This window comes from Crinia signifera, chromosome 3, assembly GCF_055691185.1.
Source record: "Crinia signifera chromosome 3, ASM5569118v1, whole genome shotgun sequence".
Taxonomy (NCBI): Eukaryota; Metazoa; Chordata; class Amphibia; order Anura; family Myobatrachidae; genus Crinia; species Crinia signifera.
The window spans coordinates 215,104,106-215,356,988 of record NC_139219.1 but is presented as its reverse complement, the minus strand read 5'-3'; the positions used below and the strand labels follow the sequence as shown (position 1 = coordinate 215,356,988).

The 252,883-nt window shown below is 44.5% G+C and overlaps 3 protein-coding genes across 8 annotated transcripts; 2 read left to right on the top strand and 1 right to left on the bottom strand.

Moving 5' to 3' along the window:
• Positions 1-12,427: 12,427 nt before the first annotated feature.
• Positions 12,428-216,916, bottom strand: CHRD (chordin). Of its 5 annotated transcripts, none has more exons than XM_083177388.1 (27): positions 216,856-216,916; positions 202,959-203,111; positions 185,819-185,955; positions 184,377-184,512; positions 171,043-171,119; positions 26,148-26,251; positions 25,401-25,527; positions 25,069-25,209; positions 24,429-24,546; positions 23,578-23,674; positions 23,355-23,496; positions 22,903-23,040; positions 20,603-20,679; positions 19,974-20,121; positions 19,372-19,478; positions 19,114-19,230; positions 18,346-18,502; positions 17,614-17,855; positions 15,997-16,110; positions 15,568-15,774; positions 15,293-15,386; positions 14,725-14,775; positions 14,510-14,607; positions 14,328-14,430; positions 13,970-14,124; positions 13,621-13,720; positions 12,428-13,487 (listed from the first exon to the last, which is right to left on the bottom strand). In XM_083177388.1, coding segments are annotated over exons 4-27 (2,781 nt in total). In that variant the 5' UTR covers positions 184,379-184,512; positions 185,819-185,955; positions 202,959-203,111; positions 216,856-216,916; the 3' UTR covers positions 12,428-13,422. The 5 variants fall into 5 exon arrangements, with proteins under 5 accessions (XP_083033514.1, XP_083033516.1, XP_083033517.1 ...); XM_083177390.1 differs by lacking the exon at positions 216,856-216,916 and adding an exon at positions 216,457-216,827; XM_083177391.1 differs by lacking the exon at positions 185,819-185,955.
• On the top strand, positions 154,794-203,344 carry THPO (thrombopoietin). Its single transcript, XM_083177392.1, has 4 exons — positions 154,794-155,248; positions 177,458-177,582; positions 184,442-184,528; positions 202,780-203,344. The coding sequence occupies exons 1-4, from the start codon at positions 155,236-155,238 to the stop codon at positions 203,098-203,100; spliced, it is 546 nt and encodes a 181-aa protein (XP_083033518.1). The 5' UTR covers positions 154,794-155,235; the 3' UTR covers positions 203,101-203,344.
• POLR2H (RNA polymerase II, I and III subunit H) lies at positions 216,813-222,878 on the top strand. Of its 2 annotated transcripts, none has more exons than XM_083177393.1 (6): positions 216,813-217,033; positions 219,206-219,291; positions 221,714-221,797; positions 221,888-221,981; positions 222,424-222,507; positions 222,629-222,878. In XM_083177393.1, the coding sequence occupies exons 2-6, from the start codon at positions 219,219-219,221 to the stop codon at positions 222,744-222,746; spliced, it is 453 nt and encodes a 150-aa protein (XP_083033519.1). In that variant the 5' UTR covers positions 216,813-217,033; positions 219,206-219,218; the 3' UTR covers positions 222,747-222,878. The 2 variants fall into 2 exon arrangements, with proteins under 2 accessions (XP_083033519.1, XP_083033520.1); XM_083177394.1 differs by lacking the exon at positions 216,813-217,033 and adding an exon at positions 217,050-217,170.
• The last annotated feature ends 30,005 nt before the right edge of the window (positions 222,879-252,883 follow it).

Below are 252,883 nucleotides of genomic sequence, written 5' to 3'. Positions count from 1 at the left end.
ATCTGGCGAGAGTGCCACAAAATCGTCAGCCCTTACCAAGACGTCAAAAGAAAAAGGAGGAGAATTATAGACAGTACATAATAGTATATGTCGGGCATTGATGACACAGTCTAAAAAAATGTATCGGCCTCCAGAATCAATTTTAACTCTGTTACATACAAATGCTACTGTTTTTTGTTAATAAGTATAGAGATACCCCATGCTGCAGATGTAAAAGGCTATATATAGGTATACATGGCCCACCCAGGCCCTTTTAAGTGTCAATAATTTTCCTCCTGTCAGGTGGGTTTCAGTAAGGCATGCGATATCGGCACCGCAATGTGTAAGCTGACGTATAACTAAAAAACACTTTATTAAGATATTGTGAGGCCTCATAATATAAATTGAATGAGACAAAAACAGATGCTCTTCCTATTAACATCCCTGCCCCGCTATTATCTACTCTTCAATCACAATACCCATATAATTGGCACTCTACATCACTGCGATACCTAGGAATACATATCCCCCCATCTACATCTTCTGTCTTTGAAATTAATCTACCACCTCTAATCAATAGTTTTCTAGACCTGACTAAATAATGGTTACCCTATGATATTTACTGGTTAGGCCGCCTTGCAGCATTTAAAATGACGCTCCTGCTCAAACTTATGTATTTATATCGTACCATTCCCTTCTTACTTCCCAAAAAAATATTTGAATTCTTGCCACTCGATCCTTACTCGTTATGTTTGGAAGATGCGCCCACCCACATTGGCTCAAACTAGGATGATTCTGCCGCATAGGAAGGGTGGACTGGCTATGCCCGACCTTGCCCTCTATCATGAGGATTGCATATTAGCCCAGCTCAAACAATGGTTTGGAACACCCTCCAAGGCGAGTTGGGTATCCATTAAAAGAACAAAGAATCCTACCTTCCCTTTAGAAAACCTTCTTAAACTACAACCACACTTTCGGCCTCCTACCCTAGCTCTTCTTCCATCTATGAGAATATCGATACGGACCTGGGATGGGTTGGTGAGTCATATCCCTGCTCAGGTATTTCCCTACGCTCCACTTTCATTACATACGGTAACTAACCTAATCCACAATCTTAATCTTTAAGTCTAGTATGCTAGTAATATAAGGGTACTAGGTGCTTTATTAGAAGGAGACAACATCCTCCCCTTCTCCTCCCTGCAGCCCCTTTTCGCCCTCCCGAGCACAGAATTGCTTCATTATTTTCAGGTCCAGCACTGGTACAAAAGGTTGTTCAGAATTGTGGGTACTTCTAGCCCAATTCCTCAGGCCATATTAATGCGCCTTTCTCAATGCAACTCAAAAAAAGATATATATTTTTGGTATAGGACCCTTTTAGACTTGATCCCTATCTCCGAATCTAACACACAATTAAAATGGGAGGAGCACGTGGGACTACCCATGTCTGTTGCTCAATGGGAACAAATATTCACATCATCTTACCGAATGTCCAGGTGTTTGAATCATACGGAGATGCATATCAAACTGTTAAACAGATTATACCTAACCCCTGACAGATTCCATGGCTGGTGACACCCCTATATTTTACTAGATTTGCTATCTACCAATGTGTTCTACTGCTAGACCTACGCTTGTTTGTTTGGCTGTATTTGAAGTACTACATTTTCTTCTACCTATTGGATTATATGTATGTATAATTGATATATGCAGTCCATATGTGTTTGTATCCCATGATTCTGGTTCTGTATCCCTCCCACACCCTTTTTCTTTTCTGTATCCCCCCTACAAAACACTGGAAAATACATTTTCAATAAAAATGATTGATGGAAAAAAAAAGAAGGCTTTATTTTATCATTCATACCCCTAGTATTCCATGTTAACAACTGAACCATTTGTTATATAAGTTAACAATTTCTTGTGTACACCATGTACCCCACGTCAACAACATGTAATTGATCACTTTCTGGGGCCTCACTGTCCTTGTCCAACAAACTACACAAACTACACTACATTTACTCCCCTCCCCCAAACCCTGTATACCACCCCACCCTAGCCATACTTAATAACCCCCCCCCCCCCCCCTACAAAAAAAGAAGAGGGAAAAAGGAGAAACAGCAAGAGAAAAAAACACACACTAGCTACTTTTACTTTCCTTACTTTTCCCTTTTCTTCCCCCCCCTCTTCTTCTCTTTACCCTGGAGGCTATCAACCCCAGAACCCATAATGAGGCAGTTATGCCCCCCCCCCCCACCCCCACGCATGATCTATAATCTTATACACACACATTACAGTTTACAAAGCTAATTAAGAAAAAGGAAAATGAAAAGAATCTTTAGCAAAGACTAAAAAGAGAACAACATAATGTCCTTCAACACAGGATCCCTTAGTCACTGTCCTTTTGTAACAGCATGTAGCTCCAAGTCCATTTATGTACAAAGACCCACACAAGGACTCATGCAAGCCCCCCAACCTAATCAAGGTGAATGATTGCAGACATCCTCTAAGTAGCCAGTTGACGTTTTACTGGGAACCTACTATCTAACCACTCTCCTGCTTCTTTGGGAGTTTGAAAAATGTTTGCTTCGCCATCAACAATGACTTTCAGCTTTGCAGGGAACATCATGTTGTATTTTAGGTCAAGGTTTTTCTGGACCTCTAGTGAAAAGTCTGGAAAAGCTGACAATTTCGACCCTTTGTAGTCAAGTGGGCCTTTTACACGTGAGAGGCGCAGGATTGCATTTCGGTCTTTATAGTTAAGCATTTTGGAAATAAGGGTACGTGGAGGAGCCCCAGGTGGCGGGGGCTTAGCTGGAACCCTGTGCACCCTTTCAACTGCAAATTGACCTGAAAAAGATGTAACTTTATAATTGTCACGCAGTAGTTGTTCCACAAATTTAGGTACTTCGCACCCTTCCTCTCTCTCTGGGAGACCCACAAGTCTTATGTTATTATGTCGTAATCTGCATTCAACGTCAGATAGCTTGTAATTGATATCCCGAATCTGGCCCGCCATCTCCTCCACTGAGCGCAAAAGTTTACTGTTAGTACAGTATCTTCTAGTCTAGAGACACGACTTTCTGCCTCCTTCATCCTATCTTTCACAGCTTTCACATCTTGCTTGATCTGAGCTATGTCGGACTGCACATCGTTTATTTTTTCCAGCAGACGTGTCTCACTGTTGCTAATAGCGTCCAATATCTGCTGAAGGGTGATATCTGGGGTGGCAGCGGGGTTGGTCCCTTTTGGCGGGGGTAGTTTGCAGGGTGGTGATGGTAGATCCAGAATGTATGACTGAGGGTTTTTTCCAAGCTATTGCTGGTGCACTTATTTGTGCAGTTTTTCCACCCTGGACGGGTAAATGGGTCTTTTAGATTTGACCTGGTTTTACTCAGGGTTTTTTTTTGTCAAGCAGGCAGACTGCAAAAAGATAACCTGGATATGATTATAACGCCCGGCACCAGCCAGTCCTTTACCACTGACTCCAGTTGACCAAAAATACACACTCAGACCTTAACTCAGTTCTTGCACCCACGGATCGCCACAATTACACAGCTCCAATATGACACAACAGGCTTTTTATATTGCTCTGCCTCCTTGGTCGGGGCAGACTTACTCACCCCCGCTGCACACCTGCAGACCCCACTTCTTCATTGCTGCCCAGATGACCTTAAGGCTTGCAACCCATGGGAACATGCAGAGATTACACCGCTGCACAGCTGATTGAGTGCTCCACAAGTATTTGTTGACTGCACTCCTGTCAGCATCCACTCACCGGCGTCAGAAGGCTCCCACAGTGTGATGCCGAAGGAGCCACCAACTTACTTGCTGGTGATGCACGGGTAACTTAAGCACACCAGCCCTCCACCGGGTAACTGAGAACACCAGCCGTCTGTGCTCTGAGGACTTGTATACGCCGCCGTCTGCGGTCCAGTCAGTGCCCGCACGCTGGCATCTGACTGTTTGCATGCTGCACTGATGTGGTGCCTGCGGCGCTGTCCCCTCACTTTACGCTGCCGGAAATCTGGACCTGCAGGCAGATGCAAACGCCAGTCGGCTCCTGCTCCTGCACGGATGTTTTCTGTGGGAGCTGCTGCCTCACTCCTGCTCCGCCGTGGCCCCGCCTCAAAAACACCTTTAAAAAATAAATAAATAAAACAAGCATGAAAACTTGTTGACCTTTTTCCATGTCCATCTATTGCTTTTGTTAACCTTTTGACCATGTCGACCAAAGGTATGTCAACATTTTTTATGTGTTGTTCTATTGATGGTCGACATTATTACTGTGGAACTGCCGACTGCAGCCGAGGTGAGATTGCTAGACTGTTCAGGGAGTCAGCGAGACTGCTGCTATTTCAGCAATCTCCAGGGACAGTTGGCAAGTATGGTGTCTACATTGCATTTGGGGGTGGTAACGTCCTCTTTCTGGGAGTGTCAGGGAATACACAGGCATGCCTAGGCGTTTGAAGGGAAGTTGTGTGACGTCAGCTCTAGACCCAAACAGCCTGTTTCTATTGTAGCTGCAGAGTAAGTCCTGGGCTATGCACACAATGCACAAAGTGGAAAAATCATTTCATGGTGAGAGTCCTGCGTATGGATTTTTCTGCTAATTGCTGATGCCATGCACATCGATTGACAGGCTTGCACAGGGCAGGATTTCACTTTGGCTGCAAATTAGCACAGAACGGATCAGGTCGGAATAACCCCCAAAGACTATATAATTTTGTGCAAAACTATACTTTTTCGCCACAAGAGGGAGCTCATGTGTTATACTATGTCTGACACACTGTATAGGGCCTGATTCTGAGATGCCTGCAGCAGCATCTATTGATGGTTGGCTATCTGTGATATTATGCAACCTTTTCTCACACTATCTACGCTGCTCTCTCATTTGCTGGGGGCACTCCTGGTCTCTCTGCAAGGCCATTGGTAACAGAAGCCCAGGTGGTCCTTTCACAGCAAAAAGCAGAAGCACAGATAAGCCTTCTCACGACCAAGGCACGCTCTCATCCCATGGTACCATTACTACCATACATCACTGGCACGCCTGATTCCTGATTCCCATCCCGAACTCAGAAGCTAAGCAGTGATTGGCTGGGCTAGTACCCGTAGGGGAGACCGACGGGGAATACCCGGAGCTGTAATATACCGATTGCAGAAACTACTTGGTTACGGAAGCAACCCATATCTACACACTTTACCTGCTTTTCTCCTGTACTCAAGATTAACAACAAAAAAACAGACCGCATTATCCATACATATAGGGGGTATAGTGTCAAGCGTCAAGTACACCTCTGTGTTCAATTAGGATTAATCCGGTAAATTTGTCCGAACAATCCACCTAAGGATTTCGTTAAATTACATCACAGAGTTCATTTATTCCAATCATTTTCGCCAACCAGTGTTCATTTGTGACCACTATTTTCTTATGTATTATACAGGTTGAGTATCCCGTATCCGAGTATCCGTTATCCGAATTATTCCGAAAACCATACATTTCAGAAAGTGAATAAAAAATATTTTTTTTGCTAAAAACTCACTGGGGACATTTGTAACAGCACTACTGGTGACATGATATGTAACTGGCACTATATATGTGCAAGAAAATGATTGCTTGGCATTCAAATTCAATATCTGAGATAGTACACAAATTTTGTTTCATGTTTTGAAACCTTGTTTTTTTAACAAATAAAATATATTTGTGTGTATTTTATGTGGTAATAAAATATATTTGTGTGTATTTTATGTGTTTATACAGCATACATGCAAGATACTTCAAAATACATAATTTAAATATTAAAATATTCCGAAATACGGAATAATCCATTATCCAAAATTCTCCCGGTCCCGAGCATTTTGGATACGGGATACTTAACCTGTACTCACTTTGTATATTGAGATTAACATGTATATTTTTTCACACGTACTGATATTTTAGTATAAGTTTTCCAATAAAAGTTACATTTTAATAAATTTCATCCTTCATAATTTACAAGTGTGCCCCAAAAACCCTTTTGTTCTTCTTTTGTCACCATTGTGACCAAATAACTTTTTAGTTACCTTGCTGAACTTTCTTTGGGAGCACCGCCAACCAGACACCGCTGATCAGTCTACCTGTGCGCGGTAACAACATTGGTACAATATATGTACATCCATAATAATTGTTGATCAGTAATTTTCACACCCGCCAGTGCCAACCCACACCCATATTGTAAATATTATGCAATTAGCCCTTTTAGGCTTGTGTATACATGTGCAGCCGAATGTGCAAGGACTGAGACGACCACTTTTATTGCCTGTGCACGCTGATATACCAATTGTTGTGTAGTTACAGTATATGCTGCCATTGGTTGCATCATAGAAACACACAACAGCCCTATGGCAGGTGCAGTTTCTCTGTCTGTCCATGGCCTCTTGTATGAGCAGTTCAGCGTTTCTGTGAATGGAGTCGCTTGCATTGACATTTCTGCAACACTCCCATAATATGACAATGAATGCCCTCTTTTTGGGTGCACTCCTAGCCACCTCCCAGTCCTCGCATGAGAACGCCCATCACTTTTCTGCTACCTTTTTAATACTGGCTGAATGGAACCCAGCAGCACCTTTGTGTGTATACTCTGTGTAAGATATGTGCCATAGGGGTTTTGTGACATTTATCTGCATGCACGAAACTACGCCGAGCTGGCTTGAGGCTTTGGTGGCCCTGCATCACTATAGATTCAGGGAAGCAGGGAATCTGCTTCTTTGGCATGTACATGAAAAGTATATATATATACAGATGTAGATGCTCTCATCACACCGTCCGCCATACTCCAGAATGGGGCACATGGGCACAAGACGCTCACGCGTCCCATTCTTGGGAATGGACGTGCGAGTGTGTGAGACGCTCCTGCGTCCATGTCCCCGGCCACCGGATCACCATTCGCCAGACACCTACGAATGGCACGCCACAGGCATGCAACAGCGGCACTTGGTGCAGAACAAAGACAAGAGAACGTATCCTTGACGTCAACATGTCCTGACGAAAAATGCATAATCGAGCATTGAAACGTTGACTTCAAGGATATGCTCGCTTGCCTGTATTCTGCGCCAAGTGCACTGCATACATGTATACTGGTGGGGCCCAGTGGCTTAGTGAGGAATTCCACATACAGGGGGCACCGGGTTACAGTAATTCTATTTGTTGTGGGGAGTGCCAGTCATAACAGCACTGTATGTATATATATATATATATATATATATATATACACCAAAGAGACGTCACCCCGTCCACCGTATAGGCCACGCGTGGCCTATACGGTGGACGGGGTGACGTCTCTTTGGTTGAGTGAGCTGTGGATCATCTGCGCGGGAGAACTGTGACCGGTGAAAGCACAGCGTGAGAGGCTGTCGGAAACGGATATATCATCGCAGTGTCCTGTTATCCACTTGTTCCTGTGTCCACCTTGGCTTGGCAAGCTGTTTACTCTTAACCCCTATGTATGTGAGCATATAAGATCAGTAAAGAACTGTACTTTTATTCTGCTCATTGTGCTCTTCTTTCTTTGTATGTGTATATATATATATATATATATATATATATATATATGTGTGTGTATTGGCACCCTTGGGCTTGAATGACAACATCACACTTTCATGTTTTACATAGAAATATCTCAGTATCGTTACAGTGAGTGACGTTGCATCTTTCTTACGGCTCTTGTACTTATACGCTCAATTGCTGATTAAGGCTTTCAGTTACAGGTCACGGAGCATGAGAGAATGTGATATTTGCTATTAGAGATGTGAAATGTTTATATTATTGTAACTATAGATGGACTGTAAAATTAATTCGTCATAGATATACAATTGACGGTATTTATATGCAATTTGATACCCGGCCTCAGCCGATCACTGTGCTACATGTATATATTTAATTTGGTGTTTAGTTATTTTTTCAATTTATGGCTATTTGTTGTTATTTATGCTGGTGTTGTTTGTATATGTTAGCTGTAATGATCGACGCTACAGGGAAATCATGCCGATTTAACAGTGGTGTTCAGTTGGACGCGTCATCCCCATTGTCCCTCTCATGAGCCCGTAGGAGTCTGGTTTCCATGGCACCATGTCTGCGTATGGGCGGCAGGTTGTTATGGTGACGCGTCTCCGCGTGGCCGTGTGTGTGGACGCAGTGTTGATGACGTCATAGAAACCGGCGGAGCGACGTGGTTCCCGGAGGCGTGGGTTCCACTCAGCATTGATTGCGGGGGGGATATAAGGTATGTACTACACTGTTTATTGCATCCTGACGAAATTTCTGATAAATAGAAATGAAACGTTGACATTCCATTGTGTCCGTCTGATTTCTACTACTATCCGGAGTGCCACGCTGATGCCTGTTATATTTATATATATATATATATATATATATATATATATACATACACACACACATATACAATCCACAGTAATGCCGGCACTCCACCAATACTCTCAATAGGTGCACTCTTCCTTATAGGTGCAAATACTTGAGGTGCCTTTCCGTTTTCCGAAGAAAAGATGTAACAGGCATGTAGATGGCACTCTCAAGATTGTACAAATTCTGCGCGGCGGCAGCAAGGATGAAATAAATAAATCAACACAAGCCTGTGTTGATTCATTTATTTCATCCTTGCTGCCGCCGCGCAGAATTTGTACAATCTTGAGAGTGCCATCTACATGCCTGTTGTTTATATATATATATATATATATATATATATATATATATATATATATATATATATATATATATATATATTCATGCATTAGGAAGCCAGCAACATCTTAGTGAAAAAATATCAAAAAGATTTTATTTGTATAGAAAAAAGGCATAAGTGCAATCAAACAAATATTAAAAACATGAAGGGGCATATACTTAGCATGTCGATATCAATAACAGGCAGCATGGTGCAAGTACAGCCAGTACCCCTCCGGGCAAACATTCATGGCGCCGACAGCTGTTTCGGTGCGTGTCCCGCACCTTCGTCATGTGGCCACACGCTGTCTTGAAGAAAATGCTTAGGCATTTAAACGTCGACACATAGCGTTGTGTCCACATGTTGTGATGTTACAATAAATTTTGATTTCCAAGTCCTTTCGGAGTGACGCCGCTCTTTCCCCTGTATATATATATATATATATATATATATATATGAGCATAGAGAGAAACCCAATTGCCTTTCACTGAAGGTATATCTTTGTCCGTCTTCATGAATCACTTGGGAAAGAAGGGACATCTATCCCTAAAAGTACTTTCAGGAGATCCCATTTCTTCTTTATTTAAAGAAGCTTCAGGAGATCTTATCTCTTTATTGAAGATACATTTCTGTTCCCCTGATGAAGTCTATATAGACGAAACGCATTGGGGCTATTGTACATGATTTATCTCTGACAAACAAGATCTACAAAATAAACAAGTTACTGGACGAACTGTATCCATTTGCTTCACTTGACAACAGTTCATCTTATTTATGGACATTATCTACAAAATATAGGCGCCACGCCACAATTGTGTTATATATATATATATATATATTCCAAAATAAACAGCATTAAGGAGCCTTTGATACACCAAAAAACATCACTGTATTAAAGCATGGGTAATTAGCACTAACAGTCAAACATTTTCAGGGACACAACAATAATCACATACAAGCCAAACACAACTTATAGGAGTGCGGTATTAAGGGGTTGTGTTTGGCTCGTACTATACCTATGACAGCATCCCAACTACTGCCGGGAGACCAAATTATATATGTTTAGGAATAATTTATCAGACATAGGTGCCTTCCCCATCCCAAACGCCCTTGCAGGACACATGACTTGTTCTGCATATGCCCACAACAGGTCCTCCACATGTGCAGGCAAAGTCTGGATAAGGCCCATAATGCATTGCATGACCCAATAGTCAGGAAAACTTTAGATCCTGCCCCCGGCTGTGGATTTTTTTCCCATGTGTTTGCTGTTTAAGTCATTCACTGATGATTATTATTAGTGTGGATAGAAAGGTCTACTGTGTAGGTAGACAGTCAACAGGGCGGCAACAAAAAGTCGACATGCAGTAGGTTGGCACAGGAAAGAAAGTCGATATAAAATAGATTGACATGGTCAAAAGGTTGACACATGCAAAAAGTTTACATGAAAAAGATTGACACTTGAAAAGGTCAACATGTGTTTTAAGTGTCAATGTTTCCATGGACCCCCAATCATAGGTGCCGATTCTGTGGGTGCTTGAGGGCCCAAGCACCTACGGAAATTGATGAGCACCCACCCGCTCAGCAGCGGCCCAACCGCCGTGTCCCACTGCACTCCCCCTCCCTCGTCGCTGGCACAGGCACTGTGTGGGCATTTATGTATTTGGCACTGTGGGGTCATTTATGTATTTGGCACTGTGGGGGGATTTTTGTACCTGCACTGTGTGGGCATTTATGTACCTGCACTGTGGGGGCATTTATGTATTTGGCACTGTGGGGGGGATATTTGTACCTGCACTGTGGGGGCATTTATGTATTTTGCACTGTTGCCATAATTTGAATATTGGAGACAACTGTACTGCATAATATAAATCAGTATTATTTTGTGGCCACGCCCATTTCCCATGAAGTCACTCCCCTATATTTTTGGCTTGAGCACCCACCAGCAAAAACATAAATCGGCACCTATGCCCCCAATTAGTGTAGCTCGTACCCTCACTTCATTTGACGTGTGTCAAGCCTGGGAACTGTACCATTCCCAATTGTAGTCCCTGTGGATGGATAAAGTGGAGATAAAGGGCCAGATGTATCAAGCTTCAAAAAGTGATAAAATGGAGAGTGATAAACAACCATCCAATAAGTTCCTACCTGTCATTTATCAAACCCAGCCTGTAACATGACAGTTAGGAGCTGATTGGCTGGCTGTTTATCACTCTCCATTATATCATTTTTTGAAGCTTGATAAATCTGGCCTAAAGTGGAGATAAATTAGAAGGAGATAATGCAACAGCCATTCAGCTGTTTGAAAAATGACAGTTGGGAGTTGATTGATGGTGCATCATCACCTTCCACTGTGGGCGGTAATCAATGCCGCCGGCGAGGGGGTTTGTGCGGTGAGGGTGGCTTGTTTTCTGCGAGGATTGCTGAAAATAAGCCATTCTTGCCCTGTAACGCTGACTGCTCACTGTATTCAATGTTCCAGGAAAATCCTCACCATCAGAGGACGGCGAGGAATCCATGGAACGTATAGCTCGATGGCACCATTGAATATACCCCTTTAATGTTTTCCCTAGTGCTGAGTAACATTGTCCAGTGAGCATCAGACAGTAAGCACTAATGGCCTCATAATTTCAAAGAGGAGCCCCCTAAATAATGTGCCCTTTAATTGGAATCTGATATAAACCAGTGTCCTTAGTTGTCCCCTCTGCAACCAGGGCTGACCATGAATTGTATTGGCTCCCCACTGAAAAAAGCGGTCTGGAGCCACATGTGCCAGATGGAAGTGGAAGCCTAGTGGCTCCATGCATCTCCCCAGTCCAAACCCAGCATTTCCAGTGACTTCCAGTTTTTACATCACTAATACAATATGTATTGTTTGGAGCATAGAAGGGAAAGGGGGGCACATAATAGAGATACTTTCAAATATATAAGGTCAGGGCGATAAACATTATTCAAATGAAGGGAATTATTAGAACACAAGGACATGCACTGAACCTGGCTGGTTCTAGGGAAATTAGAGGAAAAATAACTTCACAGAAAGGGTAGTGGACAAGTGGAATAGTCTCCCATTAAAGGTGGTACAGGAGAACAATTTAAACATGCATGGGATATACATAAGGATATCCTTACAAAGAAATAAGGATCAAATAGGGTTTGAGGTAACAATATGGTTAAAAAAGGGGCATACTAGATGGGCTGAATGGTTCTTATCTGCTGTCAAATTCTACGTTTCTATCTCATGAGGGATGGAAAGAATGCAAAGCTAGGGCAGTATCCGCAGCCTCAGCCACCACGGTTCATATCAGGCACTTATAAAAGAAAGTATGAAGCAGCCAATTAGGGTACAGATGGGATGGGAAAATACATCAAAGAGTTACCTCCACCGATAGCACTGCCCCACAATATGAGAGGTAAAGAGGTACAAAGTTTGTGTCAGTATCCGCCACACCTAGTGCTACCGCACAGGAATCAACGAATGTGTGTTTAGCAATGGAGAGGTCCGTACCTTGTAGATTATGGTGACCTCTAAATCCAGTTCTGACATCATGACATAAAGGATGGCACCTCTTTTGTCATTAGATGTTGGTCATGTTTCCGATCTCAGCATATTCCCTTTACCTTTCACCAGATATGTTATTTGTTACCCTAAAACTACTGCGAGTATAGTCATTACTATATCCGGCCTCTCTTCCTTAGCACATGCAATAGGCTACTGTATAACAAATAGAGCCATATTTGTAGGTGGAACAGTTTCTGCAGTTTATTTCACTTCAATAAATACATTCAAAATTAATAATTAATTTGCACAGTGGCTGCATCCACTGAAAACACTATAAATAATACAAGTTCTTCAAAAGTGTTGAAAAAATAAAACAAGACAAATACATGTGTATGTTCCTACATTCACTATATATATATATATACCCACATTTAGTGTATGCGTACATATATATATATACAGTTCGTCCCACATCCACAATAAACCTTTGCCTGTCACATAACTTCTCATCTAACCCTTAAATATTTAATACCTCTGAAACCATGACTGCTGAGCACTGCACATGTGCACGCATTAAATCTGCAGAGAACCTTCCAGCAATATGTGTTGGTTCCTGGCTTATTGAGGAACTGACATTTCCCTGGGGTGACTGGACTTGGAGTAGCTCCTATCAGACAGATACGCTGATTTGTGAAAGGATCAGTCTCAGGGTGTCATAATTTAGGTTCTGGCTTGCACCTTCTACATCCCATGTTCTCACAGTGAGAAGCAAAACAAAGTACTGGGAGCTTTGGCACCAATCAGTTCTGCAGTTATTATGTTAAGGAGTTGCCAGTTGGAGTTATGACAGCAAAGAGTCTTTCTGCAGTTGTTATGATAGAATGAAGCCGGGAAAGCTAGTCCATTAAATCATTCTGTAGCTGCCATAACATAATGTAGCCAAGAACAGTTATTGTATCACAGAATCCAGCAAAGTTCCGCAGAGTCCTGCACTTGTCTTGTCAAAATAACCAAAGAAATGATGACATCACGGAGTCGTGTAGCTGTCACAGCATGGAGTAGTCAAGGGAAGTCATGACATCAGAGTTCGGTAACAGTCATGACACGGATCACTCAGGAGAGTAAAGACAATATATCGAGTCCTGCAATTGTCTTGACACTGAGATGCCATAAGAAGGTATGACATCAGAATCTTGCACTTGTCGTGAAGTTTTCAACAGTCTTTCTCTCACATATCTAGTAGCTCCATGTACTCACAGGCTCGTCTGTTTTGAATTTTTCATCTTCATCGTGGCTATCAGCTGTGTGAGATACAGGGTGGTTATTAGCTTAGACATAAGGAGACAAAGGTATTAAGGTGCAGAGAGTGAAAAACACAGCAGCCAAGCATAGAGGAATTGCAGTACTGTCATTTTCAGTGATGTACAAACTCACCTTGGCACTCGCTGCAGCAAATGCTGTCAGGCTTTCCGCTCACGCTACATTCAGGGTCAGTGCACTTCCATTTCTGTTTTTCACATTGGGGTACACCATCCTGGGAAAGATACATATAAGTCACTCCTTGTTGCTGTACAGCGATAGTTCTGTCCACCTCTCCTAATCATTTGCCTTCAGTTATTATCTGCCATCTTCTACACCTAATTAATGAATTAACTTAATGCTTTGCTTTCTTCTAATTATTGTCTGACAATTTCTCTATCACGATTCAATTCTAACTCCATAGCCCCTCGCATGTTTACTTTTTGAATCTATACCATCTGACCCGCTGATTTTCCTCACTTACCACACAAATGCAGGTGACACATTTCACCACACCATGTGTTGGCAGCGTTGGGTGCCACCTCTTGTTGTTTGAATACAGTTGCCCCATAACTTTGCATTGCCGTGGTTCATCCGATTGCATTCTGTCCGACAACTCCAGTGGGTTTTGCTCTTCAACTGCAAAGTATAACACATTCTAATACATATTCATACAGTTCATCCGAACAATTGTACCTACAGTTCATTCTACAGTTCCAGTTCATCCGAACAATTGTACCTGGAACTTTCCATGCATTTCCTTCACTTTATCCTGCCATTTATAATCTATATTTAACATCTGGTGCATTGTAGCGTATATGCCCCCTCTCTTTTTATCTCACCTGGACATTTCTTGCAGCAGTCCATTGGATTGGCACGGATAGGGTTGGCACAGGTAAGTCTTGGGCAGGTCTCTCTCACACAATGTAGGTCTTGTGAGGAACTCTGGCAAAGAAAGAAATGGATTAGCGGAGCTGAAGCAGAGTTCAGTAGATAGTAAACAAGGGATGATGATAATTCTCACCTTGCAGGAGCAAGTTGCACAAAGAACAAGACCGAACGGTTCAACCACTGGATGCCAACGTGTGCCAGCTGCCCTCCATAAGCCATTAAAGTAACAACCTTTAAGAGAGTACAAGACTTATTATGGAAAGTCAAAGACCTGAGATAATAGCATAGGAAGAAAGGTAGACATTGAGTGCACATAGTGGAAATGTAAGGAGGTAATGCATGTCTTACCTTCACTTTGAGGTCTTCCTTGTTTTTTCACTTCTCGATTCTCTTTTTTCTCTAGTAACAAAAAGGGAAAATATTGATTGATACAGATCAAAATTACAATGCGATAAAATGATGACAAATTGTGATATTTAAAATGGCATCTTGCTCTTACACTGATTTCAAGAGCTACAGGCCGCTCTATATAATTAAAATAAAAAATTTGAGAAATGCTTTTCCCTTCATTGTAATCATGTTCATGTGCTTTTGTTATATGGCTCTGATTTGTGTCACATGGAAGATTGTAACGCTCCCTATATATGTGTGTGTGTGCATGCGGGGTGGGGACAATTGTTTATCACATCAGCAGCCACTAGATGGTGCCTGATGGAACAATTCAATTATTGGCCCATTCAGGTGGCAAGCTGAAATTAGTAAAAACTGACCCCTTTGGTTCCTTTTGCTTTGGACCGGTGTTTGGGCGCGCAGCCAGAGCAATACTCAATTGAATTCCCCCCATGTCAAATATTTCTCTTTTCTAAGTTGCCAGAGGCATTTGAGGTTGACTCCTGATTCGTAGCAGACAACTCACCTTCACACACCGGACAGCACTGGTCAGGCAAGTGGACAAGTTGGGTACAGTTCAGAGGTTGACACACTATAGGATCACATATCACTGTGCGCTTCTAAGAGAGAAATAACACAGCTAATTAGAACAGCTCAATAGTGGTCTAAAACTGAAATACAAATAATTATTATTGATAATTACTGATAAACCTTATACAGGGGGCAGATTCTTTAATGTCATTACTGCTAGTCAAGTTTTAAAGCCAATCCATTTAAGTACTGCACTAAGTCACTCCTCACCTGACAGATGCATACAGAGCACTTCCTGTCATAGTCAGGGGCCCATCTTGCTCCATGAGCCCTCACTTTGCCTTCAAAATAGCAAGATCTGGGATCCTTGCGAAGTTCTTCTGTATTGCCCTCGTTATTCTTCTCCACTGACTCAGGCTCGGAATCCTCAGGAGACATGGTCGCACCTCCAGTCCCACAACTGTTGGGAATGTGTACCTGTAGGAAAGAAGCCATAGTATATTAAACAACATGTACTTTGTATTTACAGGTCAATATTTACAACATTTTCGCATCCCCTTCACTTCAGTAAATGTAGGTTTATATGGTTATTGAGAGCTGCTTAATAAGGTACAAAATAAAATATTGACATGTGTTCTCAGGTTCTGCAACTGTCATATGTAATAACACTTAGCACATATCCATAAGTAAATGACTCACCCGACCCCGTATCTCTCCACGTGGGTTTAACTTTGTGCTCACTTGAATGAATGCTGTCCCTCTGTTCAGGTGACTGAACAGTTCTAGGTCAAGGTCCTTAACACTACCCTGAGCCTGTTAAAATGAAAGGTGAGAATCATATTATTATTATCCTTTAGTTTGTATGGTGCCACAAGTGATCAACAGCGCCCAATTACAGAGTATATAAACAAACAGGCAAAACGAGTACACAGTGAGTTACAGTTCAAGGCAATGTAGGACAAGTACATGGTATATAAACGTAATTTCATCAGCAAAATACACTGAAATAAGTATCCCTTATATAGTGCACCAGCTGAAAGCTTTTGTTCCCTTCTCTGTAAAACTGAACTCCCAGTGGGGAGAAAAGTGCTTTGCAGCTCATGATAAATAGGAGTGATCCGGTCCACGTCTCATCCAAGCTTCCCATCCCATTTTAGTGACCTTGTATCAATAACAAAACTATTATTTTTCTCTCTATATATATGGCCAGATTTACTAAACTTCAAAAAGTGACAAAACGGAGAGTGATAAATGGCCAGCCAATCAGCCCCTAACTATCATTATCTAACACAGATTATAGCATGACAGTTAGGCGCTGAGTGGCTGTAGTTTATCACTTTTTGAAGTTTAGTACATCTGGCCCAGTAGTACTAGTAAACCGCAAATAAACATCTGATATATATATACCCTGAAGATCCTATGAGAAAGTGTAAAATTGTGTATCCCTGCATATAGCAATACCATGGGTCAGGGTGATTATGCACACAGCCGGAGTACATAGCATATGCACACAGCCGGAATACATAGCATTTGCACACAGCCGGAGTACGTAGCATATGCACACAGCCGGAGTACGTAGCATATGCACAAAGCCGGAGTACATAGCATATGCACAAAGCCGGAGTACATAGCATATGCACACAGCCGGAGTACATAGCATATGCACAAAGCCAGAGTACATAGCATATGAACAAAACCGGAGGATATAGCATATGCACAAAGCCGGAGTACATAGCATATGCACAAAGCAGGAGTACATAGCATATGCACACAGACAGAGTACATAGCATATGCAGACAGCCGGAGTACATAGCATATGCACAAAGCCGGAGGACATAGCATATGCACACAGCCGGAATACATAGCATATGCACAAACCCGGAGTACGTAGCATATGCACAAAGCCGGAGTACATAGCATATGCACAAAGCCGGAGTACATAACATATGCACACAGCAGGAGTAAATAGCAGAGGCAGAACTCTGGGAGGCAATGGAGTCATCTGCCGCTGGGCTCCTGCTCCCAAGGGGGCACCTCTCCTCCACTTCGAGTTTGAATCAGGTAATTGAAAGCAGTTGATATTGCTAATGTGACTGACTCCCCCTTCTACCATAATGTTTGCAAGTGTCACACCCTGTATTAGATCCCATGACCTTACTGGAGACAGACACCTTACTGAATGAGCTATTTGGGGGGGGGCACCAATACTAACCTTGCCTCCGGGCAACTGGGATGAATTTACGCCACTGGTACATAGCATATGCACTGCAGGGAACACACTATACTCCTCAACACTACCAGTTTCTCCAATCTCACCTCTGATCCATAGAAACCTTTCAGTAGCCTCTTGTGTCCATGGGAGCTCTCACTGACTTCCCCCAGCTCAGCAAAGCCATGCAAGTGTGCATTCAGTGCTGCATCCTCTGCACGTCCCAGTCCAGTCACCACAATCTGGTAATGTAGGTGGCAATGCTCATCTAGAGATACCCAGGCATGACCTGCAGACCCGGTCTTGAGAGGTGGTGACACAAACTGGCCAGCCAAAGGTATTGGAAGCTCTGCATAAAGAGAATAGCACAGATTAAATGTGGAGCACATACAATTCTCAGGATGAAGACAGAAGGTATGTTTCTAATTAAGCAAATGTTTATCCCAGACAGATCCCATGTCATGCCGTACCTCAATGAGTGAAGAACAGATTATGAGATTCGTGAAAAGAGAGGAGGAATAGGGAAAATGTGATAGGGAGAGTAATAACGAGAATAGGACATGGGGAGATACATATAGCCAGTGGAGTAATGGGGTATAGCTCAGCCCTGTTTTAATATTTTTGAGCCCTATGTCCACTTGTGAGGTCCCCCACTGCACCTAGCCGAGTCATACAGAAGTGATAGCAATGGGCAGCTGCCAGTATCACCACAATCACACAGCATATGAAGGGGTATAGGTTAAACACGAATATAGATATTATATAGTCAACTAACCTCTGCAAGAACTAAATGCAGACTGCAGTATATATTTGCATACTGTATATGCTTTCAAACTCACCCTCATGTCGTGTCCACAGCCCGCTGTATAGTAAAGGTGTAATCTGCCCCCTTAATTCTCCTTCTTGGAAATCCTTTGTGATTATGTTAAAGAATAGTTCACTCTGAAGTAGCATGTGCAAGTCTCGGGCATTGGCGCCTGCCCATAACCCCCAAGCCTGTTTTGGAGAAGAAAACAAATGATACTGAATGTTATACGTGTTGATACTGGACATTTATGAGTTGTCACTGTTGAAGTGCCTCTATTTACAGATTACAGGGTAACATACTCGTACTAGTGTTCTGACACCTTCTATATTGTGCAACATGTTTGTACATTTCATTAACTATATTATGGGGGGTATTCAATGTGGGATCACGGCTGTCGATCCCCGCCGACCGCAGAACGACAGGCGGGATTCAATGTCCCACCTGCCGCTCGGCGCAAAAGGGGCGTGGCCCGTGAAAACGGCCGTGGATTGTCGATCTGCGGCCCAGATAACGACAATTCATGGCCGGTATCGGCAGAACGGGCCCGACAGCTTCTGAAGTCGGGCCCGTTCTGCCGTGATCCCTCATCAATGCTGTCCTTAATGACAGCATTTAATAGGGAGCCGCCGCTATTTCCCACGTCGGAAATAGCGGCAGCAGATTGAATACCCCCCTATATTGTATGCACAAGATTACCACTATTTTACATGTTCTAGATATTTTCTTATTCTTTCCCCATGTGTACCTTCTGCTTCACAGTATTTCTGCCAGTCGCACACCATTATATCCTATTTCTCACCTTTCCATCATGGAAGTCCTTTGTGAGATCATGTAGAATATTGCGCCTAATCTTTCTTCGAGGTTTGGTCTCCAAGGTTACTGCCGTCACTGAACTCATAATACCAGCAGCTTGAAGCTGTAAACACAGGCCATGTATTATTTTGGATGTACTAAGAACAAAGTGACTTTCCCCCAATCCGGAGAAGACACCCCCACCCCCAAGCAGAAATGGACATGAAAATAAGTAGTTACTCAAGAAAATATCCACACACTGTACCTCATACTCCAGTGTTCCATTCTCATGGAGAGTGATGGTGGCTGAGCCAACTGCTCCAGTCTTTGTGGGGTTCAAAGCGTCACCTCCTGACATCACACTCTGCAGGACTAAGGTATAACAAATGAATATGTGCATGTCTAGCACTAAAGCTAACATTTAACTACTTACATGTATACATATGTTACTGTTCTACACAAGCTATGCTTTACTGTACAACTATATAGCATAGATAATGTGTATCTTAGTAGAGAAAGTAGACAATGCTTTGATGGAGAACTTGTATACCGCCAAGTAGTCCTTGTCATATTCAAAGGGACACGTTGCTTCTATTTGCTTAGAAAGGAGATAAACCTCAAACTGCATTATTTAAAGCAGTCATCTTGGAGGCTTGGAAATAACAGGGGGAACATAGTGATAAATGCTGTCTCTCTAGAGCAGATGTGAATGTTCATATCCAATCATGGGAGGATGTGTTTTTTGACCAGGTACACATCTTTACTGTTGAACCTCCAGGCCACAATACAATCCAGCTGGTGGCATAATACAACCGCACTGGATCACCCAACTAGAATCATTTGAATAGAAGGAAGTGTTTCACTTACTGTCACATGACTTCCTGACGGTGATAAAGCCTGATATGTGCTGCTCATGCCTTCCTTCTGTCATTACTGCAATCTTCAGTTGTCCCCGAGCAAGCCACTGCATCTCCCGGCTGGAGAGATCTGGCAAAACCTCTGCAAAATCTGGCTCCTGTAGTGGAAGTGAATAGAAAAAAGTGAATCATAATAATAATAATAATCATCATACAAAACATGTGGGGGAACTACAGCAAAATAACACCTGTATTAATGGGTCTATGCTATGCTACAGCTGCCAATCACAGAAGTGATTGGATGCAGCAGCGAATCACAGAAGTCCATAGGAGATATATGTTTACACGAGGTGCCTCCAATGGCATCTCCATATTGTCACATACAGAGATGCAGGAACAATGACAATAATATCTACCTATGAATCCGCCCTAAAGACAAAGGGGATTTAAGCAATAGCTCCAGAGATGCAGGGACAAGAAGGATTCTGGTCATTTTAAAAGGCAAAACCAACCTGGTTTTGTCTTTTTAATTATTGCAACTTTACAAACACGGCAAACACACCAGAATCTGCCTGTAATATATCACATAAGGCAGTAACAGTGCTACAATGTCAGTAATGAGGCCTGTATCTGACTCACCTGTATGCTGATATTGGCATATAGCTCCCGTATTACATGACTCTGGTGTAAGATTTGCACAGTTATTGGAATCCTTTCTGCAATGGGAAAGAAACATCAACACATATTAACTAATACTCAAACCACATTTTTTCCAAATTCCTTTCTTCACCTCACTTCCTTTTTGTTACTTCCTTATCTCAATATTCCCCATTCCCTGGAAATGACTATGCAAGTTCCGCAGTATAGCCTCACTCTACACAGGTTTACATATAACTGCCTTTTTTGGGTAATTCCATTAAATATCCCATACGTGACACTGTAAAAAACATCTGCAGATGTGTATCATTGGTGGACAAGTTATATTATAGACTCTAAAATACAAAGAGCTGAATATTCAATTAGAAGTTTCCTTTCTGTCCTGTACGGAATATGGAATAGCCCCTGTGCTATTTTAGATTTCATGTGATTCAATTGTTAATAGGACAATTGAACGATTGAAAGAACAACCACATCCAGTACTGAAACAGAGCCTGCTCTTGCACAAGTGAATGGTTTCCACCAATAGACTGAGGTAGATTATAGATCATAGCCATACTTGCCTACCTGACCCTCTCCATGTGGGAGAAAAAGCTCTGCTCCTGGACTTCCCCGGTAATGTATGATTGCATTAACCTGCGGGGAGCCAGGTAAAGGTGTTTCACCACAGGTGCTGGCAATCATACATTACCAGGGAAGTCCAGGAGCAGAGCCTTTTCTCCCGCATGGAGAGGGTCAGGTAGGCAAGTATGATCTCAACCCATGTAATGCACAGTGGTGTTTTCAAATGTCACATCTACCATTGCCATAGTGCAGACTGACATTATTATAAGATGAGAGATGAGGGATGAATCCCACTCCCCATCACTACTGTTAGTTGCATATGTCAGGTGCAGCAATGGTATAAGAAACCATTTCATTCCTACCTCCAAGATCTTTACAAACAGCAAAGGGACGGTGGTATGTAGACATAATGCCAGCAATTACAATGCACAATGTCGACAGTTATGACGTTGACAATTTTGGAAAGTCAACATTGGATCATTGATCATTAAAGGCATATACAAGATGTTAACATGTTTACAATGTTGACATTCTGCATGTACAGCCAGCGGGGAAGGGGGGTTAGGCTGCAGGAGTAGGTTATGCTTAGACAATAGGGGAAGGTTGTGTAGAGAGTAGCGCTATGTACTGCCCACAGGGCTTATTCACCATAAGTCATCCTGACATCACCACAGAAACAGGAAGACACCATTGTACCATTGGAACCGCCACACCAGGTAAGTCACCACTGGGGACATTTTGCCAACATTTTAGTTATGTCTACTAATAAGGTCGGTATGCGGCATGTCGACAATATATATCACACCCTAGACAGCTTATGTACAATACAGTAGCACTGGAGTACTTCTTCGTTCTAATAGAAAACCCCAGTGATATTACTATGTGACATTACCACCAGTGCAGCATACCTGTATACTTGATTGGAATAGTCAAATTAGCCATTCAATGTAAGGTACAGAGGGGTAGATGTATGAAGGAGAAGTGGTCCATGGCAACCAATCAGCTGTTCTGTATATTTTATATTATGCAAATGATAGATGTAACTTCAGTGCTGATTGGCTGCCATGGGCCACTTGTCCTCTGACTCACTTTCCCTTCCTTATCCCTGCTTCATACATCTACCCCAGTATTACTATGATACATTAGATTTATTTGTGAAAAAACAGACACCTATAAGAGTCTCTTGATTTTAATATGGTTCTAGTAATTAGAAGACTACAAAAAAGTGTGAAAAATAAAACTGAAAAAAAAAAAAATAACACCCTAGGACTTGTATTATAAATACTCATATTTTGAATTCATGTACAGTACTCATTAATTGCAATTTAGTGTACGTTTCTGAGATTGCTTTGGATAAATAAAGGAAACATTTGGAAAATGTTTGGAAAGATTATGGAATTATTATAGCATTTACTGTATATAAAAATATACAGATTTTATTATGTGAAAAAAAAACATGGAAACAAAAAAACACAACATTTCTCTGGGCAAAGTGATAAACTGAAAAAAAAAAAACAATTCCCTGTGCAATAAGTACAGTGCAAAATATAAAAAAAATGGTCCTGGTCATAGACTTTCAATCCTGAATGGGTTAATCATTATGAACTCTTCACTTCATTGTCTGGATCTCTGACTGCACTGACAAATAAATAGCCTGTAAATTACCCTCCTGTGGAAATTAGCACCTAAATTCTACCGGATTACCCTTTAATTCTCACCTCGTTCTCCACCTGTTATTCCCCTGAGCATAAGGATGAAATGTAGATTGTCGTCCACGTCGCTAAGTGTCAGCATTGCAAGACCTCGTTGAAATGATTCCTCTGGGTTTTCTGGTGTAAGGAGGGCACTAAATGACTCTGTAGTAAATAAGAAACAATAATTAGAACAGATATATTTATTTATATTTTGCTGTCACCCTGCTACCATGTGTATTATTTATTTGTTTATTTACAATTTCTTATATAGTGCAGAAAATTCCATTGGGCTTTACAATAGGAAACAGTGAGGTAGGGGGGTCCTGCTCGCAAGCTTACAATCATCTTATCAATATAGTATCTATCTGGTACTGTACTCTCTGGTACTATAAAACCTTTTCCTGTGTTACATTATTATATCTTGTCTGAAAAACATCATCACCTATTATAGATATGCTTGCCTACTGAGTCAGTACCTGAAAACAGAGCTTTGTGACGGACGATCTTGCCAGATATTTCAGGCTCTGAAAGAGTTGTGGTCACCAAGGTAACAAGAATGTGTCCCAAACGTAGAAGGTGCAGAGAAGATCGAGGCATTGACCTCCATATACCACAGATCTGGAGAAATATAGTCTCATTAGAGTAAGGAAGAACAACAAAAACAAACTACAGTACACAAAAGCTGGGATCTCTACTTACTGTGTCACTTGGTGGGTATCCTACTCTGTGTACAGGGTGTTCAAAAAGCACAGTGCCGTCAGAGTCTGAGAAGCGAACACGGGAGAGGCTGTCCATCCTTAATATGGAAAAATAAGATCAAGTAAGAGAAATGTGAATGGTGTAGATGAGAGAAGAGGAAAGAGTGTGAAGTCAAATGACAATAGGTATAATAATGGAGTATAACCAGGTGAATGGAAAATACAAATTGAAGGCACTATAAGAAAAAAGGCACAATAAGAAGGGGACAGATGTTCAGCATGAGATGTGAGGACTGTAGAGATTGTCTGGTAAGTACTAGTGCTCCCTAGTACCCTATAGAGGAGAACACGGAAACTTGCAGTGGTCCAGATTCAGGAAAGCAAAAAAAAAGGAACTTTGTGTCGGGAACACACCATGTTGCAAGGCATAAAATACATTTATAAGGTTTCTGTGCAGACCGAATACTGTCTGCTTTTGCATGTAGCCCATATATGTTAGACAAATTCATTATTGCTCTGCAATTTAGATTTGAGTTTAAACACACCGCATACAAATCTAACTCTCTGCACATGTTACATCTGCCCCACCTGCAGTGCAACACGTTATTTCCCAGATGATTGCTTTTTTGCTTTGCTTGCCACTCTGAATCAGGCCCAATGTACAGCTGGCAGATTTATGCGTGCCCACTACACATGGCATTGAACTAACCAATGTGCAATGGGCTGGCTATAAAGAAGTTGTAGTGAATGAATAACAAAAACAAAACAGCAGAATAAATCTGTGTGTACAACAGAGAAATGACAGAAACAGCGAAGAGAAGAATGAAGGGAATAATGCCGATATATTCTCACCCTTTGTAGGTAATTGAGAAGAGTAAATTGGAACGTTGCAAATTAAATTTAGCTTTGGCGAGACCACTGTTGATTGGGGGCCAAGCACGGCTGGAAGCAGTCATAAAGGCCACGTATTCTGTCAAAACATGAACACAAATACAACATGACACGACCTACTAAAGTAAGATGTTCATATAAAAAAATAACACATATTTTACTGCATTATAGCCGAGTTACAGGGGAGCCGGGAAGGTCACCCAGAGAACCTTCACACACTTGGGTATTCCATGTGTATGCCAATTTATTCATGAACTGAATAATAAGACAAAACAATAATCAAATGATAATCAAAATCATAATCAAGCTATTGCTACAATTAACAAGTATTACTATATCCATATTATCACAACTCATCATTAGAAACTAGTAAATAAGATGATTTGACTAAACTGGCCATGAAACAGTTAATGTTGGGGTTTTGATCCCTGTCCCCAACCATTGCAAGGATTTGGCTCATGGCCCTAGGTCACGCCCCCTTTGTTAATAAATAAAAGCTGTTTTAAAGATGGTTTCAACATTTATTTTATATAACAAGCTTTGTAAAAATGAAAATCAGGCCATCTATGAATAAATTTCAAGCCAAGCTGGAAACTATTACCTGTCCGGCTTTCTCCCACACTGACATCATCAGAACTCAGGTAGGAGCGGTCATTATATAGATCATCATCCTTTTCTTGGAAATACTCAAACTCATCAAAAATAAATTCGGATTTCTTCACAGGAAGAGGGGGAGGAGGAGCTGCAGAAAATCAGGGGGGGAAGTGAAAAAAAGAAAGAGTTCTACAAGTTGGCATGAAAAAACTAGTACATGGTACCCAACACAAATAAAACAGTATAAATGAAGCATGATGAGACATACAAGGTCTTGAGGACGACAGATTGGAGAACAAACTGCACATAAAGGAAGATGGAATACTATAAAGTTCTTACTCTTGGGGCAAACCCGACAGCACTGCCCAGGGATCTCAATAGGATTAGCACAGGTGGGTGCAGGGCAGTGATTCTTAACACTTTTACAGCTGATCTTCCCAGATTCTTTCCCCCAACGGTTACGCTGCTAAATGAAAAAAAAAAAGCAAACACAATATTAAACAAAAGTGCCAGTTAATTTTATTTCCTAAACATGAAGTGAACTAAATAGAGACACCAAGTAGTAAGGGGTGAAGGTTTGCCTTCTTGTGCTGTATTTAGGGTTCACAGTGTCTTTAAATAGGGGATAATATGTTTCTAATGACAGAGTGCCTCATCCTATTACCACTCACTAATTGCTCACAAACTGAAGCCTCCAGTATACAAAACAAAGACTTTCTCTTAACACATTACTGCCTGCTCCTACTGTCCTTCCAATTCATTATGCATCTAGTAATTAGCAATCAATCACTGCACAGTCTATTCTCTACTTCTGAATAACCATACAGTATACAGTAAATTCCTAATGGCTGAATACTGTTTCTTTTTTTTATCTAACTGTGTATATACATACTTCTGTCTGTAACCTGCTCAACCATGCTTCCAAATTCTACCTTTAAGGTACTTCATACCTTGATTAATTTTTAGCTTGTCCATATCCCAACACTTGAAACCTTGATATTCTCACTGTACTCCCTATATACTTATACAATACCCATCTATTACTCAATTACATTAAACTAAAGTATCCTCCAAATCAGTACTTACCACCTCGCACCGGCACACCACACAGTAGGCCACTCCAAACGGTTTTCCCAAGTCTGGGTGCCATGTATCCTCCAGGGAGTATGTTTTATCACCAAGATGACAACCTAAATGGAAACAAGAGAGTTGCAGAGTGCATGTCAGTGTCCCGTCTCCTCAGAGTAGAATGTACTAGTATATATGTTGCTGCTTGTCCCTTCTGGAATATATTACAGTGAGGTTGGTGCAGCTGTTGGCTGTTTTGTGCTACGCTGATTCCTGCCAGAGGTTGCGGGTGTGTGCGAAGAATGTGTCCAAGCCAGACGCTGCTGCTGAGGCACTGTGACCAGACAAAATTCTACTCCAACTGCATCCCCAAACCTCTACCTATAACCCCTGCATGTCCACAGATAGGAACTTATGAACAGCTGGGCAGAGCAGGGACAACTAAAATATAAACATGTGCATACAGTGCATGCATACAGAGCAACTTCTATGCCATACAAAACAAACAAACAAACAGGAGCAGGCAGCCAACTTGGCAAAACAGCTGAGAGACAGTATTGTGTATACATAGGTGGCTTTCCAGCTGCTATGGAACAACAGGTCCCAACAACCCTGCCAGTATGAGGTCTTAGGGGGACTTGTAGCTCTACCACATGTTGCTGAAAGCTGGTCTTTGACAGAGAAAACCAGTGTACAAACAATGCTAGAAACTAACAATACGTATAATAAATTCCTATGCTCACAAAAAATTTATATTAGCCAAAAGCAGTTCATCCAAATAAAGAGAACCAGAGTAGCTGGCACTGCTAGTAGCTGGCATTTACTTATTTTACACAGCAATTTCCTGAGACTTAAAGGTGGGAAATGTGACAGAAAGCTGAGTACCCTGAATATCTGACTGGAGCTGACTGACTGTGCTCTGGCATGTGGGGAGCAGAGTGTAATATAGTTACATAGATATTCTCTTATTGCAACTAATAAGCAATTCTCTTCCTACTGTATGTGTGCCATTACTGTGACATAATATCCCAGTATATTATCCCTGCAGTAATAGCCCAGCTTCTCCCCCCAATAACTCAGGGGGGCACAGAGCACTGGTATGTGCAATATATAGTATTCCTGCACTGAGACCCACATTTGGACCCAGACATTGCACCTCCTCACCTGCTGAGTATCCCCAGCACTTACCTATCTGTAACTTGGACGGCATAGGATCCTGCTCAGGTTTGATGGGTAGAAGGAGCTTGCGACGAGAAGCACCAGCAGCCAATATCCAGGCAGCCAGCAGGATCAGGTAGGCACACGCCCTCTCCATGATCGCCCCAAAAATAAATCCGGTACCTTCTGCTCTCACACACTACCTGTCAGCCTGCTCAGTGCCTACCATGCAAATTCTAGGAAAGTTTCCCCTGTGCCACACTCAGTGCCACTCTCCCTACAGATAACTGCTTCCTTGCACCGGGTCACCCTGCCAGAGGGCACAGTCATGTAGCAGATAGATCTTCTGATAGCTGAGTGGGTCAAGAGCTGGATTTATAGGCGGGGGCGCTGCTAGCAAACAAAGCCCCCCCGCCCCGGCCCCTGCTCCAATCTTGCCGAAGTATATTGCAGTCACTCAGGGAGTTGATGAGTCGCCCAGCGGGGTCTCAGCCCGAGGAAAGTGTCTGTTAACAACATTGAATAGCCCAGCGGGGCGCAGCGGGGACTCCGGGCTCCCCCCCACCCCGACACACTCACACACAGCATCCTGACTCAGCCTGGACCCACCCAGGAGAGAGGGGAGAGGATGAGCAGCAGAGAGGGGAGAGAGTGATACAGAGAGAGAGAGAGAAAGAGGAAGAGGTGGGGGAAAGGATGAGTACAGAGGGAATGGAAGGAGACATACACAGAAAGACATGCTACTACACTATAAGCAGAGTGGCATGGGAATGGGGAGATATACAGTATTAGCAGCACATGCATTGCACACAAATAAAAGAATAATGCATAAGTTACAACAATAATTGTGCTGAGGAAAGGAACGGATACATCATTTAATATTTCACCAAGATCAAGAGAACACTTGGGAGAATAATTCCACCTTATACTGTACAGTATACAATTATGGGGTTAGACACACAACTGATGATGGTAGATGGGTCTGTATTCCTCCTCTATCTCACACAATCACTTCCAATGTGGAACTGCCATAAATATGGATTATATCTGTACAGAAGATTTGTAGGCATGTTATATCTGTGCACTTATTGGGAATACTACTATGTGATGTGTGAATACTAGGCCTCTAAAATTAAATATAAATAAGTTGACTGCAAGACATGTTTTACTAATACATATAACCAACATTTTGCAATGATCGTGTGTAAAAAAGATAATAATAATAATATAACAGGATATGTATTGGAAAAAGTGATTGTAATATGGCAGAAATACACAATGTACTAACATGTCCTGTATATGACTTATTTATTTAGCACCAGCAATATTATTCCACTTTACAGTTGGGATTATAACCACTTTAGTTTTGTATACAGGTTGAGTATCCCTTATCCAGATATCTGTTATCCAAATTATTCCGAACATCATTGTTTCCGGAATCTACTTTATTTTGGTGCTAAAAACACTTCTGTGGACATCTGTAATTGGCACTACTGGGGACATGATATGTAACTGGCACTTCTGGGACATGATATGTAACTGGCACTTCTGGGACATGATATGTAACTGGCACTTCTGGGACATGATATGCAACTGGCACTGAATAGAAAATGATTGCTTAGAATTCAAATTCAATGCCTGAGATAGTACATAAAGTTTGTTTCATGTTTTGAAACCTTGTTTCATGCTCAAATAGAATATATTTGGGTGTATTTCATGTGTTTGATGTGTTTATACAAAATAAATGCATTTTGTGTTCACACATGGGCACCTCATTGAAATATATAAATATAATGAAATACTAAATAATCCCTTATCCAAAATGCTTCTAGTCCTGAGCATTTTGGATAAGGGATACTCAGCCTGAATAACATATAATTTTACACCTTTTCTTGCTTTCTGTTTCTACTACTAATTCATATAATTTATATATTATGACTCTAATATGAAAAGTAAAAAATTAAGATTCTGCAATAGGTCCAAATGGGGTGATAAATGAGTTGATATTGTGAGGAAATGACTTTCCATTGTAGCAAGCATATGGGAATGTTTGTATAAGGGATTAGCGCTGTGGTGGTGGCAGACTTGGCTGGAAATGGCTGGTCTTGGGACCTGTGGACCTTATATTGCAGCTTTTAGCTGGGAACTATTTCTTGTCATACATTCATTTCAGCCTATACTTCTGTTTGATGGAGCAAGTATCAAATTGCCATATCTACAATATGTAAGTTCACATCTATCTATAATCACACAGAGGCAGCATCTACAGTATAATACTGTATAACATCTCCAATCCTAATTCCATACCATCAGTTTAGGTATATAAAATAGATAGCCTACATGACTATCTTTGCAGTATACAAATGATATTATGTACAATTCCTTTATCTATCTGATTTTTTTGTAGGACTTTTTATATCAAATCTCCAGGATATTTTATCTAATTGAATAGCAACTCAGTGTTTGAAGCCTAACCTAATTTCTTCCACAATAATAGTGATCCCATTACTTAAGGGCCATATACACTGGGCAATTTTGGGCTGAAAGCAGCGCAGTTTTACCGCTTGACCTGCTTTCAGCTCACAAACCGCCCAGTGTGTGTGGCCCAGCGTTGAGAGGTGAGCGCTGATGCGTACTCCCGCATCATCAACGGCATCCACTGGTATTACCAGCAGATGAGCAACAGGGTGGACGGCTTTCCATAGCGTCCCTGGGAAAATCGCCCAGTAGGACGAAAATCACTCAGTGTGCATGCACTGAGCGATTTTCAGCCCAGCGATTTTCCCCATCATTGCTGTCCATACAGTCTGGGCAAAAGAGGTTAGGCTTCAAACACTGAGTGCTATTCAATATCCTTATCCTTATGGAGATTAGATATAAAAACCCTACGACTTTATGTATAAGGATTTCATTAATGTCTGGGGTCAAGACGAATTCAAGATCCTGAAAATGAATTGAATGTTTAACTGATAATAGCATGAAGTGACAGTGGCACACACTTTCACATAGGTTTCATCTGAAACACATTGAGTGATCAGCAATACACAGCCAATCCCATACTGTAAAACACACCACTAATCACACTGACAATGATGAACACCTTTACACAATAACTCCATTATCATTTATTTACATAGTAATAGGAACAGTTACTTTCACACTGATACCTTGCTGTGTCCTCTGATTGATGCACAGAGGTCTTCTTACATAGACAGCTCCTTACTACACATGCAGTATGTAATAAGCACTTTCTACATTTATTTCATATATCAATCTGTTTGTATGACATATATCACTATCTGCATGTATTTTATAATACACTCTCCATAATTATTCCATGTATCTCTCCCGGTATGTAATTCATATAGCACTCTGTGTATATCTTATACAGTATATCACTGTATGTATTTCATAAGACACTATCTGTATGTATTTAATCTATCACATTTTGGCCGATTTTCATATATCACTCTCCCTATGGTATTAATTCAGTATTATTGTCAATAGCGTCCCAAATATTATTGGCCAATATTGATGCAATTTATCACCGCTGTTCATCAAGAAACTTTGCAGTAACGCAATGGGACTGTTTCAGACTTGATCGCACAGCTGCTACTTTGAGGAACCCAGCGATCAGGTGCACGCTGCCCCGCCAGATTGAAAATCGCAATCACAAGTGTGCAAATTGTTTAGCGCAGCTTGTGAAAATACCACCGATCTGTGAATAGCTGCAAACCCATTTGCCAGTCGCTCGCCATTGAATGATTTTTCCACCGTGTGCAGTCTGTACGTAGCCCAGGACTTATTCGTCTGCTGCGAAAGAAACAGGCCGGAGCTGATGTAATACGCCTTCTTCTAAAATGCCTGGGCACACCTGCATTTTCCCTGAAACTCCCAGAAAATGGCCTGTTACCACCCCAAACAACAGCTTCCTGTCAATCACCCTGCAAACGGCCAGTGATCACAAAAAGGAGCTGGAGTTTATAGCAGGATAGCCTCGCACGTGCATCCATGAGCCTTACACATGTGCAAGACTATCGATAATCACGCAGCCTCATACAAAGTTATAAATGGCTTTGGTTTTAGAAATCCCAAAACAAACCCTTCTGCTTCTTCTTCTGCAAATGCTCAGTCACTTACTTTACAAGGCTGAAACTGGACATACGTGCATTTTTTTTTTTAAGATCCTGCAGGGACTGATGGGAAAATGTCCCGCTATCCCTGAAGTTTACATGAAATATAAGGCTTTTCTTCAAATTTCACTATTCTGAAATGCGCTATAGAAGTACACTTTTATAGGGGAGTCTTTAACATTATTATGTTATTGATTATATATTTAATGTGATCTGGGCGCATTATTATCACCCAGGACCGCACTGCAATAGGGGATCACTTCTGGCGAATATAATAAGTGCCCGCAGGGACACTGGCTCCTACAGAACTTCCTATGCAGTGAGAAGCACATTCTGTAGGCCACATCTTTAGATATTTGTGGCTATGGATTGCTCCCTACTGTGTGATACTCTGTGAAATGGGTGTTAATGGAGAAGATAATTGCATTATCTTCTTCTTTAACCCTTGGTTCAATAGCAAGGTTCCTTTAAAAATGTGAGAAAACACAAATGTCAGACATATCTCATACACTATGTAGGTGTATATTGTGGATAGTTTGCATTTTCATTTCTTAATTGTATAATACCTGCACCCACCAGGTAACAATACTGTATGCAAGGGATGGCAAGTGTTACATACAACTCCATGTACTGGCATATGTTGCATGTCTGCGCAGTGTGACAACTGTAAGGGCTGTTTCACACAGTACGGTTCCTGCCGCACGGTGAAATCCCGTACGGCCAGGGAGCCGTGCCGCACTCAGCAGTTGTGAATGGACACAATAGTGTCCATTCACACGGGACGGCCACGGCCCGGCCGCACGGCTGCAGCCGGATCCCCCCACTGGAAGGGACGGCTGCCGGGCTGTGGCCATCCCTGCCATTATAAAATTCTGAGTGCGGCGCGGCTCCCTGACCGTACGGGATTTCACCGTGCGGCAGGAACCGTACTGTGTGAAACAGCCCTAAGAAAGACACACATGTGCACTTACATTCAACTCCACGATCTTTGTACTTCTAATACACCTTCTGTGTGGATTGTTCCCACTCACTTGGTCAGATTGATGTGAATCACTATTAATTGTGCTTGTTTACTAGCTTCAGGTGTTGTTAATGGAGTAGCTTTGTCTATTGATCAGGAAGTGCTCCCACTACACACCTGAATTTCGATCCCATTAGAGCCTCAATCAGTATGTCCCCAACTGTGTTGTATAATGCCATATAATTACATATACACAACGGGACAAAGCAATTTCCTATATATGTTATATACATGTTTACACATTCAAGTTGTACAACAAGAATACAGTTAAAAGTGAATTTCAATGTAAATGTTGTGCTTAGCAGCCAATTTAATTACAATGATAATGGAAGGTCAACTCTATCTGGTAGATGAGGGCTCCTAGGTGCTAATGGCCATTATTTTACAATTACAAACTACAGTATGGCTCTATTAAAGTCTTAAAAATATAGCAGAAACTAAAAACAAAAGCTTATATAATATAACACTCTCATTAATAAATGGTCTAAAGCAGAGCTAAATCTAAGTCCATTTGCAGTATCTTACGTCTTTTCATTCCGTGCATGCTCTAAAACCAAATTATGGGCCCAATTCAACATGGATCGCTAATCAGAGAATCCGCAGTGGTCCTCCAGCAGAAAGCCGCCACCCAGACATACAGAAAAAAAAACCCTTGCACAATTGGAAATGCATCGCCAATAACTATCCATTCTCAACTGAACCACTGAACCGTTTTTTCCATCTACGCCAATCTAGGGCTATCATAAAAACCAAGCTGGAAGTGGCGATCACTGACGTCAGAGACAGGGCACGTCTACGTTTTTACAAACACACCCTGAAAACGCTGTGTTTCCACCCCTATTTGCTGGCTTTCTGTCAATCAAACTGCAAATACACCGCAATTTATATGCATATGGATAGTTATTCTGCGCATGTGCAATACAAAAGTTGTGCATGTGCAGTCGTTGGCTAATCAAATGGATTGCAAATCCTCTGATCATAATCCTTGCTGAATTAGGCCCTATGGGTTATACCAATCTTGGATGGCGAAATCATCATGTTTAGGTCAATAATAACTTAGTCGACCACTACTAGTTGACAGCATCTAGTTGTATGCCTAAATTTGGTGGATGACGTCTATATAGACAGTGATGGGAGATCAGCGCCAGTGAATGGTCGTCAGGAACGTGATCGACAGTTCCTAGGATTTTCATGTTTTTGGTGCATACTTTACTATCCAAGTCGACATAGAGTTAGACTATAATAGTGTGCCCGAAGCATGGTGATTGCAGCGAGCCATGCGAGGGGACACTGTACACATATAAAGTGTCCATGGGGGCCCCTATGACATTCGGCACCAAAAAACATGAAAAACTCATGACAACCTTGCTACTGTCAACAACGTTCGGTACTTGTGTAATATCTGGGCGCCCGATTTTTTTTATCGCATGCCACTAGTTAAGGCATGCGATGAGACGCGATGGGACCCGATTTTCGATTTTTGTACAATGTAAAAATCCGTCCCCTCGCGGCGCTCACCTTGCTTTGGGCTCGGTGGCTCGCTGCGCTCGCCACACTGTATAACATCAACTCCACGCCGACGTGGATAGTGGGGGTATGAAAAGGTTGGAGGACGCGTACCGCTGCCGCTTGCCACGCTTCGGGTTCGCTTTGATCGCGGGGTGGCGATAACAATGGGGGGGCATTTGACATAGTCATTACCCATCAGGGTGGGTGTACAATCAAAAATCGGGTCTGTGGGGGCATTTAACATAGGAATCAGGCATCTGGGTGCCTGTACAATTAAAAATCGGGTCCAATCGCGTCGCAATGCATGCGATCTGATCGCATGCGATGCGGCCGATTTTGGTTGTACAATGACATAAGATTAAAAAATCGGGCGTCCAGATAATACACAAGTACCCAACGTTCCCATTGACCATTCAAAGGCGTCGATCTCCCTTCACTGTCTGTCCAGACACAGTCGACCAAGTTTAGTCATATAACTAGACGCCGTCGACCACTAGCGGTCGATTCTATATCCCAGATCTCAGAAACAGAGCGTAACTCCACTTGTGACTCAAGGAGTCTGGGTCCCTCACATGGCTTAAGTTCAGTGAGGGCACATTGACAGCTACAGTATGCAGAATTCTGTGTACGCATAATAAGGCTCAGGGAGGTTGCATGGACAGCTTTGCAGAGTTCTGCTAACAAGTAATTAGGCTCAGTGAGGGGGCATTGACAGCTATACAGAGTTCTGCATTTAATGAATCAGAGGTTTCCCTAAGGAGAGAGAGAAAATCATTCTGATAGACCAATATTATAACCAATCCACATGCTATTATTATTAATAATAAATGTTTATGTAAAATATTTCACTGTATGTAGGTTTCCATGTTGACTATATATTGTCAGCATGGTAACTACCATTTTCATTCATTTATATTGCATCAAAATGGTTAAAAAAAACAGTATACATTACTGTTTTGTGTAGCAGGTAGCTTTCATAAAATAATGACTGGTTGCTATAAGCCATACTGAAATGATCATGCTTACAGCCAGTAACAGGCCGGTAGAGAATGTCTCCCCGCAGCTCTTATTTTGGAGGGTATTTTGGTTGCTTCACAACCAGAATATGTTTGCAGCCCATTTCTGCACATTTGCATGCACCCAGGAGAGCGGGCGTGGGGTGGAGAGGGGCGTGGGATGGTGGGCAGCCCCATTACCATATGGGAACGTCCAGTGTTTCATGGCGTTGAGGCTGCCACGAGAGCATGGCGGTGGTGGTGGTGGTGGGGGGGGGGGGGGGGGGGTGGCACCATCGAATGATGTAGGTCATACTTGCCTACCTGACCCTCTCCATGCCGGAGAAAATGCTCTGTTCCTGGACTTCCCTGGTAATGTATGATTGCCATCACCTGTGATGAAACACCTGTACCTAGCTCCCCACAGGTGATGGCAATCACATATTACCAGGGAAGTCCAGGAACAGAGCATTTTCTCCCGCATGGAGAGGGTCAGACAGGCAAGTGTGATGTAGGTGCCCCCCCCCCCCCCCCAGCATGCAAATGGATGTTTATGTTAATCAACTATTCGCAGTCTGTGCATTGGGAACACATGCTGTAAGGTGGGGGGGGGGGCGGCAGGAGTTTGACGGATCACAGGAGAGTGGAGGTCAGGAACAGGGGGGAGAGCGACAGGAGGGGGGAGTCGAGACTGGCTGCTTCCCTTAAGTTGTGAGTATTGCTGGGGTAGGACAAACCTACCTGGGTAGGTTTGTCTTGTCCCAGCAAATCCCACCACTCAAGGGGTTATTGATGCTCCGGAAGTACACATTTATAACAATGCTGAGTGTACACACTAGTAGTTTTTTTTAAAGATATAGCTCAGAAGGCTTTTCTAAATTATATCTTTTAAATTTGCATCTAGTGTGTATGGGGCTTTAGATATGTTTTAGTAATGTACACTAAGCAAATATCCACAGTCTACATTATAAAACAGTGTGAAAAAGAAATAAAACAAAAATAAATCAGATGTTATTCTTTATTAACATTACTTATACAGCATCAGCAAATTTTATTGTGCTTTATAATTGGGAAAGCAGTAATAACACACGACTGGGTAATAGCAGACATACAAAGGGCTTCATTAATACATATAATTAATTTATATGATGCAATGCAAATTCCACAAATATGACATGCCACCAAAAACATTTGTAGCTACTGCAAATGCCACTATGACGGATGACAACATTTTAATATTTTAATATTGTAAGCAATAGCTGAATTGTGTTTTTGGTTCACATACTGTAGTTGTTTTAGAAATAATTATCATTACATCTGTCATTTCATTTTTTTGGATGATTTAAGAACTTTAATTAGTTTCATGCTGATTTGGGAGAATCTTGACACATGACAGGTCTTTTAATTGTTTGCACTAAAAATGACTGGCATATTTATCTCAATCCACATCTCAGATGTGGATGTCATGTGATAAAATCACTCCAATCCACAATGCGATAGTTGAATACATCAAGTGGCACTGAAATGGGGGAAACAGGTACAAATTACCCATACCTGATGGAGTGATCAAATGTAAAAAAAAATTTTTTTTGCATAGTGATCAGCCTGTGGTCTTTTTAGACACAAATGGCCGATCACTGACACCATTATCATCCCCGGGTTGCGCCCAGTATTTTTTTTATTTCATTTTTATTCATCCAGATCACATTTCCCATTACAAGCATGAAAGTTTTTCACCATTAACAAATTATTAAAAAGCTACTCTCTGGAAATGCAATACCTAAAGCTGGTGGCCATTTTAAATCTGCCTTGTCAAATGATGAGGAAATTTCAATCAGATCAGACACCTATCAAAATTTGACTGGGCTGTGACCACAATGATACATCGCCCAGTGTGTGCGCACCATTACTTTGTTATATAACCACAGTGAATGAGATTTCTGCTAAATGGTGATTTCACCAAACAACCTACTTGTGTTTTGTAACTATGGGGTATATGTAAGAAACAGTGATAAGGGAGAAGTGATAAAGTGCTTGGTACTTTATCACCTGCCAATCAGCTCCTGGCATTTAAGTTACAGGCTGGGTTTAAAAAGGGACAGTTAGGAGCTGATTGGACATGATACAGTACCAAGCACTTTATCACTTCTTCTACCTTATTACTGCTTCATACATCTACCCCAGTGGGTATTATGTCCGTATTGTGAACTAGTTAATCACTTCTGGAATGGATACTGTAATAGTTATTCATACATTATTACTTTACTTATATGCTTTCAGGATTTATTATATGTTTGATTTTTTTATGTTTGATTTTTTTTCCCCATAGGCTGGTGATTTATCAAATCTTGGGGAGTGATAAACTACCAACCAATTAGTTTTGAGCTGTTGTTTTACAGGCTGTGCTAGAAAAATGAAAGAAGCTGCTTTTGGGCAACTTCTCCAATTTATCAATCTCCAAGTTTCAGATATGTCACCCTACTTCATCAACTTTATGGGGCCTACACACGTGGCTCAGAAAATGGCCCTACATTGCTGTGTGTGTAGTCAGGGCAGGCGACAGGGGGGGTCAAGGGGGACAAGTGTGATGGGCCCCAGAGATATAAAGGGCCCCAGAGCTTCCATTCCTGGGCACGGCCACTGCCTGTACTAGCTGGCCTGTCAGTGACCCTTGCGGGCCGGCCGTCTACTGTGCACCATCTGTTTTTGGCTGAGTCTGACTGACTCACTGCGTGCCACTGCCATCTACTGTGTGTGCGCCCTGCCACTTGGCGCTCAGAGCAATCTACTCTGTGTGTGAGCACGGCCTGGTGCCGCAGGCGCACAGCCTTACCCACTGCTGGTGCTGCGCCCTCAGTCTCTGGCTCCTGTACTTTTACTGTGCGTGTCGTCTGTTCCGCACTCTGCGAAAGACCTGCCCTGCCTGCTCGAAGTGCTCAGCATTCTTTTGTGAAAGTGACATGCCAGCAGCAGCTGGAGCCAGCAGGAAGCAGCAGCAGGAGCCAGGCCAGCAGGACTGAGAACGAGAGAAGTCCGCACCTGAAAGCAGGATCTGGAGCAGCGAAAGGTTAAGGCACATGCAGAAGAGGGTTGTGTGGATTTGGGATTAGGTGGGGGAGCCCCAGAAATATCATTGTACAGGGCCCCAAAATTTCTGTTGCCGGCCCTGTGTGTAGTGTCCATAATGATAGCTATGCCAGATAATGGACACCTAAAACAGTCCTGGGGACTGTCCCACTCTGGGTACAATAATCCAAAACCCTTTGCCAGGGACCTCTCCAAGACCACTGCCTGAGGTTTCCCCAAACAGCACAATCTTACTTTATCAGAATCAGAATCAACTTTATTGGCCATGTGTGCTTGCACACACTAGGAATTTTTTGTGGATTACAGTGCAGCATCGAGCAGGGATGGGGGATGGGGGGGCATTACATCCATTTGTTAAGAGATTACATGTGGGGGGGAACACATGCCCACCGAGCTGCACAGCACCTAGGCAGCCATCAGCAGTCCCACTGGTCGCTGCAGCAGCCAGGTATGTAACAATATAAGCAGGGACAGTACAGTTATCACACAGGGAACATATACCCCTGTGCTGTACAGTGCCTAGGCAGCCAATCAGCGACACCACTGGTCGTTGCAGCAGCCAGGTAGGTAACAGTATGAGGGGCACTCTAGATTGACATTTATACATTTATTTCAGCAATCTGTTACTTACATGAAGTGTCTCAAGAAAAAGTACAATAAAATTTAACTTTTAATGATTACATCTTAAAAAAGCCACGAAATATATTAAGAACAATGTGATACAATGTGAAACATTGTGAAACATGTTTGCATTAATTCCTGGGCAGCACCTCCCTCAAATATATTAATGCCTGAATGCGTGGCAATATACAGTAAATAGGGAATATTTGACTACCACAAAAATACAGTATGAGCAAGGACAGCACAGATTATAGTAGAGACAGTACAGTTATCACATGGGAGACACAGGGTTACGTAAGGCTGAGTGCAGTGTTCATAGGCAGCCATTTGCGGTGCCATCTTCCTGCAGGGAAGGCCAGCGTGGGGTGGGGGTGGGGTGGAGAGTCAATGATTCCAAGGGGGTGCCACTGCCGCTGTGCGGCCCGCTGGGGGGGCTGCAGGTCACAAATCCTGTGTGTGTGTGTGTGTGTGTGGGGGGGGGGGGTTGATCCTACCGGCCCCTGGGTTGTGCCGGGGCCCCATGGCCAATGTAGTCTCTTTTTTTTCTTTTTAATTTATTTTCATTGTTATTAACATATGGGGCGAAATGTAATAGGGTGCGATTTTTTTACTTGCAAAAAAATCGCACCAAATCGCACCTTGAAAAAAAATTAGCATTGTTTGCCGCAAATTTGCATATTTAACGAGATGCGAATTCACTGCAAAAAAGTGCGATTTCGGGCGATTTTTAAGTCATGAAAATGTGCACATTTTAAAACATGCGATTTTGTGTAGAAAAAAACCCGAAAAAAAAACAAAAAACGGTGTGGGGTCCTTCCTCCTGAGCATAACCAGCCCCGGGCTCAAAGATTCAGTCCTGGTTTCATAAAATCACAGGGACAAACAAGTTGCGGTTCCCTGGATTTTATAAAACTAGCACCAGGCTCAAGGGCCGATCCTGGTTCCCAAAATACGGGGGACAAAAAGACTAGGGGTCCCCCGTATTTCAAGAACCAGCACTGAGCCCAACCAGCCAGCAGGGTAATGCCACAGCCGGGGGGAAACTTTTTATACAAGTCCCCCTGCCCAAAGCATTCACCCCCTGACCAGTCAGCATGAGCAGGGGTCCTGGGGGAGTGGGGACCCCCCCCCCAAAGAAGGGGTCCCCCCCTCCAGAACTTACCTGCCCATGCTGAAGCCCGGGGCTTTCCTCAATGCCCCTGGGCGGTGGGCATCGAGCTGATAAATGGTGTAAAAAGATAGAAAAACTATTGTATACTGCTGTGGAACTACGAGTCCCAGCAAGCCTGCACCACATGCAGGGACTTGGAGAACCACAAGTCCCAGCATGTGGGGCCATAAAGGGCCCGCTGAGACTTGTAGTCCCACAGTAGCACAAATAGGTAAATAAATACACACATACACTTACAGTAAAACTTTATTTCACACGGAGCCCATTCATCCAATACTCACCTACTGTATGTTGATAGAAGATCAGTCCCCTTGTCCTGTAGAATCCACTGAGGTAGCTGTGGATAGAAAACATACTCACCAGCCATCTTCAGCGCTTCTCCGGGAGCCCTGCAGCATTCTTCCCAAGGTCCGGTCTTCTGTTTACATCTGGGGCTCCGCCCACAGACCGGGACTTAGGCCCGCCCACCAGCCAATGATGGTCTGGCATGGGGGTTTTCCCGGACCATCATTGGCTGGTGGCAGGCACAATGATCTGTGCATGGTTCTGTCAGAACCTGGTCTAATTTTTTTGTGATTTTTGGTAACCTTTAGTTTAGTGTGATTTTGCCGCGAATCGCACCCTATTACATGTGCGATTTTTGAAAAACGTGCAAATTCGGCCGTTTTTACCCAAAAATCGCACATGTCTAAAAAATCCCACCGTATTACATTTCGCCCATGGTCTTTTTTACATAGTTTATCAAACAGGTCACATACGTGATAAAAACAAGGGTACTTGTTTCCTAGTACGGCGCCAGCGATAAAAATTGTGTCCATCGGGACCCCCCGAAATCGCGTTGATCGCATCGCATGCAACCAAATCGATGTGATTTTTACTTTGGAAGCAATGTAAATGGTCCCTGAGACCCGATTTTACATTGGCCCCAATGTTAAATGGCCCCCAGACCCCAATTTTTATTGTTTCCCAACCCTGATGGGTCAAATGCCCCCCCATTGTTAACGCCACCCCATGATCAACGCCAACCCGAAGCATGGTGAGCGCAGCGAGCCCGCGAGGGGCGGTAGTACGTGTCCTCCGACCTTTTCATACCCCCACTATCCACGTTGGCGTGGAGTTGATTTTATATAGTGTGGTGAGCCACCGAGCCCGAAGCGTGGCGAGCACAGCGAGCCCCGCGAGGGGACGAGCATTACTTCACAGGTATTACGCGTCCCCTCGAGGGGCTCGCTGCGCTCGCCACACTATATAAAATCAACTCCATGCCGACGTGGATAGTGGGGGTATGAAAAGGTCGGAGGACGCGTACTGCCGCCCCTCGCGGGCTCGCTGCGCTCACCACGCTTCGGGTTGCCGTTCATCGTGGGGTGGCGTTAACAATGGGGGGGGGGATTTCTCATGTAAAATACCCATAAGGGTGGGTATACATTGAAAACTCGGGTCCATTGGCCCATTTATCATTGTTCCCTATGTAAAATCGCGTTCATTGCATCGGTCACATCGCATGCCTTAACTTAAGGCATGCGATGGACGCGATGGACGTGATTTTTTAATTGTCGGGGAAAAGGCTAAAAATAGCCCTGAAATCGCGTCGGTCGCGTCCATCGCATAACTTAAGGTATGCGATCACCTACGACGGGCGCAGTGCTAGGAAACAAGTACCAAAACAAGTTCCTACAGTACTTCTGTCATTGTTTTTATTTTATCTGGATGGGCTGGTCGAGGTTGCTCCCACCCTTTTGTTATGCAGAAAAAGGCATCCTTCTTTTGTATATGCCCATCCATGCTGGGCCTGCACTGCTCACTTCCTCGTCTTCCCCTCCCTCTCCTATTTACTTCCGGAGCCTAATCTCATGATGTTCCCCTTACGCTAAGGAAACCTTTCTACAGTATTCCTCCATGTCATTGAAACGTCCACCTAATAACAGTGGGACATGTAGCAGGCTAAATAACTGTTGCGGTCATGACCCACTAGTTGGTTAACTATCAAAGGCTTTAATACAATGGCTCTAAACATGTGTAGTGTCCAGTGATTATATACTATTGTTGTTGTACAAAATACTAGTTCTAGAGCTTGATTAATATTCAGTTAATTCATTTGTAGCACTGTACCAGTTTTGCATATGGGTAATATAGGAACCTTTTTTTAAACTAACAAATAATTACACAACTATTTAATGAAACTATAAGAAGAACAAGGTTCACATGTGCTGCTTTGAGAATCGTCTGTTGAGAACCCTGCTCAACTTTTTTTAACAAGTTCAATTTTATCAATCACTATAGATTTCTTTAACTTGGTCCTGGGTCACCACAGTAGGGATTAATGGATTCAACCTGTTTGTGATTAGTTTAGTATATATCTTTATGTCTGTCAGCAAAAGCGCTATGGGTCTAGAATTTTGATAGAGACGGATCCTTGCCAGGCATGGGAAACACTATTTCATTTTTTTCTAGCACCCCTATGCCAAAAGGTTCTTATTGAGAAATTCAGCAAAAAAAATGTAATTAAGTAAATTGTGCTTATATTTCATCCTTAGGTTCAATTATGTAGTGGTGTACAAGGTTGTGTTCTAATTTGCTCAAAAATGTTATGATTGGCAGCCACCAGATCCGGGATTGCCTATCATAATGAATTTGATTTGGTCCTGGAACAACCAACCTGTGGCACCAATGCAAGTACCCTGAGGCAATCAGTATGGGAACCACTGATTGAGATGCAATGATATGTATATATATATATATATATATATATATATATATATATATATATACATGTATATATATATATACTTTTTTTTAATAGCGATACATTTTAGAAATAATTTTTGCATAGTTCTGCAAATATATATTAGTACATTTAAATAAGTTTTTTTTAGCTCACAATCCTTTTTACTATGCAACCTATGCCCCAGATAGAGACATATACTTTTGGGCTTATAGCATTTCTTAGGCTGGGTACACATTAAACAATCCGTGGATCATGGACGATATTATGAATGAACAATATAGCGCAATGACTAAAGTAGCAGTTGGTGCGCAAGTTATTTTATTTAAACTGTACCATGTTGTTAGTATAATATTATCTATAGGAAAACATGACCCAGGAGTTTGCCGCAGGTGGGTGGCTATTGCCAACATGTGTGCCTACGATTGGATGCTCCTCATCATTGAGCATACCAAAAAAGAAGTGAATTTGTGCAAAGAAAAAATCGCCACATTTGAGACCACACACAAGGCAAACCTGACCAATGACACATCCACAGATTGGTATGAGAAGCTTAATGCAAGCATCCAAATTTATAAAAGAGACCTTATAAAGTTCAAAAAGGACAAACGTAGTAAGGTTGATATGGACTATGAACTTAATACGGTGTATCAGTGGACAGTACCACACCAAGAAGGAACACCCAGGAAGCCATTCTTTAGACGCAACCGTGGCAGATTTCAGCGTGATTATCATTCATCCACCGACTTTCACTCATCTAGTAGTGATGCTGCTGAGTCTGCTTATAACACTAAAAGGGCCCCTTTAGGGGTGAAAACACGGCGTCAACTGGCCGAACCCGTAAGTTCACCAGGAGGGGCGGCCAACACTACCGCAAGAGGACGTGGCAAAAAAACCCCAAAAGCTCAGAAGAATTAGTCATCAACCTTTCTTCCTACGAACTCTCTGATCAAGAGAATAAAATCTTATCCAAAGGATTGTCCTTTATACCGTCAAAATCTTTTAATAAAGTGGAATGGGACATTGACAGTGCAAGGCTGGCCAGACAATTGCAACTTAAAGAACATTTTAACAAGCCCAATCCCAATACACCGGTGGTAAGAAACAAAGATCCTTTACCTCCTCAGCTTAAAAAGATACAGCCCAGGTCATCATTTGATCCCCAATCCTTTAATGCATCTATAAGGACTTTTACCCGCATTACTAATTCTGAGGTACAGCTAGCTGCTAAGAATAATGTAGCGATGTTCAGTAATTTTAATAAAAATGAACGTGATGTCCTTAAAAAGTTATCTGAAAATAGCTCTCTGGTGTTTAGGGGTGCGGATAAGGGTGGGGCGCTGGTCGTCCAGGATTTGGACAAATATCACATCCAAGTGATGGTCCACCTGGACGACCAGACCACCTATACCGCTTTGACAAGCGATCCTACGCCCGTCTTTACCAGAGAGCTACAAAATATTTTACAGCATGCGTTGTCCGCTGAGCTGATCACCGATGAGTTATGTGGTGCTTTGTTACCTGCTTTTCCAATTGTACCATTGTTTTATTGCATACCTAAAGTGCACAAAAGTCTCAGTGATCCCCCGGGCAGACCCATTGTGGCTGCCCGTGGTTCACTGATGCAACCCACGTCTATCTTTCTAGATAGTATTTTTCAGCCTTGTATCCGTGGACACCCCAGGTACTTGCTCGATACTAATACACTACTACGCAATCTACTTGATCTACCTAATTTTGAAGAACATATATGTATGTTTTCTATCGATGTAGCTGCATTATATACTTCTATTCCCCACAGTTCAGGTCTATCTGCTTTAATACGTTCTCTAATGAACAATCCATTGTACAATAGTCCCAACATCGAACTAGTTTTGGAACTGATGGGTCTGGTTCTGACTAGAAATTTTTTTCTTTACAATGATCGATTTTTTGTGCAAAACATCGGAGTTGCGATGGGGGCGGCGGTGGCGCCCTCATACGCAAACATATTCATGTTTGAATTTGAAGAGAGTTTTTTCTTTTCCAAACCTGAGATTTCTAGCAGAATTATGTACTACAATCGATACATCGATGACCTCCTAATATTTTGGAAGGGACCTCCACAAGACCTGTGCGAATACCTGACTGCACACAATAATTCTTCTGACCCCATTAAATTTACATTTTCTTACAGTCATCAGACCATTAGCTTTCTCGATGTATCGATTAGTTTACATAACGGCAAAATCAGTACCAACTTATTTAAAAAAAGCACAGATAGGAATAACATTTTAGAGTACTCCAGTTGCCATCCTAGAGCGACTATTAGAAGCTTACCCTATTCCCAATTGTTACGTGTACGCCGCATTGTGTCTGATCCCATCGATGTTGACATCCAGATGGAGGCCATGATTAAACGCTTCTTGGCTAGGGGTTATCCATTAGCTGAATTGTTGGCCACTAAAAGTAAAGTTATGTCACTAGATCGTGCCACACTCCTAATGCCCAAGGATAAGGCACAAAATGAATCTGCTCTGTTACCATGGGTTACCACCTATACACAACTTAGCCCTAGGATCACAGATATTGTTAAAAATAATTGGTCGATGGTCCAGTCCGATGTTGAGCTGGGTTTGCAAAATACCAAACTTTAAACGTTCCAAAAATTTGAGTAACCTGTTAGTTAAATCTAACGCGTCCCCTGCAAATGCCAAACCGGTACATAAAAAGCTAGGATGCGTCAGATGTACATGTATGTCTTGTAAATTTATGTTACCAGGGGTTACATTTAATCACCCCCACACTGGTCAGACGTTGTTTATAAGACATACCTTATCTTGTAACACATGTTATACAGTATATCAAATTTTATGCCCATGTGGCCTATCTTACATAGGCAAGACAGAAAGACCTTTCAAAGATCGGATGGCGGCACACCGATCCGCCATTAAAAGTGCTCTGACCACGGGGAAGAGCGATCAACCCGTGGCCAGACACTTTTTACATGCCAGGCATAATATTTCAACTATAAGGTATCGCATGATAGAACATGTCCCTGCTTCAATACGCGGGGGGAATAGAAAACTTGCTTTGTTAAAATATGAGGCTAGATGGATAGCCCGGTTGGGGACTTTAACCCCCAACGGGTTAAATGAACAATCTGGGTTGTCAGCACTGTTACTATAAATTGTATGCAGTTTAGTATTGACACCGGCTGGTGTTATCGCACCCTTTAAGTATGTATATGCATTGTTCCGTAATTTTTTGTATTTTTTGTAATTTTGATACATTCTTATTGAACCTGTATGTAACACTTGTTAGATTCCTATGTATGAACATGATACTATGTATGGCATTGTTCCATCCATATGTGTTTTTAAATTTTGTTGTTGTACTTGTTGTCTTGGTTATGGTAACATCACTCTGTACAGCCAATGAGTGGTAAGGGTGGTGCTTGCAGGGGATTGCGCAGTTGATGCTTGACATTGGCGTAATTCCGGCGTGCACACCTGCCCCGCTGATTGTCTTCACTGGCTATCTAAGGTGAGATTTTACATGTATGTTTTGTACCTGATGACAATATCGGTTTGATATTGAAACGTTGTCGAAATAAAGAGCATCTGATTTGCATTATCGACTGTGGAGTGCTGCACATTCCTGTTCAATATATATATATATATATATATATATATATATATATATATATATATACACATGTATATACTTTTTTTTTAATAGCGATACATCTTAGAAATCATTTTTGCATAGTTCTGCAAATATATATTAGTACATTTAAATAAGTTTTTTTTAGCTAACAATCCTTTTTACTATGCAACCTATGCCCCAGATAGAGACATATACTTTTGGGCTTATAGCATTTCTTAGGCTGGGTACACATTAAACAATCCGTGGATCATGGACGATATTATGAATGAACAATATAGCGCAATGACTAAAGTAGCAGTTGGTGCGCAAGTTATTTTATTTAAACTGTACCATGTTGTTAGTATAATCTTATCTATAGTTAAAAATATTGGTGACATCATCAGGCTTAGACAAAAAAACAAAAAAAATATAATAATATTTCAAGTGCAAAACATAAAACCCATTTCCCTACATTGTCCCCATTTCAGATTATGCCAACAAAATGTGTGGTAGCAATAAACTTCAAATAATAAATAATAAGCCGCTTAGATCCAGTACAGGTTGTGTATCCCTCATCCAAAATGCTCAGAACCATAAGAATTTTGGATAACGGATTATTCCATATTTCAGAATATTTTTATATTTATGATGTATGTTAAGATATCTTGCATTTATATTGTACAAACACATCAAACACATGAAATACACACAAATATATTTTATTTGTGCATAAAACAAGGTTTCAAAACATGAAACAAAGTTTGTGTACTATCTCAGATACTGAATTTAATTGCCAAACAATCTTTTCTTGCACATATTTAGTGCCAGTTACATATCATGTCCTCAGTAGTGCTGTTACAGATGTTCCCAGTAGTGCCAGTTACATATCATGTCCTCAGTAGTGCTGTTACAGATGTCCCCAGTAGTGCCAGTTACATATCATATCCTCAGTAGTGCTGTTACAGATGTCCTCAGTAATACCAGTTACATATCATGTCCTCAGCAGTGCTGTTACAGATGTCCCCAGTAGTGCCAGTTACATATCATGTCCTCAGTAGTGCTGTTACAGATGTCCCCAGTATCATGCCCTCAGTAGTGCTGTTACAGATGTACCCAGTAGTGCCAGTTACATATCATGTCCTCAGTAGTGCTGTTACAGATGTTCCCAGTAGTGCCAGTTACATATGATGTCCTCAGTAGTGCTGTTACAGATGTCCCCATTAGTGCCAGTTACATATCATGTCCTCAGTAGTGCTGTTACAGATGTCCCCAGTATCATGCCCTCAGTAGTGCCGTTACAGATGTACCCAGTAGTGCCAGTTACATATCATGTTCTCAGTAGTGCTGTTACAGATGTCCCCAGTAGTGCCAGTTAAATATCATGTTCTCAGTAGTGCTGTTACAGATGTCCCCAGTAGTGCTTTTATCATATGTTTGTATCACTTTCTGGAATTTATGGTTTTCGGAATAATTTGGATAACAGATATTTGGATAAGGGATACTCAACCTGTATTATTTTACATGGTTTGCATACATAATAAGTTGATATAAGACACTGGTTAAATTATTAAAGTGTAGAAACAAGACCATATTTTGGTAATATATATATATATATATATATATATATATATATATATATATATATATATATATATATATATATATATATGCCGAGCCAGATTAAGGTCTAAATGGGCCTGGAGCTGAAAATGATCAAGGGCCTATTATGCACAATAATAGGGGTTGTGGCCAGCACCTAATAATGTGGGAGGCATGACCAGTGTTTTGGTTGGGTAGTCTGCTCCAAAGGTGCACCCGCAGGATGCCGATGTCCTAAAATACTTGCGGGTTTAGGCGGCATTCCAGTCATAAAAAAAATACTGAAAGCCAAAACTTGGTAGACAACATTTCAGCACCTTTTATGTGGTCACCAAAGTTTACCATACCATATACCCATTATACAAATCAGGCAACACAATAGTAACCCCCTTATACTGTACTTGCCTCTTACACATTATGCCACATGGAATAAGCCAAAATTCACACGATTGAGCCAAAATTCACATTACGCAACACAGATTAAGGCAAAATTCACATTTTGCCACATGGATTGAGCCAATATACACACTATACCAGGCATGTCCAAACAGTGGCCCTCCAGCTGTTGTGAAACTACATGTCCCATCATGCCTTGACATAGTTTTAGCATTCCCTAATAGCAAAACTGTGGCAATGCATGATGGGACTTGTAGTTTCACAACAGCTGGAGGGCCATTGTTTGGACATGCCTGCACTATACCAAACAGATTGAGCAATAATGCACAATATGCTTCATAAACAGGGGCATTGCGCGCCTAAGGCGCGCATTAAAAATTTACACCGAAATGCCCATTACATGACACGCCTCACACCATAATCTCCATTACGTATTAGGCCAAACACCATAATGCCTATTAAAAATGACGCTACATAAGTGCAGCTTACCTACATGTTCATTGCCAGGGGTTCCATGCACATTGCCAGGGGTTCCATGCTCGTTGCTATGTGGGATTACATGCTCATTGCCAAGGGGAATAGATGCTCGTGGTAACTGGGGGACAGCCGCTGCCAGGCAGAAATGACAGTCATTAACAGCTGGGCAGAGAGCAGGGGGCTACCCGACTGTATTCAGAGCACCTGCATGTCCCAGCTATTTGAAATAATACCCCTTTCACACCAAAAAATGCAGGGACTTACCTTACCCGGGAATATGGTCCCAGGATCATGCAGGGACATTCCCGGACTGGCCCCTTTTACACCAGCCTAGTCCCTGCATTTTCTGGTGTGAGGGGGAGAGAAAACCACCTCCGCACTCCTTTAAACAACCAGCTATATCTTCAGAACCAACTGACCCATTTACATGTAGGCTTCGAATGATTTTGGTCCTGTGAAACTGGGCCGTTTGGTTCCAGAGAAATCTGTCCTCAAACAACATGAACAGCCATGAAATTACATTTCAGAAATGAAAAAAAAAATTGTTTTACCCGCAATATCTCTAGAACCAATGAACCCATATGGTATCAGATTGAAGGGCCAGCGATTTGGGTTTGACTGAGATCAACCTCGAGCTTCTGTGATGCCGGAGGGGGAACTGGCAGCCGTTGGAATCGGGTGGAGGTCGGAATTAGCGGGTCCCAAGTTATCCTATGGGGGAAAAGTTCCAGGTTTGCCTGGCGGTATCTCCGGTTCCCGGGGGGCTAGCGATGTGTGGCTGGGCTCGTTGGAAAGCCCTGGCCCTCAGCTATAAAATGTGCATATTTGGAGAGTGGGCCTGGAGCTATAGCTCCATCAGGCCCATTGTTAATCCGGCCCTGTATATATGTATATCAATTCAGATCATTTAGACCAAGTTGTCTTGAAATAGCAGCAGGTGCAGGCTTTCAGTGACCACTGATCTTGTAGTGCACAGTAAAACTATTTCAAGATGGAAATAATTGGATGACAGCCAGGAAAACTTTATTCGATATATTACAACTCACCTGCTATAAAAAACACAGACCCGATTTCAGCTATACCTAAGTGGCTAAGGCCACTGTGAACCAATGGTGGAACTGATGGTTCACTTTTAGCACAATTATTTGATTAAGTTCCATATTTTATGTATCAGTTACTTGTATATTGTAAGATATCGCTTGAAATAGAGGTTCAATACAGAAAGAGTAATACTGTTTCGGCGCCAAAACGGGTCAGCTCAACACTTACAAACCTGGTATTACCGACCAGGTCAGCAATAGGTACACAATAGGTAAAACAAGAGTAGTGAAGCACCCCAATGATGGAATTAAATAATGAATATTTAAATGGTATACAGCACAGGTCTTCAACCTGTGGCCCTCCAGATGTTGTGGAACTACATTACCCAGCATGCCCTGGCAGTTTTGGCATGCTGTTATAGGAAAACTGTGGTAATGCATGTTGAAACATGTAGTTTCACAACATCTGGAGGGCCATAGGTTGAAGACCCATGGTATACAGCCTTACCACCCAATACTGAAACATGGAATGTCCGAAAGCTCCCGTGTTCCGGTGACATAAAAAACAAAATATATGAAACACTGCGATTAGTCCCACAGATATGTATATTCAATATAAGTATTTATTTGGGGATTGTTCCCAAACACAGTCTTTCTAATCCTTTTGAACCCGGTGCTCCTTCTGTACAATCTTAGGGGTCCACCACGTGTATTCCAAGTAAGTATAAAATTACATCAAAGCTTACATAAATCTGGCGTGGCACAAGCTCAAGGTATATTTACGGAAGCTACTGTACACAGAATCACGAGAGGGGGTGCTTACATGCATAGGTGCCGATTTATGTTTTTGCTGGTGGGTGCTCAAGCCAAAAATATAGGGGAGTGGCTTCATGGGAAAGGGGCGTGGCCACAAAATAATACTGATTTATATTACGGAGCACAGTTGTCTCCAATATTCAAATTATGGCAACAGTGCCAAATACATAAATGCCCCCACAGTGCCAAATACATAAATGCCCCCACAGTGCCAAATACATAAATGCCCCCACAGTGCAGGTACTAAATGCCCACACAGTACCTGTGCCAGTGATGAGGGAGGGCGAGTGCAGTGGGACATGGGCGGGTGGGCCGCTGCTGAGCGGGTGGGTGCTCATCAATTTCCGTGGGTGCTCGGGCCCTCAGGCACCCACAGAATCGGCACCTATGCTTACATGTATGTTTACTTGATTTAAAACGTTGATCCTCTCATAAAGCTGCTATAAAAGACACAGACCCCATTTCAGCTATACCTAAGTGGCTAAGGCCACTGTGAACCAATGGTGGAACTGATGGTTCACTTTTAGCACAATTATTTGATTAACTTCCATATTTTATGTATCAGTTACTTGTGTACTGTAAGATATCGCTTGAAATAGAGGTTCATTCTAACCCACTATAAACAATAAGACAGACGTTTGTACCCTGACCCAAGGGCTCAGAACATTTGGGATTACAATGAAAATATCCAAATATAGTTCTATATCACCATCATATCTTACAGCACTTCACAGTTTTGCAGCGGAATATATGCCATGTATAAATATAGGATAATAAAAAGATACATCTATGTTATAATACTATTGCATACAGAAAACCTGTATAGCAAATACTTTTCTACACATAATTATAAAGAATTGCACAATTCCTTTATATTAAACTTCCAGTTTACCCATTACGTGATTCATTGCCCAACTGTTGTGTTTAACAGCATCACTGTGGATGGGAAGAACGCTTGTGTGTCTGTGGGGGTGGTATTGCATAGAAGCACATTTGTTTAACCACTGAATGAATGTTTATTAGCTATTTGCAAATGTAAAATAAAAGTATTGTGTGTGTGTGGCGAGAGAGGTCATATTCGCCCAGGTGTGTTGTCCACATGGACAGGGGGGTGGGTGTGTGAATTGGCTCATCCTCTCTCAGAGTGACAAGATGTGCATTGCAGCGCTGCCCCCTCGTTATTCACTTCACACTGAACTAATTGGATGCAATTATGGTGATTGTCCTAATTTAAAGGAGAGAAGAAACGTTGAGAGCACTAGTTTTGGTCCTTCATGTGACCATTGACTTAATCCCTGCAGTGTGTCACTTACAATGGATATAATCAGTCTGTCGCTTATAAGGGGTCCAATGTAGTAGTAGGCTCTACCCTTGTATAACTCAAGTAATCTGTGGTAAACTGCTTATAGGATGCTACAACACTAGACATTATGCTCTAGGTGGAAAATCAGGCCTGATAAGATACAAGCAATGGATTACTTTATTGTAAATGCTTAAACTGACACTGTCACTTTCAGTCCCTGGGAAACAGCATATAGTTATCACTCTCTATATACTTGTAACTGGCATGGACCACATGATCACTTTTACTGCTGCTTGTTCTGTCTTAAGGCCCCCATAGACTACTGTGAATTCCTGGACGGCAGGATTGCATACAATACACTGAGGGGGTTATTCTGATTCACTCGGAAAGGCACAATCACTCTCTAATGAACAAAACCATGTGCACTGCAGGTGGGGCTGATGTAACATGTGCAGAGAGAGTTAGATTTGGGTGGGGTTTGTACTTCAAACTGATAGCTATATTGCAGTTTGAAAATAAAGCAGCCAGTATTTACTCTGCACAGAAACAATAAAACACCCAAATCTAACTCTCTCTGCACATGTTACATCAGCCCCACCTGCAGTGCATATGGGGCCTTATTCTAGTTCACTCTTTCTGACAAAATCCTTCTTAGATGGACAAAACCATGTGAACTGCAGGTGGGGCAGATGTAACATGTGCAGAGAAAATTAGATTTGGGTGGAGTTTTACTTCAAAGTGAGATCTATATTGCAGTGTAAAAATAAAGCAGCCAGTATTTACCCTGCTCAGAAACAAAATAACTCACCCAAATCTAATTCTCTCTGCACATTTTAAATACGCCCCACCTGCAGTGCACATGGTTTTGTCCATCTAAGAAGGATTTTGTCAGAAAGAACTAAAATAACCCCCATGGTTTTGTCCATTAGAGAATAATTGTGCCTTTGCGAGTGAACCAGAATAACCCCCTACATGTGGTCTTTTGAATATGATGTTCTGCGGGATCTGACAAATCCTTAATGCAGCACTTGTGATCTCTGGCTCTGACCCGATGCACACGGATCGGAATTGGAGATACTGTAAAACACATACGATTTGACTCTTTTAACCCGATTTCTCACCCGTTCCATTAAAAATGGGTGAAAAGGGACAATATTGTACTAGTGTATGGCTAGATTTAGCTATTGATACAAGCTGAAAAAGGCACTATTGACTAACGTAACAGAATTAGTCATACATGCCTAAGCTTACAGAACTGCTGGGAAGTTCCTGGCGTCGCGGTGGACTGGGTGAGTCTCCTGACCCAGCACCCCATCTCCGCAGTCTGCATTAGTCCTCTGCAGTGTACACAGTCTGGCAGGGGTGCAATGATGTGGTGCCCACTGAATCACATAATTGTGGCCCTGCCCAGTGGCGGATTCAGGGGGGGGGCTCCTGGGCACGTGCCCCCCGTCATTTCTTTTGTAGCTGAGGACCAGGGCTTTCCAACGAGCCCAGTCCCGTGTCTCTAGCCCCCCGGGAACCAAAGATATCGCATGGCAAAGCTGTAACGTTTTTTCCCCATAGGATAATATGGGACCCGGCAATTCCGACCCCCACCTAGTTCCGACAGCTGCCAGTTCCCTCCCTGGCATCACAGAAGCTTGTGGCTGATCTCATTAAATTCCAAAGGGCTGGGCCTTCAATATGATACCAGGCTGGTCCATATCGGTCAATCGGTTCCAGAAATATTGCGTGTAAACCGATTTTTTTATTTTTGAAATTTCATGGCTGTTAATGTTCTTTGATGGCAGATTACTCTGGAACCAAACATTCCAGTTTCACTGGACCAAAATCATTCAAAGCCCACTCAAATCAATATGATACTTGTCTCATGTAAATGGGTCAGTTGGTTCCGAAGATATAGCCGGTTAAATTAGATAACTGGTTAAAGAGGGTAGGGGGGGTTTTCTCATCCCCTCACACCAGAAAATGCAGGGACTAGGCTGGGAATGCATTTTCTGGTGTGAAAGGGGTATTATTTCAAATAGCCGGGACCTGCAGTGCTCTGAATACAGCCAGGCTCTGCCACTATCAGTGGCTATCACTTCTGCCTGGCGGCGGCTGTCCCCCATTTACCGCAAGCATGTATTCTCCCTTGGCAATGAGCATGTAATCCCACATGGCAACGAGCATGGAACCTCTGGCAATGAGCATGGAACCCTTGGCAATGAGCATGTAGATAAGCAGCACTTATGTAGCATAATTTTTAATAGGCATTATGGTATTTGGCATAATACATAATGGACATAATCAGTGCCAGATTAAGCCTTCGGGGGGCCCGGGGTACTTTAGCCAGGGGGGCCCCCTTGCACTTGTCATTACTGGCCGCACACTGCATGGGAGTATATTACACTGTCAAAACACAGAGTAAAGGCAGTATAAACTTGGTCAATGGGTAACTGCGTATATATATATATAGATATAGATATATATCTATATCTATATCTATATATATATATATATATATATATATATATACACATAAATACATACCATATGAAAAGCCTATGTTTGTCCCTCTGCACCTTACTCTGTAGGAGACCTCACAGTCCTAGTGCTGCCTTTGATTAAAAACCCTCCCATGACTAAGCTGCTGCTGCTGTTCTCCATGGGCTTGTAATGAGTTCCACCAATTAGAGCTCAGCACAAACCTCTCAGCCTCTGCCCTCTGGTTTAAAGTGTCATGGGACTTAGTCAACTCCCAGTAATGCACTGCACACTTGTGCAATCAGTGTGCCTTGGCTCCCTATGCTCAGCACCATTAATCATTGTCACATTGGCAGATAGGTGAAGCTGCAGCACTACCCCACTCCCATGCATAAAACCTTCAGCTAAAAAAAATAAAAAAAAAATATATATATTTTTTTAAATACATGCCAACCACAGGGGGCCCCTAGATAGTGGGGGGCCCAGGGGCACTGACCCCTTGTGCCTCCATTATAATCCGGCCCTGGACATAATGGCATGTAACTTAACGTGTAATGGACATTATGGTGTAAATGTTTAATGCGCGCCTTTGATGGACAATGTCCCTGTTTATGAAGCGTATTGGGAATTTTGGCTTAATCTGTGTGGCATTATGTGAATTCTGGCTCAATGGGTGTGGCATTATGTGAATTTTGGCTCAATCCTAGTGGCATTATGTGAATTTTTGCTCAATCCGTGTGGCATTTTTTGAATTTGGCTCAATCTGTGTGGCATTATGTGAATTTTTACACAATCCATGTGGCATTATGTGAATTTTGGCTCAATCCATGTGTTATTATGTGAATTTTGGCTCAATCCGTGTGGCATTATGTGAATTTTGGCTCAATCCATGTGGCATTATGTGAATTTTGGCTCATTCCATTTGGCATCATGTGTAGGGGCAAGTATAATGGGGTCTAGTATTTTGTTGCATAATGTGTATAAGTTGTATATAGTGTTGTACACTACACTCAAGGACATGCCCCTTGTTGAGTGGCCACACCCCCTTTTCCGGAGCGCACCTTCGGCGCGCGCACAACTGCATCCTTCACTTTTGTTGCCATGGTGAGCCTGCGTACTTTAAATGCCAGGGCCTATTTTTAATCCCATTCCCACCCTCTCTCTGCCGCTCTCTTAGCATGTACACTGGCATTACTAACACCGCTCCTCCCCCATCTAAACCCTCTTTTATCATGGTGCCCCCCCTGTCATTTTATTCTGGATCCGCCCCTGGCCCTGCCCCTAACTCATAATGTTGGTATTATCGGCATTTTGTAGCAGGGGCAGAGCCACAATGATGTGACCTTGTTGATACACTATCAGCCCCACCTATATTAAGCATCACGGGCACATGACATGCCCCCCTCTCCCGCTGCACCAACATAGCCAGAGAGAGCAGGCAGAAAGTAGGCCTGTATGTAATCAGTTGCAAGCTTTTGCAGTAAAGCAACAAAACTGATATTCAATTACAGTAACAGCTGCTACAACAATAGACAACCGTTATTGGTTGCTTGCATTGCTCTCTCTGCAACACTGCAGAGTGCTAGAAAGTGTGATAATGTAATCTAGCCATGCTCAGAGCTGGGTTTAGACCTTGTGGTGCCATAGACAAGATACCGACTTGGGACTCCTCTCTCTAAAACAATTCATTGCACTTTATTCCTCTCTCTAAAACAATTCATAGCACTTTAGTTTCCTAAATATCCTAACCCAAACATCCAAACTAGCCCTAATTCATGCTAGGCAGTTTAGCCTGGCAAAATGCACCGCTGTTTTAGGACCAGATGTATCAAGTTTCAAAAAGTGATAAAATAGGGAGTGATAATCAGCTAATCAGCTCCTGACTGCCATGTTACAGGCTGGGTTTGAAAAATGACAGGTAAGAGCTGATTGGCTGGCTGTTTATCACTCTCCATTTTATCACTTTTTGAAGATTGATACATCATGCCTTTTGTGGCTACCTGCTAAACCATCTTGCATGGTGTCCTGCTGTCATGGCCATAGCCCCTGATCTGATCTGCAGCACTGTGCACCTGGTTCCCCCCTGCACTGACTCGCTGTGTGTCAGCTGAGCTGCCCGGCACCGCATAGCAGGAGAGCCAAGTGACGGCTCAGCTGTACAGTAGGGTATTAGGCAGAAGCCTGTGGCTCAGTGATTGGCTGAGCCACAGGTTGTTCAGTGATAATAGAGGCGGGATTTCAGGGCCATGCAGCATATTGCTGTGGAGCCAGCTGGGGACTGCTGGCAGGAGAGATAGAGAGGCTTTCTGCTCTCCTGCTGTTTCTGTGCCAGCTTGCCACCTGCACAAGTAAGGCAAGCTTTTTTTCAATATATATGGTTATATTTATTTTTATGTGTATATATTTGTATATATATATTTGTATATATATATTAATATATAAATATAATGTATATATGTAGAATGTGTGTGTGTGTGTGTGTATGTATATATATATATATATATATATATATATATATATATATATATATATATATATATAAATGTGGGTAACAGGACGGCCCTCCAAAGTATATGCGGTTGTCGGTGCCAGGTCTATAAATAGAAATGCAGTACACTTACCCCCCCCCCCGCAGAAGGATGAAGACCAGCACTCAGACGTTTTGGATGAAGAAAAGGATGTAGTTTATTCCATGTGCAAGTAAAAAGCAACACGGGCTGTCCCGACAGCCGTTTCAACTGGGCATCAGCCAGTTGTCATCAGGGGAACAGAGCACACAGCAGCCCCAGTTTAAATAAGGTGAAATTGCGCCAAAAACAATGTGAATGAAGGTCCTTTGACCTCAATTGGTCAGACCTGACATCATCGGTGCCCCGTCAGGTGGGGGGGCGGGTGGCGCTGGAGTGAGTGACAGCGGGATTAGAGTTAGGTTAGAGTATAAATGTCCAAATACAATCTATATAGTCCAAATCCAATGAAGCAAAAAGGAGATACTGTATCTTCCAATATGTGTTTATTTGTCTTCACAGGATTATCAAGAATAAAATCGCATGTAGAGGGATTTCTCTACATGCAATTTTATTCTTGATAATCCTGTGAAGATAAATAAACAAATATTGGAAGATATCTCCTTTTTGCTTCAATGGATTTGGTCTACATAGATTGTATTTGGACATTTATACTCTAACCTTTGGCGCCACATATATATATAGTATGTGAATAGCCGGCACTTGCTCTCAATATCTGCTGGGCGGTGCCCGGACCACGAACGTGTATATATGAAGACAAACTCCGGCACTCACTCAAATAAACTTCTCACATCATAAGCGTGCTTTGCAACGTTTCCGGCCCTTTTAATAGGCCCGTCGTCAGGCAGTACTGTACTGTGCTGTGAGTGCTGGAGTTTGTCTTCATATATACATATATATATATATATATATATATATATATATATATATAGAATATATAGTAGGTCCAGGCACTCGCATCAGACAATCAATTTCAGCAGAATACAACAGGTATACGGTGGTCAACGTTTCGGGTCCTTGACCCTTTATCAAGACATACAGAAAATAGTGAAAACATACTTACATTTATAGCATAATCAAAGACAAAATCACCCAGTGCTGAAGAAGCAAACTCCCAGTTTGTGCGCCAATTTCAGGGAGCCCTGTGACGTCATCAGAGGGCATTGCTGCGCTCAGCAGATCTGTCAGAACAGGGGGCGTGTCCAAGGGAGAGAGTGCTGCCCATCACCAAAGAAAAGAAAAAAAAACATAGACTTTTAAAATCAGCGTATGACTGAGAAATGAACACAGCATGGGATTAACCTGTGTGAAATGTGCCTGACGTGCGCAGGGAATGTTCACTGAAAGCGCTCTCTGGTCAGTGAGCCGGTTAACTGAACCAGAGAGCGCTTTCAGTGAACATTCCCTGCGCACGTTAGGCACACGTTAGGGAATGTTCACTGAAAGCGCTCTCTGGTCAGTGAACCGGCTCACTGACCAGAGAGCGCTTTCAGTGAACATTCCCTGCGCACGTCAGGCACATTTCACACAGGTTAATCCCATGCTGTGTTCATTTCTCAGTCATATGCTGATTTTAAAAGTCTATGTTTTTTTTTTTTTTTTCTTTTCTTTGGTGATGGGCAGCACTCTCTCAGTATGTGCAAAACTGAAGCTAACTGAATACACTAAGCAGGCTATATGGGTGTGTCGACTATTGGATATGTGGCATAATCCATTAGAAAAATAAAGCAATAAGTGGACACACGGCGGTGTTGATAGTAAGCAAAAATCAAATAGTCGGCAATAAGGATAATGACACACGGCGGTGTCGATAGTAAGCAAAAATCAAATAGTCAGCAATAAGGATAATGACACACGGCGGTGTCGATGAATCTTCGTCACCATGCCGGGTATGTCGACAAATAATGAATTCACATAACAACAGGGCATGTGGCAGTATCTGTTCGAGCAGATATATGGAGACACACGGCGGTGTCAACAATAGGCAAAATCATATAGTCTACCATGAGGGTGATGACACACGGCGGTGTCTAGGGATGCCAATCCCGGGGCATTTTTTCAATCCCGGGATTCGGGATTGAAAAATGCTCAATCCCGGGATTCCCGGGATCCCGGGATTGGCTTCCCTAATAATAAAAAAACACCATGGGCGCCCGAGCGCTGGGTGGGTGGGCGGTTGTCAGGGAGCGCTGGGTGCCGGTGAGCGGGCGAGCGCTGGGTGCCGGTGAGCGGGCGGGCGTCAGCGCTGGGTGGGTGGGTGGGCGGGCGAGCGGGCGTCAGCGCTGGGTGGGTGGGTGGACGGGCGGGCGATCGGGCGTTTGGCCGGGAGCGCTGGGCGGGCGGGCAGCCGTGGATGACGTGCAGCTGTGCCCTGCGCAGCGTGACCTCGCAGCGTGACCTCGTCACGCTGCGCACTGCGGGGTATGGGAGAAGCCGGGCAGCGTCTGAGTGCTCAGACGCTGCCCGGCATTAAACTGCGCATGCACAGTTTAATCCCGAAATCCCGGGATTGGAAATTCCAATCCCGGGATTGAAATCCCGGCGTTTTGGGGGCCAAATCCCGGGATCCCGCCGATCCCGATCCCGGGATTGGCCACCCTAGCGGTGTCGATGAAGGTCCGTCGCCATGCCTGTTGGAATGAGGCACGTGCTCCCAAAGTACTGTATGTGTTATGTAGATGCGGTATGGGCAACTGGACAGAAAGGGTGGTGAAGCACACAATGGGGAACAGTGGAGTTCAGATAAAACAACCCATTTTAAAGTCCTCGTTGAGTCCACATGGGGCCATTGAATTGAGTCTAAAAATCCATTGTAATTCCCTTTGGAGGAGTAGTTTATCTCTATCACCCCCTCTTCTTGGTGGGGGGATATGATCAATAATTGACTTTGTGGGTTTTAGAAAGAAAATGTCTTGCCACTGGAAGATTCTTGAGGTCATTAATTGCATCTTGTGTTGAGTAACTTTTTTTAATGGAGGACCGGTGCTGGCTTAGTCTCTCCTTTAGCATTCTTGTAGTCTTGCCGATGTAAAGTAGGTTGCAGGGGCACTTGAGGGCATATATGACGTACTTGCTATTTCAATCCAGACGGTGTTTGATGGTGTAGGATACCTGATCCTGTGGATTGATGAATTTGTCACCCGTGATTAGGAATTGGCAGTTGGAACAGCCTGTACATTTAAAAGTTCCTTTCTTTTTGCTAAGCCAGTGGACTTTGCTAGCCGGTGCAGGTCCAGGGGCTGTCTTAACAAGAAGGTCTCTAAGGTTGGGGCCCCTTCTGTAGGCAAATCTTGGTGGTACATTGAGTTCTTTGGACAGTGTAGGGTCACTGGAGATCAAGTGCCAGTGCTCATTGACTCTCTGGCGGATGTGGTTAGATGCGACCGTATAAGTTCTGCAGAAGTTCATAGTTTTGGACGTGGTTGACTCTATAGGGGTTTTGGTACAGAGAAGGTTTTGTCTGCCATCCCTTCCACCCTCTGGATAGCTTCCTTGACTTCTTGCTGGCTGTATCCTCTCTCGAGAAATCTATCACCCATTATTTGAAGTGCTTCTTTGCATTCGGTAGGGTCGGAGGTAATGCGTCTCACTCGAAGAAGTTGGGAAAAGGGGAGTCCTCGTTTAAGGGGTGCCGGGTGGAAGCTGTTGGCATGCAAGTGGGTATTCTTATCGGATTCTTTGGAGTATATAGCGGTTTCTATGCTAGATCCCTTGATTTTGATGGTAACATCCAGAAAATTGATGAACTTATCACTAAAGTTCATCGTGAATTTGATGGTGCTGGGGAGTGAATTGAGGTAATTCAGGAATTCAATGAGTTTGGGTTCTCCACCAGACCATAGGATGAACAGATCATCAATATAGCGCACGAAGAACAGTACAAAGTCCTTGAAGGTTTCATTACCCGTGATGTGTTTGGACTCATACTCAGACATGACGATATTGGCATACGATGGGGCCATGTTGGACCCCATCGCAGTGCCCTGCTTCTGTAGATAAAAGTGATTTTCAAACAAGAAATAATTCTTGGTCAAGATTGTCTCAATCAGGACCAGTAGGTATTCAACGGGGGGACCATTGTAGTGCATGTTATTGGTGAGCATCGCCCGGCATGAGTCTAGTCCCAGGATATGTGGTATATTCGTGTAGAGGCTAGATACGTCTAACGTAACTAGCAGTGTCCCTGCCGGAATTGCTTTCAATTGTTCAATTTTCCTCAGGAAATCGCTGGTGTCTGAGATGAAAGTTGGGATCCGTTTCACCACGGACTGCAGGTAGAAGTCCACCAGCTGCGAGATGGGCTGGCACAGGGAGCCCCTAGCCGAAATGATCGATCTACCCGGGGGGGGTTACCAGGGACTTATGTACTTTGGGCAAAGTATATAGGAACGGGATCTTTGGATGTGTTTGGCACAGAAAGTCAGCAGTATCTTTGTTAATGAAGGCGTTGTTTGTCCCGACTTGAATAATTTGGTCAATGATTTTTTTGTATTTCCACGTAGGATCGAAGTCCAGTATCTCATAGCATGTAGTGTCTGCCAGTTGTGACATCACAGGCTTACACCACGGGGAATCCCGCTGTCACTCACTCCAGCGCCACCCGCCCCCCCACCTGACGGGGCACCGATGATGTCAGGTCTGACCAAGTGAGGTCAAAGGACCTTCATTCACATTGTTTTTGGCGCAATTTCACCTTATTTAAACTGGGGCTGCTGTGTGCTCTGTTCCCCTGATGACAACTGGCTGATGCCCAGTTGAAACGGCTGTCGGGACAGCCCGTGTTGCTTTTTACTTGCACATGGAATAAACTACATCCTTTCCTTCATCCAAAACGTCTGAGTGCTGGTCTTCATCCTTCTGCGGGGGGGGGGGGTAAGTGTACTATATATATATATATATATATATATATATATATATAAAGGCAAACTCCAGCACTCACAGCACAGTACAGTACTGCCTGACGACGGGCCTATTAAAAGGGCCGGAAACGTTGCAAAGCACGCTTATGATGTGAGAAGTTTATTTGAGTGAGTGCCGGAGTTTGTCTTCATATATACACGTTCGTGGTCCGGGCACCGCCCAGCAGATATTGAGAGCAAGTGCCGGCTTTTCACATACTATATATATATGTGGCGCCAAAGGTTAGAGTATAAATGTCCAAATACAATCTATGTAGACCAAATCCAATGAAGCAAAAAGGAGATATCTTCCAATATTTGTTTATTTATCTTCACAGGATTATCAAGAATAAAATTGCATGTAGAGAAATCCCTCTACATGCGATTTTATTCTTGATAATCCTGTGAAGACAAATAAACACATATTGGAAGATACAGTATCTCCTTTTTGCTTCATTGGATTTGGACTATATAGATTGTATTTGGACATTTATACTCTAACCTTGGGTGCCACACCACTATTGGGTAAAAAAAAAAAAAAAAAATATATATATATAAACATAGGGTGACATTCTATGGGATGCGGTAAAATCCGCATGTTTTTTTTATCGCACCTAATCGCACTTTTGAAAATCGCAAGATTGGGCCGTTTTTCGCATTTTTAATGAGATGCGAAAAACGGGCCAAATAGTGCGAATAGGTGCGATTTGATGCGATTTCTTTAGTCCTGAAAATGTGTGATTTTCAGGTCTGAAAATCGCACATTTGCAGGAAATCGCAATTTAAAATAAAAAAAAAACTGCGCGGGGTCCCCCGCCAGAGCATAACCAGCCCCGGGCTCATTGAGCCGGTGCTGGTGACATAAAATCACGGTCCCCGACAAATAGGGGTCCCCTTGATTTAATGAAACCAGCACCAGGCTCAAGGTCCGGCGCTGGTTCCCAAAATACGGGGACAAGATGACTAGGGGTCCCCTGCATTTCAAGAACCAGCACCAGACCCAACCAGCCAGCAGGGTAATGCCACAGCCGGGGGACACTTATTATATAAGGTCCCGCGGCCAAAGCATTATCCCCCTGGCTGGTCAGCATGGGCAGGGGTCCTGGGGAAGTGGGGACCCCCCCAAAGAAGGGGTCCCCCCCCTCCAGGACTTACCAGCCCATGCTGAAAGTCCGGCAGCATGGGCTGGTAAGTCCTGGAGCCCCCCCGCATGCTGGGACTTGGAGAACCACAAGTCCCAGCATGCGGGGCATTAAAGGGCCCGCTGGCACTTGTAGTTCCACAGTACAAGAAATAGTTAAATAAAACACACACTGACACCCAGAAAAAGAAACGTTTAATACATCCACAGCCCACACATACTGATACTTACCTACCTTGAGCCCGTGGGTCGGTCCCTGGATCTGGGGTCCGGGGCCCGGGGCTCCAGGGCAAAAGAGTCCGGTTCCGGGGCTGGTCCGGGGCTCCAGGGCAGAAGAGTCCGGTTCTGGGGCTCCTGATTGGCCGCTAGGCGGCCAATAGAATCAGTCTGAGGAGAGGCGCGGAAGATGAACATCTCTGCGCCTCTCCAGTCCGTGAGCGGGTACCAGCCGGGAGCAGCGCGTCTGGAGCTGAAGATGCCGGGGTCGTCGCCGGGGACCAGGTGAGTAGGATTTCCTTCCTCAGGTACCCCTTAGGATTACTACGGATCCAGGACCCCGGAATCTTCAGCCCTGGAGCCCCGGACCAGCCCCGGAACCAGGACCAAGGCCCCGGAACCGGACTCTTCTGCCCTGGAGCCCCGGACCAGCCCCGGAACCAGGACCAAGGCCCCGGAACCGGACTCTTCTGCCCTGGAGCCCCGGGCCCCGGACCCCAGATCCAGGGACCGACCCATGGGCTCAAGGTAGGTAAGTATCAGTATGTGTGGGCTGTGGATGTATTAAACATTTATTTTTCTGGGTGTCAGTGTGTGTTTTATTTAACTATTTCTTGTACTGTGGAACTACAAGTGCCTATACATTATTTTTTAATGCCCCGCATGCTGGGACTTGTGGTTCTCCAAGTCCCAGCATGCGGGGTAGGCTTGCTGGGACTCATAGTTCTACAGTATGACAATAGTTTTTATTATTTTTTTACACTTTTCATCAGCCCGATGCCCACCGCCAAGGGGCATCGGGGACAGCCCCGGACTTTCAGCATGGGCTGGTAAGTCCTGGAGGGGGTGTCCCCACTTCCCCAGGACCCCTGCCCATGCTGACCAGCCAGGGGGATAATGCTTTGGCCGTGGGACCTTATATAATAAGTGTCCCCCGGCTGTGGCATTACCCTGCTGGCTGGTTGGGTCTGGTGCTGGTTCTTGAAATGCGGGGGACTCCTAGTCATTTTGTCCCCCGTATTTTGGGAACCAGCGCCGGACCTTGAGTCTGGTGCTGCTTTCATTAAATCAAGGGGACCCCTATTTGTCGGGGACCGTGATTTTATGTCACCAGCATCGGCTCAATGAGCCCGGGGCTGGTTATGCTCTGGCGGGGGAACCCGCGCAGTTTTTCTTTTTTTTAACTGTTTAACCCTTTTTTTTCCACCAGAACCCTGCACAGATCTCAATGATCTGTGCAGGGTTCTGGCTAATTCGCCCATCAGAACCTGGTCTGATTTTTGGGCGAATTTTAGACACATTTATACAAATCGCATACCATTAAATATGCGATTTGTATACTTTTAAATGTGAAAACATCTGGATGCAATGTGCTGTGAAAAACAGCCATCACATTTCCAGAATGTCAAATTTGTTGGCCAAAATCGCACTTTTTTCACATTTTCGCAGCTCATTAAATATGCGAAAATGGAAAAACATGCGATTTCGGCCGTTTTTGCGAAAAAAAATGCAAAAAAACCCCTGCATCCCATAGAATGTCACCCATAGGATAGAGGTGCGCTATAACACTGATATTTAGGCAACTCTAGCCTATAGTGACATCAGATCCAGAGCTGTCATGCTTTAAAAATAAACAACTTATGCCAGCTTACCGACGTGGGTGAAGTATACGTGATATCCTGGTAAAAACCAACTTAACCCCGTCCAGGGAGTGTAAAAATCCCTACCTGTACTACATGCAGCTTCATGGAGCCTGGCACATATACCTGTACTACCACCTACATTATCTACGTGATAATATGCCCATGTGGCCTCATGTATGTAGGCCAAACAATTTGAGACTTGAGAACTAGGATGGCCCTTCACAGATCCGCAATTCGTGCAACATTGTAAAATAAAGATACTAAAGGCATTGAACAGCCCGTGGCCCGGCATTTCAAAACTATGGGACATTCCTTAACGAGTTTACGGTGTAAGATTATCGATCATGTCCCCAATTTACAACGGGGCGGTGATCGTCAAAAGAAACTGTCTCAGTGTGAATCCAAGTGGATTCACACTTTGAATACCATTGCACCCAATGGACTGAATGAAAAGTTCACACGGAATATCTTTCTATAGCATCACATGTGATTATATGTTTTTGAGCTTTTGTTTTATGGTAGATGACATAAACGACTAGTTGTGCTAATCCATATAAAGCTAGTACATCATAGGAAAAACACTTATGAACACAATAACATTTTCCATATAGCAACAGTATCATTGCAAAGATTGAATGGGACGATACATTTGTCCCAGTTGCTTGTGAGAAACAAACTAATTTTTTGAGGACATTTGGACATACAATATGATTAGAGTTACCTTCTGATGATATTTTCTATATACACATATAATATCCTAAATTGAATTTATTGAACTATCATCCACACTGATATGTCCTTACAGTGTAATATCTGTATTTTAATATTTTATATTTTCCTTATATATTTAATACTTTACACCACCCATCCACTATTTTCAACCACTACACATTCATTCCACTGTAGCCTCACGTTTTTTTTCACACACATACAGTTTTTGCACGTATTGCCGCAGCATATATTTATATATACCAGCTTTTTTAGCGTAAACCCTGTTTTTGCAGTTTTTTGTTTAACATCACTGAAGTTGTATGATGTTTGTTTTCTCACTAGATTATGTTATCACAGCTCACCATCCCGATGGGAGGATACAGTGACGTGTGTCTCCACTCCTCTTAGGGGTGTGCCGTGTCTGACGGAGCAACCCGGAAGTGCGGGGTGTCCGACGCCGGGCAGGAGCTACAACCTGGCTGTACACTTCTCTATATTTATCACAACACATGGTAAGACCTTTGTTTATTGTCTGTAAGACCTTAGTGGTCTTGAAACGTTGTCCTATGCTTTGATTTTTGCACTAAAATATTTTTTCAAGACCGTGGAGTGCCGCCTCTCTATCTCACTACCCTGTGGGGATACATGGTGGGTGTTTGTGTCTATATATATATATATATATATATATATATATATATATATATATATATATATATATATATATATATATATATATATATATATATACACAGTTGTGCTCACGTTTACATACTCTAGCAGAATTTGTGATTTTCTGGCTATTTGTCAGAGAATATGAATGATAACTCACAAACTTTTCTTTCACTCATGGTTAGTGGTTGGGTGAAGCATTTATTGTCAAACAACTGTGTTTACTCTTTTTAAATGATAATGACATCATCACCAAATTACCCTGACCTTGCTAAGCGATGCACCCACGATGTGTGCTGAGCAATCTGTGCAGTTTAGTTTGCATTGATGCCCAATAGGCGGTGATGGACACGTCCCTCCAATGGTGCACCCCCTAAGAAAATGGGCTGCAAACACGCCTATGGCCGCCGCATGAATATATGATGTGTGCAATGCCCCCCCTCCGTAGTGCACTGGTGGTTATGTACCCACATCGTCAACACCCTGCCCTGCATGCATTCTAGTAGGAACAAAACCTAGCACCCTTATCTAAACCCCAAAACTATCCCTAGTACCCTAACCCAAACAGCTACACCATCCCTAATACCCTATCCATATTACCCCAACCGAAACCCCTAAACTAACCCTAATACAGTACATTAACCAAAACCACTATATTAATCCTAATACCCTGTCATTAATATCCTAACCCCATGTACACCACACAGTAGTGTCCATTATTCACACAGTAGTACCCCCAGGGCTTAAAGTGGTCATGCAAAGGTGGGGGTACTCATTTCTCTATGCCACCTGATTAAACCCCCTCCCCTACCCTCGTTAGGGCCAGTGGTAGGGTTTTAGGCATCCACCTGCAAACTAGAATGCTTTTCTGTGAGAATTACTGTTCTGGGCCAATGTGTAGGTTAAAATGTTCCACCCCACCATTTGAGGTGGTGGAACTCAGTTCCACCCTGTTCCCCCTCACTTTAACCCCTGAGTACCCCTTATAAACATGATGCTACACAGTAGTAATTTAAACGTGGCACAATGTGCTAGTCACTATGAAGCCAGTGCATTCTGAGATGGTGGCAGATTTTCCTTGGATGCGCTGCAGTCCTGCAGCCTATAGGTAAATCCACCACTGGAATGAAGTACCTGATTCCTGGAGGGGGTGTCCCCACTTCCCCAGGACCCCTGCCCATGCTGACCAGCCAGGGGGATAATGCTTTGGCCGTGGGACCTTATATAATAAGTGTCCCCCGGCTGTGGCATTACCCTGCTGGCTGGTTGGGTCTGGTGCTGGTTCTTGAAATGCGGGGGACTCCTAGTCATTTTGTCCCCCGTATTTTGGGAACCAGCGCCGGACCTTGAGTCTGGTGCTGCTTTCATTAAATCAAGGGGACCCCTATTTGTCGGGGACCGTGATTTTATGTCACCAGCATCGGCTCAATGAGCCCGGGGCTGGTTATGCTCTGGCGGGGGAACCCGCGCAGTTTTTCTTTTTTTTAACTGTTTAACCCTTTTTTTTCCACCAGAACCCTGCACAGATCTCAATGATCTGTGCAGGGTTCTGGCTAATTCGCCCATCAGAACCTGGTCTGATTTTTGGGCGAATTTTAGACACATTTATACAAATCGCATACCATTAAATATGCGATTTGTATACTTTTAAATGTGAAAACATCTGGATGCAATGTGCTGTGAAAAACAGCCATCACATTTCCAGAATGTCAAATTTGTTGGCCAAAATCGCACTTTTTTCACATTTTCGCAGCTCATTAAATATGCGAAAATGGAAAAACATGCGATTTCGGCCGTTTTTGCGAAAAAAAATGCAAAAAAACCCCTGCATCCCATAGAATGTCACCCATAGGATAGAGGTGCGCTATAACACTGATATTTAGGCAACTCTAGCCTATAGTGACATCAGATCCAGAGCTGTCATGCTTTAAAAATAAACAACTTATGCCAGCTTACCGACGTGGGTGAAGTATACGTGATATCCTGGTAAAAACCAACTTAACCCCGTCCAGGGAGTGTAAAAATCCCTACCTGTACTACATGCAGCTTCATGGAGCCTGGCACATATACCTGTACTACCACCTACATTATCTACGTGATAATATGCCCATGTGGCCTCATGTATGTAGGCCAAACAATTTGAGACTTGAGAACTAGGATGGCCCTTCACAGATCCGCAATTCGTGCAACATTGTAAAATAAAGATACTAAAGGCATTGAACAGCCCGTGGCCCGGCATTTCAAAACTATGGGACATTCCTTAACGAGTTTACGGTGTAAGATTATCGATCATGTCCCCAATTTACAACGGGGCGGTGATCGTCAAAAGAAACTGTCTCAGTGTGAATCCAAGTGGATTCACACTTTGAATACCATTGCACCCAATGGACTGAATGAAAAGTTCACACGGAATATCTTTCTATAGCATCACATGTGATTATATGTTTTTGAGCTTTTGTTTTATGGTAGATGACATAAACGACTAGTTGTGCTAATCCATATAAAGCTAGTACATCATAGGAAAAACACTTATGAACACAATAACATTTTCCATATAGCAACAGTATCATTGCAAAGATTGAATGGGACGATACATTTGTCCCAGTTGCTTGTGAGAAACAAACTAATTTTTTGAGGACATTTGGACATACAATATGATTAGAGTTACCTTCTGATGATATTTTCTATATACACATATAATATCCTAAATTGAATTTATTGAACTATCATCCACACTGATATGTCCTTACAGTGTAATATCTGTATTTTAATATTTTATATTTTCCTTATATATTTAATACTTTACACCACCCATCCACTATTTTCAACCACTACACATTCATTCCACTGTAGCCTCACGTTTTTTTTCACACACATACAGTTTTTGCACGTATTGCCGCAGCATATATTTATATATACCAGCTTTTTTAGCGTAAACCCTGTTTTTGCAGTTTTTTGTTTAACATCACTGAAGTTGTATGATGTTTGTTTTCTCACTAGATTATGTTATCACAGCTCACCATCCCGATGGGAGGATACAGTGACGTGTGTCTCCACTCCTCTTAGGGGTGTGCCGTGTCTGACGGAGCAACCCGGAAGTGCGGGGTGTCCGACGCCGGGCAGGAGCTACAACCTGGCTGTACACTTCTCTATATTTATCACAACACATGGTAAGACCTTTGTTTATTGTCTGTAAGACCTTAGTGGTCTTGAAACGTTGTCCTATGCTTTGATTTTTGCACTAAAATATTTTTTCAAGACCGTGGAGTGCCGCCTCTCTATCTCACTACCCTGTGGGGATACATGGTGGGTGTTTGTGTCTATATATATATATATATATATATATATATATATATATATATATATATATATACACAGTTGTGCTCACGTTTACATACTCTAGCAGAATTTGTGATTTTCTGGCTATTTGTCAGAGAATATGAATGATAACTCACAAACTTTTCTTTCACTCATGGTTAGTGGTTGGGTGAAGCATTTATTGTCAAACAACTGTGTTTACTCTTTTTAAATGATAATGACATCATCACCAAATTACCCTGACCTTGCTAAGCGATGCACCCACGATGTGTGCTGAGCAATCTGTGCAGTTTAGTTTGCATTGATGCCCAATAGGCGGTGATGGACACGTCCCTCCAATGGTGCACCCCCTAAGAAAATGGGCTGCAAACACGCCTATGGCCGCCGCATGAATATATGATGTGTGCAATGCCCCCCCTCCGTAGTGCACTGGTGGTTATGTACCCACATCGTCAACACCCTGCCCTGCATGCATTCTAGTAGGAACAAAACCTAGCACCCTTATCTAAACCCCAAAACTATCCCTAGTACCCTAACCCAAACAGCTACACCATCCCTAATACCCTATCCATATTACCCCAACCGAAACCCCTAAACTAACCCTAATACAGTACATTAACCAAAACCACTATATTAATCCTAATACCCTGTCATTAATATCCTAACCCCATGTACACCACACAGTAGTGTCCATTATTCACACAGTAGTACCCCCAGGGCTTAAAGTGGTCATGCAAAGGTGGGGGTACTCATTTCTCTATGCCACCTGATTAAACCCCCTCCCCTACCCTCGTTAGGGCCAGTGGTAGGGTTTTAGGCATCCACCTGCAAACTAGAATGCTTTTCTGTGAGAATTACTGTTCTGGGCCAATGTGTAGGTTAAAATGTTCCACCCCACCATTTGAGGTGGTGGAACTCAGTTCCACCCTGTTCCCCCTCACTTTAACCCCTGAGTACCCCTTATAAACATGATGCTACACAGTAGTAATTTAAACGTGGCACAATGTGCTAGTCACTATGAAGCCAGTGCATTCTGAGATGGTGGCAGATTTTCCTTGGATGCGCTGCAGTCCTGCAGCCTATAGGTAAATCCACCACTGGAATGAAGTACCTGATTCTGGCTGTGTTCCTCAGTTAAAAGAATGAGAATTTGATATTGGCTGATATTTCCGTGTCATCCAACAATACAGTACCAAAATTCTGCACGTCCTGTGTTTTGCAATTCTGACCCCCCAAGTGTGAGTGCAGGTGTTTGGATAAGCTGTAGTCTTGTCCTTTGACTGCCACTTCCTTTCATAAGTATTTATGAATCTTTGTTTTATCAGGATTGCGTTGCAGCCAACTGCCACTCATCCACTCCTGGAGCTCAGTTAAACAGTATTTAGGATTAATATTGGGCTCTCAGTACCTGAAGCAAGGGCATCGTAACAGAGGAGGAGACCCATGTACAACCTCCTCCATCCAGACCCCCTTCTCTCTAGCCAGCAGTGCAGTACAGTCTGACCACTAGGGACACAGACTCTATTGCGCATTTGCAGAATCAGATCCATCAACCTGCATGCTGTTCATTGGTTTAGCAATGCCACTGCAGTCCAATCGGTGGCTTGGAGGAGCCGGCACTGCATGGGCACCTGTTTTATACACATCTGCTGAAAAGATCCCTCCACTGCATTGGAGTAGACTGATGCTAGGGGTGGCTACTCGGAAGTGCTGGATTCCAGGAGCGCTCTCACGCCTGTGAGAACTTAACCCCTGATGAGCAAGAAGCCCCTGAGCATTAAACCCGTGGCAATGAGCATGTAACCCCTGGCAATGACAAGAAACTGGTAATGAGCATGTAGGTAAAAATGTATAATTAATGGATGGGGCTGGGGTGCAAGAAACTTCTTTAGCAGGGTGGTGCAAAATGTCTAGTTATTCAACCAATGTTTTTAACAAACCAACAAGCCTGTTTAAGTTATCTGCCATGGAATGACCTCCTTTGCACACTGCTGACACCTGTCAACACCATATGTCCTGCCAATGTCCTGCCAATATGCATATCTGCCCCTTTTCTACTAATTCTTCATTAGTCCCTATGTAACCAAGTGCTGGAAGAGGTTTCTGTGTATTCTAAAGCACAGGTTCTCAAGCTCGTTCCTCAGAACCCCACACAGTGATGTTTTGCACGTCTCCTTAAAGAATCACTAGTGAAATAATTAGCTCCACCTTTATAATGTGTCAATGAGTAATGAATGCACCTGTGCACCCGCTAGGTGACCTGTAAAATGTGACCTGCGTGGGTATTACCACTTACCACCCTAGCAGTGCTGGAAATGGTGGCAGTGGCACCAATCACCAATCAATCAGCCTCGGTCACAGAATCTCCTCTTCCCTGTGTCCCTGACTCGGTGATGCTGGCAATCCCAGCAGGCACTGCTGCCCCCACAGTTACTGGGGGAGATCTCACAAGTCCTTGTTCGGCCCAACTCCAGTGGCACCAGGAAGTGCTCCCATCCCAACGCAATCTGTTGTGCTGACGCTGCACCCCCCCAGGACCCAGGCTGCAGTCTAATCAGCCTATTGATTAATCAGGCCCTGGTAGTCAGTGTAATGTACAGACTTAACCTTAGTACAAATGTTCAAATAGCATTTAACTTTTAGTCCTGCACTAATATTTGTTGTGTGTTTATTATATTTTACATGAAGTAGTGTTGTTAATGACCATCCTCCATGAACTGCCTGCTGATGTTGATAACATCACTGCGTGTTTGCCAGAAGCCTACAGTACCTTAGCATGAAAACATCCCTGGAAGGTTGAACCCTTGGGTTATTTAGGGGGAAATTTACTAAAGGAAATTTGTAAAAAAAATAGGTGTATTTGTATCCAGAAATACACTAATTTTTGACATTTACTATCCCGAAAATACAGCAATTCGTATTCGTATTGATGTGCTATCAAAACGAATATGAATTGCCGTATTTTCGGGATAGTAAATGTCAAAAATAAGTGTATTTCTGGATACAAATAGACCTATTTTTTACAAATTTCCTTTAGTAAATTTCCCCCATAATACCTCAGAGGGAAGTTTGGTCCCTAGGTAAGTAGAACTATGCTTTCAATTATAACTTTGGAATTCCGCTGAAAACTAACCGTAAAATCTTGGATGGAGGTATACCTTTATTTGTTTTTGTAATATCACACACATATCTATGGTCACATCTAAAATTATCTTACAGTATATTCAGCTGCCTGCTGTGTTGCATACCCCCTAATCTCCACGGCCTGTTCCTCTGTCACAGACCCTCCCACTAGGGTATCTGTTGCAGCCCTTTTGCTCAGGCTTTTTGTGTAGATCATTTTAAAAAATATTCCAATTTCTTTCTGTAGCTCTATATATCTCTTTAGCTTTTACTGACTACTGACAGACAAAATTGTCTTGTTCAAGTTAGTAATTTTACAATTCCCCTTTTCATTTGTTTTCCATTACATTACCTCAAGTTTGGGTGGGTATATTTGAATTTATAATTCTGTAGGGATGGTCCATTTTTAGTAATCTTCTAAATAGTTGAGATGCTGAAATTTATGATCATCTTATGTATTTCTATGAAATTGAACAAAGTGGCCATAAGGGAGATGAGTAAGGGTTGTTAGACAGAGAGAACTGTCAAACTACAATATATTATTAGTGGCTACTGGTTTACGATGAGTCTGTGTGCAGATCTGGGCACGTATCAGTTGCAGTTTAATATCTACAAAGCCTAGCTGTTTGCTGCTATTGTGCATATTCGTTACAGACAGTGGTATATCTTGGGGCCATGGTGCCCAGAGAAAGCTCATTTTAAGACAACCACCCCCACACACTTTGTGCTCTCCCCCAAGGCATTTAAGTGCCACATCCACATAATGCCCCCAGTAGTGTCGATAACAAAGGCTGCTGCTGCCACTCTGGCTGGGCGGCAGGGGGTAATAGGGGATGCTGTGGCTGCTCTGACTGGACAGTCGGGGGGGGGGGGAGGCTGCCACACTGACAGGGCGGGGAGAGGAAAGGCTGCTGTGGCTACTGGCGGTGTGTGTGTGTGTGCATGGGGGGTGATGAGGAGAGACACCCTCTACAGATTTTGGCTGCTGGAGCTTGTGCTCCACTGGAGCCACCCTGCCTACGCCCCTGGTTACAGAATTTATGCAATCTATAAACTGATAAAAAATGTATTTTGTTCTGCCTCACAAAGCCAAATGATACCATTGATATGTCTGGCACATGATAAGATCTACAGACAGATTGGCAATAGAAAGGATTCAACCCATCTACTTTTTAAGAGCTGAGTGTATATCATTGCCATGGGACATAATTACATGACATAATCTTGCCCACAAACATGTAACTTCAATTCAGGAACAAGTTGTACGGGATTGTTATATTGTGAGCTCTCATTCATAGACCAGAAGCGTATGTTAGGTGGGGTTATAATGCACTGTGGGACATTCATCTAAGAAGGATTTTATTAATGTAATGTTACTATGACTCAGTCTACATTATGAGTTACAAACATTGCAATGTGTCTGTTTTATATAATAAAATGTGGACAAAAATATATTTTCATGCTGGTTAGAAAAGGACTAGGAGAAAGAGGAGTCACCAAATGCATAAATACCATCATAGCAGGGGGTACAAATGAGATGGGTACCACAGCTTAGGACTTTCCATTTTGCCTGATTTATATATATATATATATATATATATATATATATATATATATATATATATATATATATCTGGACAAACAACAAGGGAGAGAAGGAGCGCTTGATAGTGCATTAAACGATTTATTCACAGGGTTAAAAAACATCTGTTCCAGGTACAGAAATAGACTGAACCCGTACCTAGACAAAAAACACTGTGGGCTGGTTACCACAAGGCATAAACAACAATACCACGGCAAATCAGCTGGGCACCCGGGGCTCCACGATCTCTCACACGCTACGTCCTTTCCCACACGCTGGCTTGCAGTGCAGCATAGGCGAGGGTGTCAGAGAAGCAGAAGGGTTACCGGCATCAGCAGGTGAACAGCGTGAGCGTCAGCAGGCCACGCCCTAACGCGTTTCGTCGGTATGACTTCGTCAGAGGGCGTGGCTACTGCTTGACTCTCACTAGAATTTATACTCATGCTGCTGTCAATCAGCTTACAGAGGCCGGACTGAATCGTCCAATGGAAATGAAGTGGGATGCATCTCGCATACTCATTCACGTATTGCCTGTTAAAATACTACGGAGTCCCCGCTGTATTACTCTCAGAGCGCATAAGTTCGTCCCATAGCATATTTATGAAAGTCGCTCATGGGTTTCTTGCACCTGAAAGATACACATATGTGTATAAACAATATAAATATAAATATATAGATAATAAAACAACATCTAAATAGACAAAAAACATTTTCTTATATATAAAAAAATATTTCTAAAAATATTTATAAAAATATTTAACTGCGAGATATATATTTGATAAAATCACAGCATATATCGTGAAAAATGCAAGAGTAAATGAAAGATGCATCACACTGTACAATCAATATAAACAAGAGAGCACTAAAAAAGGCACATTATTAAAAAACATTATTAAAAAGCATTATGAAAAAACAAATTAATACTAAAAGGTAAACTAGTTAATAAAAGGCGTAATTTCGTAGCCTTCATTAAGACCTGCTGGGATGAGGGTAGGTCTTAATGAAGGCTACGAAATTACGCCTTTTATTAACTAGTTTACCTTTTAGTATTAATTTGTTTTTTCATAATGCTTTTTAATAATGTTTTTTAATAATGTGCCTTTTTTAGTGCTCTCTTGTTTATATTGATTGTACAGTGTGATGCATCTTTCATTTACTCTTGCATTTTTCACGATATATGCTGTGATTTTATCAAATATATATCTCGCAGTTAAATATTTTTATAAATATTTTTAGAAATATTTTTTTATATATAAGAAAATGTTTTTTGTCTATTTAGATGTTGTTTTATTATCTATATATTTATATTTATATTGTTTATACACATATGTGTATCTTTCAGGTGCAAGAAACCCATGAGCGACTTTCATAAATATGCTATGGGACGAACTTATGCGCTCTGAGAGTAATACAGCGGGGACTCCGTAGTATTTTAACAGGCAATACGTGAATGAGTATGCGAGATGCATCCCACTTCATTTCCATTGGACGATTCAGTCCGGCCTCTGTAAGCTGATTGACAGCAGCATGAGTATAAATTCTAGTGAGAGTCAAGCAGTAGCCACGCCCTCTGACGAAGTCATACCGACGAAACGCGTTAGGGCGTGGCCTGCTGACGCTCACGCTGTTCACCTGCTGATGCCGGTAACCCTTCTGCTTCTCTGACACCCTCGCCTATGCTGCACTGCAAGCCAGCGTGTGGGAAAGGACGTAGCGTGTGAGAGATCGTGGAGCCCCGGGTGCCCAGCTGATTTGCCGTGGTATTGTTGTTTATGCCTTGTGGTAACCAGCCCACAGTGTTTTTTGTCTAGGTACGGGTTCAATCTATTTCTGTACCTGGAACAGATGTTTTTTAACCCTGTGAATAAATCGTTTAATGCACTATCAAGCGCTCCTTCTCTCCCTTGTTGTTTGTCCAGATTTTTAACTCCTTGGATCCTGGAGTTTGTTGCTTAAGAGAAGGAAGCAGCGGCTACATGTCAGCCTAAGTGCTAATATACCCCTGTTACTTTGGATAGGTGGTTCTTTGGACTGCTGGTTCTGAGAAACTTTGGACATTCAGCGCCTATACAGTATTGTATTTGTGTGAAACATATATATATATATACACACATAATATTTTATTATTATTATTGGTCAGGATATGGGATCTTTACAATAGAATTCTATGTTGTTATTATTATTATTGTTAATTTGTTTGGTCCCACAAAGGTTCCACAGCGCCTAATAATACATAAGTGAGCAAAAAAACAATTAATGATTTACAGTACAAGACAATTTGGGACAAGTGCAGGGTAAATATTTATTATTTATTTATTAACAGTATCTTATATAGCGCACACATATTCCGCAGCGCTTTACAGAGAATATTTGAACATTCACATCAGTCCCTGCCCCAGTGGAGCTTACAATCTATATTCCCTACCACATGTACACGCACACACAGACATTCTAGGGATAGTTGTATCAGGGCAGGGGACAGGACATTGAACCAATTATCATGATGGTATAGATATATATTCGAAGAAAAGCACATGAGGAGAGAGGGCCCTGCTTGTGAGAGCTTACATTCTAAAGGGGAGCGTCAGACAGACAGGAGTGACACAGAAGGGGTAGATGTGCGTGTAAACAGAAGGTTAAGATGAGAGATGAGAGAAGGCTGGGCTTTATAGAATAGAATAGAATAGAATCAACTTTATTGGCCATGTGTGCTTGCACACACTAGGAATTTTTTGTGGATTACAGTGCAGCATTAAGCAGGGATGAAGGGGGGAGGACATTACGTATTATGTTACATTAAGACGTTACATACTGGGGGCACATGCCCGCCGAGCTGAGCTGCGCAGTGCTTCAACGGCGCCACTGGTTGTTGCAGCAGCCAGGTGGGTAACAATATGAGCAGTAGCAATACAGTTATCACACGGGAACATATACCCGCCGAGCTGCACAGTGCCTAGGCAGCCATCAGCGGCGCCAGTGGTCAATGCAGCAGCGAGGTGGGTAACAGTATGAGGTAACAGTATGAGCAAAGACAGCACAGTTGTAACAGAGACAGTATAGTTATCACACAGGAGACACGGGATACATATGGCTGAGTCCACAGTTCCTAGGCAGCCCTTGCGGCGCCATCTTGAATCTTCCTGTAGGGAGAGCCGTAGGGTGGTGGTGGCCTAGGTGTTGGTGGCGGCGATGGGGGGTTTGCGGGAAGAGGGGGGGGGGTGGAAGAGGGTGGAAGGATGATCAGCTCAGTCTTAGATATTTTAAGTGTAAGAAAGCGCTGGGTCATACGAGAATAGAAAGCAGAGAGACAGTTGGAGATATGAGTGAGGATAGACAGAGAGAGATCAGGAATGGAGAGGTATATTTCAGTATTATCAGCATAGATGTGATATTGGAAGTCGAGTGAGCAAATGAGCTCACCCAGAGAGGACAGTGTCACGAAATGGGTGTGTGGAATCAGTCGTGACTGGAGTGGTCAGATGGTGGATTGATGGAGTGGTGCGGATCTCAGGAAGAGAGGCGTGACCAGCTGGAGATGGGTTAACACAAACAGGTTTATTGAAGGAACTCATATAACAGATAATGTAACCAGGATCAATACTTCTTGATTGGACAAATAATAACTAGATGCAAGTCTCTGATAAATAACAAGTAACAAAAGATAGCAGTCCTTTGCAAAAATAAACAAGATGGCAGTCCATTCAAAATAAACAAGATATGTGCCGGTAGTTCTGGGAGGATAAGGCAATGTTCAGGATTTGAGTTTAGAGAAAAGGATACCTGAAAATTGGACAATTGGCTGACTGAAGATTGGACGATTGGATGACTGAAGATTGGACAATTGGATGACTGAAGATTGGACAATTGGATGACTGAAGATTGGACAATTGGATGACTGAAGATTGGATGGCTGGATGACTGAAGATTGGATGGCTGGATGACTGAAGATTGGATGGCTGGATGACTGAAGATTGGATGGCTGGATGACTGAAGATTGGATGGCTGGGATCAGGATACAGCTGAATGACAGGATTACTGGAAGATTACAGCAGAGACGTAGCACACAATAGCTGGATGCAGCTTGTAGCAGGCAGGTCAGGAAACTGGTATCAGGACAGGGTAGCGACTTGGCGTTGACACAGGAACAGGTGACGGAGATAACAGAACTGAAATGGCTGACTTGGCATATAACAAATAACTGAAGAAAACCGAGTATAAACACAGGAACTAGATGAGCAGGAACTGGAGCAGGAATTGGACCATTTGTGGACCAGACCGTGAGCGCTGGACCAGCCGGACAAGCAGAGCCTCTGGGAGCTGAACACTGAAGACTCACGCAGGGATTCCAGGAAGCAGGCTTAAACTGCACAGAACATCCAGCACATGCAGCAGGAAGACAAGTTGCTGAAGTCAGTTCTGCCTCTGTGAGCAAGATATTTATCCCCCCTGCCTTGTATTGATTGGAGGAAATGACAGAGGGCAATCTGCAATCTGAGGCAGGAATCCAGAATACTTCAGTCTGAACTAAACAGGTGAGCCACATGGAACAGGAGAGCAAAGGGTTACAGGTGATTCCAGCTTCTGCCTGGATTTCAATCAGGTGCAATCAATCAATGAACCAGCAATGCACAGACTGTCTGGCAGCATGAATGGAGACAGGACTGAGTCAGACTGAGACACAGAGCAGAATCACCAAACAGGTAAGCTTGACTAAGCAGATCTGTGACATTACCCCCTCCTTCAGGGTGGACTCCGGACACCTTTGCCAGAACCTTCTTTGGAAGGGAGCTCAAGGTTAACGACGATGCTTCTTCTTTTTCTTAGATGAATGCTTTGATTTTTTTGAGGAAGGTGAAGCTTTAGGTTCTGCAAAACAGGCACCAGAGAGCACAGGACCTCCCAGGAAGGGAGTGGCATCATAATCAGAATCATACTCTGAATTTGAGTCTTGGTCTAAGGTCAGGATTGAAGACCTCTCAGTTGAATTGAAACTCCCTGAAGGACCACTGAGGTAGCATGAAGCGGAAGATCCAATACATATGGTGGGTATTGACGGGGCAGATTGCTTTTCAGAAGATGATCCTGGAGAATTGGACAGTCCAGAGGAACCAACACAATGGGTGGACATGGATGTGTACCCAATTCTAACGTCCATAGATTTGGGCATCAATAGACAATTTTTTTAAACCTTGGAGGTTCTAAGGCATTGTTGAGATGGCGCACAATCTTGGATGGATGGCAAAGAATGGTTGGTTTTGGCCACCGGATGACTTTTAACTGTAGTGGTGGAGGAATTCTTACAGGGAGTCTTTGAACCGAACCTTTCCACTACGGCCTTGGAGAAGGATGTCAGATCTCGAAGTCTGGAGTCGTTAGATTCATAAAGCGGACAAGCCCACTCCAAAGCTTCGCCTTTAAATGACAAAAACAGGTAACTGGCGATGTTGGCTAGCGTGAGACCAGATGAAGGTTCGGTTTCCAATATAGACAAATATTGGTTCACCAGGGCTTCATAATGGACAAGATCCCCATCAAAATAGATGGGCGAATATTCTCTGCTTGAATCTTGAAATGGTTTTGATGGAATTGGGGCTTTGGAAGGCTTCAGCTGATCAAGAATCTTGGACTTTTTAGGAAAAACTGGAACCACGGAAGCTTCAGACACGGCGGGCACATTGAGTGTTTTGTGCATGGCAGACCCCTCGGATGCCTTGGGCAAGGCAGTCTGCACTGGAATAACTGGAACAACCTCAGGCCCAGAGGCCAGGGCAGTTGTGTCCTCAGGCCCGGAGGCCAGGGCAGGTGTGTCCTCAGGCCCGGAGGCCAGGGCAGGTGTGTCCTCAGGCCCGGAGGCCAGGGCAGGTGTGTCCTCAGGCCCGGAGGCCAGGGCAGAAGTGTCCGACTCTCCTCCAGGGTCTCTGGTATACAGGACCCCCTCCTGGGACTGGACACTTGGAATTTCCCCCTCTTGGAGATCGAGACCTGGAATATCCCCCTTCTGGGACTGGACACCTGGATTCACCCCTACTTGGGACTGGACACTTGAAATCCCATTTTGGGGCTGGACACAGAAAGCCCTCTTCTGGGGCAGGAGACTTTGAACCCCCTCTTGGGGCTGGACACAGAAAGCCCTCTTCTGGGGCAGGAGACTTTGAACCCCCTCTTGGGGCAGGAGACTTTGAACCCCCTCTTGGGGCAGGAGACTTTGAACCCCCTCTTGGGGCAGGAGACTTTGAACCCCCTCTTGGGGCAGGAGACTTTGAACCCCCTCTTGGGGCAGGAGACTTTGAACCCCCTCTTGGGGCTGGACACAGAAAGCCCTCTTCTGGGGCAGGAGACTTTGAACCCCCTCTTGGGGCAGGAGACTTTGAACCCCCTCTTGGGGCAGGAGACTTTGAACCCCCTCTTGGGGCAGGAGACTTTGAACCCCCTCTTGGGGCAGGAGACTGAGAGCCCCCTCTTGGGGCAGGAGACTGAGAGCCCCCTCCTGGGGCAGGAGACAGAGAGCCCCCTCCTGGGGCTGGAGACAGAGAGCCCCCTCCTGGGGCTGGAGACAGAGAGCCCCCTCCTGGGGCTGGAGACAGAGAGCCCCCTCCTGGGGCTGGAGACAGAGAGCCCCCTCCTGGGGCTGGAGACAGAGAGCCCCCTCCTGGGGCTGGAGACAGAGAGCCCCCTCCTGGGGCTGGAGACAGAGAGCCCCCTCCTGGGGCTGGAGACAGAGAGCCCCCTCCTGGGGCTGGAGATTCTGGACCCCCTTCTGGGGCTGGAAAGGCTGAACCCCCTCTTGGGGCTGGAGACGGGATACTCGTTCTGAATCTTTAGCACAAGATACCTCTGCTGGGGCTGCGGTATTGGACAACCCTCCTGAGGTTGATGAGACGGACACATGCTTTTGGGCAGAAAATCCTGAGACACCACCTCCAGTAATGGATACAGGAACTTTCCCAGGAGCTCTGTGGACAGCAGTAAAACCGTGTTTGGCCAAGATGATCTTTGTTCTAGGGCCCCAAGTATTAACTCGGGTTTCTTTCTGAGCTGTAACGGGAGGAATCTCCCCATTTCTGGGCTGACGGAGAGAACAATCTTCTATGAAATGGTCTGAACCACCACAATAGAAGCACAGGTCTAGCTGCCTGCGCCGCTGACGTTCCTCCTCAGACAGCTGGGCTCGTGGTCTGCTTTGTGGTATGTCCTTACAAGGCTTATGAGAGGACTTCTCAGGAGTACTTGGAAGTGTAGTGGAAGTTCCTTTGAGCACAGTTCCACTGGAAAGGGGTACCAAAGAACTGTCCAATATGGCGGAGACTACAGAAAAATTTTTAGATGGTAATTCCTGTAGTTGATTCAGTAACTGGTGTAAAACCTTTAATGTCTCTGATTCTGGCTCTTTAAAGGTCCAAGCAGAACCAGATTCCAGATGGCAAAGTAACGGACTTATGACAGACCCACTGTCCGCAGAAGCCTCATCGTCCTCCTTTGGAGTAGCCAGGTAGTCAGGGGGTAGAGGTGAAGAGGCCAAATGACATGCGGCTGCAGATGTGACACGTGAGGATTCATTAGCCGGCAAGGATTGCTGCAGCTTGCAAGAACAACCAGATAAGTCTTGCCAGAACTTTGTGAGTAAGAACTGAAGATCAATCTGTCTCTCCATGCTGGTACTGTGATCTAGACAACCCACACTTCTCACACTCGGATCACTGACCAAGTCCATGTGACTTCAGCAAACTGTCACGAAATGGGTGTGTGGAATCAGTCGTGACTGGAGTGGTCAGATGGTGGATTGATGGAGTGGTGCGGATCTCAGGAAGAGAGGCGTGACCAGCTGGAGATGGGTTAACACAAACAGGTTTATTGAAGGAACTCATATAACAGATAATGTAACCAGGATCAATACTTCTTGATTGGACAAATAATAACTAGATGCAAGTCTCTGATAAATAACAAGTAACAAAAGATAGCAGTCCTTTGCAAAAATAAACAAGATGGCAGTCCATTCAAAATAAACAAGATATGTGCCGGTAGTTCTGGGAGGATAAGGCAATGTTCAGGATTTGAGTTTAGAGAAAAGGATACCTGAAAATTGGACAATTGGCTGACTGAAGATTGGACGATTGGATGACTGAAGATTGGACAATTGGATGACTGAAGATTGGACAATTGGATGACTGAAGATTGGACAATTGGATGACTGAAGATTGGACAATTGGATGACTGAAGATTGGATGGCTGGATGACTGAAGATTGGATGGCTGGATGACTGAAGATTGGATGGCTGGATGACTGAAGATTGGATGGCTGGATGACTGAAGATTGGATGGCTGGGATCAGGATACAGCTGAATGACAGGATTACTGGAAGATTACAGCAGAGACGTAGCACACAATAGCTGGATGCAGCTTGTAGCAGGCAGGTCAGGAAACTGGTATCAGGACAGGGTAGCGACTTGGCGTTGACACAGGAACAGGTGACGGAGATAACAGAACTGAAATGGCTGACTTGGCATATAACAAATAACTGAAGAAAACCGAGTATAAACACAGGAACTAGATGAGCAGGAACTGGAGCAGGAATTGGACCATTTGTGGACCAGACCGTGAGCGCTGGACCAGCCGGACAAGCAGAGCCTCTGGGAGCTGAACACTGAAGACTCACGCAGGGATTCCAGGAAGCAGGCTTAAACTGCACAGAACATCCAGCACATGCAGCAGGAAGACAAGTTGCTGAAGTCAGTTCTGCCTCTGTGAGCAAGATATTTATCCCCCCTGCCTTGTATTGATTGGAGGAAATGACAGAGGGCAATCTGCAATCTGAGGCAGGAATCCAGAATACTTCAGTCTGAACTAAACAGGTGAACCACATGGAACAGGAGAGCAAAGGGTTACAGGTGATTCCAGCTTCTGCCTGGATTTCAATCAGGTGCAATCAATCAATGAACCAGCAATGCACAGACTGTCTGGCAGCATGAATGGAGACAGGACTGAGTCAGACTGAGACACAGAGCAGAATCACCAAACAGGTAAGCTTGACTAAGCAGATCTGTGACAGACAGGCCACAAATGTCTAGTTAACCCTATAGGCAGCAACAGTCAGAAGTTATTCACACATAGATTTGTTGCTGAATCTGTGGAAGTGTTACACAGGGGGAAATTTACTAATATGAAAAACCTAGTTTTTCGTATTAGTATTTTCCCTACGACTGCATACGATTGTTTACAAAGCAGTCATATATACGACTGCTTTGTAACCCTCCAATGTCATACTAATACGTATTAGCTGGCCATATATACGGCCGCTAATACGAATTTTTCAGGCAGTCTGCACAGATCAGTCAGATCCGTGCAGGCTGCAAGGTGTAAAAAAAAAATAGAATAAATAAATAAATAAATAAAAAACCAGCGTGGGTCGTCCCCCCCCCCCCCCAAAGAACAGGAAGATATGAGGACTTCTACCTCCTCTAACTGTAGGACCAGGAAAATTTCACCTCCAAAAAGGACTGCACTTCTTTTGGGAGATTCCATAATTAGAGGAGTTAATCTGGGAAATGATACTAAAGTAGAAAAACAAGTAAGGTGCTTACCTGGAGCCACAGCTCCAAGAGATAAAGAACGCATGCTAAGAATTGTAAAGGCAGCAAGAAAAGATGGGGAGGTGGATGTCATCGTCCACCTTGGCACAAATGACCTGGTTAATGCTGAAGTCATGGCTGTAAAAGATGAATTTAGAAAGTTAGGAACTGCTCTAAAACAGGTGGCAACCACTGTAAGTATTGCCAGTACACCAAGGGGAAGATAGAACTCTGAGAATTAGAAACTTCAATGTTTGGCTAAGGAATTGGTGCAACGAGGAGAGATTTGGATATTTAGGTCAAAGTCAAGCTACCTGGCAAGACAGAGCCTTATATAAAAGTGATGGCCTGCACCCATCTTCAAGGGGAACGAGAATATTAAGTGAGAAGTTTGGAAGCTTCATAAGCAACTATTTAAACTAGCAGAGGGGGGCAGTGAACCAAATAAGAATGAAGAAATCTGCTCCCCCAACCTAGAGGTATCGTCTCTGCAGGCAAATGGAACAGAAAGCCTATCCACTGCAACAGAAGATAATGCCGATCAAAACCGAATAGATATAGGCAGAAAGATGAACATAGCTAGAAGCAGGAGAAGCACAAACACAACTTTAAGAGCTATGTGTGCAAATGCTAGGAGCTTAGGAAATAAAATCCCAGAACTAATTGCAATAATGACAAGGGATGAACTGGATATTGTGGCTATTACAGAGACATGGTGCAATGAAAATCATGACTGGGACATAGCTATACCAGGATATACTTTATTTAGGAAGGACAGAATGGGAAAAATTGGAGGAGGGGTTGCAATATATGTGAAAAAATATATAAAGACTACCTTAATACAAAGTATTGAAGAAAAAACGGAGGCCCTTTGGGTGACCATAGAAACAGGGGAGAAGGCGATTCTTCGTATAGGGGTGATCTACAGACCACCAGGTCAGGAAGAGGAACTAGACAAGAGCCTATTGCAGGACATCAATAAAATGGCATTAAAAGGAGAGGTGATAATCATGGGAGACTTTAATCTACCTGATGTAAACTGGGAGCTGCCTGTTGCAAGTTCCACCAGAAGTAGGGACATGCTGAATTCCTTGCAAGGAGCATCCCTCCAGCAATTGGTGAGGGAGCCCACTCGTAAGGACGCAATATTAGACTTAATACTTACAAATGGTGACAGAATATTTGACATAAATGTGGGTGAAAATCTGGGATCCAGTGACCATCAAGCAGTATGGTTCAAAATAAAGACAGAAACTGACTCATCGCACACAAAAACAAAGGTGTTAGATTTTAGGAAGGCTGATTTTGTAGAGATGGGAAACTCTGTAAGGGATTATTTGGCAGAGTGGAAGAACTTGGAAGGAGTGCAGGATAAGTGGGAAAAATTAAAAAGTGCAATTCTAAAAGCAACAGAACTTTGTGTCAAAAGAGTTAGGAAAAACACAAGAAAAAGAAAGCCATTGTGGTTTGCAAAAGAAGTAGCAAGTATTGTGAAAGCAAAAAAGTTGGCCTTTAAGAAATTTAAGCAGACGCAGAAGAATGAGGACAAAGAGGTGTATCTTGTTAGACAGAAGGAGGCTAAGAAGGTAATCAGATGTGCAAAAGCACAGGCTGAAGAGAAAATGGCCCAGTCAGTGGGTAAAGGGGGGAAAACTTTTTTTAGGTATATAAGTGAAAGGAGAAAAACAAAAAGTGGAATAATTAGACTGAAGACAGAGAGTGGAAGTTTTCTTGAGGGGGACAATGTAATAGCAGATAATATTAATAATTATTTTTGCTCAGTATTCACTGCTGAAAGAGAGGGGAAGGGGCCACAGTTAAGTTGCAAGTATAGTCAGAAAACTGAGGGAGAGACAAGTACATTTACAGAGGAGAAAGTCCTCACAGAACTCTCAAAACTGAAAGTGGATAAATCAATGGGGCCAGATGGGATACATCCAAGGATACTAAAAGAGCTTAAAGGGGAGCTGGTAAAACCAATAACAGAATTATTCAACCAGTCACTAGCTACTGGAGTAATCCCAGAGGACTGGAAAACAGCGAATGTAGTCCCACTGCACAAAAGTGGAAGCAAGGAAGAGGTAATCAACTATCGACCAGTGAGCCTTACATCAGTAGTAGGGAAATTGATGGAAACACTCTTAAAACAAAGAGTTGTAGAATATCTCAAAACCAGCAATTTACAGGATCCAAAACAGCATGGGTTTACTGGGGGAAGATCATGTCAAACAAATCTTATTGACTTTTTTGACTGGGTGACTAAAGTAATAGATCAAGGTGGGGCTGTAGATGTAGCTTATCTAGACTTTAGTAAAGCTTTTGACACTGTCCCACATCGCAGACTGTTAAATAAACTTGAAAGCTTGGGATTGGATTCTAAGATAGTTGAATGGATAAGAGCGTGGTTGCAGGACAGAAAACAGAGAGTTGTAGTAAACGGAGTACAGTCAAAGGAGGGAAAGGTTACAAGTGGAGTACCCCAGGGATCTGTACTTGGACCGGTGCTTTTTAATATCTTTATTGGTGATATTGCAAATGGAATTGAGGGTAAAATGTGCCTTTTTGCAGATGACACAAAGGTATGCAACAGGGTAGACACACCAGGAGGGGTAAAACAAATGATTGAGGATCTAGGCAGATTAGAGAAATGGTCAAGAGAATGGCAACTACAGTTTAATGCCAAAAAATGCAAAATCATGCACTTGGGTCTCAGAAATCCAAAGACTCAATATAGTATAAATGGCACTATAATGGAAACTACTGAGGAAGAGAGGGATCTAGGTGTCACTATTTCAGGGGACTTAAAAGCAGGTAGGCAATGTAACAAAGCAATGAAGAAGGCAAGTCAGATGCTTGGTTGCATAGGGAGAGGTATCAGCAGTAGAAAGAAAGAAGTAATAATGCCACTGTATAGGTCATTGGTACGACCTCACCTAGAGTATTGTGTTCAGTTCTGGAGGCCATACCTCCAGAAGGATATAAATACATTAGAGACTGTACAAAGAAGAGCAACTAAAATGGTGCATGGCCTACATCACAAAACGTACCAGGAAAGACTAAAATATCTTAATATGTATACTTTAGAGCAGAGAAGGGAAAGGGGGGACATGATAGAAACTTTCAAATATATCAAGGGCTTTAACAAGGTACAGGTGGGAGACATTCTTCAAAGGAAGAGGAGCAAGAGAACACGAGGACATGCACTGAAACTAGAGGGAGGAAGATTCAGGGGAAATGCGAGGAAGAATTTTTTCACAGAAAGAGTAGTAGATAAGTGGAATAGCCTCCCAACAGAGGTGGTAGACGCAAATACAGTAGTACAATTTAAACATGCTTGGGATAAGCATATTGATATCCTTACAAAAAAATAAGGATCAAATATGGTTTGAGGTAACATGTTTAAAAAAAAGGGGCAGACTAGATGGGCCAAGTGGTTCTTATCTGCCGTCAAATTCTATGTTTCTATGTTTCTAGCTGTAACCAGCACCAGGCTGAAGGAGCCGGGGCCGGTAATAAAAAATCAGGGAACCCGACAAATAGGGGTTCCCCGATTTTTTACAACCAGCCCCAGGCTCCAGGTCCCGGACTGGTTCCCAAAATACGGGGGGACAAAATGACTAGGGGTCCCCCGTATTTTAAGAACCAGCCCCAGGCCAAACCAGCCAGCAGAGTAATGTCACAGCCGGCAGACACTTATTATATAAGGTCCCGCGGCCAAAACATCACCCTACTGACCAGTCAGCCTGGCCAGGGGCCCTGGGGGAGTGGGGACCCCCAATAAAGGGGTCCCCCCCCTCCAGGACTTACCTGACCAGTCTGAAGCCTGGTGCTGTCCCCGGTGGCCCTGTGCGGTGGCCACCGGGCGGATTTCAGTGTAAAAAAATAGATGAAAAACTATTGTTTAAAACTGTGTAACTATGAGTCCCAGCAAGCCTCCTCCGCAAGCTGGGACTTGGGGAACCACAAGTCCCAGCCTGCGGGGCATTAAAGGGCCCGCTGGCACTTGTAGTTCCACAGTAATAAAAATAGTACAATAAATACACACTGACACAATGAAAATAAAACTTTAATACATCCATTACACACATACTGATACTTACCTATCTTGAGCCCGTAGGTAGCCCTCGGTCCTGGTGTCCGGTGTCCTGTGTCGTCCTCCATGTCCATGTCGGCGGTCCGTGTCGTCCTCCATGTTAAAATAGAAGCCAAAGATAGAGACACAGAAGACACTGTAAGAGTCAGATTAGGGATGGCCAGCATTGCCATTGCCATTGATGGTTGCCATTGATGGCAATAGCGTAACTGCCCATCGATAGTGGCATACTATGCAATGGATGACCATCTATGTTTTTATGGTCATCCATTTTCTTTGACTGATTGACTTGTGGGCCAGTCAAAACATGGTTGTGAGGCTTCGTGTCCCAGTCCCTTGGGGAAAAAGAAAAACATTTTTTATGTTTGACATCGATGGAGGGAAACAATCTGGTTCTCCCGCATCAATGACAAAACTATTCTACATAGCCTCGAAAACCATGGATGATTTGGATCAGTGATGGTCGAGGTCAGATTATATTCAGCAAATTAGGCAAATGTAGCAACAAAAATGAGTATCTAAAGATAGAAAAATAATCTTATATCAGCAACTTGAGGAGACACAGGACTAAAACAGAGTTCAGTAAAGCAATCATAGCTAACTTTCAAAGGAAACATATAGTATATCACAATACATCCAGTGTCAAAAACGGGATGCAGTGTAAATCCCGGCGGTCAGGATCCCGGTGTTCATAATCCCGACGACAGAATCCCGACCGCCGAAATCCCAACACTTTCTCCCTCCATGGGTGTCCACGGCACCCTCGGAGGGAGAATAAATTAGTGTGCCGAACGTAGCGAGGCACCGGGCCCGCTGCGTGGCGAGCCCACAAGGGGGGGGGGGTGATCCACGTCCCCCCCTTGTCGGGATTTCGGCGGTCGGGATTCCGGTGTCAGGATTTTGAACGCCGGGATCCTGACCGCCGGGATTTAATACTGAATCCGTCAAAAACACATAAGCATCACTAGCGTGTATTACTCTAGCAAGCAGCAAGTATTCCTACTGATTATATTTAATCAGCCTTAAAGGAGCATCACTGGTAAGTGACACCTGCATATGCAATGGTATGGCCTGACAATAGGTAAAAATACCAGTGTGCAGACTTTGTGGCTGCTGTGACATCACTGCACCTGACCTCAAGCCATGAATTGGCATACAGAGCATATCTGCAGAGCAAGAGTTAAATTATGTATTACCACTCCGGGGGAAATTTACTAAGATAAATACGTCAAAAAAATTTGTATTTTCATAGTAAAATGCGAATTGGTACTTGTTTCCTTGCACGGCGTGAGATGCGATCGATGCGATCAAAACGATGATTTGATTGTACATGCACCCTGATGGGTGATTAGTATGTTATATGCAAACCCCATCGTTAATGCCATCGCCACTGTTAACGCCAACCCGAAGCGTGGCGAGCGCAGCGAGCCTGCGAGGGGCGGCGGTACGCGTCCTCCGACCTTTTCATACCCCCACTATCCACGTCAGCGTGGAGTTGATTTTATATAGTGTGGCGAGCGCAGCGAGCCCTGCGAGGGGACGCATAATACATGTGAAGTTATCCACGTCCCCTCGTGGGGCTCGCTGTGCTCGCCACGCTTCGGGCTCGCCACACTATATAAAATCAACTCCACGCCAACGTGGATAGTGGGGGTATGAAAAGGTCGGAGGATGCGTATCGCCGCCCCTCGCGGGCTCGCTGCACTCGCCACGCTTCGGGTTGGCGTTAATAGTGGCGGTGGCGTTAACAATGGGGATGCATATAACATACTAATCACCCATCATGGTGATTGTACAATGAAATAATTTTGATCGCATTGATCGCATGCGATCTGGTCGCATGCGATGCGATCAATGCGATCAAAACTATGTAACAAGATTAAAATCGTGGGCGCTGTGCTAGGAAACAAGTACCTACGAATTTTTTAGGCGTATTCGTATTTTTGCCATTTACTATGCCAAAAATACGCATATTCGTATTCGTATTTATGGCACATTCGTATTTGTATTTACAAATACGAAGGTATACGCCATCGACAGAATACGAATAGGAATCACCATTCAAAAGAATGGGGACAAAATGACTAGGGGTCCCCCTTATTTTAAGAACCAGGCCCAACCAGCCAGCAGGGTAATGCCACAGCCGGGGGGGGGGGGGGGAGACTTTTTATACAAGTCCCCTCGGTCAAAGCATTCATCCCTCTGACTGGTCAGCCTGGCCAGGGGTCCTGGGGGAGTGGGGACCCCCCCCCAATAAAGGGGTCTCCCCCTCCAGGACTTACCTGGCCAGGTTGAAGAATGGTGCTGTCCCTGGAGCGGTGGCCACCGGGCTGATAAAGTGTAAAAAAATTGAATTAAAAACTATTGTCTAAAACTGTGGAACTATGGGCCTTATTCTAGTTCACTCTTTCTTACAAAATCCTTCTTAGATGGGCAAAACCATGTGCACAGCAGGGGTGTAGATGTAAAATTTGCGAGAATTAGATTTGGGTGAGTTATTTTGTTTCTGTGCAGGGTAAATACTGGCTGCTTTATATTTACACTGCAATATAGATCTCACTTTGAAGTAAAACCCCACCCAAATCTAATTCTCTCTGCACAAGTTACATCTGCCCCAACTGCAGTGCACATGGTTTTTGTTAAATTTTGTTTAAGAAGGAGTTTGTCAGAAAGAGTGAACTAGAATAAGGTCCTATGAGTCCCAGCAAGCCTCCCCCACATGCTGGGACTTGGAGAACCGCAAGTCCAAGCATGCGGGGCATTAAAGAGCCCGCTGACACTTGTAGTTCCACAATAATATAAATAGTAAAAAGAAACCACTATGGCACACATAAAATAAAACTTTATTACATCCAAAGCCCACACATGCTGATACTTACCTTTCTTGAGCCCGTAGGTAGCCCTGGGTCTGCTGATCCTGGGTCCGGGCGATCCTGGGTCCCAGGTCCGGCGATCCAGGGTCCGGCGGTCCGGCGATCCAGGCTCCGCTGCTCTGGGGTCCAGGGTTCCTAGCAATCCTTTGGGGGACCTGTGGAAGTAATTCCTACTTACCCAGGTCTCCAGCGAAGATCGGTCCGCTTCAGTCCGCAGTAGTCCCCGGGGTCTTCAGGAAAAAAAAAAGCGCAAGTGTCCCGGTACCATGGCACTGACACATAACTCCCTGAAATAGCAGCAATCTCCTTCTCTCCCTCATTAGTCTAGCAATCTCCCTCATTTCACCTAGCCCCAAGGGCGTAACTACCATAGGTGCAGGGGGTGCAGCTGCTATGGGGCCTAGATCTGAGTGGGGCCCAGTTTGCCTGTGAAAGTATCATGTGCTATATACATTTTTCAGCATTAGTTGATGAATAGGGGCCCTTACAAACTTTTGCTATGGGGCCCACATGTATCTAGTTACGCCACTGCCTAGCCCACATTACACTGTTACATTTTTTGGTGAATAAATGAATGATAGACAGATACATTTACATACCTCCCAACATTACGCTCTCCAGGAGGGCTCCTGGACTTTCCTCTTAATTTATAATTGCCATCACCTGTGGTGAAACGCCTTTCTTCTCAATTACCTAGCTCATCACAGGTGACAGCAATCATACATTACCAGGGAAGGTCAGGAACAGAGCATTGTGTCCCTCCTGGCATGGGTCATGTTGGAAGGTATGCATTTACATTGAATCATCAGCACCATTTCCCAGCACTTTACCAAGTATAGTAGCTCTTACTAACTGCTTTGGGGCTCATCTACATTTGGATATAAGTCATTTTAAAAGATGCCTCTCAGATGTAGTAGTACACACCCACACTTCTAGGTGCCACATTCACAATCTCTTTTCACAATCTCTCCATATATGGAACTAGACACGCCCCCTCAAAGGAGCACTTTGCAAAATTCTATTACGAACTATAATCTCCCTGAAACTGTTTTTCAAAAGTAGACAAGTATGATAAAATGGTAAATGGTTACTTTCATGTCTGTTGTACATTCCTTACATTTTATGTCCATTATTATGCGATAAGTTGAGAGCACACAAAACGTACTTGATTATGTAACTCTATCAGCTAGAATCTGGTAATAATTTTAATATTCAGAAATTGAGCCATACTGTCAGCTAGTTCTCATTGCATTCCATTCACAACCTTTCCAACCTGTTGAATTCAAACATGTTAAAATATGTGCAGCATCCCAAAGCGCAGTATTTTTTTTGATTCACTAAATATATCACAATGTTTTTTATGACTTACTTTTCATGTCTGCACTAATAAAATTGAAATGCTATTTTGCTGAATTCATGAGTTCAGTGTGCAGTGACTTCCTGTTTCCCATGTTTTATTGTTGGAGCGCTTCATAATATTACTCCCCTGTGCATTTTAAAAGATTTATGTCATTCTAACCCCACCTCATACCTTCCAATATTTCTAATGGCCGAGGACACTTAAAGGGGAACTTTCACTTAAAATGTAACAACACATAAAACTATCTATGTTGAAGGCTCTAGTTTCTGATTAATCCTAGCACATTCCAGTTCCATTATTTTATTCACAATTCTCTAAGCATTTTGTTTCAAAAAGTGTCATATCTCCATGTAGCCTGTAGGTGCTGGTAGTGTTCAAGTTGCACTAAACATCATTTACCTAGTGCAATGAAGTTGTCATGTATAGTAATATATAAGCACTTTAGAATTACAGGCGCAGTTTAACAGAATACTAGTGTTATCTGTAGTGCTGAACTTGTCAACTTGGACCAATGTGTTCGTGCACACATTGGTCTATCAATCCACCCATCATGCGCAGCAGTTCATATTGAATCATCACAGGCTTCACTTTGGCACAAACAACACAGAAAAACACTGGGACAATTGTGGAAAGCAAGCAGGCCAAAACCACTATTAACCACTGTAAGGTTGTAAGTCAGTGGTATCAACTCCAGTCCTTAACTCTTTGAGTGGTAACATCTCTGTAATTTAATTATTTGGAAAAAAATTCCCCAGCATCACTCACATTTGTTATATAAATTCAAATAAAAATTGTGTAAAAAAAAAAAAAAAAGATTATATTCCCTGTATAAGATACTGTACACATTACAGGTCATTATGATAATTACAAAAGTTTGCTTGGCAATTTGTACACCTATTTTGACAAATTCACTTGGCACTCAAATGGTTAAGTACCTCCAACAGGCCATATTGTCTGGATTTATTTAATAATGTACAGTCGAGCTGAACTATTTTGCTGGATCAGTAATTATCTCAATTGTTTCCACAGAAGGACATACCAAAAACATGAGCTGTTGGAGGGTACTTGAGGACTGGAGTTTACAACTGCTACTAAGTCCCTTGAACATCTACTCTACCCCCCCCCCCCCTCCCCCATATACGCGCACACACACACACACACACACACACACACATTTCATACAGGTATTGTAAACTCTACCAATCCCAAAACCCCTGCACAGGTGATAAAGAAATTACAGGCCCTATGGCATGCCCGTGTTTGATCTATAGCAAACATGATTGCTACAATTGCTGACCTTATTGAATTGTCAGATCTAGTCTGTATTACAAAGACTTGGCTAGAAAAAAAATGCAGGACTTCTCTTGGAAGCCGTAGGACCTAATTCAGCTTGGTCCACACAGCATGCATGCAGGAATGCTCAAACTGTGATCAAATCCCGAAATAATGCAGAGGGTGGCCACATGACGTTGGGTGGTCACATGACGCATCCAGACTATTTTTGGGTAGTTTGCGGTAGAACTTGCTGAGTCTGGCAAACAGGAAAAAAAGAAAATGCAGGTGCACATTATAATCACTAAGGGCCTAATTCTAGTTCACCGGGCTGATAAAGTGTAAAAAAAATTGATTTAAAAACTATTGTCTAAAACTGTGGCACTATGGGCCTTATTCTAGTTCACTCTTTCTTACAAAATCCTTCTTAGATGGACAAAACCATGTACACTGCTGGGGGGCAGATGTAAAATGTGCAGAGAGAATTACATTTGGGTGAGTTATTTGTTTCTGTGCAGGGAAAATACTGACTGCTTTATTTTTACACTGCAATATAGATCTCACTTTGAAGTAAAACCCCACCCAAATCTAATTCTTTCTGCAGAAGTAACATCTGCCCCACCTGCAGTGCACATGGTTTTGTCCATCTAAGAAGGAATTTGTCAGAAAGAGTGAACTAGAATAACCCCCTAAGATAGGTGAAACAAATATAGCACAAATATTGGCCAGAAATGTGGGCCCATCTATCATGGCCAGGTGACCTCATCTTGTGGGTCCCAAACGGTCCTAATACTGACTATATATATATATATATATATATATATATATATATATATATATATATATATATATATATATCCAGCGAACATGCAGCAACTTTCACACCAAGTCAAAATAATCAGGCAGAAGCCATAGATGAGTTAGCAACGTTTCTGAATTTATTTCCCTCCTTAGGCTAGAATGACATACAAATACAAGGGCCCATACTAATTCACCATGTGAGTGCCAACAATTGCTGTGAGAGTACAAAATATCCATCAAAAATGGCAGCGTCGCTCACAGCGACTGTTCTTTTTTGGCGCAATATTTAACAAAACTTTAAATAATTGACTTCAGATAAATTGGCAGCAAAAAAACATGGCCTGTCTGGGCAACCAGAAACCCCCCTGCGTGCGCCCCTGCCCCTGCAAACTACTATGGCGTTCTGTTAGAAGTACTGTGCAGGGCCAACGTGGAGGTGGAAATAGTTCTACCTCACCATTACAGGCCTAATACTAACTGCCTGGAGCAGATGGTGGAACCTGTGGTGTATGATGCACAGCCTGGTGCTGAAATGGAGCTTGCTGTGTGTGGTGCAGAGCCTGGGGCTGATGGTGGAACCTGTGGTGTATGATGCATAGCCTGGTGCTAAAACGGAGCTTGCTGTGTGTGGTGCAGAGCCTGGGGCTGATGGTGGAACCTGTGGTGTATGATGCACAGCCTGGTGCTAAAACGGAGCTTGCTGTGTGTGGTGCAGAGCCTGGGGCTGATGGTGGAACCTGTGGTGTATGATGCAAAGCCTGGATGGTAGAGCCAAGCTTGTGAGGACATGGCCATGCACTGATATGAAGGGGCAAAGTGACACCATATTTCATGTACCAGAGTGACATTAACATTAGGTGTACTAGACCTGTTTTATACTTTATGCCAGAAATGCTTCTAATTTTTACCTCCAAGAAGCAGCAGCTTACATCTTATATCTATGTCCTGATACAGAATTAGGACAGTTTATGTACAAATCCGATGGTGGGGGAACTGTCTGTGCATGTGCAGAACAGGTCCTGCATCACTCCTAGTCCCCTCTCACCCACAACATGATGGACTGCAATGTTTGAGAAACAGAGCAGGCCCAGGGTTTTGTAGGTGTGAGGAGCCTACATTGTTGGACACAGACTTCCTGGACCCAATATAAGGATGCTGCAGCTGTCCAGTGCCTTATATATCGGAATCGGGACCATAGACCCTAGACAAGTTAGCCCTGCTATGTACAATTTATGTGTGATATGTAGACATCGGAGTTGCAATAACACATGGGATTGGGAAGGTATGTTAGAGTACTTTTTTTATGCTAAAAACAGTCTGTTATTGGATAGCGCAATAATTACCATTGCAAAAATTAGGCCATTTTTATTGTCTGATAATTGGAAACTGCACCTTAAGTCCTATTGGAGAAAGAGTGCTATATATTATAATTATTATTATTATTATTATAGAAACAGGGGTAATCTGTAAACACTTTGATGGAAAATAGATAAGGGGCCCCTCTTGCTCCAGGGGTTTTGCATATGTGAGTGGCAGTCTCCATTGAAGGTGTGCACTCTGGCCCACATCCACTGGGGCTAATGCAGCCATTGGAGTCTTCCGTACCAATGGAGCCTGACTTCCGGTGGGCGTGAGGGTGAACTGCTGACGAGTTCTCGGTTCCTGTATGTTGAATATGGTGTTTTGTGTTCATTCTAAAACATTCCTTGAGCAATAGCTATCTTTTCCTTTTTTTGTATTCTGAGGGTTGTAAGAACCTGCAGCTCCAACTACTGACATACATGTAAACCATAAAGCCAAATATCGATTTATAACCCTTCAGTTGTCTCAAAATATCTCCCAGCTTAACTCCTAATTATGTCCCAGCTCTGCACCATCTACATTCATTGTTTCCATTCCCAGTTGCAGGACTGTTTGTAGGCTGGAACTACTCAAAGCTTCCTCCACATACAACAAAACCTTAAGGCCCATACACACTTGACGATTTTCAGCTGAAAATCGCCTAGTGTGTATGGACCAGAGATCCCTGACTCGCTACCGAGGTGGGAAGTCTGGTGGTTTTACCAGCACATCTAGCGATGATGGCTGGTTTTTCAGCCATCATCACTAAATGTGTACGGCAGTCGGGCTGAAAGGTGACAGACTTTCAGCCCAGCTGACTGCCAGCTCCCTCCCCCTACTCATATACTTAAGCCGCCTCGCTCCGGAATGCCCCGCCACCTGGCTATCTGGACGCTCCCTCTTCTGCTCCACACGCATTCGCTGCCCACCAATGTTTAAAGGCAGTAATATATACATTGCTGGCACAGGCCAGCAATGTATATATTACTGTCACCACTGGGCAACAATGTTATTAATAAGCCAGTAATATATACATTAGTATATATTACTGGCACCACTGACCACCAATTATATTTATAATGCAGTAATATATACATTGCTGGGCTGCCACTATCGACGCTCTTAAACTCCTCCGTTGCAATGAGCATTCACCCCCCCCCCGGTGGCGAGCTTGCCGCCCCTGGCCTCAAGCATGCAGCCTCTGGCTTCAAGCATGCAGCCCCTGGCGTCGAGCATGCAGCCCCTGGCGTCGAGCATGCAGCACCTGACGTCGAGCATGAAGCACCTGGCATTATGGTATGTGGCTTAATGGGCATCATGGTGGGTAGCATAATGTGTACTGGGCATCATGATGTGGGGCATAACATGTAATTGGCATTATGATGTGTGGCATAACATGTAATGAGCATAATGATGTGTGGCATAACAAGTAATGGGCAATACGGTGTGCAAAATCAAGAATAGAATTTTAGCAAAGGTTAAGAAAAACATAAGGTGGGTCAAAGGGCGGGGGAAGGAGTGGGCCACTATCTGGGAATCTCTCAACACAAAGGTGGTAATGATAGTTATGCACATGGGCGGGCATTTACCTGATCGCTGGGCTCCGAATATACGCAGCCCAGCAATCAGTTCTGAATCAGGCCCCAAGAAAAGAAATGCACTGAATAAAATGGCCGCTGCTCCCACCCTTGGAATTCAAACCCAGCCAATTATGTAAATATCCTTTTATATGAAAGATTTTCAGCAAAGTCTTTCACCTCCTGAAAATCTCTTGCTCTTTTGGGAAAATAGCTCAGTGTGTACGCACTACTTTGGTGAAAGCAGGGGCAAACGCAGGATTTTCAGAAGGGGGTTTCCAGAGGGGCGGAGCAAAGCACGGAGATGGACACTTAGGTGACCCAGTATATGCCGGGTCAGTTAAAGTATTATAGATAGACCAAATGTATATAAATAATAATAATAATAATAATAAATATATATATAAATATATATACATAACAGCAGTGTAGACCCCTGGGCATAGCAATGTATTGGGGCCCCTACCTGTCCTCCAGTGGTAGGGGTGGGGGGTGCTATGAGCGGAAGCTTTGATGTCCCGCGGGTGGTAGGGGGTATTATATCAACCGCTCAGCATGTAAGGCCTGGATCAGTAATTTCCAATAATTACCCCTTTACTGCACAGATGGTGGGAGATGAGGTGGGAGAAGGGGGCATTGGGCGGAATGAAGGGGTCCCAATACATAACTTCCAGGGTAGTAGAGGATGTTTAATACGCAGAGGAGGGGTGTATCGTGGAGTGGGCTTATTATTCATAATTTTCTGGTGGGAGGACAGCTTGCTTGACTGCAGATATCTCCAGTTCCCGGAACTAGATTTCTTAGCTTTTAATGGAATTAAAAACTAGAGGGGGATTAGAGTTCAGGAGGCAGAGCAATCCGCCAACGGGTATATAAAACTACATACCAGGTGTGTGGAGCTGGAGCAGTAACCAGCTGCTTGAAGGCTGATATCTCTGGTTCTGGGCACAGTAGAGACCAGCTTCTAGTGTCCCTCAAAGGGGGAGAGTCCCAGCTTTTGGAATATACCCTCAGAAAAACTCTAAGTCAGACAGAAACTGAAATACAGAAACTGGGAGAGCAATTAACAGGCTTGGATGGGGACCACTGCTTTGAAGTCAGATATCTCCAGTTCCCAAAGGACGATTTTTATAATTCTGGTACCCATGGAAAAAGGGGACCCTCAGCTTTCAGATCAGAAACCCCCCCTGCGTGCGCTACTGGAAAGATATATCTGTCATAGATTTTGGCAAAGTCTTTGGAAATGAAAATCTTCTAGTGTGTATGGGCCTTTACACTACAGTAACCTTTAACCCTTCAGTCATTCCATGAAAGCTCTTCTCTTCAGGCACGCTTATCAACTCTACATTTTCTATTTATCCTAAATAAGCTATTTGACCTTATTACCTCACTGAAAAAGTCACATGAAACATATATTTACAGTATTGTCTTTCTAAGCACAATGAAACTAAACCCCAAAGCAGCATTGCAGTATGACTATAATGTAGCTAAATTCCGCACGTTTTCCCATTGCAATATGGCTATTTTCCCATATACAGTACTGTAAGCTTGCAAGCAGGAATTTCTTCCAAAATATAGGACTTGAGCCATAATATGTTACATGTGCAGAAGATCAAAAGAATTCCGGAAGTGTGTCAGAGACTTTGCTGTTTTTTTGCATATGTGCTAATGCCATTTACTGGGGAGAGCAAGCACAGACAATAACTTGCACACAGGCCTCTTCCCTTCTCAAGTGATATTCTAAGTACTTGGGTATGAATCATACTTGCCGACTTTTTAATGTCCCTCTCTGGGAAAAGCCTGGAGAGGACAACCAAATGTGCAGGATGGGGGGGGGGGGGGGGGCAAGGACAAGGCTAATGTATTAAAGCCCCACCCCCAATCCAAGCAAACGCTGCTATTTGCAGGTCTGCGAATTGGGGGTGGGGCTAAAATGATGAGAATTGATGTGATTCACGTCATTTTAGTCCCGCCCCTCCCCCGGACCCGCGATTTACGCCACTTCTTTCCCCAGCTCCGGGGGTAGGGGGGGGGGAGCGGGGACTCTGCTGGGAATGCGGGAGACTTGCCCACCTTTCCGGGGGGCTGGGATGGGGACCCGATTTTTCAGGAGACTCCCGCCATTCCGGGATGGTAGGCAAGTATGGTATGAATGGATCTATTTGACAAAAAGCAATGCTGCTAGGCTCCTCAGAAATACTGGCCTGGCAGAGGTGGGCATAGATGTATCTCTTCTCTGGCCAGTCAGTGTCCTTATGCACATATAAAGATTCATAAAAAAAACTTGAAAAGTAGAAGTAAAAAGTAGTTACAAAAATGTTTTTAAATGAAGTCTCAGTTTTTATTTCTATCCTTTATGCTGATTGAATTGGATGGCTGCGTGTGCGGACAGAAGGCCAATGTTTTATGTTTTTGCATGTGCAGAGGCGTTTCTGCGCATGTGTGAACGTCTTCCACGTCCGAACACAGCGTGAATTCCGTGCAGAAAACGATTGTACGGAACAATCCGAGCAGGGGGTGGAGAGGGGCATGAAGGGCTGTTTGGGCTCATTACCATATGCTTACGCCCGCGTTTCATGGGCGTTCCCATGAAAATGCTGGGCGTATGTATAGTAATGCGTCCGTGACGCCCGTGTGGGGGGTGGACAGCTCACATAGCCGGATGTCAGCTGGCAGCCCATATCCATGCTTTCACACGGATAAATGTCCGAGTGGTCTGGAGCACCTGGGGCTGCCTGACCGCTCGGTCCATCATTCGATGGCCGGCGACCATCGGAGGATGGGGGAGGTTCCCAAAGGCCAGCGATTGGGTGTTCACATGAAACATCAACTCGCTTGGCGTCCTACCGTCCTTGAGCGACCCAAACGATAGGCGGGGTTAAGAACACTCGGTGCCCGTCCAAAATACGCATCCGTCCGATTCAACCACAATAAGGCCCATGGTGATAACGATGCATAGGGAAGCTACTGCAGGAAGCAGCCAGCGAAGGTTACTTCCATTCATACCCAGTGATAGCTTTTGCCAGCTGTGTGGCTCAGTAATTGAAAAAAGCCCTATCTACTGCAAAAACACTTTTGTGTTAGGGATTAATTAGGATATTACATAAACCACAAAATATTGTCCATTGTACAAAGCATACTCTCCCTCTTTTTGTCTATGAACAAGAAAAAACAAAAAACTATTTGAGCCTCACCTCGCTGAATGCAGCTCAGCCAATTACAGACATAGCAAGAGGCATTATGGTATTAGGAGAGATTGATAAAGTTGGGAGATATAAAGCATACCTCTCAACATGACCCATGCAAGGAGGTACACCATGCTTTCTGTCCTGGGCTTCCTTTTTAATGTATGATTGCCAGCACCTGTGTTAAACAGGTTTATTGATAAGAAAAGCATTTCAATACAGGTGATAGCGATCATACATTAAAAGGGAAGTCTAGGAATAGAGCATTCTGTCCTCCTGGAGAGGGTCATATTGGAAGGGGATGCAGTCAAAATCCCGAATGGGTCAAAATAACGACAAGGACAAAATCGCGAAAAGGACAAAATCCCGACATTTAAAATCCCGACAAGGACAAAATCACGGCATTTAGAATCCCAACAAGGACAAAATCCCGGCATTTAAAATCCTGACAAGGTCAAAATACCTATTAATGTGGAAGGGGTAGGGAGAGGGATTCTGGGAGGGGATGTAACCTGAGCACAAGTGACACTAGAATTATTTCTGGATAAAGTTTACATCAAAGTTGAAAATGTAAGTACCACAGTTATAGGCAGTCAATCAACCCAATGTTTGGTAGATAGTGACGTGGCGGTGCTCCCCTGAGAGTGTCAAGTACCGAAATAGAGGAGAAAAAGTACTCTCTTTTGTTTGGGGGCACTCTTTTAAGTTGTCAAAAATTTGAAAAAATAGTTACAATTTAACTTTCAATATTCCGTTAAAATAGTAGGTTTAGACATACAGACAAACAACATCAAACATAGATAATAAACAGTTAAGTAGTGGTAGTCTTATGCAATAAATTTATAATAATCTGTTTATTATAGACCTCAGGAGTTACTAGATAGGGGGAACAGAGTATAGGCAATTCCTACGGCTGAACTTTGTATCAGCCTTAAGTATATATTGAGGTTCCTGTTCCTATCTTTGTGGTCAGGGAAGTCAACTAGCGAAATATAATTCACAAATTGTAAGACCAGGGAGAAATTGTCCTACCCTGGTGTAGTCCGGACATTTATAAGTATACTTATTGCAGTTTCTGCTATTTAAATATGCTACATAAATATGCTTTCTGCAGTTTCAGCTTTTTATGAGATACAGTACCATGGCTAGGTATAGTGTTGTGACGGTAACCGCTATAAAAAGGGTGTGAAATAAAGATATGAAAAAGAGATAGGTGACACTCACAGTGGTTAAGATCACCGAAGTTGCTGCTGACTTTCTCAACCGTCCTGGTCTCTGAGAGTCATTGAGCGTTCAGTAATATTCTTTCTGTATGAAAGAGTGTCAGAAAGAGAAAATTGGGGCATCTGCTTTCTCCTTTTGGTAGAGCAATTACCCTGTTGTACTTTAGACAGTGCAGGGTTAAATGCTATCAGTACGTATAGGAGATGAGAGTACCCCTAGCGGTAAGGATGTGTGGATGGGAGATAGTTTATGAGGGGATGCGGTCATTTGGTCTACTGCATTATGGTCGACAGTCATTAGGTCGAATCCATTAGGTCGACATGCTAAAAGGTCGACATGACTCTAGGTTGACATGGGAAAAGGTCGACATGATTCTAGTTCGAAAGGTCATTAGTTCGACAGGTCATTAGTTCGACATTGTCTATGTCGACATTCACAAGGTCGACATGGAGTTTTTCACTGTTTTTTGAGCCAACATGTGCCGACAGGCGGTATTTCATGCCCTACCATCCACTAGGGCGTGGTGGGAGAATAAAATAGTGTGCCAAGCGTAGCGAGGCACCTTGCCCGACGCATAGCGAGCGCAGCGAGCGATGCGAGGGGATGCAGTGCACTTTAAACTGTGTCCATGTTGACTGTGTTGACATTCAGGTAAAAAAACAGTGAAAAACCCCATGTCGACCTTGTGATTGTCGACATAGACAATGTCGAACTAATGACCTTGTCGAACTAATGACCTGTCGAACTAATGACCTTTCGACCTAGAATCATGTCGACCTTTTCCCATGTCGACCTAGAGTCATGTCGACCTTTTAGCATGTCGACCTAATGGATTCGACCTAATGACTTTCGACCATAATGCAATAGACCAAATGATCCCAACCCTTTATGAGGCATCTTACTCTTGGGGGTAGGTGCGCTGCTATCTGCTATGTGCAATGTGCTGGAGCTTTGATAGCAGATGAGCGACACCTGCCACCTGTCTGTGTGAGTTATAGATCAGAGCGATGGAGTAAGGAGCGGGGGGAGAGAGCGGGGCTGCTGTTTGCGGTACAACAATGAGATAATCAGCAGTACAATAGTAAGAAATGTAGCGGTTACCGCCGCTTACCTATTAGCGTGTGCCCGGTCTGTTGTCAGTGCTAGGAGTCCAGATCTGCTAGTAGCCGCAAGTGCGGCAAGGAGTGGGGGTTAGCCGCTTGTGCGGCTTGGTCAGACGGTTGTTTCACTGGGGGTGGAGCTTCCTCAGTGCCTTTGATCAAAATACGACATATAGAATGTACAGTTGAAACAGTCAACAAGACTTTCGGTCGACAGGTCGTGAGGTTGACAGGGTTTTTTTCACTGTTTTTTTGACCCGACATGTGCCGACAGGCAGTATTTCATGCCCTACCATCCACTAGGGCGTGGTGGGAGAATAAAATAGTGTACCGAGCGCAGCGAGGCACCGCGCCCGAAGCATCGAGATCGAAGCGAGCGATGCGCGGGGCTGCGGTTCACTTCCAACTGTGTCCATGTCGACTGTGTCGACATTTGGGTAAAAAAACAGTGAAAAAAACCCATGTCGACCTCACGGCCTGTCGACCGAAAGTCATGTAGACTGTTTCACCTGTACATTCTATATGTCGGTATTTTGTCCTTTTCGGGATTTTAAATGTCGGGGGTTTGTCCTTGTCGGGATTTTGTCCTAGACGGTATTTTGACCCATTCAGGATTTTGACCCTGTCGGGATTTCATACCGAATCCATTGGGAGGTATGGATAAAGCAGTAACGAACAAGCTTCTAATTGCTATTTTACAAGGTGTGTTTGGAAAATGACAAAAGCTGATTGGTCGGTACTTATAAACCTATTTATCAAAATCTGCATCTGAGATGCAGATAGGTTGTGATAAATTCGACCAAAATCACATTGCAATAATTGATAACATCACAAGGATGAAGCAGGGACAGAGCTTTTGAGAATTACCTGTCCCTGCAAATCTGGTTACTAATTATTCAGGCCCTGATTATCAGTGTGCTGTAAACTTTGATATGCTATAAAATGAAATGCGGGTCACAGAACAGGAGCCCTGCAACCAGCTGACTGAAGAAGAGAGGTAACCAATCAACATGGTTCTTCACAGTGATAAGCTTGTGGTCTATTAAGTTTACAAAGCTAGAGTAGAGCAGAGTCAGAAAACTGGGGAAAACCCTGCTTAACGCTATCTCCAGATAGTGTTGTTATCGCAGGGTTCCTCCCATGGTCATTTTTTTCACAATTCCTCTTAGTAAATTCAGGCAGATCACATTTCATATTACAAGAATGGGAAATATGATCTACTTAATTAAAATGTGCAAATCAAAGGTATTGAAGTAATACCGCAAAGCCCTTTAATATGTGACACACAAAAAAAAAAGGGTGCGAAAACTAGCCAAAATCATTTTTAAAAATATGCCTGTTTATGGAACACAATAAAAATTTGGCACATTACTAGAAAACAAGTAGGCGCAAATCCGTATAAAACTTTATTTTTACCATTTCTTAATAACCAGAGCTTTCAGCATGGTAACGCCAGATACCCATTTAATATCTGGCGTGCAACCGGCGTCACACATATAGGGTGTCTAATAGACAAAAATAGAAGCACGCCTTTGACATTTGAACAGGCTCAAGAAAAGTATGCCTCCATATCGGGCTTCCCTCTGGCCTTCCTGCAAGAAAAACACTATATTTCTTCGGTGGTCAACTCCTTCTCAGAAAAAGATTGGAATAACCAAATAGACTCATTATTAGCAAAGCCACCAATTATCAAAAAAGCTATTTCATATTACTATAATTGCCTTAGAGTTAACTTGAATCATGAGACCACTGATAGTGGACTGATTCATTGGATCAAAGATTTCCCTGATTTAACTACTCAAGACCGTTTACGGGCTTATAATGTCTCTTGCGGGTTGATCACCTCATCTATGTATAGAGAGATGTTTCTTAATGTCTTCATAGGACTTACCTATCACCTCACCGAAGTTTCCTACTGGGAAGGGCTACATCACACAAATGTTATAGATGCGGGGAGGACTTGGCGGGTTTATACCACTGTCTGTGGTCATGCCCGGTGGTCAGGGGTTTCTGGCTTCAAATTAAACATTACACTGAAGCCCACTTAGTCAATTATCTGCCTTTTAACGCGGCTTGGGCAATTTTTGGAATTATCCCTGCGGGAGCCAAAATTGCAAAAGGTTGTAGACGCTTATTAACAGCTATGAGTGCAGCTGCAAAAAAAAAAACATTCTCTATGAATGGATTTCTACTACAATACCATCCCTATTCTTGTTTAAATCCAAACTGCTTACCCTATTTCGCATGGACTGGGTGGAAGTTTCTTTGGATAAAGAAATAAAGGTGGGACATTTTTTTCCATGTGGGAACCTATATAGCAACTCTCTCCTTGGAAATGAGAAACCAAGTACATTCAGGCCTCAAAAACACATCATGGTATCTTTACGACTAATCTGTGGGGATCCACCTATAGCATTAGATAATGTCAGGGCATAGTCACACTGCCTTTTGGAAGGGGGGGGGGGGGGGAGAGCCACAAATTTTATTTTATTTTTAATTTTATATTTGTTCTTATTTTAATTTTGTTTATTATAACTTCTAACAAGTAAAGAAAGATAAATTGGATATTGTTAACATTTCCTGAAAATGGATAAGATCTTGCACAACATATTTGGTGCTTCAATAAAAATATATTTGAAAAAATAAAAATATGCCTGTTTATCGCTTCCCCCTTTATCGCTTTCAAGGTATGATACATCGCCCCCAAAGTGAAATAGGTAAAAAGTTCAGTTTAGAGACAAATGGGAGGAGATACAGTCAATATTTAAGGTTATATATCACAAAGCTACAGTGACATGCACAGTACAACACTGTAGGTTGTGGGAACAGCCAGCACATAATATCCAATCCGTGGAGCCTAGAATGGTTGTAGTTTTACAACTAGATGTTGGCCTTGCACAAACACAACAATTGTAAACAGTTCATGCTTGCTTACACACTAGTGTCCTAAAGATACTGGAAGGTGTGAGTGTCAGTTATCACACAATACACAGTGTAACTGGACTTGTTAAAGCCCGTGAACTGCTGACATTTCATACACAATGTCTTTCATTTATAGCATTATTTACAAAAGTCTGTTGTGCTACAGTATTGTGCTTTAAATAATTTGGTGTTTTGTGTAACATGACAATGGGGTCATTATACAAGGGCAGAGGTTTGTGGAATGCTAGGAGAAAAAAAATTAATCTAACAACATTCATAATTAGGAAGTTGTATATTGTACTTGTATTGTATTCATGCAATACATTAATATTAATCTTTTTGCAGTGCCTATACTTTTAATTAAGCATCCTAAGCTATGTGCCAATGGAGTTAACAATTTATATTTTCAATTTATAGTATTTTAGCGGTAGACCAAGGTAACGTCCCATTCCCGGAAAAATATGAGTGACTTTGCCTTGCACTTCACTAGTTCTGTATTCTGCTTATATCTATTCTTTTGTGCTACAGAGACAGCTGATCTGAAGTCCAGCAGTTCCCGCCATCCCTATCACCAATAGTTTGTAGCAAAGAAACTGATACATTCTGACACTGCACTGTTAGTGTGCATACATGAACTGGAGGTCACTCATACACCCGCCACCTGTGTACCATTTAAGGTGGTACAGAAACTTTTTTTATGGACTGTACCAGGAAACAGGTGTTTTGTATGGGTTGGAGTGTCTCCACATTTCATTTGGAGCAGCACTGCAGGGAAATGCCCCCTTTACCTGTAGCCATGCCCCTTTCCTCATCTGTACTGGTTTTTTAATCAGATGTGATGGTGGGTATAACGTACACTTAAGATATTGGTGTCCAGTGGTGGGATCGGAGCTTGATTAATATTGACACCCGTACAATAGCATGGGGACAGCAGGCCAGGTGATGACTGAAAGCAGAAGATAGTGATAGCTTTATTGTGCAGGTTCGGATTTACCCAGATTCTTATTGGCTATCCAGCTGTCACATGATTTGGAGTCAAAACATGTGACATCCGATAAGCAAATAAGATCCCTTTTTGAGATCAGGGTAAATCCGGGTAAATCCGGACCTGCACATCTCTATAAATGTGAATGGGCTTGATATTGAAATTAGGTGAAAATCAGGCACAAAATGAGCAGTATAGTTTGTAATATTGCAAAGTGTGTACGCACCATTTCTTGTGAACTCGGGACTCAATCAGCAAGCATTAGGTTTCCCTTTAATAAGCCCACCCCCAGACTCTCATTGGCCCCAGACTCCTGTTTCACATATTATAGTGAAGCCGCTGCCAATCACAGATACATTGCCTATAGAAGTCTACAGTATGTGTGTCTGATTTTATCACTTAATGATTTCGTACACTTATTGTGGAGGAAATCTATCAAACTTTCTAAAGTTGACAGGTGGTACGTTGTCCATATCTGTCAGTCAGCTTCTATCTAGCTTATATATGATAGCTAGAATCTTGTTGGTTGTATAGTCAACATCTCCACTAAAATCCTTCTAATTTTCAACATTTCAGATACTTTTTAAATATATTATGATCGTGTCCAGTGGTCAGATCATGTTATGGAAGGTGTCATGCTTTATACATGGATCTGGCCTGTGAAGTGTCAGTAGATCAGCCCTGGATTTACCTTCGTAATCTGTAGAGAAAACTATATAAGGGTACCTTTGGAGCACAGTAAGTCGTGTAATGTATACAAAGGCATATAAGCCTCATGACTGTACAGCATGTGGGAGCCTCACGGAGCCCTGCAGATGTTTTGGGCTAAGAACATGCACTTTGAAGTGCTAAGTGTGATAATCTGTTTACTCTGTTTTCAGTGACACCTTTTAATGCAGCCACATGAAAGTTCTCCTTAGAGATGTTTGTACATGAGATTTCCAGACCTCAAACATCTCTATGTTTGAAGGGATAACTGGGAGGTCTTGAAATCTCACACTCAAACAACATCTTTGCAGAACTGCCCTATTCGCCAACACCTAGATACATTTCATTTTCTCTTCCGCCACATTCTTTGACTACTTTAAATCCAGCTCCCAGTGCTCCCAAGATGCATTCCATTTTTTAACACCCAAGTATCACTTTAAATTGACGTTATTAGAAAGTGTCACTCAATCAGATGGATTATATTACTCATGTCTGCAAAAGCAGGTGAATGTCTCAGGATTAGAAACATTTTAATTCTGTAGATCAGTGGTTCTCAAACTGTGGGTCCAGGGCCGGATTAACAATGGGCCTGATGGAGCTACAGCTCCAGGCCCATTCTCCAAATAGGCCCATTTTGTAGCTGAGGGCCAGGGCTTTCCAACAAGTCCAGCCCTGCGTTGCTAGCCCCCCGGGAACCGGAGATACCGCCAGGCAAACTTAGAATGTTTTCCCCATAGGATAACATGGAACCCGTTAATTCCGACCTCAACCCGGTTCCAACGTCTGCCAGTTCCCCCTCCGGCTTCACAGAAGCTTGAGGTTTCCCAAATCGCTGGGCCTTCAATCTGATATCTGGTCCATATGGGTTCATTGGTTAAAGAGATATTGCGGGTAAACCAGTTTTTTTTTAATTTCTGAAATGTAATTTCATGGCTGTTCATGTTGTTTGACAGATTTCTCTGGAACCAAACGGCCAGTTTCACGGGACCAAAATCATTCGAACCCTACATGTAAATGGGTCAGTTGGTTCCGAAGATATAGTTGGTTGTTTAAAGGGGGGCGGGGGTGGTTTTCTCTCCCCCTGACACAAGAAAATGCAGGGACTAGGCTGGTGTAAAACGGGCCAGTCCGGGAATGATTCTGGGACCATATTCCCGGGTAAGTCCCTGCATTTTCTGATGTGAAAGGGGTATTATTTCAAATAGCCGGAACATGCAGTGCTCTGAATACAGCCGGGCTGCTCTCTGCCTGGCTGTCAATGGCTGTCATTTCTGCCCGGCGGCGGCTGTCCCCTAGTTCCCGCAAGCATGTAATCCCACATGGCAATGGGCATGGAACCCCTGGCAATGAACATGTTGGTAAGCAACACTTATGTAGCATAATTTTTAATAGGCATAATACGTAATGGGCATTATGGTGTAAATTTTTAATGCCCGCCTTTGGCGCACAATGTCCCTATTTATGGAGCATATTTTGCATTATTGCTCAATCTGTTTGGTATAATGTGAATTTTGCCTTAATCTGTGTGGCATAATGTGAATTTTAACTCAATCCGTGTGCCATAGTGTGAATTTTGGCTCATTCCATGTGGCATAATGTGTAAGAGGCAAATACAGTATAAGGGGGTTACTATTGTGTTGCATGATTTGTATAAGGGTTATATGGTGTGGTAAACTTAGGTGACCACATAAAAGGTGCTGAAATGTTGTCTACCAAGTTTCGGCTTTCAGTAATTTTTTTTATGACTGGAGTGCCGCCTCACCCCACAAGTATCTTAGGACATCGGCACTCTGCAGGTGCACCTTTTGAGGGCAACCGCCAATATATCTCCCTGCATTTTTCCTATGCCAGCCCCCTGCCTTTTCCAGGCATATATAATTAGTTGAAAGTATTTACACAAATAGAGACAGACCCATGAGCAGACCACCCAACCAGAACACTGGTCACGCCCCCCATAATATTAGGTGCTGGTCACAATCCTTATTATTGCGCATAATAGGCCCTTGATAATTTTCAGCTCCAGGCCCATTTACACCTTAATCTGGCTCTATGTGGGTCCCAACCTTCTCAGCATGGGGTCACGACTCCATGTTGCTGACCATCAGGCTGATGACTTTTCTAATCTCAGCCAGTGATTCAAGGAGTTTGAAAAATCTAATGAATTGTTTCAAATCATTTTGTGCCTCCACAATGCTGCCATGTACAGTATGTGCTGTCTGCTTTGGGGTCAGGATGTGATGTGATGCCCTTCTGTAGTAACTTGCTGGGGTCCTGTAATTATTTTTATTGTCTGATGGGGTCCTAGAGCAAAATAGTTTGAGGTCCCCTACTATAGATGGTTAGAATGCAAAGTCTTCATTCATTCTAGACTGGTAGGGCATCAAATCTTAAAGGAAATTTGAAAATTGTTCTAAGTTCGCAGTAAAGGTTATAATAAAACAATGAATACAAGAAACAAGCATATCATATAATTGTGTCTACTATTATTTATTTATTAATTAATTAACAGTTTATTATATAGTGCACACATATTCCACAGCGCTTTACAGAGAATATTTGAACATTCACTTCTGTCCCTGCCCCAGTGGAGCTTACAATCTATACTCACTACATGTACACGCCCACACAGACATTCTAGGGTTAATTTTGTTGGAAGCCAATTAACCTACCTGTATATTTTTGGAATGTGGGAGGAAACCGGAGTAAACCCACGCAAGCACAGGGAGAATATAGAAACTCTGCACAGTTAGGGCCATGGTGGGAATAGAACCCATGACCTCAGTGCTGTGAGGCAGTAATGATAACCATTAGACCGTCCGTGCTGCCCATACTGCTGTTACTACTGTTACTACTGTAACAACTGACTGTAACTTTGCACAGAAGGCCTAACAAGGACAGAATATTATATAATGCTCAGATCAAGCAATATATGCAAGACTAGTAAGCCCGCTGAAGCTAATGCTTAAAAGCTAGTAGATGTAGTTTCACTTGCTGCCAAACAGATGTCAGTGTTTCAGAGACACATGGACACTAGACATAGATAGATAGTTTGACTAAAATAACAATGCTAAATGATAATAATGATTACTTTTCAGCACAAACAATACAATTTTTTTTTTTTAGCTAAAGGTTTTGTGCATGGTAGTGGGGTAGGGCTGCAGCTTCACCTATCTGCCAATGTGACAATGATTAATGGTGCTGAGCCTCAGGTGCCAAGGCACACTGACTGCACAAGTGTGCAGTGCATTACTGGGAGTTGACTAAGTCCCATGACACTGCACAAGAGGGCAGAGGCTGAGAGGTTTGTGCTGAGCTCTGATTGGTGGAGCTCATTACATGCTTCTCAGGCCTATGGAGGAGAGCAGCAGCAGCCAATATCATGGGAGGGTTTTTAATCAGAGGCAGCACTGAGCCTATATATATATATATATATATGTATATATATATATATATATATATATATATATCCCTGCAGTTCAGTTACCCATTGACCAAGTTTATACTGCCTTTACTCTGTGTTTTGACAGTGTAATATTCTCCCATGCAGTTTGTGGCCAGTAATGACAAGTACAAAGGGGCCCCCCTGTCTAAAGTTCTCCAAGACCCCACCAAGGTTTAATCTGTCTTAATCTGGCCTGATTCACAGATGTACTTCTGTGATGGTCATTGATTTGAGCATGCATGGGATCAGTGCTGCAAAAGACGCCGCCTACAGCATTAGCAAATGATCACACAAGAACTACATCCAGAGGCAGATACTCTGTGTTCCGAATCTGGACAATAGAGCTTTATCAGCCAGAATAGTGCATCAATAAGCATCCACATGCACTACCTTTACAGCTGAAGAGATTCTAATGTTATTGGGAAGCCATATTACCCATCAAATGCTTTTTTTGACATTAGAGCTTGGAAAAAACTGTGCTATTCTGAAAGGCAATGGGCATATGGGACTCCTGTGGCAGCTCTTCATCATCTGAAACATTTTGGGATAGAGGTAAATGTGTCTCTCACTGATATCTATAGGACCATGTATGCCCATGGGATATTATTTTAAATGTTTTTTCCCCTACTTTAAAGCACTTTATTAAACCAATCTAAAGTATACACTAAAATCTGCTAATACGTCTATGCATTAAATACTGCTGTTTGATGGTGTAAAGGTTAGCATTACTGCCTACCTAGGTCATGGGTTTGATTGCTACCATGGCCCTAACTGTGTAGAGTTTGTATATTCTCCCCATACTTGCGTGGGTTTCCTCTGGGTATTTTGGTTTCCTTCCACAATCCAAAAATATACAGGTAGGTTAATTGTCTCCCAACAAAAAAATAACCTGTGTGTGCATGTACATGTGGTAGGGAATATATATTGTAAGCTCCACTGGGGCAGGGACTGATGTGAATGTTAAAATATTCTCTGTAACGCGCTGCAGAATATGTGTGCGCTATATAAACAACTGGTAATAATAGATGCATAAAAGGAAGAAAAAAAACCCAGAAGGTAACTCCAGATTCTTGGGATTTAATAATCCATTGAAAATAAAGCATCAAAATAAAATTAAACGTCCACCTTCTTTCCTCCTAAATGACCAGTAATAGATCAGAGGATCAATGTTCACATATAAGTCCCAGTGTAGCATACAGTATATGGTTGTCTATATGCAGTACTTTGTTAACAGAAAGCTCCCAATTCAACTGGATGGCCATTTCCAAAACAGGGCAGCTGTACTGCAGTACAAGGTGTAATAGTGTAGCATTGCACTAATGGACCAGAAGTTACCCCACTGGTACAGTATGCATGATGTAAACCTGGGGCATATGCTATTGATGCAGAACTTTATATTCCACTGACACATTTTAAAAGATCCACATGTGTAGCTAATTATTTCAATTGTGATTGTGTGACATAGGCAATTTGGAAGAAAAGTGTACCTGCCCAGTATCCACTGGTGTCATGTACTGTAAGTGGTCAAGGAAGATTCCTTGTCCAGTGTGATCTGCCAGAATTCCCATTTGGCAACCACAGAGGTAAATGCCTTTGCATTTGGCATATAGATATTACTTGCTCCATAATCCTGATTGGGTGATGCAGTCTTGTATAGCACTCGGTCATTCATGGCCAGAGGCACACATTTGGGAGCACATACTGGAGGAAAAATCTTATCTTAATGCAAGTGTTACATGATTGGATGGTTCCCAATGGTACTACTGTATAATTGAACAGATCACCAGCACTTAAAGTTATTTACTCCAGTTGTATAGAGTCAATCAAATGTAGGAGCAGTTTGATGGTATTGCGGTCCTGTGTCCACAGTGTAGTTCCTGTGCACACAGTGATCCCAAAAAAAAACACACTCTTGCATGACCATCAACTTAATGAACAATCTCAGAACAATTAACTGTGAGCCAGAATATAAGTACACATGATAAAATCATTGGGCCAGTTTGACAATATTCAGCAAATTTGCTTGTCTTCTGGTGTAGTGGGTTGGCATGAGCATTTTGGTCAAACGCTGATGAAACAGTTCAAGCTGGCCAAAAACGCACAGCTTTGATTTTTCGATAAGTCAGACTTTCCAAAATATCTTGATATTATGTAGTGTGTGGGCATTCACAATAATCTGACCATAGAGTCTACTATGCCTTGGACTTCATCTCCCATGCTGTATTTGAAAAATAACAGTTGGGAGCTGGTTGGCTGGTACATTATCGGTACTTGTGGAGTATCACGGCTCCGTTCTTATGGCATCGTATGCCATATGTAGTGGCATACGATGGTATACGATGCAATGCGATTTTTACAGATTTTTGATAATTTCTGGTCAAAAATCGTATGCGATCGCATCAGATGCCATACGATGCCATACGATGCCATACGATGGCATGCGATGCGATGCGATCGCACCCGATTTTGCACTGAAATGCATCAAAATGCATTGAAATGTGTAGTAAACTTGTGAAATGCCCCCAAATGCCATTTTTCATAGTGTACCACCCCCACTATCAACGTCAACCCGAAGCGTGGCGAGCGGCGGCGGTACGCGTCCTACGACCTTTTCATACCCCCACTATCCACGTCGGCGTGGAGTTGAGAATAGAAAGTGTGGCGAGCGCAGCGAGCCACCGAGCCCGAAGCGTGGCGAGCGTAGCGAGCCCCGCGAGGGGACGCGGATACCTGTGAAGCCCGCGAGGGGACGCGTATAGCTGTGAAGGTATCCGCGTCCCCTCGCGGGGCTCGCTGTGCTCGCCACGCTTCAGGCTCGGTGGCTCGCTGCGCTCGCCACACTTTCTATTCTCAACTCCACGCCGACGTGGATAGTGGGGGTATGAAAAGGTCGTAGGACGCGTACCGCCGCCGCTCGCCACGCTTCGGGTTGACGTTGATAGTGGGGGTGGTACACTATGAAAAATGGCATTTGGGGGCATTTCACAAGTTTACTACACATTTCAATGCATTTTGATGCATTTCAGTGCAAAATCGGGTGCGATCGCATCGCATGATTTGCTCGTATGCGATGCGATGCAATGCGATTTTTTAGCATACGATCAGCATACGATCAAGGTCGTGGGAGCCGTGATACTCCACAAGTACCCATTATCTCTGTCCACTTTATCTCTCTCTCCCTGGCTTAGTACATAGACCCATATTTACTATGCGTTATCCTGATTACTCATCTTCCTTGTGGGCATATGTAAATGATCAATCCATAAGCATCAAAATCTATAGATTTTTTTAAATTATATTTCTATACTGCCTATGTCGGGCCATTAAATCATGTCATTTGTCGGCTAAATAAAAAAATGTATAGTGTGTAGCTATTGTAGCTTAACAGGACACCTACAAAGGGCCTGGGGGTTATTCAGGCCTGATCACTGTTGTGCGATTTCACAACCGATGGATTATCAAATGACTGTGCATGTGTCTGGGCCGCATCGCACATGCGTGATGCTAAACAACAAAAAAGATCAGGGATTTTTTATTTGCAACCCGGATGCAGTTTGATTGACAGGAAGTCACCATTTGTAGGTGGTAAGCGGCCATTTTCGGAGGGTGTCAGGAAAAATGCAGGCTTGTCCAGGCATTTTCAGGGAGGATGTGCGATGTCAGCTTTGGCCTCGATAAGCCAGTCTCTGTCGCAGTCTTGTGAAAGGGTCAGAGTTATGCATACTAGCAAAGACTGGGAAAATCATTAGATGGTGGATTTGCTGAACAGAGTTAGATTGGCAAGCCATTTGCAGACTTGCATTCGGAGGGTTTTCACTCTGGGCAGCGACTAACTGATCACAGACCTAATTTCACACAGCAGCGATCAATTCTGAATAAGGCCCCTGATTCAGAAATGGAAACTCTTGCCCCTCGTGTCTGTGTCTGTTGCTGCTAATAGTATATGCAAATGAATATCCTGTCATTAAGTTGACAGTGTCTGAGTCGACAGTCAAAATGTTAACTTATTGGTTGACAGGCAGTAGGTTACACATGAAAAATTTTAAACTCATGCTTTGTCCATGTCAACAATTGTTGACATAGACATATGAAAGGGAAAACTTGGAACGACATTTTCCATTTTGATCTTTTGATTGTGTTGCATGTTTGACAATGAATGTTGACCTTTTCATGTGTTGACCTCCTGCCTGTCGACCAATAGTGGTTGACCTTTTGACTCTTGACCTATACACTGTTGATCTAATATTCCATAACCATAAAAATGTTAGGACCAGTCCTGCCCCTGGTGTCCAGTCCTTTATCTGCATGTTCAAGGATGCCTGATTCCTGTGTCTCAGCAATGTGGTGCACAGTGGGGCATGGAGCTCCTTATTACATACACGGAAGGGGCACAAAGACTTAGCTCCTCCTGCCATATGCTAGTAAATATGTGAGGACAGTCCACCAGAGTTTGTGCAGAAAAGCCACTGGAGGTATCGGATGTATACATTATACATTATTTGTATGTGCATTGAGGGGGTTCATGATACAAAAAATGAACTCACATGAAACAGATATTTATCTAGCATTATTTATCTAGATATATATCTATTTATCTAGTCTACATACTGAAGTGATGACCAGGGCCGGATTAACAATGGGCCTGATGGAGCTACAGCTACAGGCCCACCTTCCAAATAGGCCCATTTTGTAGCTGAGGACCAGGGCTTTCCAACAAGCCCAGCCCCGCGTCGCTAGCCCCCCGGGAACCAGATATACCGCCAGGCAAATCTGGAACGTTTTCCCCATAGGATAACATGAGACCCACTAATTCCGACCTCCACTCGGTTCCAACGGCTGCCAGTTCCGACTCCGGCATCACAGAAGCTCGAGGTTGATCTCAGTCGAACCCAAATCGATTGGTTCTCGAGATATTGCGAGTAAACCAATTTTTTTTTTTTTTCATTTCTGAAATGCAATTTCATGTTGTTTGAGGACAGATTTCTCTGGAACCAAATGGACCAGTTTCACGGGACCAAAATCATTTGAAGCCTACATGTAAATGGGTCAATTGGTTCCGAAGATATAGCTGGTTGCTTAAAGGGGGAGCGGGGGTGGTTTTTTTCTCTGCCTCACACCAGAAAATGCAGGGACTAGGCTGGTGTAAAAGGGGCCATTCCGGGGGAAATCCCTGCATTTTCTGGTGTGAAAGGGGTATTATTTCAAATAGCCGGGACATGCAGTGCTCTGTATACAACCAGGCAGCCCCCTGCTCTCTGCCCGGCTGTCAATGGCTGTCATTTCCGCGAGCATGTATTCCCCCTTGGCAATGAGCATGTAATCCTACATGGCAATGAGCATGGAACCCCTGGCAATGAGCATGGAACCCCTGGCAATGAACATGGAACCCCTGGCAATGAACATGTAGGTAAGCAACACTTATGTAGCATAATTTTTAATAGGCATTATGGTGTTTGGCATAATACGTAATGGAGATTATGGTGTGAGGCTTAACATGTAATGGGCATTATGGTGTAAACAGCTGTAGGGCCACTGTTTGGACATGCCTGGTATAGTGTGCATTTTGGCTCAATCCATGTGACAAAATGTGATCTTTGCCTTAATCTGTGTGGCATAACGTAAATTTTGACTCAATCTGTGTGCCATAGTATGAATTTTGGCTCAATCAGTATGAATTTTGGCTCATTCTATGTGGCATAATGTGTAAGAGGCAAGTACAGTATAAGGGGGTTGCTATTGTGTTGCATGATTTGTATAAGGGGTATATGATGTGGAAAATTTAGGTGACCACATACATGGTGCTGAAATGTTGTCTACCAAGTTTCGGCTTTCAGTATTTTTTTTATTTATTATTATTATAATCGTTTATTTATATGGCGCCACAAGGGTTCTGCAAGGCCTGAAAATACACAGATGAGCAAAGAACAATGCATACAATATTGTGATTTACAGTACAAATGCAAATGAGGACAAGTACATGGTAAATAAACAAGACAGTTGCAACAGTGGACACTGACATAATTATAACAGTGGCAGAGATATATATATATAAGTAAAGCACACGAGGAGAGAGGGCCCTGCCTGTTATAACTTACATTCTAAAGGGGCAGACAAACTGGGTTGACACAGCTGGGATAGAAGCAAACATAAACATAGGGTTAGGATAAGAGATAGTTGGATTTAATGAAGAAGTGGGTCTTGAGTGCCCGTTTAAAGTTTTGTAGGGAGGTGGCAAGTCTAATAGGGAGGGGTAGAGAATTCCAGAGATGCAGTGCACAATGGCCAAAGTCCTGGAGGCGGGAATAGGAGGACGTAACCAGTTTGCAGGAGAGGCAACGTGCATTTGTGGAGCGGAGATGGCGGGAGGGAGTGTAAAGAGAGACAAGGTCAGATATGTAGGAGGGAGAAGAATGGGTGATGGCTTTGTTAGTGAGCATAAGGAGCTTGAATTGTATTCTGAAGGGGAAGGGGAGAAAGTGTAGAGCCTGTAAGAGAGGGGAGGTGGACATAGTGCGTTTGGAAAGGAAGATGAGACGGGCAGCAGCATTGAGGATAGATTGGAGTGGAGAGAGGTGTTTTACTGGGAGGCCAGAAAGTAGTAAATTACAGTAGTCCAATCTGGATATAACTAGTGAGTGGATGATGGACTTTGTAGCATCCTGGGTGAGATAGGGTCTGATCCTGGAGATATTTTTGAGGTGGAAAAACGACAGGACTGTGAGCGATGCTGAATGTGTGGTTTAAAGGAGAGAGAGGAATCAAGATTGACACCAAGGCAGTGTACTTGGTGGCTAGAGGAGATCGTTGTTCCATCAATAGAAAGTGAAATTGTGGTAGGTGAGGTAGTGTTGGAGGGCAGGTAGATGATCAGCTCAGTCTTAGATATGTTTAGTTTAAGAAAGCGCTGGGACATCCAAGAAGAGATAGCGGAGAGACAGTCAGTAATACGAGTGAGGAGATCAGATCAGAGAGGAGAGGCAGATTTCAGTATCATCAGCATAGAGGTGATATTGAAAGTCGAATGAGCCAATGAGCTCACCTAGCGATGACTGACTGGAGTGCCGTCTCACCCCGCAAGTATCTTAGGACATCGGCATCCTGTGGGTGCACCTTTGGAGGGCACCCGCCAATATATCTCCCTGCATTTTTCTTATGCCAGCCCCCTGCCTTTTCCAGGCATATACTGTATAATTAGTTGAAAGTATTTACACAAATACAGACACACCCATGAGCAGACCACCCAAACAGAACACTGATCACACCACCCACATTATTACATGCTGGCCACAACCCCTATTATTGCGCATTATAGGCCCTTGATAATTTTCAGCTCCAGGCCCATTAAGACCTTAATCTGGCTCTGGTGATGACCATTCGTTCCTTGAGCCCATATTCTATATACACACTGGAACCTGTTTATGAAGGACAGAACGGACATCTTCCATCCATCATTAGCATGAACAAGGTTGCCAGCAAGGCCTGATTAAAGGTTCCAGGTACCATAGGCTAATACACATATATCTCCCTTTGTAATGCTGCTAAACACACATGTATATATAGGCTCTCAGGGACTCGCCAGTCATACTGCCCATGTGCATTTAACAAAGGTTATACAAATGGAATTTAGGATTTAGTGCTAGTGGTGTGTGAAGAAGACTTTAGGCTGACCAGCTGGCACTGCAGAACATGTATATAACTATAAGTGAATGATTTGTGTGTATGGATGCTCCACGATAACTCAGGAATGCTTTAACTAAACGTCTTCAAACTTTGCACCCTACGTCATCATCTAAAGGGACACTCTTAGTTCATAGAGGGGTTTAATCGGATGACCCTTAAGGGTGCCTTTTTTATGCATTGTTATATGTCGTTGGAAACCTTATCACTTTCTGAATATAAAAGGGCCAAACAAAGGGGTGTGGTCAACTGGAGGGGCAGGACCAATGGGAGGGGGCATAGTAATGCCCCAGTAAAAAATTTTTTTTGCAGGGGGTGCGGGTTGTGTTCTGGCTCACAAGCTGCTGCAGCTACCTTTCTCCTCTGCTCAGCACATGGCACTGAGCAGCATGTGCTGAGCGGGGGAGAGAGGCTGTGCTGCTGCGGCAGACTCTGCTCACTACTCCTACTGCCTGGTCTCTGCAGCGGGGGAGGGGGCGTAGGACCCCGACCCAGGGAAAATGTACCCTTCCCCCTCCCCTCCCCCGATGGCACTGAATACAACACAATAACAGACTCCCTTAAGTGGACCCTTAACCCCTGGAGTGGTGAGTTTTCCTGGGGCAGGTCAAACCTACAAGGGCATTTCTGTCCGGCCCCAGAAATACTCACCAGAAAGGGCAGCCACTGCCTTCTGCAGCAGCCCCTGCTCCAATGGGGCTGTTGCTGCCGGCTTTGGCTGTTTGCAGTCTCTTGGAGAAGTTCGGGGCAGCTTGGGGGCTCGGGAGTGCTCAGGTTTTCGGACGCTCATCTGTTTGTCTGATCCCCGAGTGGCCCTGATCATCCCCAAGCAGCGATGGGGAGGATTGGCAATGGGGGGGATCAGTGACAGGGGGAATGGTGGTGCGCCAGTGGTTCAATGTTGGAGGCACCACTGGCGCACCTTTTCTTTACAGTGGAATGCACAGCAATTTCTCAGGAGAGCCCGCTCCTGCAGTGCAGCTCAGCCAAAGAAATTTCCAGCCATACGACTGAAAGGGTTAAAGGCCTATAAGGGTCCATTATATGAAAAACATTTTCACTTTACAAAACTTTTGAGACTAGGCCTTAAAACTAGTTGTACATAACTTAATTGTTCCATCAGTATGTTACATTGGCACAGCCATCTGGCAGTCACCTTAAGAACTTTACCCCCCACAGTACATAAAGAGGGGCAATAGCTAGCAAGCATGGAATTAATTCATTTGATTCCTCCACTGTCACTACAAGGTGAGACCTATTGGAGAGCTCTATATAAACAAAATTATTATTTTTATTATGTATTTGCAAATTTTACTCTGTATTAAAAACAAAAACTGCATTTTATGGTAAACAGCACGTTCATGATCCCAACACAGAGTAATTCCTTATTATAGAGATGCTCCATGTCCCGGATCACCGTGCTAAATATTTGGAATTTTGCTATACACCTTTATGGTTAATAGTTTCTGAATATAAGACAAATGTTAATAACAATGTAATGTAATAAACAAAGTTAACCAGTAGAGGGAGCTCACACACAGCAGACACAATGGAACAACACAAATCACTCTACTAGAAGACGGTACCATGCCATGACAATTTTCCCAATTTGTATTTTACAAGGAAATGTGGCAGAGCACACACACAGTGCAATAACACATGTTATTTAAAAGTGAGGGTAAATAATCAGCCAATGCCAAAAATCTCAGCTACATGAGTTATGCATCTGGGGGGAGCAGTACGGATGGTGTAATGCAGTGGTTCCCAAACTGTGTACCGTGGCTCCCTGGGGTGCCTCGGGACACATGCAGGGGTGCCACGGCTTGGTGGTCTAGGACCAACTCAAATTATTAATGGTTAATTATTTATGAGCAAAACCAGTGCTGGTGGCTGCCAATCATAGAATGTGTGCAAACAGAAGCAAATCCTGCCCTTTACCACATAGCTGCCGCTAAGAATCGCATATAAACTAGAGATGAGCGGGTCCGGATCCCCGAGATCCGAATATCGGGGATCCGGGCCAGATCCGAGCCGGCTCGGGTGTTCCCGCCTGAATTCCGGACCAATAACGAGGCCGAACGTCATCATCGCGCTGTCGGATTCTCACGGGAGCGGGATCTTATAAAAGAGTCAGACGCACGCGCGCCCCGCCATCTTCACTCCAAACTTGGAGAGGGAAGAGGGTGGTTGGGAAGCTCCGTGTGCTCCGTGCTGTGCTCTGTGCCATGTGCTCCGTGACCTGACCTGTGACCTGACCTGTGCCCTCACTGCCCTGTGCTGTGCTCCGTGCCATGTGCTCTGTGCTGTGCTCCGTGACCTGCCCTCACTGCCCTGTGCTGTGCTCCGTGCCATGTGCTCGGTGCTGTGCTGTGCTCCGTGACCTGCCCTCACTGCCCTGTGTTGTAGACTTGAGAGTCAGTGACTGTTTATAGGCCTGAGTCCTGTAGTGTGATTTAACTAACTAGGTGCTGCAGTGCTCACACGCAGGGGCTGCAGTGTCCACTGTCCAGGGGCTGTCCTGTGGCCCGTGCCCTGATGTGATTTATTTAGCCCTAAGCCCTGTGTTGTGATTTATTTTATTTAGCCCTGAACCCTGTGTTTTTTTTGTGATTTAACTAACTAACTCAGTGCTGCAGTGCTCACACACAGGGGCTGCAGTGCTGCTGAGTAGTACACTGTGTACAGGGGCAGCATTAATACAAGGGGCTGTGTCCAGTGTGACGGCCTATATCTTATCCATTGTCCAGTGTCACAAGTCACTCACGACATATATCCTGTGTCCTGTCCTGTGTGACGACTGACGACATATCCTGTGTCCAGTGTGACGACATATATCCTGTGTCCAGTGTGACGACATATATCCTGTGTCCAGCGTGACATATATCCATTGTCCAGTGTGACGACATATATCCTGTGTCCAGTGTGACGACATATATCCAGTGTCCAGTGTGACGACATATATCCTGTGTCCAGTGTGACGACATATATCCTGTGTCCAGTGTGACGACATATATCCTGTGTCCAGTGTGACGACATATATCCAGTGGCCAGTGTGACGACAATATATCCTGTGTCCAGTGTCACAAGTTACAACATATATCCTGTGTCCAGTGTGACATGTAATGTGTGCCGGCATATATCCTGTGTCCAGCGTGACCTATATCCATTGTCCAGTGTGACGACATATATCCTGTGTCCACTGTGACGACATATATCCTGTGTCCAGTGTGACGACATATATCCTGTGTCCAGTGTGACGACATATATCCTGTGTCCAGCGTGACATATATCCATTGTCCAGTGTGACGACATATATCCTGTGTCCAGTGTGACGACATATATCCAGTGGCCAGTGTGACGACAATATATCCTGTGTCCAGTGTCACAACTCACAACATATATCCTGTGTCCAGTGTGACGACATATATCCATTGTCCAGTGTGACGACATATATCCTGTGTCCAGTGTGACAACATATATCCAGTGGCCAGTGTGACGACAATATATCCTGTGTCCAGTGTCACAAGTCACAACATATATCCTGTGTCCAGTGTGACATGTAATGTGTGCCGGCATATATCCTGTGTCCAGCGTGACATATATCCATTGTCCAGTGTGACGACATATATCCTGTGTCCACTGTGACGGCATATATCCTGTGTCCAGTGTGACGACATATATCCTGTGTCCAGTGTGACATATATCGATTGTCCAGTGTGACGACATATATCCATTGTCCAGTGTGACAACATATATCCTGTGTCCAGTGTGACGACATATATCCTGTGTCCAGTGTGACGACATATATCCAGTGGCCAGTGTGACGACAATACATCCTGTGTCCAGTGTCACAAGTCACAACATATATCCTGTGTCCAGTGTGACATGTAATGTGTGCCGGCATATATCCTCTGTCCAGCGTGACATATATCCATTGTCCAGTGTGACGACATATATCCAGTGGCCAGTGTGACATCTAACCATTGTGTGACGGCATATATCCAGTGTCCAGCGTGACATATATCCATTGTCCAGTGTACAGGAGCTGTGTCCAGGGGCGGTGTCCAGAGGCTGTGTCCAGTGTGACGGCTGTGTCCATTGTCCAGGGGCTGTGTCCAGTGTGACGGCTGTGTCCAGTGTACAGGAGCTGTGTCCAGAGGCTGTGTCCATTGTCAAGGGGCTGTGTCCAGGGTGACAGGCTGTGTCCAGTGTCCAGGGGCAGTGTCCAGGGACAGTGTCCAGTGTCCAAGGGGTTGTGTCCAGTGTGACAGGCTGTGTCCAGTGTAAAGTAAGAAAAAGAAATAAAAGTAATAAATAAAATAAAAACACATTTTTGGAGGATGATGGAGGAGGAAATAGTGGGAGTGCTGAAGCTGCTACCACCAGTCATGACAAGGCCGATACCTCTTTGTATTTGCTGTTTGGAGCATTTCTCTTTTTTTGGGATAGTTTATTAAACTGCCACCCTGTCTGCCCCTGCAGTGCCGCTCTGCCAGGTTGGAAGTGTAAAGTCCACATGTATGTGATGCCGACTGCTGTCGCTTAGCTTAGTCATCCAGCTACCTCAGTATACTCTTTTGGCCCAACTACAGTAAATGAAAACTATTTTGTAAGCTGTGAAGTGATCAAAATTGACTAGAAATTAGAGGAAACTGATGTTATTGAGGTTAATAATACTTTAGGGTAAAAAACAGGCCCAAATTCAGTTATTTTAGACATTTTTAGCATTTTTTCATAAAAATCCAGATCCAAAACCAAAACCCACAAGGGTGGTTTTGCCAAAACCAATCCAGATCTAAAACACGAAGGGAGATCCAGATCCAAAACCAAAACCCGAAAAAGTGGCCGCCGCACATCTCTAATATAAACCCAATCTAATTATTATTTTTTTGGACCTAGGGGTGCCGTGAAAAAAATTCCGATTCCCTAGGGTGCCGTGAATCAAAAAAGATTGGGAACCCCTGGTGTAATGGTTAGCATTACTGCCTCACAGCACTGAGGTCATGGGTTCGAATCCGACCATGTCTCTAACTGTGCAGAGTTTTTAAAACTTGCTTGGGTTTCCTACAGGTAATCTGGTTTTCCTCCCACAACTCAAAAATATACTGTACTGGTAGGATTAACATTAGATTGTAAGATCCACTGCGGCAGGGACTGATGTGAATGTTCAAATATTCTCTGTAAAGCGCTGCGAAATATGCATGCGCTATATAAGAAACTGTAAATAAATAAATAAATATGTGTAAAAGATACACATCAGTTTCAAATTGTATATTGATCTGGGTTATGAGTTATCTGCAAGAAAAATGTTTAATTAAAGATTAACGTCACTGAGGCCAGGGATGACGTCACTGAGGCCAGGGATGTCGTCACTGAGGCCCGGGATGACGCACACGCTGGGAGTTGCTGCATTCATTGGGTTACAAGTCACTGATCACCACTATATATGTAAGTACCATGTATGTATTCTTCATGTCTTGATAAAGGGTCTACGACCTGAAACATTGACTAAAGCACCCACTGTATTGGGCCTATTATTTCTTGTTTCACTGAATGACCTGTGACGAGTGCCAGTTACGTTTGCACCATGTATGATAAACAAGACACTGGACTGTTGTTTTTGAAGCTATCTGTGACCTGAGTGCCGCTACCTGTCTCCTGTGTGTATATATATATATATATATATATATATATATATATATATATACACAGTATATATACTCCAACGACGGTGGCGCTCTGGACTTGGTAATCAGCTGGAGACAATCCCACTTCATTAAGAGCTAGGCCATAGTGGAACACAGTGTAATAAACATCAAATAACATCCTATCTACAAGTGATACAACATACATACACTTTAAAACATGGGTCTTCAAACTGTGGCCCTCCAGATGTTGTGAAACTACAAATCCCAGCATGCCTTGCCACAGTTTTGCTATAAGGGAGTGTTAAAACTGTGGCAAGGCATGCTGGGATTTGTAGTTTCACAACATCTGGAGGGCCACAGTTTGAAGACCCATGCTTTAAAATGTTAAACATAACACCATAGACAAAAATAACATATAACATACATATTTACAACAAAGCAACCGAACCGCAGGTTGTTGAACTGCATACACATTATGCGATCGATGATAACTCAATCTCTGATCGCAATTCCTTAAATAATACTGCAACAAGATAAAATGAATACGTTATCACAACTAACATTGAATGAACAACTAATGTGCTAGAGAAAATATTGTAATCCCACCATGTAATTCAACCCTTTCGGTGCCAATGTGTCAAGTTTAATTATCCATTTGGATTCTAGTTGCAAAAACTTCCTAGATCTGTCACCACCTCGGGTTAGGGAACATGGTCTATTATCTTACACCTCAACACTGATAGGTTGTGTTTAGCAGTCGCAAAGTGTCTGGCCACTGGTTGTTCACTGGTCCCAGACACTAGTGCTGCTTTTATTGCTGACTGGTGCTGTCCCATTCTTTCTTTAAATGTGCAATCAGTCTTGCCCACATAGACAAGTGAACAAGGGCATGTTATTGTATATACAATAAATCGAATATATATATATTTTATTATTAGTATTATTTTTTAACGCTAGCAATGCTTCACGTTCAGCTTTACTCAAATTGTTATAAGTTCTGGAGGTTTTATTATTTTCCAGTACCTCATGATTCACCATCCTCAATTTTTTTTAATACTGATGTTATTAGAGGGTGGGTAAAAAGTACTTCTATTTTTAAATAAAGTGGGGGGTACCACTTGAGAGGTAGTATCCCTGTTGTCAAAAAATTCTCTTAATCGTAACTTATGGCCCATTTTATGGAGGTCAACTGACAATTTAAAGGGGTCCATTTTGTTTGTAAGTACGAACGACTTACCTCTTGACAACAATGATTCTTCCGCCTCAGTGAGGTGGTGTGATAGGTTAAAAATCAATTCCCTTTTTTGCCTCTTTTGCTTTTGTTTTTGTCTTGAGATCCTCCCCCTCCTTGGGGAGGACGAGCTCTCCTTCAAAGGGAAGCTAGGTTGATAGCAAACTTGACACCATTGCCCCTAGAGGGCTTAATGGAAGCAATTCATTATTTTTTTTCTATAATATTGTACAGTATGTGGGACCTACTGTGTAAGAAGCAGCACTTAGTTTATTATTATTATTATTTTTTTAATATTGTATTATTTTATTGTATATATGTTTATGTTGATATATGTACCAGTGCCCCAAGGTGTATGTCCCCTTTAAATTAAGGGTTGTACTTTGCTTAGAATAATATCTGACCAGAAATCCATGCATTACCTCTGATTTCCTATGAGGGCAAAGTGATCTTTTTTCAAATATGGCACTAAGTTCCCGATTTAGTGTACTGCACATGCGCGACAGCATGTTTTGTATTATGATAGATGAGGCTATAGTGGCAGGGGCAAACGCAGGATTTTCAGAAGGGGGTTTCCAGAGGGGCGGAGCAAAGCACGGAGATGGACACTTAGGTGACCCAGTATATGCCGGGTCAGTTAAAGTATTATAGATAGACCAAATGTATATAAATAATAATATTAATAAAAAAATATATACACACACACATATATAAATCTAACAGCAGTGTAGACCCCTGGGCATAGCAATGTATTGGGGCCCCTACTGATCCTCCAGTGGTAGGGGTGGAGGAAGCTTTGATGTCCCGCGGGTGGTAGGGGGTATTATATCAACCGCCCAGCATGTAGGGCCTGGATCAGTAATTTCCACTTATTACCCCTTTACTGCACAGATGGTGGGAGATGGGGTGGGAGAAGGGGGCATTGGGCTGAAGGAAGGGGCCCCGATACATAACTTCCAGGGTTATATAGGATGTTAATAACGCAGAGGAGGGGTGTATAGTGGAGTGGGCTTATTATTCATAATTTTCTGGTGGGAGGACAGCTTGCTTTACTGCAGATATCTCCAGTTCCCGGAAATAGATTTCTTAGATTTTAATGGAATTAAAAACAAGAGAATCCCACCTACCACCTACCAGAGCAATCTGCCAACGAGTATATAAAACTACATACCAGGTGTGTGGAGCTGGAGCAGTAACCAGCTGCTGGAAGGCTGATATCTCTGGTTCTGGGCACAGTAGAGACAAGCTACTAGTGTCCCTCAAAGGGGAAGAGTCCCAGCTTTTTGAATATACCCTCAGAATGGATGGGGACCACTACTTTGAAGTCAGATAACTCTGGTTCCCAAGGGCCGATTTTTTAAATTCTTGTACCCATGGAAAGAGGGGACCCTCAGCTTTAAGCCTAGGGGGGGGGGGGGTGTGTGTTCTGTGTACTCAGAAACCCCCCTGCGTGCGCCATTGAGTGGCTGGCAGATTAGCGCGCATGCACGTACATAGTTGGCAAAATGAGACATGGTGATATGCGGCCTTGATAGCCGCAAGTAACGCTGATACCGGAAGTCAGAAGTGATGTGCGCGCTCCATGGTGTGCTCCACTGTGCGGAAGTAGCGGCTGTGTTAGCTGCAAATAATGCAGCGAATCCGCCTCAAGGTGCACTCCATAGAGAGGAAGTGTAGGCTATGCAGGAACTAAAAGCCTGCAAGCCGGGCGAACACGTGCAGGATGTCGTGCACTTCATAACAGACATCATGAGGTATGCATGTTTATCTGGGCAATCTTAACCGTTGATATGTATAATGATAGTGTGTTAATAATAACTTTGGCAGTGGCATGGTATGCCCGCAAGTGTTATGACATGGCTAATAGATGTTTGTGACATATGAATACATGTTCTTTATCTATGTACATTGATACAGATTTTGTTATCTTTTGTATACTATTGTAGGTATTATGGCACTAATATACATGTTCCTGGCTGTCTACAAGTCTTGACAAAGGCTCTAGCATGAGCCAAAATGTTGACCGATAATGTGGCAGCATGATTGAATAAAAACACAGATTTATTTATCTTCAGTCTGGAGAGTAGCCTCTTATTGTACCCACGTTCATAATAGTTTTCATCAATATGGATTCCTGAGTGCACACCCCAGCAAAAGTGGATTGGATTAGTGAGTGCTACCTGTACCCAGGGGCAAACGCAGGATTTTCAGAAGGTTTCCATAGGGGCGGAGCAAAGCACGGAGATCAGTAATTTCCACTAATTACCCCTTTACTGCACAGATGGTGGGAGATGAGGTGGGAGAAGGGGGCATTGGGCTGAATGAAGGAGCCCTGATACATAACTTCCAGGTTGGTAGAGGATATTTAATATGCAGAGGAGGGGTGTATAGTGGAGTGGGCTTATTATTCATAATTTTCTGGTGAGAGGACAGCTTGCTTGACTGCAGATATCTCCAGTTCCCGGAAATAGATTTCTTAGATTTTAAAACTAGAGAATCCCACCTACCAAATGGTACTGGGGACTAGGGGATCAGAGTTCAGGAGGCAGAGCAATCTGCCAATGAGTATATAAAACTACCTACCAGGTGTGTGGAGCTGGAGCAGTAACCAGATGCTGGAAGGCTGATATCTCTGGTTCTGGGAACAGTAGAGACAAGCTACTAGTGTCCACCAAAGGAGCAGAGTCCCAGCTTTTGGAATATACCCTCAGAAAAAGTCAGAAAGAACCTGAAATATCTGACTGGGACGAGCAATTAACAGGCTTGGATGGGGACCACTGCTTTGAAGTCAGATATCTCCAGTTCCCAAGGGCCGATTTTTAAAATTCTTGTACCCATGGAAAGAGGGGACCTTCAGCTTTCAGCCTGGGACTTAGTATCCTGGGGGGGTTTCTGGGTACTCAGACCCCCCCCCCCCCTGCGTGCGCTACTGGTACCCCTGGATATATATATATATATCCAAAACAATAGTGTTATGTAGCGCCCTAAGTACTTTTTCAAGATACTTCCTGTCTTTCCTTAGTTTAACAGTGCCATAATCAGTATAAAACGTTTTCAAGTAAAAAACATTTATTTAAAATTTAAAACAATTAAAACAAATAAATCATTTGAATCAGACTTTTTCTTGGAGTTGGATTTTTGACAAAGGTGTATTCCTTAGATCAGTGTTTTTCAACCACTGTGCCGTGGCACACTAGTGTGCCTTGAGCTGTTCTCAAGTGTGCCTCCAGATGTAGAGATGCCCAAACTAGTTTACAGCCACCACCAGTGCAATTGTTATTTACTGATCTCTTCTTTTCATTTAAAGGGCCAATGTATTTTATTTGTGTTACCTGTGGGGACCATGTGATTGTTTCTTATATAGGGGGCAATAGGTTTGTTTTTTTCCTGTGGGGGCCAATGTGTTTTGCCCTGTGGGGATCTCATGGTGTGCCTTGGCAATTTTAAAATCTTATTTAGTGTGCCGCAAGGTAAAAAGGTTGAAGATCACTGCCTTAGATTATGGATTACAACGGATACCCGTTGTAATCCATAATCTAAGGAATACACCTTTGTCAAAAATCGAACTCCAAGAAAAAGTCTGATTCAATTGATTTATATGTTTTAATGGTTTTAAATAAATGTTTTTTACTCGAAAACGTTTTATACTGATTATGGCACTGTTAAACTAAGGAAAGACAGGAAGTATCTTGAAAAAGTACATAGGGCGCTACATAACACTATTGTTTTGGATATTGTTTTGTGGATCTCTCTAGTAGATCTAGTCTAGTGTTACTAAGCGACCAACTTAGCTTAGCGCAAACTCTGGAGATATTGTGCATTATATAAATATATATATGTATATATATATCTATATGCACAGTATATAATTATACATATAGTAATTTCAAACAGCATAACTCCAGATAGATGGCTAGATATATTTGTAGATAGATATTAGCCAGATAGATAGATAGAAAGCTAGTGGGTAGCCAGATAGATAGTGGGTAGCCAGATAGATAGATAAATAGATAGTGAGTAGCCAGATAGATAAAAAGATAGTGAGTAGCCAGATATAAAGATAGTGGGTAGATAGCTAGATGGATCCCTTTAGTAAGCGCACATATGAATTACACAGGTTTTTGACTGCTCATCGTGTAATGACATTTGGTATGGACTCTGACACCCCTCAACCAACTGTCATCACATCCGATAATCAGTCAAGAACCTGAATAATTAATTTGTGTGATTACAGTATTAAAGGGATGAGCTGACACCCAGGTTCAGAAAATTAGTGCAGAGCTCTCAGTGAGATCAGATGGCGGCATCTAGTGGCTCCTGGCAGTACTGCAGTCAGCAGTAACTCAAGAGTCATTCTCAGCTGATTGCTCTCATATAGAGATGGCCATTGGCACATCCCCCATCGATGGTTGCCATTGATGGCTTTTAAAGCAGGAACCATAGACGGCTATAAAACATTCTACCACCTACCATCGATGGTTCCTGCTATGGCTTCACCATGCATGCGCACCGGGTCGCTGCGGGCGGCCTGCCCGACCAGGATGTGCGCGCATGCGCAGAAGAAACTTTAACTAGCCATCCATCCATTCTAAGATTCTTCTGCGCATTCGTGCACCTCCAGGCAGGGCGGGCCGCCTGCAGCGACGCAGCTAAATGCAGCAATGCTGCGCATGCTGCATAAGTCATCCATCAATGGCATAGAACTATTCGACTCTCCACTATCAATGCCCAAAACATCGAACACTAGGTCCCAACCATCAATGTTTTTGGAACATTGATAGTTGATGGCCATCCCTACTCTCATCTCTTCTCTCTTCTCTGCTTGCCCTGGCCCACCTGCGCCTTCCTTCGCATGTGCTCACACAGGAGGAACCGCGACTGACGCGATCAACGTGATTTTCCCATAGAGAATAATGTTAAATTATTTTTCAAGTCAAAATCGGGTTGATCACGTCGGTCGCGGCCCATTATAATGGCCCGCGATGCGATCAACGCGATTTTACATAGGGGACAATGGGAAATGGGCCAATATGCCCAATTTCTCATTGAGTATGGTTATAAAGTATGGTTAATGCCCCCCCATTGTTAACGCCGCCCCACTATTGACGTCAACCCGTGGCGAGCGCAGCGAGTCCGCGAGGGGCGGCGGTACGCGAGCGCAGCGAGCCACCGAGGCCTAAGCGTTGCGAGTGTAGCGAGCCCCGCAAGGGGACGCGTATACCTGTGAAGTTATGCGCGTCCCCTCACGGGGCTCGCTGCGCTCGCCGCGTTTCGGGCTCGGTGGCTCGCTGTGCTCACCAGACTTTATAAAATCGACTCCACGCCGACGTGGATAGTGGGGGTATGAAAAGGTCGGAGGACGCGTACCGCCGCCCCTCGCGGGCTCGCTGCGCTCGCCACGCTTCGGGTTGGCATCAATAGTGGGGTGGCGTTAACATTGGGGGGGCATTTAAATCATGAAGGGGGGTTTCTATTAAAATGGGGGGTTTTGGTGGTTTTTACATTGAAATCAATGTAAAATCGGGTCTCAGGGACAATTTTACATTGATTCCAATGTACGAATCGTGTCGATCGTGTCGATTGCATCGCCTGCGATTTGGTGGGCATGCGATGCGATCAACGCCATTTTCCGACCAGATCAATACAATCAAATTCGCGGCCGCCGTGCTAGGAAATAAGTACCAAATAATGAAATTGGGGGAAAGCAGGGGGCCCGAGCTCTAACTGACCCTAGGTACAGTATATAAGACTATGAAGCAATATGGATGCATTTGCTGAGAACCTTTTTAACTCAACCTACAGTATTAGTTGGTCATCCATCCTACCTCTGCAGTTGCCAGTGGGTGTAAGTGCAGAATCACACAGACTACATAGGCATATACCCTGGGCGTGCATAGCACAATCTTATGTACATTACTCTTCGCTAGCTGGTATATACCACAATGTATTAGCCTTTTACTACATTTCCACATTACGTTTTCCTTTTCTGCATTTCTACTGGAACTTTGGGGGTTATTCGCAAGGCTGCCAATTATCGATGGACTGCACATACGTATGGATCATAGCGCGCATGTGTGAGGCAAATCAGCAAAATAATGTATTTTCTGATGCCAAGTCTTTCGCAAGTTGACTGACAGGAAGCCGGCATTTGTGGGTGTTACCCAGCAATTTTCTGGGAGTGTCAGGTATAATGCAGGTGTGCTCAGGGATTTTCAGGGAGGGTGTATGTGACCTCATCTCCGGCCTCGATCAGCCTGTTTCTATCGCACAGGCAGAGGAGGTTCTGGGTCACACACAGAAAATCATTCAATGGTGAGTGAGTTGCGATTTACTTTGCAGCTATTCTCCGATCGTCATGATTTTCCCAAGCCATTCCTTGCACAGGGTGGATTTTCACTCTGGCATGGCCGAGACTATTTCACAGAGCAGCGATCAGGTCTGAAAGCACGAGCCACACAGGAAATAGCAGGACATTGGAGTACAGTTCGCAATCATTTTCTTGCTATAGGAGACAGGATACATGTGGACAATATCCACAGATCTCCATACCTCCAAACTTTGGTCCTGTCACGATCCGAGCTGTCAGACAGACTTTCTTACCGGCTAAGTGCCTCCGCAGGTTCAGCTTGCGGTCCAGACGTCATCTCTGCCGGCGTCCTGTCTCCCAGTGACAGTCCCCAGTGCACGGCAATCCACCTGTCCGCCGCCATTGCTCCCAGTATCCAGCATGGTGTGCACAAACACACTTTCCCGCCACAGCAGACATGGGGGCTGCCATGTTCTTTCCAGTCACATGTCTGTGCTGTCCAATCCTGTTGGTTCTGATCTCCCTGTCATACTTCCTCGGCCAATCCTGGCCACCCAGTGGGGATAAGTATGCTGGGAGCTCTCAGAACCATTGCTAGTGCTTCAGTTGTCTCCTGTGTATGGTCAGCTGTCCTTGTCTCCGTGCAAGTGTATTTCTCTGCTGGTGTTGTCTTCCATGCTGCAGTGTATTCCAGGTTATTCCATCTCCTGTTGAAGTCCAGGTTATTCCATCACCTGTGAGCCTGCCTCGTCAGCCCAGCGACCAAGCCTAGCTCCGGGACTCTGGTCCTCCGATGCTCCAGCATCATCCGCCTCCGATGTTCCACCATCGATAGTCCGATATTCCGGACCCACAGTCAAGCTTCCGTCCGTCATTCCGGACCCACAGTCAAGTTCCTATCTTCCGTCCGTCATTCCGGACCCACAGTCTCCATATCCGATATCCATCCGATGTTCCACCATCGATACCATATCCATCACATCTGTAAAGTATTGCAATCTGCATGAACTGTCATTACTCCTGCATACTTTACTGCCTGTACCGTTACAACCTTCTACATAATAAATCTGGTTGTACTTTTACCTCTGACTGCTTATTGGCTCTGGGTGCACTGTCGCGCAGTCCATGCGCAAGGGTCCTCTCCAACCTCCCCGGTTCAGGTACTGGTCCAGGTCCCCACCAGAGGTCTCAGTCTTGTCGACTAAGCCCCCTGGTGTGACAGTAAGCACTAGCCAAATGGATCCAGCCGCAAACCAAGCATCTCCACCCAGCCCTGTACAGCAACTGGCTGTTCGCTTGGATCAGCAAGAGGCTGCGCAGAGCCAAGTGATTCATTGTCTGCAAGATCTGTCTTCCCGGCTGGATAAGCTACAGACCACTCTCAGTGGCCCTGAGCCTGTCAGAGAACTTCCAAGTCCCGTTCATCCTCCTGCAATGGCTGCTGCACCTCGCCTTCATCTGTCTGTCCCCACCAAGTATGATGGGAACCCCAAGACCTGCCGAGGTTTTCTCAATCAGTGTGAGATTCACTTTGAGCTGCAACCCAGCAACTTCCCTACTGAAAGGGTCAAGATTGCCTATATCATCTCCCTCCTGTGTGGAGCAGCGTTAGAATGGGCGTCTCCCTTATGGGAAAGATCTGATGCCATCCTGTCCAACTACGAGGACTTCGTGTCAACATTCCGGCGTATCTTCGATGAGCCTGGGCGATCAGCATCTGCCTCCACTGAACTCCTCCGTCTCAGACAGGGATCCCGCTCCGTCGGGCAATATCTGGTCCAGTTCCAGATTCTGGCATCTGAACTCTCCTGGTGTGATGGGGCCTTATACGCAGCTTTCTGGCATGGTCTATCCGACCGTATTAAGGATGAACTCGCTACCAGAGACTTACCTTCAGGTCTAAGTGACCTTATATCTCTATGTATCAAAGTAGACCTACGCTTTCGAGAAAGGGCTGTAGAACGTCACAAGAGCGCTCCAGTTAAAGTGCCAACTCCTCCGCCTTCTTTATCCACTGCTCCCGCGGTCCATTCCAAAGAAGAACCAATGGAGATAAACCGTTTCCGTTTGTCTCCCGGAGAACGTCGACGTCGTCGGTTGGCACAGCTCTGCCTATATTGTGCCGATCCTGCACATCAAATTTCTGCATGCCCAAAGCGTCAGGAAAACTCCTCCTCCTAGCTCGTCAAGGAGAGGGTAGGCTAGGAGTAATTAAGTCCTCTCTATCAGCAACCGATTGCATCCTTCCAGTTTCCCTGCAAGTTGGTCCGCATTTCAAGACTGTCTCCGCACTTCTTGATTCCGGTGCCGCTGGCAACTTTGTTACTGCAGAACTGGTCCGCAAGTGGGGGTTGCCCACTGAAAGTCTTCCCAAGACTGTCTTCCTTACTGCTGTGGATGGCAGTAGGATTCCTGATGCGACAGTCTCCCGCAGAACTTTGCCACTTACAGTGAAAGTGGGAGTCCTGCACACTGAACTTTTGTCCTTCCTGGTTTTACCCCGAGCCACTCATGCTCTGGTTCTGGGTTTACCCTGGCTCCGTCTTCACAATCCTCGTCTTGATTGGAAGACATCTGAAATCCTTTCCTGGGATCCTTCCTGCTCCGGTACCTGTCTCCAAAAGGTACTCCCAGCTCGTCATTCTTCAGCCGATGCAGCAGACCTTCCGCCTCTTCCCTACCAAGAGTACTCAGATGTATTCAGCAAGTCTGGCGCTGATATCCTACCTCCTCACAGACCGTGGGATTGCCCTATCGACCTCATCCCAGGCAAAGAACCACCCAGAGGTAGAACCTATCCTCTCTCTCTTCCAGAGACTCAAGCCATGACCGATTACATCAAGGAAAATCTGGCAAAGGGATTCATCCGTCCTTCGACTTCTCCTGCTGGCGCAGGATTCTTCTTCGTAAAGAAGAAGGATGGAGGCCTACGTCCCTGCATTGATTATCGCGGCCTCAATGACATCACAGTAAAGAACCGATATCCGTTACCCCTCATCACCGAGCTGTTTGACCGTGTCAGCGGTGCAACCATCTTCACGAAACTTGACCTGAGGGGTGCATATAATCTCATCCGCATACGAGAGGGTGACGAGTGGAAGACGGCGTTTAATACCAGAGACGGCCACTATGAGTACCTCGTCATGCCCTTTGGGCTCAGCAATGCCCCAGCCGTGTTCCAGCACTATGTCAATGAGATTTTTCGGGACATTTTGTATCGACATGTAGTTGTATATCTCGATGACATTTTAATCTATGCCAATAACAACACAGAACATCGTTATTGGGTAAAAGAGGTTCTGTCCCGGCTGCGAGCAAATCATCTCTACTGTAAACTGGAGAAGTGTGTCTTCGAGGTGAAGTCTATACCCTTCCTAGGGTACATTGTCTCCGGTTCTGGTCTTCAAATGGACCCAGGAAAACTGCAGGCCATCCAAGATTGGCCAATTCCCTCTTCGCTGAAAGGTATTCAACGTTTCCTGGGTTTTGCCAATTATTACAGAAAATTCATTCGTAACTTCTCTTCTATTGTGGCTCCCATCACTGCCTTAACGAAAAAGGGGTCTAATCCAGCGAAGTGGCCGGCGGAAGCCATCGAAGCCTTCCATCTGTTGAAGCAGAGGTTCACTTCAGCTCCTGTTTTAAGACAACCTGATACCACCTTGCCCTTTATTCTCGAGGTTGATGCCTCCTCCGTGGGTGTTGGGGCAGTCCTCTCGCAGAAAGCGCCCGATGGACGTCTTCATCCCTGTGGGTTCTACTCCCGTAAGTTCCTGCCTGCAGAGCGTAACTATGCCATCGGTGACCAAGAGCTTCTCGCCATCAAATTGGCATTAGAAGAATGGAGATATCTTCTAGAGGGCGCTGTTCATGAGATCACAATTATCACAGACCACAAGAATCTTCTGTATCTCAAGTCTGCTCAATGTTTAAACCCCCGTCAAGCCAGATGGACACTTTTCTTTTCCAGGTTTCGTTTCAAGCTGTCATTCTGTCCAGGGACACAAAACCGAAAAGCTGATGCCCTTTCCCGCTCATGGGAGCAAGATAGTGAGTCTAAGTCCACACATCAACACTTCATTATTGATCCAGTGGCCTTCTCCGCAACGGGAGTTTCTAATCTCACGCCCCCTACAGGGAAAAGATTTGTAAAGCCAGCTCTAAGAAAGAAGTTGCTCTGTTGGGCGCATTCTTCAAAATTCGCTGGCCATGCAGGCATTCAGAAAACTTACGAGTTTATCACCAGGTCCTACTGGTGGCCGTCCCTCAAACAGGATGTACAGGACTTTGTATCCTCTTGTGCTAAATGTGCCCAGCACAAGACCAGTCGTCAGTCTCCTCCTGGGCAATTGATGCCACTGTCAGTGCCACATCGTCCTTGGACGCATATTTCTATGGACTTTGTAACTGATCTTCCAGAGTCTGACAAGTTCACCACCATCTGGGTGATTGTTGATCGGTTCACCAAGATGGCTCACTTCGTTCCCCTCACCGGTCTTCCATCAGCTTCCAAGCTGTCCCAGCTCTTCATCAAAGAGATATTCAAGCTTCATGGACTGCCTCTTGAAATCATCTCCGATAGAGGAGTCCAATTCGTAGCCAAATTCTGGCGAAGCCTGTGCTCCTTGCTTCAAATCAAGTTAAAGTTTTCCACAGCCTACCACCCTCAAACCAATGGCCAAACGGAGAGGGTGAATCAGGACCTTGAAGCATTTCTCCGCACATATGTCTCTTCTTCCCAAGATGACTGGGCTCAACTCCTTCCATGGGCAGAGTTCTGCCATAATAACCAATATCATTCTTCATCAAATGTCACTCCATTCCTTGCCAACTATGGGTTTAATCCTCGAGTTCCTGACTTTACTCTGCAACCTGTGTCCTCTGTTCCAGCGGTCGACACGACCATCCGGCAATTCGTCAAATCCTGGAAGCTCATTCGTTCTTCACTTCTGAAGGCTTCAAGCAGGTACAAAAAATTTGCCGACAGGAAACGCAGAGCTGTGCCAGCCCTCCGTCCAGGAGATCGAGTCTGGTTGTCAACCAAGAATCTTCGATTGAGAGTGCCATCGATGAAGTTCGCTCCCCAATATATTGGTCCTTTCCCAGTTGAGCGAGTCGTCAATCCAGTAGCTTACAAGCTCAAGTTGCCGCCCTATTTGAAAGTGCCAGCTACATTCCACATTTCGCTGCTCAAGCCGCTGGTTCTGAATCGCTTTCATTCCAAGCTCCCCAAGGCTCCTAAGGTTTGCACCCAGCGTGGAACAGAATATGAGGTCAGTAAAATTTTGGACTCTCGCATCCGATATGGTCGTCTGCAATATCTGATCGATTGGAAGGGCTACGGCCCCGAAGAGCGATCATGGACCAATGCCATCGATGTCCATGCTCCCAGACTCATCCGGGCGTTCCACTCCAAGTTTCCCCGCAAGCCTAAAAGGTGTCCTGGGGCCACCCTTAAAGGGGGGGGGTGCTGTCACGATCCGAGCTGTCAGACAGACTTTCTTACCAGCTAAGTGCCTCCGCAGGTTCAGTTTGCGGTCCAGACGTCATCTCTGCCGGCGTCCTGTCTCCCAGTGACAGTCCCCAGTGCACGGCAATCCACCTGTCCGCCGCCATTGCTCCCAGTATCCAGCATGGTGTGCACAAACACACTTTCCCGCCACAGCAGACATGGGGGCTGCCATGTTCTTTCCAGTCACATGTCTGTGCTGTCCAATCCTGTTGGTTCTGATCTCCCTGTCATACTTCCTCGGCCAATCCTGGCCACCCAGTGGGGATAAGTATGCTGGGAGCTCTCAGAACCATTGCTAGTGCTTCAGTTGTCTCCTGTGTATGGTCAGCTGTCCTTGTCTCCGTGCAAGTGTATTTCTCTGCTGGTGTTGTCTTCCATGCTGCAGTGTATTCCAGGTTATTCCATCTCCTGTTGAAGTCCAGGTTATTCCATCACCTGTGAGCCTGCCTCGTCAGCCCAGCGACCAAGCCTAGCTCCGGGACTCTGGTCCTCCGATGCTCCAGCATCATCCGCCTCCGATGTTCCACCATCGATAGTCCGATATTCCGGACCCACAGTCAAGCTTCCGTCCGTCATTCCGGACCCACAGTCAAGTTCCTATCTTCCGTCCGTCATTCCGGACCCACAGTCTCCATATCCGATATCCATCCGATGTTCCACCATCGATACCATATCCATCACATCTGTAAAGTATTGCAATCTGCATGAACTGTCATTACTCCTGCATACTTTACTGCCTGTACCGTTACAACCTTCTGCATAATAAATCTGGTTGTACTTTTACCTCTGACTGCTTATTGGCTCTGGGTGCACTGTCGCGCAGTCCATGCGCAAGGGTCCTCTCCAACCTCCCCGGTTCAGGTACCGGTCCAGGTCCCCACCAGAGGTCTCAGTCTTGTCGACTAAGCCCCCTGGTGTGACAGTAAGCACTAGCCAAATGGATCCAGCCGCAAACCAAGCATCTCCACCCAGCCCTGTACAGCAACTGGCTGTTCGCTTGGATCAGCAAGAGGCTGCGCAGAGCCAAGTGATTCATTGTCTGCAAGATCTGTCTTCCCGGCTGGATAAGCTACAGACCACTCTCAGTGGCCCTGAGCCTGTCAGAGAACTTCCAAGTCCCGTTCATCCTCCTGCAATGGCTGCTGCACCTCGCCTTCATCTGTCTGTCCCCACCAAGTATGATGGGAACCCCAAGACCTGCCGAGGTTTTCTCAATCAGTGTGAGATTCACTTTGAGCTGCAACCCAGCAACTTCCCTACTGAAAGGGTCAAGATTGCCTATATCATCTCCCTCCTGTGTGGAGCAGCGTTAGAATGGGCGTCTCCCTTATGGGAAAGATCTGATGCCATCCTGTCCAACTACGAGGACTTCGTGTCAACATTCCGGCGTATCTTCGATGAGCCTGGGCGATCAGCATCTGCCTCCACTGAACTCCTCCGTCTCAGACAGGGATCCCGCTCCGTCGGGCAATATCTGGTCCAGTTCCAGATTCTGGCATCTGAACTCTCCTGGTGTGATGGGGCCTTATACGCAGCTTTCTGGCATGGTCTATCCGACCGTATTAAGGATGAACTCGCTACCAGAGACTTACCTTCAGGTCTAAGTGACCTTATATCTCTATGTATCAAAGTAGACCTACGCTTTCGAGAAAGGGCTGTAGAACGTCACAAGAGCGCTCCAGTTAAAGTGCCAACTCCTCCGCCTTCTTTATCCACTGCTCCCGCGGTCCATTCCAAAGAAGAACCAATGGAGATAAACCGTTTCCGTTTGTCTCCCGGAGAACGTCGACGTCGTCGGTTGGCACAGCTCTGCCTATATTGTGCCGATCCTGCACATCAAATTTCTGCATGCCCAAAGCGTCAGGAAAACTCCTCCTCCTAGCCCGTCAAGGAGAGGGTAGGCTAGGAGTAATTAAGTCCTCTCTATCAGCAACCGATTGCATCCTTCCAGTTTCCCTGCAAGTTGGTCAGCATTTCAAGACTGTCTCCGCACTTCTTGATTCCGGTGCCGCTGGCAACTTTGTTACTGCAGAACTGGTCCGCAAGTGGGGGTTGCCCACTGAAAGTCTTCCCAAGACTGTCTTCCTTACTGCTGTGGATGGCAGTAGGATTCCTGATGCGACAGTCTCCCGCAGAACTTTGCCACTTACAGTGAAAGTGGGAGTCCTGCACACTGAACTTTTGTCCTTCCTGGTTTTACCCCGAGCCACTCATGCTCTGGTTCTGGGTTTACCCTGGCTCCGTCTTCACAATCCTCGTCTTGATTGGAAGACATCTGAAATCCTTTCCTGGGATCCTTCCTGCTCCGGTACCTGTCTCCAAAAGGTACTCCCAGCTCGTCATTCTTCAGCCGATGCAGCAGACCTTCCGCCTCTTCCCTACCAAGAGTACTCAGATGTATTCAGCAAGTCTGGCGCTGATATCCTACCTCCTCACAGACCGTGGGATTGCCCTATCGACCTCATCCCAGGCAAAGAACCACCCAGAGGTAGAACCTATCCTCTCTCTCTTCCAGAGACTCAAGCCATGACCGATTACATCAAGGAAAATCTGGCAAAGGGATTCATCCGTCCTTCGACTTCTCCTGCTGGCGCAGGATTCTTCTTCGTAAAGAAGAAGGATGGAGGCCTACGTCCCTGCATTGATTATCGCGGCCTCAATGACATCACAGTAAAGAACCGATATCCGTTACCCCTCATCACCGAGCTGTTTGACCGTGTCAGCGGTGCAACCATCTTCACAAAACTTGACCTGAGGGGTGCATATAATCTCATCCGCATACGAGAGGGTGACGAGTGGAAGACGGCGTTTAATACCAGAGACGGCCACTATGAGTACCTCGTCATGCCCTTTGGGCTCAGCAATGCCCCAGCCGTGTTCCAGCACTATGTCAATGAGATTTTTCGGGACATTTTGTATCGACATGTAGTTGTATATCTCGATGACATTTTAATCTATGCCAATAACAACACAGAACATCGTTATTGGGTAAAAGAGGTTCTGTCCCGGCTGCGAGCAAATCATCTCTACTTTAAACTGGAGAAGTGTGTCTTCGAGGTGAAGTCTATACCCTTCCTAGGGTACATTGTCTCCGGTTCTGGTCTTCAAATGGACCCAGGAAAACTGCAGGCCATCCAAGATTGGCCAATTCCCTCTTCGCTGAAAGGTATTCAACGTTTCCTGGGTTTTGCCAATTATTACAGAAAATTCATTCGTAACTTCTCTTCTATTGTGGCTCCCATCACTGCCTTAACGAAAAAGGGGTCTAATCCAGCGAAGTGGCCGGCGGAAGCCATCGAAGCCTTCCATCTGTTGAAGCAGAGGTTCACTTCAGCTCCTGTTTTAAGACAACCTGATACCACCTTGCCCTTTATTCTCGAGGTTGATGCCTCCTCCGTGGGTGTTGGGGCAGTCCTCTCGCAGAAAGCGCCCGATGGACGTCTTCATCCCTGTGGGTTCTACTCCCGTAAGTTCCTGCCTGCAGAGCGTAACTATGCCATCGGTGACCAAGAGCTTCTCGCCATCAAATTGGCATTAGAAGAATGGAGATATCTTCTAGAGGGCGCTGTTCATGAGATCACAATTATCACAGACCACAAGAATCTTCTGTATCTCAAGTCTGCTCAATGTTTAAACCCCCGTCAAGCCAGATGGACACTTTTCTTTTCCAGGTTTCGTTTCAAGCTGTCATTCTGTCCAGGGACACAAAACCGAAAAGCTGATGCCCTTTCCCGCTCATGGGAGCAAGATAGTGAGTCTAAGTCCACACATCAACACTTCATTATTGATCCAGTGGCCTTCTCCGCAACGGGAGTTTCTAATCTCACGCCCCCTACAGGGAAAAGATTTGTAAAGCCAGCTCTAAGAAAGAAGTTGCTCTGTTGGGCGCATTCTTCAAAATTCGCTGGCCATGCAGGCATTCAGAAAACTTACGAGTTTATCACCAGGTCCTACTGGTGGCCGTCCCTCAAACAGGATGTACAGGACTTTGTATCCTCTTGTGCTAAATGTGCCCAGCACAAGACCAGTCGTCAGTCTCCTCCTGGGCAATTGATGCCACTGTCAGTGCCACATCGTCCTTGGACGCATATTTCTATGGACTTTGTAACTGATCTTCCAGAGTCTGACAAGTTCACCACCATCTGGGTGATTGTTGATCGGTTCACCAAGATGGCTCACTTCGTTCCCCTCACCGGTCTTCCATCAGCTTCCAAGCTGTCCCAGCTCTTCATCAAAGAGATATTCAAGCTTCATGGACTGCCTCTTGAAATCATCTCCGATAGAGGAGTCCAATTCGTAGCCAAATTCTGGCGAAGCCTGTGCTCCTTGCTTCAAATCAAGTTAAAGTTTTCCACAGCCTACCACCCTCAAACCAATGGCCAAACGGAGAGGGTGAATCAGGACCTTGAAGCATTTCTCCGCACATATGTCTCTTCTTCCCAAGATGACTGGGCTCAACTCCTTCCATGGGCAGAGTTCTGCCATAATAACCAATATCATTCTTCATCAAATGTCACTCCATTCCTTGCCAACTATGGGTTTAATCCTCGAGTTCCTGACTTTACTCTGCAACCTGTGTCCTCTGTTCCAGCGGTCGACACGACCATCCGGCAATTCGTCAAATCCTGGAAGCTCATTCGTTCTTCACTTCTGAAGGCTTCAAGCAGGTACAAAAAATTTGCCGACAGGAAACGCAGAGCTGTGCCAGCCCTCCGTCCAGGAGATCGAGTCTGGTTGTCAACCAAGAATCTTCGATTGAGAGTGCCATCGATGAAGTTCGCTCCCCAATATATTGGTCCTTTCCCAGTTGAGCGAGTCGTCAATCCAGTAGCTTACAAGCTCAAGTTGCCGCCCTATTTGAAAGTGCCAGCTACATTCCACATTTCGCTGCTCAAGCCGCTGATTCTGAATCGCTTTCATTCCAAGCTCCCCAAGGCTCCTAAGGTTTGCACCCAGCGTGGAACAGAATATGAGGTCAGTAAAATTTTGGACTCTCGCATCCGATATGGTCGTCTGCAATATCTGATCGATTGGAAGGGCTACGGCCCCGAAGAGCGATCATGGACCAATGCCATCGATGTCCATGCTCCCAGACTCATCCGGGCGTTCCACTCCAAGTTTCCCCGCAAGCCTAAAAGGTGTCCTGGGGCCACCCTTAAAGGGGGGGGGTGCTGTCACGATCCGAGCTGTCAGACAGACTTTCTTACCAGCTAAGTGCCTCCGCAGGTTCAGTTTGCGGTCCAGACGTCATCTCTGCCGGCGTCCTGTCTCCCAGTGACAGTCCCCAGTGCACGGCAATCCACCTGTCCGCCGCCATTGCTCCCAGTATCCAGCATGGTGTGCACAAACACACTTTCCCGCCACAGCAGACATGGGGGCTGCCATGTTCTTTCCAGTCACATGTCTGTGCTGTCCAATCCTGTTGGTTCTGATCTCCCTGTCATACTTCCTCGGCCAATCCTGGCCACCCAGTGGGGATAAGTATGCTGGGAGCTCTCAGAACCATTGCTAGTGCTTCAGTTGTCTCCTGTGTATGGTCAGCTGTCCTTGTCTCCGTGCAAGTGTATTTCTCTGCTGGTGTTGTCTTCCATGCTGCAGTGTATTCCAGGTTATTCCATCTCCTGTTGAAGTCCAGGTTATTCCATCACCTGTGAGCCTGCCTCGTCAGCCCAGCGACCAAGCCTAGCTCCGGGACTCTGGTCCTCCGATGCTCCAGCATCATCCGCCTCCGATGTTCCACCATCGATATTCCGATATTCCGGACCCACAGTCAAGCTTCCGTCCGTCATTCCGGACCCACAGTCAAGTTCCTATCTTCCGTCCGTCATTCCGGACCCACAGTCTCCATATCCGATATCCATCCGATGTTCCACCATCGATACCATATCCATCACATCTGTAAAGTATTGCAATCTGCATGAACTGTCATTACTCCTGCATACTTTACTGCCTGTACCGTTACAACCTTCTGCATAATAAATCTGGTTGTACTTTTACCTCTGACTGCTTATTGGCTCTGGGTGCACTGTCGCGCAGTCCATGCGCAAGGGTCCTCTCCAACCTCCCCGGTTCAGGTACCGGTCCAGGTCCCCACCAGAGGTCTCAGTCTTGTCGACTAAGCCCCCTGGTGTGACAGTAAGCACTAGCCAAATGGATCCAGCCGCAAACCAAGCATCTCCACCCAGCCCTGTACAGCAACTGGCTGTTCGCTTGGATCAGCAAGAGGCTGCGCAGAGCCAAGTGATTCATTGTCTGCAAGATCTGTCTTCCCGGCTGGATAAGCTACAGACCACTCTCAGTGGCCCTGAGCCTGTCAGAGAACTTCCAAGTCCCGTTCATCCTCCTGCAATGGCTGCTGCACCTCGCCTTCATCTGTCTGTCCCCACCAAGTATGATGGGAACCCCAAGACCTGCCGAGGTTTTCTCAATCAGTGTGAGATTCACTTTGAGCTGCAACCCAGCAACTTCCCTACTGAAAGGGTCAAGATTGCCTATATCATCTCCCTCCTGTGTGGAGCAGCGTTAGAATGGGCGTCTCCCTTATGGGAAAGATCTGATGCCATCCTGTCCAACTACGAGGACTTCGTGTCAACATTCCGGCGTATCTTCGATGAGCCTGGGCGATCAGCATCTGCCTCCACTGAACTCCTCCGTCTCAGACAGGGATCCCGCTCCGTCGGGCAATATCTGGTCCAGTTCCAGATTCTGGCATCTGAACTCTCCTGGTGTGATGGGGCCTTATACGCAGCTTTCTGGCATGGTCTATCCGACCGTATTAAGGATGAACTCGCTACCAGAGACTTACCTTCAGGTCTAAGTGACCTTATATCTCTATGTATCAAAGTAGACCTACGCTTTCGAGAAAGGGCTGTAGAACGTCACAAGAGCGCTCCAGTTAAAGTGCCAACTCCTCCGCCTTCTTTATCCACTGCTCCCGCGGTCCATTCCAAAGAAGAACCAATGGAGATAAACCGTTTCCGTTTGTCTCCCGGAGAACGTCGACGTCGTCGGTTGGCACAGCTCTGCCTATATTGTGCCGATCCTGCACATCAAATTTCTGCATGCCCAAAGCGTCAGGAAAACTCCTCCTCCTAGCCCGTCAAGGAGAGGGTAGGCTAGGAGTAATTAAGTCCTCTCTATCAGCAACCGATTGCATCCTTCCAGTTTCCCTGCAAGTTGGTCAGCATTTCAAGACTGTCTCCGCACTTCTTGATTCCGGTGCCGCTGGCAACTTTGTTACTGCAGAACTGGTCCGCAAGTGGGGGTTGCCCACTGAAAGTCTTCCCAAGACTGTCTTCCTTACTGCTGTGGATGGCAGTAGGATTCCTGATGCGACAGTCTCCCGCAGAACTTTGCCACTTACAGTGAAAGTGGGAGTCCTGCACACTGAACTTTTGTCCTTCCTGGTTTTACCCCGAGCCACTCATGCTCTGGTTCTGGGTTTACCCTGGCTCCGTCTTCACAATCCTCGTCTTGATTGGAAGACATCTGAAATCCTTTCCTGGGATCCTTCCTGCTCCGGTACCTGTCTCCAAAAGGTACTCCCAGCTCGTCATTCTTCAGCCGATGCAGCAGACCTTCCGCCTCTTCCCTACCAAGAGTACTCAGATGTATTCAGCAAGTCTGGCGCTGATATCCTACCTCCTCACAGACCGTGGGATTGCCCTATCGACCTCATCCCAGGCAAAGAACCACCCAGAGGTAGAACCTATCCTCTCTCTCTTCCAGAGACTCAAGCCATGACCGATTACATCAAGGAAAATCTGGCAAAGGGATTCATCCGTCCTTCGACTTCTCCTGCTGGCGCAGGATTCTTCTTCGTAAAGAAGAAGGATGGAGGCCTACGTCCCTGCATTGATTATCGCGGCCTCAATGACATCACAGTAAAGAACCGATATCCGTTACCCCTCATCACCGAGCTGTTTGACCGTGTCAGCGGTGCAACCATCTTCACAAAACTTGACCTGAGGGGTGCATATAATCTCATCCGCATACGAGAGGGTGACGAGTGGAAGACGGCGTTTAATACCAGAGACGGCCACTATGAGTACCTCGTCATGCCCTTTGGGCTCAGCAATGCCCCAGCCGTGTTCCAGCACTATGTCAATGAGATTTTTCGGGACATTTTGTATCGACATGTAGTTGTATATCTCGATGACATTTTAATCTATGCCAATAACAACACAGAACATCGTTATTGGGTAAAAGAGGTTCTGTCCCGGCTGCGAGCAAATCATCTCTACTTTAAACTGGAGAAGTGTGTCTTCGAGGTGAAGTCTATACCCTTCCTAGGGTACATTGTCTCCGGTTCTGGTCTTCAAATGGACCCAGGAAAACTGCAGGCCATCCAAGATTGGCCAATTCCCTCTTCGCTGAAAGGTATTCAACGTTTCCTGGGTTTTGCCAATTATTACAGAAAATTCATTCGTAACTTCTCTTCTATTGTGGCTCCCATCACTGCCTTAACGAAAAAGGGGTCTAATCCAGCGAAGTGGCCGGCGGAAGCCATCGAAGCCTTCCATCTGTTGAAGCAGAGGTTCACTTCAGCTCCTGTTTTAAGACAACCTGATACCACCTTGCCCTTTATTCTCGAGGTTGATGCCTCCTCCGTGGGTGTTGGGGCAGTCCTCTCGCAGAAAGCGCCCGATGGACGTCTTCATCCCTGTGGGTTCTACTCCCGTAAGTTCCTGCCTGCAGAGCGTAACTATGCCATCGGTGACCAAGAGCTTCTCGCCATCAAATTGGCATTAGAAGAATGGAGATATCTTCTAGAGGGCGCTGTTCATGAGATCACAATTATCACAGACCACAAGAATCTTCTGTATCTCAAGTCTGCTCAATGTTTAAACCCCCGTCAAGCCAGATGGACACTTTTCTTTTCCAGGTTTCGTTTCAAGCTGTCATTCTGTCCAGGGACACAAAACCGAAAAGCTGATGCCCTTTCCCGCTCATGGGAGCAAGATAGTGAGTCTAAGTCCACACATCAACACTTCATTATTGATCCAGTGGCCTTCTCCGCAACGGGAGTTTCTAATCTCACGCCCCCTACAGGGAAAAGATTTGTAAAGCCAGCTCTAAGAAAGAAGTTGCTCTGTTGGGCGCATTCTTCAAAATTCGCTGGCCATGCAGGCATTCAGAAAACTTACGAGTTTATCACCAGGTCCTACTGGTGGCCGTCCCTCAAACAGGATGTACAGGACTTTGTATCCTCTTGTGCTAAATGTGCCCAGCACAAGACCAGTCGTCAGTCTCCTCCTGGGCAATTGATGCCACTGTCAGTGCCACATCGTCCTTGGACGCATATTTCTATGGACTTTGTAACTGATCTTCCAGAGTCTGACAAGTTCACCACCATCTGGGTGATTGTTGATCGGTTCACCAAGATGGCTCACTTCGTTCCCCTCACCGGTCTTCCATCAGCTTCCAAGCTGTCCCAGCTCTTCATCAAAGAGATATTCAAGCTTCATGGACTGCCTCTTGAAATCATCTCCGATAGAGGAGTCCAATTCGTAGCCAAATTCTGGCGAAGCCTGTGCTCCTTGCTTCAAATCAAGTTAAAGTTTTCCACAGCCTACCACCCTCAAACCAATGGCCAAACGGAGAGGGTGAATCAGGACCTTGAAGCATTTCTCCGCACATATGTCTCTTCTTCCCAAGATGACTGGGCTCAACTCCTTCCATGGGCAGAGTTCTGCCATAATAACCAATATCATTCTTCATCAAATGTCACTCCATTCCTTGCCAACTATGGGTTTAATCCTCGAGTTCCTGACTTTACTCTGCAACCTGTGTCCTCTGTTCCAGCGGTCGACACGACCATCCGGCAATTCGTCAAATCCTGGAAGCTCATTCGTTCTTCACTTCTGAAGGCTTCAAGCAGGTACAAAAAATTTGCCGACAGGAAACGCAGAGCTGTGCCAGCCCTCCGTCCAGGAGATCGAGTCTGGTTGTCAACCAAGAATCTTCGATTGAGAGTGCCATCGATGAAGTTCGCTCCCCAATATATTGGTCCTTTCCCAGTTGAGCGAGTCGTCAATCCAGTAGCTTACAAGCTCAAGTTGCCGCCCTATTTGAAAGTGCCAGCTACATTCCACATTTCGCTGCTCAAGCCGCTGGTTCTGAATCGCTTTCATTCCAAGCTCCCCAAGGCTCCTAAGGTTTGCACCCAGCGTGGAACAGAATATGAGGTCAGTAAAATTTTGGACTCTCGCATCCGATATGGTCGTCTGCAATATCTGATCGATTGGAAGGGCTACGGCCCCGAAGAGCGATCATGGACCAATGCCATCGATGTCCATGCTCCCAGACTCATCCGGGCGTTCCACTCCAAGTTTCCCCGCAAGCCTAAAAGGTGTCCTGGGGCCACCCTTAAAGGGGGGGGGTGCTGTCACGATCCGAGCTGTCAGACAGACTTTCTTACCGGCTAAGTGCCTCCGCAGGTTCAGTTTGCGGTCCAGACGTCATCTCTGCCGGCGTCCTGTCTCCCAGTGACAGTCCCCAGTGCACGGCAATCCACCTGTCCGCCGCCATTGCTCCCAGTATCCAGCATGGTGTGCACAAACACACTTTCCCGCCACAGCAGACATGGGGGCTGCCATGTTCTTTCCAGTCACATGTCTGTGCTGTCCAATCCTGTTGGTTCTGATCTCCCTGTCATACTTCCTCGGCCAATCCTGGCCACCCAGTGGGGATAAGTATGCTGGGAGCTCTCAGAACCATTGCTAGTGCTTCAGTTGTCTCCTGTGTATGGTCAGCTGTCCTTGTCTCCGTGCAAGTGTATTTCTCTGCTGGTGTTGTCTTCCATGCTGCAGTGTATTCCAGGTTATTCCATCTCCTGTTGAAGTCCAGGTTATTCCATCACCTGTGAGCCTGCCTCGTCAGCCCAGCGACCAAGCCTAGCTCCGGGACTCTGGTCCTCCGATGCTCCAGCATCATCCGCCTCCGATGTTCCACCATCGATAGTCCGATATTCCGGACCCACAGTCAAGCTTCCGTCCGTCATTCCGGACCCACAGTCAAGTTCCTATCTTCCGTCCGTCATTCCGGACCCACAGTCTCCATATCCGATATCCATCCCATGTTCCACCATCGATACCATATCCATCACATCTGTAAAGTATTGCAATCTGCATGAACTGTCATTACTCCTGCATACTTTACTGCCTGTACCGTTACAACCTTCTGCATAATAAATCTGGTTGTACTTTTACCTATGACTGCTTATTGGCTCTGGGTGCACTGTCGCGCAGTCCATGCGCAAGGGTCCTCTCCAACCTCCCCGGTTCAGGTACCGGTCCAGGTCCCCACCAGAGGTCTCAGTCTTGTCGACTAAGCCCCCTGGTGTGACCAGTCCCTCCCAACTTAAGCGGAGCCACTGTGGGCGTGGTCTGGTGCTGAGGCCCCTCATCATCATTTTTGGGGTGTACCCAGTGATCAGCTGGACAGACTCCGGCTCCACTCCCTGCACTGATAGATGACCTGCGCATGGGCATGGCAAGTATTCAGTAATCACCGGCCGATCTACTTAGTAGAGCAGCAGCGATCACCGGCTACAACAACTGTCCCCCCTGCCCACGGGACATCAATGTTAGTTAATTTTGTGAGTCCAGTGTCCCCCTGTGATTTCTATTTAAACAATGTGATCATATGCCGGATTGCGCCTTACATCTAGGAATGGTGAGTACTGAGGATTAGTGCTTTATGTTTATTAGATACATTTATTAATTTGTCTTTTGTAATGACATTTTCTCATGCACCCTGTTTTAATTGTTTCCCTAGGTGCTTTACATCAGGTATGTTGTTAACTGTCTCACCTTTAAAAATTGGTTGCTGTGAGCACTAGACCAGATAGCATACCTGTTAGCTATTTTTATGGTAATTATTTTGAGCAGTAGAGTAGGACCTGTAGAAAAATGGGGTTCCTTGAGGAGTGCTGCAGGCTTAAATTGATTGATCAATACATGAACTAAATCTCCATGTGGATTATATATATATATATATATATATATATATATATATATATATATATATATATATATATACAGGGCTATTTCTGTGCAGGCTCCAGCAGGAACTGTGGCCCTTATTCTAGTTCACTCTATCTGACAAAATATTTCTTAGATGGACAAAACCATGTGCACTGCAGGTGAGGCAGGTGTTACTTGTGCAGAGATAATTAGATTTGGGTGGGGTTTTACACCTGCCTCACCTGCAGTGCACATGGTTTTGTCCATCTAAGAAATATTGGTACTTGTGAGTTATCTGGGCGCCCGATTTTTGATCGTATACGCATCGCATCGCGTCGCATCGTGTGTTAACCAAATGGCATGCGATGCGACGCGACGAGATCACCACCCGAACCCGATTTTACATCGGGTACCATCTAATCTGATCACGTCGCATCGCATGTTAACCACATGGCATGCGATGCGATGCGATGCGACAGCACCCGATTTTAGCAGGGCAAAACCCCCAAAAAGTGACACAATGTCAATCCCATCCCCATTGTTAACGCCACTCCACTATCAATGTGAACCCGAAGCGTGGCGAGCGCAGCGAGCCCGCGAGGGGCGGCGGTACGCGTCCTCCGACCTTTTCATGCCCTACTATCCACTGGGGCGTGGAGTGAGAATAGAATAGTGTGGCGAGCGCAGCGAGCCCCGCGAGGGGACACGGATACCTTCACAGGTGAGCGCATACTTTCATGGGCTTCACAGATATCCGTGTCCCCTCGCGGGGCTCGCTGCGCTCGCCACGCTTCGGGCTCGGTGGCTCGCTGCGCTCGCCACACTATTCTATTCTCACTCCACGCCCTAGTGGATAGTAGGGCATGAAAAGGTCGGAGGACGCGTACCGCCGCCCCTCGCGGGCTCGCTGCGCTCGCCACGCTTCGGGTTCACATTGATAGTGGAGTGGTTGTGAACATCCAATATCATTCATCAATATCATTCATATCTGACACATTAAGGACAACTGAATTTAAGGGAATAACTGTGTAATTAACATATCTCAGAAATAAATTATAATAACAATCAACACATACCACACAATAATTAATCACCGTAATTATTTATCTAGCAAAGTGAGCGCATGTAGAATGCGGTTAAATGCGCTGTCTCCCGCCAGACTCTTTCGCCACACAAACTCCTGCATATAAGAGTCCAGGTGATGGCGGGCTGTGCCCCGCTGGCGTTTGTTCCGCCATTTTGCACAACCCCACAGTCTTTCGATGTTTTGGGTGTGTGCACCAGTGTCTGGGTCCACAAAATTGTAGCGATGGTTGACTCTCAAGTGACTGTAACCAGCCCGCTCCAGTTCTGGAGTTTTGTATGCCCGCCAGCAATCGCTGACAATTGTGCTTCCAGGCGCGATGTGCTCCACAATTGCATTGATCAGAGTTGTCGCATCTCGCTTCGCAACTGGTAGCATAAAACAGTCCCCTGTTTCCCGGCACACTCCTCCAAACACCCACTGCTGTGGGAGAACTCTGCCGACATTGGCTTGTCTTTTCACAAAGAGTGTCTCATCCACTTCCACTATTTTCCCTGGTCCACCAATCTGGCGTTGAGGCTGGGACATCAGGTCGCATTGACATGCCTCTCGCATCAATGCATTATAAAAGATTGTACTTTTATTACAGATTTTCAAATTCTTTGTACAAAACTCTATAGAAGTGAGTTCATCACACCAACAGTATATGAAGCGCAGTATTGTCATAAACGGCAGCCTGCATCCGGGATAGAATAGCGAGGCCCGCAGACTCTGCTTTTTCCCGCAACTTTTTATGTAGCAGCGCCATTTGCGCTCTTTTATAGACAGGCGCATAGGGTGGCCATTTGGACATGTGGCTGTGGATGGAAGCAGCCCTTTGTCCTGCAGGAATTGAACTGTATCTTCTTCAGTTTTAGGGAGGCTGAAGATACCGTCCACCAAAGCCATATTGGGAAATAAGGTGTAAGGGGCAAAATGGGGCAATATTGGGGCAAATGTCAGAAATTTCACCTCACAAATAGTCTGAGACACACCAACACTGGAAATCACTTGTTCTCTCCTCTCAAAACTACCTCACACTGATTTTCTGCCAGATGTGGCAGAGGGCGGGTTTAAAAATGGGCGGGAAGTGTTAAAATCGCGTCGCGTCGCATCGCATCCCATTGTATACCATACAATAAGCATACGATGCGACGCGATACGACGCAATGTAAAAATCGCGTCGCATCGCGTCGCATCGTATGCTTATTGTAATGACATTCAATTACCACATCGGGCACCCGGATAACTCACAAGTACCGAAATATTTTGTCAGAAAGAGTGAACTAGAATAAGGGCCACAGTTCCTGCTAGAGCCTGCAAAAAAATAGCCCTATATATATATATATATATAAAGACAGGAGTCCGGCACACACAAAACGCGCAACCGCGCTTCAAGAAGTCCGTACTTTACCGGGTGCCCTCACTGGGTAAGTAGATACGGCAGGTTGGGGGTGCGGCACTCTCGGCGAGAAGAACGATGCTGTACACAAATCTTAAGGCAACGTTTCAATGTCCTTTATTTGGACATTTTCGTCAGGCATAACAGGTGAACATTACGTACAAACATTTATACACCGCCGTGCGTGCAAGATCCAGCGTGCTCCAAGATGCCGGAATATGACGTCAGTCCCGTAAGACTGCGTGCTCCCCGTCACAATGGTAACTATAAACAATACACAAATACATACAAACAGCGATACATAGAAACAAGTTATACACTATCAATCATAGACTATACAAAGTTGTTCTGAATGAAATAACTTAGCATAAATACCGTTATAGTCATACATGGAGATCTCCATGTATGACTATAACGGTATTTCTGCTAAGTTATTCCATGGTGACGGGGAGCACGCAGTCTTACGGGACTGACGTCCTATTCCGGCGTCTTGGAGCACGCTGGATCTTGCACCCACGGCGGTGTATAAATGTTTGTACGTAATGTTCACCTGTTATGCCTGACGAAAATGTCCAAATAAAGGACATTGAAACGTTGCCTTAAGATTTGTGTACAGCATCATTCTTCTCGCCGAGAGTGCCGCACCCCCAACCTGCCGTATATATATATATATATTTTTTGTTGTGTGATCTGTATGATCAAGGCTGACTGTCCAAGATAGTGGTGTTGTGCTTTGCGAGATAGGAATTAACCTGTTATTTGCTGGCACTATAGTCACTGACTGAACAGGCTATAAGGTATTTCCTGATTGCATAGGTGTAATGTATTGGCTTGATTACAGCCCTATATAGGTGTGAGGCCTGTGGCTTGTAGATCAGTTGCATTCTATGTGGGATACAGGACGCCATGATTAAGGGCCTGGAATAGGTCCGAAACGTCGGCTTACTATATGTCTTTCCAGTGATGGAATAAAAAGCACTTGAAGTATTGCTGTTTGGTGAGTGCCCTGATTTCAAAATTTTGTGGACTTGGACCATATTGAAAAATGTGTGCCTGATGGGAGCACCACCTGTGATGATTTATGACCGTGAGTGCATTGGAAACAATACTGTATATATATATATATGTGAGAGAAAGACCTTCGTTTGCGCTATTGTCAGCGGCTACTCTATAAGACCTCCCTGTTAGTGGAGGACAACATCAACGGATATGTGCACAAGAAATGGATATAGAGAGCGCTATATGAGAACCTCCACCTTCGTGTGATATTCAACAGTGGGTACAGATTCTTACAATATGTAAAATGATTTTATTAAAACATGGATGACATAATCGATGTCAGACACTATTAACATTACTAATGATACATTGGTAATACAGAGATTTCCAGTGAGTCGAGACCCAACGCGTTTCATCGCTAAACGACTTCCTCAGGGGTAATAGACTCTATGAGAATATAAACAGCCCTTTAGATACTTATAGTTATTTGTAATCTGTGGTGCTTAACGGTATATATATATATATATATATATATATATATTTCTTTCTGAAATAAAAGAATATTCATTTTAACAGATTGTGCATCTTTTTTGCGAATACGTTCAACGATGGATATATGAAGTGTCTCTCCAGAATGTTTTTCTGATTGTATTAAAATAATCTGGGTGGTACCATATGTATATTGGTTTGTGTGCTCGAAAAATATTCTTGCTGTTTGTTAATCTGTTGTCTCTTACTAGCAGAGGGACATCTCTAGAGGGACAGTGAGAACTACTTTTGGACCGAAACCTCAACTTTGTACCAGTTGTATCTGTTCTTAAATGCAGATCTGTTGGCCTTAAAATGATACTGTCCACCAGGCAGAGAGGACCTAATTATGAACAGTTTATGATGGTATACAGAGCATACCCATACTTAACCATCTAGTGCTGTCGGTTTGAATATACGCGGATAAAAAGAAAAGACCTCAACACTAATACAATCACTATTAGAGAAATTCTAAAAACAAAAGTGTGACTTAGAGTCTATAAAGGATCTGTTGTTTTAACGGCTTGTTGGGGTACATCCTGTTTGAAAGAGTCGTGGAAGTTGTGTCAAAACTATCTGCGAACCCCTGATGAAGTCCCTTGCAGGGATGAAACGCTTTGGCAACGTTTGTTTGCTATTCTGAAAATATCTGAAATACACTATTGAAGTTTTTATAGTCTGGAATAACCACCTCTACTGAGTGAAATAAGAGACTTTTTAATAAATGTTTATAAATTTGGGACTTTACTTTGAATTTAACTAAAGGCTATTATAGAACCAATCACTAAAGGTCTAAGCAAGGGCGCCAACTTACAACTGCTATATATATATATATATATAATATATATATGGATATGAAGCAGTACGTACACTCAAATCTATCAACTGGGACATGCTGAAGCCATATAAAAGTAGTAATCGTAGAATTAGAAGCCAGCACAGCAAGGTAAGTAACAAAAAAAAAAGTTTTATAGTGCAATAATCAATAGTGGAATAATCCCATCAGGGGGGCAAATGGTGGACACACCAGCAAAAAAATACAAAGTCCATGTACAGTAGAGTTACCACATCCACTCGATGTATACATGGTGGTCAACCGGTAGGGTCACTGATGCCCGACGGCCGTTTCGATGTGCTATCACAGTCCTCAGGAGCTCCTCCTCAGAAGAAAGGGGGTTCAGAGTGCACTTATCAAGGTAACCACAACATGTAAAATAACAATCGTTTTATTAAAAAATGACGCCTTTCTTCTTTCATCTCTTAAACCTCCTATATATATGTATACCTCCTAAGTGTCCCCTAAAATTTTTTATGTGATTGTCCCGCTATCACTAAGAGTCCCCATGTCACTCTCTGTACTGCTTAGCATGTGTGCAGTGACTATTCACATGAGACAGAGGGGCTGGGGGCACACCAGCAGCTGATAGAGCAATGGCTATGCTCCCATAGTGATGTCAAAGGGGACGTGGTTGGTGATCGCGGTGTTGCTGCTAAGCCATGCCCATTTGACTTCTGTGATGTTGAGAATTGCCCATGCATGTGAATGCTTGTTGTATTTTTAGCTGGATCATCCATTAGACAAACCAGGGCCTAGGGCTGGACCCAGTGGACACTGAGGAAGCCAGGATTCCCGAATCCTATTTCTATGTTTTCAGTTATTTTTGAAGGCTAGATTAGGGAATGGGGCCCAAACCAGTAAATTGCTTACTAGGGTCCGTCTCATTGAGTCCTACTCCTGCTCTCCTATATGACATAGCGTGAAGTTGGTTTTGTTGTAGAGCATGATACACCTACGTCATGAAGAACATTTTGTGATAGTAGAACTAATACCAATGAGTCACTTACTGCTCTCTATGATCTGTCTTCCTCCTTTTATTCCTCCCCCTGTGTCTTGACAGCCGGAATGTCTCTGAGATATGTGCTCTGTCACACACAGGACCATGTTCTCATTTTTGCCCAATGCACTGACATCTTTCAGAACAACAGGATGTGGACATTTCTGGCACTTGGCAAGGATTTGAGATAGTGTTCTCAGTTCAGTTTCTTATTCCTAGAGTCAGACAAAGATCCTGAAACTTTAATTTATTTCTGATCCACTCTTGCATTGTATGTAGTGGTCACATTTCTAGCTCACATTTTTTAAGGGAGCCGTATAATTTTCTTCTGGTTTTTCCCCCCTGGATATTACATCTCGACCACGTCTTCTCAATGTCTTCCCCATAAAGTTCTTTTTTTCTACATTCTGCTTCTGCTAAACCAGCTCTTACTTTCTGTATAAATGGAACTGGGACATGGATATATGCGCTACCAAAAACACAACAATGGTGACCATATAGAAACTGGCTGGGGATGGATATAAATCGTAAGTATTACAGATGTAGCTTTCTGCTGCACTTTCACACATATTCTATTGTAGAACATGCAAATAATTTGGAGATTGGAATGTAAAGTGTTACTAGTCCAGTCTATCAGATAATATGCTCGGGGCCACTAGGCTATATTGTATTGGAAAAGTCACAGTGGAGTACAGTAAATCACATACCTCGTATCCCAGATAAGCACACATGGGGGGAATTTACTAAGATGGGATTTCTATTCACATGGGATGTTGCTATGGAAAACCAGTCAGAAAGTACTTATTTATTTAGCACCGTCTAGAAGATAATAGATAACATCTAATTGGTTGCAAAGGTTGACAATGGGAAGGTCGATATGATTTTTCCCTAATTTTCTGTGTCTATGTCAACGTAAGTTGACATGGACACCCCATCAGTGTACTGCTGCACTCGCCATGCTTCGGGCACAATATCCTGTTCTCCCTCCACACCCTAGTGGATGGTAGGGTATAACATACCGCCTGTATTTGAAAAAAATATGTGAAAAACTCATGTTGACCGTTTAACTGTCGACCTTCCTATTGTCGATGTAATGCTTGTGTTGACCTTCTGACCCTGTCGACCTTAGGCCTGTTGACTTATTTCATGTGTCGACCTAAGCCATGTCGACCTTTAGTTGTCGACCCAATGCACGTCGACCTTCATACTGTCAACATAACGAGTATATCCCTAACAGATTGGACAGAAAGCTAAAAGAATAAATTTTCCTATGTTTCAGTGGAGGACGCAATGAATCGCCTTATATTATTTATTTATTAACAGTTTCTTATATAGCGCACACATATTCCGCAGCGCTTTACAGAGTATAGCTGCCCATTCACATCGGTCCCTGCCCCAGAGGAGCTTACATTCTATATTCCCTACCACATGTACACGCACACACAGACATTCTAGGGTTAATTTTGTTGAAGCCAATTGACCTACAAGTATATTTTTGGATTGTGGGAGGAAACCGGAGTACCCAGAGAAAAGCACGGGGAGAATATACAAACTCCGTACAGTGAGGGCCATGGTGGGGATCAAACCCTTATGTAATGTAATGTATTTGAATATAGAGCAATTTGTCCAAATGAGTCACGCTGGCATACGTTTGTGAAAGTCACTGACTTTCCTGTTAATCCAAATTTCCGCTAGAGGCTATATTTGTATTGCTAGCATCTGTTTACATTGCAAAACAATTAGACAATTAATAGTATTTTCAACATACCTGGCAAGTGCTCTATTGGGCTGTGTGTAAATTGGGTCTGTGCGCAGAATATGCAGCTGATCATACTATGCTGTAGTGCAATCGTGCAAATGCAAACATTTTATTGTATGCATTACAAATACTACAGTATGTGCTCGTACTGTACCTATTGTACACAATTATTGAGCTTCTCTATTTTTATATTCACTAATTCTGTAATCTGGAATCCTATTATTAACCCCTTCCCGACATATGACGTACATTTACGTCATATGTCGGTTGCGGGGGAATCAAGCCAGCTCACGGAGTGAGCTGGCTTGAAAGAGAGCAGGTAATGGCTGTATATTACAGCCAGGTACCTGCTCTCACGGCCACGAGCGGCGAGTTCGCCGATCGTGGCCGTTTAACCCTTTAAGCACCGCGGGCAAAGCGCCCGCAGTGCTTAAATAGCTGATCGGAGGGGGGCGCCCCCCTCCGGCGCCGATCGGGGCCCCCCGCGGCGAGATCGGAGGGTGCCGATCGGTTGCCATGGCAGCCAGGGGTCTAATGTAGACCCCTGTGCTGGCCGTGTCAGCATTCCTATTACATCCTGCCTGAGGCAGGATGTAATAGGAAGTGCTGAAAATCACTATGTTCAGCCATAGAGCTCTATGGCTGAAGCTAGTACAGGCGATCGCGCCCCCTAGTAGTCAAGTAAACTAGGGGGCCTTGTAGTAAAAGTAAAAAAAAAAAAAAAAATAAGTTTAAAAAAAAAAAAAAAATTAAAAAATATTAAAAGTTCAAATCACCCCCCTTTCCCCATTTCACAAATAAAAATAAATAAAAAATAAAAAAAATAAACATATTTGGTATCGCCGCGTTCCTAAAAGTCCGATCTATTAAAATATAACATTAGTTATCCCGCACGGTTAAAGGCGTAAACGGAAAATAATTCCCAACGCGAAAACTACGTTTTTTGGTCGCATCGCCTACCCAAAAAAAAATAACTAAAAGAGATCAGAAAGTCGCCCATATCCCATAATGGTATTAATTAAAAAGTACACTTCAGCCCGCAAAAAATGAGCCCTCACCCAGGTCCGTAGGTGGAAAAATAAAAAAGTTATAAGCCGCAGAACATGGCGACGCGACGCAAATTAGAAAAACCGTAAAATTTTCTATTTTTTTTTTAAGTGGTAAAACATAACGAAAACTATATAAGTTTGGTATCACCGGAATCGTAACGACCCATAGAATAAAGATAACCCATCATTTTAAACGAACTATGAACTCCAAAAAAAACGTAACCAGCGCAAAATTGTGGAATTGCGTTTTTTTTCTTTTTTACCCCACATTGAATTATTTCCTGATTCCCCAGAATATTATACGGTATAGTAAATGGTACCATTAAAAAGTACAACTTGTCCCGCAAAAAAAAAGCCCTCATGTGTCTATATAGCCGGAAAATTAAAAAAGTTACGCTTATTTGAACGCGAGGAGGTGAAAAAAAAAAATTAACAAAAAAGGCCTCGTCGGGAAGGGGTTAATAAACATCGTGCAAGGTCACAGCAAATAGCCATTGTGGTGGCTTGTAAACACCCGCAGCAGCACTGCAGACTCTCCCCCTTATGGTTCTGCCAAGAATTTTGTGCCATATAGATGGGAGTTCTATTGAACATGGGATGTTGCCCATAGCAACAAATCAGATTCTAACTATTGTCTTCTAGAAGGTGGTAAAAAAATAAGAAATAGAATCTGTTTGGTCGCTATGGCCAAAATACATTCTTTAATAGAACTCCCATTTAGTAAATGTACCCATCAGTGTATGATGACACATCTATACCAAGTCAGAGGTCAGGTGTGATCTCAGACAGTGATGCCTTCACAGGGCCCAAGTAGCTCACACCATACTTGCCTACTTTTGAAAACTAATACCAGGGAGATTATAGTTGGAAATAGAATTTTGCATAGTGCCCCATTGAGGGGGTGTGTCATGCTCCACCCAAAGGGCGTGTCTAGTTCCATATATGGAGATATTGTGAAAAGAGATTGTGAACGTTGCACCTAGAAGCGTGGGTGTGTACTGCTATATCTGAGAGGAATCTTTTAAAATTAATTATATTCAAATGTAGATGAGCCCCCCAAAGCAGTTAGTAAGAGCTGCTATACTTGGTAAAGTGCTGGGAAATGGCTCTGATGATTCAATGTAAATGTATCTATCTCTCATTCCTTTTTTCCTCAAAAATGTAACAGTGTAATGTGGGCTAGATGAAATGAGAGAGATTGCTAGACTAATTAGGGAGAGAGGGAGATTGCTGCTATTTCAGGGAGTCTCCTGCAGAATGCAGGAGAGTAGGCAACTATGGCTCACACTGCAGGACTTGTCACAGACTGTACCAGCATGGGACCTGGCATATTAACCCTCAAAAGGGTTTAAGGGCTCTTCCATGTTGCATTTTCTTGGATTCAGGTTATGCATTAAATACAGCCTTTCCTATTTTAAAACATTTGTTTTTCATCATTTTTTTAATAAATGCACATAAAAAGTGTGCTTATATGTGGTGATTTCATTGGTGACCTTTGCTGCTTATGAAACATGTCGGCCAACTGTCTAAGGTAGGTTATTAACTCCCAGTATCATCAAATATACCATGCCTGAGTGATGCCTCAGTAGCAATTGATGATGGGAAATGTCTGGATGGGGAGTGGCAGTGGCAAACGCAGGATTTTCAGAAGGGGGTTTCCAGAGGGGCGGAGCAAAGCACGGAGATGGACACTTAGGTGACCCAGTATATGCCGGGTCAGTTAAAGTATTATAGATAGACCAAATGTATATAAATAATAATAATAATACACACACACACACATATATATATATATATATATATATATATATATATATATATATATATATATACAGACATAACAGCAGTGTAGACCCCTGGGCATAGCAATGTATTGGGGCCCCTACCGATCCTCCAGCAGTAGGGGTGGGGGATGTTTTGATGTCCCGCGACTGGTAGGGGGTATTATATCAACTGCTCAGCATGTAGGGCCTGGATCAGTAATTTCCACTAATTGCCCTTTTACTGCACAGATGGTGGGAGATGGGGTGGGAGAAGGGGGCATTGGGCTGAATACATTACTTCCAGGGTGGTAGAGGATATTTAATATGCAGAGGAGGGGTGTATAGTGGAGTGGGCTTATTATTCATAATTTTCTGGTGGGAGGACAGCTTGCTTGACTGCAGATATCTCCAGTTCCCAGAAATAGATTTCTTAGATTTTAATGGAATTAAAAACTAGAGAATCCCACCTACCAAATGGTGTTGGAGACTAGGGGATCAGAGTTCAGGAGGCAAAACAATCTGCCAACAAGAATATAAAACTACATACCAGGTGTGTGGAGCTGGAGCAGTAACCAACTGCTGGAAGGCTGATGTCTCTGGTTCTGGGAACAGTAGAGACAAGCTACTAGTGTCCATCAAAGGGGAAGAGTCTCAGCTTTTGGAATATATCCTCAGAAAAACTCTAAGTCAGAGAGAACCTGAAATATCTGACTGAGCACTAATATATTTCATGCCTCCGGGCAACTGGGTCGAACTTACACTGCTGCCTGACAGGCTGACTCAGGGCCGCTGAGAGGGGAGGGGAGCGGGTGCTAATTACCCGGGCCCGGGCTTGCTGGAAGGGCCCTGGTCCAACCCCCTAATTCCCCCTCAGTCACTCCCGGGCAGCAGCAGCACACACGTGCTGTGCTGACAGCATGAGCGACTCACTGACAGTGTGAGAGCTCATGCTGAGCCTGCTGTCAGCACAGCACATGGGCCCTTATTCAGAATCGTGCGGTACGGCCCGCGTGCGGCCGTACCGCCGATGTTTTTTGTCTGCACATGCGCAGAGGTCATTCTGCGCATGTGCAGCCCCCTTCGCCGCAGACGGATTTCGTCCGCCGCAAAGGGGGCGGATAGGGGCGTGAGGGGCTTCAGCCCCTCATTTCCCTATGTGTACGCCCCGCGTTTCATGGGCGTTCCCATGCAAACGCGGGGCGTATGCATGGTAATGAGGGCATGACGCCCTCATTACCATGACATGGGGGCGGAAAGCTGACGTCGCCGGATGTCAGCTTTCAGCCCCCTTACAAGCTCCCACACGGACGATTGTCCGTGTGGTCTGAGCTTGCGGGAGCTGCCGCGGCGTGCGGGCCTGCCTTCGATGGTCGTCGACCATCGAAGGCAGGGGGCAGCTCCCACCATGGTGGAGGCGTAGCCTCCACCATTTTTGAGCGGATCGCCAGCCGTCCGTGTATGGACGGCCGTGGCGATCCGTCTGGTGGGCGGCCCTTGGTTTGTGCGGTCGGAGCCCCGTGTGCGGCTCTGACCGCACCAACCAGAATAAGGGCCATGGTGTGTGCTTCTGCTGCTGAGGGGGGAGGGAGAGAATACCAACAACCCCCCCTCGACTTTAGACTGTTTTTTTCACTCCCTAAACATTTTGGGGATGTGGCTTAATCTCTGTAAATGGCCACGCCTTCCGTGATTAGGTCACGCCCCAAAATTTTACCGTGGCCCGTCATAACTCTCGGCTGCCCTGGGCTGATTAGCTGAAAGCATCAATATCACTGCCATTATCAGACAGTGTATGGCAACAATATTGGTTGTTGTCAGGATGCGAGATATTGGTCTGTTAGGCAGACAGTTTATTTTAGGGTATATACCCAGCACTGCCATTTTTTATTTAATGAACCTCACATTAATTTACTGATGTAAAAGACTTGTCATTTTAAATTAATAAAGTGAGCCCTGGCTTGGCAATACAAAATACATTATCAATCTCTACTGCTCAGCACATGGGCATATTTATCACAGGGTAGCCGATTTTTTTAATCCGGGAGAAGCCTGGAGAGGAGACTTTCTGCAGGAGTTCGGGGGATGGGGCTTGAGCATGACATCAGTAAGCCCCACCCTCATGGAGTAAAATGACTCGATTTGCCGATCTCCGTGGAGGGGGTGGGGGAGTGACTGCGATTATGACACTTTAGCCCCACCCCCTCACCAGAGATCGGCAATTTGGCATATTTATTTAAACAGCGTGGTTAGAGGGGGGGGGTGCAATCAGGGACGGGGAGCGGGGGTCCACCAGAAACCGGGAGGGTTACCCACCCGATTAGAAAATGCTCCTACATCGCTCCATGTGTAGGGGCCATAGAGACCCACGCTTTGTTATCTCCCAGCGCTTAATATCCAGCATGCTAGATAAATCTAGTTACATCAGCAGAGAACATTGGCCCTGACAGATCACTCAGCACAAATTACTGACACATCGCTGTGCAGCGTTGTGTGCTGAGTAATCTTGCTGAAATTGCTCAGCACAGTTGCCACATGTGTAGGCTCCTTAAGTTTTTATTAACACAGAGATCAGCCTGTGACATATATGGCTGATCAAAAGGCCCCATACACTGGGCCGATTTGTCCTAAGGACAATTCAGACCAGTTTTCCCTTGATGTGCCATATTTACATTCAACAAATCTCATGTGATTTATTGCATGTAATTCCAGGGAGCTTCTGCAGGGGGGGGGGGGGGGTGCAGGCAATGGGGTCCATGGTGGTGGTGGCATGGGACAGGCAGCTCGTAGTGGCGGGCAGTGGTAGTGGGCTCCGTCCGAGCAGCATCAGAGGCTGAGAGCTTGTAGCTGCATTTTGCCGGGTGGCGGGTTGGGATGCGGCTGCTGAATACTTTGAAATGACTGGCAGGAAAACAGTGATTGGCTGAGAGAATTCTCTCAGCCAATCAGTGGCCTCCCATCTGATTGGCTGAGAGAATTCTCTCAGTCAATCAACGTCTGGCCAGTTATTTAAAAATATTCAGCAGCCGCATCCCACCTCGCCGACCGGAAAAATGCTGCTACAGGCTCCCAGCCCCCGGCACTGCTAGGATGGACCCTACTGCCCTCCACTATGAGCTGCCCGTCCCCGCCCCCCCCCCCCCCGACACCACCAGCTGGCTGGACCCTCTCACTAGGTGCTGCCCGCCCACGGACCATGCTACCTGCCCCCTGCCACATGGACTCTGCTGCTGGCTGCACATGTGTGGCAGTGATGATTCACCAATGGCACACACCTAGAATTGGACCCGGCACATTGTGAGTGCTAAAAAGCACCCGCGATGTGTCAGTTATGGGTCCGATTGCAAGACATCTGATGTCCCGCTGGTGCGACCACAGGTTCCAGGTCCGATAACACTATCTCAAGATAACGTTATTATAACAGACATCCCATCTTTAAACTTTTTATTTCATAAATTTATGCCAATCGCATTTCCCATTACAAGTATGGTTATTAGGAAATTTGATATTAAAGGCTTGGAGGAGAATTTTCCACATTAGTATCCCTTATACACATTTCTAACTGTAGTGCCCTATACATCTAGTTCTACCTAAAATTACAGGTGTTCCATCTTGTCTTCTCCTCTCACACACACTTTAATCCCTATAATAGTGTTCTCACAAGTAAGGGTTGTGGTCAAATAATAGTATCTACAATTCAAATTACCATATATACTCGAGTATAAGCCTACTTTTTCAGAACATTTTTTATGCTGAAAAAGCCCCCCTCGGCTTATACTCGAGTGAGGGTCCCACTTGAGTCAATAAGGTTTCCCAGTTTTTTTGTTGTAAATCTAGGTGCCTCGGCTTATATTCGGGTCGACTTATACTCGAGTATATATGGGTACTCCACATAGTAGCATCATTTTTTTTTCACATTACACCCTGATTCATAGTACACCACACAGTAGTGACCCTTATTCATGTTACATTACTCAGTAGTACCCTTTATGCATGTTGTGACACACAGTAGTTTCCCTTATACACAATGCACACAGTACTGTCCCATTTACACAATTCCCACAGTAGTTGTTCCCCTTACACTTAATGCCCACAGTAGTAGTGCAACTCATACACATAATGCCCACAGTATCCGTACCACTTATACACATAATGCCCACAGCTGTAGTGCCCCTTACAGAAAATTCCCACAATACTACTGCCTCTTACACATTATGCCCACAGTATTACCGCTTACAAACATACCCACAAGAGTGCTGCTTATACACATAATACCCACAGTAGTGACTTTTATACACATATTGCCCACAATAGTAGTGTCCCTTACATGCATAATGCCACCAGTAGTGCACATATACACATCTCTGTCACTCCAGTAGCTCACCGCCCTTTGTCTCTACAACAGAATCCCAGACTCCCTGTGTCTTTTCAACCTACTTATCTTATTGACTTCTTCAAATCAGTGGTGGTGATGGCATAACATCACATCACATAAAAGGAAGGAAAAGGAATCCGCTGGAACCTGTGGAGGGGTCAAACGCCATCTGACAAACATAACATATTTGAGTACAAGGAGAGATGGGGATTAGGTGGAGGAGAACTGTGGACTTATCAGGACCTAAAGAAGGGGGAGGTGGCTGCAGCATGTCAGTGGCACCTGCATCTGCTATTGGCTTGGGTAGTGGGGCTGTTTTTCTGTTGGAATACGTGTGCAGGGCTGTGGTGGTGATAGTTCCACCTACCGTTACAAGTGGTGGAACTCATTTCCAACCTATTCTCCCCCCACTTTAGCCTCTGGGTTTATTGAACCAATTAAATCTAGAGACATGAATTACACCGACTGCATGGCTGCAGTATAGTAATTAGTATCAAGTATGCTGTGTTGCTGAAGTATGAACTTATTTATTTATTACTAGCTATGTATGTATATAGTGAACACATATTTTGTAGGGTTTTCCCAGTAAATATTTGACCTTTTGTACCAGTTCCTGCCCCACTTGAGCTTGCAATCTATGTTCTGTACACGCATACATAAACACTCTGGTTCATTTTTTGTTTAATTGCCAATTAACCCACCAGTATATTTTTGGAGTGTTTAAAGAAAATGGAGAAAATTCATGCAAAGACAGGGAGAATATACAAACTCCACACAGAGCCATAGTGATAGACCTCAGGGCTTTGCTGTGCTGTGACTAGCAATGAATTACTATGTTTGATGCAAGGTTACAGTATAATTAGTAGTAACATGTTTGCAGCATTGCTACAGTAAAATATATTATAAAATATAGTATTATATATGGCTGCCAGTCCCTGGAACAACCCTGAACTAGTGCTGTTGTGAAAGGGTCTGATGCCCCAGGATTTCAACCCTGCTAGCTACCAGGGTTGGTCCCAGGACCTTCCAGGGTTACTGGCTGGTATGAAAGGTGCTGGGATATGTCCCTCCTTCCCGTGTTGCCTTTGCTGATGCTGATTGGCTATGCAGGGCAACTTCCTATTGTTGTGGATTTCCAGAGATGCTTAGAGGCATCACACAGCATGCAGGAAGTAGGGATGGCCATCGACCATCGATGATTTGAAATCATCGATGGTTCATGGCCGATGTCAAATACTTTTGCCATCAATGGGGGAGAACCAGATGGTTTCCCTCCATCGACGGAACAGCAAAACTATGTTTTGCTTTTTTTTTTTTAAATGCTAATTTATAACTCCGCCCTCTGACATCCACGAAGCATCGCCCCTTGTGTTTTGATTGGCCCACAGGCCAGTCAATCAAACACAACGGATGACCATCGATATGCAAAAATATCGATGGTCAGCCATTGCATAGTTTAGCACTATCGATGGCCAGTTGCAGAATTGCCATCGATGGCAACCATCCATGGCAATGGCAACGATGGCCATCCCTAGCCGGAAGACACTGTGCAAGCTCTGTAGCACAACAGACCCCAGCAATGCTATATAACCCCTGAAAGCCTGCAATGTCTGCAAAGGCCCGCTCTTGCTCTCTCCCTCTACCCTCCCTTTCTCTAATGATCTCATCTTTGTGGGCCTAAAAAGGTAAATTTCTAATGACATTCTCATGCAGGGTCATCCCATGCTCAGTATGAAAGGTGCCAACCTGGGATGTCCCTGCTTTAAAGCATGTGTAAAAGGGGCCCAACCCGGGAATGTCCCTGCATGTCCCTAAAATTTATTTCCTGGGTTGGTCTCCGCATTTCTGATGTGAAAGGGGTATAAGGGGCCACATATGGGGTTAGGCTGTGTTGAAGCATCTTTCTTATCAATTAACTTGTGTGAAACAGGTGATGGCTATCATACATTATGAGGGAAGTCCAGAAACAGAGCAATGTATCCCTCCTGGAGAGGGTCATGTTGGGAGGTAGGATACTTACCGAAAAGGTTGCATCACAAGCCCCGTGATACCAACCCGATAGATTTTGACTCTATTACAGATTATTGAAAAGAATATATTCACCGAGGTGAACAGAAACAGGCGCTGAAGGGATGGGATGTAGAGCTAGCTGCTCAAACCTCATACAAACGAAAAAGAGAAAAGGTGGTGGAGCGCTTACCTACAAAATTCTCACAACTTGATCATTTGAGTATCACATTAAAATAAATTTATTATAAAACAATGTATATTTACGACAAATGAAATATATGCACACATAATATTAATTTTATGTGTGCATATATTTTATTTGTCGTAAATATACATTGTTTTATAATAAATTTATTTTAATGTGATACCCAATTGAGCAAGTTGTGAGAACTTTGTAGGTAAGCGCTCCACCACCTTTTCTCTTTTTCGTTTGTATCCATTACAGATTATGCCAAATAACTGCCGCTTACCTACATGGTCATTGTCAGAAGGTACTCAGTAGGACAAATGTATAAAGGTGCCCATACACAATTATTGTATACAATATTGTACACAATATCACATTTCAGTTTTGCGATGAGATGAGATCTAGTTCAAAGAGTATTGGTGCCCACACACGCACCGATCCCGGCGGTGCGATGCTATTCGATGGGGTGCGCACTCCCGCGGCACCTCATCGCACAGTACAAAAAGTATGTGCTGCACATACTTTTTGTACTAGCTTTTTATCACATAGCATCGCATTGCATGCACATCGCATGCACAAGGCATACGATGCAATGCTATGTGTGCTAGTTAAGCACAGAATGCATGCCGGGATCGATGCGTGTGTGGGCACCATATGTGCTGCACATACGTTTTATACTAGATCTCATCTCATAGCAAAACCAAGATGATATAAGATAAGATGCAATATTGTATACAATATTGTATACAATAATTGTAACGTGTATCTGCACCTTTGCATTTTAAGTCTGAGGTTGTGATAACTGCATGAATCTAACCAAATGAAAAATACTGGATTTTTTTGCATTTTGCTTTGATTTCACTATAAATTGCTTATACATGGTTACAGCTATACTAAAGCTGGGTACACCTTAAGGGCCTGATTCAGCGAGCCCTGAAACGCCCCCCGTTGTCTGGCCAAACGTCAGCCCTAGACTATAAAATTAAAAATTTTCACTGGTGACACCGGAAAACCTACTAAAACTGAAATGTTAGTCAGTTCAGTCATTAAGGTATGATATACTCAGTCATGAAGCTGTTAATCAGGATGTGGTGCACAGAGGAAAACTGCTTGTTCCATGGCCTTATGCAGAGCAGACACTGAAGGTCAGAAAGAAGATAAACAGCTTCCTCATGTGAAAGAAAGAGATTAGAAAACATTTACCTTAAAAAGGCACTTATGTAAAATAAAAAGGTTCATGCAAAGGTGACTTCCAACATGTGACACAAGATGAACAGGTCGTAGCAGTCAGGGCTGTAAATAGGTGTCTGCCAAAGATGCCTTGCCCACAGAGCACACTGTGGGTGCATCCACTGGCACACACATTGTCTTCAGAGTGGGGAGGCACCAGGTAGGAGAGGCACTCTCCCCGCTTTGAATCCTGTGGCTGCCCATGTACTGCAGAGAGAGAGAGGCCTGGTGCCCAGGAACAGAGAAGCGTATAGGCAATGGCGGATGGACATTGCGAAATGAATGGGAAACCACTGATTGACTGAGAGCAGTGATAAATGGCTCTCTCAGCCCATTGATTTAGCTATGTACACATTGGTGGAACTACTGCACTGCCAAAGCCACCCTCTGTCCAAGTAAACAACTGGCACACATGTACTGCCGACACAGAAGGTGCTCCTGCACTGCTGCCACCCCACTCCGAGGACACAGCCAGCTCAGTGTGTATGGCCCAGGGATGAGAGCGTCCTGCTATGAAAAGTCATCCACCCCAGGTAAATCGCTAAAAAGGGAAAAACGTGTATGCACTAACCGATTTTCAGCCCAGCTGTTTTCGCTATCATCGCTGTCCATACATGCTGGGCAAAATCACCCAGTGTGTATGGACCTTAAGTGTACTAAGTGTATATATCCGACCCATACTGTATCCAACCCACACTATGGGACTGATTCAAAATTGATTGTTGACCTGTGAATCTTCAGAGCCTGGCAACCAGGTAAATTACACATGCCAGATTCTCGCCCTGCCCCTGTGCATATGCAGCCGTGCACACAGGGGGGAATACATTCACAACCATCAAATTGATTTTCCCCTGTTTGCAGCCACTAAGTAAGTCTAGACTTACTCGGCACTGAAATGGCCATGGGGAGATGGAGGCAGCTGCTGACATCAGCGGCCCTCCCTCCCTATGGCCAGACACTTCCTGTGTTTTCTGGGGCACTCTCAGAAAACACCAGCATGTTGCCCACAAACATCCGCTGGCTGTCAATCACTCTGCACATGCTGGCTGTCATTCACGCATTGATAATCGCTCAGACGGCAAACTCGTAACCCAGCATTCGGGTCTGAATCAGGCCCTATATTCCGCACTACCTCCAACCCCCATTGTATCCAGCCCATGTATATGATCCACACAGTATCCATCTCACACTGTTTCCAGCCCGTACTGTATCCCACATTGTATCTGACCCATACTTTATTCAACCTGCACTGTATCCTACACTACGTATATGCAACCCACCCTATATCCAACCCACACAATGCACCTTATTCTGATTGACTCGCAAGGCTGTGAATTTCGCAGCATTGCGAGTCCATCAGATGCTGCCGGCTCCCCCTCGCACGCACGACCCCGACCCCCCCGCACGCAGGGCCGGATTATAACGGAGGCACAAGGGGTCAGTGCCCCTGGGCCCCCTCTAGCTAAAGGTTTTGTGCATGGGAGTAGGGTAGTGCTGCAGCTTCACCTATCTGCCAATGTGACAATGATTAATGGTGCTGAGCATCGGGAGCCAAGGCACACTGATTGCACAAGTGTGCTGTGCATTACTGGGAGTTGACTAAGTCCCATGACACTTTGCACCAGAGGGCAGAGGCTGAGAGGTTTGTGCTGAGCTCTGATTGGTGGAGCTCATTACATGCTTCTCAGGTCCATGGAGAACAGCAACAGCAACCTAGTCATGGGAGGGTTTTTAATCAGAGGCAGCACTAGGACTGTGAGGTCTCCTCCAGAGTAAGGGGCAGAGGGACAAACACAGGTTTTTCATGTGGTATGTATGTATGTATGTATGTATGTATGTATGTATGTGTGTGTGTGTCTATATATATATATATGCATCCAAATAAGTCTGCTCGTCATCAGGGACCCGCTCGAGCAGACCCGCTCGAAACATGTTGGAATAAACAACATTTGCTTTTACCTGCAGAACAAGTCTCCTGAGTGCTACTTATTTGGATGCATATTTAAAGTTGATCTTCAGCTTATAGGAGGCACCGGAGCAATTATTTCCTCTCAGGAAGCGAGTGCCAGGAATTGGACTTATATATATATATATATATATATATATATATATATATATATATATATATATATATATATATATATATATATATCCCCTGCAGTTAACCATTGACCAAGTTTATTCTGCCTTTACTCTGTGTTTTGACAGTATAATATTCTCCCATGCAGTTTGCAGCCAGTAATGACAAGTGCAAGGGGGCCCCCCTGTCTAAAGTACCCCGGGCCCCCCGAAGGCATAATCTGGCACTGCCCACACGGCTGCGAATGGATGATTTACATAATCATGCATTTGCATTTGGGAAGAAATCATTGGATAGTCACCGAAACATGTTGGCAGAGAAGTGAGTGCTTTTACTTTTGTTTTTATTGTGCTTATTGGACCATCTGTTTGTGGCTATTGGCCAATTGGCCACATTTCCGTTGTACCAGTAATAAACCCTTTTATTGAGACCGGTCCTCCTCCTCTCTTAGTATATACCGCACACCTCTGGGATGGGGTTGATGAGAATCTGAGAGACCAGGCCATATTTAAAGAAACCGCTATATGTTTATCCTACCTACATGCACAGTGAGTATGATAGGCACCTATCTTGACATTTGGATATTTCGTATTTTGAGTCAGCAAAAGAAACCTTTATAGGCGTCAAGCTCCTGTACATACAGTGAGTACGGTACGCCATTTAAGATACTGTTCAACCACCTTGGTATTCCATCTATTTTTATCTGCACGGGTGGACCCTCTAAAAATATACCTTTATACACGTGTATCACACCCTTAGCCAGTGAGTCTGGGTACGAATCCCCCCACTAAGTGTTTTTTACTGCAAACACCTTCCTTTTTTATTTATTTTTTTGGAAATTCTAATACGTTTTTTTCATATATTTACTTTCCCTACACCACGAGAAACACACATTTCGAGGGACATACGAGTTCAGCGCCATCAAGACCTTCATTTGTTCCAAAGTACAGTACCTTTCAGTGAGGAGTTCCTAGTGTTCCTCCATTTGGGTCTGTGGCGGACGGATAGCGCCTTGGGACTTTTCAACACTTTTTGTTTCCTGTTCCTTCATTAAACCTGCCCGTTTCAACCATTCACCTACTGGTCAGGCTCCAGTTCCTGAGCACCACACGATACCATCAAATCCCTTGCCAGTGACAAACTCATCTCCCGGTTCCATATGATTCCCAATTCTTTATTTGAACATGCTAATCGTATATCCTCTCAACCTCCGGTTCTCCAGTGAGAACAAGATCAGCTTGGTTAGCTTATCTTTGTATTCTAGTGATTTGAGACCTTTTACTAGATTATTCACCCTTCTCTGTACCTGTTCCAATTCATCTATGTCCTTTTCTTTTTTTTAAACATTCAATTTTTATTGTGAATTTTTCCAGAGGATAACTGGGGGGGGGGGGGATACAGAAGGAAAGAAGGGAGGGTAGGGGACAAAAGAAACAGTGGGTGGTAAATCATAATTGTCATCTATGTCCTTTTCAAGATGCAGTACCCAGAAATTAACACAGTATTCCAAGTATCACCAATGCCTTGTTAATGCATGCCAGTGTCCGGTTTACTTTTGCTGCTGCACTTGAGCAGTGTGCACTATTACCCATCCAATAACTGCATTTAGCCATTTACCACCACTCTCTGTTCCCGATTGTGCAACCAGTTTTTAATCCAATTACAAATTGTCTTGATGGCAAATAATGATACAATATTCACAATTATTCCTGCTGCTAGAGATCCCATATTGACATATTTGCCCAAAAAAGTGATATTATTATTAATCTACAGTACACAGATCTGTAAAGTTCTTCCAAAACATGTATGTTTATTATTATTCTTTTTATCAGCTAAGATCCCATAAGAATATATGCTAAACTTTGACTGACCTGAAATCTTGAAACTAAGAAGTTTTTTTATATTAGGGGCTGTAATGCTTCTCCAGATGACAAGAAGAGTCAACAACCTGAAAAAAAACCCAAGAAACATATATTTTGTACTTAAGTGGGTATTTAATGTTCAACGTTTTTAGGTCTAATTTACATTAGATCTTTAAAGGCACAATTTTTTGACTGATGAAAGATCTGGCAAGGTTCAAAACCGCAGATCCATGTGTTTTCAACCACTTTTGGTCAAATTTGCAAAAAAAATGGCCAAAAAGTTCCACAATTGAATCAAGGCCGCAAGGTTAAATTTAGTGCTGGTTGTTTAAACTTTTTTAAACTAGCTCAGTGGTTCCCAAACTATGTGCCGTGGCACCCTGGGGTGCCTCAGGACACCTGCAGGGGTGCCTTGGATTGGTGGTCAAGGACCAATTCATAATATTTCTGATCAATAAACAGACAAAACAAGTGCTTTTGTTTGACAATCACAACATATGTAGTCAATCAGAAGCAAATCCTGTGCCTCACCATATAACTGGCCATAAGGATGACATATAAACACAATTTACTTCATTTAATATTTTTTCCTGAATTTCTCAATAAGAAACGTTTGGCCTAGGGGTGCCACAAAAAAAAACATTTTAATGCTCTAGGGTGCTATAAGTCAAAAAAGTTTGGGAACCTCTGAACTAGATGAATAAGATGACACTAATTGAATAATCTCTGAAGCTCTGTACACATGGAGCAATATATTGCTCCATATGCAATATATGTCCTGTTTTCATCAGTGACCAGAGATGGTTGCTGATGGAAATGAGACACTGCCGGGGAAGAGGCAGGGGAACAGCTGACTGCCAGGGGAAGCCACTGGTCAGAGGAGCATGCTCCAGCAACCACCCCAGGGCTGGTCACAGAAGCGCGCTCCCGGCGACCGGCGCCCCGTACACACGGGGATATGGTTGCTTAGCGACCATATCCCCGGTGATTATTGCTAAAATCGCACCGTGTGTGTCTTAAGTGACTTATTAGAAACAGGCAGCGGCGTAGCTACGTTTTGGGCGCCCCCCGCCGTTAGGGGGGGCGCCCCCCACCGCCCATTCAAACCCACCCAATCCCCCGCAGCCTTACCTTTCACGCTGGTCCCGGCGGCTCCGTTCTTCTGCTGAGGACCACCACAAAATGGCCGCCCCCATACAGCAGACAGTTTCAGAGAACTGTGTGCTATATGGGGGCGGCCATTTTGTGGTGGTCCTCAGCAGAAGAACGGAGCCGCCGGGACCAGCGAAATAGGTAAGCCTGCAGGGGATTTGGGGGAGGTGTAACTATAGCACCGCAGCCCCCGGCGCCCCCATATGCACAGCGCCCCCCCCCGCGGTGGCGGGGGCTGCGGTGCTATAGTTACGCCAGTGGAAACAGGATATGTGATTTTGATAAACAATAACAGCACTGAGGTAGTATATTCTGGAGCAAGTGAGCACTAAACAAGGCTGGCCATACACTATTTTCATTCAACCATCCAACTAGTTAGATGGTTAATGAATGTTGGTCTTTTGTATGGCCAGCTTTACACAGTACAGAAGTCAAAATTTGGTAAAGGTCATAAAGTATAATTTATTAAAATATGGCCTATTCTAAAGGTAAATAGGTTAAAATATATTTTAGGTGGAAACTATTTTGAATACACTCTTTTAAACGCTTAACTGGTGATGTTGCATTTGGATGTTATGAAGCCAATCAGATTCTAATTATTTATCTAGTACCTTATGTAACATAATAGATAGAATCTGATTGGTTCATATTGGCTATACCCCAGTTTATCTGCACATGCAGGACCTGCTTCAGAGTCATATGTAAAGATGTGCAACATTTCGCATTTGAGGCAGAGCGGCACTGTCTGCGGCGGCCTGTGTCTGATGGACTCGCAAGGCTGCAAATTTTGCAGCCTTGCGAGTCAATAAGAATGAGGTCCATAGTGTATGCACAAAGATGCTGTTGCAAATGAGTTTCATAGTATCAGTGATGTCTTTTGTAATAGTGGAGATGTAATAGTGGAGATGGTCCATCTCCTGGTAGTGTCTTAGGTGTGTTACAGGTGCCACCCATCGTGCACTTTGAAGGCCATGCTCAGATAGTAAATTTGCATCTGCCATCGGGCTGGTGCAAGTTTTGATGGTTTGGATGATAGTGGCATCTAAAGACGCCCTACAGTCTTTGCACATTTATACGCATAGATATACAACAGGGAAGGACTTTGTAGTGACATTTGCATAAGTGGCAAAAGTGATGACCACCAAATACACAGCAGTAGTAATGTCTGCGCCCACTCGAATCAGGCTCACAGTTGGGTACATTTTATATAGTATTCATAGGTGTAAAAATAGAACACAGTAAAAGCTCAGGAAGTCTTTCATAAGACAAAACCCGTAGGGTATGTTCTAACCATATGTTCCTTTAATTGTATGATCACATACTGTAGCACTTTGGCAATCTTTTGGAATCTTTTATATTAGACATTTATTTGCTCTTTTAGGATAGATTCAATCAGCCTCTCAAGGACAGATATGGAGATGGGTTGTATGCATGCACAATCCTGAGGGGCACACTACATTACATCCAGATTCACTCGCACTGGTGAACCCCTGCTGCAGGTTGTTGCTCCTGATCTCTCTACCAATTCTATACATCTGGCAAAATCTTGACAGTTTGCATTGCATTTGGGATCATCTTATGTTTCTTTACGATTGCTGAAATCGCACCGGAGTGTTTCTGAGGCATCAAGCTGCAAATTGTATATAGGACATACATAGATACCCCTTGTTCCTTTACGATTGCTGAAATTGCACCGGATAAATTCTGAGGCACCAAGCTGCAAATTGTATATAAGACACATACGGTCAATGCTGATTGCAATATCCGCCCCTGATGAAGTCATGATATGACGAAACGCGTTGGGCTAACTGTGATCAAGATTTCCTGAATTGAACAGCAATCATTCATGTTCACCAATTGTATATTTATGATACCCTAAAAAAAAGGGCTCATTTTTATTCTTGTACTTATACCTGTACGTTTTATATTTTATATTAAATACTAAATGTCTAAATCGTTATCGATTGTATCTTAGCGCACTCTGATACCCCCCTGTTTTTCCATTTCTATTGTCTGGGTCTTGTCTAACAGAAGACCCTTCAGAGGTGCTGCTTCTATTTCTATAGCACAGGAAGGGGTCCCCCCACATTTATACATACATATATATATATATATATATATATATATATATATATTTAGAGCCTAGTTTGTGTTTGTATGCAATGGCTTATGTTTTCAAAATGCAGTTATTATCATGTCAACTAGGCAGCAACATCACGTGTGGTGATTATAAGTTCTGTAACCTGCTTATGCATTTGCATACAAACATAAGGTACACAGATATACTCAGACATTACTTATTTACCTCGTATATCTCACTGTTGTATTGTTTTTTCCCCCTTCAATTGTATATTTACACATTGCAGCATCTTCACTGATCTATTTGTTCCTTTAACAATATGTCCCCCTGCTGCATCTGATCTTTCCACTCCAACAGATTATTCTATAGTGCTCAGAAAGTACTTCTAATATATATGAAAGCACCCCAGAGTGATGTTCTGGGCTACAAAATTGTCTTTGATGTCGGTGGGCAAAGAACACTACAGCGCTGCTAGGTGAGGAATTCCATTCTGCAAATGCAAGATTTCATGGGATGCATCCATATCAGAGAGAACCTCTATGGTTGCTATAGGCAACATCATTAATTCTATAAACCTGAAGTTTTGTGGAACTCTCTTTGTTGCTGCTACAAAACGTGTCACTCATGCTGTGGTTCTAGGGCACTGCGACAGACATCTCAGAACCAGACCTGCACATGCGCAGATGTGTGGTTCCTGGTCATGTACAGATCTGCATATATCAGATATGTATGTATGTACAAATCAAATTTCTAAATTTGGCCCAGACTCTACAGACTGATGTGAAAAAGCCATAAGGATAATCACTAAATCTCTACAATATTGGATATTTTTTACAGCGTTGATACTATAATACATAAGATTTTATACACAATTTTATTTTTCGAAATATTAAATTACATTTTAATGTCACAAATATGTAGGCATTTCTCCATAAGTGATTTGTTTACATAACTGTATACAGTATACATAAGACGTGATTGTGTGCTATTATATCGAGTAAGAACAACCAAAATTATAATAATTGGAGATGTTGAAAAGTTGAAAGGTTTTAAAGGAAACTATTAATCTGCTCTTGGTCATGGCTTCCTGGAAGAGATAGGCTCAGGAAGTGACAAGGGAAGAGAGGAAGAACATGCTTCCAGTAATATTTGTCAAAAGCCGATGCTGTGTCACATTCTTCACCTCGCAATCAGACTTGGACTTGATATCAGAACAGACAACGTGCACTTGTAACAGTTGTGTTCATTAATGGGAAAATCTACTTATCATTCCCCAACACATATAATAACAAACGCTTTGCTGCTGTTTAACAAGATTTAACTTTACCAATATTTTCCCCGTCTTTGACTGAGATGGTACATAGAACATAGTTGCCTACCCTCCTGCATTCTGCAGAAGACTCCCTGAAATAACAGCAATCTCCCTCTCTCCCTCATTAGTCTAGCAATCTCCCTCATTTCACCTAGCCCACATTACACTGTTACATTTTTTGGGAAAAAAATAGGCAAGTACGACATAGAATGATATGTGATGGCTGATGTACAGGATTGTATAATATGAGAATGTTAACAAATTCAGTCATTTACAGTAATTTAATTCTAGACATGCACTAAACAAGTATCTGACCAATATTGGTGAATTGCTGAGATAATTGTACAGTGTATGTGCATGACCAAAAATATCTGTTGGTTGGACATGCAGGATTGTACAGCATTTTGGTCCGATGCACCATTTTGTACTTTATGTACATTGTGCTACAGCGCCAGCTGGTCAGCCTAATGCCAAAGCCTCCTTCACACACTACTAGCATTAGATCCTACATGCCAGTTGTACAACCTTCATTACATGCCCATGGGCAGTATGACAGGCGAGTCCCTGAGCGCACATACACGTGTGTTTAGCAGCATTACAAGGGGTGTTACTGTACATGTGTATTAGCCTATGACACCTGGAACCCTGGTGAATTGTAGTACTGCTTGTTTTACTATCCGGTGTGTTTAACTTGATGTATCCTTGACATCCATATTGTCTAATAATGACAATTACATTGGCGGGAAAATGAATCTTTTCAGTTCACAGTGCATGATGATCTAATTGAGAGCTTTCGAAGGAACGCTCTCTTGGTAATTTTTGGCAAACTCCAGTAATATGACAGGTTTGCAGCTCCCATAGAATCTAATGGGAGCTAAGCTTCGGTTGGCAGAGATGGAGATATCGACTGCAGTCCCTACATGGTACATTCAGGGAATATTTGAAGATATCTCCTGACAATGGGTTGACATGGAAGTTATTGATATCTTTCCTTTCATTCTCATATCCTATACAACTACTGCTGTTCTGAAACTCTTGCTCAAGGATTCATGTTTTTAGATTTACAGTATTAAAATAGTACCAACAAATGCCATTGTGCTTTACAAATAGTTACCCATATTCTTTAAAGAGTAGACCTAAAATAAACATATTTAGGACTCTAGATTTGTAGTGCAAAGCAGTGTCATATGTAAGATTGAGGTTTCACATGTACTCTTACTTATCTACGACAATGCTTTCCTCTTCGGGAGCTGCCCAGAAAGGAGAAGCAGGTGGGAAGGGACGGTGGCAGGGCCAGTCTAATTGCTTCATTAAACCTGCTCCAAATGGCGAAAATGCAACGATTGGGCCAAATGTGAGGAAGAGGAAGGGCTAAAATAATGCGAGCAGCACAGAATTACATATTTAGCCCCACCCCCTCTGCCAGACTGTAGGTTAACTTCTCATGCAGGTTAACTCTCCAGACTGAGGGGTGCCCACTCTTCCTGGGGGGTGGGGGACTACACCAAAAATTAGGAGTCCCAGACAGTAGGCATGTGTACAAATTACACAGTCTGCTCCAAAAGAGATCTGAGGATTAAAACTCAAATTACCATGCTTACGTGCCCTCAGTCAACCCTGACACCTTGGGCTGATGGTATGATATTTTTATAGAAACATATAAGCTTTGGTATTGAGAATTAGAAGCTGAATTGCAATTCTTTAGATGTAAGGATAGCTGTATTTACTCACAGTGGAATAGGCTCCTATTAGCTTTACTATAAGTTTTGTTGCAAAATATACTCCCAAGTTAATTGATATGTGCAATCATTACTGAAACGCTGGCGGTTGTATATTATTTTGAACTAAATATCACTTTATAATTCTTTTTTCCCCTGTAGGAGTCTATCTTCTGCTTATTCTTGTTTTGAGCCCTGACATGAGCTGGATGACTTCCAGAATAATCTGTGACCATCGCATCATACAGGTTTTTGTGAAACGCACCCGGGATTTGGAGAGGATGGCGGTGAGGAGAGGCTTGTGTGAAGAGGGCAAGATCTCAGTGATATGAGAAAATGGGGTGGTGATCCAGGACAGTGCACCTTTAGGGGTATGAAAACAGTGGCAGGAGCAGCACTGAAATTAAAGAATTGTTTTCACATATCAGATTCCTCATGCGCATATTGATTGTTTTCGGTGAGATGTACAGCAGAAAACACAGTAAAGCTGGCCATACACTGTATGATTATCATTCCAAGTTACAGTGATAATCAAGCATTGTATGGGAGCAAATGATAATCGCCTGTTATTGTGAAAACACTGAAACATGGGTAAAAGTTGGCATCCAATTACCGCTGATAAAACATCGTTTCCACCAATACATTTTATCAGGCAATCTGATTACATTGCCCAATAAAATACACATTTCACTGTGAAAACATTCAGGGATTTTGAGGCAGACAAACAAAATCCCCTATAAGCCAGCATGCCTATCATGCTAATTAGATAGCCCCAGGATATCTTATTATCCCTGATCAGTGATTGCGGGTAGGATAGCAACACAAAAAGGTATCATCTTGTTGGTTGCATCAGATCTGGTTGATGTAACCAATTCAACCAATCTACATATGTATGAAAAATCAAAGAAAGAAAGAAAGAAAGAAAGAAAGAAAGAAAGAAAGAAAGAAAGAAAGAAAGAAAGAAAGAAAGAAAGAAAGAAAGAAAGAAAGAAAGGGAAAAAAAAGTCTGGGGGTTTCCTACCTTTTATCTCATACTGGCAGTTTTTGCATAGTATTGATGTCGTTAAGCCCAAAATTCATAGCAAAAAAGCTGGAGAGCAGAGTATGAAATCATATCCCCCAGTTACAGCCAGTTATTGGTGAATGATAATGTAACTTCTATTATCTTTATGAAAATAGCATTCATTTTTTCTGTTGTTGTATTTAAATATATATAAAAAAATAAGTAAAAACTTGGGATTAAGATAAACACGATATAAACACCATTTGAACGAATAACTGAAATGACTTGGTCCATAACAAAATCATAATGGTGCCTAATTCTCCCTGCCATTACCATCCCTCTATTAATGCATACTCAACATTAAGCCATACTCAGATTCTTTGTGCATTAAAAACAGTTCTACCAGTCAGTGCCTGATAACCAATAGGCTTTGCAGATGACAGACGTGGAATGAAACTACTGGTTTATCCCATGCTTGTTAGCTATCACCCGTCCCAATGTACTTTGTGAGTGAGTGTGTGTGTGTGTGTGTGTGTGTGTGTGTGTGGGGGGGGGGGGGGGTAAAGTTCTTAGGATGACTCCCAGAAGGCTATGCCAATGTAACTTACTGATAGAAGAACCATTACTTTATGTACATTGTGCTACAGTGCCAGCTGGTCAGTCTAAACCCAAAGTCTCCTTCACAGGATATAGTGCATGTGAAAGACACAACTGTCAGGCAAAAAGCCTGACAACATTTGTCCGGCTTTTTGTTGTCTGGGCAAAACTGGAGTGTGTGAAATAGTCCTAAAAGGTCACAGGGCACACCGTGTACCACAGACCATTTCCAATCCTTGCTGCCCACCGGCCGTGGCTTTCAGCTGTCTAGCCAGGCAGCCTGAGCCATGTAAGCACCTCAAGCTGGCCACAGATGTCTGCGGTGCAGCATGGGCCATGCTGTGCAGCACACCAAAGGTAGGCACTTCCAGCAAGGGCCACTTCACACACTCTGGTTTTGACTGGATGGCAAAAAGCCAGACAAACTTTGTCCGTTTTTTTTGCCGGACGGCAGATGCTTTCACAAGCACTGGTTTTTAGCCAGATAATGGTTGTGCTTATCAAAAAATACGTAACATAAAATATCAAATCAAATAACCTACCAGTATAATTTTGGATTGTGGGAGGAAACCGGAGTACCTGGAAGAAACCCACGCAGGTACGGGGGAGAAAATACAATACAAACTCTGCACAGTTAGGGCCATGGTGGGAATTGAACACATGACCACAGTGCTGTGAGGCAGTAATGCTAACCCTTACACCATCCATACTGCCACAATTGAAGATGTGTCAGACTTCAATTTCCAGAGTGTTCCTGTGGCTTACACAGTATCATTCCTTAATCCTGGGCACTCCTCACAATCTCCAGTGGGTGCCGGACGGGTTCCCGACAGTCGGGATCCCGACAGTCATTTAGCCGACGTCGGGATCCTGACTGTCAAAACGCAGACAGCCGGGTGCCCGACGGCCACCCGCTATTTTACCTCATGGGGGTCCACGACCCCCATAGAAGGAGAATAGAATAGGTGGCTCGCGTAGCGAGGCACCGTGCCATCAGCGTGGCGAGCGGGCTCTTTTGCGCTCGCCATGCTGTCTGACTCCGGGCAGTCGGGATCCCGACGTCGGAATAATGGCTGTCCGGATCCCGACTGTCGGAGTCCCATACCACACCCTCTCCAGTATGCTCTTGGGTACTACCAGCATTACTCTACTCTGTTGGAATTCCCAGCATATTACTGCTACTGTACAAATATCATACACAGTGACCTATGATTACCCATTGGCTCCTGTGCTACGAATTAGCTGTTATTTCTCCTCAGAGACTCTTTATATTTAGTCTGTACTGAGCTATCTCTGCAGTCCCCAACATGGAACATATTTGTCAGTAGCTACTGGGAACCAGTGACTGTTTATTGTACCCTATCAGAGAACTTTCATAGTGAGCATGTTCCTACCAGTACCTGTAAAGTTTCCACACCAATTTTCTCTCATGAATATATATATCTGAAAGATTTTTCCTATGTTAATAAGTTTTAACTGATGCAGATATGTGAAACATAAATATAGAAATACCTACATGGGTCTAACACATGTTTATAAATGTATTTTCTTTCTAAGCAGCTAAGGTTCATTTAAGTCCCCACATTGTTGCACAAATGTGTTTATAGGCACACTCTTCCAGTCCTTGAATGCTAGGAATAAGATGCACCAGCTCCGGCCAGGCAATGGGATCGGCGCATCTCTTCCGTTCTCAGGTGTTCGGGCTTGGTCACTTGCCAGGCAACTACAGACGCTATTGGTAATATCCCTTCTAATCTCGGGCATACTGGTTCAGTCGTTCCTCTGGCAACCAGAGATGTTAGGCGACAGGAGCTTCTAATTTAGGCGGTTGCTAAACAGCCAGGATGCCGGGTTTAGCGCACCCAGATGCAGGTAGAGTAATTGGGTTCTGGAAACTGGTCTGCCTGGGACTCCCATGATTGGCCGGCTAGGTCTTTTTATGGGATCCAGGTTAGTCCAGCCCTGCCGGTGATAGCTTCCAGATTCTTGGATTTCCCTCCTCCGGTCTTCCTTGTTCAGGTTCCTGTTTGGTCGCGTCCTCAGAATTTGAGCCAGCTTAGGAGATCCAGCCTGTCTTCATGCCTGTGTTTGTAGGGTGTCTTCCACCTTATCCCCGGTGTCTCTGATCCAGCTTCGGGTGCCGTGAGTCTGACAGGTCTTCCACAAACTGCGGTTAGGCCATTCAGCACTTTTCTTGTTGTTCTATTTTTGACACTTACACTTATATTCTTAATGTGCATTGTGACTAGGTGACATAGGATTCTGTATTGTTTGTAACTAGGTCGCATCGAGTTTAGCCTTATTATAAACTAGGTTGCATCTATTCTTTGTATTCCTTATCGTGCGGCAGTGCTGCTTATTTTAGTTTCTAGTTCTTTTACAGCTTTAGCTAGTTTTCCTTTTGTATTCCCTTTAGTTCCGCTGGTGCTTTGTCCCCACTTAAGATCTGGCGACACCAGAGTTGGGGCAGACCTAATTTGCCCCTTCAGATGTGGCTGTTATAGGTGAAGCCAAGCACTGCAGGTACCAAGTGGTAACTGGGGAACCAACAGAGGCAGCGTAGAGTAGGTGCCGCTGTGAGCTATATCCACTCACGGCCTCAAGGTTAGATTGCCTCTCTGGATTCTGCTTTCCTGTCACCCGATTACTCAGGCTCCAGAGGGACAATCATAAGATTGAACCTGCCACTAGAAATTGATTATGCGTCTAACTTTCCAAGCTTCCAAATCCATCCATAAAATGTCAGTTAAAAGTCAAATCTACTAACATTTTAGTAGAATAACCTTCTTTCATACTATTTTCTTGCCCTCTCCTGTAGATTTTAGTTAAGCAGAAGGTAATTGGAGGGGGGTATATGGTCTAGTATCAAGACTCACATTACAGTGGCCCCACCTACTCTACATTACAAATGTTTGCATCCACACAGATGCACAAAGTAGGTGTGTGATATCATAAGTAAGAATTTGTTTATTCATTAATGGGTCTTAATTGTGCTCACCTACTTACTTATGGCTTAATACTCTGCAAAATATGTGCAGAATAAAAAGTAACATTTGAAAAATGGACACACACAAGACAATCTAACCATTTTACAAGTGAAATGGTTCCAAATTGTCTTGAATCAGGTTGCCCTTAGAGCATCACCATTTTTTCCTGGCACATGTAGGCGAAAAGATAAAACCTGTAATTGAAAAATTCAGCAAAAATGATTGCATAATGGAACCTGTCATATTTATTTTCAGCTAAGTGGTGTTGAACAGGGTTGTGCTTCTGTTTGTTCACATATTTTATTATTTTCAGCCGCTAATCACTGGTGTTGCCCATCATTGTCCATAAACAATTTGATTTGGACCTGGTGTACCAAACCATGGCATCCATGACTGTTTAGGAACCTCTGGCCTAGGGTGACAGAATTATGGCCATTCATGTGGTTTCCCTATAACATGTACGTGCAGAATACTGCTGTAGTCACTCCTTTATTTCCCAAGTGATTTACTTGCTGGATAATGTTTCATTCTAAAGCAATTGTACAGGTCGTACTGGGGTCTTTGAGGCCATCTCTGTCTTGAGTTTATGTTATCTTTGCATGTGTATGGGTTCCTTTGCACAATTCTAAAACATGCTGATACGTAGGTTTATTGGATTCTGACAGTAAAATAATCCTAGAGTGTGAGTGTGTGTACATGTGGTAGGGAATGTAAAAATTATACTGCACTGGAGCAAGTGTGTATGTGTATGACCAAATATTCTCTGATCACTTCTATGTAAAAATATATGTGCATCTTATATTCTGGGAAGAAGGGGGTTCATGCCTACTGTGTTCTCTAGCAAACTATCCCATATCACACCTTGCTGTGTGTGTGGTCACCTGTTGCAGGGCAGAACATATATCCACTCAGAGCTAATAAGCACATACTTTACATCAGGCATGTCCAAACTGTGGCCCTGTAGCTGTTGTGAGACTACACATGCCAGCATGCGTCGCCATCGTTTTAGCATTCCCTGATAGCAAAACTGTTGCAAGGCATGATCACTTAATGTGGTTCCAACTGTAGCCAACATAAAAGACCTTACATTCTGTGAATGATTCTGTGGACACTTTTCCTTTCCATCACCCAAGCCTACTTACTTCCTTGTGCTAATAGAAAAATCTGCCCATTTATGCTAAATATCTGTGCATCTTCAAGAGCAAGCCTCTCCTGCCCACCGGTCTTACATCTGCAACCATTATCATTAGTATCTGGACTTGCACCTACCCCTTCTAAGGGCAGTATTCAATGAGAAAGTTCTCCGTGCATGGAGAGCGTTTTATTTCGCTCTCCATGCACTCTCCGTGTTTTTGCGGAGATTCTCCATGTTTGGAGATTCTCCGTCACGGCACTTTACCCACTATTCAATGTGGCTGATGCTCTCCGCCACTCGCGGAGAGTCTTAACCCGTGCAGCGGACGAGCGTCCGCGGCAGGGAGCTTTCAGGGAGCCGGGGGACGGAAGCAGCCAGAGAGATTATAGTCTCCCTGGCTGCTCCAGAGGAATGTGGAGGGGAGGGGGGCTCTCCGGGACCCAGGCAGCACAGGCTGCCCCCCCCTATAGCCAGCGGGGGACCCAGTATTCACTGCACCCGATCGTGCATATTAACGATCGGGTGCAGTGAATATATGAATATGTAATAAGCGGCTCGAGCGCTCCGGCCCCCTGCTGGCTGCACTGTGTAAAAAAAAAATAAAAAAAAAAATTAAAAAAAATATTTTTTTTAAATTAAATATATATTCATGTGCTATAAGCACATGAATAAAAATAACATGCCCCTTCACAGAAAAAATAAACTGATTTTTTGACACCAAAATTAAAAAAAAAAAACCTTTTAGTTTAAAAGTTCACATTCCAGCTCCCCATCAAAAGATGGAGAATTGCTACACGGAGAGACACGGAGAAAATCACTTAGAAAGACGGAGAATATTTCACATTGAATAGGGTTGCTCGCTTTTGGAGAGCAAAATGCTCCGTCCAAGGCGAAAAAAGCAAAAATTCTCCATAAAACACAAAGAACTTTCTGATTGAATACTGCCCTAAGTATAAAAGATCCTTCTAAAACAGGTGTTCCATCTCCATTAGATGCAATGAACAAGCACAGAGGCCAGCCCCCCCCCCCCCCCCCCCCAGGACAGAAGAGTTTCATGTGCTCACATGGTTACTGAGCAGAAATACCCATTTCACAGACTAAAGTATTAATACAGTAGAGATGTTGCCCATCAGTAGGATCTGGTTGGTATGGGCAACATCTCCACTTCTGTAAACCTGTACTTTAGTAAATGCACCCCACTAGCAAACTGATTGTGTGTGGAATCCCGATCTGAGGCATGCATAGAAGCCGATCCCATTACTTGGCGTATGTGCAGATCCTTGTGCATTGGGATTAGCTGTCTCTGAATCAGCTCCTTAACTACATACTTACATTACATACTGTACATACTGTACTTACATTCCATTACAGTAAGATCAGTCTTTTCATAAAGAGTTTGGGTCTCACTTTTATCTTTTTCACAGGAACAATGTGAAGGCACAAACATATTAATGACTCCCATTGCTCTTCCAAATGTTGAGGTCAGAGTTGCAATCTGGAAGAACATGACAGTAAGTAACATTGAATTATAATTATTTCCAGATATTATTAGTTATTTGTATTTTATACTGCAATTAGAATCCCTGGAGGGATATAAAGATAAATAGATCTATCTATCTATCTATCTATCTATCTATCTATCTATCTATCTATATATAGTACAGTCGAATGTGGGGATATTCCGTGTTTATGTGAGTACCAGATCTGGTGAGTTGCCCCTTTTTTGCGCCCAATGGAAGTTTGGAGCATCATTTAAGCCTGAAATGTCAATCTGGGCTTATGTAGCAATTATATTTAACACACTACTGGGTTCAAGTCAGAGGTGTATTTAGACCTCATGGGGCCCTGGGCAAGGTACCAGTTACTCAAACAACCCCTAGCACTATATTTTGCTGCAGATTGCATCGATAGCGTACCTTGGCGCATGTACAATCTATCGATAAATATTCAGCTGCGTGAAAATCGGCATTGCGTACAAACCTGAATCAGGCCCTAGGTCTTTTGGAAGTAGTCTTAATACTTGTGTCACATTTAAAGTAAACTGACTGTCCACATAGAGGGGATGAAACCATTTTGTGTGTCCAAATATTTTTTATCCTATCAAAAAACATTAAAGAGATTCTGGGAGTGTGGGCAGGGCCATGCGATGTTATAAAGTCACATGGTAGTCATGCAATGCTCCTCTGGAAATGTTTTGGATGGTCAATATATCTTTATGGGACCTGCTGGGCCCTAGGCAGGTGCCTAGGTGGAGTTGTGTGAAATCCACCTTGGGTTCAATTAACTCCCTATGATATAAACTTTGGGGAACAATGTTACTTGGGGTTGGAGAACACCAGCAGATTTGGGGTGCACTCAAATGCGTGCATATCTGTGGTTTCATTTACAGTGGATTTGCAAAAATATGTTGATGTCCACAGCCCGAAGATTGTCACTTAATCGATAGAGATGTTCATCCACCAATCACATACATAAAAGGAAACAATCCCTAAAATCAGGAGCACAGCCGTCAGACCATCGAACTACTGAGCAACCTTATGCTGTCTCAGACAGAGCAACTCTCCTAACGGTGTGGGCTCACTAGCTGCAAACAAATGTGCATTGGCTGACTAGGGAACACACAGAAAATGGTCCTAACATGTCTGTGTTTCTTTAACCACCGCCATTACATCCTCCAATGGATGTCACTTTGTGGATAAATCCTTAATAGGTCCACAATCTCTAATAATTTACTACTGTGTGTGTGTGTGCAGTGCCGCTTTTGGGCAAGCGCAGCTGCAAAAAAAACAACAATTGCTCACCTGTGTCAGACATTGACACTGCATGCACATAGAACTGGCTGCTCTAAGCAGTTCATGTGTCCTCCAAATGCTTTGTTCTTCATTCTGCATATGTCAAACAGTGGTAGATGGCACTAAGCTTTGTTTTCATTTAGATTCTGCAACAACAGGGGCACTATTCACACACTGAACTTTCCAATACCAACGTGGTCTCCCTCACATAAAAATAAGCACCGTTGGTGGGGTTTGTGGGAAAATTCCAATTGCAGGTTGCATATCCTTACTCACACTGTGATGAACTTAGATATACACATAAAGGTATCTTTGGGGGAAATTTACCAATATGAAAAACCTAGTTTTTCGTATTGGTATTTCCCCTAATGGCTGCATACGACTGTTTAAGTCGTATGCAAAGTCGTGTTCCGGAGGGGAAATTACAAAGCAGTCAGATACGACTGCTGTGTAACCCTCCGATGGTGTAATGATTCGTATTAGCTGGCCATATATACGGCCGCTAATACGAATTTTTCTAGCAGTCTGCACGGATCAGTCAGATCCGTGCAGGCTGCAATGTGTAAAAAAAAAAATAGAAAAATAAATAAATTTTAAAAAAAACCCGGCGTGGGGTCCCCCCACAGCTGTAACCAGCACCAGGCTGAAGGAGCCGGGGCCGGTAATTAAAAATCAGGGAACCCGACAAATAGGGGTTCCCCGATTTTTAACAACCAGCCCCAGGCTCCAGGTCCGGGGCTGGTTCCCAAAATACGGGGGACAAAATGACTAGGGGTCCCCCGTATTTTAAGAACCAGCCCCAGGCACAACCAGCCAGCAGGGTAATGTCACAGCCGGGGGACACTTATAATATAAGGTCCCGCGGCCAAAACATTAACCCTACCAACCAGTCAGCCTGGCCAGGGGCCCTGGGGGAGTGGGGACCCCCCCAATGAAGGGGTCCCCCCCTCCAGGACTTACCTGACCAGGCTGAAGCCTGGTGCTGTCCCCGATGCCCCTGGGCGGTGGGCATTGGGCTGATTATGGTGTAAAAAAAAAGATTAAACTATTGTTCTTTACTGTGGCACTACAAGTGCCAGCAAGCCTCCCCAGCAAGCTGGGACTTGGAGAACCACAAGTCCCAGCCTGCTGGGCATTAAAGGGCCCGCTGGCACTTGTAGTTCCACAGTTAAAAAAATAGTACACAAAACACACTGACACACATTTAAAATAAAACTTTAATACATACAAAGCCCACACATACTAATACTTACCTATCTTCTTCCCGTAGGTAGCCCTGGTCCTGATGTCCTGTGTCGTCTTCGGGATCCATGTCGACGTCGCTGTCGGCGATGGCGTCCCCGTCCGGATCCGACGAAATCCATGTGGAAGCTGTGGAAGGAAACCATACTCACCTGTCCCAGCGCGACGTAGTCCAGGTAAGTGTCTTGGCAAAAAAACAAACCGACACCCGAAACCAGCCGGACAGTAGGAGCCGACACCCGAAACCAGCCGGACAGTAGGAGCCGCACGGTGTTTGTTTACATCGTGCGGCTCCGCCTCCCGAATGCCGCTATTGGCCGCCTTGCGGGAGGCGGAGCCGCACGATGTACACAGAGTACCGTGCGGCTCTCTGTCCGGTCTGGTTTCGGGGTGTCGGTTTGTTTTTTTGCGAGGACACTTACCTGGACTACGTCGCGCTGGGACAGGTGAGTATGGTTTCCTTCCACAGCTTCCACATGGATTTTGTCGGATCCGGACGGGGACGCCATCGCCGACAGCGACGTCGACATGAAGAAGGACGTCGACATGGATCCCGAAGATGACACAGGACATCAGGACCAGGGCTACCTACGGGAAGAAGATAGGTAAGTATTAGTATGTGTGGGCTTTGTATGTATTAAAGTTTTATTTTAAATGTGTGTCAGTGTGTTTTGTGTACTATTTTTTTAACTGTGGAACTACAAGTGCCAGCGGGCCCTTTAATGCCCAGCAGGCTGGGACTTGTGGTTCTCCAAGTCCCAGCTTGCTGGGAGGCTTGCTGGCACTTGTAGTGCCACAGTAAAAAACAATAGTTTAATCTTTTTTTTTACACCATAATCAGCCCGATGCCCACCGCCCAGGGGCATCGGGGACAGCACCAGGCTTCAGCCTGGTCAGGTAAGTCCTGGAGGGGTGGGACCCCTTCATTGGGGGGGTCCCCACTCCCCCAGGGCCCCTGGCCAGGCTGACTGGTCGGTAGGGTTAATGTTTTGGCCGCGGGACCTTATATTATAAGTGTCCCCCGGCTGTGACATTACCCTGCTGGCTGGTTGTGCCTGGGGCTGGATCTTAAAATACGGGGGACCCCTAGTCATTTTGTCCCCCGTATTTTGGGAACCAGCCCCGGACCTGGAGCCTGGGGCTGGTTGTTAAAAATCGGGGAACCCCTATTTGTCGGGTTCCCTGATTTTTAATTACCGGCCCCGGCTCCTTCAGCCTGGTGCTGGTTACGGCTGTGGGGGGGACCCCACGCCATTTTTTTTTTTATTTATTTAATTTTTCTATATTTTTACACTGAAGCCTGCACGGATCTGACTGATCCGTGCAGGCTTAAAGCAAATACGACAGGAAAATGGTGTTCTATTTTTCTGTCGTATTTGCGTGGGTGTTTCACACCACTTAGCAGCCGTATTATCAGTACGGCTGCTTAGTACATCAGGAACCACCATTCTTTTGAATGGTGATTTCTGACGTATCCTATCGATGGTGTAGGACATTCGTATTTGTAAATACAAATACGAATGTTCCATCTTTAGGACTACGAATTGTTGTATTTTTGGGATTGTAAATCCCGAAAATACAAATTCGTAAAAAAAAGGTGTATTTCTCCCTACGAATACACCTTTTTTCTACGAATCCATTTTGGTAAATGTCCCCCTTTATGTCTGAACAGGACAACACCTCGTGACATAGAAATCAATACACAGCACCAGATGAATCGGTTGTTCTTAAATAACAAAGAGTACCATCAAATAGTTAAAAGTTTCAGTTCCTGAGGGATAGTAACAAATCTCATACAGTATCCCAATAAAGTGAAAGTAAACACACTTTCATTTCATACAATATCAGTAATTTTGTGTATCATTCAATCTGCAAAAACTATGTAGAGGTGAATTGGTTCAATGTCAGCGGTAACAATGTAATTAAACATAAACAGTGTGTAGGTGGATACAATCTGTATTTATGGATACCTTTGCATCTATAATGGTTTCTGTTAGTGCATTTGGTAAAAGTCCACAGCCCGAAGATGGTCACTAAATTTGTAGTGGGGCACACGGTAATTAATTCAATTAAGTAATTACTTTCTCAAAAATTCAGGGACATTGAATTCGGTTCGCAGAATGAATAACTATATCAAATTTGGGACGTAATGTTGGATTGCCTAATCTGCACTAAATATGTCTCGTTCCCCCTGGTTGTTATAAAAAGGATTGTCTTAATTATGAGAACAATTTAACATCCTTTCAAGGATTTGTCTTGATAAAGAGAACAATTTTACATCCTTTCCATGGATGCTTTGTATGTTACATATCCAGCAAAAGCAGGCAGCCAGTGAAAATATTAACAGGTATAATAACGTAAATAATACACTTTCTCTCTCTATTTTTCCAAGGGGAGATGTTTATCTATACCTTGATCCAATTAAACAGAGTAATATAAACACGTATACCTAGGGTTACCTACCTGACCCTCTCCATGAGGGAGAAAATGCTGTTCCTGGCCTTCCCTGGTAATGTATGATTGCCATCACCTGTGGGGAGCTAGGTAATTGATAAGAAAGGTGTTTCACCACAGGTGATGGCAATCATACATTACCAGGGAAGCCCAGGAACAGAGCATTTTCTCCCTCATGGAGAGGGTCAGGTAGGCAACGCTGCGTATACCTGCTCTTTAAGAATATTCTGTGTAGTTTTAGAGTAGAATTTAAAGACCTGCGGTGAAACACAAAGGCGCATATTGATGCCATTATTTACGTTATTATACCTGTTAATATTTTCGCTGGCTATCTGCTTTGATGGATATGTAACAGTACTTATATGTTAGTTGGGCGCCCACTATAGTTAGTACGCTCATACCCCCCACTATCCATGTCGGCATGGAGTTGATGTTATATAGTGTGGCGAGCGGAGCGAGCCACCGAGCGGACGCGGAAAACTAAGCAAATAGCTTAGTGGGCGCCCAACTAACATATAAGTACCTATGTAACACACAAACCATCCATGGAAAGATGTAAAAGTGTTCTATTTATTAAGACAAATCCTTGAAAGGATGTTAAATTGTTCTGTGCATGTGCATGCATCTGTGCATCCATTTGCAGGCTGCGGGGAAGCACCCACATGATTCAAAGGTCGCCGACCATCGAATGATGTGGAAGGCACACGCATATCTAAGGTTGCTCTGAGGTAACCTTAGATGTGTGTGGGCATTCAGAAGGAAGTGGGTGGACAGCTGACATCACCGGATTGAGAGGATTTTTGGTGGTCCTCATTTTTCTTATAGTTCTCTATTATGTTAAGCTTACATTGTGCTGTAAATGCAAATGTAAAGCACATGGGAAAAGTGTTAAATACCTAACATTATTATTATTATTATTATTGTTACCGTTGAATTTAGTACTATGTTAGCAAACGCTAAAACAAGAAAATGGTACATGGAAAACATGTATTCTCCTTAATCCAAAAACATAATGATTTAAAGGTGGCATATAAGAAGGCTATAGATGAAATAAAATATCTGGAGGTGGCAAGTGAGCATAAATCTGGGGAGGGGAACTGGGGGTACGTACGTCCTATCTTACAGTATGCCAAGAGAGGCCAGGGCAGGCGACAGGGGGGGTCAAAGAGGACACCTGTACCGGGCCCCAAGCTTGTGAGAGGCCCCAAAGTTCTGACGGCTGTAAGCATAGCTGCGGCAGTGCCTAGAAATGATTTATAAAGACACCCGCCTGTATTCATGTAAGGGTACTTACCCAGACATCCCTCCAGTATTAGTGATTATTAATTGTGTTTATTGTGATTATTAATTGTATTTGTGTCTTTTGTAATAATAAAAAACACATTCAATATGCAGTGTACTAAAAATATTCTGCTCGAGGGGGCATGGTTAGGGGGGCCCCAGAGATATCAGTGTACCGGGCCCCAAGATTTCTGTTGCCAGCCCTGAGAGAGGCAGGGCAGAAAGAGTGGATGGTTAGCAGTGTAGGGAAGGTGCCTCTCCAGATCTTCGTACTCCTACCCCCTGCCAACCCTGGGAAAGATCCCACCACAATGTATAACAATCCCTTCACAATGACACATCTCAATACAGTGTTCCTATCATTTTTAAAAAGGTTGGAAATCCCCAATATCACACCTGAAAACAAACCTGCATTACTGAAAACCTGGTTTTCAGAAACCTCTGCAATACTGAATGCAGACAACAGGTGGCTGTATACCATCAACTTTTACAATTGCAATCTTAAAGATGGATAGAATAACGATTCAAGCTGGCCATACAATATTGTTCCAAACACTGGCCCTCATTCAGGTTAGCTCGGTAAGCTGCAAACATACTGGAGATGCTGCCCCGCCACCACCAAATCCCCTCGTTACCATGCAAAGGCATGTGTACAAGAACACATCCCCTCACATGCCTCTGCTAGCAGGAGAAACCATTTGATGGTTGATGACCATTGAATGATTTCTCCTGCCTTTACAGTCCGAAGTCCGTGAGTTTTATTTACACGCACCTGGACGAAGACAGGGCAGGCAGCTGACGCAGCATCCTGTGATGTCAGCTGCCTGCCTCACCCTGACCACCTCCATCCCACCCTCCCCTGTGTGAACGCCACAGCGGCCCTGCACAGGATGAAAGTAAAAAAAACAGCAGACAATGGCCCTTATTCTGATCGGTGCGGATATTCCCGCATTCTTACGGAGCGGTCCGCACGCCACGGTGTTCTGCCGCGTGCGGCCATCGTCCGTAGAAACGCCCACGTGTCCTCCGCATTCGGACGGACTCACTCTTTAAGAACAGGGCGTGTTTACGGACGACATACAAACCATGCGTGTGCGGGAGAAACACTCCGATTCTGCACGGTATTACAGAGTATTACAGAGTATGCTCGGGAATACCGCATCCGAACGGGAGCCAAGCGGTGCTACCGCCCGTAAGCGGAGTATTTACGCCAAACAACCCACTATTATGTATCTTCTGCAATACATCACATGACCCACTTATTCAATTACCTATCCTCATAAAAAACTGCTTATTTGGAATTGGAATCAATTAGATGCCAATATATCCTTACAAGCATGCCTAACACATGCATTGCACACATTAACCCTTACAGCAATTTAAGTGCAATGGTTTGTATTAGACCCTGTGTAAAAGATTATAAACAATCTACACATATACTGTTTAATGTGCAAATAAAACCAACAACTGTGAACTTGCATAAACCATTTATTAGAATCCAAAATTAACATTTAAATAAAAAAATATAAAATAATAAATTAGATAAGTAGATCTCGCAGGTCCTGCAGATCGGCTAGTAATAGCCGCAAATGGTGCTCCGCCCGCAGGAGGGCCCCACGAACCCCCTCATCTGCCGGTGTGGTGTCATCTGTGGGCATGTCAAAGGGGCAAAAATTAGTCATGATATTCATGCATACATTTCACATACTGCGACATAAATTGCACAAATGCTAGGTGACATGTGTATATATATATATATATATCTATGTAGAGAGATAGAGACACACATAGATAAATAGATATGACACATACATATCTACATACATACAAACTTATTTACTACATACTGTGTTTTTTTCCCTCTACCCTTTACTCTGCAGAAGACATAACAGTCATAGTGTTTCTTCTCAGTCACAACCCACCCATGACTAACCAATGACAAGCATGTCATGGCCTCCGTCAATAAGAACTTGTCACAATCTCCTCAGTCTAAGTTCAGTGATGGTTCGTGGCATGGGAGTTATGCAAATGTCAGGAATGCACAGTACACATCCTCAAAATCATAATTCACTCTAAACCAACCTACAATTCTGTGAGGGCAAAAAAACAATCTGAACTACAGGGGGTGTTTAGGTAGAGGAGGCTCCTGGGACACTGGCAACTTGTGACTCCATTCCAAGGTAGGCCGGGCCATACTCCATTTATAGCATACATCCTATAGTTTATAAATAACATTCACCAACAATATAGATTCCACTATTTGATGGGTCATAATCAACGCTTGCAGCAGGTGAATTTAATCCACAAATGATCCACTCATCCCTTTACTCCAGGATCCTGTTTAACTACAACGGTTATGTGGCAGTCAAAATGGAGCTCCAAGCCATCCCACAAACCTGTGTAATTCAGAGGTGTCCTGGATGAAAGGGATGCCTTGGACACCCCATCTAACCCATACCTGTATCTGTAGCTACCCACTTTGGGGTCTGTATTAATAGGATTGTACCAAAAGTTTTAATCACCAGTGCTACATAACAAATACCAGTACAACTACTTCATGAATGATGCATTATGTAAACATACCGATCTGATGGGACTCCGGGGCCTGACACGCCTCCTCCCCCTCGGATTCGGACACCTCTGGGGCAACCGTGGCCTCCTCAGCCCCCTCCTCCGCCAGCTCCTCCGCCACCATCACCTCGTCCACCTCCTCCGCCACAACCACCTCCTCCACCACCACCACCTCGTCCACCTCCTCCGCCACAACCACCTCCTCCACCACCACCACCTCCTCCACCTCCTCCTCCGCCACCAACACCTCCTCCTCTGCCACCAACTCCTCTTCCACCTCCTCCACCACCACCTCCTCAGGCACCTCCTCCTCCTCCACCACCTCCTCCACCATCTCCTCCACCTCCTCCACCATCTCCTCCACTTGCTCCTCCACCATTTCCTCCTCCTCCTCCACTTGCTCCTCCTCCACCCTTGCCGCCACCTCCTCCTCAGGCTCTTGGCCCTCCTCCTCGGCCAGGGCTGCCTCGGCCTCTTCACGTGCCTGTCGGGCTCGGGCTCGTGCTGTGTGTTAGAAAAAAAAATCATGGTCAATGTCGGGTCATTGGGGCACATGTATTAATCCATAACAAGACATACATGGAAGGGTGATAATGATGGCAAACGATGCTGGAAAGTAGCTCCTTACTGTTAATGGACTCCAAAATGTGACATTTAAATTATTATGTGATTGTTAGTAATTTGTTCAAACATTACAACCCTGGCATTTATCAATGTGTAACACATATTAGATCTGGCACATTGTATGCATCAGAATCATCAATGCTATGTCATTACATATAAAAGCCACATGACTGCATGTTAACCAGGAAGAAGCACACATAACAGTCTATGGACTTTTAAACCCATGGACACCCACTTATCATGAGACACATTTTATTGTTTCTATATGCTATGTTGTAAGTGCGAAATTTCATAGCTAAAATACTCACACTCAGCTATTTCGCCCCTAATTTGCTGTAACAGCTGGGGCTGGCGCCTGCGGAGGTCCGACCACCGCCTCTCGAGCTGCCCGATGGTCCTCCGCACCCGAGTGCGGGCGTAAATCCTGCGGCCTGCCGCAGCATAGGCCCGGCGCTTATGTCTATTGCTGATAAAGGGCCCCGCACGGCCCAGCCTTGTCTCCATGACGGAGACCAGAACCCTCAGCTCCGCAGGAGAAAACGGGTCTGCCCTTCGTGTCTCCGCCATGTTAACAATGGCATCAATCAACCAATCAGGTGGTGGCATTGGTTTATCACAGTTATTTGTGTTAATAACTTTATTGTTCATCTTTACATGAACAGCGTCTCTGCGCCAACACAAATGGTGACAAATTCGCATGCCTTCAAAACAGTAGTGCTGATGTATGTTAATGAACAAATCTGATATATATAAAACACAGTGTGTATGCACTTAGCAAATCCAATGACGCCTCGCTCCGCCAAGCAACGCGTGCTATAGCTTAGCAACGCATAGCTGTACTTAGCATTACTTACTCTATGCATCTATGTGTATGCGTACATTTATGTTTAAAAGACACATACACATACTTGCAGGTATCCTGAGTCCAGCATTATACACCAGCGCTGCCTGCCTGGCTGCCTGGCTGGCTGGCTGCCTGCCTGGGTGCCTGCCTGCCTGCCTGCTCCTCGAAATGTTTAAACATGTTAATAAATTCAAATATCATATATATATATATATATATATATATCTGCAAACAAATCATACATCAACACAGGAAAAAATCCCCAACACATTAGAGAATAAATCAATGTACTCACCAGTCATCAGGGATAGTATCAACTACAATAATGAAGATATAACAAACACATAAGATCCCTTGTACAAGGTATAATAATGAGCACCTATATTGTACTTCCCCCAAAACTAAGCACATATGATAAATATCTACTATTTCTTTGCCATTAGGAGGGCAGGCTGGCTAATTGTCGTTTTGTAACACTGACAACTACCACACTGTACTTATTTGAAGGGGTGATTTTTACAACAATTGGTGTGTTCTGGTCAACTAGATAAAATGTACCTGAAGTATCTGTGCGCCACAGAGTCCCGCAGCTGGTATCCCCTCCGGCATTCAGGGGCGCGGGATGGGCGCATGGGCGGATCTTGCGGCTCAGATGGTACCTCCCACTCATCAAAGGGTATCTCACGCCGCACAGCAATGTTGTGGAAAAATATACACAGGCCCACGATCCTCGACACCATTTGAGGCGCATACTGTAAGTCACCACCAGTGCGGTGGAGCACTCTAAATCGACCCTTTAAAAGGCCAATTGAGCGCTCCACCACTTGCCTGGTGGCAACATGCGCCACATTGAATGCCTCCTGTGGGCCCGGTGCTGGGTAGCTGTACGGCGTAAGTAGCCAGGGCGTACATGGGTAACCGGAGTCACCCAGAACCCACGCATAACGGCCTTCCAGCTCTTGTAGTCTTTGCCATATCCCGGTTTGTCGGATGACATGAGAGTCATGGGCACTTCCGGGAAACTTCGAGTTGAAGGCGAGAATCTCCATGGATGGGCCACATACCACCATCACGTTCAGTGAGTGGAACAATTTGCGGTTCCTATATATCTTCTCACTTCGAGATGGAGGCACAAATGGTACATGGGTGCCATCCACAGCCCCTATCACATTAGGGAAGCCAGCAATTTGATGGAAGGCCTGCTGGCTTCTGCGCAGGGTCTCGGTGGCAAATGTCATGGCCATGAAGTGCCCCTTGCGCCTGAACATGGCCGACGTCACACGCCTCAGGATTCGGCAGAAGGCCGGCTGAGATATTCCAGCAAGTACTGCCACTACTTGTTGGAATGATCCTGAGGCGCAGAAATGCAACACCGCCAGCAGCTGTGTGTGAGGCGGAATTGCTGTCGTGATCCCGTGTAGAGGTTCCAGATCACTCTCAATTAACGAGAGCAGATCCAGAATTACATGTGGCTGTAACCGGTACCTAGTAAGTACCTCATCATCGGGCATAGCAAACAGAGTCACCCGTGTGCGATAGATTCTAGCACGTCCTGGCCTCCTTGGGCGACGAGTGGGGAGAGCCGCAAGTGCCCTTAGCCTCCTTTCCATGTCCCGCAGCATTGCTTCAGCAACCTATAAAGAAATGAACATAAATACTGATGCACCTATGCACATAATGGCCATATCCCACTACAAATAGATTTGTAGGCTTCAATACGTACAATAGATGGCCGCCCCATAAAATCCCGAAGATCCATTTGACTCTATAATGATGTAACAATAATATGAACTCAATACACACCGTCCTAAACACACAGATGCTTACAACATCGAACTACTAAACACTACTTGAGTATCAAAGGTGTCTGCATTTGTTGCCGACATCATGTACTATGAGACATTCCAGCTATTGCTGGGACATGTTGTCCTGCAATAGATGAACACACACAGGTTTCAGACCTGTGAGTGAAATAGTGAACATGTGACATGTTGCAATAATGCTACAAAGACTTTGCTGGCCCAACAATCTGTAGTCAGTGAGGCAATGGTGCATACATTCATACACTTACATTGTTAATGGATAACATATCTACAAGGACCATGGAAGAGCTTACCTTAGACCCTGACAAGTCCAGATCTGTAGACAAATGATTCTAGCAGCAATTCACTATTTATAGGCCTGTCACATGTGTGGTCTATAACAGTAGTGATGAGTATTGCATGACTTGTGGGCTGGATTTTCTAAGGGATTGGGCTACTTTTAGCTTGCAATCAAACGCCACAATACCACAGTAGTCATGAACCAAATGTCATGTCATGCTAGCAAATAGCATGTGTATTGTGCGATAGTCACAGGTGTAGCAGAAGATTCTATGCAATGTTAGAATTGGTGACCAGTATTTCATGTCGAAGTTTCGCCAGGTTTTACACAATGGAATTTCCGCCACCGTATGCGGCGCGAAAAAACAGCGACGTACGCTCGTGCACGGAACGCAGCTGCCGCTGATGTCCGCCAAACAGGATACACAAACAGTATATAAAGGTGTATTAGAAGGTGACAATGTTGTTGCTAACATGTCTGGATCACAACCAGAGGTGGACCCAGAGCTGCAGCAACTATTTGACCAGATGGACTCCAGCACCACCTATGTGCCACTGCACATGCAGCCAGTGGGTAATGAGGAGGCTGCTGGCCCTTCTACAGCAGGGCAACCTGCACCTGACCATTCTACAGCAGGGCAACCTACACCTGGCCCTTCTGCAGCAGGGCAACCTGCAGCTGGCTCATATGCACCATCAGCAGAATCTTTTGGAACACAACCGGGGACTTCACAAGATAGTACCATGGCCAGCACTTCAAGTGCAGCGACACGTGCCAGGGGGCGTGGCCATGGACGTGGCAAGGGGAGAGCGAGGGCAACAGAGGAACCAACTACAAGAAATAAGGCATATGAAGCACAGGAGCTTGCCATCCTGGTTCCCCGAGCACGTGATTGGATTGAGTGTCCATCGGAGAAGCTGACACACACACGCAGATGGAAGATTTGGGAACAGATAACGGCAGAGATTAATGAAGTAGCGCCACAAGTTCGTGAGACGGACCATGTGAAGAAGAGGCAAGTTGTTTTGTGATACATGTGCCCAGTAATAGACAAGTAATGATTGAATTCATGCTTAGATGGATTTTGCAAATGGCCCGTGAGGTTGTTACGATACACAGACATTATTGCCATGTTATTTAGTTGAGAGTTAGAGTATGGTGATTGTGAATGTGTATTGTAACGGTTGATATCATAGTTTCATGTAATGTTATCTTTTGGACATTAAGCACATGTCGTAATATGTAGCACAGAGCAATGGCTGCAACAGCAAACATCTGGAGTGACATGTATTAATATGTCAACTTACATTGCAGGTGGCAGGACTTCAAAACCAACCTGAAGAGGAAGATGACCAAGCGGTGGGAACACAGCCAGACATCTGGGGCCGGGCCCATGCCATCAGGGCTAGAGCTCACCCCCCTGGAGTTGATGGCCGAGAGCTGTATATCAGTTGAGGAGGTCAGGGGGGTGAGCACGATGGATAGCGAGGCCCCAGCTGAAGTGTTTGCGTCTTTTCTGGAAGGTAAATATTGGTCATGCCATAAGCTTGTGCAAGTAATTATCTTAGAATGTGTCCTAATTGTGTTTATCATTTTCCACAGACACCCCACTGCTTGGTGACGACTCTGGTCAGGAGGTGGAGGAGTCCGTGCCACCTGGCCCCAGTGGTAGGCCTGTGCAGCAGCAGCCATCGGCCCAAGCCGATTTGGCCAGGTTGGCCCAGATGCTTGGGGACATAAACCAGCAGGGAGAGTTGGCATCAGAACGGATGCATAGGACCGAGGAGATCATGGCGAGCTTGGTCAGCACCCAGCAGGCCATCGCTGGGAGCCTGCAGGCCATGGCTGAGGCGCATCAGGCCATGGCTGCAAGTGCTCAGGTGCTGGCCGAGCAAGCCACCCGCCAAAATGATCTCCTCCTCCACCATAATGAGCTTATGGTGGAGCTGGTTAACAGCAACAGGGTCCTAATGTCATCCGTTTCTGGTGCATTACCACCAGCAACACTCCCTGCTGGCAGGAGGGGTAGACCAGCCAACCCCTCACCAGCATCTGCTCCACCTGCCCCAGCATCTGGCCGTGCCCGAAGAGCTGCTGCACAGGCCAAGGAGCCTACCAAGGCCAAACGTGGTCGAAAATGAACTTGTGGCTGCATTAATCTCCACCGTTATCTCATCCCAAATCTTCCATTGTACTGTGTGTGTCAGCTTCTTGTGTCCAATCACGTGCTGAGGGTAACCAGATGAGCCCTTGCTTCCAATGTCCTTTTTGGTTCCCCTGTTGCCCTCTTTTGCCTGCCATTACTGTCAGCTGCACTTGATGTGATGTTGCTAAGTCCCCGGTTGTGTTCCAAATGATTCTGCTGATGGTGCATATGAGCCAGCTGCAGGTTGGCCTGCTGCAGAAGGGCCAGGTGTAGGTTGCCCTGCTGTAGAATGGTCAGGTGCAGGTTGGCCTGCTGTAGAAGGGCCAGCAGCCTCCTCATTTCCCACTGGCTGCATGTGCAGTGGCACATAGGAGGTGCTGGAGTCCATCTGTGTGCAATTATATTTGTTTTGTATTATAATTTATTTTGGTACATTCCTGCCATGGTTTGTTTTTTTTGGTATTTTTATTTTTTTGTCATTGCATCACAGTGGCATTGACTGTGAAATTTATATAAATAAATTGCTTTACTTTACAACAATTGTGTGGTTTAATTAGTACATGTCGCATACACATGTGTATTGCTAGTATTAATATTCAGTCATGTCCATTGTTAGCAGGTTTAAAGTGTGTCAGAAGTACAGCATATGTGGGTGATTAGTAAGGTTTCCTTGAAGCAGCAATGGTTTCAATTAAAGCACTGACAAGCGTCCTATTAGTGATTAATGAGTAAAGGAGTCGATTTTATTGGGTTCAGGTGTTAATGCTTGTAGTCATTAGGCGGTCCGTTCGCCTCCCGCAGGAACGAGTGGTGTCCGCAAAGCAATAGTGGCCTTTTGGACACCGCACATTTCTTTCCTTTTTGTTCGCGTGCATTCGGAGTGGTATCCGAATGCACGCCCCCCAACATAAGTGTACTCCCCCGTGTCCACCCATGTTTCCGCCCCGTTTTGCCCACTTTGAAACTACGCCCATGTGTCATTCCGCATGACGCCCATAATACGCCCATATTTCCCGAATGATTGCGGTGAACAGTTTTGTACGGGATTTGGCCGAACAGGTACGGAGTCAAGGCGTGGCACATGCGCGTGGCGTTCTCCACGCATGCGCAGACGCCGTAAAGACGCGATCCGAAAGTATGCGGTAAAGTACGCGTCAATCAGAATAAGGGCCAATGCCTGGCATAGACAACATTTTTACTGTTGGGATTGGCCAGAAAAACTCACCTATCTTTAGCGTTGGGACTATGCTTTATAAATTGATTCACAAGGGTTAACCTGAAGTAACCTATACCTCCCAACTGTCCCGATTTTTTCAACACTCGTGGTGGGGGCTGTTAGGTTGTGTCACTCGCTGCTCTGAGCAGTGAATATATGCTGTGCACATATACATAGCCATACCTCCCAACATAACCCTCTCCAGGAGGGACACAATGCTCTATTTCTGGACTTTCCTCTTAATTTATGATTGCCATCACCTGTGTTTAAACACCTTTCTTATCCATTAACCTGTTCAAAACAGGTGATGGCATCATAAATTAAGTGGAAAGACCAGGAATAGAGCATTTTGTCCGTCCTGGCAAAGGTCATGTTGGGAGGTATGACATAGCATCTATTCATTGGAGACAGAAGAACTGAGGGCATGCCATCAGCTTACAAAGCGCTGGGCATGCCCCCACAGTGACAAAAGAGGCCATGCCCCTTATCAGGCACACGCAGCAAAGTCCAGAGTCACTAATCCAGAAAGTTGGTAGGCAGGGGCGTAACTATGGCACCGCAGCCCCCGCCACCGCGGGGGGGCGCTGTGCATTTGGGGGCGCCGGGGGCTGCGGTGCTATAGTTAAACCCCCCCCCTCAATCCCCCCGCAGACTTACCTATCGCGCTGGTCCCGGCGGCTCCGTTCTTCTGCTGAGGACCACCACAAAATGGCCGCCCCCATATAGCACACAGTTCTCTGAAACTGTCTGCTGTATGGGGGCGGCCATTTTCTGGTGGTCCTCAGCAGAAGAACGGAGCCGCCGGGACCAGCGCGATAGGTAAGGCTGTGGGGGATTGAGGGGGGGTTTGCATGGGCGGCGGGGCGGCAGGGTAGGGGTGCTCGGCGGGGCGGCGGGGTAGGGGTGCTCGGCGGGGCGGCGACGGGAGGGGGGGCGCCCCCCCCTAACGGTAGGGGGGCGCCCAAAACGTAGCTACGCCACTGTTGCTATGAGTAACCTGCTGAGCCACTATATAAGTATGGCACAGTGGGTGATGCAAGGTTTTTGTTATGCTATTTTTTCCCCAGCCCTGCCACACTGGGATCAGAAGTTGAATTGACCGTAAGAAAAAGTAGCCAAAGACAAAGGGCGGTATTCAATTGTTTTTGTTACCAGCATTTCAGCTTGCCATCCCAGGGGGTGGTAAACTGAAATGTTCAACTTTATTTTAGATTGGAGATCAGGCACAGTATAGCAATCGAATGCCACCCAAAGTGTTCAATTGAGTTAGCCAACACAAGCAAATGTGGCCTAGTTCCGCGAGGAGAAGAGTTCAGCTGCCATTTCTACACAGTGGCATTGGCAATTTACCTACCTTATGGCTATTCCACATACCTACATGGTGCTTATCAGTGGCAGCTTCAGATGTGGGGATGCAGCGTAATCCAGAATTCAAACAGGAATCCTACACCCTGTCAGTGAGTCCTGGACAGCGTTGTTTGTAGCGGTTGGGGTGGCAGTTGGTGTGGCTCCTCTATTTGAATTTTGGACTTTGCTGCTGCCCCAGATCTGGAGCCTACACTGGTACTGATGTTGGTTAAATTATTGTAATCATGTCAGCAATACAAAGGTAAACCTGATGCTTTTCCATAATGTTTAACTTTAAACTTACACTGCTGATGCAGGTATACCACTTTTACACCACAAACTCAGCTCCAACTCAGGTGCCACCTGGCATTTGACTTCTTTTACTTGGTGTCCCTACCCAGCATAATGCTGGACGGCAGAAGCCAGCGGAGGCAGGTCCCGGGCCAATGCTTGGAGATGACATAATCTCAAAGCGCCAGGAAAACCACCAGCTGGCAATGCCAATCAACACGCTGGGGAAATCCCAGCACCCAGGAAAGCTGCTGGGCTGCCCCCAGTCTCTGTGTGCCACCAGCCTCTGTCCATGAGGTGAATGGATGCCGCACTTTGGCAACCATTCACTGCCTCCCTGGCTCTGCTGCTGTCTGCATAGTACAGCAGACAGCAGCAGAGGCTGTATGCTACTCCCGCCCATCCTCCTGGTTTACTGCAGGACGCTGCTGGAGGTATGTGCTCCTCCCATTGGTGTAAGCAGGTCAAAACCGGGTTACCCATTTTCACTGCCCCTGAACATGGGTCTTACCCCTGTTTAGTCTGGAACATTTCCCGGGTCGATTTACTGGGTCTTTGGACCCAGGTTATTTTTAACGGGCCCATTTACACCAAGCCCTGACCTGGCAATAACCCGGGATATGTTCTAGATGTAAAAGCGGTATTACAGTGCTTAATGAACATCAGTAGTGTGATGGCATACTCTGCATGACATCACACTACAATGATTGTCGGCATTGTGACAGTCATCAAGACATACCGATCCCCTTATATTACGACCGGTTCCGTTAATTAGCAAAAAACAAAAATACATTTCAGGAATGTTTTGTAAAACTAGGTTTTCTAATTTTATTTTCTTTTTGATCCAATAGGTGTCTCAGCAAGGGATTGAAGTTTATTCACAGCTAAACCATTTTTTGAATGTGACACAAATCATGGACACTTGTGAGTGTGTGTCAAAGCAGAAAAAAAGACTAAAGGGCCGTATAACAGAGATCCAAGGAATTGTTAGAAGAGCCTGGCAGAAGGCTTATAACAACACGGATCTTACCCAGGAAGCATCACTCATTCCTTCAGATGTTATTTCCACTAACTCTTCAGACAGCAAGGACATTTTCCACAGATTTGTCAGACTGCTTCAGGGAAAAGTAACTTTCCTTCTGCAAAGCTTGAGAGAAGTCAACTGCAGATGACGGATGGAACCCTGGTTGCATATAGATATGGGAATTACGAAGAACACATATTTATAGCTGCTCTAATATGCTACCTTTCTTGTGTAAATAACCAATGGAACTTGGGTTGATTTCAGCCCATATACAACTTTCTTCATGAGACCAAAAAATGAATTAAATATTTTACTGAGCTGGTGACTTCCATATATGTAATATCTGTAAACAGGACGTGATATAAATACATAAAGGTATACATGTGGTCTAATGAGTTTCACAAGATAACGTCGCGTAACTCTGCTACCTTTTTTTAGAGTTAATGTACCCCCTTTCAAGCAATGTTCCACACTTATAATAAAAACAGGTGCCAGCAAAAGGACTGTCCTATCAAGATAACAACACACAGTGGCGGATCTTGTGGGTGGTGGGCCCAGGTGCAAAAATATAATTTGGGCCCCCCTACTTCACCAAGTTTACAATATTTAACACGGCAGTGGGTGACAGGGAGTGGCAGAGGGTGACAGAGAGAGGCAGAATGTGAAAGGGAAACAGGAATAAGGTGACAGGCAACAGTGGGCCCTTTAGTCCTCAGGGGCAACAGTGCACTGCATCTACTGCACCAATGGTAATTCCGCCTCTAAAGGCCCATACACACTGGGCGACTTTGAGCTGAAAGCCCCAGAAAACACCTAGCGTGAGATTTAATAGGATGAGAGATCAGAATCTGCAATCATTTACACTGCTAAACCAGGTTGATTTTGAAGTGTAAATGATTGCCGCTTTAAAACAACTGGAGATTTCTCAAATCTCTCATTTTCTGAATCTCTCATCCCATTAAATCTCACCACTTGTTTGAGGGGCTTTCAGCTGAAAGCCGCCCAGTGTGTATGCCCCGGCAATGAGCAGTGAGCGGTGATGTGCGTTCCCACATCATCGCCGGGAAAGATGCTCATCTGCTGGCATTACCAGCAGATGAGCGGCTTTGAGGATGGCTTTGCATAGCGCTGCGCTATGCAAAGCCGCCTGCCCCCCGCTGACCACACAGAGCAAAGGGAAAGCTGCTCAGTGTGTATGCACTCAGCAGCTTTCCCCCCCAGTGATAACAGCGGTCATCGCTGTCCATACACGCTGGGCATAATTGCCCAGTGTCATGGACCTTAACAACACACATAATAAGACAATACATTGTTGTATCCCATTTAAAAAAAAAATTTTTTATTTGAAGCAGTAGGCTATCATGCACAAACAAAGTGTGTGTGTGTGTGGGGGGGGGGGGGGGGTTGATGCACAGTGGCGGTTTTTTTTTTTTTGTGGTAATTGTCTAGAAGCAATTGCAGCAAAAAAGCCCCCACTGCCACGCATCATATAGTCCTTCTCTGACTGTTTTTGGGTGCATGCACAGTCAACCACAACCCACCTTCCCAAGCAACCACCACACATCGCTGTGGAGCAGTGCCTGTCAATTTAAAAAGTGCTACATTAATAAGAGTAAAGTTGCATATACACGGTGTGATTTTGGCTTAACTTTCCTTACAATTTTGACTATATAGTCAAAATCATAAAGAAAGTTAGCCAATATCACACAGTGTTAAGGGGCTTGCGATACCAATGCGTGGTCCTGTGAGGTGCAGGCACAGTCTATTTTTACTACGGAATGGATTGTTTAGGAAGGCCATGCTGCAGAATGGTCTACTCTCTTCCCCCAATGGCATCGTAAAGTATGTATGCAATTGATGATGCTGGCACCCAGGGCCGGATTATAATGGGGGCACAAGGGGTCAGTGCCCCTGGGCCCCCCTCTAGCTAGGGGCCCCCTGTGGTTGGCATGTATTTTTCAAAAAAAAAATAATAATTTTAAGCTGAAGGTTTTGTGCATGGGAGTGGGGTAGTGCTGCAGCTTCACCTATCTGCCAATGTGACAATGATTAATGGTGCTGAGCATTGGGAGCCAAGTGTGCAGTGCATTACTGGGAGTTGACTAAGTCCCATGACACTTTGCACCAGAGGGCAGAGGCTGAGACGTTTGTGCTGAGCTCTGATTGGTGGAGCTCATTACATGCTTCTCAGGCCCATGGATAACAGCAGCAGCAACCTAGTCATGGGAGGGTTTTAATCAGAGGCAGCACTGGGACTGTGAGGTCTCCTACAGAGTAAGGTGCAGAGGGACAAACACAGGCTTTTCATGTGGTAAGTATTTATGTATGTGTGTGTGTATATATATGTATGTATGTATGTATCTATCTATCTATCTATCTATCTATCTATCTATCCATCCCCTGAAGTTACCCATTGACCAAGTTTATACTGCCTTTACTCTGTGTTTTGACAGTGTAATATTCTCCCATGCAGTTTGCGGCCAGTAATGACAAGTGCAAGGGGGCCCCCCTGTCTAAAGAGCCCCTGGCCCTCCGAAGGCTTAATCTGGCACTGCTGGCACCCCGCCAGGTCCCTGTGGTTGCCAATATTTGCGGCTGTGGGGAATTATCCATGTGTATGCCGCTTTAAACATGTTTTAACATTTCAATTATAGAAAAAAAATCATTTTACTCCCATTGTTTGGTGAGCTCTGCAGTGTACAGCAGCAAGCTGTTCCATCTGTAGTAGAGAGTCCATCACTAATATGGTTATAGATTTAAGAGTCAACAGTGTCTAGGTAAACTGTCAAAAGGTTGACACCAAAAGGTTAACATCAAGGAGGCAAATTTTAAAAAAGGTCAACATGCCCAAGGTTGAGATTGACAAAGGTCGAAGTTAACCTTGTCAAAGTTAACCTTTTGAATGTCTACCTGTTGTCATTGTTGACTTTTTTGTGTCGACCTAGACATATCCGATCTTTAGGAAAAATAAATATGTAAAAATTAGGTATTCCAGTTCTGGAAATCATTGTCTTCATTTTGCCATTCAAAATTTGGACTATATTAAATTACTTCTACTAAGGTACAGCTATTTTTAATATTACCATGATTATATCAACTTTAAATCATTTCTGATATAAGATATAACATATATTCACATGTAGAAAGAGTTGTTTGGACCAGACATTCCTGGTAGGCTCTAAATGGGTTTGCTTACATATTAAAGTAATTTTCTGCCAGGGTAAGACTGGCCCAGAGGGGAAAACCCAATGGGCCCCACCTTCTACATTTATAGTTATCAGGTTCAAAACTGTGCACTTGTGCATTATACATATCTTATCTTATATTGCACACTGCTATGGTTTATTTTCTACAGTGCATTGTTATTTCTATGCTACATTATCATGAATGGACTAGCAGTATTTGCTTTATTATACTATAACTCTAGTGGTTTGCCAAACATTTGTGGCAGCTGGCCACACCCCTAAACATGTGCCTTCTGCACATCAGCCAGCTGATGATGACTTCACTACCTATTGATGGAACAACGATCTCTCCTCTTGCCCCCAAGTACGCTTCCTTAGCATTATTCTTAATTTCTCCCCCTCTTTTAAACCACACGTTCAACACATATCACAGGCCTGTCGTTTCCACCTCAAAAATATCTCCAGGATCAGACCCTTTCTCACCAAGGATGCTACAAATACTTACTAGTCATCTCCAGATTGGCTTCCCTGACAAGAACCTGTCTCCATTCCAAACTATCCTCAATGATGTTGCCCCGCTCATCTTCCTCTTCAAATGTACTATGTCCACCTCCCCTCTATACTGGCTCCCCTTTCCCTTCATAATGCAATCAAGCTCCTCATACTCACTTAAAAAGCCATCACCCATTCCTCTATCACCTACATATCTGACCTCTCCTGACAAATGGTTACTTCCTAATATTCCTGCATCTAAGATTTTGTCCATTGTGCTCCTTATCTCTACCCTTCCCTATCAGACTCTCCACCTCCCTACAAAACTTCAAACAGGCTCTCAAGACCCACGTCTTCATTAAACCCAGCCATCTTTCATAATTTTACACACTTCTGTCTATCTGCCCCTCTCCTTAGAATGAAAGCTCTCAAGAGCAGGGCCCTCTCTCCTCGTGTGCTTGTCTTAGAATATATATATTCGACATGGGACCACTAATGTGCAACCCCAGGCGATTGTGGGAAGTGAGTGCCGACCTAACCCGGAATATATATATATATATATATATATATCTGCCACCCTAATAAAATAATTGCTTCAGTTTAGTTTATGTAATATGTATGTGTCCTTGCACAGCAATTCATTTTTTTACTCATTCATGTATTGTAAGGTGCTGTGTTACCCTTGTGACGCCATATAAACTATAATAATAATTTCCTGGGAGCCTATCTTAATAACTTTAATATAATTATTCTGCTGTATTAATCTAAGAAGTGGATCCAATGAAAGATTAAACAACAGGGGGGACATGGGACAACCTTGTCTGGTACTTGTATACTATCACGGCTCCCACGATGGGCATCGTACAGGGAAAAATCGCATCGCATCGCATGCGATTGCATGTGATGCGATCCGATGTGATGCCATTTTTCACAGAAATCATGGACATGTGTTCAAATCATGTAAAATGCACCCCAAATGTCATTTTTCACACTGTATCACCCCCACTATCAACGCCAACCCGAAGCGTGGCGAGCGCAGCGGCACGCGTCCTATGACCTTTTCATACCCCCACTATCCACGTCAGCGTGGAGTTGAGAATAGAAAGTGTGGCGAGCACAGCAAGCCACCGAGCCCGAAGCGTGGCGAGCGGCCGCGGATACCTGTGAAGCCCGCGAGGGGACACGGATACCTGTGAAGGTATCCGCGTCCCCTCGCAGGGCTCGCTTCGATTCGGATGGTAAATTCTTTAAAAAATCCCCTTTTCTCTGTCATCCATCCTGGTGACACAGCTAACAATGGGACGTTCAGGAGACGGTCCTTTAGGAGGGTACGCTCAGGCTTGCAGTTCTCATCACTGGTCGCCCAAATGAAGCGTCCTCCAATGCAAACTCATGAAACCTGTAGAATTTGGTAAAGGTATGATCAGAGGACCAGGTGGCAGCCCTGCATAACTGTTCTGCTGTAGCCCCATGATTCACAGCCCTAGAGGAAGCAACTGACCTGGTGGTATGGGCATTAATTCTGGAGGGAATAGGTCTGCCTACCTTAGTGTAAGCAAAGGCAATTACTGACCTTAACCATCTAGCAATGGTCTGGTTAGAAGCAGGCCACCCTCTCTTATGCACGTCATATAGTACCAAAAGCAAATCAGTTTTGCGAAACTCCTTTACTGTCTACGATGATGCGCAGAGCACAAACAGCGTCCAATTTCTTCAGCTTGTCCCTATTTCTCGCCTCCTCCGGAGGGCAAAACACCAGGAGCACAATCTCCTTGTTTAAATGGAAATTCAACACAGCCCTGTCATCATGAAATACAAGAAATGGAGACTTCCAAAACAAGGCCCCAAATTCTGAAACTCACCTAGCCGAGGCTATGGCTAACAGAAAAGTAAGTTTCCAAGAAAGATATTTAAGATACATCGACCTTAAAGGCTCAAATGGAGGTTTCAGTGGAACCGACATTACCAGAGACAGGTCCCAAGTCTCATAAGTCCCTGTAAAAATGTCTTTACTTCTGGCAACAGAGCCATTCTTTTCTGAAAGAATATGGATAAAGCAGACAGCTGTACCTTTGAAGACTGCAGGCTAAGCCCCGCTGAAAACCCATCTTAGAAAAACTCCAACAGTCTAGTGACCTTGAACCTAGAGGTGTGTACCTTCTGATGTTCACACCACCTGATATAAATTTCCAAACCCGATGGTAATTAGCTGCCGACACAGGCTTGCGAGCCCTAAGCATGGTTTGGATAACAGCATCTGAGAAACCTTTTTTCCTTAATAAGGAGGTTTCAAAAGCCAGGTCGTCAAATTGAGACGAGCTAGGTCCAGGCATAGAAACGGTCCTTGTTTGAGTAGGTCTGGTCGAAGAGGAAGATGCCAGGAGTCCGTCGACAACTTCAGTATGTCTGAATACCAAGACCTCCTGGGCCAATCCGGAGCAATCAATATGTCTTGCACCGCCTGTGTCCTCACTCTTTTGTGGACCCAAGCAATCATAGGAAACGGAGGGAACACATAGGCGAGGGTGAAACACCATGGAACTGTCATGGCATCCACTGCCCACGCGGTCGGATCCCTGGTCCGAGAACAGAACCTGGGGACCTGACATTTGTGTATGGACGCCATCAAGTTTACCTCTGGAAGCCCCCAGAGAGCTACTATATCCTGATAGACTTCTTGATGCAATGCCCACTCTCCTTCCAGCAGGTCTGCCTTGCTGAGAAAGTCCGCTTCCACATTCTGGATCCCCGGAATGAATACCGCTGACAGAGTTGGAATGTTCACTTCTGCCCACTGAAATATCCGAGAGACTTCCTGCATAGCCATCCTGCTGCAAGTACCGCCCAGATGGGCAATTAAGTAATTAAGTAAGCAACAGCCGTGGCATTGTCTGATTGTATGTAGAAGGTTGACCCATTCAGCAGATCCTCTGCCTGTAGCAGCGTCTTCCAAACTGCCCAGAGTTCCAGAATGTTGATTGGCAGTTTTGATTCCTCTTTGGACCACAGACCTTGCATCTGAGGTGCAGGACCCCCCCAGCCCCTGAGACTGGCATCGGTCGTGACGACCAGCCAATCCCACGAGCGAAGGGAACGCCCCATTTGCAGATCCGTCCACCAGATCAACGAGTTCCTTGTCTCCGGAGACAGTAACAGCGTTTCCTGCTTCATGGATTTCGTGTTCCTTGACCAACAGGCCAGAGTGTTCCACTGAAAGGGCATTGAGTGAAAACTTGCATACTGGATGGTCTCGAAAGTTGCTACCATCTTGCCCAACAGCTTCAAGCTTTGTTGGATTCGGTGACTGGAGAATCGACAGCACCAAGCGGCGAATGTCTATTGCCTTGGACTCACACAATGTAGATGTGTATCCAAGATCACACCCAAAAACGGAAGTTTCTGAGTAGGCGTTAGATAAGATTTCGGGAGATTCAACATCCACCCTTTATCTCGGAGAAACTGCGTTGCTATTGTCAGATGTTCCTGCAACTTCTCTGCAGATTCAGCCTTGAACAAAAGGTCATCCAAGTATGGGATAATTACAATCCCTTTTAACCTGAGAGCCGCTGCTATAACAGCCATCACTTTTGTAAAAACTCTCGGGGCTGTGGCTAGCCCAAAAGGAAAAGCCTGAAACTGCAGATGAGTTTCTCATCTCATCCTGGTGACACAGCTAATAATGGGACGTTCAGGAGACTGTCCTTTAGGAGGGTACGCTCATGCTTGCAGTTCTCATCACTGGTCGCCCAAATGAAGCGTCCTCCGATGCAAACTCATGAAACCTGTAGAATTTGGTAAAGGTATGATCAGAGGACCAGGTGGCAGCCCTGCATAACTGTTCTGCTGTAGCCCCATGATTCACAGCCCTAGAGGAAGCAACTGACCTGGTGGTATGGACATTAATTCTGGATTAATTAATTAATTCTCCTATTGCGAAACGCAGTAAAGATTGATGTTCTCTGCATATAGGCAGGTGTAGATAAGCGTCCTGGATGTCCACTGATGCTAGAAATTCTCCAGGTTCTATGCTTAAAAGCACTGACCTCAGAGATTCCATCCTGAAGTGATCCACCCATAGATGTAGGTTTAAAGACTTCAGGTTTAGAATGGGTCTGAAGGAACTAAGAAAAGAATGAAATAGAATCCCTTCTTTCTTTCCTCCTGAGGCACCAGGATCACCACTCCCTTCTCGAGAAGCAACGTTGCCGCCCCCAAGAGGGCTTTTCGCAAGCGAGCTTCCTACGGTAGGGGTTTAGGAAGAAATCTCTTTGGAGGAACACCCCAGAGGTTAATCCTGTAACCCTGAGAAATGATGGAAAGAACCCAAAAGTCCGGAGTGGAGTGATTCCACATATCCCGAAACTCCAGGAGGTGACCTGCCACTGATTCCAAAACAGGGAGCCTCCGCCCGTCATGCTGAGGACTTATCCTCACTTTTGGAAGGGTGCTTCTTGGTAAAGGCCCCAAAGAAGGATCTGGGTGGCCTTCCTTTGCCAGAAGGAAACATTCCTCTGCCTGCTTGTCCTCTATTGGGCGCACCACCTTGAAAGGAGGAGCGAAAGAATGGTCTAAAAGTGCCAAACACTAATTGTTTAGAGGTGGTAGGAAGGAAAGTACTCTTTCCCCCGTGGCTTGCTTGATAATGGAATCCAGTTCTGCCCCAAAAAGAAGTTCTCCTTTGAAAGCTAATGCCTCTAGGGACTTTTTGGTTCACTGTCAGCTTCCCAAGCTTTAAGCCAAAGGGCTCTCCTAGCTGTCACAGATGTGGCAGACACCTTTGATGCCATCTTAGCGCCTTCCTCACAAACGTATTCCACAGCGAACCTAGCTTTTCTGCCAAAGCAAAGGCTTCTGTATCAGTTTGAAGCTGATTACTCAAAGCATCAGCCCACTTCATCATGGCCTTAGATACCCAAGCAGATGCAATAACAGGGTGTAAGATAAAGCCTACCCCTTCAAAAACAGCTTTAAGACAGCTTCCCATCTTTTTGTCCACGGGGTCCTTGAAAGCAGCACCCCTTTTTCACAGGCAAAGCAGTAGATTTAGACATCCTGGCAACGGGTGCATCCACTAGATGGATCTTTTCCCCCAATTTCACTTGCTCCTCCGGCATGGGATACATATTTCAAATCTTTGGGGCATAAGAAGCCTTCTATCAGGTGTCTTCCATGCCTCCCCCAGCAATGCTATCATCCCCTCATCTGAGGGGAAAGTAATTGCGTCCTTGCGCAGTTTCTTAAATACACTCTGAGCTGGCACTTTATCCTCATCTGAGAGATTCAAAACTTGTTTAACAGCTAGAATCAAATCCTCAATACCAGGGACAGAAGCTTCATATTCTTCCGTCTGGTCCCAAAAAGTATCCTCTGTATATTCCCCTTCATCTTCAGACTCTAAAGTCAGCAGGGGAGGAGTAGATAAAGGTTGCCTGGGGGAAGTCACTTCAGGGGCCTTGGTAAGCTGCTCCATAAAAGTATTTATTTTATGGACACTCTGAGCTGAGTCCTGCATCACCTGCAGTAAAGCAAGGTCCCCCTGAGATGGAGTAATAGAGCCCACAGAGGGTTGAGGGGAGGAAAAAGGCCTAGGAGATTTTACTAGCTAATTTCTCTGCCTATTTAAAGCCTGTACTAAGGCATTCATAGATCTTCCCAAGGCAGCCACCCACGCAGGTTCAGGCTGCTCAGACCTCTGGGCTTGAGCCCCACTGGGCACAGACTCACATGAAGGGCACAAATCCCCTTGATCCATCCGTTCAATAGTTACAGTAATTTAACACCGCAAAACCTGCAGTTAATTAACATGGCAGGAACTCCCTCCTCAAGAACAGCAGCACTACACCTTTCAGTCATGATTACACACAGTGCACAATGTCAGACGTTTGCACAGAATAACGTAACAGTGTACTTATCTGTCTGCACTGCTGCAATGGCCCCTCAGCGGTCACCAGGGAAAGCGCTGCCTAGGAGAAACTTTCACTCTGATCTGCAGTTAAATCCTCCTTCAGCTCCGCAGTGTGGAGAGAAAAGGCGCAAAGAACGGAGTGTAGGAAGAGACCAAGTCAATGCTTCAGCGGGGAGGGAAGCCTTTTGGCGCCTTTCCCCCTTAAGTCGCTCCTACCAAGTGCTTCTGGTCACATCCAGTGTCTCTTCTCTGATCGGGACCACTTGGAAGCGTCCAGCTGTAATAGTCATCAACTCCATATGTGGAGGGAGCCGGTTCAGGACTCACCCCAGGGCCCAGGAAACCTTCTTTCCTGGAGGTTAAAGCGCTGTGCAGAGAGGGCAGACAGCGTCCCTCTGCACACAGAGAGCTGACAGGACGCACTTCTGTCAGCCTCTGCTGTGCTCTCAGTGTGAATAAACTTCCTATGGAAGTTGCACACTGGAAACCTGCACTAACTAGTGAATAGTAATAAAATAACAAACACCTAGCTACTCTACAAAAAAGGCTGCAGCGCGGAGACAGTTAGCATAGTATCCACTCCAGTGGGCACCTAAAATGAACTGAGGAATGCTGGGATGCAGAAGGGAGGAGCCTGCCTCTCAAACAAGTTAGCATATGTGCCTTGCTCCTGTGGACCCTCCTACATCCCATGGTTAGCTGTGTTACCAGGATGGACGACAGAGAAATAGAGTAAATATGGTTTTGGGTATAAATCTTACCATTTAAAGGGTTCTTGATAATATGGAAGTAGTCCTACTTGTGAACTGATTTGTACACGTGAGCTACTAATTTGCCCAATTTATTACCTAGTGTTCATTCTAGCACCCTGCACCTTTCAAAACCTATGTAGTTTCTCCATACGCCTGGAGTGTCGCTCTCTGATATGGTATGGCAAATTTGGTTCTATATCTCAATACAGACCAGGCTGTACTAAAAGCACCAAAGCAGACAGTGACACCCCAGGTAGGAAGGAGGAACTGCACAGGTGCAGGGTGCTAGAATGAACACTATTACCCAATCTATAGTATTTGTTTTTCATATAATCCAGTTTATATTTAGACAGGGACAGCCCAATAGGTCTCTTAAAAAGATGGCGGCTTGTTTGTAAGAAGCAGTTTTACATGTGATATATATTGAATTTAAAAAAAAATGGCAAATCAAGTGCCAAATGGGATGGAAGCACTGCCAGGGGAGTTCAAGGGAAATCAGATCCCACTTGTGCCTCAGACAAGTTGCTCTCTCTACGCTTTCTCATAATGCCCTTGGAGGTCTCCCAAAACAGTATTGGGTCATCAAGATGTATATATTATCATCATGTATTCATTCTATTTGAGGTACAATTTTTTTTAAATCATCCAATTGTAATAGATATGTAGAAAAGTGCCATGTATGAGACAAGGCCAGAGAGGGATTAGCAAATGATATTATACTAATTGGCACATGATCTGAGATTATGATATCACCCAGGGATGCTTCCTGAATTTGAGAGAATAGAGATTGTGAGGATAAGATATAATCAAGAGGGTGTCCTATGGACAGCGGACAGATGAGTATATGATCTTCATTTATTAATAGTTTGACAGAAAGAGTGAGAATTATTGATCTGGGGATCATCTACAGTATTAAAGTTACCACCCACTATGCCACCGGGAGTGTCTCTAGGGTAGATGTATGAAGCAGTGATAAGGGAGGAGAAGTGATAAAGTGTCTGGTACTTTATCACTGGCCAATCAGCTCCTGACTGTTAAGCAAAAGGCTGAGTTTAAAAGGGGATAGTTAGGAGCTGATTGGCCGGTGATAAAGTACCAGGCACTTTATTACTTCTCCTCCCTTATCACTGCTTCATACATCTACACCTCTGTGAGCCAAAAATTGTGTTAATTCTGCAAAATAGGTTATTGGGTTATCTGTTGCATATATATTCAGGAGTGTACATTTTACATTTAAAATTATTAATATATAGCAAAATAAATCGACCCTCAGGATGTAGATATTGATATGTAATGTTGTGCTGGAGATTACGGCTAAAAATGATGGTCACTCCTCTAGATATAGACCTTAAAAGGGCAGAAACACAGTCCTGGATTCAATTATCCCTTAAGGCAGAGTCGTCTCCAGTAGAAACTCTATCTAAACCCCTTATTTTTTCAACAAAGAGAAAACCCTCTTTCTCTAAATGGGAGTATGGAGGCATCCCACATTCCTACAGTATTTTTTGGGGGTGTCAATTTTTAATTTTCAGCACATAAAACCCCAATTAATGTACCACATTTGCTCACTATGCTTAGGTCAAAACAGGTTACCATTCCTAGTCTCATAATCCATGTGGATGATTAAGTATGAAAAAGTTGACAAAAAAATTCCAAAAATCTTGTGTCGACCAGTGCCTCTCCTTAGCCTCCAAACTTTCAATTGTTCCCTGAAAACTCACCTCTTCAGGCAAGCTTATCATATTCTGGAATCCTCACAAAACCTCTAGTAGCATTCATATCTAATTGTATTCCATCAGGACCATTATTATTATTATTATTATAATTTTAGTTATAAGGCGCCACAAGTGTTTCGCAGCGCTGTACAAAGGAACAATACAGGGAGACAAAGCTTGGCATAACATTGAATAAATAACAAAAATACAGTACAAATAAAGAGCGCCACAGATCAATACACATTACAGCTTAAATGTAAGTAGTGAGGACTCAATCAACATACAACTAGAGGCTTGATGCCAATGATGGAGAGGAGTATGCGGACAAAGATGGTCACTGAGTGTTGGAGTATAGGAGAGCTGTGAGTGAAATGTAAAGAGAAGTGGGCTTTGACAACAGGAGGGAAGAGGGCCCTGCTCAGAGGAGCTTACAATCTAGTAGGAAGGGGAGACAGACAGATTACAAGAGGTGCACGCGAGTGGGCGGTGGTTAGATAGCAGGATGTAAAAAGGCAAGGGGTCGGAGAACCAGCTGGTTTATGCAGTGGAAGGGTACGCTTTGGTGAGTAGGTGAGTTTTCAGTGCCCGTTTGAAGCTTTGCAAGGTCGGGGAGAGTCTAATGGAGCGAGGGAGTGCGTTCCACTGAAGGGGTGCAGCACGGGCAATGTCCTTTACTCTAGCATAGGAAGCAGTGATCAGGGTGGAGGAAAGACGACAGTCGTCAGCCGACCGTAGAGGGCGGGATGGTGTATGAATGGAGATGAGGTTAGAGATATATGGAGCAATGGAATTAGAGATGGCCCTGTATGTGAGTGTGAGGTGATTGAAGAGGATTCTGTAGGGGAATAGAAGCCAGTGCAGATTTTGTTGAAGGGGAGTGGCAGAATTAGAGCGGCGGGAGAGGAAGATAAGCCTGGCTGCAGCATTGAGGACAGATTGGAGAGGAGCCAGTTGGGATTGAGCGAGGCCGGTGAGGAGAACATTGCAGTAGTCGAGCCGTGAGATGACCAGTGAGTGGATGATCAGCTTAGTTGCACTCTGTGAGAGAAAGGGCCTGATGCGAGCAATGTTGCGTAACTGGAACCGGCAAGAATGGGCCAGGGCTTGGATGTGGGGTGCAAAGGAGAGGGAGGAGTCAAGAGTGACACCAAGGCAGCGGAGTTGGTGAACGGGGGAGATGATGGTGTTGTTAACAGTGATAGAGATATTAGTAGGGGGCATAGCTCTGGGTGGGGGAAAGACCATCTTGTAATCTGGTGGGACTGCCATGCTATGGAATTGTATACTTATGTATCCCTCCTATTATCCCTATAGATTGTAAGGTTTGCAAGCAGGGCCCTCTTACCTCTATATATTACTGCCCAGTTTGTTTAAACACTGTTTCCAAATACAAAGCTTAATGGAATATGCTTCGTTATATAAGAAAATATAAATAATAAATGAATAATTTCTTACAGCAGTAATAATTCATTATAGCTAAGAATTGTTCAGGAGCCAAACTGGTTATACCACAGCTCTGTGAGTTGGAAAGCGAATCTAACACATTTCTTAGTGAGCAGTGCGGTGTAATTTATTGTATAATAGTTGGGTATATAGTCTCTGAATTCTAAAAATAACTATTTGCAGACCCCTCCATAGGAAACACAGATATTATGAAACAGCTGGGGAGCTGCGCGTTGTTTGGTCCCGTGTTGTTAATAAAGACAGCAGCTGCCAGCCTGCCTGACACTACCGGCAGCAGTCGGCCCAGCACCAAGCTGCCAGTAGCCTCCCACGTGTCACCCTCTACATAACCTGAGGGACGGCCGCCATCGGCATTAAGAAATCTGTGCATAGTTTAACCAAAGACGGTACCAAAGATGGTTAACCCAAAGACGGCCATCCATCCTCAGGCTGTGAGTAACAAACAGTTTCCCTGGTAACCGTAGCGAACGATACAGGAAAAGGAAGTGACGTTTTCGGAACCGGAAGTGTAATCGAAACGGCGTGTGCCTGGAGAAGCTGGATAGCATTTTGCATCATTTTCTTATAAGTACGTAAACGCTATGTCAGCCCTGGTTAGATGTGTGCATGTTATGACTGAAAGCCTGCGGGCTGGTGTTGCACTTTAACCATCATGTTATCGGTGGCTACGGTTATTTAGCCATAATGATGAGTACAGCTTTTCTAGTATGTTATGCTGATTGGCTGCATACTCTGCCTATATCTTGTTTTGCTTTTTTATGCAAGGACTGTACATTCTCCTAGTCTATCCTACTGATTTTTCAGTTTCCAGAACTATGCACCGTTTAGTTTAACATTAAACACTTTCTAACATATCTGGCAAGGTGGAACATATTAACCTGTATAACTGTGATGTCCAGCATGTGTACTAAAATCATGTTGCAGAAAATGCTCAGGGAACAGATTTTCAGCAGAAACCAATGTACCCTGAATGTATTTAGAGGATGTCACAGATGTCTAAAAATACTGCTCCTTTATCTTTAACCAGGAAAGCCGGATCAGAAAATGTGCCACAGTTCTGAATAGATTAATTTCTGTATCCTGAAAGATTGTCATTTGTACAAAAAGTGTTAAGGCCCCCATACAGTATGCGATTTTGGCACATCGGGTGAAATCGTCCCAAATCGCATGCATATGACATCTGTTAACTGGAGCTTGCATGTACATGCACGTTACAAATACAGTTGGGTCTGTTCCTTTAAGTAAAGTGAAACGCATACAGGACACAGGCATTTCAGCCACGTGTGGGATGCCTTGTGCCTCGATTCCTGGGTCAGCGATCTTATTTCTCACTGTTACAAGCTGGAGTTCCACAAGTCTCCCCCTCAGCGATACTTCCAGTTGGGTCTGGCATGTGGCAGACGAGACAGGGGACATGCACACAGACAGCTTGGGGATACTGTGTGACGTCAGCATATCTAGCGGTCTGTCCAGAATCAGCGTCCACCTCAGAGTCGAAGAGTGCTGGATGGCAGGGCGTCTCTTGCCGGGTGGTCCGTCCGGAAATTTCTGTTTCCTGATTTCTGTAGTCCCGTACCTGGACGACCTCCCAATAAAGGCTCGGTCAGAGATGCTTTCGGGGGAGGTGATCAATCGCACGATTAAGGTTTTATCACATCATGGCTGGGTCTTGAATCTACAGAAGTCCCAGCTGGTTCTGTCCCAGCGACTCCAGTTTGTAGGTATGATCCTGGACACTGTGGGGGGAAGTGTTCCTGCTGTCGGAGAAGGCAACAGCACTCCAGAATTTAGTCAAAGAGGTGCTCCGTCTAAACTGTATCTCTGTCCATTTGTGTTTCTGCTTGTTGGGCAAGATGGTAGCCTCATTCGAGTACTTTCAGTATGGAAGTTTCTATACCAGAACTTTTCAGCTAGACGTCTAGAGCAAGTGGTCAGGGTCTCACCTGTAGATGCACAAGATCATACGTCTGTCCCCTCAGACGAGGATGTCACTCCTGTGGTGGCTACAGGGGATGCAGTTAAAATCCCGGCGGTCGGGATCCCGGCGTTCAGAATCCCGACGCCGGAATCCGGACCGCCGAAATCCCGACACTTTTTCCCTCCGTGGGTGTCCACGACACCCCTGGAGGGAGAATAAATTAGCATGTGAGCAATTTTGAGTGAATTCTGGCACCGGGCCCGCTGCGTGGCGAGCACAGCGGGCCCGCAAGGTGGGGCGATCCATGTCCCCCCCTTGTCGGGATTTTGGCGGTCGGGATTCCGGCGTCGGGATTTTGAACGCATTTTACGGCGGACGGAATTTGCACCACACATACGGTAGTGAGCAATTTTGAGTGAATTCTGGCTGAAATCAGCCTGTGAAGGAACAGCAACTGAGACCCTTAGCAACTAAATGTATATGCTATTTATAGATCTCAAATACCTGCATATAGAACTATTTTTAGATTTCATGTGGTCAATTCAACCCACCAAGCATTGCATTGATGGGCATATATCAGTCATTTAGAATAGTGTTCCTGTGGAGAGTCATGTTTTAAAATAATCTGAGTATTAACCTATATATACAATAAAAAATAATTTGGTTATTCAGCAGACTGTACAAATCTTTGCTCAAATACACACAAGGATTTTTTGTTGGTAATTAAATACCGTCCTTAGTATTGCACTACTTTTGAAATGTAATTTCTAATTGTTCTATTACCTGTGATCTGGGGTCTCACCTATCCCTTTACTTTCTCAGATTACTGTGTGCCATGGCAGGTATTTTGTTTGAGGATATCTTTGATGTGAAAGATATTGACCCTGAAGGGCGCAAATTTGACAGAGGTAATGCATAATTTCTTTGTATTTGCCTGTATAGCGCTAACATAGTCGATGCCACTTCACAATTAGGAACAAATACAATAATAATACAAATAAAAAAATTGACAAATTACTGTGATTTACTATGAGTGCACTAAAAATAGGCAAATTACTATGATTCATTAGGAGTGCACTATAGCTTTATTATGGTTGGCATATTTTGCTATGGACCTTTTAGCTAGATAGCAGAAGAGTACAGGGAGATCTTGATTCACCTTTTGTGCACCCATGCACTTAATGTGCGCATTTTTGCGAATTCGAAATCGAATGAGCAATTTGTCTTTTTTCATTTGAAGCACTGTTTGGGGAGGCACCCATGGTGGGGATTACAGCTTGGTGTGTCTGGGCTTCCTAATATAACTTGTATAAGAATTTGGGGAGCTCTTATTAAGAGCAAACTGGTTAAACATCCGGCCTGCATTTCCCTTATATACTAATCCATTCCACCTATCAAAAATGCAGACTGATGATCGTCAGTCTGCCAAGGAATTGTGGAAATTGTGCATGTTAAAAATCCCTGATTCACTGATACCGAACATTTTTTGTGTTGGTATCAGCATTTTGGAAATGCAACATGTTAGTTTTCCTGTATTCCCTGACCCAGGCGTTGGGGGGAATCGGGGAATTGTGACAATCAGTTGCTGGTTTATGGGCCCCTTTAGAAATATAAATTGTCTTATTCATAATGGATATGGCCTTCCTATATTCACAAGTATCTTATGTTTCTATGTTTCTATTAGGGGTGGGTGGCTTCTTCATATATTTAATATGGTTTTACTGTAGAAGCCTCTTTTAACTTGGTGTTTTTAGCTGGCTTTCAATGAAATGTTGTTTCAGTACTAAAACAATAGTGGATATTAGACAAAGTAGTAAGAAGGCAGCACTAGCACATCTGCAGGGAAATAGGGGGCTTATTAGTCAGTGTACACGCCATAGATTTAAGTTGGTCCACTCAGATTAGGAGACCTTTGAGACCATATATGTTGGTTCAGTTTCCATAAAGGTTCTGTGAGCTAGTCCGGATAGCTTATATTGGATTGTACACAATATTGTTGCTCATTCTATGGGCTGACAGAACATCAGAACAGCAGAAGAACGGATGACCAGGAAAATTAGGGTATTTTAGTGCCTAGTTCAGACCTGTCCGCTAGGCTGCATTCACTCGCAGCTTAGCGAACAGGTAAACGCCACCCGCCAGAGGAGCAATTGACTGTCCCCCTTCGCCGAGCGTATTGATGTGGTTTCATGTGAATGGATGTGTAAGCTTACACACCCAGTCGCATGCAGCCGTACAGGCGAAAAATCATTTCATGGTCGCCGACCATTGCATTACTTTTTTTTTTTTTTTTTTTTACCCATTTGCAAAGAAGTCAGTCTGGACTGTTTTTTATTTGCCACGGATATGGCCGAATTCGGGGCGGGCGCCTGACGTCATGTGACGTCTGGCCCGAGCAGGCTTCGACATGCCTGTATTCACATGTCTGTCCTCTTCTCATCCCCGTCTGTACGAACTCTTGGGCAAATGTGATTCTCGCCGAAGGAGTTCACACAGCGGGTCTGCACATGCATCCATACGCAGACCTGTAACATTAATCCCTGGACCGAATTTGTACAGTACCAAGCCAACCTGAATCACCCCCTTAGTGTATTTAGTATGGATTTAGGGGTAGGGTTATGCCCAGACAGCCACAAGTGGAGATTGAGCCTGCGCTCAGTTATGGTGCATCCACAGTGCTAGAAATGGAATCTTCTTAATATTAAAGTGATGCAGATGGTGGGGATGGGCGGATATAGAAGCAAAAGAATTAGCAGGCCAGGCTTTGAATGTTTAAGGAGTTGCTGGTTTGATCTAGAGGGATTATAGATCACAACAGATGGACAAAATGTGTTGTATGTTGCATTCAGGCAATATGCTTCTGGTTTGCAGGATTTGAAGAATCAGAATGATGTGTGGGGGAGATGAGAAGGAATCCAGGTTTGGTAATATCATGCTGCTAGACTCAAAGTGATTGAGGAGTAGATGAAAATATTGCAGCTACATGTAGCTAGCAAAGACAGTAAAGAGGTGTATTGGTGTTAGAGCGCAGTGGACGAGAGAGTATGAATAAAGTTGCAGATGTTTTTATTCAAACCTAATACCATGGAAGCTTGTTAAACTTTGTGGGATCTGATAGAGGTTTAAGAATGAGTGACATAAAACTAAGGCAGATAAATAACAGCGAAGTACTGAGACATGAAATCTGCAGGTTTCATATACAGGTCAGTGAATGATTCACTGTGGTCATCAGCTGTATTGCTGAAGATAAAGCAAAGTAAATCTTTTAGTCCATGGATACGTTCATTAGTCACGCCTTTCATTTACAATTTTGCATGTGTTCTTTTCTAGTTTCTAGGCTACATTGTGAAAGTGAGTCATTTAAGATGGATCTGATTCTTGATGTGAATATACAGATTTATCCCGTAGATCTAGGTGAGTGTGTGACCACTTTGTAGCCCGCTGTTGCTTACCGTTATGCATGTTAAAATGGTACCATGACATACATGTGTGATCTCTTCTCAGGAGATAAATTCCGATTGGTTATTGCCAACACTCTCTATGAAGACGGAACATTGGATGATGGCGAATACAACCCGAACGATGACCGTCCTTCCAGGTGCAACAAGATATTGAATAATAGAAAACACTGGTTGGCTTATTAGTGGGGCTAGGAATGTTGGTAGTGTTCACTTGACTAAAGAAAACGCAAAATGAGATGCAATGCGCTGCTGGATATGGTATTACTCCGGATAATCAGCTAGAGCAAAATGAATGAGGACACACTGTTTAACAAGATATACATTTATATAATTGTATTTTAGCTGATTATCCCATATCCAGCAGCACATTGCATCTCATTTTGTGTTTTCTTTTTTGCTTTACTGACGTGAGTCTAGGCGTACTCACAGAGGTGCCTGCTGCAACTGGTATAATTTATACCTCTATATATTTTATAAGTGTTGAATTGATTTTAACTATTAAGCGCCGGGTTGTGTAGCCTGGAGAGGATTTGTTTCAGTCCATTTCTGAGTCCTTGACAGTGTTTTTGTTTTTTTTAGAGCAGACCAGTTTGAATATGTTATGTATGGAAAGGTCTACCGGATAGAAGGGGATGAAACATCCACCGAAGCTGCCACTCGACTGTAATTATTCACATTTTTCTATTTTCCTCCTTACATGCGCTGCTACATTCTCCACCCTTTACATCACACCATCTTTACCACATGATATAGCCCATGGTAACTGTTTCCTGTCGCCTTATAGGTCTGCATATGTATCATATGGTGGCCTGCTGATGAGACTGCAGGGAGATGCGAATAATTTGCACGGATTTGAGGTGGATTCCCGCATTTACCTCATGATGAAGAAACTTGCCTTCTGAATGAAGATGCTGCAAGGAAATGATAGTATTGTGGGATGAACTCTGCAGTCTGGACTGGCCACTATGAGTGGCATCTGCTTTCTCATTCTATGGTTTTGTATTTAATTAAAATATATTTTTATATGTTCTCTATTCTGTTACAAGAGTGAGAAAATACTATTCACCTGTAAAATGTTGTTTGCAGTTCTGGATAAAAAAAGACCTACTTAAAAAACTAAATCCTTCAGAGCAATACTCTTTGGATTTATATAATGGCACATATTGTAAATTCAGTGCATACGCTGATGAAGTGACTGGGACAACCCTGTTTCATATGTACATTTTAGAGCTATACAGCTGTAGCTACCTCAATCATTATACCAGATATGAATATACAAACATACAATACCGAGTGTGAGTGAGCCGCCAGGGTCCATGCAACTTTGCTAATGTCAGCTGTGTTTTTGTTTGTTTTTTTGGCCTGTCACATGGAGAATGGATTCAAGGGATGCCACTGTGATAGTGCCTCTTTACAAGGCATTGGTGAGACCACACTTGGAATATTGTGTTCAGTTCTGGGCACGACACCTTAAAAAGGACATAAATGAATTGGAACAGGTACAGAGAAGGGCGACTAAGCTAGTAAAAGGTCTCAAATCACTAGAATACAAAGATAGGTTAACCAGGCTGAATATGTTTTTACTGGAGAAACGGAGGGTGAGAGGTGATATGATTTAGAATGTTCAAATACAGGATTGGGAATCATGGAACTGGGAGATGATTTGTTCAGTAACTGGTCTATACTTGGGAAACGCGGTCATATGCTGAGGCTCGAGGAAAATAAATTCCATACTGAATTAAGAGCAGTAAAGTTGTGGAGGTCATTGCCGATTGAGGTGGTTACAGCAACTACTGGTAAAGAATTTAAATCAAAACTGGATGCATTTTTGGCCACTAAGGGAATCCTATAGATATGACTTACTCAAGTCAGTAGTTACGAGTTAAATAGGTTGAACTCGATGGACTGTCTTTTTTCAACCCTAAATACTATGTTACATTGTAGCACTTCATGTACAAATTTAGGGACCCAGTCACACACAGATATACTGTACAAATGTTATATGCAATCACTTAGCTCAGTCTTCTTGTGGGTCCTAGTTGCATTGTGTTGTGATTGAGGTGCATTTTTTTGGCAAAAAATATTCTTAAAAAGGTACCCACACAGTACATTTTGTACTAGATTGCATCGCATCTAGTTCAAATTGCATGCAATATGCTACAACATTGGGCCTTATTCTAGTTCACTCTGACAAAATCCTTCTTAGATGGACAAAACCATGTGCACTGCAGGGGGGCATATGTAAAATGTGCAGAGAGAATTAGATTTGGGTGAGTTATTTTGTTTCTGTGCAGGGTAAATACTGGCTGCTTTATTTTACACTGCAATATAGATCTCACTTTGAAGTAAAACCCCACCCAAATCTAATTCTCTCGCACAAGTAACATCTTCCCCACCTGCAGTGCACATGGTTTTGTCCAAGAAGGATTTTGTCAGAAAGAGGAGGAGTAGTAGTAGTAGTAGTACGTTTATTTATAAGGCACCACGAAGTGTCCGCAGCGCTGTACATAGCAAACACAAAAAAAAAATTACAAGGTAACGCACAGGGTGTGATGATAAAATACAGCATAAATAGGGGTATAGCTGGTAGAACTAAAATCAGCATCAATTCTGAAGTAGGTGTCTAAATTGTCGAGGAGACTGAAGATGAAGTAGAGGAAGGGAAGAACCGGGCAGGAGCACTGGTGAGGTAAAGAGGTAGGGTGAGTATGTGAGGAAGGAGGGCCCTACTCATAAGAGTTAACAGACTAAAAGGAGGTGGGTGGATGAACTAAAAACAATAGGATAAGTAGGAACGGATGGGAACTAGAATAAGGCCCATTGTGCAATTTGAACTAGATGTGATACAATTTAGTACAAAAAGTACTGCCTGCACATACTACTTTGGCTTGTGATATGAACTACACGGGAGCGTGCATTGCAAGCCGAAAGAAACAGTGCGATTGCGAAGAGATGTGTTTTAAACTAAAAAGGTCAAATCGCATCTGAGAATCCCATTGCAGTTTTCTATATAATAAGGTAATGGTTAAAGGTGTGATTCTGTTTTGGAAGTAAAGAAAAAAGTAAGCTACTGTATTCCTGTGAAAAAACATGTTGCACTGCAGGTGGGGCAGATGTAACATGTGCAGAGAGCATTCAATTTGGGTAGGATGTGTCCAAACTGAAATCTAAATAGCAGTGTAAATATAAAGCTATATATAAGCTATTTGCGGGCTACATGCAAAAGCAGACAGTATTTACCGTGCACAGAAAAAAAAAAGTATTTTCTCCCCTTGCAGTGCAGCATAGTGTATTTATTTATTTTTCTTACTTTACTTACAAGTCAGAATCAGGCCTTTAAATTCCAATCTAAGCTTGCAAATTTTAGCTGTATTATTTATCCAGTAACCCATACATACTATTCAGACATTTTCTTTTATTGTTTATGCGTTACTAAAGCAATGAAACGTGGTTGATGACTAAAGCTATGATGATGTTCCTTTAAACTAATAATCTATTGAACACAAAGGTGGCCACACAACTATAATTTCTGATGATTTTATCCACCCAATCATCATTTGGGTCCAACAGATGGATCATTTTTGGCTTTGTTGCAGCTTCTTAGGGCAGTTAAAAGATTACCCCGTAGATTGTAGTATATATCGCTTAGCTCAAGACCACATTTTTCTTCCATGACAATCAATCTTACTGATTTTGATAGGATTATATCTAGCATTGTGTGACCAGGTTATTTTTTTTTTTACTAATTTAGTTAGGTTAAAGAACATTTACTAGAATAACCTTTCATGCAAATACACTAAAAGTTGTAAGGCCATGACTATATAATAATACACATTTAGGGGTTATTTAGTATGGGATTCTGACTGTTGGAACGTCCCGACGGTAGGAATCGCAGCCCGCTTTCCTTTGATCCAACAATAACTCGACAGTCTGAATTCAGTGTTCAAGCTGTCGAGTGTTGGAAAGTCCGTGGATTGCCAAAGATGGCCGCGGATTGTCGAAAACTGCAGTGAACTTGACAAACCACATCAGTTTCCGACAAAACACCCACAGATAACATAGCATTAAATGGGTCCTCAAACTGCGGCCCTCCAGATGTTGTGAAACTACAAATCCCAGCATGCCTTGCAACAGTTTTAACACTCCTTTATGGCAAAACTGTTGCAAGGCATGCTGGGATTTGTAGTTTCACAACATCTGGAGGGCCGCAGTTTGAGGACCCATGCATTAAACTATAAAATGATAATGGAAAATAAAAATAAAACCGTGAACATATTACTATAATGTATTTTAGTGGGTCTACATGATGCTCAAAGTAAAGACACAACATTGTCGTACTCTGCAGAGACATTCAATCAGGGTTACCCGTAAGTGTGAGATATAATCGTTTCATACTTGGACCTTGATCAATTTTTAACATTTTTATTAAGAACACAGAAAAAACGCAGAATGTGATTATGTATAAAACAATGGACATAGTCATTGCAGATATATAAACAAAAAGCACAAAACAATAATACAAAACATATCCATAGGATAAAGGCATAGCAAGTACAAGGGAGATAAAAAATAAGATTGCATGGGAGCCACTAAACAAAGTAGGCTGAGGGCAAAGTAACTGGAACACTGCCCGACAGGAGTCAGTTGATTGAAAACATTTTTGGAATTTGTTGTTTAAGATCCCGTGAGAGAGTTAATAAAGGCCTCCCAGACTTTTCCATACTCCCTACCTTATGAAGAGTAGCATCCAGCCAGCCTATACAGAAATTATAAAACAATTTAGCCTTGAATAGAGCTAGAGGCAGAGGGTCACTATTAATACAGTGGTGCGAGACACATTTACTGGCAACTGCTTGTATAATGAGCAACAATTTTTTACAGTCTGGCAAATGGAGGGGTAGTCCCCGGATTGCCCATTCTGTGTCCTTGGGCAAAGGTATCTCAAAGCAAATTGTAAAACCTGTCTCAAAAAAAGTAACTAGGGGGCATTCCCACTTAGGATGCAGGAATGTGGCCTCTTAGGGCACCAAATTTTGTTCAGGACCCTGACTCAGACATGCTAATTAAAACCTATGGTGTGGGGAATTATAACTTTTATTGTATATATTATAAATCTCCCTATACATGGTAGAATACAACATAGTGAATAAAAGTGTTTTAAGGAAATATTACAGGGAAATATAGGGTAATATTTGTAAAGTGTGCAGAAGTTTGTAATGGAACAATGTGGCCTTTCTACCCTCAAGGGCCCAAGATAACATTGTGTTGAGAGCATTAGACCAATCCTGTAGTTAGACTATCTCCCCACTAAGCTAGCATAGTGATTGGTCAATGTCAGAGATGGTATGTAGATCAGTATATTGGATCCAGTCTCAGATATAAAAGATATATCCTGGTGTGACTACCGGTATATAAATTCAGGTTCACAAAGTTTACACCCCTGTTAGCAGGGGACTGCTGTAATCCAAGCAAACTTATCCCAGGCCTTTACTTTGTCAAATATATTTACAGAAGTCTGCATTATTAAAACATTTTTTATCTCATGCAGGCAGTAGGGTGGGAAGCAGCTGAAGCTTATAAAGATGCTTTTTGGCAATGGCATCAATTTAAGCAAGTGTATTCTTCCCATAAATGAAAAACGTGAAATGGTTCCAGTTGTGGCGTTCTCTTGATTTTCTGTACACTCCAAATTGCAGTTAATTTATTTTTAGAAGTATACTGGGCGATTTACCTGCAATTTAGGTACCTTTCCTGTGATTGCAGCTATCAATCCCAGGAAAAGAACCCAAATTGCAGGTGACTGACAGCAGCTCTGATGAGTAGTGTGGTCTTGTGCACATGGCACATGAGCCTACAAGTCACACGGCTGCACGAGCAATCTCTTGGATTGTTTGTGAGCCGGGCAGACTTGGCTGAAACTGCATGCGATATATCACACGCAATCCTGCCGCCCGGGGGCCTTCACTGGCGGCTCAAGGGGGGATCTCTGGGGACTTATCTGAGGGAGAAGTCGCCCTAATGTATGGTGGCCTTTATGTAGCTGACTACAAAACAAAACCACTTGATTTTTTTTTGTGATCATTCTGGCAAGCTGTTAAGATGCTAGGACAGAAGTGTATTAATGGTGGGATATGATCTGTGCTCAACATGCAAAAGATACTGTGCATCGCCTTATATCTGCCAGTGTTGGCTGTGTCTATATGTGACCGGGTGACAGCGGTACTCCCTGTCATGTACCCCCTGGTGATAGATTAAAGTTTTAAGCGAAGTGTGATTCAATACAGCTCACTGGCTGGTAGCTGCCCCTGACCCCATATAAATTCTATTCAGCAGCAGATCCCACACCGATGTCAGAATCAGAGTACTGGGGGGGCACAAACTGTTGTAATGAGCAAACCAATAGTTCCAGGTAGACATCTACATGTGTCTAAAGGTCCCCATACACACTGCGATAAGCAGCGTGCAATGCATAGCACTCAAATCTTAAGTCGAATAGCAAGGGAATCTCACTGTGTGTACACAGCAATACTTTTTGTACTGTCCGATGCGATGAGCATTGCACGCTGCTTATCACAGTGTGTATGGGGACCTTAAGAAGCAGTTTGCAGACAGGATCATCTGCTCCAGGCTCCCCTCTGAGCACAGGCCATTACATTAGTACTCGCTCTACTCCCCTGATGGTGGCCGTGACTGAGCAGGGCAATGTGGCAAATGGAATGGAGCAACCAGTTTATTAAATCTGTATATGCACACACTCTGGTATATAAAGAGAGAATCAGACAGTCAAGGATTTGGTGCACATGTGGGCAAGACAATACCAGGCAATGGTCAACCAATGTTTAGCCAGTTATATAGTGAACGTGTAATACCAATGGTCACTCTAAATTACATTGGGCGCAGACAGATGCTTTGGGTATATTTATTAAAGCTTCTAAAAACAAAAAGGTGATATTGCTCGTAGCATCCAATCAGATTCTGTCTATGATTTTCTAGGATGCAATAGAATCTGATTGGTTGCTATGAGCAGCATCTCCAATCTCAGTACTTTCAACATACAATTCATACAATCAGAATTAGATGTGCACTATATAGTCATTGCTGCCCTGTCTATCTGGGTTTCGATTTGTGCTGTCACGGGAGCGCACATCGGGATCGCAAGGTAAAAAACCTGTGCGATCTGCTTATGTTTAGCATATAATCTGCATGCGATTTTGACTAGCATAATTTTGGTTCAGTGCTCTGGTAAACGAAAGGCAAGAAACAGACTAGGGCAAAGTCATGTATTAGATGGTACCCAATAACAAGCAGTCCTGGGAGTAGGTACAGAGAATAGTCACAGCCGTAGTCCATACGCTGAAAGTCTGGACAGATTTGTGCTGTTATGGAGCGAGACCTATGATTAGCAAACATGTAGCACTGACTGCTAGGTGTGATCTACTTTATAGCCCCATGGGGCGTTGGCCAAAAGTTACAAAGAGCAGTTTATTCACACATGCACGGTGTGAACACACTGACTGCTGCTATGCCAGTCTTACCCTTTTCAGCCGGCAGGCAAGGGTTGCTTTGCCAACTTAAGGGAACCATATAATTTACAGAGTTTTTACTAGTAACTAATTCTGCTCAGGAAAGTGGAGCTGGATCAGGTCTGATCACGTTGCATGTATGAGTCTTATATGACTAATCACCACCTTACTTGTACGGCAGTGTTGAAGTTATATGAAATCATGCAATACAAAGCTTAACATGATTTGTGACTTGTATGCTACTGAATAGAGCGAGACTATTAAACACCATTTATTTCAGTGTGCAAAGAATGACAACTAACATGCTGATTCGTGAGAAATGCTAATCTTTGGGCTTGATTCAGACCCTTTATGCTAGACTGCTCACTAGTATGCGAGCAGATGCGTTGTTATACACATCCGCTTGCATGTGGCTGAATGGAAGAAATTGATCGCTCACTATCGAATTACTTTTATTCTGGCCGCAGATGGCCGAATTGGGGATGGCCATCGACACACCTGAGTTCGCAGGGGTACGCCCAGCTTATCCATGGGCGCGCCCACCATTTTTTGTGTGCACAGGCATGAAATACTGGACGGTCCCTTTACGTCTGCGCCCTGAACTCCCATCCTGGAGTGAATGCCCCGGTGAGTTTGGAACTCATCAAAGGCTTGCACATGGGCATATATGCTCATGCACAAAGCCCAAACGTTGGACAGGGAGCGAATTTGGCCCGCAGCAAGCGGGTCTGAATCGCCTCCTTTGTTTCCCTGCCAGAAACGTCCTAAGAATAAATAACAAAACCAATATAATACTGAATACAAATCCTAGATAACCTCAAATGCTCCTTTTCTATTGTCCGCCACTATTCCTATTTTTCACTAGTGCATTAGTTCTCCCTGATTTCCCTCTGTTTATTTCTCACTCCATCGAGTAAAGTTTTACCAGATTGTTGTATGGGAAAATTACTAATCCGTAGGAAACCCGTAACCTCTGCATATTTGCAGTTTAATGCTTCCTATTCATTTCAACAATTGGAAAAACAAACGCCATTATAACCTCACTGTAATGCTGAAAAGAAGAAATACAAGTGAAACAGCTATACGATCAGCAGAGTTTCCATTTGGGGAAGACAAACAGGAACCTTGTACTTGGGCAGATAAACACTCCACCCAGTATAATTTCAGTGTACCTGAACCAGACCCTGAATAGAAGAAAACCAGTGCTGCCAGATAGACCTCATCTGTTTTACGTCATTTTCCCCAGAATAAGAGTTGTACGAGTTCTGTTCTCAGATTCTTAAGATTTCCTGTAGGTGTAAAAGTGTGTACTATTGTAAGTCTTGTTAGAGTTCCCAAATTACTGTAGGTGTCAATTAAAAATGTATCACAGATGCCATTTATTCCATGTACTTTTTTTGTTTTTTTACACTTTATTAAAATATTCTTAAGCTGTTGTTGCCTGAGGGCACATAGGTTTTTTTTGTTTTTTAATAAGATCATTGTTTTTGTTTGAGCTTTCTAAGATAAAATACGTTTTACACCTGTCTGTTAAACAGGAATCACATTGTAAATTTTAAAGTAAAAGGTTATTTTCTGTATGAGAATGGTGCTATTGTTCTTCCATTGCCTCCTTCTTTTTCTTAGCTCTATAAAGCCCCTTTCAGACATACAGCAAAAATCTGTGAATTGGCCCATGAATGCGCATTGATCTGGGTTTTTGCTGTGTATGAACAAAAACGACCTGGGTCAAAGTTCCATTTCGATTACCCTGCTCTGTACCAGAGTTTTTCCCAGGTGTGACCATGGCCGCTTCCATCGTGAATACAGTATATCTGGATTTTAAGAAAACTTATTTTATTTATTCAACCACGCTTGTGCTTTAACCAGTGCTATTGTTTTATTGAAAGATAGCACTGGGTCGTGGTACAGGAAAACTAAATTTTGTGGATTGCAGGTGATCTTAGGTCTCTTTGGTGCTAAGTGGAAAATGTGTCTATGTAATTGGGGCAAACACACGGGGCAATTTAAGCCCCATTTATAAGTGGTTTGAATATCTCGCTTAGAAATGAATCACGAATGCTCCGTGTGTATGCCCCATAGGGATGGTGATGCAGGGCCCCACGCATCACCATCACCCACGGAGATAGACCATGCCTTGCAAAACTTTTCTTAGCACAGATCATCAAGCACACATTGCGTGCCACGTGACCTGTGCTTAAGCACCTCATTGAACACGTAGGTGGTATTGCCCCTTGTGTACAGGTCTTTACACAGTCTCTGACCTATGCATCATCCATCCTGAAATCCCTGGAGTCTGCACAGTGGCGCACTCTTCTTTCAACAGTTTACGTCTCAGTGCCCTATTAAAAAGATATTGAGGACACAGAGGCGGAACTACCATTGGTGCAGCAGGTGCATTGCACCGGGGCCCCTGAGGACTAAGGGGCCCATTGCTGTCGAGACCAGCAGCTTTCACCCCTGTCAACCACTGGTGTGGGGCCTAAATTATTCTTTTGCACCTGGGCCCACCACTCACAAGTTCCGCCACTGTGAGGACAGGTACAAAATTAAGAGGCACCCATCCCAAATTTTAGTCTGATATAAAATATCCCTGTTGCTTGGAGGATGCTGATAAGAATGTGTAAAGAGGAATGTACAAAAAGGTAATGATCAGGCAGATTATTTTACCAATGTACTTTAGAAACACACTTAAGAGATTAACTTACTTTGTAGTATCCTGATTCATTTGTTTGAAATAAGTACCTTTCCATCAATTATAAACACATTTGTTTATATGATTAAAGATTTATTATCCTATATAAGTTAATAGATGTAAACACTGCCCTCCCCAGAGAAAAAATATAAAAATGTTTTGGTATATCCGCTTATCTTTCATTGTAATAAAATATCTGGTCCATGTTATGAACTGACTTTACCTGTCACCCAGTGTCCAACGATACCTTTGTGTATGTTTATCAGTCAAAATGCTGTAAAACATTAAACCATAGCAATGAATTTTATTAGATAAAAGTTAATGTTTAAAGTACTATTATTGTTCCCTTTCTTCACTTACAAACACTATGCTCACCTAAACCCTTCTCTCAGTACAAATCCATAAACATCTCAAATGTGATTTTAACTATTTCAGGGTTAAAAGAAACCTTTAAAATTTTGCTTAGTCCCCTTTCCCCCAGTTGCGGCCATGTATACTGTACATACAAATACATGGGGTCTGATTCATGTTTGTAAGGAATTACACAGACACAAGGAAGCGGCTTCTAATGCAGCAAGACACATCTGTAGGAGATAGATGCCTTTTGTATATATTAGTGAGGATCGGGGGATGCAGCCTCGGATTATGAGCTTGACCATTGTTCGTGATCTCTGATGATATTGTATCATATTATTGTATACCTAATGTAATGGCATGTTGTCAGCATAGCCATTGCCGGGCACCCTGCTAATATGTAGGGACTTACGTGCCGGCGGCCTGAAGGACTGGCGGCGTATCGGGCGGCAGTGCTTCAGCGGCGGTGCTGAGACGGTCGGCAGCAATGGACGTCATTTAGCGTAGTGACCGCTGGGGGAGCATCACATGGTTTCCCTGCTTCCCCAGTGGCACTACGCTAATTGCGTACATTGCGTCCCCAGGGAGGACTGTCATGGCGGCCTGGGAGTGCGGGGAGCCGAGTGCCGGAGGTGCCAGGGACATTGTTGATTGGTAAGTATGATGCACTAGCCACACACACACACACTAATACAATCATATACCCACTATCCACGTTATACCTCCATTATCCCCGTGGGCGTGGAGTTAATTTTAGTGTGGCAAGCGGACACATATCCGCGTCCCCTCGTGGGGCTCACTGCACTCGCCACGCTTCGGGCTCGGTGGCTCACTGCGCTCACCACACTATATAAAATTAACTCCATGCCCACGTGGATAATGGGGGTATGATGTGGATAGTGGGTATATGATCCACTATGTATTAGCACAGCTCCTGTTACATAAATTACGTACTTTACGTAAGTTACGTAGTTTGCATAGCCAGCATAGTGGTGTATTGGTATTCGCAATAAACCACTACGCAAACTACGTAATGGGCGCCCTGCTAATACATAAGTACCCAAATCTGGAATTATTTCATGGATCTTGTGAGTTGACACCCATTAACATATGAGGGTGGGGGGGGAGGGGTTTACTTAATACATAAGTACCCAAATCTGAAATGTTTTCATGGATTTTGTGAGTTAACAACTATTAACACATACAAAAATAGCACTGCGTATATATACATACATACAGTCAGGGCTGTCTTAAGATTAGTGAGGGCCCCTGGACAAACTTATTCACTGGGCTCTCCCCCATCCCCCGTGAAGTAGTTTAACTATGTGCTTAACCTCTGTTACTATATAATAGGACTTTATGTCTCTACGTACACAAGCAGAGATCATAAAGTGAGTAAATAGTGAATGATTTTACTAGTATTTACATTATACCTTTATGCAAGGTAAACAGTCAGGCTCTAGCTTTGTGAAGCCACGCTAACACTCCCATTCCGTCATCTGGCAATTAAGCTTTTAGTGTTTATTAAGATACTAGGTGATTCATCGCGCCCTACGGGCGCTCTTTACACCATCGTAAGGGGCTCCGCCTACTTAACATGTGAATGCTTTTAGTGTGTGAAATATGGTTTGTATTATATGGAGGATTAAATGGTCGACACTATGCAGTGTCGAGATTAGGGCGCTATATGCAATTAGAGCACAGAAAAAAAATATATTTAGGTTTTTGACAGTAATCAATGATATATATAAAAAAAATCAGAGCTGCTGCTTTCTATGTGTACAAGTGTAGGTACACCGCGACTGATCTCTAACTGGAAATATGATATTACCAGCTGAGAATCAGAAGAAAAATGTATACAAAAAAGAAAGAGGTGGAAAACTGCGCTAATAAGAATATATCAAGTACCATGGAAGAATACACTTACACAAAGAAGGTGCTTTTTGTATTTTTACTAAATATAATAAATCGTATTTTATTTTAGAAAAACAAATGTACATATAAAAATATATATAAAGTTTGTATACTTTTTAGGTGGCCACGTATATCAATAGACATTAATACATGAAATGCAATTGGATGAATAATAAACGTGTAAGTTTTGACTTAAAACAGGTGTTTGTATTACACCTTGGAATTTGCAAATAAAAATCAATAAAAGAAACAAGTCCTGTCTCCGTTTTTTGGAACCACTTTAAATTTGGTGGTTATAGTGCAGTCACAATTTTAAGTTGTAATCCGAAGTGAAATTGTGTATGTGGACACTGGGTACGCGTCTCTCACCTGCGCCTCTGTGCGCTGCTGGCTAGGAGATCTGAGTGTCCCTCCGGAGCGATTCTTGGAGGGGAGCTGGCCAGATAGATGTTGATACTGGCTGCCGTTCTTACCCTCCAGACCCGTGCCACTGCTGATGTTATGGGCGGTGTCGTCTCTCTCACAGACGCCGGGTTCACTGGTGCATCCTTGGAGTTCTGCTGCTTGTTGGGGGGTACTGCGGGATGGAGAGAGGCAGAATGTTGTGCAGTGTTGGTGCTGCTTGTTGGGGGGTACTGCGGGATGGAGAGAGGCAGAATGTTGTGCAGTGTTGGTGCTGCTTGTTGGGGGGTACTGCGGGATGGACAGAAGCAGGTGTTTTTGCAGGTGGATGTGGGGGTGCTGCGGATGTTGGGGGGTTGATGTTGTTGTAGGTAGGGATGTGGTCGGTGTGAAGGTTGGGTGCAAGGGTGCTATGGGTGTGCATTAGGGGGTGGTGTGTGTTGTGAAGTGGCAGTTGGGGGGATATTATGTGTAGTGTAGTGTATGTGGGGTGGTTGGCCATGTGGGTTGGTTAGGTGTGGTGGTGCACCGTTTTAGTGCGGTGCATTTGTGGTAGTGCTGTGGGTGTACTAGCAAGGATAGTGTGTTTGGGTGAGGCATGGGTGCATCGGCAGTGTAGGTGGGTGATAGGTGGGTATGGTGTTGCCATGGGTGGGTGCATGAATACTTTGAGTTAAGGAATTTGGGGTGGAGGTGTGGCATGTGTTGGTATATTCGGTCCAGGAGGGGCAGGTGCAGTGTTTTGGCAGGTAGATGGGGGGAGTGTAGTGTAGGTGTGGGAGGGGCGGTTGTCCTGGTTGTGCAAGTGGATGCGGGGTTCCTGTGGGTGCTGGAGGGGCGGGTGTTGTTGCGTGCGTATTGTAGTGGTGTGGGTGGGGGAGGGTGCTTATTGGTGTGGGGGCGGTGGTGGTGTGGGACGGATGGGCGCATTGGTAATGTGGTAGGGTTATGGGCAGGTAGAGTGTTGTGGGGGTCTAGGTGGGTTAGGAGGTTTGGGTGTAGGGGTGGTGAGGGTGAGTGCATTAGTAGTGCGGTTGGGGAAGTGGGGTACGTGGAGTGGCTGCAGGTGGGTGACAGTGGTAGGGGTGGGTGTTCTGCAAGATAGTTAGGCTGCAGGAGGGGGATGTGTATACACTGTAGTTAGGCTTGCGGGGGTTTCAGAATTAGCGTAGGTAACGTAAATTGCGTAGTCAGTCAGAGGTAGTACAACTATGTTAAGCTTGCCTAAGACGGAGGAGGAGGCTGTCCTCTTCTTTCAGCAGCATAATTTGCTGCCGCTGACGCAGAATTGTACTAACGGGCACCCTATGTGGTTGTCAGTTAAGGAGTGCATGTGGCGGTGCCATATCAAAGCATGCCGTCAGAAGGTGAGCCTAAGAGTGCGCCATTGTTTTCCAGGGTGCCACTTATCGTTCCTCACCTTGATTAGATTTATCTATTCCTGGGCAGAGGAGCTCACATTAATTGATTATTGTGAGCGACTGATTGTATTTTGTATCTGATTCTTTTCCCCCTAGTAGTGTAAAACATACTTTTTATTGTTAGACAAACTGTACACTGTGTTATACTGTTTTTCTCTTTCTGTAACCCCCTGCTGTCAGCTAGGGACTAAATACATTATTTGGAGACTCTATCTCCTTATTTCTTGAGTTATACTTGAGTCTTGGCTTTTATTCGCATTTAGCGACAAAGGTGTAATACGGACATTGTCCTTTAAAGGTGTACTCAAGTTGGGTACTAAGTACTGCGAAAGATACTGTTTTATAAGTATCGTTATAGCGTGTATCATACACGGACAAGGTTCGCTATGCTGTGTTACGCTTTGTTCGCACGTAGCTAGGAATAAAGGGTTAGTGGTTTACGGACAAAGTACGTAAACTGCGCACTTCACTTGTTATCCATCTGGTCATATTTATATAGTTTTTGATAAAAGGTAGTACTACAATCTGCTGATCATGTGATTACTTATACACTCATTCATGGGTTGATATTATTATTTTGGTACTCTTTACCTAGCACGGCGCCCATCGCGGCCATCGCACGCACTAAAAAACGGGTGCAACGCGATGGCCGCGATGCCGCGATTTCCCATAGGGAACAATGTTAAAAGTGTCAATGGACGCGATTTTAGTGTTCAATGCCTCAATGCCCGTGATTTTTCCATAGGAAACAATGTTAAATGGGCCACAGAGCCCAAATAGTCCCCCTGAAGTCTGAAATGGCCCCCACAATTGTTAACGCCACCCCTCGATCAACGTGAACCCGAAGCGTGGCGAGCGCAGCGGTACGCGTCCTCCGACCATTTCATACCCCCACTATCCACGTCGGCGTGGAGTTGAGAATAGAATAGTGTGGCGAGCGCAGCGAGCCACCGAGCCCGAAGCGTGGCGAGGGGACGCGGATACCTTCACAGGTAAACGCGTCCCTTCGCGGGCTTCACAGGTGTCCGCGTCCCCTCGCGGGGCTCGCCACGCTTCGGGCTTGGTGGCTCGCTGCGCTCGCCACACTATTCTATTCTCAACTCCACGCCGACGTGGATAGTGGGGGTATGAAAAGGTCGGAGGACGCGTACCGCCGCCCCTCGCGGGCTCGCTGCGCTCGCCACGCTTCGGGTTCACGTTGATCGTGGGGTGGCGTTAACAATTGTGGGGGCCATTTCAGACTTCAGGGGGACTATTAGGGCTCTGTGGCCCATTTAACATTGTTTCCTATGGACAAATCGCGGGCATTGAGGCATTGAACACAAAAATCGCTTCCATTGACACTTTTAACATTGATCCCTATGGGAAATCGCGGGCATCGCGTCGCACCTGTTTTTTTAGTGCATGCGATGGCCGCGATGCACGCGATTTTTTTACCCCCGATGACCGCGATGCCAATCGCGGGCGCCGTGCTAGGTAAAGAGTACCATTATTTTTTACCAGTCAGGTTATTCAGGTTGATTCGTTTGCATGCAAATTCGCGCACATTTTTTAGCTTAGTACGCATGCGTATCATCCGCAGTGCGCATGTGCAGGTTCGATCACCTGTACACGCTCGCACCCTGCGAACAGAAATATGCTTGCGAAATAACACTACCATTGTAGGTGTGATGTGGGTGCGGCATGGAAAATGGGCAAAAATGGGCGGAAACTGGGGCATGCACAAGGGTGTTACCCACAAGTGCTGGGCGGTGGCTTTGCAGCGAACACTCGCAGTACATTCGCTCAAAATCATTTGCAAGAAAAAAGTGACTCTCAAGCCTCACAGACCAGCAGCTTAGCAGACAAACGTTTTCAACACCAATCAGCACGCACAATGGCTAAAATACATGCACCTGCATACAATACTCAACCAAATTTGTCTCATTAACCAATTAACTACTCAATGCAGGCCCACAGTAAGCACAGTTTTGTAGCTTAAACAATTATCCCTTTCATGCTTCATATCTAATCTATGTAACACCTTCATAACATTCGCTTTACAAACTGTTGCTGTCTGCATGTGTACACTATCATTTGGAAACATGACTTCTAAATCACTATAATGACTGACAATCATTGTGACAAACATCTTAAATCTATACACTCTCACAACCCTCATACATGATTTATTTCGATACTTGTGTAGTACCAGGGTGCCCTGCGTAGGGAAATCGCATCGTATGTCCAGTTTTAGTGCCGTGCGATGCGATCTTCCTAAGTAATTTATTCACTGCTCTCTGGCCCCGGGCTTAACACATGCCATCGCACCTCACTCAAGATTTTTAGGCACCCCCTACTATCCACGCCACCCCGAAGCATGGCGAGCGGCAGTGGAACGCTTCCTCCCGACCTTTTCATACCCCTATATAGTGTGGCGAGCGCAGCGAGCCACCAAGCCCGAAGCGTGGTGAGCGGACGCGGATTACTTTACATGTATTCAGCATCCGCTCGCCACACTATATAAAATCAACTCCACGCCGATGTGGGTAGTGGGGGTATGAAAAGGTCGGGAGGACACATTCCACCACCCCTCGCGGGGCTCGCTGCGCTCGCCACGCTCTGGGGTGGCGTGGATAGTGGGGGTGTTTTAGGAGCACATTCACACCTACCATATCATACATTTGACACAGTAATGACAACATGAGTTAACGATTAACTTTAAATTTAGTTAATAATGAATAATAAATATAACACATTCATTTATAACACTTAATAATGAATAATAAATATAACACATTAATTAATATCATTTATAAAGAGAAATCATGCGAAACAACAATTAATTAAGAAAAAAAAAGAAGAAGAATAGAGTCACTATGAAGACAGTGAATTTGCCTTCGGCAGCAGCGTCAGAGCATGTAGAATGCGGCAAAATGGATTACTAGCACCCAGAGTCTTTCTCCACATAAATTCCTCCAGGTAGGAATACAAATGTTTGCGGGAGGTGCCTCTTTGGCGCTTGTTTCGCCATTTACACGTCCCCCACAGCTGCTCTATTTTCTGCGTGTGAACCCCTGATAAGTTATATAGATGGTTCACACGCGCGTTCTCATCTCCTGCCTGCTGAAGCTGCTCCGTGTTGTAGGCCCTCTATGTCACGACCACCATGGCTGCTACCCAATTCCCCTGTGCTGTGCCTGGCCCTAGAACTTGTGTCAGCGTGTCTCCTGTCACACTGCTCACCTCCGCTCCTGTTCCTTGTACTGGTGGGGTGCATACTCCCGCACTGTCACCACCGGGTGACAGTGGTGGCGTGTACTCCGGTGCCATGCAGGGTCTGGGTGGCGTGAGATGTGGGCTGCCATGACGGGTCTGTATTGGTTTGGTCTCTGGCTGGAATCACCGGCAGCAGCGCATGTGCGCACAATCCCCGCCAGCTGGTTTCTGTCGCCTCCGCTGGCGGCGGCCATGTTTTGGGATCCATCAACCTATACTGCGCGGCTCCACCTAGTGCTGTCAAACAGCTGTCCAATCGCCGCACAGCTAACCCTTCAAGTACTGACTTGCCGGGCAAGACCGGCAGTCAGTACAATGATGTCCATCCCTATGCATCATTGTCCACTCCTGGCTGTCTGTAGCATTCCCTACAGTTCCTGCGCCTCTGATGACGTCATCCTCTATTCCTGCTGATCGTCTCACTGCTAATCCTGTGTACCACGGAACCTGCTGCCGCCTAAACGGACTGGACAAGGTTAGCCCCCCAAAGGGGTATTATCTTTCTCCTCACTCCAGACAGTTATTCTCCACGGTTACTCCTGGTTCTGCAGCTACGATCCTATTCAGCAAGGTCACTCGGACTTCATCATTATTCCCTCATCTAATTCTTCAATTCTTTACCCAATCATCCAGTCATCCAATTATTCTTCCAATCATCCAATCTTCATCCAATCATCCAAGTATTCTTCCAATCATCCAATCTTCATCCAACCATCCAATTAATTTCCAATCATCCAATCTTCATCCAATCATCCAATTATTATTACAATCAACCAATCTTCATTCAATCATCCAAGTCTACATCCAATCATCCAATCCTTCAACCATTCTTCAATACTTCTTTCAATTACCAAGCATCTTCAACTTCTTCAATAAAGTATTGCATATCATTGACTTTTATCTTTCCAGAAACTACAGTATTATTCTTGTGCCATTATTACAACCTGTACCGTAGTATCTTCATTAAATAAGGTTATATTTTTTTTTTTGCTTCACTCCATTCTGTCGTTAATGCAACAACCTTATATTAAAGCACCCAGCCTCTGCTACACTCCAGCTGGTGCTTCATGAAACATGACACTCTAACAATCAGAACAGATAATCGATCCAGGAGCTACAAATTTGTTGATGGCGGCCATCAACGGAGTGGAATCTCACTTCTCCACTGCAGTGACAAAGCAGGCATCAGTCTCCCTACAGATTACGCCAAAAATCCACTGCTGAGGCAGCATCCTTCCCACATGATTTTTGAGCTTCCGGTCACAATACACCACACTTGTCATCTCCTCCGCCCATGAGTAGATAAAGCGGACAAGGGTAAGGAAGGGTAACCGGCACCCTGGGAACCAGTGCGCCGCTCTGAGGCTCACCATTTTGCGGCAGGCCTTAATTTGGCAGCGCCACATGCTTTCCTTCAGTGATAACCGCATTGGCTGCCCGTTTACACAATTTTGCGTCACCGGCAACAACTGATGGCGCTGGAAAAACATTACAGCCTCCTCCTCTGTATTTTGCAAGGTGTTGGTGACTGGTTCTCCTGCCATAGCTGCAGGGCTGGTGCCACCACTAGGCAGGTCTAGTCATTTAGAAGCAAAGAAGTTTTCAACCGAAGTTGATTAGGAGCGCTTGACACCAGCTGTTTCCTCAATGGCTAAGCAGCTGCTGAAAAGGGAGTAGTCAGCTCAAAAACAGAAAAGCAGCGCTGTACAATTTTGTCTATTGGTAACAAGTGAATCCAATTTGCTAGAAATGTATAACAAATTTATTGGCACATATAAAACAATTGATCTGGATAGGAATAAAATACACAATAAAATGCGAAATATTTAAGATAAAGGTGTGGTGGAGAAACAACAATATAACCTGCACTGGAGCGGACGTGAGTCCTTTAAATTGGAGTCCTTGGGTGAACCAAAGGGGATTTCTTATTTGGAAGCTGCTGGAGGTTTGAAAGCCTTTTTGGAATTAGGGTAAGGGGTACCCACACTTGAAGCCACCTCAACGATGTATGCGGAAGAGAAAAGTGTCCCGATTGTAATAGGTTCTCCCAGGCTTTGGGAGAAATCAGCAGGTCCAGAGAAATCAGCAGGTAACAAAGTCCGATGGACAGGTTTGGAGGATATGGTTCCACACAGCACCACAGCACCTACGCGTTTCGCTGACCTCTGTCAGCTTTATCAAGGTGTCTTGGTAAATGTGCCTTGGGGGTATTTATACCCAAACTTCCTGTTTGCTAATTAGCATGTGTAATTGGTTCACTTGTGAATACAATGAATAATAAAAATTGGGACATACTCGGAGACAGATTAGGATATCCCATAAGATATACACATAAATTAAAATAAAAGAATACATTCTAAACTCAATAATAAATGATTAGTTAGTATATTGTTTACATCATAGACTTTCACTTCCGGGTTAATCCCGGGTTATTATGATCACAATGTGCTCAATGGGCACTAAATTCATCATTAATACTATCCAATGAAATTATATATTTGATTATTGTTACCTCTCATTCGATTTCTTCACTAATCTCTTATATATTTAGCCAGATCTGTCACTCAAACCCAGTCTCTAACGGTGGGCGGGGCTCCACATACACACAGACCTGGCCAACGTCATACACTGCCCTGGCTTCTACACCAGGCAGCTGCAGCAAGTCACCGACCACCAACCCCCTCAGCGCAAACACCCCCACCCCCCCCTGCCCCACGGGTGCACAGCACGCCCCCAACCCCACCCCCTTCACTTTCCTACTTCTCTCTACCGCCCACACCGCCCCTCCCCCCGCCCCTCCCAGCACAAATACCCTCCGTCCGAGGACGCACCCCCCCCCACACCCGGCCAGAACTGTGTCTCGCTGGCTCCGCCCACATTGCCCGCCCCTTGCTACACGCCGTCCAAAGGCGCATCCCCCCGCACCCGGCAGGATCGACAGACGGCGCTGGCTCCGCCCACATTGCCCGCCCCTTACTACACGCCGTCCAAGCATCCCCCCACACCCGGCCGGATCGACGGAAGGACAGCAGTGCTGAGGTTGCCTCCGTACACACTGCCCGCAGGTGCACAGCGCACCACCAGTCGCTGCCAGCCCAGCTACATTACGCGGCGCTGGCTCCGCCCACATTGCCCGCCCCTTGCTACACGCCGTCCAAAGGCGCATCCCCCCACACCCGGCCGGATCGACACACGGCGCTGGCTCCGCCCACATTGCCCGCGCATCCCCCCACACCCGGACGGATCGACGGAAGGACAGCAGTGCTGAGGCTGCCTCCGCACACACTGCCCTCAGGTGCACAGCGCACCACCAGCCGCTGCCAGCCCAGCTACATTATACCTCTGCAGAGAGCTGCCTCCGCACACACTGCCCGCCCACAGACGCCCGGATCGCAGGTGCACAGTGCACCGCTAGCCTGCCGCCTGCCATTGCTGCCTCAAGCTGACCACAGCTGCCGCTGCCCGACGCTGTCCTGGACATCATACCACCCAGCGCCACCCTCCAGCCCCTGCTATCGACGCACTCTGGATGACCTGCTGCCGCTGACCAACAGTAAGTACCAACCCACTGTCACCCCTGCTGACGCTGACCACCACTGTTCAGCTCCCTAACTACCATCCCACCACCCCATACCACTACAATGCCTCTCCCACCATGGGGTGCTGGGTGCCATAATAGGTGTGCTAAAGTAGTAAACAGCCCCAGTACATGCAGCATTTACTACTTTAGTAGGCTTATGGCACCCAACACCCCATACCACTACACCACCAACGCCGCTTCGAACACACCTCTCCTCCCTTACCGCACTATCACCCCTGCTGCCACTGACCACCACTGTACAGGACCCGAACTACCATCCCACCACCCCATACCACTACACCACCAACAGCTCTCCCACCATGGGGTGCTGGGTGCCATAATAGGTGTGCTCAAGTATTTAACAGGCCCAGTATGTGCAGCATTTACTGTGGCACCCAACACCCCATACCACTACACCACCAACGCCGCTTCGAACACACCTCTCCTCCCTTACCACACTATCACCCCTGCTGCCGCTGACCACCACTGTACAGGACCCGAACTACCATCCCACCACCCCATACCACTACACCACCAACCCCGCATCTAACGCACCTCTCCTCCCTTACCGCACTCTCACCCCTGCTGCTGCTGACCCCCACTGTAAAACTTCCATCCCACCACCCCATACCACGACACCACCAACGCCTCTCCCACCATGGGGTGCTAAGTGCCATAATAGGTGTGCTAAAGTCCTCAACACTCCAGGCTTTCCATCGCAGTCCAGTACGTGCTGCATTTACAACTTTAGCAGCCTTATTGCAGCCTTATTGCACCCAGCACCCAATACCACTCCACCACCAACAACGCCACTTCATACACAGCTCTCCTCCCTTATCCGCACTCTCACTAACCTGCTGCAGCAAACCACCACTGTACAAGACCCTAAGTACAATCCCACCACCCCATACTACTACACCACCAACGCCTCTCCCCCCATGGGGTAGTGGGGGCCTCGCCATTTCGGCTGTCGGGATTCCGGCGTCGGGATTCTGAACGCCGGGATCCCGACCGCCGGGATTCAGTACTGAATCCCTCCAATACTCACTACTACCACACACACACACACACACACACACACACACACACACACACACACACACGCCTCCAATACTCACTACTACACACACACATGCATGCCTCCAGTACTCACAACTATACACACACACACACACACCCATGCCTCCAATACTCACAACTACACACACACACACCCATCCATGCCTCCAATACACACACGCGCGCGCACCGACCCATGCCTCACAATACTCACAACTCCATGCCACATGCTTCACACTACTTACCCTATATCTCTATTAACTCCTGCACCCTACACCACTCACAAAACACACAACCTCACCTTTTACACTCACATCTGCAATACACATGCACCTCACACTACTTCACCTAACACATCCCCACATCTATTTACACTCTCCATAACCTGCTGCCACTAAACGTCACTCTCCACCACCATATGTACCTACCACCCACCACCCCATAACACTACACCAACAACGCCTCTTCTAACACACCTCTCCTCCCTTAAACATGTAATCTCACACTATATTGTGGGGGTTTAGACGCACACACACACACACATGCATGCCTCCAATACTCAATACTACACACACACACGCATGCCTCCAATACTCACTACTACACACACACATCCATGCCTCCAATACACACACACACCTATCCATGCCTCCAATACTCACACACACACACGCGCACCGACCCATGCCTCCAATACTCACAACTCTACACACACACACACACACACCCATCCATGCCTCCAATACTCAAACACACACACGCTCACCGACCCATGCCTCCCAATACTCACAACTCCATGCCACAGGCTTCACACTACTTACCCTATATCTCTATTATCTCCTGCACCCTACACCACTCACAAAACACACAACCTCACCTTTTACACTCACATCTGCAAAACACATGCACCTCACACTACTTCACCTAACACATCCACTCATCTATTTACACTCTCCATAACCTGCTGCCACCAAACGTCACTCTCCACCACCATATGTAAGTAACACTCACCACCCCATAACACTACACCAACAACGCCTCTTATAACACACCTCTCCTCCCTTAAACATTTCATCTCACACTATATTGTGTGGGTTTAGACACACACACACACACACACACACACACACACACATGCATGCCTCCAATACTCACTACTACACACACACACACACACACACACACACACGCATGCCTCCAATACTCACTACTACACACACACACACACATCCATGCCTCCAGTACTCACACACACACACACACCCATGCCTCCAATACTCACAACTCTACACACACACACACACACACACACCCATCCATGCCTCCAATACTCACACACACGCGCGCACAGACCCATGCCTCACAATACTCACAACTCCATGCCACATGCTTCACACTACTTACCCTATATCTCTATTATCTCCTGCACCCTACACCACTCACAAAACACACAACCTCACCTTTTACACTCACATCTGCAATACACATGCACCTCACACACTACTTCACCTAACACATCCACACATCTATTTACACTCTCCATAACCTGCTGCCAACAAACGTCACTCTACACCACCATATGTAAGTACCACTCAACACCCCATAACACTACACCAACAACGCCTCTTATAACACACCTCTCCTCCCTTAAACATTTCATCTCACACTATATTGTGTGGGTTTAGACACACACACACACACACACACACACACACACACACATGCATGCCTCCAATACTCACTACTACACACACACACACACACACACACACACACACACACACATGCATGCCTCCAATACTCACTACTACACACACACACATCCATGCCTCCAGTACTCACAACTACACACACCCATGCCTCCAATACTCACAACTCTACACACACACACACCCATCCATGCCTCCAATACTCACACACACGCACAGACCCATGCCTCACAATACTCACAACTCCATGCCACATGCTTCACACTACTTACCCTATATCTCTATTATCTCCTGCACCCTACACCACTCACAAAACACACAACCTCATCTTTTACACTCACATCTGCAATACACATGCACATCACACTACTACATAAGGTAAAATTTCAGAAAAAAAAAAATCTTCATAACACTATCACATACTACACCCCCTTTGCAATTATAAGCACTTTCATTTAAAAACATTTAGGCTCTCACTCAAATGCACTTCAAGCACATTATTCAGAAACAATTACACTATATCTCACACTCACATATTTCTACTTCTAATGGGGCGAAGCCCCTCACGACGGTGTGAAGAGCGCCCGGAGGGCGCGATGAATCACCTAGTAATATATATAAAGCATATATCCAAATTATTTATTTACCGGAAGTGACGTTACGTTATGTGTAGCGTCCCGGAAGTAAAATAAATAAATACTTGTTTATACGATATTGTATTTTTGCAATATTGCGGTCGGGATCCCGGCGTTCAGAATCCCGACGCTGGAATCCCGACCGCTGAAATCCCGACACTTTCTCCCTCCGGGGGGTGTCCACGACACCCCCGGAGGGAGAATAAATTAGTGTGCCGAGCGTAGCGAGGCACCGGGCCCGCTGCGTGGCGGGCGCAGCGAGCCCGCAAGGGGGGGCAATCCACGTCCCCCCTTGTCGGGATTTCGGCGGTCGGGATTCCAGCATCGGGATTCTGAACGCCGGGATCCCGACCGCCGGGATTTAATACTGAATCCCTGCTGCGCCGTCTGGGGAGCGGGCAGGGGGGTCCATGCCGGCTTCTGACAGGAGCCTGCAGTGGTGTCCTTCCGCGCGGGTACTTGCGGCGCTGTGTATAAAGCTGGCGGCGGTGGGGGGTACCTGCAGTGAATAAGAAATAACTAGCGCTATCCGCCGGGCTATGCAGCGGCGCGGGAAGTGCTGCCGGGTTTGAAAACAGTGGCCGCACGCTGAATGGCTGAGATTCAGCCAATCAGTGTGCGGCCAGTGTTTTCAAAACAGACGTGCTTCCCGCACCGCCGCATAGCGCTAGTTATTTCTTATTCACTGCAGGGACCCCCCGCCGCCGCCAGCTTTATACACAGCGTCGCAGGTACCCGCACAGCAAGGACACCACTGCAGGCTCCTGTCAGAAGCCGGCATGGACCCCCCTGCCCGCTCCCCAGACGGCGCAACAGGTACACCACCCCCCGGCACCGGGGCGCCCCCACCCGACTCGCCTGGGGCGCTCCGGTGCCTTGCACCGGCCCTGCATAGCTGTCACCTCTGTCACGTTCTCAGCTCTCCCTTATGAAGCCATCACTGCATACTTGCCTACTTTTGAAAACTAGTTCGAGGGAGATTTTTGCTGATAGTAGAATGTGCCGCTCTGCTGAGAGGTGTGTCATGCTCCACCCAAAGGGCGTGTCTAGCTCCACCCATGGGCGTACCTATCACCACTAAGGGGCGTGTCCTGCAGTGGCAGATGAGAGAGAGAGAGAGTGTTGAGTAAAGAAAGAGGGAGGGGAAACTCGCAGGTGAGATACTACTTGATTACAGAACAGGGGGGTAGACAGACAGGGAAGGACATGGAGGGATGGGGACAAGGACCAACAGCACCATGTGGGGGCATAGATGGGCAGATAGACAAACATTATAAGAAAAAAAGGAATAAGACTTCCACGTCCGCATCCTTTACCTCTGCAGCCGATATTCACCCCCAGACAGGTTCAATCTCCTATCAAAAGTGCTACAAATCCTTCATACAAAGTTACGTGACATTTGTCAGCACTGAGATAAATGTAACAGTTATCATATGCAACATCTGGATACAATATATTCAATTGGTATTCCACTTCAGAAGGTAAAACTCCCAGCTTCCAAATAGTAGTCGAGTCTATAAGATACTTTCCTATTATAAATGAATGATATGGAAATACTATTTGCACGTCTTCAGAGATGACGTTAAAAAGTAAATGTTTTTATTTTTCTTCACAATCCATCCATTAAAAAATAAAAGTCAAATCACCCTTTGCCAGCAAATAAGGTTTGTGATGTAATACATGATATTACGGAGCCTAGTGGACTTCTAAAATATTTGCAGGGAAGGGAAATTTCAAAAGAAGGGCAGGCAGTTATTCCAAAGACCCGTAAGCTCTGGGATATAAGCAGAGCAGGGTAGATATTACCTTCGCTCCTGTAGCCGTATACTCTGTCTTTGTTTGCTCTGGGATAGTAGCTCTGCTTTATTATCCCTATGTGTTGCTCCATGCTAGATTCCTCCTGCTAGCGGTCTCTGCTACTGCTAATCCAGTTATTATTATTATTATTATTAACAGTTTCTTATATAACGCACACATATTTTGCAGCGCTGTACAGAGAATTCTGTATATGAACACTCACATCAGTCCCTGCCCCAGTGGAGCTTACAATCTATATTCCCTACCACATGAACACGCACATTGTAGGGTTAGTTTTGTTGGGAGCCATTTGACCTACCAGTATATGTTTGGATTGTGGGAGGAAACCGGAGTACCCAGAGGAAACCCACACAAGTCACGGGTGAATATACAAACTCCGCACAGTTAGGGAATCGAACCCATGACCTCAGTGCTACCATTAGACCATCCGTATTGCCCCTACCCTTTTCACTGCTGGTTGTCCCATTCGGTATTCCGGTCCCAACAGACATGCAATTTGTAGAACAACTATAGACAGGCAGGCAGGCAGACTGTGGGTATAGACAGACAGATAGGTTGAGGAGTGCTAACCATCAGCTGACCTGTGTGGCACATTCTGCCAGCCCCTTTCTACCCTCCACCAAGCAGTAGCAACGACTCTGCCTCCCATCCAGGTATGGGCCACAAACCCACATGGCACTACTATTTATAAAAAATTGAATACAATTTATTCAAAAGGGTGCAGCAGACCCATAGTAATTGCATCCCTTGCACCCTCTAAAATTACACCACCTGGTAATAGGGTTATATTCTTATGGAAGTAGTCAGACACCAGTGTATGGTAGGACTAGCACCAACCCCAAAGCGGTAGAGGGATCCTGATAGGGCATGGCAACTCCCCCTTAATATTGGGGCCCCTGGTGAGCGCTTAAGGCTGTCCAGCTCCCTGCTGTTGGTGGTGATGCTGCTGCCAGGCCGCCTGCCCCCCTGCCACTGGTGACACTGTTGCCGGTTCTTTACTTACAACAAGCAGCTCCTCAGGTTCTCCCATAGGGCATGCCCACCATTACCCTCAACCCCATGGTGGACGTCATATACCTTGCATATACCCACTGCGCAGTCAAGATTTTTGGAGAGCAAAACTGTATCAATTGGGATGACCTGGAAGATTTGTGGGGCAGCGGGAGGCTCAATTAAAAAAAACGGGAGCATCCCACTAAATGTGGGAGAATAGGCAAACCCGATTACACCCAGAGGAATGAGCTCTTCCTCTATTACAAGCACCACTCTAAAACCAACATACAGCACTGCACTTAAACATAGGTGTCCCACTATATACAGTATATATACACTAATAAGAGCATCACTGACTTCACAGAACATACATTTATTTAAACGTTAAAACAATTTAACTGTACAATTTATACCAGCAATAATAGCAAATGTATTTATGTTACACTGTCATTGTTTCCATCTATTATAATCCTGTCCTAAACAGAAACATCCACCTATCTAAACTGCAAATATCATGCCCCAGAACTTTCCCAGCCCTCACATCTCCACCTCACATCTCACACCGCAATGACAATATGGGTCAGATGACGACCAAACTTTAAGGGGGCAGACATTCCCTGCAGGATGCCAGCCTCTGTCTGGCATCCCACAGGGGATGCAGTTAATATCCCGGCGGTCGGGATCCCGGCGTTCAGAATCCCGACGCCGGAATCCCGACCGCCGAAATACCGACATATTCTCCCTCCGTGGGTGTCCACGACACCCCTGGAGGGAGAACAAATTAGTGTGCCGAGCGTAGCGAGGCACCGGGCCCGCTGCGTGGCGAGTGCAGCGAGCCCGCAAGGGGGGGCGATCCACGTCCCCCCCTTGTCGGCATTTCGGCTGTCGGGATTCCGGCGTCGGGATTCTGAACGCCGGGATCCCGACCGCCGGGATTCAGTACTGAATCCTCCCACAGGGCCACCGCACTCGTACCACAATGTCTGATGACCTACACCGCTGCCCTGACAACCACCCCCCTCCTCCCCCAGTGAAAACCACTTCCGGACTATGATAAGATTCCCTGGGATACTTCCAAAGACAGGCGACCGGGATGCTGGTGATCAAAATACAGACACAGGCATCCCGATGGAGAAACAGGTATAGTTATAGTTACCCTCTCCCTGCCCCTGCTAAGCTTCCTTTCCTGCAGCCTAACGCTACCCCCCACCTGCAGCTGACCCTAACCCTCCCTGCTAGTGACTAACCCGCCCCGCATACTCACCAATTGGAATGCCGACCTGACTGTTGGAATATATTCACCCCCTCACATCCAACCCTTATATACATATATGCCTACCCTCCCCCCTCACATCCATTATGCATATGACTATCAGACCACCACATCTATTATACATACATAAATAAATATATGACTATCAGCCCCCACATCCATTATGCAAAACCATCAACCCCCCCCCCCCACACACACATCCATTATACATACATGACTATCAGCCCCCCATATCTATTATACATACATGACTATTAGCCCCCACATCCATTATAGATACATGCATATGAGTATCAGCCCCCCACATCCATTATACATAACTATCATCCCCCCACATTCATTGTGCATACATGACTATCACCCCCCCCCACATCCATTATACATAGCTATCACCCCCCCCCCCCACTATACATAGCTATCACCCCCCCCCCCCCCACATCCATTACATATATGACTACCAGGCCCCCACATCCATTTTACACATATATAGCAACCTATCACTAACCCACCGCACTCACACCTTTTATACACATATCGCTGTAATATATACTGTAACCTACGATGGCTGGGAGGATCCAGTCCCCGGCGAGGATGCTGAGCTCTGTCCTTGTCCCTCAGGGAGTACAGTCAGCCGGCCAAGCAGATGAGGTAGCCGGGGATGGTGGGGGCGGAGCATCATCCTCTTCCCCTGCAGAGAGCGCAGTCACGGAGCTGCTGTGCACCTGTAGGGCAGAGGTCCCCCAGCTGTCAACCTACCCCATCAATCAGTGGCCTGCAGCAGGAAGCGGCGGGTAATAGCGCTCTTTCTGTTTGTCAGAGCGACCCTGGCCACCGCTACCTCTATACTTACTGCTGCTCCTGGCTCCCGCTGCCCGTTTCACAGCCACAGTCCACTGCTGCTGCCGCACCACAGGTCTTCCTCCCCGGCCGCTGCCCTCCGGCTCCTACTCCTAGCGATTCCCGCTCACGCGCTGCTGCTGTCACTCTTATATTCTTCCCTCCCAGGGGCACCAATACCCACACAGCCCCGCGGTGGCCGAAAGAATGATGTTACGACGTCGCGTATAAAGGCCCCGCCCCCGGCACATCGCGTTCGCACATGCGCAGTCTGTTTTTTTCGTAAGGGGACAAAAAACCGGGAGGAACATGGGGATTTGCGGGGGAGCGGGAGGAGGATTGAAAACACGGGAGACTCCCGCTAAATGCGGGAGGGTAGGCAAGTATGCATCACTGTCAGTTATTCACCTCAGACTGAGGTACCTTACACTTCCGTACGTATGTTAATTAGGCGCCCTGGTACTACACAAGTACCTTTATTTCTTTCAACCACACTTACATCATTATTTGTAGTGGCTCTTATGTACCATCACACAATCTACTTGCTTAATGTCAACACACAAGTGTTCATGTGAATTTTAATAAATTTACACACAATTACAACAAGTCAACATGTGTCAACTCTCATAGTTGGTAGCAAACATTCACAATACACACATCTGTGTTCTCATTCATTAAACTACAGTATGTTATGTCTTTCATCCTTGCTGGCGGGTCGCCAGAACGTACGCGCTGGCGACCCGCCAGCAGCCTCGCCAGCGAGGAGACTGAGACGCACGTGCGTCTCACGCGCACGCGCGTCTCAGTCTCCGTCGCTGGCGCGACGGAAAACCTTGTCCATCTCCGCCTCAGGGAGACGGACAGGGTTAGGGGGGGTTAGGGGGGGTGCGGGCAGGCGGCGGGGACCCCGGGTTACCGCCGGCAAGCTGGCGGGGACCCGGGGGAACGGATCGAAGCGCCGTCGGAAGGGGACGCGCGCGCCTCTCGTGCGCGCGCGTCCCCTTCTCACCATCGCCATGGCGCTGGCGGGGGATGGCGGCTGGCGACGCCAGCGCCATCCCCTGCAAAGATGGACCCTGACCCATCTGTATCAGTGTTGTGTTTTAAAACATGTGACTGTAATACCCCTTTTACACCGCCGCAAAAACCTGGGTCATCGGCGGGTCAGAGGTGGTGTAAATGGGTCACGCCATGTCCCTTTACACGGGACTTCTACCCAGGTCCGGCTGAAGCCTTAAAGTCGGTACAATCAGTACAGGGGAATTTATCTGGTACAGGCCGTTAAAAAACGGTACAGTTGGAGGGTATGAAATAGATGTTTTGCATAAACATCCATTCGTAGCCTTGCGTAAAGGGCAGAAATCATTTGATCGTCGTTGACCATCGAATGATTTCTCGGGCGCTCACAAATCTCTGCTGACTTAGAACTGCGGCACCCTTGATCTATTCTATGTAGATTCTATGCGGGCTGGCCTACACATGGAATCTGCTGAAAATAACCCTCCAAAAATGCCCACGCCATTAGAAGAGACTGATGCTAGCGGTCCTGCCGGACTTTTAGTTTCTGC

Coding starts and splice junctions, on each gene's coding strand:
- CHRD (XM_083177386.1), bottom strand. CDS start 27,444: ATGGAGAGGGCGTGTGCCTACCTGATCCTGCTGGCTGCCTGGATATTG. Junction 25,528..26,147: donor TGGTGTGCCGGTGCGAGGTG/GTAAGTACTGAT, acceptor TTTTTCATTTAG/CAGCGTAACCGTTGGGGGAA. Junction 13,488..13,620: donor TTGCTGCAGCGAGTGCCAAG/GTGAGTTTGTAC, acceptor TATCTCACACAG/CTGATAGCCACGATGAAGAT.
- THPO (XM_083177392.1), top strand. Junction 177,583..184,441: donor GGGATTTGGAGAGGATGGCG/GTGAGGAGAGGC, acceptor TCTTTTTCACAG/GAACAATGTGAAGGCACAAA. Junction 184,529..202,779: donor CAATCTGGAAGAACATGACA/GTAAGTAACATT, acceptor TTGATCCAATAG/GTGTCTCAGCAAGGGATTGA.
- POLR2H (XM_083177393.1), top strand. CDS start 219,219: ATGGCAGGTATTTTGTTTGAGGATATCTTTGATGTGAAAGATATTGAC. Junction 221,798..221,887: donor GATTTATCCCGTAGATCTAG/GTGAGTGTGTGA, acceptor ATCTCTTCTCAG/GAGATAAATTCCGATTGGTT. Junction 221,982..222,423: donor AACGATGACCGTCCTTCCAG/GTGCAACAAGAT, acceptor TGTTTTTTTTAG/AGCAGACCAGTTTGAATATG.